The 242,461-nt window shown below is 45.5% G+C and overlaps 61 protein-coding genes and 1 non-coding gene across 62 annotated transcripts; 30 read left to right on the forward strand and 32 right to left on the reverse strand.

Annotated features, from left to right (window-relative positions):
- Positions 1-53: 53 nt before the first annotated feature.
- Positions 54-503, forward strand: B0H65DRAFT_551464 (uncharacterized protein; the record flags this gene model as incomplete). Its single annotated transcript, XM_062829812.1, has 1 exon — positions 54-503. A coding segment is annotated over one exon (450 nt), but the record flags the coding sequence as incomplete, so codon positions are not given.
- Positions 504-1,647: 1,144 nt separating this feature from the next.
- On the forward strand, positions 1,648-2,634 carry B0H65DRAFT_433244 (uncharacterized protein; the record flags this gene model as incomplete). The annotated part of the gene is made up of 2 exons (XM_062825056.1): positions 1,648-2,195; positions 2,436-2,634. 2 exons carry the CDS (start codon positions 1,648-1,650, stop codon positions 2,632-2,634), a joined length of 747 nt encoding a protein of 248 aa, XP_062678051.1.
- A 257-nt stretch (positions 2,635-2,891) lies between these two features.
- On the reverse strand, positions 2,892-4,202 carry B0H65DRAFT_433180 (3-ketoacyl-CoA thiolase; the record flags this gene model as incomplete). The annotated part of the gene is made up of 2 exons (XM_062825047.1): positions 2,892-3,893; positions 3,957-4,202. 2 exons carry the CDS (start codon positions 4,200-4,202, stop codon positions 2,892-2,894), a joined length of 1,248 nt encoding a protein of 415 aa, XP_062678052.1.
- A 1,535-nt stretch (positions 4,203-5,737) lies between these two features.
- Positions 5,738-7,077, forward strand: B0H65DRAFT_280801 (glycosyl hydrolase catalytic core-domain-containing protein). The gene is made up of 2 exons (XM_062822873.1): positions 5,738-6,502; positions 6,574-7,077. Exons 1-2 carry the CDS (start codon positions 5,880-5,882, stop codon positions 6,929-6,931), a joined length of 981 nt encoding a protein of 326 aa, XP_062678053.1. The 5' UTR covers positions 5,738-5,879; the 3' UTR covers positions 6,932-7,077.
- Positions 7,078-8,224: 1,147 nt separating this feature from the next.
- B0H65DRAFT_433642 (aldehyde dehydrogenase domain-containing protein) lies at positions 8,225-9,819 on the forward strand (the record flags this gene model as incomplete). Its single annotated transcript, XM_062825081.1, has 2 exons — positions 8,225-8,260; positions 8,389-9,819. The coding sequence occupies 2 exons, from the start codon at positions 8,225-8,227 to the stop codon at positions 9,817-9,819; spliced, it is 1,467 nt and encodes a 488-aa protein (XP_062678054.1).
- Positions 9,820-10,141: 322 nt separating this feature from the next.
- B0H65DRAFT_560127 (uncharacterized protein) lies at positions 10,142-11,114 on the reverse strand (the record flags this gene model as incomplete). Its single annotated transcript, XM_062830138.1, is given in 3 exon segments — positions 10,142-10,747; positions 10,818-11,018; positions 11,038-11,114. The coding sequence occupies 3 exon segments, from the start codon at positions 11,112-11,114 to the stop codon at positions 10,429-10,431; spliced, it is 597 nt and encodes a 198-aa protein (XP_062678055.1). The 3' UTR covers positions 10,142-10,428.
- Positions 11,115-13,297: 2,183 nt separating this feature from the next.
- On the forward strand, positions 13,298-15,512 carry B0H65DRAFT_474479 (Metallo-dependent phosphatase-like protein). Its single transcript, XM_062827245.1, has one exon. It carries the CDS (start codon positions 13,568-13,570, stop codon positions 15,089-15,091), a length of 1,524 nt encoding a protein of 507 aa, XP_062678056.1. The 5' UTR covers positions 13,298-13,567; the 3' UTR covers positions 15,092-15,512.
- Positions 15,513-17,990, reverse strand: B0H65DRAFT_560129 (uncharacterized protein). The gene is made up of 4 exons (XM_062830139.1): positions 17,502-17,990; positions 16,594-17,311; positions 16,163-16,507; positions 15,513-16,066 (listed from the first exon to the last, which is right to left on the reverse strand). Exons 1-4 carry the CDS (start codon positions 17,653-17,655, stop codon positions 15,658-15,660), a joined length of 1,626 nt encoding a protein of 541 aa, XP_062678057.1. The 5' UTR covers positions 17,656-17,990; the 3' UTR covers positions 15,513-15,657.
- Positions 17,991-29,299: 11,309 nt separating this feature from the next.
- B0H65DRAFT_511093 (uncharacterized protein) lies at positions 29,300-31,380 on the forward strand (the record flags this gene model as incomplete). The annotated part of the gene is given in 6 exon segments (XM_062828454.1): positions 29,300-29,441; positions 29,524-30,284; positions 30,304-30,404; positions 30,459-30,604; positions 30,623-30,797; positions 30,846-31,380. The coding sequence occupies 6 exon segments, from the start codon at positions 29,300-29,302 to the stop codon at positions 31,378-31,380; spliced, it is 1,860 nt and encodes a 619-aa protein (XP_062678058.1).
- Positions 31,381-31,565: 185 nt separating this feature from the next.
- On the forward strand, positions 31,566-33,520 carry B0H65DRAFT_280882 (glycosyl hydrolases family 43-domain-containing protein). The gene has a single exon (XM_062822874.1). It carries the CDS (start codon positions 31,751-31,753, stop codon positions 33,380-33,382), a length of 1,632 nt encoding a protein of 543 aa, XP_062678059.1. The 5' UTR covers positions 31,566-31,750; the 3' UTR covers positions 33,383-33,520.
- On the reverse strand, positions 33,478-34,389 carry B0H65DRAFT_280912 (YhhN-like protein). The gene has a single exon (XM_062822877.1). It carries the CDS (start codon positions 34,248-34,250, stop codon positions 33,573-33,575), a length of 678 nt encoding a protein of 225 aa, XP_062678060.1. The 5' UTR covers positions 34,251-34,389; the 3' UTR covers positions 33,478-33,572.
- Positions 34,390-35,184: 795 nt separating this feature from the next.
- On the forward strand, positions 35,185-37,304 carry B0H65DRAFT_579405 (major facilitator superfamily domain-containing protein; the record flags this gene model as incomplete). The annotated part of the gene is made up of 2 exons (XM_062830756.1): positions 35,185-35,785; positions 35,853-37,304. Exons 1-2 carry the CDS (start codon positions 35,675-35,677, stop codon positions 37,302-37,304), a joined length of 1,563 nt encoding a protein of 520 aa, XP_062678061.1. The 5' UTR covers positions 35,185-35,674.
- Positions 37,305-37,326: 22 nt separating this feature from the next.
- Positions 37,327-39,474, reverse strand: B0H65DRAFT_280887 (PLC-like phosphodiesterase). The gene has a single exon (XM_062822875.1). The coding sequence runs from the start codon at positions 39,212-39,214 to the stop codon at positions 37,349-37,351; it is 1,866 nt and encodes a 621-aa protein (XP_062678062.1). The 5' UTR covers positions 39,215-39,474; the 3' UTR covers positions 37,327-37,348.
- Positions 39,475-40,538: 1,064 nt separating this feature from the next.
- On the forward strand, positions 40,539-42,622 carry B0H65DRAFT_280889 (uncharacterized protein). The gene is made up of 3 exons (XM_062822876.1): positions 40,539-41,241; positions 41,367-42,000; positions 42,064-42,622. Exons 1-3 carry the CDS (start codon positions 40,911-40,913, stop codon positions 42,380-42,382), a joined length of 1,284 nt encoding a protein of 427 aa, XP_062678063.1. The 5' UTR covers positions 40,539-40,910; the 3' UTR covers positions 42,383-42,622.
- An 852-nt stretch (positions 42,623-43,474) lies between these two features.
- Positions 43,475-48,906, forward strand: B0H65DRAFT_474504 (uncharacterized protein). The gene is made up of 3 exons (XM_062827246.1): positions 43,475-44,024; positions 44,301-48,343; positions 48,403-48,906. Exons 1-3 carry the CDS (start codon positions 43,909-43,911, stop codon positions 48,714-48,716), a joined length of 4,473 nt encoding a protein of 1,490 aa, XP_062678064.1. The 5' UTR covers positions 43,475-43,908; the 3' UTR covers positions 48,717-48,906.
- Positions 48,907-49,053: 147 nt separating this feature from the next.
- On the forward strand, positions 49,054-52,576 carry B0H65DRAFT_474505 (uncharacterized protein). The gene has a single exon (XM_062827247.1). It carries the CDS (start codon positions 49,398-49,400, stop codon positions 52,419-52,421), a length of 3,024 nt encoding a protein of 1,007 aa, XP_062678065.1. The 5' UTR covers positions 49,054-49,397; the 3' UTR covers positions 52,422-52,576.
- Positions 52,577-52,916: 340 nt separating this feature from the next.
- Positions 52,917-53,574, reverse strand: B0H65DRAFT_499422 (Ecp2 effector protein; the record flags this gene model as incomplete). Its single annotated transcript, XM_062827824.1, has 1 exon — positions 52,917-53,574. The coding sequence occupies one exon, from the start codon at positions 53,569-53,571 to the stop codon at positions 53,167-53,169; it is 405 nt and encodes a 134-aa protein (XP_062678066.1). The 3' UTR covers positions 52,917-53,166.
- Positions 53,575-54,433: 859 nt separating this feature from the next.
- Positions 54,434-56,623, reverse strand: B0H65DRAFT_281060 (Metallo-dependent phosphatase-like protein). The gene is made up of 2 exons (XM_062822878.1): positions 56,616-56,623; positions 54,434-56,559 (listed from the first exon to the last, which is right to left on the reverse strand). The coding sequence occupies exon 2, from the start codon at positions 56,346-56,348 to the stop codon at positions 54,645-54,647; it is 1,704 nt and encodes a 567-aa protein (XP_062678067.1). The 5' UTR covers positions 56,349-56,559; positions 56,616-56,623; the 3' UTR covers positions 54,434-54,644.
- Positions 56,624-68,886: 12,263 nt separating this feature from the next.
- On the forward strand, positions 68,887-69,420 carry B0H65DRAFT_433472 (heterokaryon incompatibility protein-domain-containing protein; the record flags this gene model as incomplete). Its single annotated transcript, XM_062825072.1, has 1 exon — positions 68,887-69,420. A coding segment is annotated over one exon (534 nt), but the record flags the coding sequence as incomplete, so codon positions are not given.
- Positions 69,421-71,749: 2,329 nt separating this feature from the next.
- B0H65DRAFT_511103 (cutinase-domain-containing protein) lies at positions 71,750-72,830 on the forward strand (the record flags this gene model as incomplete). The annotated part of the gene is made up of 3 exons (XM_062828455.1): positions 71,750-72,170; positions 72,264-72,343; positions 72,408-72,830. 3 exons carry the CDS (start codon positions 71,750-71,752, stop codon positions 72,828-72,830), a joined length of 924 nt encoding a protein of 307 aa, XP_062678069.1.
- A 211-nt stretch (positions 72,831-73,041) lies between these two features.
- B0H65DRAFT_281173 (acetylxylan esterase precursor) lies at positions 73,042-74,024 on the reverse strand. The gene is made up of 2 exons (XM_062822879.1): positions 73,399-74,024; positions 73,042-73,333 (listed from the first exon to the last, which is right to left on the reverse strand). Exons 1-2 carry the CDS (start codon positions 73,897-73,899, stop codon positions 73,151-73,153), a joined length of 684 nt encoding a protein of 227 aa, XP_062678070.1. The 5' UTR covers positions 73,900-74,024; the 3' UTR covers positions 73,042-73,150.
- A 2,703-nt stretch (positions 74,025-76,727) lies between these two features.
- On the reverse strand, positions 76,728-77,630 carry B0H65DRAFT_433725 (uncharacterized protein; the record flags this gene model as incomplete). Its single annotated transcript, XM_062825088.1, has 2 exons — positions 76,728-77,489; positions 77,547-77,630. The coding sequence occupies 2 exons, from the start codon at positions 77,628-77,630 to the stop codon at positions 76,728-76,730; spliced, it is 846 nt and encodes a 281-aa protein (XP_062678071.1).
- A 534-nt stretch (positions 77,631-78,164) lies between these two features.
- Positions 78,165-79,387, reverse strand: B0H65DRAFT_591138 (uncharacterized protein; the record flags this gene model as incomplete). The annotated part of the gene is made up of 4 exons (XM_062831087.1): positions 78,165-78,330; positions 78,397-78,509; positions 79,161-79,189; positions 79,275-79,387. The coding sequence occupies 4 exons, from the start codon at positions 79,385-79,387 to the stop codon at positions 78,190-78,192; spliced, it is 396 nt and encodes a 131-aa protein (XP_062678072.1). The 3' UTR covers positions 78,165-78,189.
- Positions 79,388-79,503: 116 nt separating this feature from the next.
- Positions 79,504-80,174, reverse strand: B0H65DRAFT_551489 (uncharacterized protein; the record flags this gene model as incomplete). The annotated part of the gene is made up of 3 exons (XM_062829813.1): positions 79,504-79,766; positions 79,848-79,978; positions 80,077-80,174. 3 exons carry the CDS (start codon positions 80,172-80,174, stop codon positions 79,504-79,506), a joined length of 492 nt encoding a protein of 163 aa, XP_062678073.1.
- Positions 80,175-81,292: 1,118 nt separating this feature from the next.
- On the reverse strand, positions 81,293-82,237 carry B0H65DRAFT_579415 (uncharacterized protein; the record flags this gene model as incomplete). The annotated part of the gene is made up of 2 exons (XM_062830757.1): positions 81,293-82,147; positions 82,175-82,237. The coding sequence occupies 2 exons, from the start codon at positions 82,235-82,237 to the stop codon at positions 81,293-81,295; spliced, it is 918 nt and encodes a 305-aa protein (XP_062678074.1).
- Positions 82,238-93,556: 11,319 nt separating this feature from the next.
- Positions 93,557-94,508, reverse strand: B0H65DRAFT_579416 (uncharacterized protein; the record flags this gene model as incomplete). Its single annotated transcript, XM_062830758.1, has 2 exons — positions 93,557-94,137; positions 94,230-94,508. The coding sequence occupies 2 exons, from the start codon at positions 94,506-94,508 to the stop codon at positions 93,574-93,576; spliced, it is 843 nt and encodes a 280-aa protein (XP_062678075.1). The 3' UTR covers positions 93,557-93,573.
- Positions 94,509-96,459: 1,951 nt separating this feature from the next.
- B0H65DRAFT_281374 (uncharacterized protein) lies at positions 96,460-99,365 on the forward strand. Its single transcript, XM_062822881.1, has 2 exons — positions 96,460-98,108; positions 98,172-99,365. The coding sequence occupies exons 1-2, from the start codon at positions 96,704-96,706 to the stop codon at positions 98,945-98,947; spliced, it is 2,181 nt and encodes a 726-aa protein (XP_062678076.1). The 5' UTR covers positions 96,460-96,703; the 3' UTR covers positions 98,948-99,365.
- Positions 99,366-99,831: 466 nt separating this feature from the next.
- On the forward strand, positions 99,832-101,868 carry B0H65DRAFT_281207 (uncharacterized protein). Its single transcript, XM_062822880.1, has one exon. It carries the CDS (start codon positions 100,240-100,242, stop codon positions 101,593-101,595), a length of 1,356 nt encoding a protein of 451 aa, XP_062678077.1. The 5' UTR covers positions 99,832-100,239; the 3' UTR covers positions 101,596-101,868.
- B0H65DRAFT_579420 (FYVE zinc finger-domain-containing protein) lies at positions 101,692-104,094 on the reverse strand (the record flags this gene model as incomplete). Its single annotated transcript, XM_062830759.1, has 2 exons — positions 101,692-102,853; positions 102,903-104,094. The coding sequence occupies 2 exons, from the start codon at positions 104,092-104,094 to the stop codon at positions 102,015-102,017; spliced, it is 2,031 nt and encodes a 676-aa protein (XP_062678078.1). The 3' UTR covers positions 101,692-102,014.
- Positions 104,095-104,939: 845 nt separating this feature from the next.
- B0H65DRAFT_433936 (siroheme synthase middle domains-like protein) lies at positions 104,940-105,861 on the forward strand (the record flags this gene model as incomplete). Its single annotated transcript, XM_062825100.1, has 2 exons — positions 104,940-105,053; positions 105,145-105,861. The coding sequence occupies 2 exons, from the start codon at positions 104,940-104,942 to the stop codon at positions 105,859-105,861; spliced, it is 831 nt and encodes a 276-aa protein (XP_062678079.1).
- A 2,210-nt stretch (positions 105,862-108,071) lies between these two features.
- B0H65DRAFT_407703 (uncharacterized protein) lies at positions 108,072-108,536 on the reverse strand (the record flags this gene model as incomplete). The annotated part of the gene is made up of 1 exon (XM_062823815.1): positions 108,072-108,536. A coding segment is annotated over one exon (465 nt), but the record flags the coding sequence as incomplete, so codon positions are not given.
- A 454-nt stretch (positions 108,537-108,990) lies between these two features.
- B0H65DRAFT_432215 (uncharacterized protein) lies at positions 108,991-111,578 on the reverse strand (the record flags this gene model as incomplete). Its single annotated transcript, XM_062824988.1, has 3 exons — positions 108,991-109,619; positions 109,680-111,363; positions 111,423-111,578. The coding sequence occupies 3 exons, from the start codon at positions 111,576-111,578 to the stop codon at positions 108,991-108,993; spliced, it is 2,469 nt and encodes an 822-aa protein (XP_062678081.1).
- A 1,083-nt stretch (positions 111,579-112,661) lies between these two features.
- Positions 112,662-114,106, forward strand: B0H65DRAFT_281484 (uncharacterized protein). The gene is made up of 2 exons (XM_062822882.1): positions 112,662-114,009; positions 114,087-114,106. Exon 1 carries the CDS (start codon positions 112,760-112,762, stop codon positions 113,855-113,857), a length of 1,098 nt encoding a protein of 365 aa, XP_062678082.1. The 5' UTR covers positions 112,662-112,759; the 3' UTR covers positions 113,858-114,009; positions 114,087-114,106.
- On the reverse strand, positions 113,959-114,983 carry B0H65DRAFT_281503 (acyl-CoA N-acyltransferase). The gene is made up of 2 exons (XM_062822883.1): positions 114,685-114,983; positions 113,959-114,590 (listed from the first exon to the last, which is right to left on the reverse strand). The coding sequence occupies exons 1-2, from the start codon at positions 114,725-114,727 to the stop codon at positions 114,061-114,063; spliced, it is 573 nt and encodes a 190-aa protein (XP_062678083.1). The 5' UTR covers positions 114,728-114,983; the 3' UTR covers positions 113,959-114,060.
- Positions 114,984-116,619: 1,636 nt separating this feature from the next.
- B0H65DRAFT_474530 (uncharacterized protein) lies at positions 116,620-118,615 on the forward strand. The gene is made up of 2 exons (XM_062827248.1): positions 116,620-116,714; positions 116,784-118,615. Exons 1-2 carry the CDS (start codon positions 116,667-116,669, stop codon positions 118,554-118,556), a joined length of 1,821 nt encoding a protein of 606 aa, XP_062678084.1. The 5' UTR covers positions 116,620-116,666; the 3' UTR covers positions 118,557-118,615.
- A 2,829-nt stretch (positions 118,616-121,444) lies between these two features.
- On the forward strand, positions 121,445-124,915 carry B0H65DRAFT_432219 (kinetochore complex Sim4 subunit Fta1-domain-containing protein; the record flags this gene model as incomplete). Its single annotated transcript, XM_062824989.1, has 3 exons — positions 121,445-121,645; positions 121,717-122,726; positions 123,361-124,915. 3 exons carry the CDS (start codon positions 121,445-121,447, stop codon positions 124,913-124,915), a joined length of 2,766 nt encoding a protein of 921 aa, XP_062678085.1.
- Positions 124,916-127,030: 2,115 nt separating this feature from the next.
- B0H65DRAFT_511117 (uncharacterized protein) lies at positions 127,031-129,111 on the reverse strand (the record flags this gene model as incomplete). The annotated part of the gene is given in 4 exon segments (XM_062828456.1): positions 127,031-127,955; positions 127,998-128,574; positions 128,584-128,605; positions 128,689-129,111. Coding segments are annotated over 4 exon segments (1,947 nt in total).
- A 352-nt stretch (positions 129,112-129,463) lies between these two features.
- Positions 129,464-131,367, forward strand: B0H65DRAFT_281588 (uncharacterized protein). Its single transcript, XM_062822884.1, has 3 exons — positions 129,464-130,066; positions 130,137-130,836; positions 130,924-131,367. The coding sequence occupies exons 1-3, from the start codon at positions 129,586-129,588 to the stop codon at positions 131,096-131,098; spliced, it is 1,356 nt and encodes a 451-aa protein (XP_062678087.1). The 5' UTR covers positions 129,464-129,585; the 3' UTR covers positions 131,099-131,367.
- On the forward strand, positions 131,368-132,813 carry B0H65DRAFT_281589 (uncharacterized protein). Its single transcript, XM_062822885.1, has one exon. It carries the CDS (start codon positions 131,636-131,638, stop codon positions 132,689-132,691), a length of 1,056 nt encoding a protein of 351 aa, XP_062678088.1. The 5' UTR covers positions 131,368-131,635; the 3' UTR covers positions 132,692-132,813.
- On the forward strand, positions 132,814-133,740 carry B0H65DRAFT_281625 (uncharacterized protein). Its single transcript, XM_062822886.1, has one exon. The coding sequence runs from the start codon at positions 132,935-132,937 to the stop codon at positions 133,628-133,630; it is 696 nt and encodes a 231-aa protein (XP_062678089.1). The 5' UTR covers positions 132,814-132,934; the 3' UTR covers positions 133,631-133,740.
- Positions 133,741-161,649: 27,909 nt separating this feature from the next.
- Positions 161,650-162,050, reverse strand: B0H65DRAFT_499466 (uncharacterized protein). Its single transcript, XM_062827825.1, has one exon. It carries the CDS (start codon positions 162,000-162,002, stop codon positions 161,664-161,666), a length of 339 nt encoding a protein of 112 aa, XP_062678090.1. The 5' UTR covers positions 162,003-162,050; the 3' UTR covers positions 161,650-161,663.
- A 4,056-nt stretch (positions 162,051-166,106) lies between these two features.
- B0H65DRAFT_579438 (uncharacterized protein) lies at positions 166,107-167,430 on the forward strand (the record flags this gene model as incomplete). The annotated part of the gene is made up of 2 exons (XM_062830760.1): positions 166,107-166,770; positions 166,831-167,430. The coding sequence occupies exons 1-2, from the start codon at positions 166,198-166,200 to the stop codon at positions 167,428-167,430; spliced, it is 1,173 nt and encodes a 390-aa protein (XP_062678091.1). The 5' UTR covers positions 166,107-166,197.
- A 999-nt stretch (positions 167,431-168,429) lies between these two features.
- On the forward strand, positions 168,430-170,195 carry B0H65DRAFT_579440 (uncharacterized protein; the record flags this gene model as incomplete). The annotated part of the gene is made up of 2 exons (XM_062830761.1): positions 168,430-168,683; positions 168,723-170,195. The coding sequence occupies 2 exons, from the start codon at positions 168,430-168,432 to the stop codon at positions 169,948-169,950; spliced, it is 1,482 nt and encodes a 493-aa protein (XP_062678092.1). The 3' UTR covers positions 169,951-170,195.
- Positions 169,947-171,620, reverse strand: B0H65DRAFT_499469 (Alpha/Beta hydrolase protein). The gene is made up of 2 exons (XM_062827826.1): positions 171,324-171,620; positions 169,947-171,244 (listed from the first exon to the last, which is right to left on the reverse strand). Exons 1-2 carry the CDS (start codon positions 171,400-171,402, stop codon positions 170,088-170,090), a joined length of 1,236 nt encoding a protein of 411 aa, XP_062678093.1. The 5' UTR covers positions 171,403-171,620; the 3' UTR covers positions 169,947-170,087.
- A 44-nt stretch (positions 171,621-171,664) lies between these two features.
- B0H65DRAFT_474547 (pyridoxal phosphate-dependent transferase) lies at positions 171,665-173,614 on the forward strand. Its single transcript, XM_062827249.1, has 2 exons — positions 171,665-172,228; positions 172,284-173,614. Exons 1-2 carry the CDS (start codon positions 172,102-172,104, stop codon positions 173,564-173,566), a joined length of 1,410 nt encoding a protein of 469 aa, XP_062678094.1. The 5' UTR covers positions 171,665-172,101; the 3' UTR covers positions 173,567-173,614.
- Positions 173,615-173,643: 29 nt separating this feature from the next.
- B0H65DRAFT_579448 (uncharacterized protein) lies at positions 173,644-174,969 on the reverse strand (the record flags this gene model as incomplete). The annotated part of the gene is made up of 3 exons (XM_062830762.1): positions 174,908-174,969; positions 174,652-174,854; positions 173,644-174,576 (listed from the first exon to the last, which is right to left on the reverse strand). The coding sequence occupies exons 1-3, from the start codon at positions 174,960-174,962 to the stop codon at positions 173,644-173,646; spliced, it is 1,191 nt and encodes a 396-aa protein (XP_062678095.1). The 5' UTR covers positions 174,963-174,969.
- Positions 174,970-175,362: 393 nt separating this feature from the next.
- Positions 175,363-177,128, forward strand: B0H65DRAFT_541667 (FAD/NAD(P)-binding domain-containing protein; the record flags this gene model as incomplete). The annotated part of the gene is given in 3 exon segments (XM_062829177.1): positions 175,363-176,591; positions 176,601-176,859; positions 177,066-177,128. Coding segments are annotated over 3 exon segments (1,509 nt in total). The 5' UTR covers positions 175,363-175,404.
- An 831-nt stretch (positions 177,129-177,959) lies between these two features.
- On the forward strand, positions 177,960-178,766 carry B0H65DRAFT_511124 (uncharacterized protein; the record flags this gene model as incomplete). The annotated part of the gene is made up of 2 exons (XM_062828457.1): positions 177,960-178,677; positions 178,705-178,766. The coding sequence occupies 2 exons, from the start codon at positions 177,960-177,962 to the stop codon at positions 178,764-178,766; spliced, it is 780 nt and encodes a 259-aa protein (XP_062678097.1).
- Positions 178,767-181,152: 2,386 nt separating this feature from the next.
- On the forward strand, positions 181,153-181,839 carry B0H65DRAFT_433113 (uncharacterized protein; the record flags this gene model as incomplete). Its single annotated transcript, XM_062825044.1, has 1 exon — positions 181,153-181,839. One exon carries the CDS (start codon positions 181,153-181,155, stop codon positions 181,837-181,839), a length of 687 nt encoding a protein of 228 aa, XP_062678098.1.
- A 634-nt stretch (positions 181,840-182,473) lies between these two features.
- Positions 182,474-183,376, reverse strand: B0H65DRAFT_511125 (uncharacterized protein; the record flags this gene model as incomplete). Its single annotated transcript, XM_062828458.1, has 2 exons — positions 182,474-183,264; positions 183,310-183,376. The coding sequence occupies 2 exons, from the start codon at positions 183,374-183,376 to the stop codon at positions 182,474-182,476; spliced, it is 858 nt and encodes a 285-aa protein (XP_062678099.1).
- Positions 183,377-183,898: 522 nt separating this feature from the next.
- B0H65DRAFT_579458 (uncharacterized protein) lies at positions 183,899-186,680 on the reverse strand (the record flags this gene model as incomplete). Its single annotated transcript, XM_062830763.1, has 3 exons — positions 185,711-186,680; positions 184,052-184,240; positions 183,899-184,024 (listed from the first exon to the last, which is right to left on the reverse strand). Exons 1-3 carry the CDS (start codon positions 186,416-186,418, stop codon positions 183,899-183,901), a joined length of 1,023 nt encoding a protein of 340 aa, XP_062678100.1. The 5' UTR covers positions 186,419-186,680.
- A 682-nt stretch (positions 186,681-187,362) lies between these two features.
- Positions 187,363-188,610, reverse strand: B0H65DRAFT_530351 (P-loop containing nucleoside triphosphate hydrolase protein; the record flags this gene model as incomplete). The annotated part of the gene is made up of 2 exons (XM_062828925.1): positions 188,165-188,610; positions 187,363-187,848 (listed from the first exon to the last, which is right to left on the reverse strand). Exons 1-2 carry the CDS (start codon positions 188,351-188,353, stop codon positions 187,363-187,365), a joined length of 675 nt encoding a protein of 224 aa, XP_062678101.1. The 5' UTR covers positions 188,354-188,610.
- Positions 188,611-189,053: 443 nt separating this feature from the next.
- Positions 189,054-190,889, reverse strand: B0H65DRAFT_541668 (uncharacterized protein; the record flags this gene model as incomplete). Its single annotated transcript, XM_062829178.1, has 4 exons — positions 189,054-189,615; positions 189,730-190,031; positions 190,073-190,265; positions 190,791-190,889. 4 exons carry the CDS (start codon positions 190,887-190,889, stop codon positions 189,109-189,111), a joined length of 1,101 nt encoding a protein of 366 aa, XP_062678102.1. The 3' UTR covers positions 189,054-189,108.
- A 1,572-nt stretch (positions 190,890-192,461) lies between these two features.
- B0H65DRAFT_541669 (uncharacterized protein) lies at positions 192,462-194,331 on the reverse strand (the record flags this gene model as incomplete). The annotated part of the gene is made up of 3 exons (XM_062829179.1): positions 194,305-194,331; positions 193,957-194,268; positions 192,462-193,589 (listed from the first exon to the last, which is right to left on the reverse strand). Exons 2-3 carry the CDS (start codon positions 194,014-194,016, stop codon positions 192,462-192,464), a joined length of 1,188 nt encoding a protein of 395 aa, XP_062678103.1. The 5' UTR covers positions 194,017-194,268; positions 194,305-194,331.
- Positions 194,332-194,368: 37 nt separating this feature from the next.
- B0H65DRAFT_474559 (DHS-like NAD/FAD-binding domain-containing protein) lies at positions 194,369-196,967 on the reverse strand. The gene is made up of 4 exons (XM_062827250.1): positions 196,610-196,967; positions 196,084-196,286; positions 195,835-195,907; positions 194,369-195,731 (listed from the first exon to the last, which is right to left on the reverse strand). Exons 1-4 carry the CDS (start codon positions 196,755-196,757, stop codon positions 194,836-194,838), a joined length of 1,320 nt encoding a protein of 439 aa, XP_062678104.1. The 5' UTR covers positions 196,758-196,967; the 3' UTR covers positions 194,369-194,835.
- Positions 196,968-199,442: 2,475 nt separating this feature from the next.
- Positions 199,443-201,077, reverse strand: B0H65DRAFT_433136 (2,2-dialkylglycine decarboxylase; the record flags this gene model as incomplete). The annotated part of the gene is made up of 2 exons (XM_062825045.1): positions 199,443-200,943; positions 200,995-201,077. 2 exons carry the CDS (start codon positions 201,075-201,077, stop codon positions 199,443-199,445), a joined length of 1,584 nt encoding a protein of 527 aa, XP_062678105.1.
- A 4,031-nt stretch (positions 201,078-205,108) lies between these two features.
- B0H65DRAFT_281799 (putative RhoGAP group protein) lies at positions 205,109-207,425 on the reverse strand. The gene is made up of 2 exons (XM_062822887.1): positions 206,028-207,425; positions 205,109-205,955 (listed from the first exon to the last, which is right to left on the reverse strand). The coding sequence occupies exons 1-2, from the start codon at positions 207,175-207,177 to the stop codon at positions 205,213-205,215; spliced, it is 1,893 nt and encodes a 630-aa protein (XP_062678106.1). The 5' UTR covers positions 207,178-207,425; the 3' UTR covers positions 205,109-205,212.
- Positions 207,426-216,566: 9,141 nt separating this feature from the next.
- Positions 216,567-218,392, forward strand: B0H65DRAFT_281815 (zinc-regulated transporter 1). Its single transcript, XM_062822888.1, has 2 exons — positions 216,567-216,786; positions 216,997-218,392. Exon 2 carries the CDS (start codon positions 217,010-217,012, stop codon positions 218,282-218,284), a length of 1,275 nt encoding a protein of 424 aa, XP_062678107.1. The 5' UTR covers positions 216,567-216,786; positions 216,997-217,009; the 3' UTR covers positions 218,285-218,392.
- Positions 218,393-219,093: 701 nt separating this feature from the next.
- Positions 219,094-219,165, reverse strand: B0H65DRAFT_t413. The gene has a single exon. It is a non-coding gene; the product is annotated as a tRNA-Arg (tRNA).
- Positions 219,166-221,421: 2,256 nt separating this feature from the next.
- Positions 221,422-223,789, reverse strand: B0H65DRAFT_281836 (major facilitator superfamily domain-containing protein). The gene has a single exon (XM_062822889.1). The coding sequence runs from the start codon at positions 223,391-223,393 to the stop codon at positions 221,519-221,521; it is 1,875 nt and encodes a 624-aa protein (XP_062678108.1). The 5' UTR covers positions 223,394-223,789; the 3' UTR covers positions 221,422-221,518.
- An 896-nt stretch (positions 223,790-224,685) lies between these two features.
- On the reverse strand, positions 224,686-226,964 carry B0H65DRAFT_281843 (uncharacterized protein). Its single transcript, XM_062822890.1, has 2 exons — positions 226,750-226,964; positions 224,686-226,698 (listed from the first exon to the last, which is right to left on the reverse strand). The coding sequence occupies exons 1-2, from the start codon at positions 226,859-226,861 to the stop codon at positions 224,810-224,812; spliced, it is 2,001 nt and encodes a 666-aa protein (XP_062678109.1). The 5' UTR covers positions 226,862-226,964; the 3' UTR covers positions 224,686-224,809.
- Positions 226,965-240,789: 13,825 nt separating this feature from the next.
- On the forward strand, positions 240,790-241,122 carry B0H65DRAFT_551528 (uncharacterized protein; the record flags this gene model as incomplete). Its single annotated transcript, XM_062829814.1, has 2 exons — positions 240,790-240,914; positions 240,993-241,122. The coding sequence occupies 2 exons, from the start codon at positions 240,790-240,792 to the stop codon at positions 241,120-241,122; spliced, it is 255 nt and encodes an 84-aa protein (XP_062678110.1).
- Positions 241,123-242,461: the final 1,339 nt, after the last annotated feature.

The following is a 242,461-nucleotide window of genomic DNA, read 5'->3' on the forward strand; positions in this document are numbered from 1 at the left end:
CACTGGTCACTCATCCCAAAACTTCCGGCATCGTCAACCCTATCGCCCGCAAGCTCGCAACACCGGTATCACCCGGGCCACCGACAACCACATACCCGGGAACCGGCCGCGGCGCCGCCCGCAACGGCCCCCGCGCTCCTAACGGCCGCAACACCACCCGCGGTGTTCCCATCCGACCGACAGCCCTCCACGCCCTGCACAGCCGCGCGTCCCTCAATGCCGCCGCCGTACATGGGCAGAATTCCCGCCATAACCTCAACCCAAGCATCCCCAATGCCCATGCCTCGACCGTTAGCAACATGACCACTGCCCTCCCCCATCGCTACTTGGTGTCTCTCGGCAGGCTCAACTTTGCCGAAGAAGATCTGGTGTTCGAGCAAGGCATAGACGAAGAGACAGTGGAGAGAGCGCATGAGTTGCTGGAGCTGGCAGTGGAGAGAGGGGAGGGAGGGAGGGTCAAGGGGGTTTTTGTGGAGGGGCAACATGAAGTTGACGGGATATGAGGTGGTTGCAATCAAGGCAGTCAGGTTTGGAGTAGGGAGAAAGAGAAGGGAAGGAAATTTTTTCTTTTTTTGTTTTTTTGGCTTTTTGATACCCATAGAATCTAGAGTTTTTTTCTGTTGTGTGATGATGTGAGACATGATCTGAAATGCGATCAGATGGGAGATCAACGCTTTCCAAGTTTTCCGTTCATTTATGTCTCTCTTGCGATCTTGATTGTCAGCAGTTTGACTTTCTCTCCACCACTTTTACGCACTATTGGAACCACCCGGACAGATTCGACAAGTCAAGTGGAAGCCGTTCACTCCTGCCTCAAATGTACCCGCCCAGGAGAATGAGACTGGATGGAACTCTCTCGGTTTTTGTGTTACACAAGACATGCTACGACCAAGGAAAGACCGATTCTGTTTATAATACTCCTCCAATTCGCGGGGTATTTGCACCTGACCTGGGCAGGAGGTCGAGGCAGGAATGAGTGTTGATATGGAAGGTACCTCGCCTTCACCGGAAGGAGGTATCTCTTGCATGCCCAGGCCCGGTCTTGACTTTCTCCGTTATCATCAACCAGGCCGCGGCTACTGTCACAATGCAGCACGATCAGATGGGAGATCAACGCTTTAGTTTTCCGTTTATTTATATCTCTCTTGCGATCTCGTTAAGTCACATCAGCGTCTCCACCAAGATATGGTCAGTAACGCAACCGCCTTATTTGCGCTGCCGTACTTACCTTGACGTTTAAGTAGATCCGTAGAAGGAACTCTCGACGTCTTCTCCTCCATTAGGACAAAGCAATGTCATTGACAGGAAGGTGCCAGTGATCGAGTTCTCTTTCTGATTCCGCCGCCGCTCTTGCCTTCGCATTCAAGTCGAAACTTCCCGGAGTATTTCAAAAGTTGTTCTTCACTCGGGCCCCATCAGTGGCAATTTCCCCAGGGTTATTGACGCACAGAAACAAACAACGCATTTGCATCTGTATAAGTAACACCATTCTCTTCCCCGTTCTCTTCAACTCTGGCCATATTCACGCTTAGCCACTTGTCAACCCCATCATCCAAGTCTGTTACGAAGCCTCTATTACTTTCGGAAGACCAACGAACAAACCGCACCCATCTATCTGCAGCACAACTATAAACATATTCGCCAATCATGGATGTCTCTGCCTCCAGCTCCACGTCCAACCATGAAGCCTTGATCCGGTCCTGGTATCTACACGATGGACAGATCAAAATCCCGTCACTTTCAGAAACAGATAATTTTATAGTCCTGAGCAACAAGGACGCCCGTTCAGAAACAGAGGTTATTACATTCCTGAGTGACAAGGACGGCCAAAAGCCGACCCCTCTGCAGCTGATCGCCTGGATCCAACAAGAACACCCCCTCATACACAATCCCGCGTGGGCTCAGGCGTACCTTCCCTTGCTCTGTCCCACCGGCATCACTCTGGAAGAGGTCCAGAAGCACTTCCAGTACTTCAACAAAAGTAACATGACGAAGAGTAAACACACCAATACCATGCACAAGTCATTTGACCTAACATCCAAGAAGATGGCCTTTCACCTCGGCTACACTCTCCAAGTCTTCTGGCTCCTAGTCCGACGCCCGTGCCCACCGGTCGCCGACCAGCCGGCGCATTTTTCCAATACGAAGCCGAACATTAGGCACCTGGCCCATTTCTTCGGCATGCTTTTGCGAGTGTTTTGGGAACAACGTGTGGTCACGGCGGCCAGCAGTGGCAGTCCCGGAACGGGGGGGCCGACTCAAGACACACCAGGGGAAGAAACGATCCAGTTCGGGTCATGGAAGAAGAGCAAAGGATCGATGGATAACTGGAGGGATTTGGAGGGGGCTTTGGCCACCTTGTGGCGTATCTTCACACATGGGGATGTGTTCAAAGGAACAGTGTTCGGCCTTTAGTTTCCGGCCGACATGGGCAGCATGAGAGATTGGGAGTTTGTTCACCTGTCGGCGGAGGAGGATGCGTGGTTTGGTATCTCTAGTGATGGACCAGGCAAGATGTCGCCGCTGGCACTGGGACTGAAGGAGGCGGAGAGGGTGCAGAGGCATTGGGAAAAGGAGAAGAAGTGGGTGGATCCCATGTACCCGGCTGAGTGGGAGGGATGGGCGGTGGTTTAGGTTTGGAAGGGGCGTGGTTACATGTAGTAGCGTCAAGTTTGGGTGTGGATCATGACATGAAGTACTAGCGTAGTAGACAGCGATAGCAAATAGTGATATAAATGGTATGATGAGCACAGAATAGAAGAGGAACGCATAGGTGTGTGGTTCATGTCATCATCATTATGTTTGTACAAGATCAAGCGCCGCCAATGTATACAAAAAAGTGTGTGGTATCGCTTTCAACTATCCAACTCCCATCCAGACCCTGCTTTTGTTTACTGCTCGTTGACGAAAAGGCCAGCCATGCCCATACCAGTGCCAATGCACATGCTCGTCAACAGAACCTTCTTGCCCGATTTCCTGCACTCGGCCAAACCAGTGACAATCTGTCTAGCACCGGTGGCACCAAGGGGATGGCCAAGAGCAATAGCACCACCGCGGGGGTTCATCTTGGTCCAGTCGAGCTCGAGCTTGTCACGGCAGTAGACAGCCATGGAAGCGAAAGCCTCGTTGATCTCGACGACATCAATATCGTTGAGGGTAAGACCGTGTTGGTTGAGAAGCTTGGGGATGGCGATGGAGGGGCCGATACCCATGATGCGAGGAGCAAGACCAGCAACAGTCGAGCCCACGTACTTGCCGAGGATGGGCTGGCCGAGCTTAACGGCGGTAGAACGCTTCATGAGCAAGATAGCAGCGGCGCCATCAGTAACCTGGGAGGCGTTACCGCCGGTGGTGGTGGGACCCCACTGGGGGAAGGCAACGCGGATCTTGCCGAGGCTCTCGGCAGTAGTGCCGGGGCGGATACCCTCGTCCTTGGTGAGAGTGACGTCCTTCCACTCGCCATTGGCGTCCTTGACGCGGGTCTTGATGGGGACGATCTCGTCGTCGAAGAGGCCGGCCTTCTGGGCGCGCTCGGCACGCTGGAACGACTCGGCGGCGTATTTGTCCATCTCCTCGCGGGTAATGCCGAAGTCACGGCTGACGTTCTCGGAGGTCCAACCCATGGGCTGCATGCAGTCGGCGGACTCTTGGGACTGGGAGGTGACGGCCTCGTCGAAGGGCTGCTCGAGGGCGTCGCCGCCAACGCTCATGGACTCGGCGCCCAGGGCGATACCGACCTCGATGGAGCCGCACGAGATGGAGTGGGCAATGTCCGCGACGGCCTTGAGGCCCGAGGAGCAGAAGCGGTTGAGCGAGTAGGCGCCGGCAGTGTTGGGGAAGCCGGCAGCGAGGGCGGCGGCACGGAGCTTGTAGGCGGCCTTGCCATCGGAGACCTGCAAACACGGCCATTAACATCTGAACCGAGTCCCTTGTGACAGTCACTAAAAAGTTCGTACATTACCCATGGCGATATCCTCGACGAGCGCGGGATCAATCTTGGAGCGCTCCCTGACCTCCTTGAGAGTGGCATAGGCGAGATACTCGAGCGAGGTGTCCTTGAAGCCGCCCTTCTTGGCCTTGGTGAGTGGGGTGCGGATGGCGAGAGTGATGACAATGTCGTCGGGGTTCTTGGCCGTGATGTTGCTCAGAGCGCTACCTGGGGTCAGGTGCTTGAGGATGGAACCGAGACGTTCAACCGCCATTGTGACTGCTGTTGTGGTTGTTTGTTTTGGTGGTGATGGTTGGGTTGGTTGGGAGACGAGGATATCCGGCGGCGGGAGTTGGGACAGGAATCGACAGCGACACGGACAGAAAGAGACGGTAAGCGAGATGTTCAGTGACCGTCGGCTGTCGTGGTTAAAAGGGATCGGCCATGGGCTGGCGGGAGTGGTGGCGGCATCTTGTTCGTCTTGAACGGCCCATGTGGAATGCGACTGGAAGAGTGGGGTTGTGTTTGCCGAGGCACAAGTGAGAGACGGGAGTGGTGGTTCCCGTCTCCCGTCATTGTCGGTTCGGTCGGGTCGGGTGTTTGGACTTGGTTTCAGCGGTGGCTGTTACTGGCTGTTAGGGAACATTGGGGTACAAAGAGATCCTCGAGTGGGTTCGTGCCGCTGGAGCATCAAAATGTCCGGGGCAAACGGTTGCGGGGAAGAGGGCGGAAAGTGGGCGTGACGGGGATTGCCCACACTGCCGCATCAGTCCTTAACAGCTGCCCCCAACTGCACTGACCTCCGGTCGACGGCACCACTGAACCGACACCTCGGTCCACTAAAAAGTCAACGGTCGTGCGGGCAAACGTGTACCCTCGGCAGTTCATCCTTTTTCCGGGTCCAACACCATCATGAACTCTTCTTCATCATGATATTAGCCCGACAATGGCGACACAAGATATCCAAAAGGAGGGAAGACGATATATGATATCTTTCACCAAGAAGTTTCTTGGGATTGCTCATATCCTCTTTACCACGACCAGCATCCCCATCCTCGTAGCGACAACTGAACGCGACAACTCCTCTGCCTGCCGCGGCTACAGGCACATGAACACCTAGTCACATCAATGAGATGTGCCAGGACAAACACGTCGAGGTTCACATCGCTCCAACGACAGAACTCTCGGCCATTACAGAACTGCAACTCTTCACCGTCCCGAGATATCACCAGGGTATATCAATCCGACTTCATCACCAAAGCGACACTGAATGGCTCACCGTGGCTGGCGGACATCATGCCTGGGGCTGACAATAGTTCATCCGATGCCATTTCTTTTCTCTTTTCTTTTTCCCTTGGCGTCATGAGGCTTCCAGTACCTGAAGATGGCGTTTCTGGCACCTCCATGGCTGCTGTGCCATCCCGACCTATTAGACATGGTTAGGTACCTTATCTTTGGCAGCACTCTCAGCTCACTGCCGTCAGCCCGTAGACGCCGTCGAATTTCCACATCGGGATAGGAATGTTTCCTTGGGCTCTGTCGACGCGCATGACTGGGCGGTTGCAAAATGGCAAATACGAGGCTCGGCCACAGTGATGAAGAAAGCTGAAACGGAAAAGCATCGACGGCCCTTTTTCTACTTGCTGACCTGCTGTTTCTGATGACATTTAGAGTTCCAGATCCCAGCTTTCACTTTACTGTTTCGACGGCCGATAGAACGAGACTGGACCTTCCCACGACATTCTTAGCTGCAGCAAGAACCAGCCTCGATACGACCTTTGTAACGGTGCAAGTATCCGTCAGCTCTCCGGCGTCGCATTCGTCGAGTCGTTATCAACAACCGCCGATGCCTTATTCCGAACAAGTTCCCAGCCTCCGAGTCTGATTACTTCAATCCCAAACCAAGAGGCCTTGGATCCGATCCCATCATCACCACAACCGCGCCCTCGACATGCTTACCCGAGCCATCGCGGTCGCTGCCGCCCTCTTGGTCACATCCGCTTCCGCCAACTCCAAGCGCGGCCTAGTCTTCACTCCCAACTCGACCTTCCCGCATGACGCCTACATTTGGACTGCCCCTCCCACCGACCTGACATGGTACTACAACTACAAACCGCTGCCTTCCCAGATCTACTCCAACCTATCCCAATCAGACTTTGAGTTCGTTCCCATGCTCTGGGGCGCTCCCTCCGATATCAACGACAAGTCCTTCTACAACACCATCAAGACCTTGATCGACGAGCGCGGTGTCAACATCACCCACATCCTAACGTTCAACGAGCCTGATGGACCGGGAGAGTATGGTGGGAGCGACATTGACCCCGAGGTGGCCGCCCAGGTGTGGGTGAACAACATTGTGCCGTTGCAGGAGGATTACAAGGCACTAAGAGTAGGGTTGCCGGCTTGCACGGGTGCTCCCGCGGGGCTGGAGTGGTCCAAAAAGTTTTTGGAGGCTTGCTCTGGTCTGATCAGTGAGGATGCAAAGACCAAGAACTGTACCTTCGACTTTGTTCCCATCCACTGGTATGGCAATTTCGAGGGGCTGGCTAGTCATATGGGAGAATACTCTGCTGCGTAGGTCCTTTCCTTTCTTCCTTCCCGTTTCTTGCTCTCCACGACCACAGGCTGACCTCGGGACTGCACAGCTTCCCAAACAAGTCCATGTGGGTCACCGAGTACAATCTCGCCAATGCCAACCTGCAAGAGACCCAAGCCTTCTACAAAACGTCGGCCGAATACTTGGATCGGCTGGACTTTGTCGAAAGATACTCCCTTTTCGGTGCTTTCCGCGCAGATGTGTCCAATGTTGGCCCTAATGCTGCCATGTTGAACCGTGACGGCGAATTGACGGATATCGGGGCTTGGTACCTCGGGAGACAGGCGACCGGAATTGACCCGAACAGTGGTAAGGGTGGTAAGGATTCGGGTGCGGTGAGGGTGCCGACTCCCGGCCTTCTGACTTTGCTACTTGTCTCCTTGCTTGGTTTGGTGAACTTTGCGTAATGACTGATCTACGAATGCAGGATAGAGAGAGCGTTGGTTCTTTTTAGAGGTATGTTTTCTTGGCTTTGTTGGTTTTTTTCTTGGAAACCCATAGATAGAGCTGCTTTTTGGCTTTAACTGGCAGCGTAGATGCCGCATTGGCTATGAATAATGTCTATATCTTTACGTTCACGTTTTCTATTCAACCAACATCACACACAATGTGGCAGGAATATCTTACGACCTCTTACTCAATCCCCAAGCCGTTATTCATCTCCATGCACACAACCGAGGATGCTCACTCATGCCCAGTCATCCCCAGGAAAGGGGTACAATCTGAATAGGGGTTCTCCCGTCAGTAACACCGATCGTACGTCTTGGCCAGCGTCCATACCAGTACACGTGTATACCACGACCTCTCGCATTGTTTAGACCAGCAATCGATCGCCACGTCGTTTCGGAAACTTTTATGCAGAAGACAAACCGTCGTTTCTCAACCCTTTCTTTTAGCTTCAGGGGCCAAGCCGCCAAGAGGGGCTCAACAATGCCCACCTGATCCTTACGAGCCCCATTGCAATCCCTGTCTTCCATGGACGGCAAGCGAACCATCCAATCGATGGCATTATGAAACAGACCGTTGTGCCCACTGGACCCGCTGGATCGTTCCGCGATAGCGGAACTATGCGGCCGCCCCATAGCTCTGCACCGGTAAGACTGGAACGGCCGGTCCAAATGCTCCATCGGCTTCTCACCCTTGAGGTATGCCAATTTGTTACACCTCTGCGGGATACAACTTGTTAGCTTGGTACGGGAAATCTACAAGAAACAGGGGGCAGACAGACGACAAGCCAGCTATTTCTTGTGCATAAATTTAGGTTCGTTGCCACCCGCATAAACCACGCTAACGAAGTTGTATCCCAGCAGAGGTGTAGAAAGTGCCACCTCTTTCTCCCACGTTGCCATGGCACCGCTCACCGTTTGTTAGAAAGTGCCGCCTCCGATCTTTCTCGGAGAAAGAGGTTTCTCCCACGTTACTACCACGTCACCGCTCACCGTGACAAACCCTTGTGCCGCTAGCACAACAGTTTCACAACAGCCCAGAACCATGACTTCCCCGTTCAACATGGCAACCGGACCAGGCACCGAGATGGGAAAACGTGTCCTGGATGTCAGAATGTCTCCGGTGGGAGGTTAAGCTTGGGGGGTATATAAAGATGGGAAAAGGATCCTGATATTCTAACTTTCGGATCTTCTACCATCTTCTCACTCACCTTTCTCGCATCCATCCTCACAAGAGACACCACCACATTCAAGATGGCTTCTACTACTGACTACAAGATCGACTTCACGGTATGTCCTCTCCCCTTTCACTACCTTTTTCTGCCCCTGGCGGCCCCTCTCGTGGGCTGCCCTTGCCGCCCTCAGTTATCACCACTGTCACGCTCCCACACATGAACCACCTACTAACACATCTCCAGACCTTCTACAACGTCATCAACAATGAGTTGAAGTCAACCCCCACCACCCGCACCGCCATCAACCCCTCCACCCTGGCCCCCCTTCCTCCCGTCCCCGTCTCCACCAAGTCCGACGTCGACGCTGCTGTTTCGGCCGCCAAGGCCGCGTTCCCCTCATGGCGTGACACCCCTGTCGACGAGCGCTCTGCCCTCATCGACACCTTCGCCGATGCCATCCGAGCCAACTTCATGGAGTTTGCCTCTCTGCTTGCGCTCGAAGGCAAGCCCCCCATGGCGGCGCAGTTCGAGGTCGACTTCGCAATCAAGCACTTGAAGGGGACGGCGCAGCTGAGGTTGGAGGAGGAGGTGGTTGAGGATACCGAGGAGAAGCTCGTCAAGGTGCGGTATACTCCCCTTGGTGTCGGTGTCGGTATCGTCCCGTTCAACTACCCCGTGTTTCTGGGTCTCGGCAAGTTGGGACCCGCGGTGTTGGCTGGAAACGCATTCATCTGGAAGCCTTCGCCGTACACGCCCAACACCGCGCTGAAGCTGGTTGAGCTGGCGGCTAAGATCTTCCCCCCTGGTGTTGTCCAGGCTTTGTCTGGCGAGGAGGACTTGGGACCCTGGCTTACTGCTCATCCCGATATTCGCAAGATCTCCTTCACCGGCAGCACGCCGACGGGCAAGAAGGTCATGGCTGCGTGCGCCAGCACGCTCAAGCGCGTGACGCTCGAGCTGGGCGGCAACGACGCGGCGATTGTTTGCGAGGATGTCGATCTGGCCCAGGTCGTGCCCAAGGTTGCTCTCGGCGCTTTCAACAACGCTGGCCAACTCTGCGTCGACATTAAGAGGATATTCGTCCACGAAAAGATCTACGACCAGTTCCTGGCCGGGATGGTCGAGGCCGTCAAGACGTTCAAGTTCGGCGGGTCCGACGACACCGAGGGCGCCTTCTTCCCTCCTGTTCAGAACGCGATGCAGTTCGAGAAGGTCAAGGAGATGTTTGCCCAGATTAAGAAGGAGGGATGGAAGCCTGCTATTGGTGGTGAGGTCGAGGCCGAGGCGGGCGAGAAGAAGGGGTACTACTTCAAGCCTACCATCATCGATAACCCGCCTGAGGAGTCCAGGATCGTGCAGGAGGAGCCGTTTGGTCCTATTCTGCCCGTCCTGAAGTGGAACGGCGATGAGGATGAGGTGGTCAGGATGGCCAACAACACCGATATGGGACTGGGTGCGTCCGTCTGGAGTAGTGATTTGGAGAGGGCGGAGAGGATCGCGAAGAGGTTGGAGGCTGGCAGTCTCTGGATCAACACCCATCAGGATCTGCACGCTAACGTACCGTTTGGTGGATTCAAGCAATCCGGCATGGGGCACGATTGGGGTATCATCGGTCTTAAGGGCTGGTGCAACACCCAGAGCTTGCTTTTGAGAAGGTCAGGGGGTATTATTTAAGGAGCGATAGGATGCATCTTGTTAGAAGAAGTGAATTTGAAGCAAAGCGTGTTGTTTTCACAACTCAAGACATGATCGAGACCCAATCGTGACAGATGTGAGGTGCCAACGGCCCGCCGAAACGCAGCTTGACATTGTTACTGCACATATCGAAGCTCTTCATGCTGGTAAGAAAGTCCAATGGTCATTTACGTCATTTACGACGTGTCAAGTTAAGATTTATCAGGGTTAGGGATTACTGTGACACTGCCCACGTAGGAAAGTGACACTGCCCGCCGAGGAAGTCTCTCTGGCTGATGTCACCTCTCTTTCACCATACCAGAGGTATTTATCATCGATTGACTTCAAGGACTGCCTAAATCCACCTGTCGATGCCGGACAACCAGACTCGAACGCATTTAGCTCCTCCATGCATGTATCCAAATCATCCAACAATCCACGAGGGTACCTCTACCCTGTTCTTCAACCCACCAAATTTCACTCTTCAGCAGGAACGCCAGTTAGTCCTAAACACAACATGGACACTCCCATCAAACGAATCGACCTATCGTACAAGTTTACATCACATCAGCCAGCTGTCTTATCCAGTTCTCCCCTCCTCACATTTCCCTAGCATTCCTGCCACCTGAGCACAATTCGCCAAGGATTGCTTACCGTCATAATGCCCTTCTTCGGGGACGTAAGCGGCGCGATGCGGACCTCCGAGTTGACATTGAGGATGGCCGTCGACGCCCCGCACCTGGACCACGATTGCACGCTCACGCCCGCCAGCATGGAGTAGTTGTCGTCGTAGGGGCTGGCCAGGTTCTTCTGGAAGACGACTTCCTGGCTGGAGTCGCCCGTGAAGGTGTAGCCGGCGCGACAGGTGCCGGTTTGTCCTTCGGTGAGGGAGGCGTAGCCGATGAAGCGGGTTTCGATGATGGACATCCTGGTGCACTGTTAGTGATCCGTTTGGGATCGGGAGCTTGGGGTAATGGGATGGAAGAGAAAGAGCGTACTGGAATGTGAAGCCCTGGGGAAACTGCAAGTTGATGCTCACGCGGCAGTTTCTCCTGGTATCAGTGGCGGTAGAACCCGGACCGACAGAGACAGCGTGTTGGTCAAATGAGACATCGAAGGTGGTGCCGGTTGCGTCGATGTTGACCCAGGCATGGCCGGCCGGGCAGCCGGACCCGATTGATGGCGCTGACGCTGATGATCTTGACGTCCGATGGGAACGGAGCGAGAGGGACGAGGACTTGACCCACGGGAATGGCGGCAGCAACGCCAAAGAAGAGAGCTAGGATGGAACGCATGTTGAAAGGAATTTGTTCAATGGTGAGTGGCGGGTGTATATGATGAAGTGACTTGGCTGTGGCAGAAGGACAATATTCAAGTGAGTTATACCCTCTCTTTATACTCCATTTACCCTGCCCCAGTCATTTAGAACACCTCCGTCGAGCTACGAATGGGTTTAGAGAAGCTGGGCAAGTCAAGCTCCTCTATGCAAGTGCACGTCTTCAAACCTGGAACATGACGGCTTCAGTGCTCCGGAGACAAATCAGGCAAAGTATCGCGAGTCGATAATGCCTTGAGGGACTTCTGGATTCTTCATGCCCTCCATGTCACGTCACAGAAGCGTTTACCTCCTAGCGAAACCCTGAGAACCTCATGAGCGGGCTCTTTTCGATGTACTCACCATCACCGAACATGTGCAACAATTGCGAGACGGACAAGTCGTGCAACTGTTCGGAGCTGAACTTGGCTTTAATCTACATCCCGTCAATGCAAGTCGGTATTGACTCCAGACTGTAGAGTGGCTATGCTTGGTGACGGACTGTCATGATCTTGTCTTCGTCATTGAGCTTGGCCAATTTGCAGTGCATCTGATAGATGAAGCTATCACCACTTCCCTCCCATCCCCTGACTTCGGTGTGTGTGGATGGCGTCTTGGTGCTTTCCAGCAGCCAGCTCAACGGGGTAACCCGATTACAATCACCTGTCGTGCTCACTGCAAGTTAGATGGCCGGCAACCTTTACGAGTCTATCTTTGGAGTTGTTGACGGCTTGAGATAAATCTCCACGCCAAGAATCTTGCCGGGTCTTCAGGTTGGGATGTTTGGGTACGGGGAATTAGAGGCCTTTATTTGATGATTGGTTACCAGCAAGCCACAATATCTGTACAATCTGGAGCAAGGCGTGACTTATCCGGATCTCTGGGCCTAGATCTAGGAGGAAGTGTGCCTAGAGGTACATCACGAGATCCTACCCCAACAGAGGCTTCCCGCAGAAACCACCGGATTTATTTGCTTGGACACTACTACATTGCATCAGGATATCTTCAACTCATGGTTCTGAATACCTCTACCGCAACAACTAAAGGTATCCGCCTGGTCCATATCCCGGATTCCCGGAACTGATATTCGAGGTGGGTGACGGCTCGCTTACGAATCATCTTCACTTTGGATAAACTGCTTGTATGACTTGGGGCCCCACCACTTCGCAAGTGCCCTACCATCTGGATGATACCAGGTTTCCACACGTGATTGAGTGTCAGAAGAACGACCTTGAATTCCATGGGGTTGACTGTGGTTGCTGCTTGGGCCAGCAACCTGTAGGGTTGAGCAACGCTCCCAATTTGAACGCAGTCCAGAGGTCAAGGTGGCTGTTTGTACGGTTGGATACCCCTTATTTAAGTGCCAGGGTGAGGGCTTCCAATAGCAGAACAAAACAAGTGGAAGGTTAGCACCGGTGAGCTCTCTCGGTGGTCAGTGAGCGAGCATCGTGTGAAACCAGACATGTCGCGGTCCACGCCACTTGCTTCAGTTATACGGACTCGGTGGTCTAGACCACCTCCCTCCCTCAGGTCTCGACGTAAATTATCTACTGTATGACGGGCACATTATCTTGGAGAATGAGGCTGATCAAGCAACACAGAGCTGTGACTAAGACACGGTAGTTCAATTGATGTAGATCTGCTAGTCGATAACATGTCGAGCTCTGAAATTCACGGGCCGACTGGGATAAATCGACTGTGTGGGGCCATACAAATTGATAGCCAAGCTCAAGCCAAGACCTCAAGCACGTGGGCAAGCTTGGCATCAACTTCGCGCGCCGGCAACCATCACCAAGTCCTCACTAAAAAGTTATCGTTTCGAACTACGACAATGGGAGACGGTATGACAAGCCTGAGTCTACTGAGCCGGAGTATTCCCGGACTCGGGCCCGGGGTGGGGCGTTGTCAGCACTTAGTTTCGGAAGGATATGTAAGGTACGGCCGCAAGGTACCTCTAACACGTGAGTTGGTTGAGCTTGCTAATTGGTTTCAAAAACTATCTGACGTCACTATCCCTGTCGGGTGAACACCTCTGCCGGCATTTAAAGTGTTAAGCGCGGTAAATGGCAAAGTGGCGATAACCTCATTTTTCGTACGAAAAATGGCTGCTTTTCTCACCTCCAACCCCCCTGAAGATTGTAAGGTGGCGGTACCACGCTAACAAGTTACACTATATGCCGGCAGAGGTGTCCGTGGTAAAGTTCGCAATGTCTGTTGCCTAATTCCTCCGACTGCTAGCTCCACCATCTCACTCAACCAATATGGCTCGTCTCCAAGACCACATGCGAGCCGTTGTCGACGGACGCACGTGTGGGATACCGATTCGAGGCAGTCAACATGAAGGATGTCGACGCGTTTAAAAGCAGTGGCATCTCCCCCGGAGAGGGAGAGTAGGAATCAAACAAACATTTCACTCTACGTCGCTTTACAACAATGAGGGTCAGCTCCCTACTCGTGGCTGCTGCCGCCGCGAGCGCCCATGCCTACACCACGAATTCGCAAATCCGCCTAGCCTACCACGGCGATAGTGGCATGATGGTCAGCTGGAACACCTTCAATCACGTCGAGAACCCTTCTGTCCACTGGGGCCTTTCGAAGGACCGTCTGAACAACATTGCGACGTCCAACGTCTCGATAACGTATCCCACTTCGACGACCTACAATAACCACGTGCTGATCAACGACCTTCGGCCCGACACGACTTACTTCTATAAGCCGTCGCCGCTCATGAAGAGCAACTCGACCGACATCTTCAACTTTACGACGAGCCGTAGGGCTGGTGACAACACCCCCTTCTCGGTCGCCGTCGTCGTCGACCTCGGTACGATGGGTAGCAAGGGCCTGACCACATCCGCGGGCGCCCCCGTGGCGAGTACCAACATTCTTCAGCCAGGAGAGCGGAACACCATCGACTCGCTGGAAAGCAGCCTCGCTGACTTCGACTTCCTCTGGCATGCGGGCGACATTGCGTACGCGGACTACTGGCTCAAGGAAGAGATCCAGCAATTTCTGCCCAACACAACGATTCAGGGAGGGGCCGCGGTGTACGAGTCCATTCTGAACGAGTTCTACGACGAAATGATGGCCATCACCGCCAGCAAGCCGTACATGGTGGGCCCCGGCAATCACGAGGCGAACTGTGACAATGCTGGCACCAAGGACAAGGCGCACAACATCACGTACGATAGCAGTATCTGCATGCCGGGCCAGACCAACTTCACCGGCTTCAAGAACCACTTCCGCATGCCTAGCGACGTCTCCGGCGGCACCGGGAACTTCTGGTACAGCTTCGACCACGGCATGGTGCACTTCATCCAGCTCGATACCGAGACCGACCTGGGCCATGGCTTCATCGGCCCCGACGAGACCGGCGGATCCGAGGGTTTTTTCAATGTGGACCCGGTCAATGCGACGATGAACGCGCAGACCACCTGGCTGGAAGCCGATCTGGCGGCCGTTGACCGCTCCAAGACTCCATGGGTTATTGTGGCCGGCCACCGGGCCTTGTACCTCAGCAACACCGATGATACCTGCTCCACGTGCAAGGACGTCTTCGAGCCGTTGTTGATAAAGTACAAGGTCGACCTGGTGCTGTCGGGCCATTCGCACATCTACGAGCGCCTGGCACCACTGGCCGAGGGCAAGGAGGATCCCAACGGCCTGGAGAATCCCACCTTCCCCTGGTACATCACCAACGGCGCAGCTGGCCACTACGACGGCCTCGACGTCCTGGAGAGCCCCCGCCAGCCTTACAGCCGCTTCGGCCTCGACACGACCAACGCCACCTACGGCTGGAGTCGCCTGACCTTCCACAACTGCACTCACCTGACTCACGATTTCGTCGCCAGCAACAACAACACCGTCCTCGACTCCGCCACTCTGTTCAAGGCCCGTCCTTGGTGCGCATCGAGCTCGAGCAACCACGGTGAGCACTGCAACCACGGTGAGGACTGCTAGTGGCATCGGGAAGACCTCAACCACACTGGCTGGTTCGGCGATTGCGTTGCTGGTCGCTGCCTTATACGTTCTGTGAAGCACCAGATGTGGCGCTCTGTAGGTGCGAGAGGAGTACATGTAGGAATCGCACGCAAGCGAGTCTAACCCTTTGCACGAGTGTCTTGGAAACGTGGATACGTGTAATATAGGTCTATAGGAGTATCTCTCACGTTTATACCCTTTTAGTTTACCTCTCGCCGTCAACTTGCGTGATGTTTGTGACCACGATTCTGTCCTCAGTCAACTCCAACAACACCTTCTGATTGGCGGGATCCATCATTTCATAACGAGCGGAAGCTGGCGCGTGCAGTGGTCTTCTCGCCACGGTAAGTATTGTCGTAGGAGACGAGCCGCCAGGTCTTTTAGCGCGACCAGCATCAAGCGGTTGACCAGGTAGCTCCGCTGTTAGCAGGCGCGGGAGGCGTTCAAGGAAACCCGAGGACGGGGACGGTGAAGACTTACAGGGAACGCTCATGGTCGTACTCATTGTCGCATTTGGTTGCTTGTATTCACAATCCAGGCAAGCCTTAAGCATCCAGCTCCACTCTAGGCGTAGCTTTATGATGTTCACCTTCGGGGAGTTCCCAATAATGGTTTCCCTCCGCAAGTTCAACAGGCGGAACATAGGCCTCCACTGCAGGTGGCTGGACGGGCAACTCCTTCGGCTCTTCCGCCTGGACAAAGCCCTCGTCTTTCTGATTTGGAGATGGAGAGGGCTTTGTTTCTCTTGTTCTCCGTCTCCTGTAGAGAAACACGGCCGCGAAGATGGCCACAACAACACATCCAGCCGCCACGCAGCCAGCAACAAGGCCTGTTTTGTTGATCTTCGATGTTGGTTTACCAATTGCGACTGGTCCATCTGTTGGGAAAGTGACGTTGGCGGACGAAAACATTCCTTTCACCACGTTCGACGACCACGGAACCGCTGGAAGATTTCTTTGATGGGCAGTTAGTTGAGTTTCTCCAGATAGACAGGCATGTTTCTGTTTTGGCCAGAGCAACTGTTGTTGGAAGCTGAAGACAACAACTTACCCAGCTCTGTACCAGTCCTGCACCACTTGAGGTGACTGATACGCTTCCGCATCTGCGTCGTAACTTCCATTCCTAACCCACCTCATGGCAGTCATGTCAAAGAGTCCAAGGCCCTGAGGCAGCGGATCCTGATCTTGCCAATATTTTGAGTTTGGGGGCCCTTTTGAAAAGTCTACTCCGCCTATGGCGAGCATTTGGCGTTTACCTACTACAACGCAGGCGCCACGAGCACGTGGTGTATCCGATCGATCGTCCGCACGAAACCACTGAAAGCCAGGTAGGCTCAAAACGTACAGGTCGTCGAGCGAGCTATCATAAGACTGAGTAGAGCCTCCGTACACGAAGCTAGATTGCTCGGGGCACGCGTTAGCGTTAAAGGTAATCTCAATGCCAATGACACGAAATGGCGAGAGAGAATGGGATGAACGTACATCTCGAATGACCCCTCCTGGCTCAGTGAACCGACCAGACAGTGACCTACACGGCCTTTCGGCGCCTCACCGGTTGTCGTCTGCCAGTACCATTGTTTGCTTGAAGGGTCGAAGAAGCTAACATTCGCAAAGCTGACTAGAGGGCCTTGGGAGGAGGCTTTTGGGTCAGCTGCAGCAGCTTTGGCAGAGCCACCGAGTACGAAAACGAGTGCATCGGGGCCAAACCCGGGAACGTGGATCGCCCTGCCGTCTTCCAGAGATTGTTTTGGTCCCAGCATTCCGATTGATGTGTGATTCTGCCATTCTTTCGTCATCATATTGTACGATACCATGCCAGACGTCTGCCAACGCCCATTGTCCCCGCCTCCCGGTATATCAGGGTCGGTGTCGCCCGCTTGGTAACCCCCGATCGAGAAACCGATTCCGGCAGAAGAGGCATATGCCGAATTCGTCGTATACCGAAGCGAAGTGAATGTATCTGGGTTGGCCGGTTCTTCCAGGGACCAGCTCCCACCCCCTTGACCGTCAGCGGTAAACTTCCAGATCCCCTTTTTGGATATGTCCTTCTCGTTCCTGTTATAGCTCGTTACTCCGCCGTATATGTAAAAACTGTTGCCGGTGCTATCGATCCATATTGCCTCTGTGTTCAGAGCAACGGGCCCTTTCCGTGGTATTGTTCTGATCTTAACGCTCGATGTGGTCCACGACTTGGAGATATCTATGAAAGCGTCGAGTTCATCACGTTCAATGCCTGGTCATCGGGCGGCAACTTCTCATCGACGACCTGAGAAACTTCGCCACCATCGATGTAAACGAAGGTTCCCAACACGATTGCTACGCCGAGTCAGCATCATAAAAAGCTGCAGATGTGTTTGAGGACAAAACAAACAACCGGCGGCTGCTCTTACCTCTATTATGAGCTCGGCGGATGAAGTTTTCAGGTGTAGGGGAGTCCAATGTTTGAGCGTGGACAGGTGAATGTAGTACTAGGATAATGAAGAGCAGAGTCAAGTAGAAGACTTGTAAGTTGCCTCTACTGAGGACCAAAGTGGCAGATAGCATGACAGCGAGGGTGTGGTCTCAACATGCACGTTGTGAAGAAGGTCGATTTACATCCAAAGCCATTATAGACATCAGAACCCGAAGACGATGGAACGGGTGCCAGATAAGTATGTGGAGAGACGAAGTTGGCGGTTACCAGCAGTGTCTGAGTGCTGTGCTTCGTATATCCATGTCTCGAACGGCCGTTGTGTTCATGGAAGGACTGATGACTGAATCAACGTGTTTCGATACACAGAGCACAGGCAAAGTAATAAGCCAAGAAGATAGTCTAGACTCACAGAGACCGTAGAAGGAGGTGACATTGACCGGGAGCCTTCCGTGTTCACCGCGGTAAGGTGTCACCACTGGCTCCAGACCTTCAGGCAACCAAGTGGCAGGTCCTCTGGGACCTGGGTGTTTGCTTACATATACCTTCTAATGACCGGAAACCAAAACTACCTCTAAACCAACACTATCTCATTAGCAAGCATCAGGACAATAAAGAGAACACAGGGACGCTCATTTATAACAAAAAGGGTGGCATCTAGAGCACATACCTCAGGTCGATACAGAGTTGGGATTAGTATTAGTCTAGTCTAGTATTAGTACTAGACCCATACTAATACTAATTAGTACTCTAGTATTTAGTACGTACTAGAGTATTTTAGTATTTTTTTAAAAATAGTTTTAGTATGTAAAATATACTAGAAAACGAGGTGGTTTTAATACTGTTAACGGTTTTTAAAAATATTTAATACTCGTAAAGTTATTAATAAAAATTACACTATTGAAAATACTAATTCGTACTAGAATTAGTACGAATTAGTACGACTCTAGTATTTTGAGTACTAATTAGTATACTAAAAATACTAATATAAGTATAGTAAAAACGAAGAAAAAAATCTCTCAGTAATCTATCTATATTATATATATATATAATAGTAAGAATAATTATAATAAATAAATATTATAACTATTCTTACTATTATTTATATATATAATATTTACACTCCTTCAAAGCAAGCCTTATAAGACTGGCCTTCCTTCTTCAAATTCTCCTGCTGGCGCCAATGATATTGCAAGGCATGCTTATTTAAAGACCGCTTATTGCAACGAGTATTATCACAAACCCAGAATATCTGGTTATCCTAATAAAACGTTAGTAAATAATAAATATATATATATATGTAATAATGAAATAAATAATTACTTACAATTAGCTTCCTATTCCTTCACGCTCGAGCCCTCTTTCTATAAGCATCGGGATTTTCTAATAATTTAATTAGTATATAAATAAATAAACAAATGCATAAATAAATAAAGAAATAAATAAACAAATAAACAAATAAATACATAATAAATAAATAAATAAATAAATAAATAAATAAATAAATAAATAAATAAATAAATAAATAAATAAATAAATAAATAAATAAATAAATAAATAAATAAATAAATAAATAAATAAATAAATAAATAAATAAATAAATAAATAAATAAATAAATAAATAAATAAATAAATAAATAAATAAATAAATAAATAAATAAATAAATAAATAAATAAATAAATAAATAAATAAAAAAGATGATAACTTACTTCGAAAGCGCTTTTATCCCTAGCTTCCATATTCGTTTCCAAACCTTCACCTACTTCGATTATTCTTTTATAATCGTCAACCTTCTTCCTTAGTCTTCGAATTTCCTCCCTTAAACCATCGTGGATTTCTTGCTTTTCTTTTCGTAGCCTGTTAATTTCTGCCCACTCAAATTTATTGAGGTATTCTTCCTTTTCTTTATCTTCTTTTATTCTTCTTTCGATTTCCTCCTGGATTTTTAAAGTATTATTCCAAGCCGTAATCGAATTAGCAAATCCAATTTTTAAGGTTTGAATTTCCTTATATATATTGGAAAGAATAGGCCTTAGGTCTTCGGTTTATAATTCTTCTAATTCGCCGTGTTCATCGGTATTAATATCGCCTTCTAATTGGTCAAATTCTTCCGAATATTCGTCTACATCGCTTGAAGGGTGGATTTTCAGGATTGAAGTTAAAGGGTGGAAATCATTCTAAAAGAAAAATTAATATAAATAATTCAAAAGGTTAAAATATATATAAGAAAGGTAAATACGTACGGTAGAATAAGAATAGCAAATATAAGGAACGGCTGTTCTTCAACCGAAATATTTATCGTTACGAAGGTTATACTATCAATAATATTAATACATACTCTATAAAGATTTTTTTATTAAATAAAATAGAAAACTTACTTCCCACATTATATCTCTTTCTAAAGCCCAGGCTTCGCCAAAAATTTCAGTAATTTTCCAGTAGCTAGGGCTTTGTTCAAAGGTAGAAATGGCATCCTTTAGTTGTCTAAAACGGCTTTGAATAGAAGTATAGCCGTAGTGGTTAGCGGAAGGAAAAGCCGAAGTAGTAGTAGCCATTGTTGAAAATTTACTAAAAGGATTTTAATAAATTTTAACGTTATAAGAGTTGTACTGTTGTAATAATTCTTGTAAGAGTATAAATGTTCGAATTCGCTGTGTGTAGAAGAAAGAAAACTAGAATTCGAAGTAGGGGATAAGGAATATAAATAATAATTGTTGTACTATAAACTTTCTATTAAAAGTAATTAAAGGTTTAATTAATTAATTAATTAATTTAATTCGAATTAATTAATTCAATAATAATTAATTATCTCCACTCGAATTAATAAGTTAATTCAATTCGAGTTAATTAGTTTAATAATAATTAATTATTTCAATTCTAATTCATTAATTCAATAATAATTAATTAATTAAATAAGAATTAATTATTTCAACTCGAATTAATTAATTCAATTCGAATTAGTTATCGTAACTCGAGTTAATTATTTTAAATCAAATTAATTAATTCAACAATAAGTAATTACTTTAATTCGAATTAATTAATTCAATAATAATTAATTATCACCACTCGGATTAATAAGTTAATTGGATTCGACTTAATTAGTTTAATAATAATTAATTATTTCAATTCGAATTAATTAATTACTTTCATTCGAATTAATTAATTTAACTCGAATTAATTAATTTAATAATAAGTAATTACTTCAACTCGAATTAATAAATTAATTCAATAATAATCAATTATTTTGATAATAATTAATTAATTCAACAATTTATTAATTAATTCAATTCGAATTAATTAATTTAACTCGAATTAATTAATTTAATAATAAGTAATTACTTCAACTCGGATTAATAAATTAATTCAATAATAATTAATTATTTCGATAATAATGAATTAATTTAACAATTATAATTAATAAATTAAATTCCAAGAATTATTATAATTCTTTAAAGTATAAAAGACCCCCAACCTCCTATCTCTTAATTTTATAATCTCTTCCAAAAACAACAACTACAATAACTAAGACTTTTATATTACGATACTAATATTCCAATTTTATATTTATTCTTTAAAAACTTTATTATTTAAAATCCTTATGAAAAATCTATTGTATTTATATTTCTTATTTTATTTAGTTATTTATTCCTGTTTTTTAAATAAAATATTTATTGAAATATTTATAATGCCTTTCGATTCCGACGATAACGAAGCTATTACCCCTACCCAATACAAAACCCCTAAAGAATTAATAAATTAAATATCAATACTAATATAAAAGGGAAAGGGAAAGCAATCCAGGATACTTCCCCAATTCCTGCTTCTAGTAGTTTTCAAATGGGATTATAGTAATAATATTGAAAATGAACCGGATTTTACCTTCGAATCAAAGGCCTATATTATACAAGCAGGCCAATTTATAGTTAAATTATTACCAATCGATATATTTAAACCTCGAAAATTTAAACTATCTTGTAAATAGTAAGTTATATATTATAAATCTATATAAAATTAAATATAATAAATTATATATACTAATATTAGTTTTTTTATAGTTGTACTTATAGTAAAATCGAAAATGTTAAAGGTTTTCAAGCGTCGAATTTTGTTAAACACTTGAAAGTAAACCATAAAAATAAACCGACAAATGAGAAAATGGAAAACTAACTAAAAAGTAGTAAGTTAATACAATTTTCTATTCTATAATATAACAGTAAATATATATATATATATATATATAAATATAAATATATATATATATTTACTATTAGAAACTACAATTTATTATATTATAATTATAAATATTAATAAAATATAGAAATATCTACTCCCTTTGAATAAATGAAAGGCGTTTCTATTAAAAGACTTCGAAATATTACCGTTTCGGATTTTAATGAAGATACGGCTTATGCGGAAATTTTATAGTTTTTTATTGATAATAATATTGCTTTTAACGTTATTGAATGGGATTCGTTTAAAGAACTTTTAAATTATTATAATAGGTATTATTATATTCTTTTGAAAATATTTAAATTTTATATATACTAATTAAATTAATATAGAAATACTATGGCTTTAAATCGAAAGAAGATTCGTAATAAAGTTTCTACCCTTTATAATAGTGATTTTAAGGCTTTTAATTTAGAATTAATCAAACACATTAATTCTGGTGGAAAAGCTTCTATTATTTTAGATTCTTGGAAATTACGAAGCGGCGATTCTTATTTTGGTGTTAAAATCTGTTATATTAACGGGAATTTCGAATATAAATATAAATTAATCGGTAAGTTATATTATTAATATAATTATTAGTATAATATTAATATAAAATTGATATAGGATTCGAACCTTTACCTACTAAATATTCCATTACCGGTTTCTATTATCTTAAAGCGTTTGTAGATATAATTGAGGAATATAAACCTTTGAAAGGAAATTCTATTATTATAAGGTACGTTATAATATTATAAATTATAATATAATCTATATATTATAATTTTCTGAATATTATTTTATAATATTATTTAATATAACTATTTAATTTACTAATATATATATTGTAGCTTTACTCGTGATAACGCTAGTTCGAATACGAGATTTCTTTAAGAATATTTTAAAAGGCACTATATTGAATTTACTAAAAATAATTCATTCGATATTCAATGTGCTTCCCATATTATTAATTTAGTAGTTCGAGATATACTAGATTTATTTATTAGTCGAAGGGATATTATTCTAGAAGAAAGAGGAAGCCAAAGTCCTAGATCTTCAATTTATATATCAATGAGACGAGGAAGAAAATATTAACGAATATTTCAATATTGAAAATAATGAAGAGGATCCTTATTTACCAGGAGAAGAAAGTAGTTTAAAAGGTAAGGTTTCTATATATTTATACTATATATTTATATATATATTATATACATCTATATTACATAAATATATATTATGCTTTTTTTAAAGAACCTTTTAGTTCATACCATTTAAATTATTATTATATAATAATATTCTTATAGATTTTGTTAATAAAATTCGAATTCTATCGAATTATATTAGGAATACTCAACATAGTAAAGACGTCTGGGTATACGGAATTAAATATGCAAAGCGGAAAGGTAGTATAAATCCTTAATGGAAAGGATATACTATTCCTATAGGTAAGTAATTATTAAATATTAATTTAAATGTTTAAATAAATGTATATTAATTAATTATATAATATAGACAATGCTACGAGGTGGAATTCTACTTATAGAATGCTAGACCGCTTTTTATATTGTAAAGATGCAGTTCTTTATGTATATAAAAATACAAATAACGATATTGTTTCAGCTAATTAAATTTCCGAAAAGGATTTTAAATATTTGAATATTTTAAAGAATATTTTTGAAATTTCGTAGAACCATCTGTTGAATTACAAGGCCAGGTTTATACAACTATTAATTCAGCATTCTTATATATTTACGATATATTTGCAACCCTTAAGAAGATTATTAACGAAATTGAAAGAAACTAACAAGAAGAAGGAGAGGTAAGTAATATTTATAATAGTTATATTTCTTATATATATATACCTATATATAAATATTTATATTAATATTGTACATAAATATTTAACTATATTAATATGCTACATATATACGTATTTATATTAATATTATATATATATATGTATAATATTTTTATTATTTTTTTAAATAAATTTACTAATATATAATAGGAACCAATCTTCAACGATATAATCCAGGCGATTCAAGTTGGTATAACTAAACTAGAGAAATATTTTCCAAAGAAATTGAAAAAAGACGATTTGGAAAAATATAAACCATATATTCTAGCTTTATTCCTAGACCCTAGATATAAATTATCCCATTTCGAAAACGGTTTCGAAGGCTAAGAACCAGGCCTACTATATCATTACCCTAATATTCTTAGCGATGTATTAGAATTAATTAAAAAAGAATATAAATCGTAAGGCTTTTTAATATTAATATATATATAATAAATACTAATAATGTATATAGTACTACGCTACCTAATAGTCGCCTTCGAAACGAAGAGATTACAATAACAGAAGACGAAAATCGAAAATTAAGAATAAGAAGAATAAATTCTTTATTAAACCTAAAACGCAGAATAATATTAACGAAGTTGACCAATATTTACAAGAAGGTCGGCCAGAATCACTGGAAGTAAGTAAACCGTTATATATTTATGAATTAATATATTTATTATATAATAATGATAATAATAATAATAATAATAATAATGATAATAATAATAATAATAATAATAATAATAATAATAATAATAATAATAATAATAATAATAATAATAATAATAATAATAATAATAATAATAATAATAAGGGTTATAAACTTTTAAACCTTTTAAAGGCTTCCAAGGCTTCCAAGGCTTCCAAATCCAACCTTCCAAGGTTTGAAGACCTTTTTCGTCATCTAATTTAAAAGGGTGGCGAAATCGTACGTTTTTGAAACTCAGCGCTTAAAATTTCATCACTTGACCATTTAATGTAACCTTATTTACCATCCGTTATCTTAATCCTACCTTCCTTTTCTAACTAAGATTTTCATACCTTTTCAACGAATAAAACGTTTAAAATAGAAAAAACGGATAATTCTTTAAGAAATTAATATAACGAGGTATTCTTTTAATGAAAAATCTAGTCTATATATACAGCTTTCCCCCTTCGAATTCCTTTTCCTTTTTTTCTTCCAAATCATCAACACCCTTCTTCACTACCTTACCTTCTTCTATTCTATTTTTTACCCTCAACCTTCTTCCTACCTTCCACAATAGATCCGTTGGAAGCCCTCCTTCAAGGAGGTGGCCAACTTTTGTCTACCTCTATTATTTCGGTTCGTTTACCCCCTTTTTTTATTTTTTTCCTTATTTTTCTTTTTTTTAATAATTTAAATTTAGGACGATGCCTTCCTTTCCCTTCCTACAATGGAAGATTTCGAACAACCTAATCCGAATTTCCTTAACCCCCAATTCGTCTTCGAAGTAAATAAATCTTTTTTGTCTTTTTTATTCTTCTTTTTTCCTTTTTTTTTTACTAATTCTTTTAGCCTCTTCCAACCTTCGAAACCGTTTTCGAACCTTCTCTTTCTAACGGTTGTTCTAATAACCAATTCGTACAACCGGTATTTACCCCCCCCCCCCCCCCCCCCCCCCCTCCCTCTTCCTCCTACCTTTTTATTTCCTTTTTTTTATTAATTTATTTTCTTTTTTAGTCTTCAACGGTTATTCAACCTTCAATTGAATTTTCCCAGCCTCTCCAACCCTCTAAACCTTCCGAGGCTTCTGAACCTTCCAAAGCCATTGAACCGAACCACCCAACTATTGTCTTACAAATTCCTAGGTTTTCTATTAAAATAATTGAAAATAATTTTATTTCTATCCTTCCTTCAAAGGAAGGAAATTCTTCAAAGGTTAGTAAGAATCCTTCTTTCTTTCCTTTTTATTTATATATTAATTTCTTTTAGCCTTTCTCTACTCGTAGAATTTCTAACCCTATTACCCAAATAAACTTTTTTACCCTTTTTCCTTTTTTATCCTTTTTTTTTTCTTTTACTAATTTTCTTTTAGGCTTCTTCATCGAAGAAAACTATCCCCCCCCCCCCCCCCTCTTTCTAACCGTCTTTCTCTTTTTCGTTCGCCTTCTTCCGACCTTCTTTCTAATACCCCCTCCCTCCTTCTAACCGTCCTTCTCGTTCTTCTATTCCTTCTTCCCTTCCTTCTACTCTTCCTAAGAAAAGGGGTAGGCCTTTTGGTGCTAAGACTAAGAATAGGGTTGTAAAGAATCGTAAAAGCCGTAAATAATTTCTTTTTTCTTTTCTTTCCTTCCTTTTTTCCTTTTTTCCTTCTTTCTTTTCTTTTTTTCTTATTTCCTTCTTTCTTTCTTTACTCAATCAATATAGTCTAGTAGTTAGTTTATTCAATTGGGTTTAAATAATGTGCTTGTGTAAATAGTAAAAATAAGAAAGAAATTCGATTCTAATACTCCTAGTTTTAAAAACCGTGATTTTATTTATTTCTATTATTATTTTTCGTTTTATTTTTATTAAATATTATTAAAAATCTATATTATATAAAATATTTACTAAAAAATATACATATTTTTATTATATATATCTTTTATATAATATTATTTACATTATTAATGATAAAAGAAAGGGAATATAATTATAAAATATAAAAGATTCAAAGAGTAAAAGATATATTCATAAAATTAATATTCATATATTTATTTATTTTATTTTATATAATAATTTATTAAGTAGAATAGTATTTCTATATTTATAATCCTATATTTTTATATTTTATATATAAATTAACTTCCTATTAATAATATTAAACTAGTATTTAAAATAAAGTCGTACTAAAAATACTAAAATTGTACTAAAATACTAAAATTGTACTAAAAGTACTAAAATCGTACTAAAAATACTAAGAATACTAAAATATTAAAATACTAAAATCGTACTAAAAATACTAAAATCGTACTAAAAGTACTAAAATTGTACTAAAATACTAAAATGGTACTAAAAGTACTAAGAATACTAAGAATACTAAAATTACTAAGAATACTAAGATTGTACTAAAAGTACTAAGAATACTAAAATACTAAAATACTAAAATAGTCTTAGAATACTAAAAATATATTAAAATACTAAAATAATTAAATACTACTAAAGGTAATAGATATATATATTTTATAATACTATTCTTTAATATTTATAATAAATAAAATAAAATATTTCTTGAATGTTTATAATAAATAAAATAAAATACTTTTAAATTAGAAAATAAAAATAAATAATAATTAAATCCTTCCTTCCCTTCTATATTCTTCTAATCTTCCTCGTTTAAATTATCCAAATTAATATCTTCTTCTTCTTCTTCGTCTTCTTCTTCCTCTTCTTCTTCTTCCTCTTCACTACTACTGGAAATTTCACTCGGGGTTTTTTTATTTTTTCTTCCTTTTTCCCGCTCCCTTTTTTCCCTCATAGTAATAAGTGTAATATTATTATCCTTATTATTATTATTATCATCGTTATTATCATCATTATCACTACTATCATTATTACTACTATTACTAGAATCGTCCTCTTTTCCTTTCCTTTCTTTCTTTTCTTTATTATCTTCGAAAAAATCGCTAATATTATTAAATAAATATTCATTTATTTCCTCAATACCAGTAATTCTCCAGCTTTTTAAAAGCATTATTTGCTTCATTAATTCTGGATCAATTTTCGTACGGCTTTTAGTTATAATTAATTGACTAAAACTAAATTCACGTTGAATACTAGCACTAGTAGCTAGAATTCCCAAATATTCTCTAGCCATTATAGCTAGAGTAGGCCATTTAAAGGCCACAGTCTTCCAATAATCTAATGGATTAATATTCTATAAAATAATTAATTAGTAAAATATTATAAATATATCATTATTATTATTATTATTATTATTATTATTATTATTATTATTATTATTATTATTATTATTATTATTATTATTATTATTATTATTATTATTATTATTATTATTATTATTATTATTATTATTATTATTATTATTATTATTATTATTATTATTATATTATTATTATTATTATTATCTTTACTATTTTTTATCTTCTTATAAACTCTATACTAAAATAATCTTTAATTATACGATATTGATACTTATTTATTAAATTTATTCCTAATTTAAATTATTTATTATACTCTTTTTTATCTTTAGTACTTTTAGTACCACTCTAGTATTTTTAGTATTCCTAGTATTTCTAGTACAACTCTAGTATTTCTAGTATTTTTAGTACTAAACGTACTAATTTGTACTAAAAATACTAAATCGTACTAGACCTAGTACGAATTAGTACAAATTAGTACAACTCTAGTACTAATTAGTATTTATAAGTTATAATTCATTATAACTTCTAATTATATATTATAGTAGTTAAAATCGTACTTTTCAAATCTACTATTGGAATTCTAAAATTATTTTTCTATAATTATTTATTATATATTTAATACCCTTCCAGATTTAAAAATATATATTAAATTAAAAAAATCAATTCTTAGTAACAATAGCGTTTTTATACACAAATATTATTATATAAATTATACAGTATTGGAAAAGTTACAAAATATCAATTTTCAAAAATTAGTATTTTTAGTATACTAAGTCTAGTACTAGTACTAGTCTAGTCTAGTACGGAGGCCGTACTAATACTAATACTAAATACTAATACTAGAGTCGTACTAATTAGTACGGTACTAATTCCCAACTCTGGGTCGATATCTGGAACCTTGCTTCTTCTGGGCCAAATCGACAACCTGCCAAAGTCTTAGCATTTCATCTTTCTTAGCTGTCAACATTCAATTCCGTTCTAAAGGAAAGAGTCGGCCATTCTTCGTTGAGTCTCGTTCATCTAGAGGTGCTTTGTTAGCGAAACTTCAACCTCAGCGTTATGATGTTATCTCCTCGATGTCTTCCTCGCCGAACCTTTCATCGCAACCTTACCGTCCATATCATGGTGTTCCTCCGTCGATATCGCCACAGAGACCCCCTTTCCTTTGTGTAACACCACCATCCCATTCCCATCTCTCAACCTCTCACCCTATCGTTTCTCACCACCCAACCTCCGCATTCTCACTGGTCTCCTCGCATTCAACCGCCAATATCGCACTTAGTGCTTACCCAAGCCCGCCAAGAGTCCGCAAATCCTCAAAGCTGTCGTCCCTGCCAATTGTCTGCCTGGCGAACCTGCTGCTTTAGGGCTTACTCCCCCAACCGACTTGCCTAGAGATCTACAGCTTACTGCGAGCTGATTGGTCAGTTGGCTGGACTCAGCTCCGTCAAAACCTCCGTTGACATCGCCAACTTTGGGGGCCCCTCGGCCGCTTTGGTGCCAATACAAACCAGAAAAGGAAGCCTTTTTGTCGAGGAGCTTGGATATAATCCAGGGGTCGAAAACGACCCCCTGATTGTTGTTGATGATAAGGCTTGATACCCTGGTCATATCGAACCATGTGCCCTTTTTTTAGTTCGCCGGCGGATGACATGAACAAAAGCCGACAAGGATGTTTCAACCTTCCTCACTTCCAGTCTTCCACTGGCTCTCAACTCTTTTTTCCCTGAACTTTCTCCTGCGTTCATCCTTGGTGACCTTTGTCGTGAACCGTTCCACGGTCAATTCACATTCAATGTTGCTTGTGAACCTATAAGCTGCGTCCAACGTCACCACAATGTTTCCGTCAACGCTCCTCCCGCTGCCGCAGACCTTGACACTTCTATGTCTTGCTTCGCTGCAATGGCCCCTTCCCGTCAATGGGCAAAACACCGATACGCCTTCTGATTCGAACTTCATTCGGCGCGGTTATGAGCGCGGTAAGTCTTATCCCGCTTCCTCCACCTCCCGTCGCCATTCCTTTCTTCCCATCTCACATCTAACGTACCTCTTTTACAACAGCAACCGTCATCGGCTCTCACCTCTACCTCTCCGGCGGTGAGATCTCTCAATACGGAACCGGCGAACGCACCCTCCCGCCAGACGACCACCCCTCCACCGGCATCTCCTCAACCTTATCAATTGACCTCTCCACCTCCTGGTCCGACCGCACCGCCCCCTTCCAATCCCATTCCTTTCAGGATGGCAACCGACCTCCCGTTGTGAACAACCACGCTCTCTGGCCCTGGAAGTCTTCGGACGGGAAAGATGAAGGGTTCTACATCTACGGCGGCCAAGTGTCGTGGAACGAAACGGTGAAGGATGTGAGGAAGGATCGCGGAATTTGGAAGTTTACTTCCAACGGGCAGGGTGGGGGAGCGTGGACGCTTGAACAGGCTAGTAATTCGGAGGTTTTTAAGGGGTTGAATGTGGTGGCGAGTATGGCGTATGCGGCGGGAGGTGGGAGGGGGTGGTCGGTTGGGGGGATAATGACGGGTGGCACCGATCCGGATGCGAATATAACGTCAGGGGGAGTGAGGATTCCGGGAATGGTGGAGTATGAGTTTGAGACGCAAAAGTGGACGAATCATAGCGAGGTCGGATTCCTCAAGAAGGATGAGGCGTTGGAGGGGGGAAGGGCGCACTTCGTTGATGGACTTGGGGAAGACGGTAAAAACGGAGTGGTCATGGTATTGGGAGGGGGAGTCTTCGCCCTGCCCGTGACGCGAAAGGGCGACTCGCGAGGGATCATCCGCCCGGATCTCCTCCTCGACTTCAACAACGTGACCTTCTTTGACGCAGATGAAGAAGTGGTACTCGCAGACAGCGTCAGGGACACCGCCGACAGGGAGAATGGGTCATTGTGTCGCTGGTGTTCAAAGCCAAGCCGGTACCTACGAGATGTTCGTTTCCCCCTTTTGCAATCCTTATCTGGATTCAGTGCTGACATCTAACAGCTTCGTGTACGGCGGCGTTGACGCCGGGTTTACCGAGTCCTACGATGACCTATACGTCCTTTCGCTTCCCGGATTCGTCTGGTTCCGCGCCGACGATCGTTCAAACGGCGTTCATTCTCACGGGACTTGCGCTGTGGTAGGCAAACGTTAACTGTTGGTGATAGGTGGCCACAACGAGAAGGATGGATGGCCGGGAATCTGGCAGACTAAGGATCCGTTACCGCTGGGACTGGGCATCTTTGACATGACTGCCATGGCTTGGAAGAGCAATGGAAGCTATGATGCGGAGGCAGCGGAGTACAGACCGGCCGAAGTGATTGAGAAGTGGTACAAAGATGGGTAAGTGATCTTTCGTCTGGTGTGTGAGTGCCATGTTGACCATATTAGTGGTTTGGACAAGGTCCAGTGGGACTCGGACGATGTGAAGAAGATGTTTCAGGCGACGCCTGTGAACTTTGCGAATGAGTCGAGTTCATCAGACAAACCATCATCTGGCGGCGGCAGTGGCTCCTCAGACAGCAATACCGATGAAGGCAAGGGCGAGTCCAAGTCTAACACCGGAGCTCGCGCGGGGGGTATCGTAGGGGGTTGCATGGTCGTGCTAGGCGTCTTCGGCGGTTGGTCATTTTGGAAAAAGAGGAACAAGAACAAGAACTCAGCGGCAGCATCACCATCCGTCGAAGCCCCCGTCCAAGGACAACAGCCACCACCACCAAGCTCATATGAACCCCATGAGCAGAAGAAAGAGCTCCCCACTCATTCCCCAGCAGTAGAAGTCTACGTCCCGCCGACTGAGCTCCCAGGTAATGCTTATCGGTGGGAACTTCACTCGGATGTGAAACCAAACGAGTTGCATGGGGATGCAGCACCGCAAGCACAAGAGCTTCCAGGGGATGGAAGGCCACCAGAGTTGAGCGCATAGAGTTGATAGAAGCAGACGTCGAGTTCGGGGTGTACATCCGAACGATCGAAGAATGATATCCGCTTTCCGAATTCCGATCCTGGACGAGTGCGCGGGAATCCCCGCATCCCGCAATGCCGCATCTTGGCAGCGTCGTCGATCGTGCAGTGCGTGCGTGTGACAGCTCCGGCTAAATTGCCCCGCGGGGCCGCGTTTTACCCGGACATCTTCCATCCTTCCACGCCACCCACCTTGAGGTCTTGGAGAGGTGACAACAACCGATGAGCATGACAAATATGACCGTATAAGAAGACGCTCGTCCCCCCTTCTTCAAGCTTCCGAGAGCTCTTAAAAGTTGCAGCGTCAACTGTCAGCAGCAAAATCGCCCACCATGGCCCTCGTCAAAAACCCCATCCTCCCCGGCTTCAACCCCGACCCCTCCATCCTCCGCGTCGGGCAGGATTACTACATTGCCACCTCAACCTTTGAATGGTACCCGGGCGTACAAATCCACCACTCGACGGATCTTGCCAACTGGACGCTCCTCACGCGCCCGCTCAGCCGCAAGTCCCAACTTGACATGCGTGGCGACCCGGACTCGTGCGGTGTCTGGGCCCCCTGCCTCTCACACGACGGCGACAAGTTTTGGCTTGTGTACACGGACGTTAAGAGGAAGGATGGCAGCTTCAAGGACGCACACAACTATATCGTTTGGGCGGATAAGATTGATGGGGAGTGGTCCGATCCGGTGTACGTGAATAGCTCTGGTTTCGACCCCAGTCTTTTCCATGACCCGGATAGCGGCAAGAAGTACTTTGTGAACATGCTCTGGGATCACAGGCGGAGGCCGCTGCTGTTTGCGGGTATTGCGGTGCAGGAGTGGGATGCTGAGACGAAGAAACTAGTCGGGGAGAGGAAGAACGTCTACCAGGGCACGGAGCTCGCACTGGCGGAGGCGCCTCACGTGTATAAGCGGAATGGGTGGTATTACCTGCTGATTGCGGAGGGCGGGACGGGGTATGAGCATGCTTGTACGCTGGCGAGGAGCAAGGATATCTGGGGACCGTATGAGACGCATCCGGAGAAGTACGTGTTGACGAGTAAGGACCATCCGAGAGCCGCGCTGCAGAGGGCGGGACATGGCGATATTGTGGAGACGGAGGATGGGAGGACGTACTTGGTTCATTTGACGGGACGGCCGACGACGCAGCTGAGGAGGTGTGTGTTGGGACGTGAGACGGCAATTCAGGAGTGTTATTGGAAGGACGATTGGCTGTATGTCAAGAATGGACCGGTGCCGAGTCTCTGGGTGGACTTGCTGGGGGAGAGGGATGAGAGCAAGTACTGGGAGGAAAAGAGGTATACCTTTGAGGATGGGTTGCATAAGGACTTCCAGTGGTTGAGAACGCCGGAGACGGAGCGCATCTTCAACGTCAAGGATGGCAAGTTGATGTTGATCGGTCGGGAAGCCATTGGCAGTTGGTTCGAGCAGGCGTTGGTGGCCAGGAGACAGGAGCACTTCAGCTACGATGCCGAGACTGTCATGGACTTTTCTCCGACCGACGAGAGGCAGTTCGCTGGTTTGACTGCGTACTACTGCCGGTACAACTTCTTCTACCTGACGGTCACCGCTCACTTTGATGGCCAGCGAGAGTTGCTGATCATGTCATCTGAAGCGTCATGGCCGATTGGAAACCTCAACACCCCGTACGTTCCGTACGTCCAAATCCCGAACGAGGGCAAGGTGAAGCTTGCTTTGACGATCAGGGGTAACCAGCTGCAGTTCTATTATGCGGTGTTGGGCAGTGGTGATGAGGAGCTGAAGAAGATCGGACCGGTGTTTGATGCCAGCATTGTTTCGGATGAGTGTGGCGGACATCAGCAGCATGGCAGCTTTACGGGTGCCTTTGTCGGTGTGGCTGCCTCAGACCTGAACGGGCTGGCGGCGGAGGCCAAGTTCGACTACTTTGTGTACAAGCCGGTGAAGAACCAGCAGGATGCCTATGATAGGGACAACGAATAATTCATAGGGGTGCGAAGAGTTAGCCTTATAGATGTTAATCTCCAGGACAATGATTGTTCGGGTAGAAAACTGCGTCCTGTTGAGTCCGATGTTGTTTCGTTTTGTTGTACCGAAGCGGAGGTCCTGGCATCCTCCTTGAGCGTGACCGCCCCGTCCTCCATGCCTTTTGTTGCTGGCCACTGGACGCACCCTACCACGCCGGCTCAACAAAGCCCAGTGCGATCAAGGCCTGCCCCCCATAGTAAAGCACCCAAACGGCTCTCTGCATCAAGCCCCTATACCCCGCTGTCCCAGGCACCAAGAACTTGTCCGCCGCAAGGATCGAATCCGACGCCGTGAACATGGTGGCCCCCACAATCACCCTCCCGTTCTCCAGCGTCAGCGCCGTCAGGGCCATGACACAAATGGTAAGCGAGTACACCAACACCGGCACTCTCAGCGCCTTGCCAACCTTGGGCATCAAGGTGGCGATCATGACGGGGACCAGGACCACCAATCCGCCAGCCGTTGCGGTGCGCCATCCTTCCTCCAATAGAGTTTGGAACCCAGCAGATGGCTGCTCCTGCAGAAACAACAAGATGTAAAGGACATGAGCAACCAAGAAGCTCGACAGACCACAAAGGAAGGCCAGGTCGCCATCCCAAGCAAGGAAGGCATCGCCAAGGGAGCCGAGGGCTAGAGCGCCAGTAAGGAACTGGGGGCCGTCGAGAAGGTGGGAGAGGTAGGACAGCAAGGCGGTGGAAGCGGTCTTGACGAGCATGCGCGAGTACGAGGGGGTGGACCGGACTTGGAAGAGGTAGAGGACGGCGGAGGCGAAGGAGACGGCTAGGACAGTTTTGTCCAGAGATGGGTCTGTAGGGGAAGACATGGAGGCGTTTTCTGGAGAACCGGGCTGTTGGTAGGGATTGGGTCTGGATTCCTGTCGTGTGTGGACTTGATGTGTTCGATCTGATAACCCCACGATGGTGATTGTTTACTTTGGGACAGGGGCTCAGGGGGCTGCCAGTTGTTGGTGTTGAGGCGTCGTCGTCGTCGTCGACTGGTTCGAACGGCTGACAGTGCGGGGAATGTTTTTTCTCCTTTTTTTCTCGTCCGAGGTTGACGATTTGTCCCACGTGAAATCCAAAACTTGGGCGAAGGCTTCGGCATGGAGTCCCTGGTCTCGGCTACAAAAGTCAGCAGAGTGGATGAACTTGGCGTGGGGAGGCTGGGGAACTGTGGGATACGTGGGATACGTGGGGGAACACCGGGAGTTGTGGGGAGGGCGACCATGTGCACCCCCACTGAGCAACCACACGCTGTGTTGTGTCGCCATGGTGTTGTGATTTTCCTGTTGTCCTCCATCTCCAGCAATTCTCCCCAGTTTTCCCCGCGAATCGGTTACCAACTTCCCCGCAATCTCCTCGTGTTTTCTATCGGGCCTTCAATTGTCGCGTCGATTTCGAGTTCGCAATGGGCTGGGAACTTGTTTAGACTGCGGGGTACCCCATCATCCCCAGACTCGTTATATGTCAAAGGCTCGATTGCTGATTTGATGTTGTCCAGGAAAGAAATTGTTTCCATTTGCTGTGACGGGAATGCCGCTACTTTGCCTGCCACGAGTCGGTGCATTGTGCCGTGCCGGCAGCGGCAATCAACGGCACTACAGGTGACAGTGCTGTAAGGACGGAACTCCCATTGATTGGACTTGGAGAACTTGGAGACATAAAGTTGGAGTGTACCCCCATCTTGTTGCCAAGTCTTCTAACATCACTCGCCCGTCATGTTTTCCCCGTGACGTCTATGGTTACGACTACAACCCTTCGGTATGTTCGCCCGACGACACCTCCTGTCTAGAACCAGAGCTGACCACCGTTAACCCCAGGCCAAGAGAGACCGGCTTCGCTTGCCATTCGCCTTGATTGGGTCTTTTTCGTGGAGAATCCCCATTTTTCCCCATCTTCAGCGATCCATGTCCATGGTACAACCAGCCTGTTGGCGACCGGCGCTGATCTCGTCCCCAGTTTCCCCAGTCTCCCCAGACCGTTCGTTCCTCTGCCGGTTGGCTAAGCACCAGAACGGAAAAGGCACAGGATTAGCGTACAACGTGGTGGACTTCCCCTTGTCTCGATGGAAACATAAAGAGGAGCCGGTCCCATCTAAGATCACTCCTCATCCCAAGACAGAAAGGTAGCCGGCCTTCTACCTCCAGTTGATCATCACACTACTGCTGGTGTCGGTCTTCTAGCACATCACCTTACCCATTTCGATTCGACCTTTGCCAGTCCAGTCCAGTCAGTCAATTGCAACACCATGGCAGACGCAGTCCTCGCCCACAAGGTTTCGGCCGACCTCAAAGACATGGAAGACGGTCCCCAGGTGACCGAAACCGAGAACCAGCGCGTCACCTTGACACAAGAAGATGTAAGCACCGATGTACCCAAGCACCAGACATCAAGAGGAAACACTGACATACCATGTCCCCATCCAGAACCGTCGCATCCTTCGCAAAACCGATCTCACAATCCTCCCCATCCTCGCCTGGGTCTACTTCCTCCAGATCCTCGACAAGACCGTGCTCGGCTATGGCGCCATCTTCGGCCTACGCGAAGACACCCACCTCAAAGGCAACCAATACAGTCTCATCGGCTCCATCGCCCCCATCGCCCAGCTAGCATGGCAGCCCTTTTCCTCGATCCTGATCATCAAGGTCCCGCACCGCATTCTGATGCCCACTCTCGTTCTCGGCTGGGGCATCGCCCAATCCCTGACGCCTTTGTGCAAGAGCTTCCCTGCCCTGCTGGCTATCAGGTTCTTCTTGGGCCTGTTCGAGGCTGGCTGTTTGCCCCTGTTCTCCGTGATTACGGCGCATTGGTACAGGAGGAGCGAGCAGCCGGTCAGAGTGGCGGCGTGGTACGGCACCAATGGTCTGGCGACCATCTTCGCGGCGGCGCTGTCTTTTGGTTTGGCCAAGATTCACAGCCCCGTGTTGGCGTCCTGGCAGATTATCTTTTTGTTTACGGGGCTGATGACGATTGTTACGGTGCCTTTCATCTACTGGAAGCTGGATAACAACGTCCATTCGGCCAGGTTCTTGACTGCGGAGGAAAAGCAAAAGGCTATCGAGCGACTGAGGGCAAACAACAACGGCACCAGCGATGGCGAGGCGCACAAGTTCAAGTGGTCCCAGGTCGGAGAGGTGTTTTTGGATATCAAGACGTACCTCTTCATCGCCATGTCGCTGGCGAATAACCTCGGCGCACAGGTGGTTAACACCTTTGGTCCACTGATCTTGAGCGGCCTGGGTTTTGATAACCACAAGACTACGCTGCTCAACATCCCCTTCGGCGCGGTCCAGTACGTCGTTATCCTTGGCGTCGCCTGGACCAGTGTGAAGTTGCGGTCGGGCAAGGGTGTTGCCCTCTTGGTTATTCTCCTCCCCATCCTGGCTGGCATCTCTGTGCTATACGTCCTTCCCCGCGATAAGTCGCACACGGCGCCCCTGCTAGTGGGCTACTACTTCCTCGCCTTCATCTTTGGCTGCAACACGCTGGTTATGTCCTGGATTCTCGCCAACACTGCGGGATCGACCAAGAGCAGTGTCATGATGTCGCTGTACAACGCTGCTTCTTCGGCAGGCAACATCATTGGCCCCTTGTTGTTCGACACGGCCGATGCCCCTGCTTACACGCCCGGGCTGAAGGCTACTTTGGGAGTGTACAGCATGATGGCGGCGGTTGTGCTGCTGCAACTGGGTAACTTGGTGTTGCTGAACAAGATGCACGAGAAGAAGCGCGTGGCGAATGGCAAGCCGGCCAAGCTGCATGATGCTTCGATGGATAAGAAGTTCAATGCGGGTGCCGCCCAAGAAGGCGACATTGGAAGCCGGGCTTTCTTGGACTTGACGGATCGTCAGAATGACGAGTTCATTTATGTATATTAGCTTCTCGTGGTGCTTCCCAGTAGAAGTAGCCGAACCGGAATCAATCAGATCTCATCCACTTCAAACTTGACCAGCAATGAACATCCCGTCTCCCTCCCCTTCAAATCCAACATCCTCACAAACCTCCACTGCCCCTTGACGCCCTCCACGTACAACAACCTGACGCTCGCCACGCACAGCACCGGGTTGCTCGAGAAAGAATCATCGCTCTTGATGAACATCCTCAAGAAAACCAACTCATCATCCTCATACTCCCACTCCAACGTCTCATCCCACAACGGATCCGTCACCAGACTCTCCTCCTCCCTTGACCCATGATGTGCCGCCCCCGTCAACCCCCCAATCAGCGCACTAAGTTTATGCTTCCTAAACACATCCGTCTTCTTCTTGGTCTGCTGCATCTCCCCAAACGGCACGCCCGGGTGCAACAGCGTGCACGTCAAATACGGTTTAACCTCCTTATCACTATCCCGTCCACTCGGCACCGGCACATCGCTCGCGCCAGCAACCACCAACCGCAGTCTCTTCCTGCGTCTCGTCCTAGCCACCTGCTCCCTAAACTCCTTTTCGGGTAGTCCCACCATCGCCGAGTTGGAGTTGTTCGACCGCAGCCAAGACGGTTTGAGCACGTACCCGCCCGTGTCAGCGAACATGGCTTCGTTGATTTGCATCGATGCGTCGAACGTCTGCCAGTTTAATGCACACACCTGCGCTCCTAGGCCCCAGAAGGGTAGCGGCTTAAGGTTCTTGGAGGAGATGCGTGTGCCCTTGGGGAAAACGCGCATGAGGTGGCGGGCGTTGTGTTTGGCTATGCTGGCCCCGTTGCCGGAGGATAAGAGCGCGTTGAGACCGGATTCGGACACGTTGATGAGGTGGTGGTGCGGGCCGTCTTTTAACTGTAAAGTGGAAGAGGTGAACCAGCTGTTGTCGGGCGGTTTGACGGATTGGCCGTAGACGCCGAGTTCGGCGAGGGAGGGGATGATGAGTTTGGCTTCGGGGGTGTTTTTGGCTTGTTTGCGGGAGCGCTTTTCCTTCTTTTCGGCTTCGTCTTCGGAGGAGTTGTCGCTGCTGCTGTCGGAGGAGGAACTGGCTTCGTTGACGAGATGATGCTCCACGATGACAACGATCTTGGACCCCAAGTCGCGGAGGGGGACATGCTGGTCTTGCTCGATGTGTGACTCTGTTTCCACGGGTTTGTCCAACAAGTGACTCCCCCAAACCTCCTTCATGATCCGCACCAACGCCTCCTGCCCTCGCGCTCCGCAGTGGTTCTCGAGGGAAATCAACACCGGCGCGCTACCGGCTTCTTCCTCTTCTACCACTTGCAGGATGATCTTGCAGACTTCGCGGAAGGGGATGTGGGAGACTAAGGTGTAGCCGTGCGTGACTTTGGGTTCGTCGAGGTTGTCGGGGTTGTCCCAGACGTCGATTTCGACGCATCTTGAGCCGGCTTGAAGGGTGTGACGGTAGGGGTCGGCGGAGGATTCGCCGAAGAGTTGGTGCGCGCAGAGGTAGGTGTTGTGTGAGGAGGAGACGAAGTATTCCGGTAGGGGGTAGTCCCTGCTCACTACCTCCCGGGGGACGGAAATATGGGGCTTGGAACGTAGGTCCGCGACGGTTTCGCCCGAAGCTAGAATATGGTTCCTGGCGATGAAGGACTGCAAAGCGGGGGAGACGCGGAGCTGGGGGCCTTGCTTGCATGTGGAATGGCCACCGCCGGCGTGGGAGTCGAAGGGAATGATGTGGCCTGCTTCTTCATCGTCGATTGGTTGTGTGCGTCGACGAGAGCCGAGGGTAAGCCTGTTGCGGACGGAAGAGGTGAGGTCGGTGACGGTCTCGGTGACTTGGGGAGGTAGGTTCTCTTTGGCGAATCCGCCGAGGCCGGCGAGGGTGTGTTTTAGTTGGTCCATGTTACCGTTCTCCCTTGTAACGTTGATGGCGGGAAACGTGTGAGGGAAGTGAACGAAGAATGATGGGAAGATTGATGCGGTGAGAACCTTTATGACCCCGCGTGTTTGTCGATGGGATGACGGGATGTTTGTTTGGACCCGCCTAAGATGGGCTGAAATGCGGGACCAACGGCACGGGTGGGGTCAACGGGCTTGCGGCCGCTCGGCGCTAAGAGCCAAGCAGCCGGGAGTGGGTAGCATCGTGCCGGCGAGTCCGTGATCATCATCTTCAGCTTGATCCTTCGAGCATGTGAGACTGTGGGATCTGGTTATGGGGCTGGCTGTGCCGTTTTATCCAGGCAGCCAGCGTCCATTGTCGACGAATGCGTTCTGGGCGCCCAGAGCATCCGTCCGGGAAGTAGGCGTGGAATCACTGGAGTGTTGACAGGAAACAGCGAAATGGACAGGACGAGTGCGTGTGGATGCGTGCTTGATGTCAAGATGGTAATGATGATATTGTCGTGCCTTTTGTCTATCCTTTTCATTGTGTAACAGTTCGATCCAAATCCACACGGAATGTCCGCTGGAAAGGAGCAAAGGAAAGTGGAAGGCCGGGCAGGGCAATGATGAAACATGGGTTGACTTGGGCACCAGTTGACCTTTGGGTACGGACCAAGGACTGTTTCCCGAAAAAGAACGAGCGTCGTTTCGAAAGTTGGCCAACAATCGAGTTTGTTCGGTATTCGCTCCGGTCGATCACGGAGACGGGAACAGCTAGGACACTAAGGATAGTCCCTTTCTTGGCGTCTTTCACAAGCTTGACATATGTTTGATGGTGGTGGTCATCAACATTGAAGGCTTCTTGACTTGTCAAAGCATTGAAACTTCGTATCATGATAAATATCAGTAAGCTTCCATCCACTGTTCGCCGCCATGATCCCCAGATAGAGGAATGGGAAAGATACCTAGCCATGACCCATATAATTGAACCACACCCATGAACGGCCCTGCAATGAAGCCGGCTCTTGCACAAGAAGACGTCCACACGGAACACCCCAACGGATGATCAACAAAATGAAAGCAGTTGGGAAGGAGCAAGGCAGGTCAGGCAGATGAGCGGGCAACATTTTGGTTCCGTCGTCGCCCACCACAAAAAAACCTCTACATTGATTAAAGGTCCGTTGGGCATTTCTTCTCTTTCTTTTCAGTCTTCCACCTTGCCACATCCTTTGATCTCCAGCTTCACCAGTTCATCTTGCCAAACACCGAAAATGAGACGAACCATGGAGAACGCACAGCAACCTTATCACGAAGATATCACCCTGCCCTCACACATTCGTCGAGAGCCGCCGTAACACAATGAACCGTTGATCAATCGAGACGGGCCGAACCCGGGTGTAACCGTCTCCGCCAATCCAACTCTGTGACCTCGAGCGGACAAAGTCACGGATCTGGCCGAGCGAGCAATGTGAAATGTGGATCTCTCACCTTCCCACACCGAGCCGCTTCAGTCCGCCAAGCCCACCATGTTCCGCCCGCCTCCCCGACCCCGCACCGAGTTCCGCGACCGGATAATTCCCGTTCCACTTCCCCGCATCTCACCCCGATCCCGTCATCCTCCCGATTCTCGACTCCCCACTCCGTTCCGAGCTCAGATCCACATTCCGTCTTCCATCCCGGATCCATACACGCCGTTCATTGTTGAAAGAAGGTGGAAATGTCACTCCCCAACGCCCAGCCCATCATAATCTCACCGGAGATCACCATACAGCCCCCGCTCACTCGTCGGGGAACGGGACCCGGATTGATCCTTGCTGTGCCGCCCGCGAAGCACGTCGAGTCTATAAACCGGCTCATTCTCGACCAGAGCCAGAAAACGCTAGATCCCGAGCCGCTAAAGAAATGGGCTGAAGAGGGGTACGCGGTTGTGCAGGTCACTTATGACGACATGGACCTGTCAGTGAACTTTGGGGATTTGGTTGGGAGAGCAATCGCGGAACTTGAGAAGGTCAAGGAGTGCGAGGGGGTGGAGAAGGTTGGTCTTGTTGGTGAGTACCCTCTTTTCGCTCTCAGTCTCGGCTTGATATGTGTACCTTGGTGTTGTGAACTGTGAAGGCACCAAGGGGCGGGTGAACACCGCGATGACATGAGCTGAAGACATTCCACTGTTCAGTGCACGGGGCGGGCAGCTTCGACCGCATCGCCTCCGCCCTCGCCTCCGCCCTCGCCGCCAACCCTCGCATTATGTCCTGCGTCTACTACGGCCCCTTTCACTCCATCTGGGCGAAAGATATCTCAGTCCCCATTCTTGCCCACGTACCCGGCCCCGTCCACCAACGCTCCGAGAGCAACATTAAAATGCTTGGGGAAGATCCCAAAAATTTCAAGGGTCACTACTACCCTAACTTGGAAATACTCGATTACTTCGCCCTCCCTTCGTGCGTAGCGTTCAACCCAAACGCTGCCTCCGTCGCCCACACCCGCTCCCTCACCTTCCTCAAGCCGTTGCTTGGAGGGCCTTACTTCGACCTGGAAGCCATCTGGGACGAGCACACAAAGTACGAGTTCGAGGACCGCAGCGTCGAGAAGACCATGGCCACCATGGTTGACCAGCCCTACGTCAACCACATCCCGACACTAACGGGTGGCATTGGGCGGGAGAACTTGACCAAGTTCTACCGGGACCATTTCATCCACAGTAATGCGGAAGACGCGCAGTTGGAGCTGGTGAGCCGGACAGTGGGCATCGATCGGATTGTTGATGAGTTCCTGTTCAACTTCACTCACGATAGGGTGGTTGATTGGTTGTGAGTATTTATTACCCTGCGTCTCCCCTCCTCTCATGCAACAGCAGGTCTAACGGAAGGCAGAATCCCCGGCATCCCCCCAACCCACCGCAAGGTGAGCATCCCGTTCACGAGCATCGTCAACATCCGTGGCGATAGGTTATACCACGAGCACATTGCCTGGGACCAGGGGACCGTTCTCAGACAGCTGGGACTGTTGCCTGGATACCTACCGTTTCCGTATGCGTTGCCGGATGGACGGCAACCGGGAGAGGGAGGGAAGAGGTTTGAGTATCGGGTCCCGGTGGCCGGGGTGGAGACGGCGAAGAAGTTGGTGGATGAGAATGCGGTTGAGTCAAATGAGATGCTTGGATATGAGGTTCGGGAGGTGCCGGGTGAGTGATCACCGTCGGGTGTTTATGCTTATTTAAAGAATGCCGGATGATACACGGTTGTCATGACGGATAAAACTCCCCCGCAAAGGTTGTTGGTCGTTAAGGTATGTTAGCGCGAGGCACAGAAAGGCTCGGTTATCGGGAAGGATGCCGACGGGATGACGGGATACCTGAAATATATATCGATAAGAACCAACAAGGTTGGTGTCTGTCAGCTTCCAACGGTTCCTGAGGCTGTGAGACCCCGTTCAGTGGACAATGGGCCTCTTGTGAGTGTGTAGCACCGCGGAGGGATGCAGTGTTACCCCATATTATAAGATGGTTATATGGTTTATCGGTTTTGACCATCTGTTGGTTCAGCCTTGCGGTGATAACAACGATATGTACATGGTTCCTTGTTGACTCGTCGTGGTTCGCGGCTCACTGTATGTGTAGTATACTCTGAACGATTGGGGGCGTCGTTAGTTTTATTTCAACGAAATCTGACATGGAAGGTGAAAGAGGACCATGGTTGGATCTGAGTCAGTTCCGCGACTCTCGACGTCGGACCATCCAAGTCGATTCGCAGCAGTTTGCGAGCAGTGGCCGGGAAGCGGCGGCGAGAAAAGGAGGGTGTTCGAAACAGAAGGGCGGGCCAATCAGAGTGCGTCCTTTTCGAGATTACCGAGAAGTCACTGAACAACATCGAACTGCTTTCAACTTGGTGTTGATACGTGAGGTAACCATAACAGAATGATCACAGAAACGAAGAGGAAAATCCCAGACGTGTTTCTGGGGTTCACAAAGTCGTAAAAAAGTGGTGACTGCACTTTTTGCAAAGTCTTGTGTGAATAATGCAGAGATTTACGGTGGTTCATGCAGCTCATGACGGGATAACCTCGTTGTTGTTTGGGGGATTGTATGCACGCTTTGACTCTGGCGGGGAGGGGAAAAGAAGTTCGCAATTTGTTAGCGAGGTACAACAGCACGCATCGATGAAATCAAGAGATGTCACGGGCCAAGTCACGTTTCTTGGTGAAAAGTGGGGCGTGTAGCGGGCGAAATACTGGGGCGCTGGGCCAATGGGGGGCGTCTTTGAAAGTTTGCAAATTGCCTGCGGTTTTGGATCTGCCAGTCCAGTCGTTGCCTCGCTCCGGACTCCGTCGTCACCACCAGTCACCGCGTGCTGAAATCTGCAACCGAAACCCGACTCCCAGTCTCGAAACTTTCAACTTTCGATACCATACCGTGACACCTTTACCGTACGGATCCCCAGTCTTGTGCACCATTTTCGCCCTGAACCCACCGCGAATAATTGTCGCATTTTACACCTTTACACACCCACCAACTCTGACCTCTCTACTTGAGCAAGCCAAGCGCCAGTGCAGACTTCTTACTTTGCAAAGTCCAAGTCAGTCAGTCCAGTCAATTGACCTTTCCACTCTTCCACCACCACATTCCGTCTCCTCGCTTTGCACACACACGCACACACACACACACGCTACGCGCAGTACGTTGTCCACCGTCACCGTCACCATCATCATCATCATCCAAGATGCCTACGCAGCTACCATCGAGCTTTGCCTCTGCGGCCGCCGGCCAAACCACCAGAGGAGACGCCAGATCCGGTGCCCGAGGCGATTCCGTCCGTGGTGCCGGCAGCGGCGAATGGTGAGCATCCAGTTGTCCATGCTATGCAGTACACTATCTACACTTCAGCCTGGATCAGTATCTGTCATCTTGCGTGGAGGGGAAGAGAGAGGGGGAGGGGTATCTTTCTCCATCTCTTCCTTCACGTGGCAGAAGCAGAGACAGATTAAATATCTTCCCTTGCCTTGTCTACTTCTTTCCTCCCTACCCCTCCATTATCCTCCATCCTGATCCAGAGCCCCAAAGAAGCCTCATACGAATTGAACAGCAGCCGCTGACACGTCACCACACCTCCAGGGCTCGTTCTAACGGCACCAGAACCTTTCGCCGCTCATCCACCACCCCCTTCAACAACCAGTCTGCCGCCGCTAGCAACTCGACTGATGCCACACAGAACCCCGCTCTAGACAGCAACAGCATCAACAACACTAGCTCCGCCTCGCAACCCGCTCCGCCCGCGCCCGACCAGCAGCAGCAGAATAATCAGCAGCAGCATAACCCGGGTCCGCTCCGCTACTCCAAGGACGAACTCTACGAGATCTACAAGCATAGTGCCGAAGCAGCCAACAACATCGACATGTCGTCCCTCTTTGCGCCCTCGTGGAATCCCAACCAGACCAACGGCACAGCTTCACGCCTGTGGGGCAAGACCGGCGATTCCCCGCATGTCCCGCAAGATCCCACCGTCTGTTGGGATCCGAACGGTACCGTCAAGCCCATCGGCCTCGAGCCCATGACTGCGGAGGAGCGCGACATGTTTGCCACCGATGTGAACTCGACCTTGAAGCCGCCCCAGCAGCAGAATAAGGAGGGCGTACAGGGTATACAGAACGGCGGACGCAAGACCTCCATCAGTGTCAACACTAGCAACTTCCCCACAGCTTCGCCTGCTTCTGCTTCGAGACCCGCCACCCGACGCCGCGAGACCGCCGACACGAATCCCTTCCCGAGCTCGGCCGTTGCCTCCCCGACCACCGCCGGCCGTTTCCCCCGAGACGATCCCTGGCTCCCTCGCCGGAACACCGATCTGAGGGAGTCCATCACCGACGAGCCCGCCGAAGAGAACCCCCCGACGAGAACGCAGCCTTTCGGTCTCACTAGATCCAATACTGCTGGGTCTAGTGCCTTTGGCAGCTCCGCCTCGCTGTGGGGTCCCGCCGCGACCACCCCCGGCGCGGGCATCGGTGCCTTTGGTAGCTTTGCCTTGAACACCACGTCCACGATCGGGGAAAAGCGTTTCGGCGGCACGGGTGGAAGTCGTCTGGCCCATTTGATCCCCAAAGACTCGAATGAGAATGTGGCTGCCAATAAGGGAAACGAGTCTGCTCCCGGTACTGATACCAACCGTGGTTGGAGACCCCGCCAGCGTACTGATACTGACCCCTTTGGGCCTGACGACAGTCTGACCGGCAGCGCCATCCTCGGCGGGGCTCAGGACAACAGCCCGCCCGCGTCGTCCCTCCAGCGCAGCGGCGTCTTCGACACTCCTGCCAAGGGTAGCAGCGGCGATTTCGGCATGTCGGCTCTCAATCTCGGCAACAACCAGAGCGAGCAGGGAAACGGGCCCGCCAGCCCCTCCGAGACGAACCCGTACCGCAGCCCGCTAGCCGAGCGTGGCGATGAGGGGCATGACGATGCGGAGATCGATCGACTTACCTCCGAACCGCAGTCCAACTTCAGCACCTTGTCTCGTGCTTTTGGGGGTGCTCCTTTTGATGGCAGCGACCGCAGCCAGACTTCGAGCGTTGGTGCCAAGGGCTTCCCGACTGTCAACACTCTCGGAGGCTGGCCTACTGCTCCTTCGGTCGGTACTCCCGATCGCGAGAGGCAGCCCTTCAACAGCGCTTTTGGAACCAGCATCTTCAGCCCTATCGGTGATTTGCAGTCTCCTGGTTTTGGTGGCCTTGGTGGCTTTGGAGTTGGTGGCGGTTCGGGACTTGGCCGTGCTAACAAGCTCAGCTCTTTGTTCCCTCCCGCCATGCAAGCTCAGATGCATGGTGGCCACGAGCAGGAGAACTTGAGTGATTCTGTTCCGGACCTCAGACAGGCTAATCCCCTTGGTGCTATCGGACGTGGTGCTATTGGTACTCAGCCTCGCGATGCCGCTAGCCCCATGAGAGCTGGTAGAGGTGCCTTTGAGGACTTGTTCCCCGGTACCGATGCCATGAAGTCGCCCTTTACCAGCGGCGAGCACCAGCCTGGTCTTACGTCTACGGCGCCCTCTTCGGGTTTCCCTGCTACCACGGCCGGTGCCGCCTTTTCGGCCACCCCGACCGCTGGCGAGCCTAATCAGCAGCAGCAGCAGCGTACCATGGTCATGCCTGATCGCATGCGTTGGGTTTACCTGGATCCTCAGGGACAGATGCAGGGACCCTTCTCTGGCTTGGAGATGAATGATTGGTACAAGGCCAACTTCTTTTCGCCCGACCTCCGTGTCAAGCGTGTCGAGGACCCTGACTTTGAGCCTCTTGGTCAGCTTATCCGGCGTATTGGTAACTCCCGTGAGCCCTTCCTGGTTCCTCAGATGGGCATCCCTCACGGACCCCCGCCTTCTGCCGGTCCTTTCGCCCTCGGCGGTGCTGCTGAGGCCATCCCTCCCCTTCAGGGTGCTTTCCCGTCTTTTGGCAGAACCTTGACCGCTGCTCAGCAGAATGACTTGGAGCGTCGCAAGCAGGAGGAGCAGTTGTATCACGCTAGGCAGCGTGAGTTCCTGCATCATCACCAGAGCTTCGGCCGCCTTCCTCTCCAGCCTGGTATCCCCGGAGCTCTGCACCACCATTCTAGCGCCCACAGCCTGCAGAGCCAGCCCAGCTTTGGCAGCATTACTTCCCCCATTGGTATGCCGCAGCCCCCCATCGGTGCTATTGGCCCCAACTCCGGCTTCTTCGAGGCTCCCGTGAGCCTGGGTCAGGCCCCTGCCCAGCCCGGCCTGGGTCCCGATCTTTTCGCTCCTGACCTGAACTTGGGTGAGCGCCAGTTGCTGGCTAACTTGCAGGCCAATGGTGGTCTCCCTGGTTCCTTTCCTGCCCAGCCCATCGGTGCCCCTATCGGTGACAACTCGTCTCTTCGCAGCAACCTCCCTTCCGTCGATCAGCTCCGTAACGACGAGCAGGGTTTCAACGCTAAGCTCAAGGAGTTTCACGAGCTTCGCGCCCAGCACGATGCTGAGGAGGCCGCCGCCCAGGCCAGCGCTGCCGCCGCCCAGGAAGTCCTCCAGGAGGTGAAGGAGGAGGCTCCCAAGCCCAAGGAGGAACCCAAGGCTGCTCCCGCCCCTGCCCAGGAGACTGTCAAGCCTTCCAAGAAGCAGACTCAGGAGACTAAGGAGGTCCTCGCTGCCAAGGAGGTCGCTCCCCAACCCGAGGTTTCCCTGACCGAGAAGATCAAGAAGACTCAGGCTGAGAACAATGCTGCCAAGCTTGCTCAGCAGGCCGCTGCTTCGGGCCTTCCCATGCCCTTCCCTCCTCCTCCCCAGGCTAACACCCCTCTTGCTGCCCCCACTGCTCAGCGTCCTGCCTCGGGCCTCCCTGCTAGATACGGCGAGCGCTCTGGTTCTGGCACTCCCGACACCACCTCTGATGCTTCCGTTCTCGCCCCTCCCCCTACCGCTCCCTGGGCCGGCACTGAGGCCCAGAAGGGCCCCAGCCTGAAGGAGATTCAGGAGGCCGAGGCCAAGAAGGCTGCCAAGAAGGAAGAGGCCGCCGCTGCCGCTCGTCGTGCTGCTCTTGAGCAGGAGGCTGCCGCTCTCCGTGAGCGCGAGAAGGCTGCTGCTGCCGCCCACATCGGTCTGCCCGCTACCAGCACCTGGGGTACTGGTTCCCCCGTCGCCGCCCCCGCCTCCGGTAGTCCCTGGAAGCAGCCTGCCGCCAAGGTCGCCACCACCACCACCACCGGCTCCAAGAAGACCCTTGCCGAGATTCAACGCGAGGAGGAGCTTCGCAAGCAGAAGGCCAAGGAGGCTGCCATCCAAGCCAGCGTCATCTCTGGTTCCGCCCTCGGTAAGCGTTATGCTGACTTGGCTAGCAAGACTTCCTCGTCCTCTGCTCCCCCCGGCATGATCACTCCCGGCGCTGCTGCTCAGGCTGCTGCTGCTGCTGCCGCTTCTGTCGGTGGCGGTTGGTCTACTGTTGGCGCGGGTGGTAAGGTCAAGATTCCTACTGGCCCGGCTGCTACCAGCCGCCCTGTCAGCACTGCGCCTGCCAATACCCCCGTGGCTCCGGCTGCCAAGGTTGTGGCCAAGGCTGCGCCCGCCGCGCTCAAGGATGCCAAGAACGTGGCTATGGAGGAGTTCAAGAAGTGGTTGCATCGTGAGCTGTCTAGGGGCTTGAACGGTGTTAATGACAGTATGTTCCCCTTTTTTTTCTTTTATCTCGTTTACGATAACTAACAATGCTACCCACAGTCGAAACCTTTGCCTCTACTCTCCTCGAGCTCCCCCTCGACGTGTCCATTCTCTCCGAGTGTGTCTACGGCTTTTCCACCACCATGGATGGCCGCCACTTTGCTGAGGAGTTTGTCCGTCGTCGCAAGCTCGCCGATAAGGGCATTGTCGAGAAGGATTCCAACACGGGTGCTATGTCTTCTAGCAATGGTGGTTGGTCCGAGGTGGCCAAGAAGGGTGGCAACAGCACCCAGAGCCAAGTCAAGGAGGATCCCATGGCGGCGGTGCCCGGATTCAGAGTTGTTCAGGCCAAGAAGGGCAAGGGCAAGAAATAGGTTTCTGCCAACCTTGAGTTGGGAGTGGAGATTTTCAAGAAGGATGATAGTATAGCAGAGTGGCAGAGTGGGAAGATGGTCAAGCGTCAAGCGTTATAGGGTTACTTGCTAGCATGTCAAGGTTAAGTAGTCTACTGTAACGGTATAGGTAGCAGCGATCAGATATATTGAATCTACGCGGCTTTTACTACTGGGCTTCCCTTTCTGATCCATACCGGTGGTGATGATGATTTGCGGTTGGTGTTGATTGTTTGGACGTCGAGCCTCTCTGCAGTCCCGTCTTCCGGGGGCCCACCAACAGCGGAGCCGCCAATAAAATGGAAGTCCGGGGAAGACAAGTTCAGCCTTATGTAAGCAGTCTTGGCGATGTAAAGTGCGTCACAGCGCCAAGACTGGGGTCTGGCGGATCTGGCCAGTGCCCCTCCACCCCACTTTTCGGTTTTCTGGTTGCTCGGCGGCGTGCCTGAAGAAAATGTTTTGACATTGCGATAAGGATTCGGGGACCCCTCTATCAGATTGATTTCCAATCAACAACCCCCCCCCCTTTCCACTTTCTACTCCATTCATTTGGCTTCTCAATTGGGTTGTTCATTCACTTCGGAATTCAGGCTTCAGGGATGAGATAGGCAAAAATTTTGATACCCTTTTTCTTCGACTTCGATACCCCTCACCTTCACCACAATGGCCGACACCACGACGACAAGCCTGCTCGAGCAGGTCCGCTCAGGCCACTATGTCCCCGTCCTCACCACCGAGCCCGCAAAGAAGCTCATCGAGTCATACGTTAACGCCCTCTACGACTCCGAATCACAGCAAACTGTCGACACACCAGCCCAGGATAAAGTCGCCATCGCCCTCTCAGCATTCAACACCTTCCTGCAAATAAATGTCACCGGCCCCGTTCCCGATGGTCTTGCGCAAGTCGAGGAGGAGTTCACCACCGCAGCATCCCGCAAAACTTCCAAGAGCAAGCCCCTGCAACAAACCCGCAAATTGTGCTTCTCCTCACTCGACGTCGACGGCGTGTCGGTTTATCAGTACATCCCCTCCATCGAACTGTTCTGCCTGGCACGATGGATTCTCAGCACGCAATTGGAGGGAGCGGAGGTCAAGGGTCTGGAAGGCGAGCCGCTGGAGTGGTTGAAGCTGAGAGTCGACGTTTGGCATTACAAGCTCATTACCCAGCCGAGCTTAGGATCGGGGAGCATCTTCAACAAGAGTCTGCAGTGGTGCGAGGTGCCGAGCTTGCAAGGGAAGATTGAGCAGGGTTTGAAGGTTGTCGAAGAGGAAGTCACAGGGAAGGACAACAAGGAGATGGAAGTGAAGTGGTTGGTGGAGAAGGCCAACGTGCATATCATGTTGGGACAAGATGCAAAGGCGAAGGAGGCGATTCAGAAGGCGGCCGAGGTCAACAAGTTCCAGTACATGCTGAGCGGTGCCCTGGGAAAGAGGACCAAGTTCCAGGAGAAGGCCACGAGTCAGCTTGTGGTTCTGGCGAAGAGTGCGGAGGAGAAGAAGGAGGGTGAGGAGGAGACAGACGCCAAGCCCAAGGCCTTGGAACTCAACGACGACACTTTGTTGGAAGATCTTCAGTTCACCAAGGGCGAGCTGGGAAAACACGGCGAAACAGACGACAAGACTGGCCTTCCTGCGGAACTGAAGGACCTGGAGCCCGATGCGCAACCCCAGCTTTCCCCCCTGGATCAGATCATCCTGCTGACAGAAGCTACCCTCAAGGACGCGTTCAGCCCAAGTGATACCCTCACTGCCGAGGAGATCCTCCCCTTCGCGGTGAGAGTCATCAACGACAAGAGCACCAACTGGCAGATCTACACACAAGCGTTGTTGGTGAGGTCGCGCATCGAGATGCATCGTTCCAGGACGATCGAGCGCGGTGTCTTGCAAATGCAGGCGGTGGTGGACCAGGTTATTGTTGACACCACTGCTGCTGCTCCCACATCTGAGGCCAACGGGGAGGAGGAGAAGAAGTCCGACGTCCCGGCCATCAAGATCTCTGCCGATGGCGAGGTCATCGAGGACAAGGCGGCTGCTGCCAGCAAGCCCACTTCGTTCTTCCCCGCTGCTAAGCCCGAGGATTCAGCGCCGGCGCATGTCCGTTTGCAATACATCCACGCTCTTTCCTCTCCTCCTAGGTGGCATCTTGAGTCTGAGTTGGCCTACTCGTGGGCTGGAGTAGGTTCGTTGGTTTCGGCCCTCGAGATCTTCAAGCGTCTCCGCCTCTGGGCTGAAGTTGCTCTGTGTCTTGCTGCCAACGCCCGCCATGACGACGAAGACGGTCGCGGAGCGGGTGGTGAGGAGAAGGGCAGGGCCATCGTCAGGTGGCGGTTGTTCCATCGCACGGGTGTTACTGCTGCTGAGGAAGATGCCGAGGCAGATGATGAGGTTGAGAACGAGACATTGGATATCTCCAACTTCAAGGAAGCCGACTTCCAGGGTCCTGAGCGTGTGCCCCCTCCCCCCAACGCACCTCGTCTATTCTGCATCCTGGGTGAGATGGAGGACAAGCCGGAGCACTACGAGCGCGCGTGGGACATTTCGGGTCAACGGTACGCCAGAGCGCAGAAGTCGCTGGGCGAGTACTGGCTTTCCAAGCAGGAGATCTTCAAAGCCCGCGACGCCTACCGCAAGGCCGTCGTCGTCAACCGCATGTCTTCCGAACTCTGGAACCGCCTGGGCGACATCTCCCTCCGTCTAGGCGACTTCGCCGAAGCTGCTGAGTCTTTCAGCCGCGGCATCGCAGCCGCCGACCCTATCGCCGGCGGCGAAGACGCTCGCACGTGGTCCAACCTCGGCTCGTCTCTCTACTCCCTCTACGTCGAGCGCGTCAAAGAACTCAAGGCCGAGCGCGAAGCCGCCGCCAACACCGCCGAACCCGTCAAGAAGTCCACCGAAGTCCTCCCCGACGAAGACGACACCTGCATCGCCAACCCCGAGCAGTCCCAAACCGACCCCAGCAAGCGCTCCCCCGCCACTCTCCTCTCTCAATCCCTAGCGGCTTACAAGCGCGGCGCCTCCATCGCCAACGACAACTGGCGCATCTGGGATAACGTCATCACCCTCGCCGCGCGCGTCCGCCCGCCCGCCGTCTCCGAGATCATCCTGGCTCTGAACCACATCATCAAGATCCGGTCCTCCGAAGACGCGCTCGACATCGACGTGCTCGACCTGTTGTTGAAAGAGTCCGTCCTCAATAAGGAAATCCCCGCCGGGTCTGGGGTGTACGACCCGCCCCGCGGCAGCCAGGAACGCGCCGTCTGCGAGTTGTTGGAGAAACAAGTCGCGCTGCTGATCACGAAGAGACACGACCTCTGGGAACTCCTCGTCCGCGCGCGCGTCTGGAAGCGTGATTATGCGGGTGCCATTGACGCCGCGGAGCGGGCGTATCGCGCTGCGATCAGCGGTGCGTCGGCTGGTGGTGGGCTGCTTCCTTCGTCTGGAATGGGAGAAGGGAGCGAGAAGAGTTGGTTGGAGGATCAGGAGGCTTGGGAGACGGTGGTGGAACGGACGGATCGTTTGGTTAGTTTGTATGAGAATTATGGGGAGGGCGTGGAGGAGATTGGTGCGAAGTGGAAGGGGAAGGCTGGATTTGCGGTCAGGAGTGTGATGCGTAAGGCGAAGGAGGCGTGGGAGGGGAGTAAAGAGTGGGACGATTTGGTTAAGTTGTCAGAGGAGTTGAAGGCTTGATGGGCTGTGGGCATGGATGTGATGTAAGAGCACGGAAAAGTTATGTGTTGGTTGGGTACTTCAAAAGTTCAAAATGGGGCATGGGATATATTGGTACATGGTTCACATAGAAATGAGATTTGCACACATTGTTCACGGGAAGGACTTGGAGACATCCAAGGGTTAAGAAGAGAACCGCCGTTCAGGGGTATGATGGTGAAACTACCTAGTACGAAAGGTTCAGGTATACACGAGTTAGGGAAGAGAAAAGGAGACCAAGAAACTGCCCAGGGCGGTCGCCGGTGAGCTTGATGTTGAGCTGTTGGCCATATGGTGGCTGGCAAGAAAGTAAAGAATTGAAGTTGGAGGAAAAAGATCCGAGTTCAGGGTAACAGGAAGGATGGTAGGGAGGTGAAGGTTGAGTTGCTCGTGGCGGAGTTACGCCGCTGTGGTTGGTGGTGATGTGTTTGGTGATGGTGTTTTGGTGGTGTTGATGGCTCGCGGGTGACGGTAATCCGCGAAGCCAACGAATGCATCGAAGCCAGGGCAGGCTTTTCATCTCGTGGTGGGTAACACATTCCACGCCCTCAATCGTCGTGGACATGTAGCATGTGATGTGTTCTTTAGCATGACATCCCTTCGTGTCAGCTGGGGTTTTGCTCCTTGCCGTTTTGAGTCCTCCTCTTTCACGTCCACAAACACTTCACTGAAACTGAGGCCACGCCCCTCAGCAAAACTCCCACTCACAATACATACTCGTAGGACGTCACGTATGATACAACCCCCAATCCACCCCAAACTTATTATTCCTCAACACCAACTGATAACACTCCATCGTCCCTTTACTCCCCACCTTCGCATCCCACTTCACATACTTCTTCCCATTCCTGTCCGTCGCCACCTGATCCCCGCCCTTGTTGATAAGCATGGCCTCGGTGTACTCGACAATCTTGATCAAATCGATATTTCCTATCTTGGTCAAGGTCCCCGCCAACGTGCCCTTGGAAGTTTCGACGCCGATGGCGCACGACTCGTAAGAGGCGATGACCGTCTGGCGGCCTGAGAAAAACTGCCACGACCCGCCGGAGTCGATGTTGGCGCGCAGTTGGAGACAGTCTCCCCACTTGGGCGAGAGGTTGGAGGATTGGTCGACGGCGGGGCCGTAGTTCATGCATTCCCAGTGGTCGTCGTCACGGGTGGTGAGGGTGGCGTTGGTGGGAGGGTTAGGGGAAAGTTCGGCGGGGAGGGCAGTGGTGGTGGTGGCTGCCAGAGCGAGGAGGGAGAGGAGGGTGGTGGGGATCATTTTGGTGGGTTGTGGTGCTTATGGTGAGTGAATATGGTGGTTGGAACTGGGGATAGAGAGTGTTGCGTCCTTGAAAGGGAAACGAAAGTGATGTAATAGCGAGCACAGCTCGGTTACGGTCGTTGAACGAAGGCGATGATTATGAGGAAGATGATAGAGAGGTGTGCAACATCTGGAGTTTAGACTAAGGTCAAGGATTTATACACATGTTTAGACCTCCTTCAACAGACTAGGTACAATTCTAACTCGGACACGATGCACGACCACTTGGCTGTCTACTCTCCCTTGAAGCTATACCAAATAACAAAGAGCCCAAACCAGGGCCTGGATAACGGAGAGCACGTCGACTTGTTTGTTGGAGCGGGAAGAGCGGGAAGATCCTTTGATGGCTAACAAAGCGCCACTTGTTGGCTTGGCTACCATTGTATTTTGATAGTATTTTCGGCTGGTACGTTCCAGTGATATTGCCATGACGAGGCCGAGCCGCAGGAACACACGATTTCCCTGGTCTCGGGACCATATCACTTGGATCTCTGGTAGAAGCTGCCGTGTCAGAATGCAAGCCTCGAGGCAAGGGAGACAAAATGCGGAAGACAGTTCACCTAGGTACCGATATGAAGAAGTCCGGGAAGTCAACCAACACGAGTCGTCAAGACGGGAGCCGGGGTCCAACCGTCCGTCCCAAGAAGCGGGAAGGGGGCCTAGTGTGACGTCGTTGGTGTCCGCAGACGTTGTCAGGTACGAAGGCCAGGTGGGCGATCAGAATCTCACCTACTGCAAATCGAGCAAAGCGAGGTCCCGCCCCGGATGGGGCCGCCGAAGGCATCACTTCGTCACTTCCCTTTGCAGAGATATAGCTCCATGGGACACAAGACATCAACACATTACATCGTCTAATCAACAATCATTCCAGGTACAATACAGAAGCATACACCACACCCTTACTCCCTCTCCCTCCTCAACTTCTTGGACTTCTTGCGTCCACCGCACTTGCTATAAGCAGCAATGCGCCCCTCCAACTGCACATCCACCGGCGTCTTCTCCTTGATGTAGTTCACCAGAACCTCATCCAGGGTATCCAGCACCACGAGGTTGCCAAACGTTTCAGCGAAGAAGTTGTCGCCTCCGCCAGCAACGAAGTCAATGGTGACGACCTTGTACTGCTTGGTCAGATTCAGCTTCTCGCCGCCGATGGTGACAGCAGCAAGCGTGCCGACGCCGTTGTCGGGCGAGTTGGTAGGTTGGTACTCGATCTTGATGCCGCGGGAGACCTGAAGGAAAGAAGTGACGGCTTTGCCGTTCGCCTTGTTGACGCGGGCGACAATGCCGGCGAGGACGTCCCACAGCTGCTGGCCGGAGAGGGTAATCTCCACGACGGCGTTGCCGAAGGGGAAAGCAGTGAGGACCTCACCGCGGGTGATCGGGCCGACGTCAATCGAGGCACGAATACCGCCAGCGTTGGTGAGGGCGAACGAAGGGGCAACACCATCGGTGGAAGAGTTGAGGCGGTAGTCAAGCATGGCGTCGCAGATGAAGTTGCCGAAGGTGCACTCCTTGCTCTGGCAGGTGGACTGCTCAAGAACGACGTTGCTGGTGCCGACTACCTCCTTGGAGAACTCATCAAAGGGCACGCGCCACGCGTCGATTTGCTTCTGGAGACCCTCGTCTTGCTTGGTGGTGTTGGTGAGGTGGATCGGACCGCCGTGGTACTCGAGGATCTTGCCGTCGGCGTCGTAGGTGACGTCGATGTAGCCTAGGTACTCGCCCCAGCGGTAGGCGGTGACGATGAAGACCTCGTCGCCGTCCTTGTTCTTTACGATGGTGGGGTAAGGACCCTCGGCGCCGGGGAAATTGCCGAGAGGGGTGTGGGAGTGGCCGCCCATGATGAGGTAGAGACCCGAGGTTTCTTTGGCGAGACGCTGGTCCTCGTCGTACCCGATGTGTGTGATGGCGGCGATGCGCTTGATGGAGGTGGTGGAGTGGATGTGGTCGATGGTGTCCTGGACGGCCTGGACGGCATCGGTGAAGATGGTGCCCGGGCCGGGCGAGGAGATGGAGGGCACGGTCTCGGTGGTGACGCCGATCACGGCGAGGTCGTACTCCTCGTAGATGTGGTAGGGCTTGATGGTGCGGTTGAGGCGCGCGTTGTCGGAGAAGACGTTGGCCGAGATGATGGGGAACGTCAGGTTCTCGAGGAACTGGCCGAGCACTTCGTCACCCTTGTCCCACTCGTGGTTGCCCAGCGTCATGCCGTCGAAGCCAAGCTGGTTGAGGGTCTCGGCGATCTTCTCGCCGCCGTAGTAGGAGAAGAACATGGTGCCCTGAAACTCATCACCGCAGTTGAGGAGGAGCGAATCCTTGTGCGAAGGGCGGGTCTCATCGATGACGGTTTTGACACGGGCATAACCGCCATAGCAGCCCTTGGCCGGGTTGGTGCAGTCGGTGCCGGAGGAGGTGAACTGATCGAGATGGGCATGGACATCGTTGATATGGTAGTATGAGATGTTGTAGTTGCCGTTCTCGTCAATGAAGCGCTTGGAGAGCTTGCGCTCGCTGATCAGATGGTCCTCGGCCGAAGCCAACATGCCATGGCCGCCCAAGAGCAGCAGGCCGGCCGCCGAGAGGAGCTTGCCGAGAGACGCCATCGTGAAGTGACTCGGTGTTGTGACGGTTCTGAGTCGGGCGGAGGTCCAGATGTCGTCCACGAGGGTGAGGAGAAGGAACCAGACACGGACGGACTCGGTACCGCGTTGGACCGACGTCCACGCCCGGTTTTTATATTAACGTCGTTCCTTGCAGCACCAGCAGGAGGAGCGTTCCGTCAACAGCAATCTCATGTCGATCGGTGGCCACGGTCTGGGTACATGCGTTAGCTTATCTGCGCTTGGTAGTGGACGGGCAGGTGGGCGAACCTATTGGCTCTCAGCGGGCGTTGTTCTCCTTGTGCGGCCTGTGCCTTGTTGCGCTGCAGCGTGAGAATCCCTGGGGCCGGGAACACCAATACAACCCCCCAAGCAGCGCTGGATTGGCTCACCACCTTCGGGTATCGGCCAAGCCTGGCTGGTGGCTGCGCGGGTGTCTCGACAATCTTTATCACCTTCCCGGAATGTGGTAGGCGAGCCCCGCCGACCAGGGGCACCTATCGCCCACTATTGGTTTTTATCCTCCTTCCGACCTCAGTAAGCCTCTTCCTCGAGGATGCCATGATTTTCTGCTGAAAATAAGAGGGAGTTACGCGACGAGTCAATGCTGAGGGTGATTGTTGACATGGTGAGCATCGACGCGTATCTGGCGGATGTTTTGCCCATTCTGGGTTGAGATGAAAGATACGGCTGATAACGTAACGGTGTCGTGGCGGTGGTACAGCAAATACAAAGATTGTTACCTCTAGTGGGAGAGAAAGATGGGCATTTCTGTACCAAGACAGTATCTGATAAAAGCGTGGTTCTCCGTGTGTAAGGGTGATGGAGTCTGCAATGCAATGTGTATATAGATTGATGATGAAGTAGGCTAAGTCTGGGTCAGGCCTGTGGCCGACTCGAAGTATATGTACCCTCCCAGTGCCTTATCTATTGGGTACTTCCTTCCCTGGAGTCTGGTTTGTGCTAAGCCTAGCCTAGTTTGGCTTATTTAGTAGGTATATGCCTGGTAATACCCTAATAATCTGCCTCCCGTCAAATATAATGCGTCTTCGCGAACCATTTAAAGTAAATATATAGTTTAAGATATAATTATCTTTTTATTTCTATATTTTCTTTTGTAATTATATTTTTAAAATTTCCGGTTTTACTTCCTTTAATATAATTTAGTAATTAAATTCTCTCCTTGCCCCGTTATATCTAACTCAGTATTTAATAATGTTTAATTTCTCTATTTTCTCCGTTGTAATCAACGCTGGTATATTAATTCCTTTAATAAGTATTAATATTGGTAATTATTTATTGTATAGATTAAATTTTCTAAATTCTAAGTAATTTAGATTAATTACCTGGTGAATTTTCTAATAATTTGGAAAGTTAAATCTATAGGTAGACCGTCTAACCCTTTCCGTTACCCTAAATAGCTTTATGTAATAAAGTCCTAATTTTATATTTAGAATTAACGTTTATAAAATTAAATAGGTTTTATAGAAGCGTAGGTAAATTTGATTATTTATATTGAATATTTTTAATACGTATCTTTAATTGACTTGGTATTTTATTATTATTATGACGACTGCTAACGAATTTTATATTTTAATTTTCGTCGTTAGTAAATTTACTTTCTGGATAAATTATAATTTCTAAGTTCTATCGGCGATAATATTTACGATTCTAATTGGTTAAAAGCTTTTAATAATTTTATTTAATGAGGTTTTTGCTATTTTTATTTTCGTATTATTATATTCGAATTAGAATTTTAGTATAATTTTTGGCTAACGTTAGGGGTTGTTGAAATTTTGGACATAATAATGTAAGGTAAATTCGATAATTTAAATTAAGCGTTTTGATTATTTCTTGGTAAAAGGTTTATATACTATTAAATATAGTAATTTTGTGCCTAAGTATTTTTAAATAATTGTTTATATCGTTAAAACGAATTTAGGATCCTTATTTATTAGGATTTAATATAGTATCCCATAATTTTGGGATAATAAGGCTATTATTAAAGCTTTTCCCTATTATTATATTATTTATGTTAATTTTCTAGGGATAATAATAATTTCCTTATTATATTTGTAAATTATTACGAAGTATATATTAAAGTTTCTGACCTTTAATGATAGTAATCTTAATATAAAATCTATTATAATGAAGAAGTATAGATAGAGCGGCCCTAATAAAGGTTATAAATTATTGTATAGCTTATATTTAATTATATTATTTATTCAATACTTCGGGCATGCTTTAAAAAAGTTTTTTAGTTTTTTTAAACGTTTATTAATGTAGAGATTAAATAGGTAAGGTGTAATTTTATTGTATCTTTGATAGTTTTAGCCGTATAGAATTTCGAAAAGGTCGTATAAGGTATTATAAGGAATAACGAACTTCTAAAAATTATTAAAATTGTTTTAAAGGAATTTGTCCTTAATTTAAAACAGTAAATTTATAACTTTATTATTAAATTTAGCGTTCGCTATAGTAGTTTGGTATGTTAAGCGTTATTTTAGATTTTGTAGTATCTCTATATTAATTATCTTTTAAATTCGGATTTAATTATAACGATTACCGCGCTTATTAATATTTATAATTCATAAATAAGTTTATCCTATATAAAATTATTAAAGATTTGGATTTTTAAGAGCGGTTTGGTTAGTATTATTTAATATTTATTACGATTATTAAGAATTATGTTAAGTCCGCTTAGCTTTCGAAGGTTCATAATATTCTTTTTTTAAGTTTAATTTTAATATGGCGTTTGGAATAATATAGTAGATGCTTAGTTTATATAGAATTTAGACGTTAAAGAAGTTAATAAATTTTATAGTTTTAATGAATTTTTTATTTAATGTATTAGCGGCTATAGAATTAATTATATTGATTTATTTAATTATATTGAAGATTATTAAATAGTCTGTAAAATAATAAATATTCGCATTTGCTACTTTAATTTAATATTTAATTTTTAATAATATTTAAACGAACCCGAGAACTTCTATTTCTATTATTTAATATCGTTTTTCGGTTTAGGATAGAATACGTAATAAGAAGGTAATTGGTTATATTACTATACGGGGTAAGTATTTCAAAATTTTGCTGTCTTTTATAATATTTTTTAATATTTCTTCTTCGATATAATATATTTTAATTCCTATCCCTTTAGTAAATATATTGTGATTAAAATATAAGAGATAATGTAAATTAAAATAGTAGAATTTAGTTAAATTTAATAAAATTTATTTATTATTTCGAAGGATATAATTTCTTCTTTTGTAAGGAGAGCGAATAAAATAGTTGTTACTTATATTTTACGACTATAATAATCTTTTGGTTATAGTTTTTTTTATTTTTTAATTTATTATAATTTGATTTTTAAAGGTTTAGGATAATTTACGTCGATAAATTTTTAATAAATTTGTTTTTCAACGTTAGAGAGGGTCGATAATAATATTATAATTGGGAATATAGTACTTTTAATATTTTGTTTAGTTAATAAAGATTTCGAAATTTTTTAAAGTCTTAGGAAATTTAAATTTAATTATAGCTTTTAATTTCTCTTGCGAAGTAAATAAGTTAAATGAATCGACTATACGCCCTAATACGATAGTTAATAAGGATATATAAAAGGATTTCAAAAGACCGATAGAGATATTACGTTAATATAATCGTTAAAAAACCTACTTTAAGTCGTATTTATATTCCTTTAAAGACTTTAATATTATTACGATGTTATCGTAGTAATTAATATTAATTATATTTTTAAAAAGGATATTATCTATTATTAAATATAAGTATTTAAATTCTTAAAACTTATAACGAGGATATTATAAATATATTGGCCTTCGGGAGTAGAAATAGTAAAGGCCTATCGATTTTAAAAGTAGACGCGCTATTAATAATAGAAACCTATAACGTCGAAGATAGTAATAAAGGCTACGTTTTTAATGTTAGCGAGGATTATTTTTTAAAATTGTATTAAATATAAATTTAGTAATACGTTTTTATTTAAATTTTTAATATCGATTATTATCCTTCTTTTCTTACTATTCTTTATTTATTCTTGAATTACGAAAATTAAGGACGAAAAGGGTACTTAGTATTTAATTTTAATAATTTTATTTAATTCTTATATTTTTTAGAGTATATAATAGAATACCTTGCAGTCGTCGGACTTTAATAAGAATATTTTATAATACTTGGGAATATTTTCGTATTAGTTTAATTTTATTTCGATCCTTATTTATTTATTTTCTAGTAAGTCGGTAAGTTCTTTATTTTAAAAAAATATTCTAATATTCATTAAAGATTACGTTAATTTTGGCTGTAATTTGTAGTCCTCTATTATAGATTTTAATACTTATTAAATATCCAATAATATTATTTTAAAACTCGAATTTAGAGATTTCGAGCGAATTACTATTTACTACTAATTATATAACTTCCGCTACTTTATTTTCTACAAGTTAATAAGTATAAATATCTTAATTAATTAAAAATAAATGCTCAATTTTAACGCCTTTATAGATTTATATAAGATTATTTATATTATTCCTAATTAGAATATATTATTAGGTGCTGTTTATCATTTATACAAAGGTTGTTAAGCTTCATTAATAAATTAATATAAATAATAAGTATTAATTTTTAGAATTTTCATTATAATTAAGTATTACTTAAATTGTAAAATAAAAGGGGATATTAATATAGTAGACCGAAATTACTTTTAAATAGACTTTACGCTTATAGTTCTTAATTCTAATTACAATCCTATTTCTATAATAGGATATAATAGAGGCATATCCCTAATTTAGGTATATATTAAATTTCTTTAGTACTAAATAGTCTATCCCTAATAATATATTAGCTTTAAAATTATCGATTATAGTTACTTTGCGAATAAAATTTGCGAGCGTTTAAATTTAGGTTATTAAGTCCCGAATTAGTAGATTACTATGTAGGAAAATAAGTAGAATAATATATTTTAAAATTATATACTTCCTTTGATCGATCCTTTTAATTATTAATAGTGTAGCGCGTTTGCGGACTTTAATATAAGGAAAATATTCTTCTAAAAGTTTGCGGTCTATTAAGGTCGAAATATAACCTATATTTCCGTATATATCTATTTCTTTTTATAGTTTTTATAAATTTGGAGTAATTTATTACTATATATATAAATAAGAACGGAAATTAAAATTTAGACCGATAAACAAACGGTTATTTATTAATCAATTAATAATAGGTACCGGTTTTATTTCTTAGGTAGGAAGGTTGGTAGAATTAATATTTATTCGCTATTTATTAGAACCTAACTTAAGGATTTCCGCCGGTTTAGTATTATTGGATCGTTATTTTTTGAATTATTTATAATATTTAAAATCTTTATACCATAAAAGGTATTGACGACGGGACTTTTAATATTTTTGCGTCGATTAGGCTATTAACGCTTTAAATATACTAAGTAAATATATTATATCAATTTATTATAGTTTTTAAAAGTTTTTAAATAAATTTGGCAACGTTCTATTTGCGTCAGAGTTGTGAATTTTATAAAAGCTTTATTTTAAATTTGACTTTAATTATCCTATAGATAATTTAATATCGAGGCGAAGTAGGATAGATTAACGGACGATTTAGCGTTTGGGTAGGGATTAATATAATTATACTTTTCGGCGGTAGTATTATAGGTAGAGAATTTGTAGTTAATTATATTTTCGATTGAAGGAGATTAGTAGGATAGGTCAGGTTCGTTTAATTTAATGTAACGAGTCTGAACGAGTTAAACATAGCAAGCAGTCGTGTAAGGTTAAAATGCTATATTTAACAAGGAAAGAAAGAGAGGAAGGACTATATTAGAAGGGTGCAGTTGAGACAAGGTTTTAAGGTGCGGGCGTACGGGCCGGGCAGGCCGGGCAGTCAGGTGGGTTTAGCTAACTAAAGAGGGTATATTGGCCTTAGCGCCGGCTAGCTGCATGCAACTGGCTTAGCAATAGCCAAGTAAACACTCTGGGCACTGGCTCTATAATATTACCCCCCTGCTCTCTAAACGAGAATCTACCATACAAGACTAAATATACGAAAATGACTAAAACCGTTAACTAGCCGCACCCAAACTAAATGTTCGCAGACGGGGAAGAAATTAATAATACTAAGACAAGTATCTATATTAAGCCCCCAAATAAACGCTATATAACTACCTGCCTACTACCCGAATCGGTAACGAACGCGCCCGCCGTTACCCTTATAGAGTTATACCTAATAGCTACGGGCACTAAAATTAAATTAGAGGATATTTTTAAACCTTACCCATTAGGGATTTCTCTCTTGCCATAATACATTAGCAATCCGTGCTAGAGATAGTTAAAATAAGGCTATCACCTAATGCTTCGTAGCGCTCTACTTCTCCTACTAGTAGGAGCCTTACCCTTACCGCTATAAAGGTAGCTTAATAATCCTTATGCCTACGAAATATAACGTCTATTGCCCTCCAACGGTTGTGCGTTGTAGTAAATACTAGTATCTAATTAGCTATGCGATAAAAGGTAAGGTAAGGACTTATTGCGCCATCTATAAAATGAACTAATACTCTTATAATGACCTCGCCCTCCTAGTTGTTAGAAGCTCCTCCTTTGAACCCCCGAATAGCGCTCTCCTACCTATAGTTTTATCAGGGTCGTCTTTAATAAGACTTTTTACTCAGTCTGAGAACTCCTCCTCTTAATTATCGCTATCGTAACCATCTAAGCCCCCAACCGGACTATTGACCTTGATATTATTTATCCGCGTACCTCCCTTCTTATACTTCTTAGCCTAGTAAAAACCGTTACCGCAATTAGTACACTTGCCATCTCTCTTGTATTATTAGCGTAGCTTGTTAGAGGGTTCGCTACCTTTTGTTTTTATCGTAGAGGCGTTAATTGAAGTATCTATAGAATCTCCGCCGTTATTATTAACCGGGCCACCATATCTCTAAGCATAAGACGAAGAGGTAGCCAAAAGAAAGGTATTGCTATTAAACTTCCTAAAGTAAAAAAGTAATTAAGAATACTACTTAGGTACGTTAGTTCGGTCAGAGAGCCGTTATTTCTAATTATAGTTTAAGGTAGCAGTAAGTTAGCTAACTTTAGTAGTATCTAACTAAGAATCTATACGGGTATAGTATAGGACTTCTTCGAATCGAGCGATAAAGGCCGCTATAGATTCCTTAGTGCCGGACTTTTAACGTAGTTAGTAAAGCTTTTGACCAGTTTTCTTAGCCGTATTAGGGTCCCCATATGTAAGTTTAAGCTTATTAATAAACTTATAGGAAGATTGAGGGCCGTAGGCAGCGAAAGCGACGAGTAGTTTCTTAATAGCGGGTGATATGTAGGCGAGTAGATAGTAAAACTACGCTTTTAAATTGGTAATAGCTTGCCCGTCTATATAGAGTTTAGCTTACGCGTTTAAAACCTAAGTTTTAAAATCCTCCTTATTACCTAAGAATTTTTTGAAGGTGGGAAGGATTGGTTTCTGGGATAGCGGAGTATCGAGAGGGGAGGCCGAAGCTTTAAAATTAGCGATCTCGGCAATTAATTGCTTAATTGAGGAGGCGAATTATCTTTAGCGTTTTTAAGAGTTTGTAGACTATACGATCTGAGGGAGTGGCTATTATTAAAATATTATAGATGACGAAAAAGGATTATCTATCGCTAAGGAACGAAAACGATAGTAGGAACTCTTTCGGGCGTGCCTGCGAGAGGATAACGACGGAGGCAACCAGGGTCGTTTGAAAAGAGGGTCAAATATAATATAACAGGTCTAAACGAGTTGAACACAGCGAGCAGTCGTGTAAGGTTGAAATGCTATATTTGATAAGGAAAGAAAGAGAGGAAAGACTATACTAGAAGGGTATAATTAAGACAAGGTTTTAAAGTGCGGGCGCACGGGCCAGGCAAGCCGGGCAGTCGAGTAGGTCCAGCCAACTAGAGAGGGTGTATTGGCCTTAGCGCTGGCTAGTTGCATGCAATTAGCTTGGTAATAGCCAAGTAAATACTCTGGGCACTAGCCCTATAATATTTAAGGTTGTTATAGTATATTATTTATTATTTTATAATATTTAGCGCAGTAAATAGTGCTAGTAAATAGCAGCTTTCCGGGATAAGGCTAATTTGGGGACGATTAATTAATTAATTATTCTAATTTTAATATTAATTGCTATATTAGTTTTGAGTTTAATTTAATAGACGAGTTTGATTCTAACTATATAAATTTTAATCTTAATTTGGGGTTTAATATCTTTGATTTTAACAATTTCAATTCTAGTATTTTCGATTTTGGTTCCCCGTATTTCGATTCTAGTTATAGGAGTTTGGTTTATTATTTTGGTACCCGAGTTGTTTTTAATTCTAATTTAATTGACGGGAAGTCGAAATTAGAATTTTGTTACCGTATTTTTGGAATGTTAATCTTTGGATTATATTCTCCCTTTCTCGAAGTTCGTTTATTAATATATTAACGGTTAATAATAAATTTAATTTAATTAAATTTATTTAAATTTTAGGGTGGAAGGTTTCGAAGACGGCAATTAGTTAGCCGAGTAGATTAAGGTTATAACTTTTAGTACTACGAATAGTAGTTTAGATAAAAGCTAATATATTCTTGCTTTAATATACGTTGTATAATATAAATCTAGCCTTTTCAATTTTAATTAAAGTAATTAAATAATGAAGTTTGAATTTATCTTTTAATTTTATATAAGTAGTATTAATAAAGCTTGTTTCGAATAATAAATAATTAATTTTAGAAAGTACGTAATTATATTAAATTAAGGTAGGGCTTATAAAATATTAGGCCTAAATTTAATAGATTTAAATTTTGTTATTATCCTTAAAGTCTTTAATTTAATATTTAAATTTATTAATAAAGGCGTAGACATTTATATATTTCTTAATTTTCTCGTTAAAAATAATGATATTAATAAATATTAGAGATAGGTTAAAGTAATTAATATTTTTTATTTTAATATTATACTTTGAATTGGATGTTATTAGAGGGTTTTTCGCGTTTATTCTAATTATTATTTCGGCGACTATTTTTATTATAAGGGAGATAATCTCTATTTATATTAACTCTTTCATTATTTTAATATTTTTAGTTTTATTGAATTTTTAATTTTAAAATTCCCGAAGTTTAATTTTTCGTTATTAATTTTTTCGACGTTAAGCTTCTTCGAATTCGAGTTAATAACGAGCTTTTTTAAATTTAATGCGATATTATTAATCTTCGTCGAATTCGATTTAATGATAGGCTTTTTTAAATTCGTTTTAATAATAATATTTAATAAATTTGGTTTAATGACGAATTTCTTTAAATTAAATTTAATAAAGAACTTTTCCGAATTCGATCTAACGACGACGTTGGGTTTTAAGCTATTAAATTTATTAGTATTAATATTTTTTAAATTTAAATTATTAATAGAGTTTTCGGATTTTTTATTATTAATATAATTTTTTAACTTTTCGTTAATAACGTTCTCAACTTTTTTATTATTAAAATTCCGTTGTTAAATGTATAGTATAATTAACGATAGTTTCCTATTATTATTCATATTATTAATTTATTTTTTAATGTTTATATTATATATAAATTATTTTTTAAAAACGTTCGAATTTATTAAAGAGATTTTCTAATATTAGAAAATAATATAGAATTAATTTTTTATTCATTGATAGGGATAAAAGAAGTTCAGTAAAATTGGAAGTATCTTCTAAATTAATTTTAAATTTAGTTCTAAGTCTGGGAATTTTAAATACGGAGTTGGGATCCTAAAGTTATTCTATTGAGGCCTATTAATATTATTTAAATTATTAAAGTTTGGTTTAGAAAGTTTAATTTGGTACAAAGGGGGATTATTTATAGTATTGGATTTAATTATTATAGAATTTAAGACGATAAAATATAGGAGGATTGAGAGGGTTTATAAATTATTAATCGGGCTATTTTTAAATTTATTGAAATTAATCTTTGTGACGGCTGGTGCTGTCATGGGTCACATGGTTCAGGCGCAGGTTCTGGGCTTGGCTCCGGCTGCCTCCCAGTTAGGGTATAAGAACCTCGCCTCTTCTATTAGCCTTCCCTTTTGGGATTTCTTCCTTCTTCAACTTCTTGTCTTTAGTCCAAGTTAGCTAAATGGTACAATCATCACACTGTCTAGCTACGCCGTGACAATCTTTAAGGAATTAATATTACGATTATTATTTAATAAATTTAGTAAGTTAATATATTAAAGTAATTTATATTTTAAATTGTTATAGGGTCTATAGTTGATTCCTGTAGGGAATTCTAATTTTTTTTTTAGTATTTTTAATAAGTTAGAAATCTAGTAAGGGAAATTTTATTATTTGCCTAAATTGGCGGATATTTTTCTTTTTTAGTAGGGAATTAATCTTCTGGTTTAAAAGTTAATTTAAGAAGACAAATGAAATCAATATCTTCGCTTGTAATTCGGGTAGTATAAATATAGTTTTTAGTATAAAAATAAAATAGTTGTCGAGTTTTTAGAAATGTATTAGATATTTGGTAGGGATTGATATATGTAATTATAATTTTAATGCGAGGCGTAGAGATTTTTGGCGGGGTAAATTAGTTTCGGGGTTTGAAATTTAAGTGTAAAATAGCGATGTAAGTTTAGAAATTGGTATTAAAATCTGCGGAAGTTCGGTATAAGTTAATTGAAGGTTGAATTTGGGTATTTTTTAATCGTTTTAGTAGGTAAAGTAATTAGTTTAAATAGAATTAAATATTTTAATTTTGAATTTCATAGTTAAGTGTTTAATTAGTATTATTATTATTAGACCGATAGATTAATTAGAAGTATCCTCGTTAAACGATTGAAATAAAATATAAAAGGGAAGATTTGATTGATTTTGGTCGATGCCTTCGATTTTTCAATAGTTTACGCGTTCGATTCGCGATAGTATACTACTTTGTAAGGGTAATGAAATTTGTAATATAATGTATGTATAGATTGATGATGAAGTAGGCTAAGTCTAGGTTAAGCTTGTGGCCGATTCGAAGTATATATACCCTCTTAGTGCTTTATTTATTGGGTACTTCCTTCTTTGGAGTTTGGCTTGTGCTAAGCCTAGCCTGGCTTGGCCTGCCTGGCAGGTGCATGCCTGGCAGTGCCCTGACACCGTGGAACTTGTGCAAAGGTCGCACACCTCGTGCTGACTTCCATTATTTAAATGTGAGACGATCATTTGTGCTGATTCATTTAACTCCCACAAGTGCTATATACTCAACAGATGGGCGTCACTGCATCAACTGAGATGTTCATGTTGTCCGCGACTGTCGTCGCCTCGTCCATCATTTTGTCTTCACATGTACTGTACCGTACTGTATTTGTAGAACTGTTGCGTGTAGAGAAGTCCCTTGCGCGATGATTGGTCAATCCCCTCAATTTTCACGTGACTCTCAGAAGGGTTCCTTTCCATGACGTGCACCTCTTTCAGTTTTGACGCTTCCGCCTTCAACATCATCACCGTCATTCTTGGAGTCGCTCCCATCATACATTCATTTCCGCGTGTATCTATTTGCTGGGAGTCTCCTCCCCTTGGCTGCTTCAATACGCTATCGACACTTTGCATCCTTCACATTCTCGTCAATGACTGTTCTCCAGGTCTTTTCATTTAGCCGGCAACCCTAACCCGTGACTACTCCCTCATGTATTTGATCTCTAGCCGACTAGGCAGCCGTCAGGCACCAAAGCCACCAACCCAAATGTCTGGTGTAAACAACAACCATCCGCGATCACCTCTAATGCTCTCTTCTTTTCGCATCCTTTAAGAGTTTCGTGTCCCGTTCCGCAGCAGTACTTCGCGAACGCAACATCTTCCTCTAGGCAGGATGATTTGCGCGGATTGTTCCAATTTGGCCGTGCACATCAACACCGGAGTTTACACATCCGATTGCGCCTGGAAGACAATTACACAGCTCCTCGGTGGCAATGCTTATCAAAATTGCGACTTGTGCAAGGCGTACGTCTCCAACATTTCCCATGGGAAAAATTATCTTGTCTACAGGAAAATACCCTATAGCGAAATGGATCCGGAAAAACCAATTCGAGTCCGCGCCTCAAGTTATCGTGGACGTGGCACTCCGGAGACCCCTCACATACTCTGCCAGGTTTACTTCTCCTCATGTGGATTTTACAGACCTTTAGTCAGCTTTCGAATTTGGCGGGGTAAGTACCTCATCTACACTTTCACTCACATACCTTATCTGTCTCCCATGTTTCGTATGATCGTAGCTGAAATCCCCGGCAGTAACGTTATGATATTGTCCGGTCAGAACTCACAGCATCTGACACTTCCATTTTCATCTAGAGCCCGTTGTCCTGGGTTCCCTTCCCTACCATGATAGCCAAAGAATACACAACGGGCCCGTCGGTGATCCTAAGGTTATCCAGCGACTTGAATTCCAAAAGAGGCCGCACGTGGCTCAGACACGATATACCTCGCAGTCTCGACACCCACAGGAGAGTGTTGCATGGACAAAACCTATCATGGACGCCAGAGGGCCAGAAACTGCTGCTCAACTAAGATTTTGGCTGTGGAAATGTGTTAATGATCACCCGAAGTGCAGAATGGCGCTGTCTGGTAAAAGATTTGGCATGCATTCCCACACCTCATCCTTGGATCAGACCAAGTTACCCTCCCGGATACTCGACGTTGGTTCTGCCGATTCAAGTGTTGTCAGACTTGTCAAAACCACAACAGAAACTCCCAGCGGTTCCTACGTTGCACTCAGCCATTGTTGGGGCCCCCCAGACAAACAGCCGCTCAAAACCACGTGTGATACATTGGAGGATTACATACGCCACGGTATCCCACTGGCTTGCCTGCCTCAGACATTTGCGGACGCGGTTTGGGTGACCAGGGTGTTGGGAATCCGCTATCTATGGATCGATTCTCTGTGCATCATCCAAGACAGTCTGTCGGACTGGGAAGTAGAGTCGCAAAAAATGGGCCCAATCTATGAAGGAGCGACACTCACATTGGGAGCTGCGTATGCCCGCGATTCTTCCGAAGGGTTGTTCAAAGGTCTTCAACGACCGGACCCGGAGAAGGTCGTCAAAGTGTATACGCCCATGGAAGGATCCTCGGCCCTGGCACCCTTTGTGACATGCTTTCTTCCTGAAAAAGAGTGGGCACCCTCATACATTGGCGCGTGGTATGACAGCCCCTTGGCCAAACGCGCGTGGGTGATGCAAGAATGGGGCCTCTCCCGCCGCTTTGTATGGTCTGAAAACAACTCACTGCTCTGGAGGTGCCGAGAAAAACATGAGACGGAACCCTATGTCACATGCTGGCATACGTTCGACAAGCTAACCAGCAACTGGCTTCGGTTGATGCAGGACTATGTTCGGATGCAGCTCACTTATGAGACTGATAGACTGGTTGCGCTTCGTGGCATTGTAACAGCCCTCAAAGAGTCTTACAGGAAAGAGCAAGAATACCATTTCGGCATATGGCTGGAGGGACACAAGACAGTTTTTTCGCTGTTTTGGGAGAAAACCGACCTTCATACCGACACACCCGGAACGGGTCTCCACGGAATCCCTTCCTGGAGTTGGGCATCTGTGGTTGACGAGAAAGAATTTACCCTAATGCCCGACGACACCGATTTGGGGCTAAAAAACACCCGGTACCATTACGACAACCAAGGTATAACCGCAGACAACAACGGAATCGAGCTTCACTTGCGCGCACCGATAGGCATAGTTCAGCTTTGTCTGGAGGGGAGTTATGATAAAGTTTGTCGACAAAAGTCTGCGAACCGTTATCGAAGGATGTCGATTTACAGCACAAACTCGAGTCCCAACAACAGCATTTACAGCACAAACTCGAGTCCCAACAACAGCATTTACAGCACAGATGCCGAGGGAACTAATAGCGCAGTGGCCTTAGGTTGCCTAACCCTCGACTATACGATTGACGTGCTCAACTGTCCTACACCGTCCGGTATTACGCACCACGTTATTCCGCTCGTCAGAGTAGACGAAGCGCTCACCGCCAATGATTACATGCTCGTCGTCGAACCCGCAAACAAGCCCGATGGCAGCAAGGCTTATCGACGAGTAGGAATGGGCTTTGTTAAGGGGGGGTGGGAAACGTATGATGGATGGTCCTGCTGGAGAAACATGCTCTCTGAGATGGAGACAGAGGATATCGTCCTCGTTTGACACGGTACTACCTTGTCGCAACGATGAGCTGAATACCGGGGACCAATTTCCTTCGATGTGTTTGTTGTCGATTTGCGTCGCTCGTATACATGTAGTCAAAGTCTGAGGACTCTACGTTGGCAATTTGTGCTGCAAAGCTCTGCTCCTGCGTCGTTTGGAACTGTCCCTTCCTTTTTCTTTCCATGTTTTCGTCTCTTTTTTTCCCTGGTGGAATTGGCTGCGGCACGAGTATGATGAAGAGGGAAGAAAACAAAAACAATGTTGCCGGGGAAAAAAACTATCTCTTTCGTCCTCGTCGATTGCCTGATATTCGAACTTGCGAGCGCGCATCTCGGAAACTCGAACACCATTTGTCTTGCGTCGTCGCATTCAATATTCTCAGTTCTCATTTCTCAACCCCAGGTTTTGCCAAAATCTCAAAGAAAGAAGAACGGGAACATCCGAAATTCGCGTGCCTCGGCCCACCGACACATCCACTGATTGACGCTCCCGCTCGGCTCCCCGCATCGGGCGGGGTCCGAGACTGATCAGGGATTCAGGGGGCATTGTCCAGCGGGGCATTTTCCAGAAGAGGATCAACTTGCGAATGAAGGTTTTGATTTTTGACAGCTTTGACAGCATGCATGAATTTCCCTCTCGTGTTTCCCCAACGTCGTTTCCGTATGTCAAAACGTGGGAAATGGCCATGTTACCATGTAGCATTCGGTCCGTTGAGGTTGGGAACCACGATCGAACGATAGGCCCGGGGGCCTTTGTGGTGTCTGCTGACCGGGGCCCCGGGCTTGCCGGCTAGATCTTAGCGGACTTGGCTGTGTCTTAGCAGCTCCACAAAGGATGGCGGCCTCCCCCTGTTAGTGTCATGATAGCGCGCCATTGCATTTCTTGCTTGCCTGTTTTGTTCCTGCTTCCTGCCCCCAACCACAAAGCCTCAATCCCACCTGACCACACCCTTCTTGTGCTTTCCCATCTGCACCGCCCGGACTCACCCGTCCCTTCTTCTTCTTCTTTTTTTTTCTTCTCTTCTCTTTCCCTTTTTCATCGTCAAAGAGCTGTACACACGGACACGCTAAGACACGCAGCTTTTATACGGTCGATCGGGGCAACACGAGACCCTCAACTCACTCCCTCACTCACTCACCGACACCCCCGTAACCACAGTCAACCTCATATCATTACCGCCAAAATGTGGACAATCGTCGCCCGCTTTGTCGAGGCCGCTGCCTCCGTCTCCCACTACACCCGTGAGGAGCCCTGCGCGACCGGCATCCATCTGATCGTCGCCCGCGGCAGCAGTGAAGCTCCAGGTCTCGGGCGAATCGGCGTTGTAGCCCGGAACGTCACCCTGCTCCTTCCCGGATCGACCATCGAGGCCATCGACTATCCCGCCACCTTCGCCAACTACACCACCTCGGAGGAGAAGGGAGCCATTGCCTTTGAGAAGAGTCTCGTTGACTACCATGCGAAGTGCCCGGACACCAAGGTTGCCCTGCTGGGTTACTCCCAGGGTGCGCAGGCTATGATGGACTCGCTTTGTGGCGGAATTCCTGGAGAGGGCTCGGATTATCAGGCTAGCAAGGGGTACTTGGAGGTGTTCAATGAGACGGGTATGTTTCTCTCCAACCTTTCATCTATCATCTTTGAAATTGGGGACCTGGACCCCTGAGATTGGGCATGAAGCTGACGTGAGACAACGACAGTCGTCGCGGCCGTCGCCTACGGTGACCCAAGCCACACAGCCGGGGCTCCCTGGAACCTTGGCTCCAGCACAAAGACTGGCGTAAGTCTCCCTTGTTCAGCCACTTTACCCCCCTGATTCGCTATTGACACCAATACCAACCCAGATCTTCCCCCGCGAGAACGTGACCTCCTGCCTGCCCCTCGCTTCGCACATCGCCTCTTGGTGCGACACGGGCGACATTTACTGCGATTCTGGCTCGGACATCACCGTGCACGGCGGTTACTTTGGCAACTACACCATGGAGACTGTCAAGTGGATCGTTGAGAAGTACAACGCTTCGATTGCTGCCGGCCAGAACGGCGGTTCCGACTCGGGTAACTCGACTACCACTGTTCCTGTTCCCTCGTCCACTTCGACTGGTGTTGCTGTCCCGACTGGATCTGGATCGGTGGTTGTGAGTGCGACCCCCAGCGCTTCTGCTTCGGGCGCGCCTGTTCAGGGTGCTGCGGTTAGTGTGAGGGGATCGGGCGTGATGGTTTTGGCTGGTGTTGTTGGTGCTGTCGGTATGGGTCTTGGTCTCTTCTAGAGCTGAGTGGGTGAGCTGAGGTTGGGAGAGTGAATGAAGAGGAATGAAGTACGAAATGGATTGGATACGAGTGATGATTGGACGGAGGGTATATGCCTTTAATCCCTATGAATTATATTTCATGAACAGACCTTTTACCTAGAACTAATGTTGATGGGAATCAAGTTTGGTTAGACAAATAGCCTCCGGCTTTCGGGACCCTGCCCCTGTATTACAACATCGTGCTGTGCAGTACCTGGGGGCCATGCACCATGTTGTCCAACACCGAGGGCCGCATGAACCCACCCATGCCGTTATCTCCGACCCAACCCAACCTCAACTCAAGCGGCATCCACCAACTTCTTCACAAACGCCAACGCTTGCTGTCCATACTTGTTCACATACTGCTGATGTGAGTTCGCATCATTCCCATTGCAGCAATAAGGATCAGTCGAGTCGCAATAGCTCTGAATGATCGACGGGCTGGCAGGTGAGCATTTAAATCCGCTCGGGCGGGCCGCAAACTGTTACACAGCTTCGTCAGCACCATCATTACTATCTCAAACCCACCACTTCAAATTTGACTTACCCCCTTCGCCTTACACGTCCCAACATTATACGGCAGTCCAACAACATTATGCGGATCCCCCATAAAAATCGCCGCCTTCACAGCCCTCAGCGCATTGCCCGTCAACGTCGCCCCCGCCCCTCCGCACAGCGCATTATCCATGATCTGTCCGCCCTGACTATACCCGACCAACACGATCTTCGTATCCGGGCATCTCTGGTTCAAGTTGGTCACGGCTTTGACCACGGCCGCAGTCCCCTGTGAGGCGCTGTTGTCGTAAGACACGCCTCCGCACGAGGATTGCCCACCGCAGGCTGGGTACACGATGGCTTCCTTGGTGGAGCCGGGGCAGGCGGAGGCGATGCTGTTGACGAGGCCGGCGGAGGTGCCGTAGCCTTGCGGGGCGGTGGTCTCGCGGGCGCCGAAGATGTGGACTTTGGGGCAGGAATAGGATTGGCGGGAGGTGAGGGGGCCGGCGGCGGCGAGGCCGGTGAGGAGGAGGCTGAGGGTTGGGAATTTCATGGTGATGGGATTGGTGTCGGAGTGATGTGGTATGTGAGCTGTAGTGATGGAGGAACAGTGTGGAATGGAGGGGAGGATGGGAAGAGGAGCTGGCGGTCTTATACTTGGAAACTTTTTTTGGGATTGAACATCCCGGACCGGGGCAATGGGACATGAGAAATTGACGACGAGAGCAATCTATCTCTATCATTTCTTTGACGGCTGATATTGAGTCAACCTGTCCACGCTGCTTCAGGTTTCAGAGTTACATGTCACTCCGTCGCTCCGCAGAATCTACAGGTAGCATTGGCGGTTCCTTTCACATCGGACATATGGCCATCACGGGACGCCGGGACGGCAAGTAAGTGCCGCGATATAGATTGCTTTGTGGGGAAAGCACTTGTGGCTAAATGCGCTTCCCCATGGGGTAGGGCGATCTTGACATTTATCCTAAAGCTGGCATAATGTTCATTCCACACCTGACTTCCAGTCAGCCGCTCTTTGGGATCCGAGTTCTGGAAGAAACATTGAACAGGTAGGTAACAACCTCGCATGTAGCTGAGGGCCAACGAGTGAATTGGTGGGAACTAGTAGCCACCTCAATCTCGGTAGAGGGCAAGTACTGGTCCTTCTTTTTTTTTTTTTGTTTTTTTTTTTTTTGTTTTTTTTTTTTTTTCTGTCCCAATTTCCTTTCCTTCTCCCTAAGGTATTTCCGTTCTTTCCCCCTTATCCCTTTTTCCCCTCCCCCTTTCCTCTTCTTCTTTCACTACACCTATACCCAGAGGTTGCAGTCACCATGCTTCTTTTCTTCATCCCTTGCGGCAAGTAGGTGAAAGGAACCAACACCTTTGCTTCCTCTTCGCACTGCAGGATCTTTGCGACAGGGGCATAGAAGTCCTCTCCGTCATCACTCCCTATGCTCGCCCTTGAACCCAAAGCGACCTCTCCCTGTATGCCGGAGTCGTGTTTTCATTCCAGGATCGTCTCATTCTCGAAGATGAGAGCTCGCGAACACGATCCGGAACCTCACGTCAATCCCTCCTCCCACTTCTGCGTTCCCTCTCCTCAACCAACCTACTCTTCCATCTCCTCAACGGATTCTTCGATCTCCTGAAGGTACTTTTACCTCTTCTTGACGTACTCTTCCCTCTCGTGTTCCGTTGACGGCTTTCTCCAAATCTGCAACTTAAACATATCTGGGCCATCATCCACTGATAGCAACGCATTGTCGTTAACAAGCAACGAAAGTTGCTTGATCACGTTAAGATGGTAGAGGGCTTCTAGGGTACGGGTATCCATTGAGGTAATTGGGTCGCCCAAGATCCCGCAAGTCCTCAATGCATCAAGCGTAACATCTTGCCGGGTTTTCTCTGTTGCCGTTTTGGGCACGTTGTTGACACTTGGATCCGCGATGGGTCTCCTAGGTGGGATGTTTGCCGGGGCATTATCATTGCTTGCTGCACGAGGCACTGGAGTACGAAAGTACAAGTGTTAGTTATCTTTTCTTGATTTACATCAACAGGTGTCAGTGTGTCGTTGGGGACTGAGGCACTTACTGATTTTCATCTTCTCCTCATCCGGCTGTTTGGGACGGATAGAAAGCTCCTGGACCCATGGTTTGTGCCTTGCTCCACCTTTTTTGTTTGGGTCTGACATCTTTCGTGGAAGGAGGTGGGGAGACATCTTGCGTGGACCCCGGTAGGGAGACAGCTTTCGTGGACGGCCTGGGTGATGGGGAGACATCGAAGTGATTTGTTGCCGAGTTCTAGCAGATTAGGGGAGAATGTGGTGTGAACTCGAAGGGAAGACCGAGAGTCGAATGAAGGGAGGAAGGACAGACTTTATTATGGACTGGAAGAGATTTAAGAGATTTCACTGCATGCTAAAAATGGTCTGCCTACGGGCTTTTGGGGGTAAACTGGTAACATGTCCGGCCGTATGCCCGATACAGTCCCTAAAGCATGCACATGCATGACATTTCTGTATCAACAGGATATATGCAACCTTCGCCATGTCCGAGGAATACCTTATGCAACAGCACGCATACCGCATGCTCCGGACTTCGCACACAAGAATCCATGTTATATCGACTAGAACTACGTGCTACTTGTGCTGCAACTGAAATTTTGCGAGTTGGGGTTAGTCCGATAGGGGCGAAGTTTCTAACCACATCAACAGGGCATCATTCATCAAGCACAGCAAGTCACGGCCAACGCATTTTCCACCGCTATGGACAAGAGGGATGATGCGAGTCATTGCAAGTCCACAATTCATATCGCTAATATAATTCTACTTCTACATACATCGACGCGTCCTCAACGCATACGATCTTTTTGCCACCTCTTCCTCCTCCCTTTTGCTTCAACCAAGCTGGTCACTGACTCGCTCGTTCTTATGCTATGGGTTCATCTTCATTCCGAAGCTTACGAACGAATGCTCCCTCATATCTCATTCACCCATTAGCCGAGAGCCTCTTCAGACAGCATCGTATTACTCAGTGACTCCCGTCACAACTACCTTAACCAAACTCCAGCTAACTTCTGACTCCGGAAGACGGCACTATTTGCCAAACGAACAAAGCTCCAAAATCACAAGACAAGGCTTGTAATTATAATCCTCGGTTAGTGCCCAGCGCGGCTATCACCCAACCCTCCCGGTCCTCCCTCATTAACAACCTGAGTCTGCGCAAGTGCCTGCTTACCCGCAGCCTTCTGTCGAATCTTGTTCAGCTCCAACTGCGCCCCACTCTGCGTCTGGGCGGTCACCCTCCGAGTTCTATTCAGCGCCTATCCCTATCCTCACAAACAAAGAGAACCAACTCCTCCTCAGGGGCCAAGCCCAACGGCACTCTACTCCTGACGATTTTGCAGAGCCAGGCGAGTGCCTAGCTCGAAGCCCTCCAAGCAAGCTTGGATGAGCTCTGGCCGGTTGGTGTAGTCGAGAGGTTGGAAGGCCCGGGCATTCTGACCGTTTCCAGCAGCGTTCCAAATTTCTACTGTCTTCAACGCTTTGAGGGCGACTTCCTCCCGTGCTTCGTGCTCGTTGCACTTGTTCGAATCGCCTTGGATCATGGTGCCGCCAACAAGGACATGGTACCGGTAACCCTCTTCTGAGGTTGGTACGAACAACCACTGGAGGGCAAGGTTGTTCTCGGAGCACTTGAAGCCGAGAACGTCTTGGTAGTCCAAGGTCTTTGGCGCGCTCTGGTTGTCTCTGGGTTCAGCGGGAGGGGCTGCCGCGCTGTTGTCTACTGCCACGGCGTTGTTAGGCTCTGCGGCAGGCAGATGTTCGGAAATGTTGGCCAGCGGCATCTCCTCGTCTTCTTCGTTTTTGATCGCAGGACTGTTCGCCTGTCCACGCTCGGCCGCCCTGGCTTCTTCTTCCTGCCGTCTCTCAATGAGGTAGGCTCCCCATCCGTCGTCTGGCTCCGTCAAGAGGTTCTCGCACTCAGCCCTCAACGGTTCGGTTGGGCAGGCAAGTCCAGCATCCTTGCGCTCCTTGCAGAACCAGTTCCACAGCATGGTTGCCGTCTCCCAGGCAACAGTGCCGTGAGAGAGCGCACCGGGGCAGTCAAATCCTTCCTCCACGAAGTGCCTGCGGAACACTTCTCGCTTTGTGTTCTGGATAGCGTCTAAGACGGTGGCTCGATCGCGAAGATTAGGCGCGACGGCCCAGATGTCGTCCAGGATAGCGACCTTTAGGGCGAGCTTGATGCGCTGTCTGGCCTGATCGTAGGTCTCCTGGACTGACATTGTGAGAGGAGGCGAGGTGGGGTGGGAAGAAAGCTGTAGCCAACAGAAGACCTGGTTAGTGGCTTGAAATGATTCTTGATGGTCGTGGTGTATATAAGAGAATGAGAAAAGAAGGGAGCTCCATACTTGGAAAAGAGTTGAAGAAGAGTGTAGTCCTGAAAGAAATGATCAAGTATTTCGAAGGAAGATGTATGATTTTCAGGTTGGGTTCTTTGGACGCGACGCGAGAAGGTTGAAAGTTGTGTGTGGGATGATTTAAGAAGTTTGAGAGGGGTGAAAAGGTCAGCCCTACTTAGGGCAAAGGCAAAGGCAAAGGACAGACAGGGCGGAGGGGAAGAAACGTCACTGGATAGATCAGGCAGAAGGGCAGACATTTTTGGCGGCATCGACGATGATGGGATGAAAGTCTTTGGCCAAAAGCAAGAGGGACTATCGGCGTAGAAGGAAGGTACGACGAAAGCATGTCACTACCTCTATCGAAGCGTCTATGGCGACGCCTGTTCGCTGTGACCGCATTCTCCTGGCAATACTCCTCCTCGCTCGCCGCTCACCTTGCTTCCTAAGCCCTACGATAGTTTTCGAGCTCCTTGATGATAGTCGCCCGGGTTTCCTCGGTCATCGGCATGGACCAGCCACGCACAAGGATGTCATCCTTCCTCTCCAAGTCGTCGAAGCGCTTTTTGTTCTTCCTGAAAAGGCTCTGGTGATAGCCCTCGTTGTTTCTCTGTTCTCAGAAAATTCTTCTCCCTCGCAACCACTTACCCACCGGGCGAGTGGTAGATAGGAAGCCAGCGCCCAGGAACTGGTCGGGAGAGGCCTTCTCCAGCTCCTCGGCATCGAACTTTCCTTGGTTCGAGTCCGAGAACCAGCCGGCAACGGCTGGTTTGTCTCAACGGGTAGCCGAACAAGTGGCTTTGACCCCATCCTCGTTTATCGAGAACTGAAGCTTGCTTTTGTCGGGTGGGACACAACCACCAATCTCAAGATGATCAATCCCTACTACCGGCCTTTGTTTGCTGGTCAGGAGCAACTGACCAACCTTGTGGTTACCGAACATTCCATTTCAGAATGGACGATCAACACGTTCCTACATAAAATCCACAAACTCTTTCTCGAACAGTACCCCCCTGATACCCCTTACGCCAACATGCCAGTCAACGGGGCGGCTGCTTTCAGTCGAGAACTTAGAACACTGATGGAAGATCTTTCTTCTTTGTGTTTGTTTTGAGTGGAGAGCGGAGTGAGAAGGGTGCAGCTTATATCTGTTGACGTCATCCTCTGGACCGGCTTGGGCTTTACCCCTGGGTTCGAGTCCCTATTTGACAAGCCGGCTCCCCACTCCCTCTCCTACTTCCAAGCCCTGTCCGCCGATTGCCCCGACGATATATGGGGCGTGTACGTCCTCGTTCTTAAGACTTGATCTTGTCGGTGGGAAACAGGAGACGACTGAGGGGACGACTGGCAAGTCTGCAATGATCTTCTTCTGTTGCTCTGAAAGGGACCAGGTATTTCTGGTATGGGCCCTGGAACCTGCGTTGCCTGGGGAGTTGGGAGGGAAGCTGTGCGATAGGAATCCATGGTTAGTTTGGTGTTTATTTTGTTGATGATGATGTGACTTGAGATTTGACCTGAAATGGAACTCACCTTGGGACCGGTCGCGTTTTTGATGTTGAAAACCCCGCGATGTGAACCTTGATGGCGGTGAGTTTGAACACGTCGCTAGACTTGACGCTTGCTTCTTTGATGAAAGACTGCATCGCGATTGATAGTCTGGTGTTGCTGGTTGAATCAGGTGATCCTGGCCATTCGCCAGGGCTCCGTGCCGCCGTCACTGCATACCAAATGAATAACCTTACATATGACGAACATATGTTTAGAAATTCAGGAAAGCCAGCAACTCCTCGTCGGAGTCCGACTCATCTTCCACCATAGCAGTCATAGCTTCAGCAGCCTCGGCAGTGGCGGCAGTAAAGCGCTCGATGCGCGCATTGAGGCGCTTAATCTCCTCCTCGGCACCGTCAAGCCCAGTGTGCAGAGCGTGCAGAGCGTGCATGAGTTGCGCCGGCTGGTTTGGAATCTCCCCAACAACGTCATGGACTTTGTCGAGGTTGTGATAGCCCGCATGGGGGGGTAGTGCTTGATGACCAGTGTTGCGTTGCCGAGTTTAGGGGTAGTACTGTTCCACTTGTCGCTAGACTGGTACCAGTCTAGGTAAACTAGGATGCGCCAGACGCTGTAGAAGACTGAGATCCGGGCTGTCCACAGTGGTGTACGGAGTGGGATCGGCCTGGTTGTCAATCATGTTACCGCTCAGTACTGCAGTGTTGGCTTTGCCCTTAGGCTTGCCCCTGGCGACGAACAGTGGCACCCGGCGGTGATGACATCGCCGTTCACGGATACCACACGCTTTCCGCTCTTTTACAAGTCTGGAGGCACTTCCGCGTACATCAGCGCAGCGGGCGAAATGGTTGATCGCATCGCCAAACACACCCAGGCACCTGGCGAATCATAGGAGATTACCAGGGCCAGGGTGAAGGAGGACATTGCGGCTGGCATGGCGATCAAGGATCTGGTCAACGTAGATCTGGAGTTCGTGATTGGGGTCCATTGTTGCGGTCTCTTCGTGTGGCTTTTGGTTGTGGATGAAATTTGAGATCAGACTGAAGACTACAAGAAGATTTAAGATGCGCTGTTGGAGACAGAGTAAATGTTAGGGGGATACAAATCGTAGCAAAGGAGTGAGAAGATGGGTTCCCTACAGAAAGATGTCTGGAAATGATGTGCCGGGAAGCGAGTTGAGGAGATATTGAGTGAGTTTGAAAATTCTGGGAGGGAGAGAGTGGTTCGAGTTCTTTGCTCTTTGGGCATTTCGCCATGGAGTCGTAGCTCGTATGTCGGAAAAAATTTCTTGGGTTTGTCTTGGCTAGGACCGAAAGGATTCTTTTCTTCGGCGTCTTTCCTCGCGTCGTTCCTCCTACCTTCCCAGAACCAATTCTCGGACTCTAATAGATTGCATGACATATTCGTGTCGCGTCCCTGTTTCGTGTTGGTGATCCGTCTGTAGATGCCGAAGTTCGGCGGCAAAGTTCCTCTCAATTTGTTGATGGCACCATCTCAGAGGACACTTTTGCAAGTCGACTTCATCGTCATCGTTCGCTGTTTTTCCAGGACGCACAAGATCAGGAAGGAACTGCCGGAGCTGGCCCCAAAAGACTAATGGGATGTCCTCGGTCTTGACTGCCTTGTGAATGAGGATCAGACATTTACATGGAAGTTCCTTCCCGCAACATTGAGAAGAATCACTTGAAGAACCGCGATGCTTGTCAACTTATGATGTTATCGTTATGGCAGGAAAAAAGATATTTGGTTATTCCCCTTTATTTGCTGTTTACAGTAGGCTTCTAAGGTGTGTTCTTCACTCTTGATGACGACTGGTATCAGACCCAGCGATCACTCGCCCCCTACACGCTATGCCTTCCTCTCAATCCTCGCCATGTGCTGAGCACCAACATGAACACCCACTATGAAAACGTGTCGGCTTGGTTCCCCATCTTCGACGCCCAGCAGATTGTTACCATAGGCTCATGGTCCAAATTGAATTGTCGTCGTTTCTTGAAGTAAGAAGCCCGCGCATTAACAGATACAAAACACTCGGCTACCTCCTAGGAAAGCAGGCGTTGTAACTCGACCCACGTCTCCCTTTCCCTGGTCCGGCTGATGCAGTAAAGCCGCATCTCGGAACAAGTGTCCAGGATTCTTCGAGCCAACTCCTCCTTTACCTCGGTGATGGTATGGTTCCTCATTGAGGTGGTACTAGCTGCGACGTATACGTCGCCGATTAATACACCTTTGACGTTCGAGTTGTCGTCTGATGGAAACCACCTCACGCCCATCTTCTCCTCAAGACATTTGGATGTGAGGATGTCTTGGTATAGGGTGGGTGACCGCAGTTGTGAGACCGCGGGCTTGGGCGGCGTGGTATGCGTGGTGCTAGCCGGGGTGGCAACTGCGGTGTCTTTGGCTTTGGTATTGCTGTCAATCGGAACCTGCTTGCTGCCGCGGGACGAACCCTCGCCTGTATCTTCATTCCCCCGGGATAAATGAAAGTGGACTTTCTTGCGGGCGGGAGGCGGTGGGAGTGTTCCAGTGGTTCCGGTCTCTTTGGTCTTCGTAGTCTGGGAAGGTGATGGTTTTGAGGTTTTGGCGCTTTCCTGCAGTTGTCGCTTTTGTTTCTGCGGGTTGCGATCCTCCTCCTCCACCAATCTCCGTTTCAGGTAACGGGCCCAACGCTGGTCTGGCTCGGGACACAGCTCTTCGCAAAAACCCTTGAGTGGATCTGTTGGACTTCCCTGGCCATATGGGAAGTACTTCTTCCATAGTGCTGTGGTGATGTGGCACTCCATAGCACCCTGGGAGATTGGAGTTCTCACTCCTGAGTCCTCGTAAAGTGTTTTAAGAGCGACTTGTTGCGCTTCCTGGGTTGCTTCCAGGAACTTGCGAGGATTCTTGAGCTCAGGCTCAACTCGGTAAAGTCACTCCTTGACCGTGCCGTCAAGCATGTCGATGACGCGCGTAAAAGCGGGCTTCTGGTTGTTTTGATGATTCATCTTGGGGGTGGTTATATCTATCAGTGTCAGTCTCGGCATGATATCTGGTGGACGACGTACTTACAATGGAGATGCTAAGGCGTATGAGGAGTAGATGTTGGCAAGGAAGCGTGGACTGGATTGCTAGGGGCTTTGCTGGGACAACGATGGGCGTTGGCTAGCACAAATCGAAAGGATTTAGATTGTAGCTCGTGTGGAAATGAGGAAGAATTTATGGAACGAAATTTATAGAGGGTTGCGGGAAGATTTGAACCCCACCACTTCTAGTGCCTACCAGGCAAGTGAAGTGAATGTGGCCTCTTGTACTAACGGAAGAGGCACCAGTCACTAGCCCCGCTGTTTGACGCGCCTGCTAGAATCGGCCGGTCCGGCAGGTTGCCCCGTCGGACGATGTTAAGCCAACGGCACAATCCACTTCCTTCACTGGGTGCCTGCCCGTTTAAGCAGAGCCTCATACCTCCGGACGAAACAGTGACCTGATATATTTACAGGCTTCCATGACCCTCCATTGCCAAGTAACAAGCCAGGCAAGTAGGAACGGTGTAGCGAGTGGTCAACTTGATATCATCTAGGTGAAATAGGCATTTTATCCGCGGGCACCCGGGTCGTCTTATACGGGCACCCATCCCTATACGGGCACCCATATTTCAAGCCTTGGCACGTTATTTTGATGTAAAATGGCGTTTACATGGTAAATTCCAGGGCGTTACAAGTCGCGTCACATGCATATAAAAAATAATAGCGATATTCAACGACATAGTTTTATATAGAGATTTCTATAGTACACGATATTTTGTATATAGGATAATTTTATAGTATTTATTTATATTATAGGTACGAAAGACTATAGTACTAAATTAAATTTCGTAATATTTAGTATAGTATTTTCAATATTACTAATTACGTTTATTTATACGACTATTTCGTATAATTAGAACCTTAGGGGCTAGTAAGCCTACTTAAGCCTTATTTCTCTTACGTTTAACTGCTTACTTAATAGGAAAGTTCGATTTTAGTATAATTATTTAAATAGAGTTTGATTTTGGTTCTAGAAACGATTCTAGTTTTGGAAATAAGAGTTTTGGTATAGTTATTTAAATGTAATCTAGTACTAGTTCTAGAGAGGACTATTATTACTTTAACCATTCTAGAGACGAGCCGAAATTGTACGCTGGCTCTAGTTTTAGCTTTAGAGAGGGCTCTAGTTCTAGAGAGGGCTTTGTAAAGGGTAAAAATTCTAACTATAGTTCTAATTCTAAAGAGGGCTTTAGAGAAAGCTTTAGAGTAGAAAATTTTAAAAGCGGGAGCTCTAAAGGCGGGAACTCTAAAAGCGGGAGTAAAAAATTTAATTTTAACTTTAATTCTAATTTTAAATCTAATTCTAATTTTAATTCTAGCTCTAGTATAGCTACTTAAATACAATCTAGTACTAATTCGAGGTCGCTGCCTAATATTACTTCCGATTCGCTATTATAGTTTAAAGTATTAGAATTAACCGGCTCCCGTACGCACTTACGTTTAGTAGAATTAGGAGTAAGTTCGTTAATACTATTATTATTAGTCTCCTAGTAAAATAGCTTATACTATATATTCGGCTATAAGCGAGGCAGGTTATTAAGGTTACTCTATTTAATAGGTTCAACCTTCTTATTCCCTTTTTTATTCTTTAATACTAGTATAGCCGTAATTTTCTTACTCCCCTTCTTTAAACTAAGTATAACTTTCTATTTCTTAGGGGTCTTAGGGGTCTTAGGGGTCTTAAGAATCTTCTACTTTGCTTCTAGGTCTATAAAAAGGGTATATTTATTAGGGATAGTTTTAGTAGACTTTTTGGAGCGGCCTTTCTTCTTAGGAGCAATGTAAGGGTCTCTAAAATAAAGGTAAAAATCGTAAAAATCTTATTGAAAAAAGATTAATTAGTAATTATATATAGAATAATGGATAAGGCTATAGATAAGCGGAGTATGTATAAGGGGCTCTCTATAATATTAGCGAGGGTATATTCAAATAAGTTTTAAAATCTTCTTTTTAATTATTTTAATAAATATAATATAATAATAAAATAGTTTATATTAGGTAGGGATATTACACTCCTTACTATAGGGCTCTAAAGTAAGCGAGTTACTACGTATACCCTTATTTACTTAAAACGATTTATAATTAATTAATTCGAAGGCAATATAATTAATTTATAGCGGTAATTTACTCAGATATATGCAGTCGATATACTTTTATTACTAGCTGGTTTATTAGCGTACGTTTTTTCTTTAAAAGTCTAGTATTAACTAGTAGCTATCTCTACGATGGTAGTAACTAGTTTGTAAATATCGTTGTTACTATTAAGAAGGTAGTTCTTAATATTGAAGTTATTCGATTTAATTAGCAATATAATTCTAATACTATAGTTCCTATACTTCTTAATATAATAATATACCTATTAATTTCTAATAGGAAGCTAATTCCTCTAGATAAATCAAAAAACTAGCATTTGACTTTCAAACTACTTCTTCAACCTCTCCCAAGCTACCCAAAATTCTAGTTCGGTTTTGGTGTATATTATAAGTTTAAATATAGCTACAATTCTATAGGGATTGTTAGTAATTTTAGTAATTTTACCCGTAATTGTTAATTTACTAAGGGTACTGCTGGTTCGTACGGATAAGTAAATCCTTTAATTAATTAAACTGAAAGAAACTGGATTCTCCTAATTATTTTTACCCTCTTCGCTTTTAAAGTTATCGTTGTTATTACCCTTATATTTCTTCTATTTCTTTTTCGTATTAAATAGTATGTTTTTAATAATATAGAATAAATAGAGTTATTATTGAATATTAAGGAATATATTTCCTAAGGCCTACTTTATCTCTTTATACTTATTTATAATAACAATAGAAGGAATTAGTAAATTATATCATAACCTCAATTTATAGGTAGCTTCAATTAGGAAATTAAAATCTACCTCCTTTTCGTTGTTAATAATTCTAAAGATATAATTAAATACTAAGTTAACAGAGGAAATGTCAGGTCGCTAGGGACCTATTAGGCGTTAGACCCGTACTAATACCGAGGAGCGCTGATGTCTATATAGTATAAGGCCGTAATATAACGTCGGAACGGTTCGGAGCCGTCGTAGACTTAACTATTACAAGATAGAGCTTATAATAATATAAATAACCGGTTAGACTCGCCTCCAAAATTATCAGGGTTAATTATTAATATATTTTTAATCTTCCCCCTATTTTAATATCCTTTACATATTTGCGCTATCCGTAAGTACTTTAACTTACCTTCCTCTACAATCCTAATACATTAATAATTCTTCCTACGGGAATTAAGCTGTTACCGATAGGATATAAATATATAACGGACGATTTATTTCTTAAACCGCCGATGAAACCCTTCCTTCTACCTCTGGTACGTAAGAGTTATTTATTACCCTTCTTACTATAACCGATCATATCCCTTAATAATAGCCTTTTCCTTCGTCTTAAAATTATTAACCGACTATTAAAAAGATAAATAATAATAATTCGGATAGCGATTATTCTTTTACCCCTTTATACGTTTTGTATAATCCCTTTTACTATTTAAAGAATAATATTATAATATAGAAGTAGAGACTCTTCGAACTCCGCGTAGCGGTTATCAAATTATTTTTAATTTACTTCCTATCCTATTCATTTCTTTATAATTAAAATAATTTCGTCGATTTATTAAAATAAAATTAATTCGGTAATTACCTTCCTATTCTTCTTGGATTCTGCTATTAAACTTATTTCTTTTATAATTAAACGTACTTTTCGACCCTCCCTATTCCTATTACCGCTCCCTAAATTATAACGCTTATTATTCTTATATTTACCTAACCCATTTAATTTATTACTTCTTCCGAATATTACTCTAAATTTAATATTTCCAAATTTACTAGCGAAAATTCCTTTTAATTACGTAATTTCATTTTCGATATCAATAATTATTATTCTGTATACCCCCGAATACCCTTTTTTTTCACTATTAATTATATTAATAGTAATTTTAAAAACGTTTAAATTAAATATATTATAACTTTAAAAAAGAAGATCGATTACGACCCTATCTATAATATTCCTATTTAGAAAGACCTATATACTTTTTAAAAAAAGGAATATAACGGTAATACTTAAACTATCGAACGCTCCGCCTTTATTAATTTTAAATATATATAATAAGGCGCTACCAAAACTATTCGCGCGTTCTACGACCGTTTCTATACCGAAAAATTCAATTTATTCTATAAATAATTAAAATATTTATATATTTTATAATAAATAAATCGCTTACGTCCCTATTTATATAATAGTATTTTATCGATAAACGGTATTAATATGTTAACCGAAGGGGTAGCGTATATAGAACAATTAAAAAGTTTAGAAATTCTAGAATTAATAATATAATATTAACGCTCTTACATATTACATCCCTATTTATTTTCTCTTTCTTTTCTTCCTATCTTTATTCCTACGTTTATTTTTATATTTAGTCCTAATTTTAATAACTTTTCTCGTCCTCTCCTTACAGTTTCTACTAACCCTAACATTATTTATTATTATTATAATTAATTTATATATACGTACGGCTAGTACTAAGCAATAAAAGTGTATAATATTTACTACCAATACAATAAATTTAAATATTCGGCGTTTTTTTATACTAAGCGTACTTATTATAATTATAGTAAGTTAAATTATATATTATATTAATACCTTATTCTCCATAGTACCCTAATTTAAAGCGTAAATATTAAATTAATAGTATTAATAAAGACCGCGACTACTTCGGCCTAAGGAAGCGTAAGTATATTATAATTATATTTATATATAAAATTATTAGTAAAAACATATAGAAATTAGCACAAAATTTATAATTTAATAAATTCTAGCGCGGAATTAAACTTTATTAGAAGGTATTTATACCCGTCGAACATTAAAATAGAACCAGTAAATTACCATTTTATTAATTTCTTTCTCTAACCCGTTCCTATATATAATTCGATTACCTATTTTATTAAAATCTATAATTCTTATAATACTAAGCGGAAGAAAAGGATTACATTTATAATTATCGATTTCTTTAATATAAACGTTATCTTTAATTACTTTTAATTATACGAATATAATTTTAAAATTAATTAATATTAGAAGAAATTCCAATTTCGGATTAAAGTATAAAATTTAAAAACGAATAAAGAACCGACTAAACATATCCATAAAATTATAACGTTTTTTTACAATCCGCAATAAAATTTAATCCCTATCCTAGACCCGAAAGAAATATTAAAATCTATTAATAATTTTAACCCCTAACTATATTTAACCGTCTCTTTTAAAATCCCCCTATCTTTACATATAAAATTTTTAATCCTACCGAATATCCTAAATTCCCCTAATATTCCTTCCAATATACCTATTCTTATGTCCCCTAATATATCCCTGGATATACCTTTTAAAAGTTTTAAAATTATATTAAATAGAATTTATTTACCGTTAGAACCCTTATTCAAATTAATAATTCCAAAGCCGCCTATTGCCGAACCTAAAGACGAAAGGATAGTCGCTGCCGACCCGATAATCCTTCCGGAGTATAAAGGATTTCGATAAATATTTAAAATATCGGCTATACCCCTACTATAATACGACCATTTAAAATATTATATTAATTTAATCGAAGGAAAATCTATTCCCTAGGGCGTTATTTACGTATTTAATATTAAAAAATTAAAGATATTCTAAGAATAATTAGCGGAGGCGTTATATAAAGGATAGATTCGTCCATCTATTAGCCTAGTAAAGGTTCCTATTATTTTTATTCCGAAAAGGGAAGTAAACTAAAATTATATATCGATTATTATATATTTAATAAAGTAATGAAGAAGAACTATATAATATTACTTCTTATTTAAAAAGTTTTAAATTAATTATTATCAATAAAAATCTTTATAAAATTAAATTTAAAGAACGTATATTATTATATTCGGATTAAGCAGGGAAATAAAGAGAAAATAATATTTTATATAAAATAAAAATTTTATAAATTCTTAATTATACTAATAATATTAATTAATACTCCTATTATTTTTTAAATTTATAATAATAATATATCAAGAAACTTAATTAATACTATTTATATCGTTCGTATAGTTATTTTAGCAAATTATATTCCGGCTATTCAATCTCCTAAATTCTATTATATTTAATAAAAGGAGCCTTTTTATAAATAACCTTTAAAAAACCTATTATACATTATTAAATATTCAACGCCGTTTAAATACTGCCTAATATCCGTAAATAAACGGATAAATAAAGTAATAAAATTAAAGTTTATAATTATATTTACGAATTTTCTATAATTTAAAGTAAGTAAATTAAGCCGAGAAATTAATAATAACGGAGTAGATTTATAATAATTATTTTCATATCATTATTAATAAATTACCGTCCGAATTACTCTATAACTATTACTTATACAGTCTAACCAATTCAAATTAGAATCGTAAAAACGTATTCCCTACGGCGGCTACCGAAAAGATTACAAAATTAATTAAAGGACGAACCGCTATTACTAAAACCTTGAAAGAAATTAATAAAGATTATACGATATAGTATAATAAATCGCGCAAACCTAAAGAATTCGAAATCGGTAATCAAATCCTCCTTAATATAAAAAATATTAAATAATGAAAACCTAACGTTAAGTTAATAAAGAAATTCTTAGGGCTTTTTTAAATTACTAAGGTCATTAGTAATCAAAAAATAGATTACCGTTTTACCTTTCTAGAACGCTATTATATTTATTTAATATTCCTTATCACTTTATTAAAACCGTACTATAGCAATTCTAAAATAGTAACGCTATAAGGAAAAGTAGTAAATATCGAGGACAATTTTATATAATATAAAATAAAAACGATTATAAAATATCGAAGGTCGGGAACGAATTAATAATATTAAATAAAATAGAAAGAATATTCGGATAATAATAACGAATAAATATTATAAAAAGATTTAAATTATCTAGAATTTTTAAAAGAATACGAAATAAAAGAATTACAAAGGAGGAAAACCGCAAAGGGCCTATTAATTAAATTAATGAAAATAAATTAAATAAGTTAATAAGAGGAAATTAAAGTAATTAACGAGTGTAACGCATTAATAATTATAGAATATTAATAATTATAATATATTTAAAATATTAAATAATTATAACGTATAATATATTAGATTAGAATTAGGGGAACTATATTAGACGATTATAATATATAATATATTAGATTAGAATTGGGGGAATTATATTAAATAGACGGGCGATGGCGTATAAATAGAAGGAAGAAGAATTAATTAAAGAATTATAGAAAATAACGAACTAAGAAATATAATAATACGCTGGTATCTAATTATCGATTATTTATTAAATTAATATTCTTTCCTCCAAACAATCATATTATTAATAAAATAAAATTAAAAAATTATAAAAATAAAAAGCTAAATATTATAATAACCGCCCATTCTAATCCTTAAATCTAAATTTAAATTATATATTAATATAAGAATCGAACCTATCTTTTTAAAAATTAAATTCTCGCGCGCAACTACTATACCTATTAATAAATAATTTAAACTCAAATTTCACCATCGTCTATTATCGTAGAGTTAAAAGGACGCTTCGACGAGCAATAAACAGCGAATATCGGCGTATACCAAATTTATAAGCTAAAAAATATCTGCTAAATCGATTATACTTATAGAGGCAACGGGAATTATTAAGAAAGTAGGAACTACGATATCGAATTATTCGCCGTCAAAAGTATAAATAGTAATAAGAATAATCTAATTAGTAGAACGACTATTAATAGGATAGCGGAAATTATAATACTCTATCTACTCGTTAAAGCGGTAATCATAAAATTTAAAAAGTATTAAAAGAAAAATACAAAGGCGTTTACAAAGAATATAAATTCTAATTACTAAAATATTAACGGAATTATAAAGGGTAATAATAAAGGTAAGTATAATATTATCTATATTTCCTGCGTAAGTAGTAATTATATTCTTTTAGAACGCAACTACGCAATTATAAAGGGCCGGAAAGAAATTGTAAAAGCACCGGTTTAAAATTTTAAAATACGCCGAATATATATTATTACTTAAGAAATAACTTTATTAGCGTTATATTAATAGAAAAGGAATGAAAACCTAATAAACTTTATTAAATATAAATGAAATAATCTACGGCTAAGACTATAGTAATATTAATAATACCGGAGAGTAAATCGGTAATAGCGCTCGTAACCTTCTAAAAAGAAATAATATAAAATGGATCGTAAATAACGTTATTAAATAATTAATATAAGAAATATAAACTAGAAAAGAAAAGCGCTTACTAAAATTAAGAATGATCGAGCCTAATAAACAAAATTATATTATAAAGGGTATACTAATTAACAGGGTTTTGGAAGGCAGCAATAGGGGTAATATAAATAAATATATAAATTTATACGAAAGAAAGAAGAGAAAAAGAGGAAGGGAAGAAAGGTGGGAGGAAAGGTTCTTATAATTAGAATTAAGAGTATAAAATAGGGTAGAATTAGGGCAAATAATCGAAGTATAAGAATATAAGTATTATTATAAAAATTTTAAATGGGTTAATTTTAGACGATAAAATATAAAAAAAGCGGTAGGGGAAAACAGTACAAAAGAATAGAAAAACAATAAAGAGAATAATTTAGGACGAAAAGATAGCTAATAAATATTTAAATAGTAATAGAGGGGCAAAATATAATAAAATAGATGGTAATTAATTTAAACTTAGGACGGCGGCTGGTAGAAAATAAAAAAATAATAGATAATAAATAAAAAACGGTCGAAGCTAGCGAAAAAAAGGGATCAACGGGTATTAAGTAATAGGTTAACGCCAATATAGGAATAAGAAGAACTAAAGAAGGCAACGTTTCGGTAATAATATATTCAGTTATAGAAATAAATTACAGAAAATAGTAATAAAAGAGCGCCGGTAAAGAAACTACTAATATAAAATATTTATAAGTTTCTAAAATAGAAATTTAAGAGAGGGGGGGTTATATTAAATAGTTAAGGACTTATTAGGCGTTAGACCCGTATTAATACCGAGGAACACCAATATCCGTATAATATAGCGCCGTAGTACAGCGTCGGAATAGTTCGGAGCCGTCGCGGACTTAATTACTATAGGATAGAGCTTACAATAATATAAATAGCCGGTCGGATTCGTTTCTAGAATTATTACAATTAATTATTGATATATTTTTAGTCCTCCCCCTACTTTAACGTCCCCTACGTACTTACGCTATCTGTAGGCACCTCAACCTACCTTCCTCTACAATCCTAACAAGAAACGCTCGAAACTTAGTAAAAAGAATAATTGAACCGGTTAATATTATACGTATTATTAATAATTATAATTTCGGGAAATATTTTAACTATCAATATATAGATTAGAAAAGTAAAAACGAAGCCCAATATCCGTTCCCTATTATTTAAATCTATCTTTTTAATATATTTAATATTATTATTATTAAATAATTCAATTAAAGTACTAGTAGAGGTATAGCTATTGAAATTATAACGATGAATACGTACGCGTACGTTATATATATCGGCTCTTATATATACGGATTTAGGGAAGTCCTTTCGTACTATAGTAGTAATTTTTCGAATTTATATAATCTTAAATTTAAAGGTATCGTTAATTTTCTTAAAGATTTCTGGCTTTATTTTCTAATGTTGGGGGTGTGTAAATAGGTACTAGGATTGGCCCTAGTTATAGATTTAATAGTTTAGGTTAGAGTACAACCGAAAGTACTAAAAATTATTACTTTTAGTATCTTTATTTACAAACCCTTTCTATTAATAATTATACTTTCGTAAGGCTATTTTTTGAATAGTTATTGTAAATTCGCGGGGTTTATTATAGCGGTTATATATAATATAATACTATATATAGTCTTTGATAGCGGCTTTCAGCTTACTACGACCTTATATACAATTAATTACAAATCTATAAAGTTTCACCTATTCGTTAATAGCTTTATAAACAGCTTTAATTATAGCCGCGGGAAGTATAGTATTAGTAGAGGGTAGATTAATAATTATATCCCTATAATTAAAGAATTCTTTGTATCTTTCGTTGTCGCTATTATTATTAGTTAGTTCGGTGCTTTTACGAGAAGGGAGATCGCGATTTGAATTAGAATTAAAATCGCTCTCTTATTAAAGTAATTATATTAAGAGAAGCGGATTAGGCGAGCGTATACTAGATTCGCTATTAAAGTCGCTAAGAGAGTTAACGAGAGTATCGTTGTTAAAAAAACCTTCCTATTCCTTATCGACGTCGGTAAAGGGATTGTTATCGCTATTAGTATCGTCGATTTAAGTAAAGTCGATGGCTACGCCGTTATTTAGATTCTACGGTAGTATTTTAAAACTTTAAAAGCTTTATATATAATATGCGTAATATTGTATAGCTTTAGGAAAATTAGTAAATAAATCTAGTAATGTATATAATTAATATTTACGTACGTGCGGTCGATTCTAGCCTATTCTAGCGATTAGAGGTGGCTTAGTCATAAAAAGAGAGTAGAAAGAAGGTTGTGAAGATTAAAGAGGTTTAAAATTACTAAGTCTAAAGATAGGGGTCTTGTATATATAGGTCGTATATATAGGGTCCATTAGTTAACTAGGTTTAGTATTGTCTTATACGGAAAAGGTATTATATAATTATAGTAAAAAATATTTTGTACGTTAAACCCTAACCCGATGGGTACCCGTATAGGGATGGGTGCCCATGTAAGACGACCCGGGTGCCCGCGGATGAAATGCCGTGAAATAAGCGGCTGTTCTTATAGCATTGGCACAGGAACAGTTTGACTCATTCTTCGCTGCTCTTAGGTTAGCAATCATACCTCTAGCTCCTCCTAGGTCACTGGTGTGTATGGTGTCATTCTGGGTACTGAACATTGGAAGCAATGCAGAGTACCTCCTAACATGCAATGACTCTTTTAATCACCTAATCACTTATAACCAGGAGGAACTCAATATGAGAGATCTATGAGAGGCAGGTGAATACTTGGTTTGTGATTGTATGGCGAAATGATCACACACGGCAGTGCATCTCGTTTTACGCAACCACAGGCAGGGAAACAACAATTCACAGACATGTTAAGACAACTATCTCACTCGGTCACTGACCAACCCACAAGCACAGTCATAACGTACAGTCATCCCCACCAATGATTCCCAAAGACCTAAAAACCAGTCACCTGTCCCTTAGGCTTTACCAGCCTGAGCACTAGCAGCACCGTCAATCAACGACAGCAACCCATCGACCAGCGTCCTGCAAATCGTTCCAGGTCCGCACCCAGCAGCGACACCACCAGCCGCATCACCGGCTCCCGCAGCCGGCGCAGCCGGGGCCGCCACTCCCTCCTTATTGTCACCCGCCGCCGGCGCAGCAGGCGCCACAGCCGCCGTTCCATCAGGCACAAAAAGGGCAAACTCTCCAACCAAATCCGGAACCTTGGTAGCGACCTCATTCTCATCCGCCTCAAACTCGGTCTCTCCCACACCATCACCAATCACAAAGCTGTTGGTCTCGGTGCATAGCTTGCCCAGCTTCGCCTGGCTGATGTCGGTCGTGGAGTTGGCGTTGCGGATGTAATCGATCTTGGAGAGGGTCAGGCCCTTGGAGGCACCACCGCCAATTTCGACCTTGTAGGAGACGGGCTCGAGGGCTTTGAAGCCGGGGGGAGCGGCGGCGGGGGTCTTGTTCTCTGTTACGCGGAGTTGGCGGGCGTCGGGGTTTTTGAATTCTACTTCGAAGGCGCCGTTGGCCTGGATTGTTGATGGTTAGTTACCAACTGACTCATTGGTCTGGGGGATTGTGTGTATGACACGGATGGGTGAGTGAGGTGGGATAAACTTACGCCGGCGGGGAATTGAGTGTCGGTTTTGACATTACCGCCACCGAGAGTGATGACGGTGTTGAACTTGCCGGCTTGCTCGACCTCGTTCGGGTCTTCCTCTTCTTCCTTGCCCCCAGTGCCGGCACCAGCGGTGGCAGTGGCCGAGGCAACAGCGGAGGCAGTTGCGGATGCTACGGCTGTGGCAGAAGAGGCAGCGGCTACGGCCTCCTTGTTGGGATGGGGAAGAGCCGCAACGGACAAGACCTGGAGAGCCAGGATGAGGCTGGATTGGAACTTCATCTTGAACGATTGAGGTGTTGTTTGTTTTGTTTTGTTGGTGGTTATGAGTGAGTGGAAGGGGTATATCCAGCGAGCGAACTCGAAACTTGATCAAAGATGGTATTGGAGAATGAATGTCGGGGCCAGCCACCGAAAGGAAGAACAGAAGGCAAGTTGAAGCGAAAGAAGCCTGTGGAGATAATGATGATGTGTGTGATGAGCCAAGTAAACAGGTCAATCCATGCAGATGTCGATCACCGCATTTATACATCTTTCTATCTACTCGATCGCCAAGAAGATACCATTGCTTGGCCGACATCAAAGAGGGCCATCCCAGAACTCTGTCTATCATCTCATTATCATCTTCACTATTAAGCCCACGGCACTTCTTGGTTTTTTCCAAAACATACTGACACTGCCAAGATAAGAGTCAAGACTTTGCCAAGCAAGAAATCTCTGTACGCGGTGCCGGATTCCCGACTTTTTGTGTGGATGAAATGGTTGCTGGTGGTGGTGAAAGGGATTGTCGTTGTAGTGGTATACTAGAGGTAGGTAGTAGTCTCTATTTCAATGTAATTGAAACGGGTATAGGGGGTGCCCTATGGTTGAAACCCAGTGCTAAGTCGTGCGTAGTTATGCATCTCGATAAAACAGAACTTTTAACCGAGTTTGAACTTGATTGAGGAAGTAGCTCCGGGCAGTTGGGCCGAATGCGTTAAGGTAAGACGGACGAAGAGAGGTTGTTGATGTTAAAAGTGGAGCTGCTAGGGGCTGCCAAGAAAAGGGGGTTTGTTTACTTGTGTCAGTGCGCATGGCTGCAAATGGCACGCTGCGACGGTAGAGTTGGGATGCGGTTAGACTTGCACGGGGATGAGGCCGCTTGACTGACACACGTGGTGATCCACTTGGCAGTTTTGGGATACTTCTAGGCGGCTATACCGTCTTGATGGATGCTGGAATTGGATGAACCAGATCGTCACACTTGGAACATGTGGTTGATGGCTCTGGGTTCGGGTTGAAGAGGCAATCATAGGGGTGTTGTTCTTGAGGTGCCGAATTGCCGAATGCCGATCAGACCTGTTCCCCGGATGCACTTGCTAACAAGAAACAAGATGTTTGAAGGAACCGGATCTGATAAGAACAAGACAGAGCCTCCCATCTCCAACCTCAGAAAGACCACAAGCATGGAAGATAGAGTATCTCGGCAGCAACCGAGTGATCAACGAATAGGTCGACGGTCAACACTCCAGGCGAGCGGTAATGACGCGTCTTCCCTCAACCTTCCAGACAAAATCGAAACGCAGGGGAATATTCGCAATCTTATCGACGTCGCATTCGTTTCTCATGATGTCAACAAAAGGAAGAACACTCACCCGCTCGTATTTCTGTCCCGTCGACATCAGAACAGGGAAACTGATCGTTTGCTCTCTTACCAAGCCCTACCAAGCTTTATCGAAGCTTTTCATCTCCAAAGCTTGTCATAGGTAGCGTTCGCCTGTTATGGACGCTCGGTAGCATTTCCGGACGTTGTTTACAGGCTAGCGTTACCCGAGCGCAACCATACTTAGCGGCTCATCACAGGGACCACACCCCCCGCAACGACAGGGGCTTGTTACGCCCTTCGTTTCCACCTGTTTCGAGGTCTTGGCCTTGCAAAAACACCATCTTATTGACGGATGAGAATCTTGGCGGTTGTCAGGAATCCCATTCTTGGCAGGTCGCACCATGGCCGTTGTCTGTTACAGAAGGTTGCTGTGGTACCGAATCGACGAGGGAATCGATGGACGCCACAAGCTGGACACGGCGGCTAGGGCACGTGCTGGGATAGGGGGTAACTTGGCGCTGTCGGTTTAGTGTGCCAGTGACACCACAGCGCCCCTGGATTATAGCAGGTTGATATCATCTCCTGGGTGTTGCTTGAAACAAAACCCAATGTCCTCTGTTTCTCTTCTCCTTTGCTTCTCTTTCTCACTTTTCATTCCCTTCGCCTTCCCTTCACCTTCATTCTCTTCATAAGGTACTAACAGGAGGAGTGCAGCCGGTCTGCGATTGTTGTTTGTTGTGTTCGTTGTTTACGTTCTTTTCGTCCGTCAATGCAGTAATTCACCACTTTCGTTCCACTTCGTTTCATTCCCGTCTTCGTCTCTCCTTTCGAGTCCACAATCAACATCAAATCGGCCGGCCGAATCCACTGGACACCTCAAAATAATATCAAAATGAGAGCCACAGCTCCCAATCTCCGCCGGCGGAACTTTGCCCGAGCGGAAGCCACCCGGGCCTGGGTCGAAGCCACAAAGAGACAAGCTCTCGACACCAGTGACGACTCCCTGAGCGATGCCAACAGCCTCAACTCACTGAGTGACAACAGTCTCAACTCCCTCAGCGACGACAACAGTCTCGACTCGGACTCCGATGCCGGTCGTCAACCACCACCCCAAACCACCAACCCCCCACAGCTCACCGGCGCCGCAAAGACTCGCCAACGTCTGACAGCCGGATCTCGGGGCAGAGTTACTCGTCGATCTCTTGAACAAAGACAGGTCATCAACACCTCAGACGACAATTCCGTCGACAGTCTTGACAACTCCCTCGCCAGCGCCGACTCCTCAGCCGATGAAGCCCGTCCTCTGCCTACTTCCACCAGACGCCCCAACCTCAGCTCCAAGACCCGCGCGCGTTTGGCCGCCAAGCACCGTCGTGCTCTCGACGCTCGCCAGGCACTAGACAGTGATTCCGCTGACAGCGTCAATGACTCCCTCGACAGTGGCGCCGAGTCATCTGCTGATGAGGCCAGGCCTTTGAGACGTCCCACCCGCACCCAGAAGACCCGTGCTCGTCGTGCTATTGACGCAAGGCAGGCGCTTGACAGCTCAGCTGATGATAACAGCCTGGACAGTCTATCCGACAACAGCCTCAACAGCCAGAACAGTCTCGACAGCGGACTCAGCGACGGCAACTCCCTCGATAGTAACTCTCTCGACTCCGCCTCCGACTCCGATGCCGCCAGACCGCTGCCTACCAACCCACCCAACATCACCTCCAAGGCTCCCAAGCGTCTCGGTGCTGGTTCCCGTTTGAACCGTCGTGAAATCCTCGGCACACACCATGACCTCGTAGCGTCCGCTGAAGCAGCTGCTGAAGCCGAGGTGCCTACTATTGCGCCGCGGGATTTGACTAATGCCCCTGCTAAGAGTGCCGAGTCGGAGGAGGAAGAGGAGGAATATGATGCGTATTCTGTGTCTAGTGTTAGTAGTGACGAGGAAGATGAGAAGGATGAGAAGAAGGAGAAGGAAACTGGCACTGGGACTGCCAACCCTACTGCTACCGCCACTGATGGCGCGGCGGCTACTACCGTTGGTGGTACTGCTACCGCGACGATTACCTCCGGACCTCCCACTACTTCAGAGCCGGCCGATGCTTTAGCACCCGTCAACTCGGATGACGCCACGGCGCTGCCTACCTTGACGCTTGCCCCGGAACACAGTACAGCCAGCCCGAGCAGTGTGCTCGGAGCCATCGACGGCCAGCCCCAGGCGGATACGCAAGGCCAACAGACGCTGGTGCCGGTGCCGAAGAAGATGAGCGCTGGTGCCACTGCCGGTATAGTCCTCGGCGTATTGGGTACGTCCCCCCTTCCCCCTTCCCCCTCATCCCATCAAGAGTGCCGTACTAAAACAAAAACAGGTTTCATCGCCCTCTGCACCGGCTTCTTCTTCCTCTTCATGAAATGGCGTGCTCGTCGCCGCCCCTCCTCCGTCTTTGGCACCCGTCTAGCCGACGACGAAAAGGGCGGTGACAACCGTGACATGCCCGGCGGTAACGTCCCGCCTGTGCGCATCACATTCACCCGCCCCTCCTGGCCGATCCAGGAGCCCAACCAGAACCAGGGAGGACAAAACGACACCTTTCAAGCCCAAGCCCAGCGTTATTCCAAAACCAACAGCGAAATGATCAACGACTTGATGCGCGCCGCCTATGCTACCGAAAACGGCGGAGCAGGCGGTAACAACATGGCAGCTGCCTACGGGCACGCAGACCACTACATCGACGAAAAAGCCTACGCCATGCTCGCCGGCCAACCCCCCACTCCCTCCGTTGCCGGCACGGAGAAGCGCGGGGTGAGCAAGTGGTTGGCGGATGTGATGACTCCTAGACAGTCGTCCATTTCTCAGAGGTGGCCGTACCCCGTTGATCCGCCTGAGTCGTTGCCCAGTCCGGTGGCGCAGGGTAGAGGTATGTCTGGTTATGGTAACAATGGGACAACTACCTCTACGAAGCAGAAGAGGTTGACGCCGCCGAGATTGCCGCTGAAGCCGGTTATGCCGGCTAGTTTGAGGCCTGGTGGTGGTGCAGGGCCGGTTGGGGGTGTGGGGTTGCCGCCGGGGAGTAATGTTAACCCTAGGATGACGGTGGTTTCGCAGACGACGAATACTACTAGCTCTACTGCTCGTTGGGGTTAATCGGGCAGTGCTAGATGTGTAGTTGAGGTGTTGATGGGTGGGGGAGTTGATTGTTGACTGGTAGAGAGTACGTGGAGATGAACTGTATGAGTGAGAGGAGATGAGATCGAGTGTGTGACGATAAGAGTACTGTAGACGTAGCTAACGTAGTTTAATAGACCGTTTATCGGCATCTTATGTTACTATCGCTTTCGTTTCATTGTGGTTGATCGTTGTTACATGGTTGTGATGCGATACCGGGACTGGATGCGGACGGAAGTTGCCGTGGTTGATCTTTGCGATATATGCGATAGTGAACGATGAAGAGTGACGGAGTAGTCGCCGACGCGGAACTTGCCATGGCTCTTGCTTCGAGTGGAAATACCGAATGGAAAGGAGAATGCTTGATGAATTAGCAATCCTCAGAGTGGCGCCCATTAAAGGGGGAATGATATTGTTGGGCGTCACTACAACCGTATGCTGGTGTTGATCTGTTGATCTGTTGTGATGTGAAGCTGGGTTGTGTGAGTGTGTGTGACGATGCGGAGTCCAGTTCTCGCAGTGTGCTGCAATGATGGACCGGCTCACGGCACACTGGCTGCCATAGTTTGGGTTTAAATGCTGGTGATGATCTTCAAATCGAATTGACCAGGGACTTTCAGAATCCACCAAACCACCCTCAGAATGAGACAAGCGGGAGGTGAAGTGATATCATCGAGTGTCTCGGGAGCATCATGGGAATCTGTGTGTGCCCTCAATCCCCTATGGTGAGCCCGTTAGCGGCCCGTGATGGGCCTGTTACGTCTAGTGTAGTGCTGTTGGGCTGTTAGCCACGTGATGATTGACTCGTCGGCAAATGAACGAAAGTGACGTACAACAATTAATGAAAAGAGTATTGTCATTTCAGCCCAAGGACTTTGCTTTTGCTGTAGCGCTCCTCGAGGCGAGAATCGCTTCCCGTTGTTGTTGGTGTTGCCAAGTCATTGCGATCATCTTATCGCGACCCCTGCTGATTGAGATCGACCCAAACGGCACTTCCCACCACACTCTAACGAGGGCGATCTCAGACACCGGTGCAGATCGCTAACCACTCGGCTGGTAGGCCTCCTTAATATCGTTTGAAGTCGTCTAATCCCTTTTAAAGTTCAGTCTTCGTCCTCCATCTCCCGAACGAGGTTTTCTTGTCTGTTTCAGTCATCAGCGGTCAGGTGTCGAGCAGAAATCCAACTGCAGTCCTTCTTTCAAACCAACCCCAGTCATTCTTTCGAAACAACAGCCAACTACCGTCATTCTTTGAGCAGCCGACCGCCAAGATGTCCCTCCTAACAAAAGCCGCCCTCCTCCTCGCCGTCGCCGGCTCCGCCCTCGGCGCCCCCACCATTACCAACCCCGGCGGCTTCAAGACCCACGTCTCCGCCACCAGTACCGGCAACCACATCCCCGGCCACGGCACTCACTTTGAGCTCCCCGAGCATCTCAAACGCAACTCTGTCCGCTCCATCCCCGGCGGCGGAGAGATCCAGAACACTGAAACGCCCCAGTCGGGCCAGGGCCAGTCGTTCTACACCAACCACACCTACGTCCCTGCCGAGGCCTACAACCGCACTGGCACCGTCACTAAGCGCGACGGTCAGGCCATCCCGATGTCTCACAAGTCTTCACTCCCCTTCGTCGACCAGACCACCGGTATCTCCTTCCAGCGGTTCTACGACTCGGCCAGCCAATTTTCCTTCGCCCTCGCTTTGTCCAGCTTACCCGCTGCCGGTTCCATCCTCGATGCTGAGCAGGCAAAGAACGACGCAACAGATTTCATCGCCCAACTCTCCTTCCCCCTCAACGCCACCACCGGCCTCGGCCGCGGCGCAGGCTGGGGCGGCATTTCCATCTCCCCCAAACTAACCGCCTCCCACCTGCCTCTCTTCCTCGGCATCCAAACCGACGGCTTCGGCAACCTCGCCTTTTCTTCGTTTACCGAAACCGTCAAGTCTGCTGCCGCCGACGCTGCCGACGCTGCTGCGCCCACAACCGCTGGCCAGCAAGCCTCAAAAACAGGAAAGGATCTAGCCTTCAAGATCAGGACCATCGAGTCGGCTACTAGCATCAACTCCACCTTTTTGACATACACCTTCTTGTGCGAGGGTTGTTTGTCCATCAGCAAATGCGCAGCGAACTTGGACTCGTGGAAAGCTGCCGGCAAGACCAAGGTTCTTCGTCTTGGCTGGGCGACGGGAGATACCGTTGTTTCTGGAGCCGCTGGTAACGAGACTGATGCTGCTTTGACCCAGGAGGGTGAGCAGAAGGCTGAGAAGGAAAAGAAATGGGCGTACCACCGGCTTGGATTCGGACACCTCAAGATCGACCTCGAGGGCGCTTTGGCACATAGCGCTGAGCAGTTTAATGCGTGGAAGGGCGTGGCGATGGCGGAGGAGGTTAGAGGGTTTGAGGGCGTGGCGCCGCCGTTTGCGATGGATTTGGTTAACGGTGTTGCTAAGGGCCATGCTGGAAAGGAGGTGAGCGAGGGGGCGAAGGAGGGGGAGAAGAAGGAGGAGGAGGGCGAGAAGGGTGTTGAGGAGGCGGAGAGCGAGAGCGATAGTGAGAGTGATAGCGACAGTGATTCTGACTGTGGATGTGAGTCGGATTCCGATTCGGATAGCGAGGATGAGGAGTAAGACGCCGGTTCTTGGTAGAGGTAATGTTGAGGATGAGAAAAGAAGGGGATGTGATACCCAGTTCGTGTCGGGATTCAGTTCAGCAAGAAGTAATGTTAATCGTTGAATCAAAGCATTTTTGATACCTCTTATTGCAGCGCCGTGACCTTCGTGAACACTTCGCTACAAGACGTCGACCGGTAATATCGCTGATGGAAGCGACGGGCCCGGATGTGTCGTTAGTGAATCCAAACCGCCGGACGACATGCACATGGTACACCACGAGAGAAACCTCGGGCTGCTGTGACATTCCTTCAATTTTCCAACTAACACCTCTGATCTGTCGCCAAACTAACAATACCCAATGCGGCAATGCCCCAGAACTCCTACGCCATGCTAATCCCCAAGAAAAGAGACTCATAACCATACTCGACATCCTGTTATCCAGCAATGTACAGAGCGCCCATCCGCTCCTCCACCCCCCTAACACCCTCTTTGGCCCTCTCAATCTCCGCCTCCAGTTCTTCCACATTCCTATTCAACGCACTAACCTCCTCAAACCGCCTCTGCGCTCTCGCGCTCTTCAACATCTCCTGCACCATGAACATCTGTTCCTCAAGTACCACCAATCTCTCCTTTGCCTCTTTCTCCTCGATATCCAGTTCCGATTGGACGACGCTGGCTTCGCTGGCTCCTGCGTTGCTTGATGTTTCCACGTCTTGGGTTAAGGCAGACTCTCCGTTTCGCAATGGCGAGAGTGTTGACGTAGAACCGTTAAGTAGCCGGCGGTGTTGATATTGCATGCTGTTACTGCGCAGCACCCTAGGTACGCTCTTCAGGGGAATCAGATTGGCGTGTAGGAAAGCCGACGCCGCAGCATAAACGGATTGTTGCAACCTCAACTGTGTCGGACTATTGGTCTTCATATCCCTTAACCTCTTGGCGGCAAGGTCGTATTTCGCGAAAGCGTCTGTTAGTCGTTTACGGATCTTGGCTGCTTCTTGGACTTGGGCGGACGTTGGTGGAGGTTTGTCCTGGCGGTAGTCGTCTTCGTTCGGGGGCTGGAGAGCCAAAAGCGCTTTTTGGAAGGAGGGCATCAACATCCGGATGCCTCGCTCGAACTGGCGGAGGGTCTCGTAGGCGCGTTGGTCTGGAGGTTTGTGTGCTATCGAAGCGGCGAAGTCACGGTGGGAGAAGATGGTGGATTTGCAATCGCGGCACATGCGAATGTCGAGGGTGGTGGTGGCGGTTCCGGGGGGCTTCTCTGTGTTTATCGTTGCTAAAGAAGGTCAGTAGCAGTCAACATGACAAGGTGAGGGGAGACCTACGACGAGCAACATCCAACCCGACCTCCGTCGAGCATGCCGTCTCCGGATCCGCGCAAACGACCTTCCCACATATCCGACAATGATGTCTCCTGAACGTCCAACTCCTAAACTCCTGCTTGCAAAAGGGACAGTTCGTAACCGCCCCATCCTCCTCCCAGCTCACCACGCTCTGCTCGATCATCTTCCTCTGACTCTTCTGCCCCGTCAATCCCAACAACCCCGGTCCCTCATCCGGCGGCATCTCCGCCAACAACCTCGTCAGCTTGGTCAACCGTTTCTCCAACCTCTGCACCTCCAGCTTGTGTCGGTCCACCCTCTTTGCTCGTATTGCCTTGAACTCGGCCATGTGATCCCTCACCGTTCCCTGGTGATCATTATACCCTTCCCTGCTCTTGAAGCACGTCTCGCACACTCGACACCATATCCCTCGCACAGGTTCGTGGTTGGCCGATCGCGAAAGCTTCATCTGGTACATGGTGTGTTCCTCGCAAAACAGACGCCCGCATTTCCGGCAGTTGACCAGCCCGCTGAACGGCCCTAACTTTCTCGTACACGTCGGATCGGTACAGGGGTCGTTCCCCGTTGGTCTCTGCCAGTGGTGTCGAGTGACTAGTTCCTCCGGGTCTACTGCCTTCTCTGCGGGTCGTCCGGGTGCGGTGGTGCTGGCGGCAGTCGCGACGACGGGTTGCGTCTCGTTCGATTCGAAAACATCGAGCCCGCGCAGGGTCTGGTTGATGATGTTCAGCGGCTGGAACTTTTTCGCTTTGCGGACTTGTTTGTCGAACCACGATTTAACCTCGTCCTGCGTCTCTTCGGGGAGCTCTTGGTGGACGTCATCGATGTGTCTGTTCAGCTGGAGCAAGGTGACCATTTCCTCTTCGCATATCGGGCAAACAAGTCGGTTGTCGTTGGCGCCGGCGGATTGGCCGCCATTGGAGGGACCGGCCAAGCTGACATTGGAGACGAGGTCTTGCGGAATATCGGGTAGCGGGACGGAGGATGATGGAGAGATGGAGTCGCGCGTTGAATTGGGCGATACAAAGGAGACGGTACTGCTGTCGGAAGGCGCGAATGGGCTGACGGCGCGATGGATGGCGGCGGTGGTTGAGGCTGACGGTGATGACGCTGCGGGCGGGGCGAGGCCCTTGCCGTTGCCCAAGATGCGCCCACCTCCGAGCTTGCGCCCGGACATGTCGTATTATAAAATATGGATGGAACTGGCGCAGAGATGGGAACCCAGTCGCGGTAGGGTAGGGAGGAGGTTATATTGTCGTCGAGAAGGTGGCCATTGTTTGTTGGTCTCAGAAAAGGGAAGTTGGTCGTCGTTCCCGTTGTTGGGTCAAGGTCAAGTTCGTGCTTCGTTATTGGTTCGGGAGCGGCGGTAGAGGATAGGCGCAGCTCAAGCAGTGTCACCTCAGAGCTGCAGCCTACTGCGCCTGTCGTTCAGTGGAATCCGCTATTTTTGGGCCTGTAAATCCTACGTTGATGGGTCAGACCATGGGAGCTTGGGAACTGGTAAATCATGCTGGGGATGGTCATTCGATCGAGAAATATCTTGACAGAACTTGCGGAGCATTCGTTGAACATGCCATAACATCCGATGACAACGATGCCGATGTTGTCGGGACGGCCCTCGGTCCCAGCGATGCCGCCTCAAGATGCTTCCCGGGAACCGGGCTTCCCGTTAATGGATATCATCTTTTGTGTTAGGGGTGTACCTCTACCCCCACCAAGATGCTGCCAAGACAAAAGTACCTCTCCATCCTCCGATCCCGCCCTCCCCTCTCCACCCACCCGCAATCGCCCCTCTGTAACCACCAGGGTTCACCCTCCATCGCCCGCCAATAAATATGTCATCAGCGAAGCACGTCAGCGGCAGAATATCAGCCTTATCAGTCATACTTTCCGTCTTCCGCGCAACAATGTTTCTTTCAACAACTTGATCCTTTTTCTCTTTTTCTTCCCTTGAGGACTTACCATAACGAATTGACGAACGACACCTAACGCTGGCGCTACGATACGAAAACAACAGACACAATGACGACCGGACGAGCAGACCCAAACAACTTCCCCGAGATCCAGACGGGCGGAAGTCTGATGATCGCATGGCAGATCAAGGGCAAACGAGTGCTCCTGGTGGGTGGTGGTGAGGTACGTTTTCCTTTCTTCCTTTCCACCCTTCTCGCTGTCTCCCACTCCCCCCTCCTCCATCCCACCCATCTAACACCTCCCCCCGCCACAGGTAGCAGCAACCCGCCTAGTCCACCTCCTCTCCGCCGACGCCCTCGTAACCCTCATCGCCCCGCCCCCCCTCCACCCGGAAGTCTCCTTCCGCCTCACCCAATTCCCGAACTCCCTGACCTGGATCCCCCGCGCCTTCGAACCAACCGACCTCACCGACCACGCCAACGATTACTCTTTGATCTTGACAGCAATCGACGACCCCCTCGCCTCTTCCCAAATCTACAAACTCGCCCACCAGCTAAAAATCCCCGCCAACATCGCCGACGTCCCCTCCGAATGCGACTTCTACTTTGGCTCCGTGCACCGGGACGGGCCGTTGCAGATAATGGTCAGCACGAACGGGAAGGGTCCGCGGTTGGCGTCGACGATTCGGAAACTGATAGCCAAGGCGCTGCCCAAGAATGCGGGGAGGGCGATTGAGCAGATGGGTGAGCTGCGCAAAAAGTTAAGGGAGGTGGCACCAAAACAGGAGGAGGGGAAGAGGCGGATGGAGTGGATTAAGAAGGTTAGTGATGCTTATGGGTGGGAGGAGATGGGGGAGATGACGGGGGAGGATATGGCGAATTTGTTGGGGTGGTATCGTAGGGAGGGGGGAGAGGATGGGTTGGAGGTGCCGAGTTTGGAGGAGTTGAGGGCTTTGCGGAAGGAGAATCAGGATGGTGTGGGAGAGGTGGAGAAGAAGGTGGAGGAGTTGAAGGTGGAGGATAAAGCGTAGGAAAAGGGATGTCTACAAGGGAGCAAAGGGTTTGATAGGGCTTTTAGGTTCTGGGTAGGTAAAAAGGATTTTCAGATAGGGATAGAGGGAAATGATACCATGCGTGGGTTTTTGCTACAAGACGCTGGATGCCGTGGCTTCGGTTGCTTGCTCTTTCAATCCACATGACAATGACGAAGAGGAGGAGGAGGAGGAGGAGGAAACAACCAATCAATTCGCTATATCCCACGAAAAAAAAAAAATATATACCCGCTCGCCTTCACGGTAGCGCAAAGCATCGATCGATAGATAGACGCCAACACCCAGACCCCCCCCCCCCAACAAACGCTCAACGACAACGACTGAACGTCTTCATCTTCATATCCCTCCTAGAGGTTCCTTTCAATACCCGAATCCATGTTCATCGTCGTTCGTCGCCCATATAAACTTTTCCTGCCCAATCTTCAGCCTGCCCTGGTCTTGACCACAAAATCTGATTTCTCAAACGTCTCGTCTCGAGCAATCTGACTGAGCCAGTTGTGTTGTGAAGCAAACAAAGCTGAATAACATTTTTTTGTCTGTCAGGACGTATTCGTTCGTTCGTTCGGGTAGGTAAGGTGGGTAGGTAGGTTAGGTAGGGTATCAAAAAAGGTAGGTAGGTGCAACAACTGGTTTCCTCCATTTCCATTTTGATGCAGTAAGAAGAATGAGTCCCCTGTCGTTTTTGTCAGAATATAGATTGGCCGATTGAGCTACTACTCCGACCAGTTCGGAGCTCCAATTTTGCTGGTATGGCGTAGTGGCGCCAATCCAACAGTTTTTTAAAGAAATTCTTCTGAGCCTGGTGAGCCTGAGCTATGTGGCCAGCACGAGCTGGCCTGAGCAGCTAGCTTGAGCGGTGCCTTACTGAAGCTGATAAGAGCGAGTTGGAGGCTGCTGCGGCGGCACAAAGACAGACTGACTGACTGACAGATCATGGCGCGCACTTCAAGTTGTGTTCTCAGAGGCGGGGTCCAGCGTAGGTGTAGGGAGGGGTTGATGCTGCCGATTTTGGGGTTGGAGTCTTGGAGAGGAGTGGTCCTCCTGCACCAAACCACCACCAAAAGTATCCAGATCCGAATCCGTGTTGTTGTCGTCGTCGTCATCATCATCGTTGTCCATATCTTGAGCAACCTCAGTTAGGTGGTGTGCAACCTGCACTAGAAGGCCGTTAGGCCCAGCCAGGGCGTCAAGAGCCTCAAAATGGGCAAAGTAGAGGTAGCTGGCAGCTTGAGCTTGGACTTGGACTTGAACAGCCTCAGCCAGGCGAGCCACGGTGTGGGAAGCCTGAGTCAGGTTGCGGGCAGCCTGATCCAGGAACTGAGCAGCCCCAGCTAGGTCAGCCTGGTTGTTGTGACAGTGCGGACATGGGTGAGTCTGAGTCTGAGTCTGAGTCTGAGTCTGAGTCTGAGTTTGAGTCTGAGTCTGAGTCTGAGTCTGAGTCTGAGCCAGAGCCAGAGTCTGACCCTGAGGCTGAGGCTGAGGCTGAGCCGGTTGACGTCTTTGCTGAATGGCCATTGCTTCTTGGAGTCTTTTGATCTTTGATGATCTGGACAAAATTTTTCTTCACGATGTTGGCGTTTTTATACCTACCTATCCTTGCTGACTGTCTTCGTAGCGGGAAATTTCTCGGGTAGCAGCTTGACGACTTGACACGTACGACTATACCTCACGCTGGACATGCGTGTGAAAATGCAGGAGCCTGTCGGCAGAATTTCCTCGGTACTAATGACACCATGCGTGAGGACAGTTTACCCAGTCGACTATAATGCTCAGCCTATTCTCCGCATAAACCGGGTGATGACACAGCATATGAGACTCAAATTCTTAATGGTTGCCGAATACGATGGGCGGGTTGCACACTGGACACGTTTCGTTGCTGCTGGGTTGGTTCCAGGTACCACCAGCAGCATCCTGTCCAGAACCTCCTCTTAGCCACCACCTCCTGGAACAGCATGTGAACAGAACATGGGTTTTGCTACAAGCCGCTGGATGCCGTAGCTTTGGTTGCTCTTCAATCTACATGACAATGACGGAGAGGAGGAGGAAACAACAATCAATTCGCTATATCCACGAAAAAATACCCGCTCGCCTTCACGGTGGCGCAAAGTAGACGCCAACACCCAGTTCCCCCAAACGCTCAACGACACGACGGAACGTCTTCATCTTCATTCCCTAGAGGTCCTTCCGATACCCGAATCCATGTCATCGTCCGCGGCGTGCGCATCGTCTGCATCATCAGAGATACCCCTTTCCGACTCTCCATCATTGTTCGCTTGCTCAACTACCCCGCACTTCCTCGCCAATTCCACCGTGAAATCGGCCCTCCTGTGTTTATATCGTACATGGATAGCTAGGAGTGTTGGGCTCTGCTTGAAGGGGCAATTGCGTTCTGGGCACTTGTATATCGGACCATGTTGGTCTTTATGATAATCAGTAAAATAACCTGTTGTTCCCTCCCAATCGCAACCAGCGAAAGTGCACTTCATTTTTCCCGTGTGAAAGTGTCTCCCATGACTATAAATCGCATCCTTGTTGGGTCCCACATACTCGCAAGCAGCCTCGGTGCACTCGACGAACTTGTGCACATCTTTCAGATGGAGGTTCACGTCACCCTTTGATCCTGCAAACGAACACTCTTTAACCCAACACTTTTTGATGTGATTCCCTGGTTTGAAGTTAGCCTAAGTTTGAATGCCTAGCTTTCTAATGGTAGTCATGCTTACCGCGTACGGCGTCATCAACCTGGTCCTTCTTCTGGTCCTTCTTCTTCACTTCAGGCCTAATTTGCTTTGCAATAGGTCCTCGCTGCGGAGATGTTGCCTTATGAGATGGTAAGGAGGAGAAGGAGGAGGACGAGGTCACCGATTTTGAGTTGAGAGGAAGATGCTTGTCCCGCTCATTGTCGCCATGATCTTGGCCAATGCAGTGCTCATCATCGTCTACATCCACATCATCGCCATCATCTGCATCCTCCTCAGGATAATCGATGCCTTCCTGTTCATTGTCATCATCGTCATCGTTCGCATCTCCTGCACCTCCCCTCAGCGCCGCCGAAATCCGCCAATCCTCGTCATCACACTTCCATTCCCTGAAGTAGCCCGGGCGCTTCTAATGCACTACGCCCTCCACGCCACCCAAGAACCTTCTGACCCTCGCAATCTCCAACTCGGGCTTTTCACTTTCAACCGCCCTCGTCAGCGTATCCAGCAGGGCCTCAACTTCGATCTCGGGCCTCCTGGTGCAAAGGCTTACCAATCGCCGGTACTTCAGCTCTTTCTCCTTGCTTTGTGCCTGCAACGCCGCCACCGCCTGTCGCGTTTTGCTCGATCTCGCCCGTAGTGCCTTGATTCTAGCCCTTAGCACTGCCGCGCTCGGCAGACTAGGTCGGCTGTCTGGGTCCAATCCCTTGGGTGACTGCGTCTTGACAATTTCCAACGCCGACTCGAGTTCCATTTCCCAGGCGTTGGCCGAAGCGACGTCCAGCCGGCCGTGACGCTGTTCGAGTTCGATGAGAATCTGTTCTTCTTCCTCAGATGCGCGATTGAAGTTGACAATCTTCTGCTTGGCCAGTTGCTGGGCTTTGAGCTTTTCTTGCAGGGACTCGAGGGTGCGGCGGGCGTCGCCGACTTGCGAGGAAGTGATGCGGAGTTGGGAGTGGAGGGTGTCGATCGACTCTTGTTTCTTTTTGAGCTCATTTTGAAAGATAGAAGTGGATTCGCCAATGAGGTGAGTGATGGCTGGCTTTGCGTTAGCAAATGGGCAAGAATAAGAGAAGGAAAAAAAAGAAAAAAACTTACAGTTGACAACCTCGTCACTGGTCTCGCGGCTCTTATGGCCACTGCCAGCCGTAGCCCCATTCTTTTCTCCGGGTTGATCACCGTTGGTTTCGGCGTCGGCAATACCGATTCCAAAATCCAGCGGCTTCAAATTGGCTCGGTTGGGAATTGTGGGATCAGCGCCCACCTCCAGAAGCTGGGAAATGATGCTGCGGTTCCCGACGCGTGCAGCAACGTTGAGCGCCGTATCGCCACTGTTATCCTGAGCGTTGACGATCTCGCTCATGAACCGGCCAATGCCCATTCGACGTCCTTTCCTATCGCCGACGCCGTTCTCTTGGCTGCTTGGAGCACTGCCTTGCCGGACCACCCATTCCAGAAGGCTCTCGAGGTAGTATCGACTAGCATAATGACGGCCTTTGACCGCACTGGTGACGGCTATGTGATGCAAAACGGTGCGGCCCTTGTCGTCTGTCACGTCAAGAGTGCAACCAAGGAGATCGAGAAGCTCGGGGAAAGTGTTGTTCTCCATGGAGTTGGTGACGGTGCAGGCACGCATAAGGGCAGTCTCTCCACAAGCATTTACGCGCCAGGGGTTTGCTCCTGCATTGATGAGTGCTCGCAGAAGCGGCATGCGAGAGAGCGTAGCAGCCCAATGAAGGGCCGTGTGACTCTGGGTGTCGATGGGGGAGTCCAGCTCCTGGGGAGGCACATTGCAAAGTGCAGCCTGTATCGCCTCGTCGGGGCCGTTGGCATCCATAAAGAGGCCCATCAGCATGCCCCGCTTGGCTTCTGCATCGGCGTTATTGTCATAGGGCAACGGCCGCAATGGGCCAAGGGCATACGAGGCCTCGCCATCATTGGCAGTAACCTGTTCGTAGATGAATGAGTTGTTGGGCTCGGTGGGAGAGCCAGGGTCTCCGTTACCAACATTTCCAGCATTGTATGGGTCGAGAGGCTGGTAACCCGGAGTTTGGCCGCCGAAGCTCCTAGCTGGGGTGAGAACTCTTTGCCGCTTCCTAGGGGGTTGTTCGAGACCGTCACCAGTTAGGGGCTGCGTATTTTGAGAACCGAAGCCTGAGTCAGCGTTCTGTGTCTGTGTTGCGTATTCGGTTGAAACAAGACTTTGCTGGGAGTTGGGGAAATCGGCCACGTCCTGCATCGAGGACTGGCGGTTGAAGCTGGGGGCCCTGCTGGGACCGCTGCGATTTCTAGGCGCAGGGGAATCGAAGCGAGCTTTGCTGATGGCAGCCACTGCGGTTGATGCCGTGGAGGAGATGTTCTTGAAGAAAGTGCCGGTGGAGCCAATACCGCGATTCTCTTGTGAGCTGGCGTTGTACATCCGTTTCCTCTGTGCGGCCATGGCCTGTTCCTTGGTAGGGGTGTCAACGTTTCCTGTCTCGCCTTCCTGTCCCCTGTTATGCGTCAAGAGTTTAGACAGTAGCTCCTCAACGCCATATTGGCGACAGACTTCGAGGCCTCGTTCGAATGGGATCCAGGTTCCTTGATATTTTCCGTAACCGCCCTGGACCTTTTCATGTTCGCCAATCTGGATTTCCTTTTCAAGGATCTTGGTACGTCGTCCCTTGTCGATGTTTGCGACCTTGAGGATCTGTGTGGCATTGACCCAGCCGTCTTTTTGTCGGCGCATGACGGCGACATTGTTGACCTCCATTTCGTAGACGCCGACTCCTGAGTACGTGGCCTGTAACTGTTAGTCGGGGCACAGTGAAGCGAGTGAGGAGAAGGGGGGGAGAGGCTCACGGAATAGATGGTAGGTACGGCATGATCGTTGTGTAGCCGGTTGGGCGGATCGGTGTACTGTCTGTAGACTGACTGGGAGGACTGGCTCATGGAGAAGGACTGCTGGGAAGACGGCTGCGACTGCTGCGAGGCGCCGCCGAGTTGTGGTGGCTGCATCTTGACTGGGGCAAGTATGGGGTATAGTGATCGTCGTCGTGGCTAATATCCCACAGTAGTAAAGATTGTATGTATCACTGATGAACAAGTGGTGTTTGGTAGAGCTGTTGGTTGGCGTCGGTGTGCGGAGTGGTACAAGTTTGATCGTCCAACCGGGGGAGCACAACGTCTTTATGGAGGAGACTGGAGAGGCGGGCCAAGTCGGGGAAGCGGCGAGCAGAGCTGGGGACGTGAGTAGGTAGCGACAGATAGTGACTGCCGTGTTTGTGGTGGAATATGGGACCGCAGTTGGTGCTGTCGCAGAATCCCTCTTGCCTTCCGAAAGTAGACTCTACTTTAGCTTGCAGCTGCCGGCGAGAACGGTGGAAGGGTCGGCGACGAAGGCCCAATCGGGGAATATGGACAGTTCGGCAGGATCTGATGTCGTCGACAACGTAGAACTGGGGATAGTAGTAGGCAGTTCCTTCAAGAGCACCGCGTCGCAAAGAGGTACGCGATTGTCGCAATGACGTTTCTTTGTTCGCGAAATCAATTAAAGGTCGACGTGTTGGTTTCGTGTTGTTGCGCGAAAAGTCGTGTCTGTGAGTGAAAGATTGCCTGTGCGGTGAGCGATACACGAAAGAGACAGGCGCCAGGTCACGGGTGCATGTATTGACAGTTTAATACGAAGACTGTCACAAACTTGTGGCTACGATACATGAACAACCTACCTACGAACCGTTCAACGCAGGTATTGGAGAATGACTGAAAGACAATGTATGTGGGCCATTTAAGATCTTGTGTCATTGCTTTTCTTTTTGTTAGTTGTCTTCGTTGACGGCGCACAGGTTGTCATGTTGCATATGAACCAGAAGCAAGCCTCTTGCCTCCGAAAGCTGTAAGATACTCTATGTACACTGTAAATTACACCCACTCTGTAACGAAACTGTTAAGCCACCGCAAGTCGCAAACCCACCCCATCGTCATTGTGTCGCGCAAAGATAAGGATTTAGGTAGTTGCTTATCGCACCTTCAATTACCAATGCCACTTCCACTTCCATCTAAACTTTGAGGACATCGACAACTTCCCAAACAATTTACGACAACACCCAGCTTCCACTTCTACAATCAATTCCAACATCAACCTTCCGCTCTCGAGATCCCACTCTCCGAAACCACAAACCGCAGCTTCACGCGCGGCCATGTCCCGCCCACCACCCCTCCCCCACCCAACAACGACCCTCCACCTCTACCGGCACCTCCTCCGCGAATCCTCCTACCTCCCCGTTCTCATCCGCCCCTTCTTCGACGAGCGCATCACCACGCGCTTCCGCGCCCACCGCTCCGACCCCTCTCCCTCATCCTGTCCACAAACCGCCAGCCGTCTGAAGCGCGCCCACCACGACCTGCGCTACCTGCGCGCCGCCAACGCCGGCGACCTCCCGCGCATGCGGCGCATTTTGCTCCTCGCATTCGGCCGAACGGGCGCCAAGCGCCGCCAGCTTCTTTCCGAGTTACTAGAGCCCGATACCCCGACCAGCGACGAGGAGCTACAGAAGTACATCAACAAGGCACGGGCGATAGTTAAAGAGGGGCGCAAACCGGATTGGTTGGATAATTGGGACACGGAAAAACTCAAAGCGTTTGTGCGCTCGCAAACGGGCGGCGCGCCGCCGATTGTCAACCGGCCGAAGCCGGAGATTACGAATCACCAACTGGCGCCTGAGCGATATGTGCCCAAGGAAGATATTTGGGGTGGCCCGTTGAATGAGAAGGTTCAGAGGACGAAGCTGAAGAAGACGTATAAGCAGGTGGCGGATAAGGTGTTGCCGCCGGTGCCGAGGGAGGAGTGGGAATTGCTACGGGATTTGGTGAATAAGAAGGAGGAGTGGGAGGTGCCTAAGAGGAGGACGGTTGGGAGGACGATTTGGGCCAAGGATCAGAAGGATGAGGCCCTGGACTGGAACTGGCAGAGATATGCTACCCAGCCCATTTGGTTGGTGGATAGGCAAAAGAGCAGGAGGAATATGTTGCTGAGCGGGCAGGTGGAGGAGGATCTACCGATGGGCGAGCAGCAGCCGATTAATTGCCATCGGTATACGCCGAGGCTGTGGAGGAGGACTTTGGAGCAGGTGTGGCGGATGACGGCAGTTATGGAGAGGAAAAAGGATGGGAAGGGGTGGGAGATAGAATGGGGACAGAAGAAGTATGAACCGCCGGTGGCACCATCGGCGGATCTAGAGTTTTTCGCGGGCGCACCGGTAAGAACGGAGCCTAAGAAGAAGAAGGGAAAGCAGTGATCACAATCTGTGGTCCGTTGTTTTGGATGGAATATGGATGGATAGAAAGGGACTCCGCTCAACTCGTACAAAATGATACCCGAGCACACTCATGGTCACAAGCACCACACCATAAACCTCGTAACCAGGCACCAGCCTGCCCTTCCTGAACCGTGGGTATAACTTTCATTTTCATTTCATTTTAGACATCCCAGCCTCAACATCTAATCCAGCAACTTCGCCAACTTAGGCAACCCCTCCCCATCAACCCTCATACCCACCCACTCACTCATCATCTGCGCGCCAATCGCCTCGCTCTCGTAAAACTTGATACTCGGCTCATTCCACTTCAACACGTTCCACTCCAGCCTACCACCTTGCATAGCCTCCACCTCCTTCGCCAGCTCCACCAACAGTCTCTTTCCATACCCCTTCTTCCTTTCACTCTGCTTGACATACAGATCCTCCAGGAAGATACCCGGTCGCGCCCGCCACGTGGAGTAGTTGTAGAAGTAAAGCGCCATGCCGACGACGACTCCAGAATCGGGGGTGGTCAGCACCAAACAGCGGGCGGGCTTGGAGGGCGAGACGGGTTCGGTGATGGGGAGACCGTCGGGCCCGGGGGAGACGATGGAGGGGTCGGAGGGGGCGAAGGCGATGGTGGCGGCGAGGGTGGACTCGGTGGCTTCGACGCTGGAGAGGGCGTGTTCGTAGTCGGCTAGTTCGCGGATGAGGCCGAGGATGGCGGGGACGTCTGCTCATGCAGTAAGCAGGTATTATTAGCTAAGTTGTGGTTTGGGGCAAGAGGACGGGAGGAAGGAGAGAGGAGAGAGAGGAGAGAGACGAACCCTCGCGCCTGGCGTGGCGGACAACAGGAGCAGTGGAAGCCATTGTGGTTGTTTGGTTTGGTTTTACCGATGTGTTGTGATGTTTCGGATCCGGAAGACGGGACGGCACAGAAATAAATGATGGAACTGAAGACAAGAAGCACTCGCTGCAAGCCAAGAAGCCGGAAATGTGTCTTGGACGGAGGGGACCCGACGGAAGCGTTCTTAGAAAAAAGTTAATCCTTTCGGTTGAGGATAAAATAATAGAAAGTGACTCATTGAATAAAGATCCGGTGCCGTGGTGACTCGAAAAAGTGGAACTCCCACCTCCGGGCTGGGCTCCAGCTGTGACACCTCCGAACTCCACTCCGCGCCCTTCCGGCGACCTAACCTGGAAATCGGCGGTGATGACAGCGACGGGCGGGGATTGGAGCTTTGGTGGGGGTCTTGGAGAATGGCGGGGTTGATGGGTCGCCTCGGCTTCGGGGTGTGTCAGTGCGTCACAGGCACTGCCCCTGGAGGCTCTGGAGCTGTCCGAGCTGAAGAATCAAGAAGCCCCTGGCGAACCCTGGAATCAGCCCCTGGACATCTTGGAGAACCCCCATGACCACCGCCTGTAGATCCTGGTGTTTACATTCCCCTGGCTGACTTCCACTTGGGGAGCATCACCCGTTTGACTGCTACTGGTTTAAGGCGTGATGAGTCGATGTTTTACACGTTTGGGTTCTATGATCCCGTGATCAATGTTTTCATCAATGGAGTTTGAGATAGTAGAGACTGAAGGTAGGTGATGTTATCCGGTGATGTTATCTCCCATGACAACGGATCTCCACCTCAGCTCACAACTCACCTCAGCCCACGGTGTCTCCCGTCTAACATGCCCCCTATTCCCCTATCAACATCAACACGTTGTGTTTTAGCTGAGACTCGTATCGGGGATGGAAACGCAATAAACTCCGACGGGTTCTCACCAATCGAGACCATCCACGCCTCCATGCACACCGACGTACGACATCATAGCCCCTCTTGGGCGGCAGCATGTTTGGATCTGTTATCGCTTGTTATCGTAGCTTGGTGAGCTTGGTTGGTCTGTGAGGTGATCATCAGGGACCTTCCCTCCACAGGACGTCAAAGAGACGGCATGCTTCCCGTTCATTGGCACCCATTGGCAAACAATGACTCCCAACGTGTTTCAGTCTGGTCGGCATCACGGCGTTGTACAACGGGAACAAAGGAGGCGGAGTTCTTTGGTGTCTTGGTATTTGGGCCTCACCTTGTCCGCCATTTGTAGCTAGAGAAGTTGGAGAAGATAACAGGGGGCCAACCGGAAGAATGGTTCCATCACTTTCGTTATTCGTTCACCGCACTGCCCACCGCGTTGATCTTGCTTACATCCCATGCCAGGTATACATATCTGGCGGCATCCGTAGGTAGTAGTATATATGACGGGGACTATTCCCCGCCAAGTTGACCTGATAGATCTCCTGATTTTCTTGTTCCTGGATTGCTTGGCCTTTTCTTGATAAACAACCGCCACCACATCATCTACATCATATGACAACAACAACAACAACAACAAAGAACATCACCACCTTTAACCAAACTTCCACCTTACACCATCTTCCATTTTCTACTCACGATAATCTTACCATAATCATAATCGATATTCACACACAAACACAATGGGTTCTCACGCACCTGTACCACCGCCCTCCGCCGAACCAACAGTAACCTACTCGTCCGGCCGTCTAGACTCCAACTCCAACTCCGCAGAATCACCAGTGGGGCCACCCGACTTCCGACTACTCCACTTCAATGACGTCTACCATCTCGACGCATCCTCAGCCGAACCCGTCGGCGGCATCTCGCGCTTCATGACCGCCGTCAACGAGTATCGCAACGATGAGCGATACCAAGGGCAAGGGAAGCCGGAGCTGGTGACGCTATTCTCGGGGGATGTGTTCAATCCGAGTTTGGAGAGTTCGGTTACCAAAGGCAGCCACATGGTTCCGATTCTGAACAAGATTGGGACGCAGTGCGCTTGTGTTGGTGTAGGTCTTCCATTTTCCCAGTTCCTGTCCCTACCTTGCAATGCGAATACTAACCCATCGCGAAAACAGAACCACGATCTCGACTTTGGCGTCCTGCAATTCCAACACCTAACCTCCAAATGCGCCTTCCCCTGGCTTCTCGCCAACGTCCTCGACCCCGCGCTGGGCGAAAACGTGCCCATCGGCAACGCCGGCCGCACACACATGATCACGACCTCCAACGGCCTGAAAATCGGCCTGCTAGGCTTGGGAGAGCGCGAATGGCTAGAAACCATCAACGCCTTGCCTCCAAACCTCATCTACCGCTCCGCGACCGAAGTAGCAAAAGAGCTGGTCCCACAACTACGAGCGCAAGGAGCGGATCTCATTGTCGCGCTGACGCACATGCGCGAACCGAACGATCACAAGCTGGCGAGGCAGATGGAAGGGGAGATTGATATCATTTTGGGCGGACACGATCACTTTTATGCGCACAGCCTGATCAACGGGACGCATGTGCTAAGGTCAGGGTCGGATTTCAAGAATCTTTCGTACTTGGAGGTTCGCCGACCTGCTTCACCACCGCAACCAGGGCAGCCGAAGTGGGATGTGGATATTTGGAGGAGGGACATTTACAGCAGCATCCCCCGCGATCCGGCGACGGATCAGTTGGTGCATAAACTTACTTCGAAGCTGAAGAAATCGCTCGAGAAACCGATCGGCTTCAGCGCTGCCCCCCTCGACGCGCGGTTCACGACGGTACGCCTTCGCGAAAGCAACATTGGAAACTTCGTCTGCGACATCATGCGCCTGCACTACCACGCCGACATCGCCATCATGGCCGCCGGCACGATACGTGGCGATCAGATCTACCCACCCGGTCCGATCCGCGTCAAGGACGTCACCGACTGCTTTCCCTTTGAGGACCCGGTAGTAGTCATCAAAGTAAAAGGACAAGCAGTCTGGGAAGCGCTCGAAAACGGCGTCTCGCTCTACCCTGCTCTCGAAGGCCGGTTTCCCCAGGTATCCAACATCAAATTCATTTTCAACCCTTCCCTCCCATCAGGGCAGCGAGTCACAAACGTGGAAGTCGGCGGCGAACCAATCGACCTGGAAAAGACCTACACAATGTCAACAAGAGGTTACATGGCCCGCGGCAAAGACGGGTACACCTCCCTCCTCGTCAAGTCCGAAGGCGGCGAATGCGAGGAGGTCGTGTCCGAAGAGAACGGCATTCTCATCTCCATGATGTTGCGGCAGTACTTCATGGCGCTCAAAGCCCTGGATAAATGGGCATTCTGGGGCGCTGAAGAAGATCGACACTGGGGCACTGTCGTGAAGGGAGTCGATGAGGGAAGGGAACCCCCCTCTTCTAAATCCCTTACATCAACCCTGGAACCCAAAACGGGAGATGGGTGCGACAAAGAAACTTGCGTCATTGACGCCGAAGCGAAGAAGGATGAACAAGAAGAACCAACGCCGGCTGGCCAAGACGGCGCCGGCTCCTCCAAGCCCCTTTCGAATTGGACATTCTGGACCCCCGCTAAGTTACGCGAGCGGAGAGCGACGGTGAAACCACTGAAGGAGTCGCAGACGGCTGTAGGGGATACCAGCGCTTCTGGCTCTAGTGATAGCGAGAGCGGAAGCAGTCGGCCCAGTTCGAGGGTTAGGGGCAAAGCGGAAGATGTCAGGCAGATTGATCGCGAACTGAGGATCATGAGGCGGGTGGCGAGGAAGTGGTGTCGGTTGGCGGGGGTGCAGAGTAAGGCGTGTGATTGTTTGGATGAGGGAGAGTTTGATGTGCCGTGGACGAAGGCGGTGGCGCCGAGGGTGGAGGGGAGAATTGTTGAGGTTGGGGCTTGATTTTTTGGGTTCTTTGGATGTGGTGTTGAGAAAGAATGGGGGGGGGGGGGAGGCGAGAAAGAGAGGAGATGATGATGCTATACCCAATGCTGCGAGTCTTGCTTTTTCGTTCAAGAATACCTACCTCTAAATGAGAACAACGGAATAATAACACGGTTGAACCCAACTTGAACCGAACCCACGTGGCATTTTTTGACAGACGTGACAGCTCCGCCGCTCGGTTCCGTAGACGTGGAAGTTTGTTGTGTCCCACCATCATTCCTTTCCTGTATGTAGAGGCATGGACCTTGGTGTATTTATTCCAGACTGCGGGGCTACAACCCTCTCCTGGATTCTTCTTCCTGGCAAGCATCCAATTCAGCGAATCTGTGGCAGTCGTGACCGACCATACTACCAGAATCATGTATTTATTCTAGACTTTTGGGGTTTTCTCCCTCTTCCACTTTTCAACCTCCCATCAACCGCAATTTCCCATTCTTGCTTGGTTCGCCTTACTTTGTTTTTGCAATCCCAACAATGCTTCGCCTTGTTGTTTTACTAGACGTCGAAGAAGCCAAGAGGCTTGACGGAGTCCATCATCTTGTTTAAATCGGCCCACCCCGGGATTGTGACACCTCTCCTCCCCCGGCTTTCTCTACACCCTCTTTGCTCTCTCTTCACACACCCTCCACACCCTCTGCCGACTCCCGTCTTCTCACCCTCCATCTTGTCAAAAGTTGTCATATAATTGACCTTCCCCCATCCAGCCAACCAACCGGCAACCAACCCGATGACGGACAACCTGCCAAGTTCAGCAGAACCCGCAGAAGTTTCGTTCCAAGATTCCTTGTCTTCCATGCAGCGTTCAGGAACCATCACAGCGGGATGGATCCGAGAGGAGCTGTACCTGCAGGAGAACAATTCTGCGCACCCTCCATCTTCTTCGTGACCCACCAAGGTTAGAGGTATGCATCTCAAGTTTCACACCGAGACAACTGCACAGACGAGACACCACGAAACTCACCTGCGTCGATAGATCGGTTCCCGACACCGGGATATCACTTGGGATTTATGCATCGCAACCATCCGGCATCGCATATCGACGGTCTCTTTCGGGTTAAAGTTAGGAAGTCATTCGATTTCTCACTTCACCAAGAAAGGCAGTGCTCTCGGCCGTGACATCTTGGGACATCTTAGGCTTCTCGGCCCCTCGTGATGACGATGGGCGATGGGCGATGTGACGCCATCACGCTGGGCGCAATTTCCGATGGTGCGGGTGTGCCTGGCGTTGGCGTCTCCGCGGCGTCGTTGGTGTGCATTTGACGCTTTGACAGTGGTGTGTGGCCTGGAACGTCTGGGCGGTTTTGGTGCTTGTTAGCATTTTCTAGGCGGCGCTGGGCATTGAAGCCATCGCCGAAGCGATTTGAACTATTGGTGTTGAGGTTGGCTATGTTCGTGAAGAGACTTCCACTTCCACTTCATCAAGGCTCAGCGGACCGAAGACAGCATCAGTCGATCACCACCACGACCTCCAACCCGACAAAGCGTGATGTTCGCATTCAATTATTGATTCTTTCGAGGCGAGGAAAAGACTTCCGAAAATCCTCAGCTGAAAACATTTTGGTTACGTATCTGCGTACCTAGCCCTACGCAGACACTGCAGACTCACTCAACTCATCCCCGTCGCAGCTCTTTGACTGGAAGACGCTATTCCCAAACAAGGCACCATCTCGCGCTGCCAGTGACTCCTCGAGCTCGGCGCGTTACTTGGCGTTCCCCATGGCTCCATTATGTCTCCGACCCTTGGACTCACCATCCCTGTTCTCGCGTGGTCTCTTTTCGTTCTTTCTTTTTTTCATTTTCCCCTGGTTCCTGGTTGATCGCTGCAGTGATTGACAGCTCGCTTTTGTTCATCACAGTGACAGTTGGAACAAGCAGTGAATCGGACAGAAATCATTGCTCGGCCTCACTGTCTCAGCCACTCCACATGGCAAAAGACGCCGCTGACGATGGGTTTGACGGCGGCGGAGCGAGAGCCTCGAAGAGCCTAGAGGTCTGGAGCTTGATGTTGACGGCGCTGGAAACTAGCGAGTCTTGGGCTATGTAGCTTCGGACTGCTTGGAACAAAGATGGAAGCGAAGTTGGTTTTCACGGATACGGGCCGATAAAGACTTGCCCGATCAATCGACCGTCAATCGATAGACCAGATGGGATGAACCACTGCAGCGTTCATCACTTTCTCCTGACCCACTGTCAAAGCACAACCGGCCTAGAACTCGTCGGTCGTATGCGGGGTGGACATCCCGGTCTCCTCTTGGTGGGCTTCCCCGTTTCGGAGCTCGATTTCCCTTCTCACCACTAGCACCGGGCTCGGCCCCAATGCCGTGCAGGGGGAACTTCCACGCTGGGATAGGGTCAAGAAGAACTGAAGAAGATGAGAACGAGGGTGGGTATATGTGGTCTGGGGGGTGCCCTTACAGATCGCCTTTTATCTGCGTTTCCCCCCTTCCCTTGCTTGCACATGGCCTGCCTGCAACCTCTTCTTGTCGATCTTTTTAAACTTACAGAAGGGTTCGCTGCGACTGTTGCAGTACTAAATTACAGGGAGTCTAGCACTGCTACTCGGAAGGATAAAGAGTAGGACATACGGCTGCTGGGCTGTTGAAGGTTGTCGATCCTTTGGAACATTTACACCACGACCTACGATCTGCGATTACATCAGAAGGAAAATCGATGCTGGCGTCAAGAAAGTAGACGGGCGACGGATCCTGTCATTCGATCGTTGAGAACAACAAATACCGACGAGAAGGAACTACGAAGGAGACAAGAAAGGGAAATATCAGGAATATCGAACCAGACCACCAACACAACACAAACAGACACACACACACACACACACATCCACCAAAATGAGAATCCCACCAGCAGAAGTACGGGCCCAATGGCCAGAACCAAACTACGACAATCCCCAAAGGCGAGGACCCGGTCTCATCATCGTCGAACTCGTCATGCTTCCGCTATCTCTCATGTTCGTCGCCCTCCGTCTCTACGTCCGCGCTCGACTGCTACGCAAAACGGGATGGGATGACTGGTTCATGATCATCGCCACGGTACGTCTTCTTCCACTCTCACCAAACAACCTTTCCAAACCACGGCAGCACAGCTAACAGCATCCATCCAGATCTTCGGCACAGCCGTCTCCGTCGGCGTCATCCTCGCCTCCACCACCTTCGGCTGGGACAAACACATCTACGACCTAACCCTCACCCAACTCTCGCAGGGGCGCCAGATCTCCATGGCCATCCAAGCCGTCTTTATCTTCTCCTCCTGTCTCGCCAAAGTCTCCATCCTGATCTCTTACCTCGCCCTCGCGCCCCTGGATTCCTGGTTCCGCCGCCTGACGAAATACGCAATGGTCTTCATCGTCGCCATGAACGTCGGCTCTTTTATTTTACTCTTCACACAATGCACCCCCGTGGCCTCGTACTGGGACATTTTGAAGTCCGAAACCGACTGCATCCCCGAGGGAGCTCCGCTCATGACGCACGCCATCGTCACGGCGCTAGCGGATTTCATCGTCTGGGTTTTGCCCCTGCCAACCTTCTACAAAGCACACATCCCCTTCCATCAGCGCGTGATCCTCGTCGTTTTGTTCTCTTTCGGTCTGTTTGTCGTTTTTGCGGCTTGCATCAGGATGTACTGGGTCCATTACGTCGTCTGGAAGACGTGGGATCCCACGTGGGAGGGCATCCAGCTGTGGGCGTGGACGGCGGTGGAGATCCATTTGGGGATCATGTGCGGGTGTGTGCCTTACTTCAAAAGTCTGTTTAGGTTTTGGAAGGGGAAGACTTTGATGGGGAGTAAGAAGGGGAGTTCACAAAGTTGGTCAGGGAGTAGAAGGGACCGTGCGGGTGGAAGTAAGATTGGCCAGCAGCAAAACTCGAGGGTTGAGGTTGGGGTTAGGAAGTGTGTTAGTTTTAGGAGTGAGAGGAGTGAGGAGCCGTTGAGTCCGACGATGGGGACTACGTGTACTGTGGATGGCGTGGAGGAGATGGAGTTGCAGGAGAAGAGGATGAATGCGTTTACTGTGACGAGGGATGTGGAGGATCAGAGGGGACATAAGGGGGAGTGGGGGTTTGAGTTTGATGGGGCGAGGGGTATGCATAGTAAGAGTTTGTCGGGGGGGAGTACGTTTGGGAATAGGGTCGAGATTCGGCCGGGGAGGTGATGATGATCACAAGAAAGATGGGATGAGCGTATGCGTGATGTTTTATGTCGATCGTTTCTAATTTACTTTGTCAACGTCCATATGCTCGTTCAACTGTGAGCTGTGAATCTGATTGTTCGTGAAGATGGCGTGGCGGTGGTTGTTGACGATGGCCAGACTGGAAAGAGGCCGGGAGATGAGGAGATATCCGCGGGAGTGTGCCTAACTGTCGTCCCCTTCATCCGTTCTTGATGGTTAAATCCTTCCAAAGTAATTGCCTAGAGGTATGAATACGGGGAAGCAATTCCGGAAACCGAAGGAGGGGCATCTGTCTTTTGGTGGTTGTTGTTGACGATGTCGGGAGGAAGAGGGGACTGGCACAGAAGAGGGCGCGAGACACTAACGTAACCCGAACCCTGGATCTCCTATTGAACCCACTGTAACCACAGCACGCTTTAGCGCATCCCCCGCTGCATGACGCGAGCGCACTGATAACACCGATAAGGCTTCTTCCCTATGGCAACATTGTTGACTTCCCGTCGCCTTTTCCTCAGCATCAACACTCGACCACATTGCAACCCATTGAACACCCGTGCCGACAGTTTCGTAGCATCCTAGCGCGCTACCCAAGCTCATTCACCATAATCACCCTCCGAACGAACCAGCCTTTGCGAATCGGACTGTCGCCAGCGCGTCGCATCCCGCAACACCCCCCCAATCTCTAGCTCCAGCCTCGTCTACTCAAGCGATCCCACGAGCGCTCCGTGAGGACATTACATTCAAGATGCCACCACGAGGCCGCAAACGCCAACGGGTCGAATCCGAACCCGAACCCGAACCGCGACAGTCATCCACCTCCCCCGACCGATCTTCTCCAGAAGTCCTCGAGCAAGAAGAATCGCGACCACCATTCTACAATACGACCTTCTCGACGCACCGTGTCTCGCCTCTTTACGTCGGAAAGCAAGCGCTCAACCGCGAACGATTACAGACCCTTTCACAACGACTACGCGAGATACTAGTTGGAGATGTTGTCCGTGGCGTCGAGGTCGGACTGGGGAGGGCAGATGGAGAGGACGGCGTGATGGGAAGAGCTGGGTCGTTGGAGTTCGTCGACATACGATGGGTTAGCGTGGGAACCGTGTTGGATATCACCGGTTCTGAACCAAACGACAGCCAAGACGAGGACGAAGATACCACGCGAACAGACCTAGATTGGCCAGCCCTAGTCGAACAACTACAAGACAAGAAAGCCCTCCACATCCTCCTTCGTTACGAAACCGCCGAATGCACCGCCCTCATGCTCCCTTCCTCCTCCGAAGACGACGAACCACAACCCAACCCCTCAGCAAGCCAATTCGCCATCTCCAACTCCCAACCAACCGACCCTCCCAACCCCGCCCACTTCCTCCACCTCCCTCTCCTTCTCCTCCGAATGCCTGCCCCTCTCAAGACCGTCATCGCCGACTTCCTCTCCACAACCTTCGACTGCCGCGTCAGCTCTCTCCGTCTCGGCACCCGAAGCCTCGTACAGTCATGGGAATCATGGATTCGGACAGCCGGGTTACCGGAGAGAGGACCGCTGGCGAAGGATGTGGTGCTTAATCTTGGGTTCTACATCCCACCAGCGGAGAACAAAGGAAATACCCCTGACGCCACTGCCGCCGCGGGAGAGGACAAAGAAGGGCCTGGGCAGGAACCGTTGGGGATAAAGGGGATTGATGTCATTATTCCTGCTGCTGATGTACGGGGGTTTGTAAGAGCTGGGAAGCAGATGGCGGCCGATGGGGAAAGGGAAAAGGGGAAGAGCAAGAGTAAGGAAAAACAGACGTGGGAGATTAATGTCAAGAAGCGGCGAAAGTTGGCTGGTCGGTTGGGAGAGGAGGGGTGGGAGTGGAGGACTCCTGTCTCTGGAGACAACGAGACGGAGGAGGGACAGCAACAGTCGCCGTTTACGGAAGCGCTGGGTCGGTATGTTGACAAGCATCTTGGGTTGAATTTGTTTCATCCTGGGGTGAGGGTGACCAAGATCGCTTGTGGGGGGTTTGTGATGTCGGAGGGGAGGCTGAAGGTGTTTGCGCCGAGGGATGGAGCACAGAGACAGAGGGGAGCCGTGTGGAAGTTGGTTTCGGGATTGGTTGGGAAGGCTCAGGGTGGGAAGGCGTTGGCGTGAACACGGTAGTGGTCTAGATTTTAGGAGGCATTAGTCGATTGGAAGGAGTTGTCCTCTTCAGCCTTGCTTGTTCTGTTTTCTTGGTTACTGTTGGCCTTGCGTGGCTGGCCCTTGATACCCAAATGCAACTTGGATTTTGGAAGCCCGAGGCTCCTATGTCACGAAACTCTTTTTGCCTTGCTTTGACACTCGCCAGATAACTTGTGGAAAATGTCCCCGTCGACGGCAAGTTCAACGCAACTCGGCCAAGGACCAGTCAAAGAATTGCCGTCATCAAATGACAATACATCACAATCCGACAGGGCGATGACCAAGATGTGAGGCCGGTGCAGCCGAGATATACTACATTGTGTAGCAAGTGCTTATATACCCTCAAGGACGATTCCATATTGCCCCAGTAACGTGGTTGTCGAAGTCAATGACCATCCCTTTGTCCAACCACACGACCGTTACCCTTCCTTTCTGCCACCCCCTGGCAAGTGAGTTACCCCTTCCCACCTCGCGCCTCAAACACAATACTAACAGATAACAATAGCATGGTATTATGAAGCCATCAATAGACGTCTTCTTAGTAGTAAGGCACAAAACTTGGGCGTTGACACATTTAAGGTCGAGTGTCCTCAACCACGCTAACCACTACTGTCCTCGAGCACAGGATCCTGAACTACACTCATCACTAACGAGAGACTCCAACCTGTCACTCTTCCCATCTCATCCAACCAAACCAACATCCACAATGCTTTCCCAGACCCTCCTCTCCCTCACCCTCCTCCACATCCACCACCTCCTCTTCACCCACCATCAACTTCACCCCCCAGCATAGCGACCACCCCCTCACCCTCACCATCCGTAACCACCCCCCCGTCCCCGAAACCACTACCTCCCTCTTCAACCTCACCGATCCCTTCAACCTCACCGATCCCTTCAACGCCACCTCCCTCTTCAACAACACGGATCCACAGAGGTGCTAGGTAAAGCCAAAAGAAAAGACGGCGTCTACAACCACGCCACCATCGCCATGATGACGGGCAACAAATGCACTGGGGACGCGGCGATCTATTCTGCTGATGAAGGGCAGCATGCCTGTTTTGCGGTGACGGGGAAGGCGAGGAATAGTTTAATTGTTACGGGGAAGTAAGTTTTTTTTTCGTTTGTTTTTGTTTTTGGGTTGGGTTGATGGGGGGTGGTGGTGAAGGTGGTGGTTGGGAATTGGGTGTTGGGTGTTGGGTGATGGTGACTTGGTGATGGTGGTGATGATGGGGAGAAGGGGGAGGGTGAACGGAAGGCGGATGTGGACCGGGAAAGGGCCAAGTGGCCCTGGTGCGGAGGCTGAGGGGAGGAAGGCAAGGAGAAGGGGAGGAAGGCAAGGAGAAGGGGATGATCGAGAACGATAACATGATTGCTGACAAGTTGACCTAAAAATAGTTGCCAAATCCAAGCCTGGTCAGGAACTGACTGCTGTGGGACCCACCAGCAGTTGTCTTACTGGGGATGTACCTATAACATCCAGTATGGGTCTATTTTGGTTATTTGTTGATGACTTCCGGCGTACTTCTGTTTCCTTTTCAGGCGCTCTTTTACATGAGTAAACCTACCCGCAGCCACCCCAAAACCTACACGCACCCTCTTCCACTAGCAACGACCCAGAATTATCAACGTATAGCCATTTTTGCGACGAAATATATATAGTATTAATTACCCTAGCCCATCTAACATCTATCTCTAGTTTTTAGCTATTCCAAACTTCGTTGTTGGCTATGATGAGAGTACGTTGCAAAAGTCGGACGTTGCAAATGCAATTGCCCGTAACAACAACGCTTAGTAACTTATTGAATAAGGAAATTCATACTCATAGCGTATTTAGGAGCCAAACTATAGCCCTATTAGGTTTATAGGAAGTCCTTAAGCGTTGGGGGGAGCGTATTATCCAGTGTCTTAGAATGGGAGGGTGCGTGTAAGTTTTAGGGTGGGTGCGGGTAGGTTTACTCTTTTACATCCATATACGACTTTCATACGCTCCCGTACCCAATATTGAATCTTTTCCCCTCTGCCGTCATGGTTTATGTTCCCTTCCCTTCTTCTCTCTCCAGCAGGTTGTCCCTCTATCTTTGGTAGTCAATCCTCCACCCCCTTCCCTGCCAAATAGTCAACAGACGACTTCAACCGCCCTACTACATTGTTGAGCATATCCTTCCTCCATCTTTCCACCGCCCCCTTCGCCCCATTTCCTGACCTTCCCGACATGGACTTCTCCAACGACTTGTCATTGCCACTACACCCTCTGTTCCCCCCCAAACACCAATCCACCGCAGACGCATAATCTGACCCCGCCTCCCCCTGGACTTTACGCTGCCAATCCCTCGCCGCAGCCACGTCATAAATCGCCCGCACGTGGTCATTGGTCGCGGGCGACTTGGCGTCATACCGTCGCCGGCAGGGCTGATCTTTTAGGCGCTTGCCGAAGCAGAGTTCGAGGAGGATGATGCCTAGTTGGTCGAGGGATGTGCCTATTGGTACTGTTTCCTGTTTTGTCTTGTTTGGGGTTATTGTGGCGGTGAGTTTCTGTTGAACATAAGGTTCGTTCAAAAAAGCCGGCTCGTCCTCGTCGAGGAAGTAATCGTCATCTTCTGAAGTCGAGTCTCGGAGGAAGATGATGTCGGTTTTGGTTAGGGTGGTGGGAAGCCAGGGAGAGTCAAGAAGCTGGACGAAGGAGGAGGCGATGGTAAGGGCTATGGAGTATCGTTGCTTGCGCTCGAGGATGTGGAAGAGATCTCCGTCGATGATATTTTGGAGGGTGATGGCGGTGTGTTGTTGGGTGGTGGGTTCGTAGGGAAGGTCGTAGATGTGGTATGAGATGTCGTCGTTGATGAGGTAGCCGTAGCTGGGCTCGCCTTGGATTCCGGGTGAGGCTGGTGCTTCAAGGGCGGTGCAGAGACAGTGGATGATCTGCTTTGAGGTTGTAGTCTGTGTGGAAACGGTGGAGGTGATGGCGGTTTTGTCTTCTTGCTTTACTTCTACGAGCGTTACTGTTGTTGTGGATCTGTTGATGAGGAGTTAGCTTGTAAGTGATCCAGTCTTTGACACAACTGCTTGACTCACTGGAACCCCGCGAACATTGCGGTTTTGCCTCTTGATTTTTTCGGGTTTCCCCAGTGCGGACTTGAGTGGACGGATGTCCTTGTGCGATGGCGTGTGTATCGGCAAACTTATCCGGGATTTGGCCTCCTCCTCCGGCTCGGAGTTGACACCCTGTTTCCCAACAATCTTCGTTTTTCGGGCATTCCATGTTGCCGGAGACGGCTGTTCTTTTGTGAACAGGACCTCAAACTCGGGCGTAGCATTGCTCCGATGTCGTAAAAGAAGATTCGCACAGTGGGTGTTGCATCGGCAGTTCCAGCTTGAGGCAATGGCGTTGAAGAATTTGTCGGCTTTTACCCAAAATTTGCAGAGCGCAGTATCGATGGCGGCAGCTTTTGGCTGAACGGTAACAGGAGTTTGAACGGAGAGATCTCTGAGTTTGTCGCTGCCCTCGAGAAGGTCTCGGAGTTTTCTGTTGTAATCTTCAAATTTGCTGAACAGACGGGTTCGCTTCTCCTGGCCCTTGACGGCGAACTTGAATCTGAATCTTTGGAACGACCGATTGTCACTGTCTCTCAACCCTTACAAACGTGCAATCATTGTAGCCTCTCCCTAGGTAGTTTATGTCATTGGCAAGCCTGAAGGATAATATGCCGTGCAGTTGAGATTATGCGGTCCGCTAGGTATGGACTTACAGGTGTAGTGATCTTGCTCTGAACTGATGAGTGACCCAAAGCAAGCTCATGAACGATGTCTTCCATAACCTGCTTTATCACCTGAATGCAATCCATATACACCTCATAGCCATCGTCTAGGCGTTCCTGCAGAAGGCGGGCTGTCTTGGGCTCGGTCCACCAACTCCCAAACGGATCCTTGATGAGTTCGGGGATCTTGTCTTTTTCCGTTTCGTCATCGATCATGAGAGGAAGAAGCAGCTCTTTCAGATTTCTTTCGTAGAGCAGGTTATTGTATTTCAGTTGCCGACGCCATTCCTGGTATTCCGTTCTGATCTTGAAGAAGACATCAATGCGCCTGGCTACTTCGCCATATCTGTCCAGGACCTCAATGGCGAGAGGCAAGGCACCCAGCACAAGACCGGCTATCTCGAGGCCAGACATGACCGTGAGAAGACGGGAGGCATGTACTAGGTATTTTTGGGCAAGACGGCGAAGCTTGAACGACCACGATGGAAGTGTTTGGTTGTGGTGTCTGGGGTTTTCAGCAAGTGCAGTCCGAAATTGACGGCAGTGTTTGGGATGTGGGAAAGCAGAGCCTGAGAGACTCACTCAAAGTCGGAGAGGATGAAGGTTTGGGGGATCACGGAGGATGCAATGGTAAGTGCGGGGAATGCACAGGCCGGGCTGTGTAGGGTAGCAACGCCCCGGCGGCTAGCGGGTAGAGACATCAAGCCCAACGGAAAGTGCATCCAGTCAAGTTGAGGCATCGACGCCCACCATTCTATGCATCAGAGCCTCTGATTTGACGTTGATCCGAACGAGTCGAGTCCTAAGGTAAGCCGGGCGAGATTACATGCGGGGTAGCTGAGAATCTTTCCATGACTCCAAGTCGTCGAACATCACGGCAGCGACTGCATGCCGAAGATTTACATACTCCAATCTCCCACGAACCCCGACAAGCCCGATTGCTGTCCTTCGGTATCCCGGAGGAACTCACAGACACAATTTGACCCTATATCGACCGCGAAACATACTCTTTATTCTCGATCTGCTTTCAGGTGTCGCATCGTCCAAAAGAGGGAGCTCTACGAGTTGGATGTCGACGGCGAACCCAAGCTGGACAACGAGACAATCAGCGGGAGATGCCGCAATATTCGAAAACAGTTGACAGACCTGCTGACCGCACTTGAGAATGGATCCGCCCAAGTGTCAACGACAGTCACCTCCTCTTCGATCAAAGATGTTGTGGAGAGATTCATGCTGTGGGCAGGAAATCTGGGCGCATTGCGGAAGCCTGCATCAAAGTTGTCTCTGGATAGCAGACTGGCAAGTTCCTCGGACTTGCGGGACTACATCTGTACGGAGTTGGAGGATATGTCTGAGGCTATTGAGGACCGTATGTCGTTGCTGAACCCCTACTCGCTCATTTCATCTTCATAACAGTGCTCTGACAATTGTGGAAATAGTCATGAACATTGTGAATGGTTCCATGCCCAACCGGGATATTGGTTACGGTTCAGGTTCGGAGAACAACCTCGACATGGAGTCTGATGAGAGTTCTTACTCCGACGATCCCATTGATGAGGCTGGTTCTATTCTCCAAGTCATCTCACAGGGCATTACATCGCTTTTGAAGATTGGCATTCTGGTCCGACAGCCAGCCTCGAGCGGAACCGACCGCTTTCACCGTGCATCTCGGGACTCGACCAATGCCTTCTTGGATCGTTTTGACATTGACTATGTACAGCACAAGCATCCCAAACTGGGGTCTGGTGAGCAGTCATCGCGTATGGGCAAGGCGATTGCAAAGCGAAGACAGTTCATTCGCTATTGTCGCGATCACAAATCCAATCTGGCAGCCGAGGAAAATGAAGGGAAAGATACCTCTAATCTCCAGATCGGAAGCCAAAAGGCCACAACCGCCAAGCAGTCCAGCAAAGCGACAACGTTCGTTGCCAAGGAAAATCTGATGAATATCCTTCAGGGATCCGTGGATGTCCTTGAGGAAGAGGAAGACGCTGTCTCTCATTGCAGCGTTTCTACCACGTCCGAGTCACTGGCAATCCTGAAACTACCTCGACTCGCAGACCTATCACCGGAAGACGACCCCTTCGAATGTCCTATTTGCTACACTCTTCAGCAATTCCGCTCGGAACAGGCATGGCGGTAGGTCTGACCACATCACATCTCAAATAAGGGCACCTCAAACTATTGCAACCGAAATGAGACTAACAAAAATGTCGGACACTTTAGGCGTCATGCGTATCGCGATCTCAAAGCTTATGTTTGCACAGTGGGTGGAACCGAGTGTGACGACAAGTTCTTCGACGACCGGACATCGTGGTTCAACCACGAACTTGAACAGCATAGATGCAGTTACGTTTGTGTACTCTGCGGAGCCAACGAGGGGCAAAACAAGAGAAAATGAGACGAGCTCAGACAACATATCCTCAGTGCTCATGGAGATTTCGAATCCGATCAACTCGAGCGACTTGAAGATGCTGGCCGGGACACGGTCACGACCTTCAAGGCTAACGATTGTCCCTTTTGCGATGATTGGTCTGAACTCATGGCAAAAAAGATGCCGCCTGGGAGAAATTCTCAATTTGGAGACGGCTTCTTCATCAACACTAGCCGGTTCAAGAAGCATGTCGCCATGCACTTGGAGCAACTTGCCATTTTTGCCCTCTCACGACATAAACACGAAACTGGCATGGACGAAGATGGATCGCACGGCTCGGATTCGCGTGTGATGGATTCTCGCAGCTCGGCAAGTCTTGCAGGGTCATTCAGATCAGGAGACGACCGTGACATTGAAGATTATCAAGGTGACCAAATGATGCCGATTGATCAAAACCAAGTCATTCAAGCCGTTTATTCTAGGATGAAGTCTCAGCCTACGCCACCGATTGGTTGGCAGGCTACATAGATCCAGTTGCCGGAACGCGTCCAAAAGACGTCAACTATGTACGAAGCTCGGCCATTACTTGCAAAAAGCTTAGAGGCTGATATTTACTCTAGTGCTACTAATCTTAAGCTGGCTGGGGAAGTCGAGAGCTGGCAAGAGGCGGTGAATCACGCGATCGAATTCGAACGACGACTCTTTATGCAGTCCCCGGATAAGGTGAGAAGCCCCCCTCTGCATCATAGAACCGTCTTGGTTAACTTGATTGACCAACCTCAGCCGACGTACGAGAACCTAATGGGTCAGCGATTCCAACAACTTGTAGAACAGCGGCAGGCTCGTGCAGGTGCTACGGTGCTCCTCTCCTCCTACAAGAAATGCAAGGGCGAGGGGTCAATTGTTCCTGCTGAGTCTGGAACAGAAGATATGGAACATGAAGCATCGTCGAGATCATTAAGTTTCACTGAGTTCCCGTCATCCTATGGGTATACTGAGGCGCAAAGATGGCCCCCCTTTCCGGATCCCAGTGCAAGTTTTTCGCGAGAAGATCTTCCTCAGGAGAGTGCCAGCGGCAATCCAGCCCCGCCCCCTTCTAATACCGCGCCGGATTTACCATCAACGCAAGGCTCACCAAAGGATGACTTGGGCTCAACGAATACGTCTACGGAAGCACTTGAACCGCTCGAGGAAAGCGCCTCGCCGGTCGCTGACTCGGAAGAGGAAGAGCATGAAGCCGAAAGTATCGAGGATAAAAGCACTAGTGGTAGCCACGGCTCATACAAGAAGGACAACGACGCATTGAAAGCCCTTAGAAGCCTTGGACACGATGCAACCGATTGGCTTCATCGCTTGGATGACCTCAACAAACAGATTGAAGAACGACAAGAAGAGTTCGACCAATCAGTCGGTAAAGCCTCGCATCCACGGGCTGAGGGAAAACCAGGATCCCCATTAAAGGAATTAAACCAAAGTCTTGGACCTGACAGTAAACCAGCGGCCCGTCCCGACAGTCCAAAGGATATGACGACGGGTGAACCAGCAGGGGCAAATAATTCGGGAATCAATGTATCTCCGCCTCCTATGTCTACCGAAGAAGATCGACAGAGGGAGCAGTAAAAGCAGCAGGCTCGCCTGAAGGAGTTGGAAAGGCAGCAGCAGCAGCAGCAGCGGCTTGCGCAGGCCAAAGAATATCGCGACCGGTTGGAGCGCGAGCAGGCCGCGGAGCGCAAGCGAAATAAGCTACATGAAAAGCTGGAGCTGCGCAAGGAGGAGGAGCGTCGTCTCGAAGAAGAAGAACACCGTCGCGAAATAGAGTACGAGAAGCAGCACCAGCTGCACGAGGCCAAGTTCCACCTGGACATGATCAAGCGGCGCGAAGAGGAGCGGCGCACTAGCAGAGCTCTGGCGGCAAAAGATACGAGGGACCCCTTGCGAGATACCGCCAAGTACCAGACCGAGACAGTTGGTGGTGATCCGATGTGGCCCACGGCAGAAATTCTCGGTAGAGCCGCCACAGGGAGTAGTGATGAGAGCGATGACAGACACTCGGCACCAGAACGAACCACACAATCAGGCACCGCTGTTGTTCCGGGTATCAGCAGGTACGAAGAACGCAAAGACGACTTTGTACATCTTGTTTATAAGAACGCCGTGTACCCTGAGGATTTTCCTGCGTACTCAATTAGAGACGGTAAACTCCTGTTCAGCGATGTAAAGGAGCGCGTAGCAATGAATTCGGAAATTTCCGATCGCCACGGGAGGATCCGTCTACACTATAAGGGCAGGCGCTTGAGGGACGATGACAAGCTTGTTGAAGAGTATGGAGTCAAGCACAACAGCAAAATCACGGTTACGACAAGCGAGTGGGAATCTGAGAGCAGCCGACATGAAGATGTCACCATTCGGGCGATGAAGGAGGATGAGATAATTGGAGTAGATGGTATTACCCAGGAGGAGGAGGAACCTTCAAGTGCGCCAACAGGTCCCAAGCGACAACTTCCCGAGTCCGCCAAATACTCGGATCAGTTTCAAGCGTTGGGAACGCCGGATGCATAGATCCCGGACGAGCCGGCAAGCCCGTCACAACACGTTGAGCCGGTACCGCCGCCCTCTGTACCTCAGGTTGCTGCTCCACCACACCCCGATTCGGCCCAGGACAGCAATTTCACCGAGCCACAACCAATCATAGTAAGTACGGAACCCTTATTTACCGTCCAGCGAAGTATTGACGAAGCTGTAGAACATTCGTAAAAAGCCGGTAGCTGAGTGGAGCCCCGAGCAAGATGACCTTATCTGGCGTCGGAAGACTGCGTCTGAGAGGATCATGACTTCTTCGGCAATTGCCGAGGAGCTCTACAAAACATTCAACGTGGCAAGAACACCGCATGCGGTGTTAATGCGATGGCACAAGCTCGAGAAGCAACGCATCAACAGCAATGTGAGTAATAGGTACCCAACATTGATGATGACGAGTTTGCCGACCCACTCACCCCAGATGATGTGCGGCGAGACTTACGACGCCTTCTTGCAGGATGATGTAATAGCGGAGGCATGTCCTCAGCCGTTGACGATGGGCCGTACGAGAACGCAACAAAGTCAGAGTGGGAGAGGTTTAGGGAGCGAAATAAGCCTTCTCAGGAGAAGATAATCGTCATCAAGCATGATCAGCCATCTCCAGCGACGGATGTACCCCGTAGTTCGGACTACTATAGAAGATAATGAAGTTAGGTAGAACATGGCCCATGGTCCAGGAACTGTGGTCAGTTGTAGCGTACTGCTCTGGGAGAGGAAGCTGCAACCACTGTTACAGGGAACAGAAGAAGATTGGCAGGAACATCTTGGGGCTGCGACAAAGTTGACGGCTGGAATGGAACAGCTTTAGGGGAGGGGCAAGGAGAAAGAGGAGTTGAGGAAGAAGAGCTAAGCGGGGAGGAATGAAAAAAAAGAGAAAACCTACCCACACCCATAGTTTTCCTCCTTACACCCATAGTCCCCCAGGGTTAGGGTCCCTGGCACCCCATAACAGTCGATGACACCCGACATTCAAAAGTCTACTTTTAGCCGTGAAAATACCCTATTTCAATATACGAAATATTGTATTATATTTCTGTAAAACTTCTGGCCAGTCTTATACTTTCATATACTTATACCCTATCCCTTTTTATTTTAATAAAATCGAGGGATTTCCTACGTTATATTACTACTACCCTATAATACGACCCTACTAGTAAACTGCGCCAGCTTTCTACGGTTAGTTAATATACGTTAATTAATTGTATTATAGTTAATAAGTATTAATAGCTAGTTATAGATACCCTTTTATCGTCGTCGCTTATTTACTTCGTTTATTAATATAGATACGACTTTTACTTCGTCCGCTTCCTTTACCCGTAAGAAATAGGCCGTCCCTATTAGCGATCCCTTCTTATCCTTACTTTTACAATCGACGTTCGATAAAATTCGACGAAACTTTATAGTAATATATTGTTAATATTATTTTAGTATTGTAATTTAGCGTAGTTATAAATACCTTATTAAAAATTTTAATTACTTTTAGTATAATAAGATTTATTATTATATTTATTAATATGATTATATTATGTATTTCCTATACGCTAAATCTAACCCTTATAGTAAGAAACGGTTTATATTTAGAAAGTTCGCGCCGGGTTATCCTTTTCGTATTGCAATAGAAGTAAAGACGATAAATGGTCTTTATTAGTCAATTAGGGTTTTCGATACTTTTTATAAAGGTTACACCCTATTATAGTATTTTGAAAATTATTTAACTTTGTAGAAGAAGGTATTGAATTTAAATAACGAGGCGCGCTAATATATGACGGGTTTGATTAACATTAGGGAGTTAATAATATAATTTATTTATTTTACGGTTAAGTCCCGGTATTTTAAATCCCTTTTAACCTTTAAAGATATTAGTAATATATGGTTATAGGCTACGAAAGTCGATTACGATAGGTATAAAAATATATAGTTGTTTATTAAAAGGCTATTATTTATTATTATATCGATTAGGATAATGAATAAAAGATTATATTATTGAATGTCTTTTGGTTATTGGGTTCCTAGCGTAAAATATAGTAACGTAGCCTTTATAACCTTACTTTCGATACGACGTATAAAATTAACCGCTACTTCTTCCCCTTAGTATAGAGAGCCTTCTTATTTATAAAAAGAATTTAATACTAATCTTTTAAATAGTATTTAATAATAAGTGGGTAATTAGATTTATTTATTTAATAAGGTAAATTAAGTAAGTAATATATACGTCCGACATTCTTAAGCTTGCAATTATTATTAATAATAGGGATGCGTAATTAATTAAGGTAATTGATAAGGGGTTCCCTTCGGTATAATAATAGTGGTGTGTATAGTATTTTAATTATAATTTCGTTAAGAATATTAAGAAGTTTTAGAAGCGTTTAAACGGTAGTAATAATATTAATAACGAGGGTGAGGATAATGATGAGGATAAGGAGGAGTATTTTAACAAGGAGGAGGAGGATAATAGGGAGGTTACCGTTCTAGTTATTAGTATTACGATTATAGAGGAGGATAACGTCGCTAAATTCTATCGATTTAATTAATATATATGTATTATAGTTAGAACTAAGGTTAGGCTCCCTTCTTTATTAGATAAAGTAGTTAATATTCGTTTAGGGCTATTTTTTATATAGTAGTATATAGTGTATATTTTTTTAGTTTTACAGTTTATAAAGGTATATAATATTTTCGTCGGTTAGTTCGAAAAATTATAAGAGGCTATTATCGTTTATATTCAGCGGGAGTATATATTATATTAGAAGGAGTAAGTTGGATGTTATATATTAAATCATTTAATTGTAGTTAGCGTACTACTTTATTAAATAAGTTTAATAATAGCTCCTTGGAATCGTATTACGTTTTTATTTGTGGCGGTTTTATTAATTTGTATAAAGTTTGCGAACTTTATATTAATAACTAATATATTTATTATAAGGATGCTATTATTACTTCGTTTTTACATATACGTATAAAGTTGATTAATACGGATTGGTTAGGTAAATACCTTTTCGAATTTAGTTTATAGGTAGTAGATCTCCTTAATTATTAATATTATTTTCTTTACCCTCCTATCCCTATATAGTAAAAGTACCCCCTTACCCTTATATAATAATCGATTTAGGAAGTAATATAGTTTGCTATATATTTACAATTTAGAGGCGGCTATAAGGGAAGTTAGCTTTAAGGGTATTTAGGTTACTAAGGAGGATTATTATCTATTTTAGTATTTACGTTAGATTAGAGTAAGGTATTACTATTTCCCCCTTATTATTTCTTATATTAATATTTTATAAAGGATTTAGTACATTAATATTTTACTATCAGGATCGTAGAGGAAAGTAGGTTGAGGTGCCTACGGATACCGTAAGTACGTAAAGGACGTTAAGGTAGGGGGAGGATTAAAGATATATTAATAATTAATCCTAATAATTTTGGAGGCGAGTTCGACCGGCTATTTATATCGTTATAAACTCTATTTTATAATAGTTAAATCTACGACGGCTCCGAACCATTCTAACGCTATACTACAACGCTATACTATACGGATATCGGCGCTCTTTAGTATTAGTACGGGTCTAACGCCCAATAAGTCCCTAACGACCTAATATAACCCCCCCTCCCCTAAATTTCTATTTTAGAAATTTATAAATACCCTCCGTCGGTAGCCTGCCTACCGGTACTTTTCCTAACCGTTCCTCTATAATCTATTTTTATAAATGAATATACCGTCGTTAAAACGCCGCCCTCTCCGTTTCTTCTTATTTCCCTACTAATACTAACCTGCTACCCAATACCCGTTAATCCCGTTTCCTAGCCGGCTTCGACCGCCTTTTACTTACCGTCCGTTATCTCTTTATTTTTTACCAGCCGCCATTCTAACTTTAAATTAACCGCCTTTCGTTTTATTATATTTCACTCCCCCATTATTATTTTAATGTCTATTGGCCGTCCTTTCGTCCTAAATTATCTTCCCTACTTTTCTTTTATTCTTTTTTATTACCTTCTTCTATTACTTTTCTTACCCTTTATCGTTTAAAATTAATTTATTTAAAATTCTTTCGATAATATCCGTACTTTTGTACTTTAATTATTTACCCCGATTCCACTTTATTTTATATTTTTAATTTTATTTATAAGAATTTTCTTCCCTCTTTTCTTTTCTTCCTCCTCTTCTTTTTCCATCCTTCGTATATATTTATATATTTATTTATATTATTACTATAGCCGCCTTCTTAAATTCTACCGACTAGTATACCTTTTATAATTTAACTTTAGTAAGCGCTTTTCCTTTTTATTTTATATTTTTTCTATTAACTATTTAATAATATTATTTACAATCCGCTTTATACTATTTCTTTTTAGAAAGCTACGAACGCTATTACTAATTTGCCCCCCGGCGCTACTAATACCGTTATAGTCCTAATTATAAATTACTTCGTTTATACCTCATAAAATTTATTGAATTCCTATTTTTCTTCTATTACTATTAGTACTAATAAAATTATTTTTCTAAATAATAATACGTATTCGGCGTACCCCGAAATTTTGAACCGGCGCCTTTATAATTTCTTTCTGGTCCTTTATAATTATATAATTGCGTTTTAAAAAAACGTAATCGCCGTTTACGTGAAAGATATAAATAATATTATATTTACTTTTATTATTACCCTCTACGATTCTACTAATATTTTAATAATTAATATTTATATTTTTTATAAACGTTTTTATATCTTTCTTTTAATACCTTCCGAATTTTATAACTGCTGCCTTAACGAATAAATAGAGCGCTACGATTTCCGCCGTCTTATTAATAGTCGTCCTACCGGTTAAATTACCCTTACTACTATTTGTATTCTTGATAACGAATAATTCGATATTATAGTTCCCGTTTCTTTAGTAGCTCCCGCTACCCCCGCAAGTATAATTAGTCTAGTAGATATCCTCTAGGTTATAAATTCGGTATATATTAATATTTGTTGTTTATTGCCCGTCGAAGCGTTCCCTTAGCCCTATAATAGGAATACGCTAGTATTAGTAATTAATAATACGATAATAGACGAAAGTAAAATTTAAATTTAAATTATTTATTAATAGACGCGGCGGTTGCGCGCGAGAGTTTAAGTTTTGAAAAGATGGGTTGGATTCCTATATTAATATACAATTTGGATTCGGATTTAAGGATTGGATTAGGCGGTTATTATAATATTTAGCTTTTTACTTTTATAGCTTTTTGGTCTTACTTTATTTATAATATTGTTACTTGGAGGGAGGAATATTAGCTTAATAAATAATCGATAATTAGATATTAGCGTACTATTATATCTCCTGGCTTGTTATTTTCTATAATCCCTTGATTGATTCTTCTTTCCTTTATTTTATACGCCGTCGCCTACCCTTTTAATATGATTCCCCTAATTTTAATCTAATACATTATATATTATAATTATTTAATATAATTCCTTTAGTTTTAGTCCAATACGCTATGCGTTATAATTGTCTAATATTCCTTATATTATAATTATTTAATGCTTTATGCGTTATAATCGCTTAATGGTCTAAATATATTATGATTATTAATGCTCTATGATTATTAATGCGTTACGGTCGTTAGTTGTTTCAATTTCTTTTTATTAATTTATTTAATTTATTTTTATTGATTTAATTACCGAGCCCCCTTCGGCTTTTTTCTTTTATAATTCCTTTACTTTGTATTTTTTCATAATTCCGGATAATTTAAATCCTTTTATAATATTTATTCGTTATTATTATCCGAATACCCTTTTTATTTTATTTAATATTACCGATTCTTTCCCGACCTTCGATATTTTACGATTATCTCTATTTTATATTATACGAGATTGTCTTCGACGTTTATTATTTTTCTTTACGGCGTTACTATTTTAGGATTATCGTAGTATAATTTTAATAACATAATAAGGAATACCGAATAAATATAATAGCATTCTAAAAAGGTAAAATAGTAGCCTATCTTTATATCGCTAACGATTTCAATAATTCAGAAAGGCCCTAAGAATTTATTTACTAGTTTAATATTGGGCCTTCGTTATTTAACGTTCTTCGTATTAAAGATTATACCGTAATTATCTTTTACGTCGGGATATAGAATACAAATTTAATAAAGTGGTCGATAATAATTAGGACGGTATTATAGGTTCGATTGGATATAAAATTATAAAATTTGGGTAAGTTTATAATGAAATTATAAAAAATATTTTATTATAATACTATCAGAATAGGCAATAATACAAAGAACCTATATAATTTATAATTCCGAAGTTTGGCTTTCTAGTATGTTAAATATTAGCGGACGTAATTTTTTATATCAGCGGCGATAGTAGGCTAATAGTAATATTAATTGATTTTTTTGAACGTTTTCCATTATTCTATGTCTTTAATTATAACGTTATTATAGTAAATATAAAAGAATTTTGATTGTATGTTTTCCGGTACGTAAATTTGGTAATAATAATACAGTATATTATTTTCTCCTATTTTTTAATTTTTTACTCTTTAACCTTTTTTTAATTCTTTCTATACTTTTTCCGATATAAATGGATTTAATCTTTACGCTTTTAATAATTGCTAATTTAACAGAGGAAATTGCCTACCTTCTTTTTATACCTTTGTAATTATTATATACGTTCCTATACGATTAATAACGACGTTGTCTACTCTTCTTCTACAATTTGCAGCAACTTCGTCCGTAAATTATATTTTCTTTTTCGGTATTCTTTTATCTTTATTCTAACCTTTATATTCTCTAGATAATTCTTTATTTTCGTTAATACTATATTTTTTATATTCTTTTACCGAATATTATCCTCCCGATCCGATCTTTAAACCGATTTTATTTTTTCTACTATCTTTATATTATTTTTTCTTCTTTACTACCGCCTTCTATATTTCCCGACCGATTAATAATACTTTTTTTATATTATTGTCTAATATAACCCCATTTTATATCGCTTTTCCCTTTTCTTTACCTTCTTTAATAATTTGTATTAAAAGATAATTCTCCTTAATTATTTCGATAATTTCGTATAATTACTATGATGACATGGGTCCCGACACCCTGTACATAGGTACTAAGGCCCCACTCGTCCCATTACAAGACCCACATTCTTAGGAATGTACGCTCTCTAATTGGCTGAACTAGAACTAAGATATCTAGGCTTATTCAATTGGTTCGTCGCGACTATTCAATTGGCACCGCGATTTATATATTGTATTTATATATAATATTAGATTAAGAAGGCGGTAGAGGTTGGCAGAATCTGGGTATACCCTATATAAAGGTATTCAACCGAGCTTAGCTCTCAACCTCTCCCTCTTTTCTTCTTTAATTTTAATTATTTTATTATTTTATGTACATTCGTTGTATTACGGTTATACGCGTCCGTATTATATTCTAATATTTAATCAAAATTCTCTTATATCCGTCTAGGAAGGTATTATAATATCCTAACTTAATCCCGAAGAACCTAATAAATCGCTTCGTCGATTTCCTAAACCCCAATTTTATCGCCTCGCTAATAATGAATTTAATACCAATTATAACGAAAATTGCTCATTATAACTAATTACGCCTAGGGGGCGCTATTAAACCGTCCTCTCAATCCTAATAATATTAACCAACCCTATAAACCTAATTATAACCCCTATGCTGCTAATTACGATAAATACGATTAAAATACTAATAATACTACTAAAGATAGCGCGTAGGAGGATAAAGATTTAGAAGAGGATAATCCCTCTCTCTGTAATATTGGTAATAATAAATTATTCGAAGAGTCCGAATTAGTAGTTACTTCTACGCTTTGGAAAAAGCGTTATATTCTTCCTAAATAACTTCTTCGGGATGCGTCGCTCTCTTACGATACTTCGAAGGAGATTCCTATTAAATTTGGAGAATATTTTAAACGTAGTATAAAATTTATTTTTAAAATAAATTCGCCTCTAAACCCCTAATGTTTTAATATTAATATAAATAATATTATTTACCTTAACCCTAATATAATCCGTAAATATATCTTTCCTTATAAATAATATATTTTTAAAGAGGTCGTTTATTATCGTATCCGTTTAAATTATATTAAATTCGATTATATGTCTAATATTCGTCGCGATAATATCATTACCTAATATCCCCAAGTACGCCGCATTTCGATTAGCGCTAAAGAATTTAATAATAAAATAATTGATTTATCCGCCAAATCCCCTTTACCCTCTATTATTTACTTAATAAGCGACTGACTTTCATAGGATTTAATTAATAACTTTACTATTTATATAAATAACCTTTACCCGTTAATTGGAATATATTATTACGTATTGAAAGTAAACAGAATTATTACGAACAGTATTATTATATTACTATTTTTAACGATAATAATAAAGATAAAAAAGGTCACCGGTTTATTAATTTTTACCCTATTATTTAATAAAGATAATTATCGTTAGCTATTAAAAATTAGAATAATCCTCTTACTTTTTAAGAATTTCTAATCTTATTAAACCGAAACCTTAATACTATAAAAGGTAAAATTAGTACCAAATCTTACGCCCTAAAAGCCTTTATTAGCATAACTAAAGGAATTGCCTACACTTTACACTATATTTATAAAATTATAATTAAAATAGATAAATAAATAATATATTTTGTTTAAAAGGTTAAAAAATATTAGGCTAACGTAAATAACCGCTCTCATAGAGGCGACGATAATGAGTTGGTTATAAATAAGTAATTAATTGAATTAAAGTAGAAGCCAGCGGCGGCCGACGTAAATAAAAATAATTTAAATAATGAAATTTAAAATTTCTAAGTTAAGAATAATAACCTTCGTTAAAAATATAATTAATGAAGTAAGAATGTTGTAAAAAGTATTAATATAATTATTAAGGCGACCGAAATCGCGATATTAGTTGTAGAAATTCGTATTCGTAATTAAATAGAAAGTATTAAGAAGGATTACATCGAAAATTTTAAATTCTTTTATAAATAGTATAATTTTAAAATTTTATATTTATAAACTTATGTTAATAATCTTTAATGCCTGCTAAACGTTATTTATATAAATAAAGAAAAATTAGAAACTACTAAGTTATCCGAACCTATCAAAACTATTAAGTCTAAATTAAAGGAGAAAATTGTATTTTACAAATCTCCTGAACGCTCTCTTAATATTATTTATTTAATTAATGATATTTATTATAAATATATTAAAGTTCCCGACCGTCCACTTTCGAAAACCCCCGACGAGCGTTGCCCTCCGTCTAAACCCATATTATACTCTTTTAGTATAGGCGGAGGTAATTTTAATAATAATAATAACGACGAGGATTTAATTAATAACAATAATGACGATTATAATCCCCTTCGTAACCCTCATTGTGTACCCCGTAATAATATTTATAATAACTGTAATAAATATAATAAAAATAGTACTCCCTTTAATATTATCTTTTTTGAAGGTAGACGTCGCCGCAGCAAGACTATTAAAATAAATATTCTTATCTTTTCTAAAGAAGATGAAAATAAATTAGAATTCGATATATAATATTTTTAAATAATTTATTATCTTTATATTAATACCGATTACTTCGTCGATAACGAAATTAGTTTTAGAAAAATTATTTTTAAATTATTTAAATAAGCGTTAAAATACTTATACCCTTTTATTCGCCCCGGCGCGAGTAGATTACGTATTAGAACTATAAAGGACTTTATAAATTGTTTATAATTGAACTATTATAATTTTAATGTTGATAAAAAGGTTCGCGAAGAGTATAAGAATTTAATAATACGCGCTTCGGATTACTTTAAGGATTTTAAAGTAATTCTTACCCGCCTAGCCGGTTATTATAGTATTTCCGACTCTTAATGGAAATTAAAATTGCGTTATATAATTATTATACGCCTTTATAATTGTGCCGAGGCTAATTACTATTTTAATTATATTTACGAAGAATATATCGAACTTTTTTAAAGCTTTAATAAAAGCTTTTATATAGGTTAACTTAATAATAAAAATAAGAAGGTTTTTACTGGTAAAGTTCTTAATGGATTTAAACAGCCTTTAAAGAATACCGTTTTCGAGCCCCTTCGTAATTTTTCACTTAATTTACTTGTTTTTATATAAGAAGCCTTCCAAGGAAGATACTTATAAATTCTAAATAGAAGGTAAGTATTTTATTTGTTACGAGATTAATTATATAGCCCCTTAGTACTTACGCTACGAAAAGCGCTTTAAGGCGGCCGACGTTAAACTTTATATTATGAAAGTTAAGCTTCTTAATAATAAAATCGAATTTAATAACGATAAGGGTAGCTACAAAACCGATACTATCATTAAGAAAAATATAGATTCGGAAAATTAAAACGCCTAGAGAAATTAACCTCCTATTTGGGCGAAATATTAATTTGCACATTAATAGGAAAAAAGGGTAATATAAATAAATTTAATTTATAAAATTAGTTAAAGAAGGGTCCTACTTTGATTGTTAAATATATTGTAATTCATAATAGATTATCTATTACTATGTTCGACGCGCTTATCGATACGGGAATAAATATATATATTTTTATAAGTTACAAATCCGTTAACAAACTAATTAAATATCTAAAATTAAAAATTAAAACGGACTTTCCCCTCGGATATATACGCTTATATAAAAATATTAAGCCTAATTTAATTTTATAAATTATATTAGGCGCTATATAGGTATAGGGATATCAATTTCGAAATTAATGAATAATCGTCTTACCGGCTATATTTAAGGATATAATCCTCGGGAAAATATAGCTAGGATAGAATAAGGTTTTGCTCAATTATAATAATAATTAATTTATTTTTCCGGAAGGGTTATTAAAAGCCCCGCTAAATAAAAATATTAAAATCGGTAAGAGACCTAAATTATTCTATAATCCCTCTTCCTAGTAAAATATAGTCCGCTGCGAACGTCTTATAGTTATAAAGGATAAAAAACGAATAGACGGAGCTTTATTTTAAATTAGGACCTTATAGGAGGAATAGGAAGCGGAAGCGGAAGTACGATAGCTAGATGTAGTTATTACGGAATTATAAATAAAAACGGAGGAAGTAGTAAAAAGAAATAAGGCTATAATTAAGGAAGAGGCTATAGTTAAATAAAAGATCTAAGAGTTAGAAAAGTAGGAAAAAGAGAAAAAGCTAAAGTTGGTTATAAAGGAGGATTTGAAGGAAGAAAGAAAAAATACCGAAACCCCTAAGGGTAAACTTCCTTTAAATTAGCGACCGAAAGGTATTTATATAATGAAGTATTATAATTATAATAATCCTATAATTGATAATTAAATAGAATAGTATCTTTTCGATAGAATTAAATATAAATATACTTTGGCCGTCGAAATTATAGAAATAGAGATAGTAAAGGGGATTTATCGATAAAGTAAGGATTTATACCCTTATTGCGACGCTTAAGGACTATATCGTATAGAACGAGAATTTGGATAGACTAAGCGATGTTCTTATAATTATACCCTAGTAAATATTATTACTATAGATTTCTATACCAAACGAAGCGAAACTATCAAAGAAATCAATTTTTATAAAATTAATAGGATTATTAAAGTAATATAAGTAAAAATACTATTTGATAATAAGGACGAATATCGATAATTGGTAATAAATAAATTACTTAAAAAATATTAAAATTATATTAACGTTTTTAATAAGGAAGATTCTAATATACTCTTAGAATTTAAGGATAAAATTAAATATAAAATCGAATTCGAAGAAGGTAAGAGTCCTTAAGACCTCGGGTATAATTTATTATATAAAATGACCTTGGAGGAATTGGAAGAATATCGTTAATATATTATTAACAACTTTTAAAAAGGAGTTATTAAAGTAGATTTAGCCCCTTAGGCGGTACCGGTTTTATTTATATTAAAAGTTAATGGAGGTTTACATTTCTATATAGATTACTAGAAATTTAATACACTTTTAAAGAGGGATCGATACCTTTTACTATTAATTAATAAAATATTATTTCGTATTAATTAAGTAAAAGTATTTATCAAGGTAAATATATAGTAAGCCTTCTATTATATTAGAATATATCCCAATTACGAAGATTTAACTACCTTCAAAACTCGTTCTAACGCTTATAAATATAAAGTATTACCCTTCGAATTAACGGGCGGACCTTCCTCGTTCTAACGCTTTATTAACAAAGTTTTAATAGGATATTTAGACAATTTCTATAATACTTATAATAATAATATTCTAATTTATTCCGGTAATTAAAAAGATTATAATAAATACGTCGATATAATATTATAATACTTCGAAGAAACGGGACTATAGGTTGATATTAAAAAGTATGAATTTAACATTATTAAAATTAAATTCTTAAGATTTATTATTAAGACTAATAATATTTTAATTAACCTAAAGAAAGTAGTAGTAGTTAAGGAATAAAAGACTCTTACTATGGTAAAAACCGTATAAGCCTTCCTAAAGTTCTATAATTTCTATTAGAAGTTTATACGCAATTTTAATTGCGTAACTAAACCTTTAATAAATCTTACGAAGAAAGATTTAGTATTTAAATAGGATAAGAAGTATAAAGACGTATTTATCTTTTTAAAAGAGAGTTTCCTAAATATATTAATCTTCGCCTACTTTAATTATAAGAAAGAGACCCGAATTAAAATAAACGCTAGTAATAGCGTCTACGCTGCATTTATAAATTAATTCCAAAACGATAAGGATTGGTACCTAGTAGCCTTCTATTTTAAAATCATATTTTCCGCGGAAGTCATTTACCTAATATATAATAAAGAATTATTAATAACTATAAAGGGTATTAGCTAATAGAATTTAGAGCTTAAAGGAATTAAGCCTTTTACAATTTATATAGATTATTAAGCCTTAGAATATTTTAACGAAAAGAGAATCCTTAATAGAAGGTAAGTATAATAGTTAGAAATCTTATTAGAATATTAATTTAAAATAATATATCGACCAGGCAAGGATAACGTCGTTACTAATGCTTTATTATAAAAATCAAGAAATTTAAAAATAATTAAAGATAAAAAGGAGGATTAATTTATTTTACGAATATTTAAACCTATTAATAATAGCTTCTTTACCTTCGTTAGCGATAAATCGGCGGACGCTCTAATTAAATCGGAGGGGGAGGATGAATTAACCCTTTCTATAGAAGAGATCATCTTACTCACCGAATTAAATATAAATTATAACGTAGTAAATTAATTAATTTAAATCAACTATATTACCGAATCCTTATTAATATACCGTACTAAGGTATAAAAAGAAAATTCCCTATTCTCTTTGAAAGATAGGGTATTATTAAAAGATAATAAATTAGTAGTCCCGGAAGACGATAACCTTCGTACTAAATTAATTAAGGCCGCTTATTACCTAATGACCGCTATTTACCTGGGTTATAATAAAATAAGAAAGATACTTTATAAGTATTATTAGTAGCTAACTACAATTGCCGATATAAATTATTATATAAATAATTATTAAATATATAAAGTTTTTAAAGCGTTTAAAGATAAAATACTGGGACTATTATACTCTATCGCTTTAATCGAAGAATATAGACCGTTTAACTTCCTAATGATCAATTTTAAGTTTATACCGAAAGATTATTATAGCTATAATATAATTATAATTATTATAGATCGGTTTTCAAAGGCTAATTAGAATATCCCTTATAAAAATACTATTATAATTAAGAATATAACTATTTTAAATTATTATAGCCCTTACCGGTTTTATAGCCTGGGTATAAAAGTTATTAACGACCGCAGACTACAATTCGTATCCTAAATAATATAAAAAGTATTTTTACTTTTAAATATTAAATAGAAGCTAGCTACTTTAGGATATTCGTGTCACGCGTGGCCAGGGATGGGTACGGGTGCAAGGACTGTACTACCCTAATGGCTAACTTGGACTAAAGACAAGAAGTTGAGGAAAGAAGGAAACCCCAAAAGGGAAGGCTAGATGAGAAGGACTGGGTTTTATACCCTGAACTCTGGGAGGGAGCCAGGCCAAGCCCAGAACCTGAACCATCTGAACCAAACCCGTGAATGGAAGCCACCCGTGAATGGAATCCATGACGACTGGTGGTGCCAGCCGTCACAATTCGTAGACCGCTGAGCAAATAAAAATATTTATTAATATATCGATTAGCGTTTAAAATTATATATTAACTATAATGAGGATAATTAATTTAAATATATCCTAATATTAAATATAATATAAATAAGCCTCCGCTATAATAATTTAAGAGGGCTATTGCTTAAAGAGGTTATTATAAGATATATTATACCTAGTATATTAAATTAGGAGACCCGAATATATTAACGCCCAATTCGTAAAAAAATTAATCGGTAAAAGGCTTACCAATTAATAAACTAATTAAAATAATATTATATAATAGTACGAAAGAATATTCAAGAAGTTCAATAATAGTAGATAGTATAAGCGAATAAATATAGACGGGAACCTAAATTCGGTATTAGCAATCGAATGTTTATTATTAAGCGAAGCTCAATTACGGATTAGCCTAGTAATAAATTAGATTAGAAATAAATTTAAGTATTATATTATATTAAAATAATAAAAGGTTGTTTATATAAATTAGAAGTCCCTGAAAGTTAAAAGGGTACTATTATTTATTATATTAATTACTTGAAATATTATTTAAATAACCCATTTCTAAAATAAAGTAATGAAAACCCCGCTAACGAAATAGTTAGTAATAAAAAGGAATAGCAAATCTTAAAAGTAATTTTATTAAAAGTTACGAAAGGGAAGCTAGAATATTAAGTAGAATAGAAAGGTTAAGACCTTAACCTTCGGTTCTAATTAGCGAATAATTTTAATAACGCGGTAAATTTATTAAGGGATTATTACGAAGCGATCCTAATAATACTAGGGTTACCTAAACGTTTAATTAATTAGTTAATTAGAAATAAAAAGCCTTATATTAATAATAATAAGCCCGAAGAGGGCTCAAGGGTAGGATTAAGGAGAAGAGCGATAATAAAGAAGTAAGGTTAGAGGAAATATTCGATTCCTATTTGAATTAATTTTTTCATTTTTTCTTTTCGGCTCTAGGGTTAAGCTTCAACCCTGGAAGGGGGGGGGGAGGGGGTAATATAATAATCTAAGTCCCAATACCCTACATATAGGTATTAAGGCCCTATTCGTCCTATTACAAGACCTATATCCTTAAGAATATATGTCACAAGCATTACTGCCTTGTTCCTATATATAAATGCACATGCATATATACTATATTGGTACAGTCAGCTGAGTGCAGCTGTCTGGCTGTAGCACATTCAGCAGTCTAGGTACAGACTACTGTTATGTGACAGCATAGCGGTTCTAGGTGGGTCCATGTCTATAGACCTACACCTCATGCCCTATATAGTTCTCATACGCGCACAGAACTCTCTTCCTATTCTTCGCACAATAATCAAAGTCTTACCTTAGTGCTTGCTCGCGCCCCGTGACAATATATACCCTCTAGTTGGTTAAATTAGAACTAAGATATATAGGCCCATTCAATTGGTTCGTCGCGACCATTCAATTGGCACCGCGACCTACATATCGCATTCACATATAATATTAGATTAGGAAGGCGGTAGAGGTTGGCAGAATCTGGTCACACCCCATATAAGGGTGCTCAACCGAACCTAGCTCTCAACCTCTCCCTCTTTCCTTCTTTAACTTTAGTTATTTTATTATTTTGTATATACTCGTCGTACTACGGTTATACGCGCCCGTGTTGCATTCTGACAATTACAATTTTTGCGATAACCCGTTTACTAGATTAAGTTTCCTTACTTAATATTCGATATTGAAATTATATATTATTAATTTTAAAATTTACCAACTTTATTATACGCTAACCCTATTTTTATTTTTAAAATATTAGAAGTTTAAATAATTTATAATAATAAAGAAAAGTTAATTAATATATAACAAATATTACTTTTATACTTTTAGCACGCTTATAATTATTAATAATTCGCTATTATTAGCTATAGCGTATTTCTTCCCGGGATTTCTAACAAGAAAAGAATATAATAAGGTATTAATGCGTTTCATATAATTGCGTTAATATTGCGCTAATTACGAAATCGGACATATCTATTTTTATTCGGATTAGTAAAGAAGGATAAAATATTATAATATTAGTGCCTTTTAGAATAACCGCTTTAGTTCTCCGAATATTACTTTGGCCGGCTCTAATAATTCGAACGGTTTTTATTTCTTTCCTTTTAATAAATCTATTAATAGAGCTATAATTTTAGAATAGAATATCATAAATTATCAATAGAATTTTGTAAACTTTAAGAATATTTCGATATTATAGATACTTTTCGGGGTTTTTTAATTTATAATTGTTACGACCTTCTCTAAGTCTATTAAGATGCTTTCGGGCAAGACTATATAATTTAAAAACGAAACCTTCTTATTATAGAATTCGCATTTATTTAAATTAATACATAAATTACGTTCGTATAAATATTAGAAATTTTTTTTAATATGCTTATAATAATGTTTTTAATTCTTGTTATAAATTATAACATTATTAAAGTAAGCGATATAAATAGTATTAATTAAACCTACTAATACATTATTAATATACGTTTAAAAATAGTAAGAATATTAGCTAACCCTATTAATATAATTAAAAACTTATAGTGCCCATACTTCGTACAAAACGTTATTTTCTCTTTATTTCTTTATCTAATCCGAATATAATAATATATGTCTTTTGAATTTAATTTTATAAAGATTTTTACTAACGATAATTAATTTAAAATTTTTAAATAAAAAGTAATATTATACGGTTCTTTTTTATTACTTTATTAAATATACGGTAATTAATATATAATTTTAACTTACCTCCCTTTTTAGAATAAAAATAATTGGAGTCCTTACCGGGCTAATAAACAGATAAATCTATTCTTTATATAATATTTCCGTTAATTACTCCCAGAATATTTCTAATTCTTTAATATTAAGTATATAAATAGGGCTTTAAGGAGTAAATTTTCTTTCGATTAAATTAATATAATATTTTAAATTATTATATTATAGTAGGGATATAGCCAACGCTTTAAATATTTGTTGAAATTCTTTATATCTTAGAAGTATTATTAATTTAGTAGCAATTGTTTCTTCTTCTTCAGGTTCAGCAATAAGCGGTTTCGGAATTATTAATTCTAATAAGGGTTCTAACGGTAAGTAAATTACGTTTTTCAAAATTTTAAAGGGTATATCCGGGAATATATTAAGGGATATAGGAATAAGTATATCGGAAGGAATATTAGAAGAATCCGGAATATTCGGTAAAGTTGAAAATTTGTACGCAAGGATAGGGGAATTTCGAAAAGGACGGTCGAATATAGTAAGGGATTAAACTTGCCCGAAGATGTTAATATTTCTTTTAGGTCTAATATAGGGATTGAATTTTAACGTAGGCTGTAGAAAAACGTTATAGCTTTATAGATATTTTTAATTAATTCTTTACTCGTTTTTAAATTTTACGCTTCAATCCGAAACCGGAACCTCATTTACTACTAAGTAATTTTACGATTATATTCGTATACTTAGGAGTAATTAAGGATAATATTTATACTAAGGGAATTAATAATTGTAAATATAATCTTTTTCTTCCGTTTAGTACTATAGGAGTCGTATATTTTTATAAATTAGGTAATCGAACTACGTTCGGGAATAAATTAGAGAGAGGAATTAATAAAATAGTAATTTATTAATTTTATTTTAACGTCCGACGGGAGTAAATACGTTCTAATAAAGTCTAATTCCGCGTTAGAATTTATTAAATTATAAAATCCCCGCCAATTTCTATATAGTTTTATTAACAACTTCGCATTTAAATATAATTATAATATACCCGCACTTCCTTAGGCCGAAATGGTTACAATATTTACTAGTGCTATTAATTTAGTATTTGCGCTTTAAATTGAGGTACTACGGAGAATAGAATATTAATATAATATATAGTTTAGCTTACTATAATTATAATGAATACATTTAGTATAGGAAAATACCGAATATTTAAGTTTCTTATATTTATAGTATATATATAGTTTGATTGCCTAATATTAGCCGTACGTATATTTAGATTAATTATAATAATAATAATCGATATTAGGATTAGTAGAGACTATAAGGAGAGGACAAAAGAAATTATTAGATTAGGACTAAATATAAGAAGAGAAATAGAGGTAAAGGTAAGAAAAGAAGAAAGAGAAGATAAATGAGGACGTGGTATTTAAAGGCATAAATATTATATTATTAATTTTAAAGTTTTAAACTTTTTAATCGTTTTATATATATTACCGCTTTAGTTAACGTATAAATGTTATTTATTAATAAAACGCCGCTATATAAATAAGAATATAAATAATTTATTTATTATAGGACGCGCGAATATTCTAATTGTTCGTCGGATAAATTGAATTTTTTAATATAAAAATGGTCGTAGAATATACGAACGGTTTTGGGAACACTTTATTATATACGTTTAAAATTAATAAGGGCGGAACGTTCAATAGTTTAAGTATTACTATTATATTCCTTTTTTAGGAAAATATATAGGTCTTTCTAAATAGGAGTATTATACATGGGGTCGTAGTCGAGCTTCTTTTTGAGAGCTATAATATACTTAATCAAAATAGTCTTAAAATTACTTTTAATATAATTAATTCGAAAGAAAAGGGTATTCGGAGGTATACGAAATAATAATTATTAATATCGAAGATAAAATTACGTAATTAGGAGGAGTTTTCGTTAATAAATTTAGAAATATTAAATTTAGAGCGATATTCGGAGGAAGTAATAGGTTAAATCGGTTAGGTAGATATAAGAATTATAAGCGTTATAATTAGGAGAGTAATGATAGGAATAAGGAAGGTCGAAAGGCGCGCTTAATTATAGAAGAAGTAATTTTAATAACGGAATTCAAAAAGAATGAGAAGGTAATTGCCGAATTGATTTTATTTTAATAAATCAACGAAATTATTTTAATTATAAAGAAATAAATAGGATAGGAAGTAAATTAAAGATAATTTGATAACCGCTACGCGGAATTCGAAGAGTCTCTACTTCTATATTAAAATATTATTCTTTAAATAATAAAAGGGATTACGTAAAATATATAAAGAGGTAAAAGAGTAGTCGCTATTCAAATTATCGTTATTTATTTCTTCAATAATTAATTAATAATATTAGAACGAAAGAAAAGGTTATTACTAAAGGATATCGTCGACTATAGTAAGAGGGATAATAAATAATTCTTACGTATTAGAAGTAAAGGAAGGAGTTTTTTCGGCGGTCCGAGAGACGAATTATTTACTATATATTTATATTTTATTAGTAACGGCTTAATTCCCGTAGAAAGAGCTATTAATATATTACGATTGTAGAGGAAGGTAAGTTAAAGTGCCTACGGATAGCGTAAGTACGTAGGGGACATTAAGGTAGGGGGAAGATTAAAAATATATTAATAATTAACCCTAATAATTTTAGAAGTAAATTCGACCGGCTATTTATATTATTAGAAACTCTATTTTATAGTAACTAAGTCCGCGACGGCTCCGAACTGTTCTAACGCTACACTACGGCGTTATACTATACGGATATCGGCGCTCCTCGGTACTAGTACGGGTCCAACGCCTAATAGGTCCCTAGCGACCTAACATTTACTTTTAAATTAGCCTGCTAAGTAGTACCTAAAAGTCGTCTCTGTAATATAACTAGCCCCTTTAGTAACGAGGTTATCCTCCCCCTTTTTAGCCTACGTAGTAAGTTTAAGAATACTATACTTATACGAGCTTTAACACGCTAGTACTATTTATAGTACGAATTTGGCGATAGTATTAAGGCTTTCGATATTATAGATGTGGCTTCTTTATAGTAATCTACACGGTTGAAAATAATTAAAAAGAAGGTGGTTAAGAAGGTTAATAAGAAGGTTAATAAAAAAGAGGCTAAGAAAGTTAATAAGAAAGTTAATAAGAAGGGTAATAAGAAGGAGGCGATTTAGTTAAGCGAATTTACCTAACTTATTTAAATTAGTGTTAGTTAATTAAGGGAATTTACTCTTATTATTAATTATATTATTATCTTTAATTTTGAGTTTGATTTTGAGGGAGGCGTTGATATCGATTAAGATTTTAATTTTGATATTTTTATTTTATTTATTACTTTATCCCTCCCTTCTTCGAAATTTTCCTCTCCTTTTTTTATACGGTAGTCTTTGTTCTCCGTTAGAGAGTAATTACCTTTTATGATTTTATATAATAATGTTATTTATTTTGATAGGGTAGAGATTGGTTACAGTTTTTAAAAATTCAATTTAAAAGAGTATTTTATTTTTAATAACGAGAAGGAGATAGAGGAGATATAGAATAGTTACAATAATAAAAATAATACTCTAAACCTACTAATAGAAGAGTAATAGTAAGCCTACTTTATTAAAGAAGTATAATAATAGAAGGAGGCTGCTATTTATACCCTCCCCCTTCCTTTATATTACTTTATAAGGAGTTTACTTTGGAAAATAGAGCCCCTATATAATATCGCTTTTTAAAGGGAAGGGAACGACAAATAGGTAGAATAATATAGAGGTCGTTATAAATATTTAGAACTATAGTTAAAAATAAAGTAGGGGATCGGTCTTTAATATCCTATTATATAGCGGCGATAGTATTAAAAGTAGTTAACGTACGATAGTCCTTTTATTAATAGGTATAGCGAAAGATTCTATCGTTTATATAATGCTTATATAGTATGGGAGTTTAGAAGGAATAAGAGGTGCTGCTATTGGGTAGACTTTGAGGGGTGGGATTGGGATAATTTAGTAAATAGTATATAGTACGACGAGGGTTACGCTAATAATAAGAATAATTGTGATCTTTGGGCGGTATAGAGGGCGAAAGAGGGTAGTAAGAATAATTTTATTGTAATTAGTAATAACGAAGAGGAGGAGGAGGAGGAGTAGAATAATAAGGGTAGATATTATTAAGTAAATAAATAAAAGATAGATTTACATTATATTATATAGTTGAATTTAATTGTACTTAATACTACGGAAGTATTACGATTTTAGCGGTCCTAATAAACTTGTCAATTTTATTAGGGATATTAGAAGATATGAGAAAACGCGATTTTACTATATAAAACGACGGTTTTTACATATTAGCTAGTATTAGTAGATATATAGGTGTAAGGAGGAAAACTATGGGTGTGGGTAGGTTTTTTAAAAAAAAAGATGAGAAGGTAAATTGGCCGAGAGATATCCGTTAATATGTCTAGAAGCTTGCGATAAACATTTACTATTATAGAGTTACCAATTTGTACGTATATTAGACTTTATACGGTATTTATATAGGTTTTGACGAAGCTCTTCTATCGACACTTCTTCCTATCCTCAATGCAACGGTAAGCTCTTTCTTTCTTAGGTATTTTCCCTCGAGGTATACACTACTTCCATTTATAATCTACGTCCACGAGGTGTGCTTCTTTTAAGACTTCCTTCGAATAATCTATCTTTTCATCCATGTCTAACTCCCTGTATACACTATTATAATCGTTCCTACATTGCACGAAACCTCTATTGCTTCGAAGATACTATAATTACATTGCAGAGGGAAGATTGAAGATGCGGGTAGGAATAGGTTTCGTCGAAGCTTTTTTATAAACACTTCTTTCCATTCTTAATATAGCAGCTCGTTCTTTCCCAAGTATAACTGACATACTATTCTTCTATAATGACTTAATTCTATTTACTTCCCCAAATACTTCCCTCTAATTATCTCTCTTCTTAATTATAAGGTAGGTATACTGCTGCCTATATAAACCCTCATTAAATCCTAAGGCTGCCAACTTACAATAATATTTATTCCTACTCTATCCTATCCGCCTCCCCCTCAACTATCCTTCCTCCTACAATTAAAAGTCTTAGCGCCAAGTATTAGTACTACCGCTAGGATACCCGCAAAAACCTTAACACTATTAAAATCGCCGTTTTTATAATCGATTAATTTAATACGAAAAGCATTATAAAATACCAAATAACGAAGCTAACGCGGCCAAAACACCCTCAAACTCCTATTTAAGGCCTTTTTAATAACTAGAAATATTTTATACATCGTTTACACCCCCCCCAACGCTACAACCGAAGTTTAAAAGGCTTTAGACTAAGGAAGAACGCTAAAATACCTTAACAATCCCCAACTCCGCCACTAAAAAACTCTTCGTAACTATAAAAAAGTTTACTAACTTCGCTATTACCTAAATAAATGTCCTCTAAACCTTTATTAAAATGATTAATTCGTAAGTAGAGCGCTTTAATACCTACTCGCCAGCTTACCGCGCCTAAACCAAATATATTTCGTACTTCCTAACCGAAACTATCTAATAGAAAATTTCTATTTTACCGCCTACCCTCTACTTTTTAGCCCTACTACCTACCCTATACTTTTTAGCCCCGGCTCCGCCTACTCCCTACTTTTCGGCCCCGCCTACCCTATATTCTACTATTTCCGCCGTACGTCCTACCGTTATATCTGCTCCCGAAGTTATAGCCGTAGAAACTTTTAAATTTAAAACCTTCGCCGCCGCCGCGGCTAAGAATACGCCCTCTAAGCCTATTAATATTTCGTTTCGTTCCCGCTCCCTTAAGAAAACAAAAGCGGAAGCCCCTACCCCTAAAGTTAACGACCGGATCTTTATCCGAATAAATAAATAATCTCCTTACTAGAATACTAACGCTTACGCTATTAAGTGTAAAATTATTAACCTCCTTAACTTCGCCCTCGGGAATATTATTACCTACTATTAAATCTATATTAGTTATACGTTTATTATTCGTAGTAAGGACGTAAAAAATAAAATAATAAATAAAGTATATAAATTTAATTCCGGTTTTAAAATTACCATTAAATTATTAAAATAATAAATAATTTATACCATCCTTAGAATCTTGATAAAAATCCGCTTTAATAACGAAATTACCGCCCCTACTACCAAAAATATTATCGAAGAAATCTTTATTTAAATTAGTATCAAATTAATATACGCTCGCATCTCCTTTAACTTTAATAATAAAAGAAATTACTACGCTACTTAACTTATCGCCTTCAATAGCCCCTAAGCCCCCTTTAAACTTTTCGACGCTAGCAGCGTTTTATAAATTATAAATAAGAAAAGGCCCCTCCTTTAATATCCGGCCTATTTTAATTAATATAGCCGCCGTAATTACTTCCGCCCCTATGTTTATAATAATTATAATAAACCCGGCTACGAAATAATTTTTTATATAAACTCCCCCTAATACGCTAATTACTACGGACTATATCCCTCCGCCTACGAAAACTACTACGTAAAACCGGTAAAACAATATAGCCGTTACATTTACTTAATTAAGTAAGTCCGCGGAAAAATTTATTAAATTGGTTAGAAACGTTATAATAAGGTTAATAGAGCCGAAAAACGCTAAAACAACTCTTCTAACGATTCCGCCCCCTCCGGCCCTAAAAATTCGGATATTATATCCTACTCCCAACTATAACCGATTTTTAAAGATTTCATTATAATCGAAATTTAATTAAGTAAATATTCTTTTAACTTTAAAAGTTTAAAAGAGTTTAATTATAATTATTAATCTATAATAAAGGCCGCTTCCTAACGTTAATAGACATATCATTAATATAATTTATTATATTTAATATACTTCGACTACGTATCTTTTAAGCTAACGTAGTAAAAAGCTTAAGTGCTTAACACTATCGCTCTCTGTACGGCTTTAATAAAGGGAATTAACGTTGTTCTTCTATAAGAACCGAAGGTATAGATAATTAAGGAAAGAAACCCTAGAATATTTTCCTTTAGCCTATTTTTACTTTTTTCTCCCGTCCGCAATTAAATAGAAGACCCAAATTCGGAGCCCCGCATACTTATATATATTAAAAAGGGATTAGTTACGGCCGCTTTTAACCCTATAAATTATAATAATAGGGATATCTTATAAATTACAGTCCGTAGAATCTCTCTTATTAATATTTACCGCTAAATAGGTAATGAATTTACTTTAAAAGCCTTTAAACGGTAGGGTATACCGGCTAAGGCTTTTATTATAAGAGATTTTAATATTAAATATTATTTTTAGCAGCCGGGAACGTAATTGATAGAAGGCAGGACTACTATCGTCGATTTTATAGTAGCGAAAAGCCTAAACTTTATTAGCCTAATCGGTATTCTTATATATAATTTAAATAATATAATAAATCTCGCCCTTATAAATATTCCTCTAATTATATATAAAATAGCCGACGACTTCGAAATTACTTTCAATTATCTATTCCTTATTTCCAATATCCTAATTCGATAAACCGTTTCACTTCATTACTAACTTAATTTAAAAAACGACCCGGAATTTATAAAACAATACGCTACGAACGTTTCTTTCTTTATCGATACCCTTTAATTAATTATAGATAGAGCGGAAAATTTCGAAAAATTCGCTAAAAACTTTCTAAACATCCTATAATAAACGTTGAAAGCGATTTATAAGCTTTCGAAGCCGGATAAAAGAGTAAAGTAATAGAATAAAAATATTAACGCCGTTATTTAAACTTTCTACAATTACCGTCGTAATAATCCCTTCCTAAATCCGGAACGGGTTAAGGTTCTATAATAGGAATTTAAAAAAGCAATACAATGAGTTAAGAGGGACATTTAGAAGAGTATTATTAATAATATGAAAATAAATAAAGATATTTACTATATTATTGATTAATATAAACCCTATAAATAATTAAATTCCCCAGCGCTATAGGTACCCAATAGTACTATAATTATAAATTCAGAAAATAAAGTAAACTTATTAAAGAAGGGATTCCTCAAAAGGAATTCGGCCGACGACGATATTAAAAATAATTAGGCGCTTATAATTCTATACGATTATTTACTTCAATTTTCCGCTATATATATTAATAAAATATACTAGTATTTTTATAGCGTCGGCAATACGTCCCCTAGCGCGGACGGTATTACTATAAGAATATTAAAGGCGTCTTAAGAATTATTTTCTAACTTGGTATAATTACTATATTAAAGCTATATTATAATTAGATATTACTTACGAACTTTCTATGAAGCTAAAGTAATTATAATTTTTAAGCCGGGTAAGAATCCGGTTATAATTAAAGGTTGGAGGTCGATTTCCTTTTTATCCTACTTAAATAAAAGTTTAAAAAAATTAATAGCCCGCTGTATAGCATAAATAATAATTAAATTCGGAATAATTTACCCCTAGTAAGTAGGTACCCTCTTTAAACGCTCTGTAATTAATATTATTGTTATATTTCTATATAATATTAAAGATATTTTAAGTAAAGGACTAGTAATTATATTAATTACCACCGACGCTAAGGGTACTTTCGATACTATATTTAAAAAGTATTTCCTATTATATTTCTACGAATAGGGTTAGCCGGAATACTTCGTCCACTAAATCGAATTTTTTTTAACTAACTACGAAATTTATATTAAATTTTTACAGATCCTTATAAATATAAATCTAATTTTCTATAGCTTTCTCCAAAGTTCCTTAACCTCCCCTATTTTATATTTATTATATATTAAACTGGTATATTAATTAAAATACGAAATATACCAATTTAAATATATAAATAATTATATTATTTTTGTTATTAATAATACCTTCGAAGAGTCGGCCGCTAAAATACAGGAAGAATTACATTTAATAATTAAATAGAAGATAAAAAACGCCGTAGAATTCTCTTCGAATAAAATAGAAATTTAGTATTTCTATAGAAAGCAAGCCCTCCCCGCCCTTCCTATAATATAGTATAGTAGCACCCTAATAACCGCTTAGCCCGCAATTCGCTAACTTAAAATTTAATTTTATAATAAATTTAATTTTAAATACTATATTAAAAAGGAAATTATATTAATAAAAATCGTAATTATATATATAAAGTCTCTTAATAAAGTATATACTAGCGCCCCCCCTAATTTAATAATTAAAGTAATAAAGGCAATAATATTCCCTAAAACTTTATTTAGCGCCAAATTATAATAGCCGGGCCCGAAATAATAATTTACCGTTCGTAAATATAGCGAATTTCCCCTTATTAAAAGCGGATTTCGCAATTAGCTAGATAAAATTTAAATAATCGTCAATATTATAGTCCGTATAAACCTATTTATTTAGTATATTACCTACTTAATTACCCTCTATTAAGAGGCTATCTTCCACTTTAGTAAATAATTTTTAAAAATTATTTAATATTAATATACCGTCTATTTATTTACTTTCGACGAAATTTACCCCCTTATTACCCGTTTTACTTACCCTCGGCTTATAATAAAACGATTCCTATACCGCTTAATTATTTTCGAATCGATAGTTAAATTTATAATCCCCTTTCTATAGCCGCTCTTATAGCCGCTAATTTATAATAGTACTACTTATTTTAATCCCGCTTATACTTTTAAAAAGCAAGCGGCTAAAAGTTTTATAAAATAGTTAGAATAATTAAACCCTTCGGAAATCGTCGTCTATAATAATAAGTTTATAATAAAGAAATAAATCGCTTGCTAAAAATATAAGGAAAAATAATGACGAGCCTAACAATAAATATATTAATTTCGGATATATATTTTATCAAGGTAGGGAAAAAATCGATTATAAATGTAATTAATTAATATAAGTAGAAGTTTTTAATATTAAGGCTAAAGGGGCTCAATATAGTTTTAAAACTATAGTAACATTAGTAAGCGTTATAATACTTAAAATTATGATTTATTTCGATAATACGGCCGTTGTCTTGGGCCTCCGGAAAATTTTAATACTATCTTTACAAGTAACCTTTTTAAAATTCTAATAAATTCAATGAAATTATAGCCAAAATTTAGTAAATATTAAATAAGTACCCGGGTATATAAGTATTATAAGTAACAAAATCGCTAAAGAACTAGCGAAAATTAGCGTTAAAAGCGGCGAATTAATAAATAAAGCGGTTATATTTATTTATTTTAAATGATTAGCTAAATGGGAGGCTAGGGAGGCTTTTAAAATTTATTAAATAGAAAATAAGCCGGAATTTTATATCAATTACTATTTTAAGGTTAATATAAGCTTATAGAAAAATTAAAGGAATTAAATTATTAATCGCTATACTACTCACTAACGGTCCGTATTAGTTACAACGATTTCAAGGAATATCACAAGTATTTTAAGTACGAAGACGCTTTATTAATTTATTTGTATAGTAAATAAAAAATCCTAGTATATCCCTTTTATTATATAAAATCGTACGTAATATTACTTCTTAGAAGAGATTCTGCTAAATACGAAAATATCGCCCTTATATTAAATATTAATTAGCGCTTATTTATTGTTAGGATATAAACTTCTACATTATTTAATTAAATTTATATTAAAAAAGACTAGTAATATATACTTTAGTAATAGTACGCTAAAAATAGTAGTAATGTAAATACTTAGAGCAGTTTCCTTATGGGCGAGGGTTTAAAAATAGGTTTAGGGTACGTTATATAGATTATAAATGTAATGTTAAATTAGCGCTATTAATAATTATAACGAAGAAAGGATGTATTAGAAGGGGAAAAAGAGGGGTAAAAACTTTCTTTTTATCTTTTATCTTTTATTTCTTTTTTTAGCGGTAGATTGTATTTAATGCAACGGATACTACAAAATTTAACGGCCTCTAGCCGTAATTTGCGTACGGATTTGTATAATTTCTAGCTGGGAAAAGTTTGTTTGGGGTTACGTGCTTCTGTAAATTAAACTAGATTAGGACGGCGCCGCTGCCGCACGTCTCATACCCTTCGGGAGGCGGAAGTAGACGTTAAATAAAATAACAACAACAACAACAAGCCTCCCCCTCAACCTAATTCACCCCATCCTCCTCCATCTTTCCCGCCACGTACACCAGCCAAGCCTCGTCCGGTCTCGTCATATGCTCCTCGCACTCCTCTCTGAACGCGTCGGCGGGACACGGCATGCCAAAGTCTAACCCTCCACAGTACTTCATCCACAACAGCCTCGCGGTCGCCCACTCGACGGCTCCCTCGACGACTACCTCGGCAACTCCCAGCCCGAGGTAGAAGTGCTCGTAGTAGGCGGCCAACACTTCCTCCTTGGCCCTGTGGTAGGCCGCGCTAAGGTTGTTGACGTCCTCGAGCTCGGGCGCTACGACGCGGATGTCCTCCATTACTATGGAGAACATGTTGAACTCGATGCGCCTCTTGACCGCCTCGTAGGAGGCTTGGTTGTTTGCGACAGACATCTTGATGAGGTTAGTGAAAAGTGAGGTTGACGAAAATTTTGGTAGCGAGATTCTCACCTTGAAATGGAGATGGAAGATGTGGACGATCGGATGAAAAACAGAAACAAAGTATTAGCGAGATATAGAGATTATTGACTGATCGAAAGTAGAGTAGCTTACGTGTGATGTGAGTAAGAAGTGAGGTTAACGAAATCCGTGGTCGCGAGATGCTCACTTCGAATGGAGATGAAAGGGGAATCTAATGAGAAAAGGAAAGAAGATGTTAGCGAAATATATCAACTGCTGCTTACACGAAAAGAAAGCACTTACGTTAAAAGCTTCTACTCAAGTTGTAGCCTTGAGACCGCGGGGTAGGGAGGAAGAAGGAAGATGCTGACGATCTGATGAATGAAAGGAAGTATTAGCGAGACATGTAGACTGAGGATTGAACAGAAGTGAAAATACTTACGTTGGAAGCTTTGATCTTTTACTGTGAGATCGCGGGGTAGAACGGAGGAAGTTTCCGGTTCGTGGTTGTATGGTAATAAAGAAAAGAAAAGAGGAGAGAGCTGAGCGCGGGAACAAAGTTGTAGGAATTATTCGTGACGCGAGGTTCACTTTGAGCCGAGACTGAGTGAGCTGAGACTAAGAAATGAATAAAGTAGAAGGTATTAGTGAGATGCCGAGATATATGGACTATCGACTGAACAAAAGTAGGATAACTTACGTTGAAGATCTTTGCTTGTAGAGGTAACCGTGAGACGTGCCGCGGGGTGAAGAGAAGGAAGAATTTCTGTGGTTGTGTAATGAAAGAAAAGAAAAAAAGAGGAGAGAGCTGTGTACGGAGACGAAATTATAGGGCTACCTAGGTAGCTAGGCGCGACGTGACTGAAAACCGCGACGCGAGTGACGTCTGCCTACCGTACTGGAAATCTGCACCCTATGACATTGGATGTTGAGTCCAGGATTGAATGTAAACAAAACATTGGATCAGACTAAAACTTCCAATGTTGAACGCCCTATAAGCAAAAGGAAGGCAAGGTACTTTACCTTCTATTTTTCAGAAGGTCGAAGTACCTAGAAGAATACACTATTAGAAGGTTTAACTACTGGCCGGTCGGGTAGCCGGGGACGATTTCAAAAAGTTGGTCACGAAGAGGAATCGAACAAGGATTACGAGCGCGAATGAAAATGAAGAACTACTTTATTAACCACTTGGCCACTGGACCAAATAGTTATTTCTAACCTTGAAGACTAGGACTGCGTTTGTTCTCGTACGGTTGTTGTATAAAAGGGTCTGTAGGACTATTTTTGTACGAAAACCGTACAAAAGTAGTGTCGTTTAGTCGGCTGCCGTAAGAAAATGCAATCTCCGACCCCCTTATGTCAGCCTTGTATAGCCTTGTCCGGGTTAGGGTTATATATAGCTAAAAAATCGTACATTTTTCGGCATAATCGTATAAAACGATAAAATATATACACGTTCAAAAATGCAGTCAATACCGTACATCCACCCCGATGTACCTTCTATAGCGTATTCGCCTAGCGCTCAAAGCGCTATAACCCCCTATAAAAATTCATCGTTGCAAACGAAGCGACAATTAACATCGTCGTATAAGAGAGGTATAGATAGTTGTACGGTATATGTAAAAAGTGGCCCGAACTTTACAATATAAAACTATACGACCAGATTCTCTGTACGGCGGCGGTACGAGAACAAACGCAGTCTAGGTGTTTCCGTTTATAAAGGGAAAGTGGGACATCCAGAGAAGGAAGGAGGCAAGAACGTGGGAAGGTAAGACTTTGAGACTTTGAGAAATTTCAAGTTTCGGACCCGACCTAAGTTCAGTGGAATGCCCTATAATACAGTGCCTTTAAGATTGGAAGTTTTTTCAACATTGGAGGTCATGGAGGTACAGCCAGGACATCCGATGCCACAGATCGGATTTTCCCGCTATGGTACTTCTGGAGCGCAAACTACCAGCAAAGGATGAGGCAGGGTTTCACAAAGGTCAAGAAAGTCAAGTCTGAGGCCGTACTTGGCTTAATCAAGATAAAACTTGACCGCACCCTGGGCATGCCTTCCTATTATCCTATACATATGTACCTAGATCTCAAGACCAAGTACAGTGACGAACTATCAATAAGATATGATAGAACGAAACTCCGTCCGTATTTTGAGCCTTGAGCGTTTTGCCTGTGCTGCTCGCCTGCGTTTATTAAGGTACCTTATTTTGGTTGTTGGACTCATTCCAACTCCCCGTACCTTCCTATTTGTATTCATAGCACTGTCCCTTGCAACTGACTCGCAATCACTGTATCTGTGACGCGAGTAAAATCTGCTTGCTTCTGGAGCACAAACCACCAGCGAAGGATGGGGGGAAGGTTATACACAAGTGGAAGTCAAAAAAGTCAAGTCTGAGGCCATGTACTTGGCTTATTTGCAGTATTTATGGCCAGAATTGGGGCTTGTCCAACACTACCTCTGCATGTAGAATTGACATAAACTGCTTTGTTACATCTTGACTTGTTCGGAGCGGAGATTTTCCAGACGTCAACCACCAAAGCACAATGGTATTCTCGAGAAAATACGACATCTCGACTCACGTGGTACACGAAGCTCCTGCAGAAACGAGTTCGCAAGTCATCCGAAGTTAAGTCTGGCCCCTCCAGACGGCAGGAGACCGCCCCCTTCCCAGCCAACCAGGCAGCCGCCCGACGAGTCCCCTTGATAAGCCCAAGGTCCAGCCCCTACTTTCAACAACAAATCCCCTCGCCGTTGGCTCAACCAGCGGCAGTGAGGGCCTTACAGCTTCAAGTGGGGCACCACAAGTGTGGTGTAGGGTTCCGCGTTCGACTCTGACGAGTGTCAGGTCTGTTCCTGAGGGCGTTGTTTTTTTGCATCTTTTCTGTTGTTCTTGTTTCCCCTCCTTTCCTTTTGTGCCTCTCTTCCTTTTCTCATACGCGCCTTGCTCTTGTCTTACTTGTAAACTCTCTCCCACTTCCTAGCACGCGTCGACGTATCTTCCTTTATTGATGATTCAAGTTCAACATAGACTGGACCTTGTTGAAGTTGCACAGGCGGTCCCTGCCAGGAATAAACACCAGATTGTTCCATTCCAAGGTGACACCTCATGAAGCAAAGTCCATGTGCAATTTAAGTGTCTTCGTTCAGGCGAAGTTAGGTAGGGGATAAGCCATATGTCTCGGCCTGTGTCCACAAAATGAAAGGAAAATACAAGTATAGAGGGGCGACGTTGGTCGCCCATAAGGTCAGATCCAAGACGTCCATGTCCTTTTATCCATACGTACCCTATCAGCTTCCGTTATCAACTATGCTCGGACAGTTGGAGATCTAGGAGTACTCCCGATTATCTCTTCCTTACAAGTGTCTTCAGTTTATAAAACCACCAAGCGGTGACATATACCATGAGAAGTAGAAGATGTGACGATCAGACAAACACATTCAACATATAGGTAGGTTACTAAAGCAAACCTACCTTACAATGCTTACCTAGAGGTAGGGTAATACATGAAACACTCCGACTCAGAAACAAACTCATTATATTTCCCTGGTAACTGGCAAGACCAATGGTCGTCTAAAAGACCTAGATCGATGACTGAGATGCATGACTGTCAGCTTGACGGTACCTTGAAGTCATAAAAGGCAATCAAAGTCATCCTCTGATGTCTTAATAAGTGGAAGCTTTTGCATAACCCATAGGTCAGCTTCTAGGTTCTCTTTGCTGCCTCACCCCTATATCCACTGCTACGATATCATTTGCATCTGACCTTATCCCCCAAAGGTATGAGGTTTGAGGAACACGTAGTTCCTTCCGAACTACCTATGTAAGGTACGACCGTGGTACGTTCGGCAAGATGGCAGGCGCTCCGGCGCCTACTAAGGTCTGCCACCTCCAGGTGACTGCCATCCCCCAGGTTTTGCCCTGTGGCCCGTGCTACCCGCCTGCCACGAAAATTGTTCCTCCACCCAGCAATTTCATGGTGGCGTGAATTCTGTCTCCGTCAATCAACATCTCGGATCTTCCTTCAACAACCAACAAAACCGCTGACAGGAAATCTTTACGCTCCCAGGCATCTCAGCTGAACACCCACATTTGCTTTTCTACCACTCGCACCTTCAACAACCGTCAACATGCCTCCAACCCCCGCGGAGGCTCTCAACACGAGTCTCAGCAGGAATCTCAGCGGTAGAGGAGACCCCGTCACGGACCCCGTCACGGACAAATGCCTGGACCGCTGCATTAACCGCGCAGCACGGAAACAAATGCCACCGGACCAACATCGCCGACTGCTATCTCTGCTGTGCTTGATGCAGCTGAGCATCCAATGGTGGTTGGCCAAAAGGGCGGACGACCTCAAACAGGTACCTCTCGCCGTCGCGAGAGAGCATCTCAAGGCAGAGCACGAGGCGTTCGCTCGTGAGAGTGAGCTTTTGGACGCTCAAAGGAAGCAGATAGATTCCGAGAAGCAGATGCTAGCCCGCGCGAAGAGCTTCCTGGATCGTGAAAGACAAGCGTTGGCCGCCGAGAAGAGGAAGTTATTTGTAGAGCGGCAGCACTTGGAAGCAGAGAAGAAGATGGTCAGGGCCAGGCACGAGGCTCTTGTCCAGGCCTCTGTGCCAATTCTGGAACAGGAAGAGCGGATGACTATTATTCCTCAAGAGACAGGAAGCCTTGGAGGAAAACCCCAACACAGTAACAGCGAGGTTAGTAGGCTCACAGCTCATCTAATACATCAGGGCTCCTTCTAACCTTCTTATTAGCAGAAGACTTTGACTACACCCACCAGCCGCAAACGAACCCTCTCCAACGCCAACCTCGACGAGGACTTCTCACTACCACCCGAACGGCAATCCCCACGCCATAGGATCGAAACCCAAGTTACCCAACCAACGCCAGCTCCGGCCTCAGGTCCAACAAGAGTCACAGTCTCGCCCCTAGAAGCCGGCATCCGCACTACCATTGCGGTGCTCAACCTGCACATTCACGCTATCCCAAATCCACTCCAAAAGCTTGACATCAACGTCTCACCCGCAATTATGGCAGCAGTCATAGATGGGCTCTTCCGTGTACAAGACCAAAGCAAGCTGGAGAGCTGGCGCAGCTTCGAAAGAGCAGGTAATCCAGGCCAGTGGTACTGCTGGTTCGGTCTCATCAACCACGGCGACCGACATACTTCAGTTGCGGATGGAAAGTGTGTTTGCAAACACGTGCGTACTCCTGGGTTGCTGAGGAATCATTATCCTAGGTGTATACTGGTGAGGAGGAATGGAGGGACGGGGCTGTGCTCGTTTGTTTGGAGGGAGCTGCTGGAGCAGGAAGAGAGAGAGAGGACTAGCGGCGTGGAAGCTATGAACGAAGCTTGAGTGTAGAGGGAGAGAGGCGGTGCATTGAGAGATAAGCATAGGCAAGAGGCAAGAAAACCTCTCTATTTCCCCACCGAACAGGATTCTAGACAAACATAGAGGTACCTTCATCATGAATACTTCCGCCAAAACAAACAGAGCTGGAGTCACTGTCAGATACTACCTGTACAGGTATTCAACTACCTCTAATCACCTCTGAAAAGCAAGCAAAACATCACATTTTATCTACCGCCTTATAAGCCCCTTTCGGACACTCCACCACTCACTTCCTCTGCCAGACGTCTTCTTGCTTTTGATGGCAATACCTTACTCGTCAAGTTTCCCGCTCGGAAATGGAGAGAAGTTCAAATGTTGTCAATTCTGACCACTTTCTGACCACTAAAACCACCTCTTGTCTTCTAAGAAAAGTGTTTCGTAGCTTACGAAAGATGCCATACGGGGCGCCCATTTACACTGGTACGATTGAGTTGACTTGACACGTTGTCCATGAGGCATCACGTCGGAATGGAAAGTCTCTTGAGCATATCAAGATGGATCTGGATGTAACTTTTGACCTTCCGCTTATCTTCTGTTATCCTCCTCTATCGAACCACCATTCACTGGCTTCACTCCCTTGATTACGTACCTCTAGTACACCTGCCAGCTGACTTAAAACGGGACGGGAGCTCGACGGTTGGTGAAGGGTCTTTCGAATGAGGAAGGTACGAAATAACAAGCCGCCAGGTGGTCAGGACGTCACACAGTCGGGACGGGAAGATCTGCCAGGTGACGGCGAGGGCAGGCTTTGCCCTCTGCCACCTGGCCCACCACCCCTTCTCCCCTTCCTCGATATTTTGTTGGTGTTGTGGAATTTCTTCCACCCTTCAACTCTTCAACCATTCGATCTTTCCGCCAACCAACAACTCACAAGATCACACCTTCCACCAGACCAACAACCCTCCGACTTCCATTCTGCTTTATAGGTGTATAGATATACCATAAACTACCACAAACAGCAAAATGTCCAACGCCAACAACCAGAACCAGCTCCTTGCCATGCCCACCAACGCTCACCTCGACGGTGATACCGGCCCCGTCACCAATGAAGACATCCGCAAATTCGTGGTGGACTCTGCGCAGCGAATGTCCTTCCAAGCTCTACTTCCCCAGCAAGTCCACGACAGACTGTGGCAGCTGTTCAAGATGACAGTCCGCTTCACCCAGCGGGAATTGGCGAACGACTTCCACTATGCGCCCCGGGAATTTGCCCGAGAGTTCCTCTAGAAGGAACACTTGGCCTACGCCCTTGACAGGGAAAAATGGTTGACTGAGGAAAGCATTATGGAACTCAACAGGCGAGAGCTGGCACTGCAGAGGCAGTCCATCGCTGCCAAGGAGGCTGAGTTAAACGATGAGAAACGGAAGCTGGCCGTTGAACGACTCCAGTTCGAGGCGGAGAAGAAGCTTTCCAGGGCTGGACAGGAAGTTCCGGTTGCCGTAGTGCCTCCTCATATGTCAATCGCTGAGCAGGAAAGTGTACCTCGGGTATCGGAGGAAGAGGATGTCTATATCAAGCAAGAACCAGGACATGACAGCGAGGTATGTTCCTACTCCTATGAAGAGCCCAACAAGCAATCAAGCCATGTTGTCCGCGACCCTGTTGGTCAGTACGACTTTACGAACCTGGAAGGAACAACCATACTACCGAGAAAGGAGATATTCCCGAGCTGGACATGGGCTGATTGGAGGCCAAGAACTGGACTTTACGGTGGAGCTTACACAACCAGCCATCACCTTAAATTCCCTTACCAAGATTCAAGCTTTACCTGCCTTGTCGATCTGAGTGTGGAACTTGACGATGGCAGGATTGTCTCTTGGGGCCAGGGGTACGACTCGGATGTATTATGGTTGACATCGCTGCCAAAACCGCCACGCATCCTGCACATCCAGGGATATACCGCTAATCCGCAACTACGATACATGACGGAGGAAGACTGGGCGGACTTCCACGAGCGAACTATACTTCCCACCAAAGAAGCCCACGCCCACGGTGGAAATGGTCGTAATCCCAACAACCACTCGTGTTCCGATGACCGCGACAGTCGCCGCTGGATATTTCTAGACGCTGATGGCCAGCATCTTCAGCTACCGCTTGAGCTGACTCGCCGTGGAAACCCCTGGTGCTGGGGATTCAGGAATAAATGGTACGGTTTGAGCACCGATGCATACCATCTCCAAAGGCAGAGGGTGAACCAGGCTGAGACTATCAAACCATACACCGAGTCCACGTTCGATTTTCGAGTCATTCTACTTGGTTATAACTGGTTCGATGTCTTTTACATGGTGCTCATGAGGACCACAGGGACCGACAGTCAAACTGAAACATTCGAGCGAGTAAATGTCCTTGGAAGGATGCATCTCTCAAGCAACGGGCGCACGGAACCAGCGAAGGTGGTGGAGTTCTTGGCCAAGCTAACAGGAAAGCACGCTGAATCTTTTCGGGGGACACCATGGACCAAGATGAACACGAGAGTAGCCTAGTGAGGATGGAGTTTGAGATCATACAGATTTCGTTACGTACGTATCTAATAGACGAAATGCTATATCCATTTTCCACACATCAAAGACTCAAAGTCAGTTCCAATCTCCGTCGAGATGTCCAGTTCAGGTACGGACCTCTAAACACCCCCCAACCAAGCCAACATAACCCTCATCATCACCCCCTCCTCATACCCCAGCGCAGCATCCAACGCCGGCTGCACATGTGCCTCCCCGACACACTCCACCGTCACCACCTCCCTCCCCTTCACCTCCTTCTCCAAGTCCGTATCCCGATCCACCACCACCGTCTCACCCCCCACACACTCCCTCCCAAACCGCCGACAACTATCCAACAACACCTCCGCCGTTCCCACCGTCACCAACGTCTTCCCCACCATCGCCCTCCTTCCATCTCGCCCGAATACCCGGCCCCAAACTTCATCTTGAGCATCTCGATCGTCGTCCGCCGAGAAGCCACACAAATTCGCCCACACCTCATCCACCTTCGCGTCCCAAAGGTCTTGATACCGCCCACATTGTTTTGGCGTGAGGTAATCCCATTTCTCGTCGGCTTCGAAAAGGTCACCCGGTCGTTGCATGAACGCCCAGGGGGAGATGAAGACCGCTGCTTTGAAGGCATCCTCTCCTTCCCTCCACTGTTGCACTGCAGGGGCGTAGGGACTGGGTTTCGCTAGGTGAGCTAGCAAAGCACCGACGAGTTGGCCGCCGGCGGAATCACCTCCTAGGATAATGTCGGACGGGGAAAGGGACATATCGGTGAGGAGATAGCGCAAGGTCGCGACGGCTTGCATCAGTTGAGCGGGATAGGGGTGTTCGGGCGCGAGCGCGTATTCGAGGATTATTGTTTGCTTTGCCTTGCAGGCTTTATGCATGGAGAGGATGAAGGGCATGTGGCCCATTGCGCGGAGGGGGTTGACGTAGCCGCCGCCGTGGAAGTAGAGGAGCGTTGTCTTGTTGTTCTCACTACCCCCGACATCATCCTGCCCATTCACAGGGGTGAGGAAGTGAAGCACCGGCTCAGGAACATTCTTGATCTCAATATCAGAAGCTGAAGAGGGTGGCAGGGGAACGGAAACGGTGGTGTGCGCGATGTTGGGGTGTTTGGCGATATAAGCCTCGATGGCTTTCCCCGTGAGCACGCGCCGCGCTTGGAGGTGCAGGTACTTGGCGGGGTAAGTGGTGCGGCGGACTTTGAGGTGGGCTAGAGCGAGGTTTTGTCGCCAGTGCAGGGAGGGATTACTTTGGAAGAGGAGGCATTTGATGCATCGGGCGGCTGGTGGGTGTTAGTGAGAACTTCCGAGACATGAGAACGGGAGGGTTAGGGTGGTGAGGAGAGGACATGGGAGACTCACCGAAGAGAGGAACAAGCCAGGTGAGGGAGAGCTTCTCCCAGAGAGTGAGGGAGTCGGATGGGGGCTCGTCGGCGGTCATTTTGAGTGGTGAAATAGTCAAGCGGTGCCTATGGAAGCATGCTTTGGTGGTGTTGATAAAGTGAGGTTGAGAAGCGGTGATGTTTTGTTACGTTCGCTTACAATGAATTGTACCGAGGTAACTAAAGTGCCGGAAAATGACAACCGCGGCTTGGCATGACGTGGCATGACGCTGTAACACTGCTTAGTCAGGCGCTCTCCCTGGTCGCGAACATTGCGAAACTGAAACATTTCGAGAACAGACGAAACTTTCCAGAACAATTCCAGAACAACAACACCACTGCATCATCGCCATGTCAACAAACCTGCAGACGAGTCACAAATGATCCGCTTCCAACCGCGTGCGTTACACCGCTGCATCCCGTTATTTTCCGGTACTCATTCGGCATGTTCCCCGCTTTCAACGACAGTCCGACAGCATGCACTCCGCCATCGCGTAAAACGGATAGACTTGAGCACGCCCTTTGAATGACAAGATCCACGGTACCCGCTAATGACAGCGCCCGACGATTCGGTTCGAGATTCCCGTCCCGGTTGGTAAAGGGTCCGATGAACGGGCCGATGGAGTCATGCCGTGAGTGACTCACGGTGAGTCAGGATCGTTGACGTCTCATGATAAGATTTCATATTTGAGGAAGACATTCTCGCAAACATTGTCATCAACTGTCTTCACCCCCTCACAACCAACACCACAGTCACCATGGTCGCCACAACCTTCGAGCTGCCTCTACAGCAAAAGGCCGAAGCCCAAACCGGCCCCGTCCAATTCGGCAATTCCCTCCTCAAGGAATTCCTTCACGACCCTGCCTACCGGAACCTCAACCATGGTCCGTACAAACCATCAATAACCCCATAACCGAGTGTACTAACCCTAACTCCCAGGCTCCTTCGGCACCCATCCCTCCGCCATCCAGCAAAAACTCCGCACCTACCAAACCGCCGCCGAAGCCCGTCCCGACTCCTTCATCCGCTACCAAACCCCCGTCCTCCTCGACGAATCCCGCGCCGCCGTCGCCAACCTGCTCAAAGTCCCCGTCGAAACCGTCGTCTTTGTGTCCAACGCCACCCTAGGCGTCAACACCGTTCTGCGCAACATGGTCTGGTCCGCCGACGGCAAGGACGAGATTCTCTACTTCGATACCATCTACGGTGCGTGCGGCAAGACGATCGATTACGTGGTTGAGGATAAGCAGGGTGTTGTTGGGAGCAGGTGTGTGTCGTTGGTTTATCCGGCGGAGGATGAGGAGGTGGTGGCTGCTTTCCGGGATGCCGTCAAGAAGAGCAGGGAAGAAGGGAAGAGGCCCCGTCTGGCAGTTATTGATGTTGTGAGCTCCATGCCCGGCGTCTGCTTCCCTTTCCAGGATATCGTCAAAGTGTGCAAAGAAGAAGGAATAATCTCGTGCGTCGACGGTGCGCAAGGTATCGGCATGGTGGACCTCAAGATCTCCGAGACGGACCCCGATTTCCTCGTCAGCAACTGCCACAAATGGCTGTTCACTCCGCGTGGATGCGCGGTGTTCTACGTCCCTGTTCGCAACCAGCACTTGATCCGGTCGACGCTGCCCACCTCTCACGGGTTCGTGCCGAAGGTTGGGGATCGGTTTAACCCGCTACCGCCGACGAGCAAGTCCGAGTTTGTCAACAACTTTGAGTTTGTCGGGACGATAGATAACTCTCCGTTCTTCTGCGTCAAGGACGCGATCAAGTGGCGCGAGGAGGTGCTTGGTGGCGAGGAGAGGATCATGGAATACACGACTCGGTTGGCGAGGGAGGGAGGACAGAAAGTGGCGGAGACCTTGGGGACGAGGGTGTTGGAGAACAACAAGGGGACGCTGGTCAGGTGCGCCATGGTCAACGTTGCGCTGCCGTTGGTTACGGGGGATGATCCGAAGGCGTCGGTTAAGTTGACGGAGAAGGAGGAGAAGGAGGTCGAGGGGATGTATGAGATTCCCCAGGAGGAGGCGTCCAAGGCGTTTAACTGGATGTACAAGGTGTTTCAGGAGGAGTACAACACCTTTGTGCCGATGACCTTCTACAGGAGGAGGTTCTGGGCGAGGTTGTGCGCGCAGGTGTATCTGGAGGAGAGCGATTTCGAGTGGGCGGGTCAGACGTTGAAGGTGGTGTGCGAGAGGGTGGCCAAGGGGGAGTACAAGCAGAGCGCCTGATTTTGGATATGATAGCTGTTAGTCAATCTACGTTGATACCCTGCTCTGTTCCTTGACTAGATGATGTTTACACGGATCTAGTTCGGCAAAGTTCCCTCATCGTAATCCCAATGTCCGGCAATCTGCGGATTGCCCTCCCCAATCCCCATCCCCCTCAAGCTCCTAACGGTGTCCACCACGCTCTCATCCATCTTTCTACACTCGAGCCCCAGCACCCTCTTACTCCTAGTATTGTCAAACATCCAGTGATTCTCCGGGAGATCATCAAACTTGACACACTGTTGACACATTTCCACTTCTTTCCCCTTCTCAGCCTCCCTGCCTCCATCCCGATCCGCCCTACACATTCCATGGACAACCCCAGCAATCCCCGCATTGCAAAAGTACCCACCAACAACATAAAACCGCTTCCCTCCCGCCTCCGGCCTCGTCATCGCCCTCACATGGGCCACCGCCACGTCCCTCACATCCACGCAAGTGAACACCGGCGCCGTCGGCGGAATCCGCTCGCTCCACTTGCCCGTCAAGCAATCAACAATCCTCTCATTCGACGTATTAACTTTGCACTCACCCCCATCCGTAACCTCCAGACTCCTCGGCAGCGGCCCAAAAGTATACGTATTATTGATCGTCGCCAAATCCCAACTCGGGTGATGCTCCTCCATAAAGTTCCACGCCGCTTGCTCCGCGAACTTCTTGCTCGCTCTGTACGTCGTGTCACCGGGCGCGCTCGGGTCTTTGGCCAGATCCCAGTTCAGCGTTTCGTCATCGGGCCAGGAGGATTCGTCGTACACGGGGCGGTGGTTGGGCGGGTTGAGGATGGCGGCGCTGCTGGAGGTGAAGACGACGCGGATGAGGGAGGAGGAGGCGTGCTGCTGGAGAGAAGTCAAAAGGAAGAGGGTGCCGTCTATGGCCGGGCGGAGACAGTCGTACACTGGGTCCGAGAAGGAGAGCTGGTAGGGTGAGGCGGTGTGGATGCAGTAGTGGAGGGGGAGGTTCGTTTTGATGACCTGTGTGGGAGCACGATGATTGTTAGTACCAGACCGCGGAACCGGAAGCGTGGAAAGGAAAAAGGAGGGACGAACCTCATCAAAAGCTCCTGGTTGAGCAATGTTGTCTACCACAGCGTATGTCACTTTGCAGCCGACGGTGTTGACCACATTGGGGGCATTGGCGATGGAGGCGAGGATCCGCTCGCCTTTGACTTGGGAGCGGGCGGTTACTACGACGTCGAAGCCGCATTCGAGGAGGTGATCGAGGATATGCGAGGCGATGAAGCCGGTGCCGCCTGTTGCCGGTACTGTTAGGAGACTTGATGAGCTGGAGATGGGAGTTACATACCAGTTAAGAGCACTTTGCTCTTGGGGTGGCCGGGGATTCCTCCTAGCATCGGCATGGTGACAATGTTGCGGGAGGTTGGGAAGGTTGTTTGGGTTCAAGTTGTCTTTCGAGAAGATACCTTACCTAAGGTACCACTAAGCAAGTTGGGCAAGCTCGGGTTGCGCCCGTGTTACTGTTATACATCGGACGTCCCCCACCCAAGCCCCGAGCCGACACGTGCAGAAACCTGTCTCACTTGCAGTCATGTCTCAATCATGCCTTCCCCGCGGCACAAGCTGCATTCTAACACCAGATTGTGCTGTCCTCCACACTTCGACTCCCCACCTGCGGACCCCTCGGTTCTCACGCGACTCGAGTCCTCTACACTTGGACTCCCCAACACTTCAACCCCTCAACCTCTAGACTCTTCAACACTTCAAGCCCTCAACCTCTAGACTCTTCAAACACCACGACGCCGCGAGACGTCTTTCAACATCAACAAACGACTCGAAGCCGAAATGCCTTCAATCGCCCATAGTCGCTCCCCGTCCGGGCCCTCTGCCTCATCTCCCACTCCCTTCCACGTAGCAATCATAGGTGGCGGCATAACCGGTATCAACCTCGCTCTTGGGCTCGAACGCCGTGGCATCCCCTACACAGTCTATGAGCGTTCCCCAGGTTTCCGCGAAATTGGTGCTGGCATCGGCTTCTCCCCCAACGCCGAACAAGCCATGAAGCTGCTCAATCCCGAAGTCTTCCCAGCTTACAAGCGCACCGCCAACCCGAATGGTGAAGACAAGTTCCAGTGGATCAATGGTCTTGCCGATGAGTTGCTGTACTCCCTTCCCGTGCCCGAGGACGGATTCCTGGGCTGCAAGAGATCCGAGATTCTGGAGGAGTGGGGGAAGCTCGTCCCGCCGCAAAACATGCAGTTCAACAAGATGGTAGAGGCAGTCCAAGAACCAGGTGACCAAGGATACGATCCCGAGGCCGGTGGAAAGATACTTCTCAGATTCACCGACGGCACCCACGTCAGCGTCGACCTCGTCATCGGGTGCGACGGCATCCGCTCTCGCCTGCGCAACCACATCCAGTCCCATCTCGACCCTTTTTCTATCCAACGTGTAGCAAAAGAGAGCTACACCCACAAATACTGCTACCGCACCCTAGTCCCCATGTCCCGTGCCGTGGAGGCCGTCGGTCAGCACCGTGCCTCGACAAGATTCATGTACAACGGCCCCGGCGCGCACATCATCACCTACCCCGTCGGCAACAACTCGGTTCTGAACATGCTCGCCGTCATCAGTGACCCCAACGAGTGGCCGGATGAGAAGAGACACGTTCTCCCCGGAACCAAGGAGGATATCCGCCAGGCGTTCAAGGGATGGCATCCAACCGCGCAAAAGCTCGCGGAACTGTTCCCGGAGGAGAAGGAGGGAGGAGGCGGACCGATTGTTAAGTGGGGCATCTTTGACACCTTCGACTTTCCTCTCCCGCAGTACTACTCCGGTCGAGTAGCAGTAGCCGGCGACGCGGCGCACGCCACAGGCCCGCATTTGGGAGCGGGAGGAGGGTTGGGGATCGAGGATGCGCTGGTTTTGGCGGAGTTGTTGGAGAAGGCGACCAAGCTTCAGGTTTGGAACGGCCCTGAATTGGACACGGGAAAGATCCTCGAGCAGGCACTTGATGTGTACAACCACCTCAGGTATGCTAGGACGCAGGCCGTAGTTTCCTGGACAAGGAAGGCGGTGGATTTGTTTCAGTGGAAGGATGAAGAGGTGGCAAAGGACGGGAAGAAGTTTGGAAAGCTAGTGACGGAGAAATTTCATTATGTGTGGTATGATTTGGATTTACAGGAGATGGTGAATATTGCGAGAGATATGCTAGAGATTGGGGTGGTTGAAAAGCCGATGGAGGATATGGGAATAACGGGGGACTGGGAGACGGTTATGGAAGCTCTTATGCGTGTCAATGTAACCAGGCTTGTGAGAAGGTGAGGGAGGAAACAGTGGAGGTGATTACTGTGTCTGACATTTCAGGATCACTTGGACTGGTAGACGCCCATGATGCCGTTGTCTTGTTGGTTGATAAGGGTTGTTTCCTTTCCTGCGGTTGACCTGCTTCTTGCTCTTGTGCTGTTAGATACTGCGCCCTGTAACACGCTGTAGGCTCGCTATAGCTTAGCGACACGGGTCATACACCAGGTACATCAACATGGACGGTTTCAGTCAGCTACCAGTAGTCAAATTAAATGACTCCCTGCTCTGATTCTTTTCCCGAATGCTTGGCGTTTTCCACTCAAACATCGCTGTTAGATGTTGCGCGCTATAACACGCTATAAGCTATATACACTAGCAAACATCAAACTCCAAACACCAGGCACCAAACATCATCACACTCTTGCTATGAAGCTCGCTTGGACTTGTATATCACCGTTCTTGTTGGATATAAGAATACCATCCTTGCCTGCTAAAAATCTGATTCCCTTCATGGTCCCATAATGACAGATGGTTTAACATCTTTGGGCGTTTTGGTCGCTAAAATGGGGAGTGTCTCGCGTGGGTTGAGGCCTTCCGCAACGCTCAAGAATCTTGCTACAATCTTCCTACCGCAAGTCAAGATCATCACAATGGTTCCCACCGGGGCAACTATTCCATTCACCACCACCGTGATCTCACCTGGCACAAGTGCCATTCACTTGACATGCCATCGCTAAGGTTCATTGGGGCTTTTCGTGGGATATCCCACATGTCTCTTCAGGTTCTATTCCCAAGGCTTGGCTATGCCTCCACCGAACTTCCCTTCACCACGCTCGAGGATGACCCTTCACTGTGTTGATTTTGGATTTGTTGAACTCACAATCGTTCCTTCACCGGGTCAAATATTCGTTTCGTTGGACCATATAAATATGCCGTCCCTACACCCGTTGCCCATCCGCAAAAATCTTCTTCCCATTACCCACCACCAACCTCAAGTAACTGATCTCGAAGAGCTCCTCTCCTGTTGTCTAACACGATCATCTTGAACGACACTTCTCAAACAAGTCATCCTCAGTCACCGCCAACCAGTCACAATGGCCCCAATCACTCAGAACGTTACCAACCAGATCGTCGACGCTCTGACGCCACTGCTGTCAACCGCCCCGGCAGTCACCAGTGGCACACCTACGGTCAACCTCAATGTGACCATCATCAACACCTCGGTCGAACCAACGACCACCGCCTCATCTTCGCTCATCGACTCCATGGTGAACTCCATCGTTTCATTCTGTGCAGGCCTTTCAAATATTTGGCTGGGCTTGGGTGGCGTCATCATGGTCATCGTATTTGTGGTCCGGTTCTGCAAGCAAAGAAAATGGCCCCAGACTCCCCAGGAAGAGCTCGTGGAGAGGCAATTGGATGTGGCCGAGAGAATGGAGAATGGACTACGCTCCATCGAGTCCAGCGTATATGACCATCACGATCTCCAAGCACGCCAGATGGATCTCCTCCTCAAGCACCACGGTGTCAAGGACCGGCCGTGCCTACACCCACGCTGGGAGTGTCATGCAAACACATGTCCACCCTCAAGGAGCAGAAGATACGATACTTGGGAATCGGAGCAGAGCTGGCCGGACTACGGAAGTCAGGAGAGCCTGATCCCTCACGGCCCCTATGAGCAATCGAAGCCGGATGTGGAACACCAGAGTGGTACGGACTTGAGGAGCGAGAAGAAGTTGGTTGACGTTCCTAGCGACTGGATTAGAGTGTCGGAGTCAGTTGTGGAAAACCAGAGCGTGACAGATTGGGGGAGTCACGAGAAGCTGGTTTGATTGGGAGGTCCCGAAGACCCAAGCTTATATGGGCTATACCATGCTACACTGAAGTTTAAATCAGCATGAAGGTTTTCATTTGTCAAGTAGTCAAATCCACCACGTTCGGGAACATCCTCCTACTAGGTACCCTGATTCCTCACGGTGATGAAAGGTTTCTGTGTTATTGCAGGCAGCTACATGTCCATGACTACCTAAGGTATGCAGCGTTGTCCTTCCTCTTGCTGGGTCACCCTTTCTCCGTTTGACCTGCACCCGCACAAGCGTTCTGCCTATCAAAGTAAACGAAATGAAACAATGCAATGAACCGACCATGAATGGAAACAAGCAGACATGTTGTAATGAAGTCAATAGATTGGACATGAAGTCATACACAAAGGATTGAGTTGCCATTAATTCTTGTGACACTACAATGCCCCAGACAACCGTCAGCTTCAATACTGTCTTCCAGAGACTTCACTCTTTTTTCCCCCTCGCCTCTAGATCTTCATCCTTTGACATTGCCAGCTAGAGGTATATAATCATCCATCCCTCCCCGCCTGCTTCTGCTGCTAGAGGTACTCAACTTACATCATCCCCATCACATCACTCCACTCCCTCACCGTCCGCAAAATGGATTCCTCCCAAACCACCACCCTCATCGCCGCGCTGGTCCAAGACCAACTACCCTACCTAATCAAACAGGTGATTTGGATTTTTGCCACCATCACGATGATGGGTTGGACTATGACCTATTTCCTCAACGACATTCACAACCTTCAAAAAGAGCAACTAGAGCAGCTAAACCTCATATCGATGACTTTGCGTACAAGCAGCGGCGCTCTGCCCGCACTCGAGTCGATGGTTGCCTTACACAAAGAGATACGGCCCGACACAGAGAGACGACGGAATTATTAAGGGAGATTACAGCTAGACAAGAGAGAATTGTCGTCGTACTGGAGAAAGAGGCCACGTGCTTGGAGGTGCTGCTGACAAAGCTGGATATGGCGGAGGGGGGGAGGACATCGCTGTCTCTTGCTGACCTATCGGATTAAGAAGGCAAGGCGCCCAAGGGCAATGCGCTGCTCATGAACAAGGAACTCAACAGGGACAGAGACCGGAGCAGGGTCCGAGAATCACAGCGTGCTACGGCGTTCCTGGGATGGCTCTGTATCGAGCTGCACACGGGACCGGAGTACGGGAAAGTAGCGCTGATGGAGAAGACTCCAGCGCAGCAGATGCACAGGGCCGGTAAAGAAGATTGTATCAATCCTTTTGGGAGGAGCTGCACCGACGACACTCGGCCATGTAAGTCGCTCCTTCCTCGTGTTCTGATGTACACCTGCACGCAAAGGGAAGTCATGGCATTTCTAATCCGTTCCTGCTTTTGTAGTAAACATAGAAGAGAAGAGGTAGGGGGTTGCAATTGGTTAGAGGGGTGGCAAGGTCATGCATGGGAGACTTAGTAGGCGCAGGGCATAGGATTCTCTCTCAGTGGTGTAGGGTACGTTAGGGGAGCATGGGGAGTGACATCAAAGCAGTTATGATAATAAACGAATATGGACACAGTTTGCACCGAACATCTCAGCTTGATTAGGTAGAGAACGCTGTGACAGAGCCCTGATATGTTCTCCATGCTTTGGTGCAGATTCCAGTCCAGATTCCTGCAGTGCCATGGCCTCCCTGGCACCCCGGCCGTGCCTCCACCCACGCCGGATTTCACCATTTTAAATGCCGGCCGTCATTCAACGGGACGTGTGATCTTTTTGAACAGTGAAAGGCGGATCTGAAAGACAACAGCAACTGGCGAGACGGGGTAGGGCCGCCAGGAGAAGCTGCCATGATTCATGTCACAGTCAAATTACCTAGAGGTAGTCAGGTAGCTTTCGAGTAGCCCAATCTACCACATTCGGGAATATTCTCCCACTGCGTTGTTTTTAACTGTAATGAAAGCGTTTTGTGTACCTAGTTGACATAGGGAGCTACGATGTCCATTACCTAGGCCAAAGATGCCGTTAGTCCTTCCCTTTGCAGGTCACTCCTTCTCCCTTTGGGCTGCACCTGCACAAACGGTCTGACCGTTGAAGTAAACGAAGTGAATAAACACAAATGGGGGTAGTACGGTGAACATTGAACCCAATGGATTGATGGGAAGACCGTAAAGCGAGCCTCGCATATCATGATACCATAGTTACCTAGAATGCCCCAGACAACACTTGCTCTCACATGCACTCCAAAGCCTTCCCCCTTCCTTTGCGGTCCAATTTTTCATGCTTTGACATGGCCAGATATATACCTAGCCAGCCCTCTTCCCTCATATCTACTACCCTTACCACTCAGTCCACTTCAACTCCATTGCTCTACTCCAAGGACCAGGGTCGACCATCGCCTGTATCAATCTCAAGACCACTAGACCTCCAGAGACCAACCCACCATCAACCTTTACTACATCGTTATATCGCCTGCAATGGATATAATGGATATTGCCATAATCGCTGCATTTTCATTCATTACCTTATGCATCGCCGTGTGGTTCCTGCCAGAACCCAACCTCTCCGGCATCGCCGCCCTCATCATCGGTGTCGGTTGGAGCATCACCTTCATCTTGTGGGGGGTTATCGCACTTCAACAAGAACAACTAGATGAGCAACAGGGTACCAAGTTGACGGCGGGCAGGATTGAGGAGTATGCAGCTGAGTACCAAACTCTAGCTAGGCAGACGTTTGACCTGAACAAGGAAATGCTTGTCTTGCAGAAGGAGATGCTTTCCCAGAACAAGGAGATGCTAGTTCTTCAGAAGCAGATGTTTGACATTCAGAAGGCAACGCATGCCCAGAACAAGGAGATGCTTGTCTCGCAGAAGGAGATGCTTTCTCAGAACAAGGACATGCTGGAAAAGAATAAGGAGATGCTAGGTCTTCAGAAGCAGATGTTTGACATTCAGAAGGCCACGTATGCCCACAACAAGGAGATGCTTACCCAAAACAAAGAGATGGTTGCCCTACAGAGACGGTTGGTGCCGGCAACGGAGATGGGTGCGACTAGAGGTACACAGGAGAGGATTGCGACTATACTGCATATACAGGCCGGGCAGATGGACGTGGCGCTGAAGAAGATGGGTGTGGATGATGCGAAGAGGCCCTGGGTGCCTCCTAGACGCTAGACCTAGAAGGTAAAGCAAGGCAAGGCACTCGAGGACAAGGACCGGAGAACGCAGTGCAAAGACCGGCACACTCGTTTTGGATGGATCCTGGAGGTACATGTACCTCTAATCTAGGTGCACCCGAGACCGAAATACCGGGTCCAGCCGGTGGTACTGAAGGGGAATAAGACTCATCGGATTTATCCTCTTCATGGTCTTCTACGACTACCTCCTCCGGCCTCCGAGTCTTCGGCGAGGGGTCAACTTCTATAACCAGCGTTAGAGATAACTCAACCTGCACCAAACGCACTCTCCCTTGCCCTGTAAGTCGCTCCTTATCCCTTTGACTTGAACCTGAACGGAAGGTGAAGACGTCGCTAATACGTTCCTGCTTGTGCTAGAACAGTAGGGGTAGTGGGGGCAAATTGCCTCGGAGCAATGGGGCGGCCGAACATCGAAGACTTCAATGTGGGTGGCTGGTTATGGAATTCTTCTAGGAGACATTAGGAAAACATTGGGAGGTAAAGCAGTCATGTTAATACACCTAATATGGACACAAACCGCAACGCACACTTGAATTTGATTGAAAACGCTGCGGCATAACCGTGATTTGTCTTGCTTTCGTAGACATGAGATTCCAGTCCATAATCCTCCACTACCACACCGCGTTCCAGTCCCACGTGCTTCCCTCCAATAAAGGCAGGCTCTGTGGTTGCTCCCATTCCCCTTGCCCCCATTCCCAAGGAGTATCGGGAGTAGAGGTGGCGGAGACAGTAGAGCTAGCGTCATCGCCATAGACCGATTCCTCCTTGTCCGCCTCATAGTCCTCATCCTCCTTTCCCTCCACCAAATCACCAGCATCCAGAAGACTCTCAATCTCCGTTGTTGCCGTACTGCCCCAGGCAGGCGCGTTGTCCTTGCCCGTGAAATCAGGAAGCAGCCCTTGGTGAGGCCGATTCTTCTTCTTGTTCTCAGCTTTGGGAATGAGGTCGAGGAAACCATCCAACTTGACCTCAATCTTCTCAAACCCCTCCCTCATCTCCTTCCTCTCCTTTTTCCTCCTCTTCCTCTTTCCCTCCACGTTCCTTCCCTCCTTCATTGCCTTCACCATAGTGATAAGGGCCTCCTTCACTCCATCCTCCATCCCACCTGCATTGATCTTCGTTTCTACCCTCCCCAAGCACTCCCTCGTCAGCCTCGCCTCCTGCACAAGCAGAGACCGGAAGGCTCGCGTCTCAGCCTTTTCGATCTTCTTCTCTAGCTTTTCAGCAGCCTCTTCTCGACGCCTCTTTCTCCACGTCAATATTGCAATAATAAGGACAACGGCGGAGGGGACGGTGACTACGAAAAAGTAGACGATGGTTGAGAGCGATGAGAAGAAATTGATCGCGGAGTTGTAGGGCTCTGAGATCCACGAGGATGGTACCGATGAGGTAGTTGTTGCCTCTGGTGGTTAGGAATAGGAAGTGGTGGTGCTTGGTTCCGCTTGACGGCGGATGACTTTGACCATTGTAGAGGTCATTATGGTCGAGATGGTGGTGACTGCATTGTCTACCATGGTTTCGGTGTGAGGGTTGGCGCTTGTGGTGATAGTTGCCATTGTTTTGGAAGTCGGGCTCTTCTTGGAGAGAAGATCTGTGTTTGCTGGTTGTGTCGGATTGAGTCCTTCTGCGTGATGAATTCACCGGTGGTGGGTAACGGAGAGGAGATTTGGTGGGATTGGTAACTGGAGGCAAAAGCGGCATACTTATATCTATTGAAATTATAATATTCTACGCAGTGAAGGGTCCGTATAGTTCAGAAATCAAGGTCGTGTAGAGGAAACTCCACCATAACCTTGCTGGCGGCATGTTGGTGAATGGGTGCCCGTTGTGCGAGAGGGAGTGAATGGTAAAGAAGAGACAAAACGGGACCTTGAGAAGGGGGAAATACGTAGGTACCTGTAGTGATGATAATACACCGACGATGGACATAGTATGCACCGGACACTTCAATTTGACTGGAGACCTCTGTGACAAGCTCGTGATATGATTTGCTTTTATGGAAATTCCGGGCAGTCTATAATCCTCTATTACCTCTATTATTTCTCCCATGGCTTTTTGTGGTCCTCCCAATCCCCTTCGTCTACTATAATCCGATTTTCCACTAGATCCCCGCCCCAAGATGTAGGAGTAGTAGAGGAAGAGGCAGTAGAGGTAGAGCCATCCTACTTCAGTAAACCAGCAAGAATCACCTTAAGAGCGTGAAACCGCTTGTTCTCATCCAAATGATAGTCGAGCATCCAATCCACCATGTGCTCGATCGCCCCGATCCTCGTTTCCACTCCCTCTAAGGCCACTCTGAACACCCCCTCCAACCCCTGGACCACCGTCACCATCCTCTCCATGCCGTTGATGAGCTTCTCAGAATCCTGCATCCTCGACTCAAGCCTTTCAACGCATTGACACAACACCTTCTTATCCTCCTTTAAGGCCTTGTTGTCCTGTAGTACGGATCCGAGGAGCTCAACCATCTTGTTGATTCCCTCAGTCTGTTGAATCCGATGGTCTCGTGCCTCCGCCTTCTCTTTCTCGTCATCTCGCTGCTTTGCCAGCACCAGTCCCATCAGCTCCACCATCTTGTTGATTCCTTCGGTCTGTTGAATCTGAAGGTGTCGCGTCTCCTCTTTCCACTTCTGTTCTTCCAGCTGCTTAGCAAGCGCTTCTCTTCGCCTTTGGAATATTAGGAAGATTCCAATGATTTGGTTGTAGCCGAGCGGGACGGTGTAGAAAATCATGTATAGAATGTTGGCAACCGAGGCGATGAAAGAGGTACCAGAGTAGTACGGCTCTGACACCCATGGCTTTGGTGCGGGTGAGGACTCTGAGGAGTCAGAGGAGGCACTGGTTGTCGTTGATGGTTCTAGGAGGTGGCCGGTGGTGGTGGCGGTGGGTGTGGGGGTGGGCGCCGACTGAATGAATGTGATCACGGTCGAGACAATTGTGGTGACGGCAGTAAAGGCGGTGGCAGCCATGGTCTTGGGCTTGGTAGTTGCAGTGGTAAAGCTAGTTGGCGTCGGGATCGGTTGGGACGCTGAAGACATCTTGGGTACGGAATTTGTGCCTGCTTGTAGTTTCCGACTGAGTGAGTGCTTGTGGGTGGTGGTGGTGGATAATGGAAAGCAGAATTTGTGCGATGCGTAACGGGAGTTAAAGGCGGAATATTTATAGGTAGTTATGAAATTTGTGAACTTCTACCCAGTGAATGGTTCACAGTAGGTCGTACATTGGTGAAGGGTTTCGTATAATCCAGAAATCAAGGTTGTGAAGAGGTATCTACCTCTTTACCATTCACTCCCACTCGCACAATACCCATTTACCCATCTAATCTTTGAAAGATGGACACAGCATGGACACTTCAATTGGACTGGAGACCTCTGTAACAAAGCCGTGATATGTTTTGCTTCTATGGACATGAGAGGACAGTCTATAGAGGTAATCTTGTACTACCATGGGTTCTGATCCTCCGCTTCAGCAAAGTCCCAAGGGGTAGGAGCAGTAGAAGTAGTAGATGCAGCGTCATCTTCGCCATGCATCCCGTCCGATTCCTCCTCCTCTTCCTCTCCATCCTCCTCCTCCTCTCCATCCTCCTCCTCCCACTCCTCCGAGCCGGCATCAATCGGATCCTCAATTTCCATCGTTGTCTCGCTTTCCCAGTCAGGCGCCCCCACCTCCTGCTTGAGCGATTTAGGAAGTATCGCCAGCTGCTCAGAATGATTTTTGCAATAGTAGAGCACCCAATCAACCATATTCTCAACCCAATAGATGGTGTACTCAATCCTTCTCATCTTCCGTTCCACCCTCTTCATACCCTCGATCATGCCCTGGGGCTCTCTCGCCGGTTCGCTCGTTACCGGATTCGCCTCCTTCATTACATCCTTGAATCCCTCCTTGACACCCTCCTTTACTGCCTCCGTCATCGCCTGACTCGCCTCCGTCAACGAACCCTTGATGCCCTCCTTAGTGCCCTTCTCAACTGCCTCCGTGATTCCTTCCTGCATCGCCTTATTCTCCTCCTTCATTTCCTTCATTCCCGTCTCAAGCCTTTCAACGGTTCGCCTCAACACCGTATTATCAGTCTCAACCCTCTCAAGGCGTTGACTCAACCCCTTGTTGTCCTCCTTCAAGGCCTTGTTATCCTCCACCATCGTTCCCATGAGCTCCGCCATCTTGTTCATTCGCTCGGTCTGTGATTCCATGAGCACCACCATCCTGTTGATGCCCTCGGTCATTTGAATTCGATGGCTTCTTTCTTCGGCTTCTTTGGCAAGTGCCTCTCTTTGCCTTCGGAACATTAGGAAGAGTTCAAGGATGCCACAAACGCCGCGCGGGATGGTGTACACAAACATGTACAAAATGTTTGCAATCGAGGCGAAGAAGGAGGTGCCGGAGTAGTAAGGTTCTGGCACGAATAGGCCTGGTCCGGATGACTGGCTGGCTGTTTCCGATGGTTCTGGAAGGGGGACAGTGGTGGTGGGTCTGGGCGTGGGCATTTGTTGGACAATTGTGGCCATAGTCGAGACAACCGTGAGAGCTGTGGTAGCCATGGTTACGGGAGACATCTCAGGCACGGGATTTGTGCTTGCTTGCGATTTCTCGGTGAGTGCTTGTGGGTGCACGGGGTGGTGATGGATAATGGAAAGGAAAGTTTTTGCAATGAGTAACGGGAGGCAGAGTTAAAATATTTATAACCATCAAAATTGTGAAGTTCTACCAAGTGAAGGGTTCATGGTGGGTTGTACATCGTATTGGTAAAGGGGTCCGGATAGTCCAGAGCCTCCACTTAAACCTTGAGGGCGGCATGTTGGTGGATGGAAGTTATTCTTGGCGGAGCTCAAGAGACAGTGAATGGTAAAGAGGAGAAGAAAAGGGACCTTGGGATTGGGGGAAAGACCTTCCTTATATACCCACGGGACAGTCCATCAAGTTTGGTGTGGAGAGTTTCCCATCAAGCAAGCAACATGTGGAAGTCACTGCGACGGGCGCCCATTCATGGGTTTCCCCTTTACCGGCACTCCCTTCCCAGGCATTTTCGCTGCCCTTGTTTCTGTTTCTCATCTTCCGCTCTTCTCCAGACACAAGCACTTTTCTGCTGCCGCCTTTTCCAACCTCCAACACAAAACATACCTGCCTGCTGCCTCTATGCTTGATGTCCACTATCCCACAAACGAACACGCCACAAAGGTTTGGCACCTGGTAAACAAGCATGGTGTTGAAAACGCCGAATCCCTTCTCATCTTCACAAACCCCTTCATCCACGTGACCAGTCCAGGAAACACGCTGGCATCAAGCGATATAGATGGGGCTACAGATACCTCTATCCAAGATCGAACTTCCGAGAAACGTACCAGACGAACAGCTCACAACATAAGCGACTTCCATGTTCCAAACTCCAACCTCTTCACATCATCCCATCACCTGACACCACAAACCCAAGGTATAATTCCTACTATCTAAACAATATCATCAACATCAGAACCAACCAAACACCACCCACCACCCCTCCCTAATTCAACCTCAAAAAATCCCCCTCCTCCCTCCCCATCTCCCCCCTCACCCTCTCCAAAACCTCCCTCTCCACCTCCTCCACCCCCCTCCCATCCACATCCACCACCAACACATCCTTTTCCCCTCCCTCTTCTTCCTCCTTTTTTGGGTCCGGCATCTCCAAGATGTTAAACTGGCTATGCACCAAATTCTCTCCCGCAAAATGCCCCTTTCTCTTCTGCGCCCGTTCTCTCAGGACCTTCTCCGGCGCACTCAGGAAAATGAAGCGAACCCTTAAATCGCCGGCGTGCTCGGATCCCAAACGCAAAATGTCGCGGTAGTGACGCTTGAGGGCCGAACAGGTGATTACGAGATGCGGGGAGGATTTGGAGGTCGGTGGCGCGGCGGTTTCGTGCTCGGCTAGGGCTTGGAGCCAGCCTGCTCTGTCGGCGTCTGTCAAAGGTTCGCCGCGGGACATTTTTTCGACGTTGGCTTTTGGGTGGTACTGTGATAGTGTGAGGTGTTAGTGGGTGTGGTTGAGGTTGAGGTTGAAGTTGAAGTTGGTGATGCAGTGAGGTTGGTGATGCAGGTACCTCGGTGCAGGGACCATGTGTGAGGCTCTGAGTGGGAGGGAAAGGGTTGGGAGGTTCAAGTTGCGGCTCCCGTTGGGGTCTCGGGGATAGAGAGGGACCACGAGATGAGCCGAAGGAGGAACGGAAAGATTGCGCATGTTCCGCAAGGGCCAAAGACAGCGCCGTGCAGTGACTGCAGTTGGCTACAACCACCCCATAGGTCAGCGCAGTAAGAGGACAGAAACTCACATTATCACCCTCGACATAAGTGAAATTCAAATTCTTCGCCAACGCCTTCGCAACCGTCGTCTTTCCACATGCCGTCGGGCCCGTGACGAACCAGATCCATCTATGCTCGTTCTTCGGTTTCTTTTCGGCGGTGCCATTTTGGTCGCGCAAGTGCCCGTCAAGGGCGGCGTCCGTGTCCCAGTCGGCCATGGTTGTAGGTGTTCGGCTGATGTTGATGTTGATGCTTGATAGGATGCAACGCGTGTAAGTGATAAGATAAGCGATGAGTGTAGTACTGTGTGTAACACTGAGTTGAATAGGACGTGTAGGTAGAGGCGATTATGTAGGTGGCTTGTAGGTCGTAAGAGGTATAAAGAATGTATTATGAAATCGCTTTTGTTGGTTACATGTCGATGAATGTCAAAAAGTCCAGCAAAAAGTGCATGACGTCACCTCGGTCAACTAGGTGCCGGATTTCACGAGCTTGAGCCACCGAAACTTCCCAATTCAAGACGATCCAATCAATGACGTTTTGGCAGGGGGACAATCGCTGGCTTGGCACAGGTTCTGGACATGTGCCAGTGGTGGTTGGGGTTAGGGTTTTGCAGGGGGCTTATCGGGAGCTTATCAGTTCGTTCTCAAAAAGAAAAAACAAAGACCATCATGGACACTCCTCTGCTGTTCATCAGTGCGAAGATTACGTAGGAAGTCGCTGTGTCAATCCCGCAGTTGTTTAGTTGGAGAAGGTTCATGCAAAATCCGATTGCAGGCAATCCCTCAATGATTACATTTTTGGCCACAAAACAGCTGTTGCTGACTACCTCGAAGAGTAGATATGGGTGCCTCTAGGAAAGATATGGGTGTGGGTAGGTTTTCTCATCTCAAAGTCGCAGATCTTTAATTCCAAACGCTAGAAGTGACAATGTGCTCCTACAAATACAAAAACAATGACCAAACAGTGACACCTACTCCTTCTCAAAGTACCCCGGAAACAACTCCTGCATGAGCCCCTCCTCGGCCAGAATCGTCTCCTTGTGCTGCGGATTCTCGTCGAAGATCCGGTCCAACGCCTCCTGCTGGAATTTCATAAACAGCTGCCAGTGCAGCTGCTCCCGAGACAGCTTTCTGTTGTTGCCGACAGCAACGTCGGCGCCGTCGGCCGGATCCTGCTCCTCGTCCAGCAGGTACACCTCCAGCTTCGTCTTCGCTTCCGCCTGAGCGATAGCGATCAACCTGATGGCGAGTTTCTCGCCTGGTGTTCTTGCTCTCCAGCCTGCTGATTTGGACGTATCTGCAGCAATGCTGTTGCCCCCCCTACCAACACTCTTGGTCACCCGCGAGCCGCGCCCGATGACCCGGTCTAGGTTGTGCTTGGGCTTGTTCCTGGAGCCCTTGGGACGGCCCGGACCGCGCTTGACAGGAACGGCCGGTGCGGCCGGAGGGGGTGACAGTGATGGGGAAGGCTGCTGGACCTGCACGCGGGGCAGTTGCTAGTCGGGGGAGTGGGACGGTTGGCGCAAGGAGGCACCGCCAAACCTCTCGGGATCCTGCGCCTTCAACCGTTCCGACAGAAGCACTTTCTCTACCCTGGGGTCAGGTTGGACAAGAACTTGGAGCTCCCAAGTCTTTTCGAGGATGTCGGGGGCAAATTCGAGGTGCGCCACCTTCTCCATGTCCTCCTGCAGGACCTGCTGGAGTGCTGGTCCTCTTGGCTGGGAGAAGGAGAAGGGGACGGGATCTGCTGGGGCATCACCTGTTGGGGCATCACCTGTTGGGGCATCACCTGTTGGGGCATCACCTGTTGGGGAGCCACCTCCTGGGGCGGCAACTCCTCGGGCGGCACCTGCTGGGCCATAGCTTGATGCTGCGGCATCACCGAGGGCACAACCTGCTGCGGCATTGTAGGGGAAGGTACAACAGGCGCCACACCTAGAAGCTGTGGCTGAGATCCCAGACCACGGCTGCCCAATTCCAGTGCCAGAGGGCCCAGATTGCCCGCTTCGTAAGGGCCGGGGGTGCTGGCATCCACGTTGCCCAGTAGATCATTGCTTCCGAAGTACACGTAACTGGGGGTGTTGGCATCTACGTTTCCCAGTAGATCGCTGCCAAAATAAACCAGGTTCTAAATGACAATGATGTTAGTTACTGACCATGTATACCATAGAGATGGCAAGATGGGCGTGAAGGTGCGGTTGGCGGGGTGATAAAAAGAAGAATGGCTCGATGGAGCGGTAGACAAACAGAGGAGGGTCTGCAAGGTGAAGTGAGGAGTACAACGGAATGGACGAGATGACCAAAGCCCAACAGCTTGGACTTGGAGGCAAGCAAAGGACAAAAGACAAAACATGATTTGATCACAACGGCCGAGGAAAGGGGAGTTGAAGCAAAGGGAAGTGAGGAAATCATGACGAAAGGCGAAGTAATGGAAACCAGAACACGAAGAGTAAAAGATACAAGTGTAGAGGTAGAAAAGAAAGCAGAGCTTACCGAAGCCATGACCTGGAGCCGAGGCTCATTCATTATGTCGATTATTTGGTCGACGTCAAGATTGTTCTTGACAAAGGCAGCATTGGTGGCCATGGAGCTGGTGTTGGTGAGTGGTTATGTCGTCGTTGCGGGCAACATGTGTGTGGTAAAATGGACTTACGATCTTGATAAGACGAGGTGGTGTTTGACGTGCTGGGCGTCGAGGCTTGGAGTGCCCGGACGACGGGTGATCTTGATCGCGTTCCGCGCTGTCAGGCATCGGTTCGCTCTGGGCCTTAAACTGGGCGGAAGCCACCGATGCTTTGTCAAGGGGAGGGGTAGGAATAGGAGGAGGCGAGGTTTTTCTCGCGCGGGCCGCCGCCTCGAGACGCTGTCGAAAGTAATCACTCGGTGCTCCAGACTGGGCCGCTGGGGGGTTATTGAGCGGCCCTTCCGGCCCTCTCTCCTGTAGAGGTGAGGGACTGGGAGGAAGAGAAATAGGAGAAAGTGAGGAGCCCGTGGGGCCATCAGAACCCTGATCTCAGCCACGTGCTGAGCCCTTTGCGGAGCGCCGAGAGGAAAATTGTCGAGAGCGCCCACACAAGAACTGTCGAGAGAACCGACAGAAGAATTGGCGAAACCGCCAACGGCAAGATTGTCGAAAGTGTCGACGCTGCTGCAAAGAGGAGAAGTCTTGGAGAGTGGCAGAACGTGGGGATCCCTGACGGAACGGCGAGTTGTTACTCGACACAGGAGACTGCATCGCGCTCAGATGCTGGTTTGCGGTCTTGACCACTTTGGTGAAGTTGTTGTTGCTCGTGGTCAGCGTCTGCTGTGGTGCCGGAGCAGAGGTTGTGATGACCAGATCCGGATGGTACAGCTCGTCGTTCATGATATCAGTCAATGTCCGAGACCTCCTGGGCCAAAACCTCCTGCGGCATCACAGGGGAAGAAACGACGCAAGATTGGTATGACCGTCGACAGCAAGATTGGCAAGACTGTCGGAAGCATGAGGAGAAAGGTTGTTGGGTGGCGCACCCAAATGTGAGCGAAGAATGATTGTAACCAAGAAAACTGAAATGGGTAGAAGATGTGTAAAATGATGATGAGAAGAAAAGAATCTGTTCCAAAGTCCTGGAGGGGCCGGGTTCTTATACCGGAATCCCCGTGGCCAACCCGACTTCCAATCAGTCACGGGCTTTCGATCTGCGAATGCCCTCCTTCCCTCTGTAGCTCGGTGTTCCTTCCCATGGCCTTGTGCTCCTTCTTGTCGTGATGCCCCTCCTTCTTCATACTGGTGTGTGCCTTCTGTCTACCTATATCGCTGCCTCCCCCATCGTGGGTGGTGCGGAGCAGGGGCTCTGCCGGGCATGAGCCCGTCGGTCCCGACAGTTGCCCACTCGGAAGTCAGAAAGGGTGCAGCGCGCTTGCTGCATAAAAACATGGCAAGAGAAAACCTCAGGGCACTCCAAGGGGAATCTCAACGCGCACACGAGGAGGAGCGGTGGATGTACCCGTCAGAAGAAAGTATGCATGTGCCCAGAGGACCATAATCCACGTAGAGGAGGTATGGCCGGGCAGGAGGTTGACTCCCCCGGTTGTAGACGATTAACAGCAACACCATGTAAGATTACCAGATGACGGACTGCCTTTTTGTGTTCAACACCAGAAATCATCACCAGATGACTTGGCGCACCACTTTGACTTTACGCACCATTTTGTGACTTCGTGCACCAGAGTGGAAGAGTGGAAGATAGGTACCCAAATGGCGTTAGGTAGAGGTAAATATGAGAAGTCTAACAGACAAAGCCAATCGAACGTATAAAGAAAACATATCCAACAGACAAAGATCTTAGCCGTTATATACCAGAGAATCCGAGCCATAATCAGCCCCAGTGTTGCCGCCTGCCGGTCTAAAACCGGGGAACAACACCATCATCCCCTCCTCGCCGATCCGCGCCCGGAGTCTCGGATCCGCGGCGAGACGGCCGTCCAAGAATTCCTGCCTCCACTTGGCCTTTACCTCCTCCTCCTCCTCCAACCTGGCCTTCCACTGCTCGTCAGACAGCTCCTCCTCGTTGGCCGGAGGCTGCCCTGACATGCGTGCGAAATGCTCCTGGTGTCGGTACCGGCGCAGGAGTCTAAACTCCGCATCGGCCTCGGCTTGCATCCTTAGGGCCAGCACGAACCTCTCCGTGAGCGTCTTGCTTGCTGATTTAGATGTATCCGGCTCAATGCTAGCGCCCCTACTGACGCTCTTGGTCACCCGCGCGCTGGAGCCGATGACCCTGTGAAGGTTCATGTTCTCCAAGGTCTTCTTATTCAGAGAGCCCTTGGGACGACCACGCTTGCGGGGAGCGTCAGCAGGGGGCGGAGACTGGGAGGGCTGAGCGGAGGACAAGGGGGGCGAGGGCTGCTGAACTCCGGCCGGTTGCTGAGCCTGGGGAGCCGGGAGTTGCTGGTCAGGGGACGGTTGGCGCGGGCGAAGACCCGCAAAGGCATCGGGATACAACGCCTTCAACTGTTCGGACAGTAGGGCGTTGGGGTCCTCTAGAGGTACTGTACGGTATTCGAGGACCCAAGTCCTCTGGAGGACATGGTCGGCAAAGTCACAGGGCTTGTCCTCCTTTTGTTGCTGGTTCTGCTGTCCCTGCTGTTGCTGCTGGCCCTGTTGTCCCTGTTGTTGGCCCTGTTGTCGCTGCTGTTGGCCCTGCCGTCCCTGCTGTTGGCCCTCTTGGTTGGGGGCAGGGGACGGGGAGGGGGACGGCATCACCGGGGAAACAACCGGCTGCGGCATCACCGGGGCAGATACAACAGGTACCACACCCACCTGCTGTGGCTGAGAGCCTAGACTACTCAGGGCATATTCCGCCGCAAGAGGGTCCAGGTTGCCCGCTTGGTACGTGCCGGGGGTGCTGGCATTCATATTACTCAGCGGGTTATTGCCAAAGACATCAACTTGAAGTAGGCCGGCGGGGTTCTAAATGATAATGATGTTAGTTACGGACCATATATCCCATAGACATGGCAAGATGGGCGTGAGGAATGAAGATACGGTTGGCGGGGTGGTAAAAGGAAGAGTGACTCGATGGAACGGTATCATGGCCAAGAAGAGAGTCGACTGATGATCACCAAAGCCAAGCAACTTGGACTTGAAGGCAAGCAAAGGGGAAGGCCAGGAAAAGACAGGACGTGACTGGAAGTCCGGATCACAACGTCCGAGCAAAGGGGTATTGAGCCGAAGCGAAACGGGCCCAAGGAAAGGAAACCAAGACAAGCGCGAGGTAATGGCAGCGAGGATACGAAGAGAAATAGATAACAAGTATAGAAAAGGAGGGATAACTTACCGTATTGTTGCTATTATTGTTGTTGTTGTTGTTGTTGTTGTCAACGGCCTGAGGTCCCATGTGCTCATCGAAGTACACAAGCTCCCCAAGCGGTTGATGCCCCTCATCGTCCGCTTCCACAGAAGGAAGGGGAATGTCGCTATTGCCGTTGCCGTTGCCGTTGTCGAGGTTGGCCAACTCAGCGGGGACGATAGAGCCGGCGAGGAGGACAGGATCGGCGGGCTGGTCGAGGAAGGCGGGCTGGTCGGGGAAGACAAGCTGGTCGGGGACGACAAGCTGATCAGGGACGACAAGCTGGTCAGGGACGACAAGCTGGTCAGGGACGACAAGCTGGTCGGGGAAGGCGGGCTGGTCGGGGAAGACGGGCTCGGCGGGAACAATAGGATTGGCGGGAACGGCGACATCGCCATACGTATAGTTGGCGATGACCGTGCCCACCAGATAATCGATGTCGGACATGGTTGCAGGGAAGGGGAACCAGAAAATAGAGAGAGAGGAGGAAGGGTGTTAAGAGGAGTGGGAGGTTGGTAAGGAAACAGAGGTTAAGGATCAGTATCCTAAGACTTGTGTCGTAAATTTGCTTTTTTCTGGTTGCGTTGGCGAGGAGGTGGGATGCAACGGTTAACTGGCGTTGCTGGGTGGGTTGGAGAGAAATGGGTCGAGAGAAAAAGAGAAGAGTGGACCTGACGAAGGGTTTTTGTAGATGAAAATGCTGGCAAGATATATGATATCTGAAAGCAGTTTGGACTTCGAGTTCGCAGTGTAGATCGAGAGGAATGAGAAAAAAAAAAACGGGGGTTCGACCTGGACTTTATATAGTGTAGGTAGTAGGTAATCGAAAAAAAAAATCGGAGGACAAGTGTCATTGAATTGCTCTGTCTAAACCTGCATGCTGCTCTGCAAGCACTCGATAACCCACTCGCCATTACGTGGGTTGTAAACAAGTTCGTAAGCAGTACGAGCAACCTGGCGTGGCTGTTGTGTTGCAGCGCCGGACTGTGGGATGCTCGCCCGTACAATGTGCTGTAACTCACAGCTTGGTTCGCCGTAGTTGCCCATGAATTCCAAACCCAGTGTCAGTACCTCCGACATGACGGCAGCCTCATCTCCCCCAGCAAAAGCACCACTCTGTAAGGCCTCCTCCTCCAAATCTCCAATCTTGCCCCTCCCCCCAAGAATGAAGGGCTCAGTCTTGACAATACGTGGCCTCCCCCGGGCTGTCACAAGCTTGACGGTCCTCAAAAAGCTGGCAGGTGTGGTGTTATCATCGTCCACGCCCTTAACAGTGACCACATGCCTGCCTCCTGCAGGGGTTACATCGAGGTCTGTTTCCACAATCAGCCTTCGTCGTACACGAAAGTCAGGAATAGAAAGTCCGAGATAATTCATGACTCGCTGTATCAAGTCGTCTGCCCTTGCATATATCCGGTGGTCTGGTAACAGGCAAAGATAATCGAGGTCGGTGTCTTGAAGGTTGCAAATGACGAGATTCGTGTTTACGTCCTGCCTCGGTTTCTTCTTTTGCTGGGCCGCGGCACGCTCGCCAACAAGTTGGGGTAGTTCGTTTGCCGGTGTTACGGTTAGGGAAGAGCCAAGAACCAGGCAGAGGTCGGCTTTCTCGGAGTGTGCTTCGGCACGCGTCCAGGGGGCGAGAGGTAGGTCTTCAGAGAAGTGGATGATGGTGTCATGAAGTGGTTGCGTGATGCAGACCGGGCATTTGCGGCCGGTGCGGTGGTCGTGGAGGGGTCGATTATCAGGTGCTACGGCGTAGAAGTCTGCTGCTGTTAGAGTCCGGAGCAACGTGGCGGGGTTTGGTTATGCGGAGACGGGAATAGAGTCATAGAGGCGCTCGCAGCAATGAGAGATCAGGGTACACACCGCGCAAGAACTCCTTGCCACACTGCTTGCAGTACTCGATGTTGGTGTTTCCATGGAGCTCCGAGATCATGTCCTGTAATGGCGTGCCCAAGCGCGTTTCGGACTTTCGGTCAGCGTTGCTTGTCAAAGGGAAATTACCCCACTGTGCCTCCCGCCTCCCCTCGTTTTCAGATCGTACTTGGCTAATAGCACAGGAACCAGATGGACGATTCGACCAAGTTCCAACGCATCGGAAGGACCGTAACCTACAGCGCGTATCCCACTTCGACGGTGCAACCCATCGCAGTTCTGGCTGATAAGCCCCTTCAGTATCCCTCTCTCCTGCAGTTCGACCAGGGCCATGTGCGTCTTCGTTGGTATTGCTTGCAACGTGTCCACAAACTTTTTTGTCGCTTGTCGCCCCTGGGCCATCAGGGTCCAAACGCCTTCGGGGCCTCGGAAGTCCGGGATGCCTTCGATTCGTCATATCTGTGTTAGCTACCTTAGGCCGCATGAGACCACAGACAACGTACGAATACGAATGCTTCCGGCCACCGTGGCAGTAGAGAGGTAATGACAGAGGCACCATGACTGCCACCAGGACTGGTAGTGGGTAGCTAGGGCAAGGGCAAGGGCAAGGGCAGGGCAAAGATGGAAGGTTGACAGGCAGTGGAAGCGCTTGGACGAGTCGGTAGAGGTGCTCGTCAGGCCTTGAGGCGCCCGTGCCCCCCTCCGAACAGGCAAGGTGAACGCTTCCAGTCCCGACGAGTATCGATGATGGAAGAAGGTGACCAACCCGCAGATGTAGATATCCCAGCACCCGTAAACACGATGAAATGCTTCGACTTTCGAATCAACTCGGCCAGCACCTTGGCTTTGCGATCGATGACCTCGGGCGCCTCGAATTTCTCCTTCAGGGGGTTCTTATGGGCGGTATGGGCCATGGTGGGCGTTGAATAGCGATTGGGGTAGCAGGTAAGCAGCGGTCTTCAGTGGTCTTCAGTGGTCTTCGGGGGTCTTCGGGGGTCTTGGCGGGGTCGAGTGTTGAGACAGGTACGTTGGCGGGGGACGGTGACGAGGAGAAGTTGCCGGCGACGACACAACGTGCGATGGAGGGATGTCGTCGATTCAAATACGAAACGCGAAGTCAGCTGACTCGGGACTAGAAGTTAGTATGTACAAGGATTGGCGACGAAGAGCGTCATGGGTCGGTGGTACGGTGCCCGGTGTGGTGGTACCAAATGGGGAATGACATCGGCTATTGGCTGTCAGCTATTGGCTGCCGGCGTTGCTCACGATCCGACAACTTGGGTCGGGTTCGGATCCGCCAACGACAGTCTGACACCGACGCCAAGGGTTGGGATGACAGGGAGGGAATACATGTGGCACAGTACCCTTGACGATGCTGATCGACCATGGCAATGCCAGTGTGATTCCATGCTGGCCGTGAAACAATGACAATCCAAGAGCAGTCTACTCCAACAAAAGGGACATCACTTGACGCCCGAATTCCAACTTTGCCAGGAGGAGATTGAGTGAAGACACAGACAATCCCAACTGACCCAAGGAAGGACTGAACGGAATCGTGTTGTGCCATGTTGTGCCGTCTCGTGATGCCGACCGGGTCGCTTCCTTCCCTCTCTGACAACCATCATCAGTCAGACCAATGGCAACTACCCTACCATGATGGATCGGCCGATGACCGTTGAAACTTCCACAAAGTACTAATTTCATAGCCCCTTCTTGGTAGATCGTCGACAACGCTGAGTGAAGACACTGTGGCAATGACAGTGGTACGGTTAATGAACAAGGAATCACTCGTCTGATGGCGACGCTCCTTGAGCAATCCGTCCCAGCAATAGACATAACTTGATGTTGGGAATTCCCAATTTGCGCAGAAGGAGAACAACGTAGTGATGATATGGACATGCCCGACGATCCGGATCCTGTTACCGGCCCCAGGGCCGGAAGGAATCCTCTTGTGCCGTGCTGTAATGGCGGCCACAGTAGCTTCCTTTCCTCGAGCTTTCCTCTTCAACAACCATCATTCAGGTAAAGAATGTTGAAGCCATCACCATGTCTTGGCTTCCTTGACACAAGGTGGATACGATCCACACAAAGAAACCACTGGATAAGGCAGGATGCTTCATCTGAAGACCCGTTGTATTAGTGTTCTGTCCAGCATCAACTCCATCGTTGATGACCGTTGATAACCGTCGACAGGAACGCTGATTGACGACGCCGTGGCGCTGACAATGCCGGCTTTGTATCATCATCGGACATCTCATGATGTCTACAAGTTCTACAACATGAGACCGACTAACGTCGAATTGGACCAAATGCAAAAGTTTGTGATAGTAAATTCATTGATTTAATTTCACTACAAGCAATCTGATTGGTGCTACATCACCCATAACATCTAGATGGTGATCCTCGATCTCGGGTTCAAAGGCAACGACTGATGAGTGATGATGTATGGCCATGCAGTGGACCACGATGACACGGAGAGTGCACTCAATGTGCAATGTTCATTTGGCAAGCACCTGAGGCCTGGTTCAATGTAGGGAGGTGGAAGTTGACGATAATGACAAAGAGCCAACAACAACTTGAACCCCGAATTCCATTTAAATGCATCGACGTTGTTGACGAACGAGAAGGCCTTCGTACCTGAGCTAATACTCGTATGTGCTAGAAGCGCCGCCAGACTCATGCCTTCCACTTGGTTGACATTGGGTCTGAGGGCGCTTCAAGCTCAGGCGAGTAGCTGCTAGAGGTCGGGTTCACTCTTGACGGGGCCGAATGCTGGAATAGAGGCAGGAACATCTGACAATCAGGTTAGCTGGATGTAGTTGTGAAAGATTCAGGAAGGATTGGACAAATCTTTGACCAGATTGTGCAAGACATGGACCGAGGGTGCCAGCTTCGACGAAGTTCCTTCCCCTCCTCGATCGATCAAGACAAACAGTCATCTCCATCCAAACCCATCTCCTGTATGACAATTGAGATTTCCCTTCCATCCCTCGAATTCTTGAAGTGCCTCCTCCAACCCCCTCGACGATTCTCTGACCTTTTGTTCAATAATGGTGATGGGTTCGGTAACCGTAAATCGTGATTGGTGTTGACGTCGTCACCAGCTTGGCTTCCTTAACAAAAGTGGGTCCACGCATGGCCACCCACCCTCTGCTGCCATAAAGTCGGTCTCTACTTCCCTCTCTTGTTCACATTCTCTTTCTCCGTTCCATCAATCAACCAAGACCTTCATCAACACATCTTCGCCCCAGAGCTATGGTTCAACAATCGGTTCGGTAATCATGATTGGAAAGTCCTAACCAACCCGAGATCTAGGACCGGACCGAGGACGGATGCTTCGTGTCGTCGTGCTATGTCGGTCTCTTGATCCTGTCTCGTCAGCGAAGTCGCTCCATGTTGCTTCCAGTACACAGGAAGTTACTCCACAGTCAACTCACAAATGTCCCCAGCCAATCATGACATGGTGATGACCTCACCGTAACGTCAATAACATCCAATCTCCCTCCATCCTCTTCTCCTTCCAGAGCTCTCCCCACAGCCCGTGGAAATCAGTCACACGAACACAACACAAAATCCATTGCTATCTAGGTACCTACCTGTCAATACAGCGGCAACGTCCCCTCAACCCCTCTGAACGCCTCCTCCAAGACCGCCAGTCCCTCTCTAACCTCTTCTTCGCTGATGGTGATAGGCGGCGCAATCCTGAAGGACCCTCCAAAGCTGGGGTGCGTACTCAAGTTACACCACAACCCAAGTTCATACGCCCGATCCCCAATCCTCTTCGCCAGCTCCATCCCAGGTTCTTTCCCCTTTCTCCGATCCTCGACAATTTCCACCCCGGCCATGAGCCCCCTCCCACGAACATCGCCGATGCACGCATACCGCTTTTTGAGCTGGTTGAGCCCGGAGTGCAACATCTCCCCCATCCGTCGAGCGTGCGAGACCAAGTCATCTCGGACGACGATCTCCAACACTTTATCTCCCACCGCAGCAGGCAAAGGGTCGTTCACGTGCGTGGTGTAAAAGAGGAAGTCCCTCTCCGCACAAACGTTGGCGATGGAATGGCTCGTAATGACCGCTGACAACGGCAATCCATTTCCCAAAGTTTTTGACAACGTCAAAATATCCGGCACCACGCCGTCGTGGTTGACGGCGACCATTTCCCCCGTGCGGCCGATGCCGGTTTGGGCTTCGTCGACGATGAGCAGCATACCGCGTTTTTCGCATTCAATTTTGAGCCTGCGGAGGTACCCGGGCGGAAGCACATGCATACCGCCGGAGGACTGGATTGGCTCAACGATGACGGCTGCAAGTGAGCCGCATGACTGTTGGTCAATCAGCCGCCAGCCGTAGAGCATTTCTGCTTCCCAGTCGTATTCCCATTCCTCTTCATCTTCCCCCTGACTTTCTTTTCCATTTTCCTCGACCCCTTCTTCCCCACCTCCACCCTTCGCCCCATTTCCCTCCCCATTCCCAGTCGTCTTTTTTCTCCTGAAACCCTCATGACACCGATAAGCATTCGGACTCGGCAACATCAACCCCCCGGGCACCAACGGCCATCCCACCCTCCGTCCAGCATGATACTGCACACTATTCGCCTGCGCAGTAACACCATGCCAACTCGCTCCCAAACCCACGACCTCAAACTTCCCGGTATACGTCTTGGCCATCTTGATCGCGGCTTCGTTCGACTCACCACCCGTGGACAAGAACATGGCTCTGTCCAATCCCTCTGGCAGGACACTTATCAGCCGCTTGGCCAGGTTCAACACGGGCGGCGAGAGCATGCCGGAGAAGAGGTGGTCGAGAGAGGAAGCGTGGGAGGTGATTACTGAGACGATTTCGGGGTGCGAGTGCCCGAGGAGGGAAGACATTTGGCCAGACGTCCAGTCAGTTATCGCTCGGCCGTACGGGGACGAGGAACCAGGGGATGGGGCGGTGAAGAGGGAGAGGTGGGAGGCCGAGATGATCAGGTCGGGGAGGAACGTGGTGCCGAAGTTGATGAGGTGGGAGGAAGCGAACTCGTTGAGGTTGGGATGGTTGGAGGTGGTGATGCTGGGGTAGAGGTTGGTGGGGAGGTTGTCGGTATCGCAGGCATTGCTGGCGTGGAAGGTTAGCTTGGTGTTGTCGTCGGATTTGAGGGTGACTTACTCTAGCCTTTGATCGGCCTTGCCATTCTCCGGCTTGCTGCCGTTGACGGGCAAGAGATCGATGGCTGCTTGGAGGGATGGCATGGCGTAGGGGCTATCGGGAGTGCTGTTGAAGCTGTCCATGATGGGAAATACGGTTGATCCTGGGGTGGTTGCCTCTTTATATGGGTTGAAAAACTGTCAGCGAGGAGTCAGGACAATCATGAAATTGTAAGAGAGAACAGGTAGGGAACAAAGGCCAACGTCTACGTGCACCGATTCAACGCAGCGAGAGCGGGCATCATGGATATTGTTAAGGCAAATTCACGCAACTTCTCACGTACATCCATCTGGTCTTTGTACCTTGGGACTGTGGCATGTGATCCTTTCGTGCTTGGCAGCTTGGTCGAGGCCTTGACTCAGTTCCTCAGACCAGTAGCATGGAGCGTTATGACACTACTACGTTGGTCCAGACGTTGATACCACTACAAACACAGGTGGTGATCCGATTCGGCGATAGCTATCTGTGGCTATCTACAATGGCGTAGTCTGAAACGCCATCCCGTCCCCCTCCAGCTTCCCCGCAGTCGAAACCCTATCCTACCCCTCAGTAGAACAAACGAGGTCGCTAAGATTGCCGGAAAGCGGTTAGTTTGCCCTCTAATGAGTGATGGGTCGTTTGGTTGTGGCCAGAACCATGCCGGGAACGAGTGTTGGAGATACGGCGGGAGGATAAGGTGGCATCGGACAGTAATACAGGCGACGTCTCCACCCAGCAAGAATATTCCATTTTCCTCATGTGTAGCGATAAGACGACTTGGAAAGATGACTGGGAAAGACGGGCACGATTGTGAAAAACACCGGGAATCGAAGGGCGCCGATGCGTCACGACTTCGATCAGTTCGATATGATAAGCAGACAGTAAGACGACAGGTGGACAGACACGGGGTGTAACCATCAACGCCAGATAATGCATGGAATGGAACGAGGAATGAACACAATCAGCAGAAGCAGGGCGAGCCGGCAGAGCCGTAGACCTGGCAGAAGAGAGCGAGACCGAACAGCAAGCCGGACTCCCGGAGGGACTCGATAGCTTTCCTCCTTCCTCCTGTGAGCAAGGCTCAAGAGGATATCTAGCATGCACATCTGCTTGTCTACGGCCAGGCACACTCCTTCTCTGCACCACGAGATGACAGCATGGAGCCAGTTTGCCGTCCAGATAAAGTAAGAAGTCGGTTGGTTGTGGTCAGAGGGATATCGGAACTTCGGAAGCAGAGTGTTGGAAATGCGGAGGACGGGACATCGGGACACGTCGCTTCCGTTGGTAACAAATGGCTCATATGCTGGGCGCCGGCGATATTTAGCTCGCACGACAGGATGTACTTGAAGCCTTGATGTCCGCTTTGGTGGCCTTGATTCTCGCTTCGAAAAAAAAAAAAATGAAAAAAAAAAAAAAAAAATTGTGGGAATTGGCGAATGAGAGGTTGCAGAAACGTTTCTGTTCCAGCTCCAGGCACGGACATATAGTTGGCAGAGCAGTACTGCGGAACAGAAAAGGCAGGGCATTACTGTGTACCTAGCTCGGCGGTGTGCATTGACGAGCTGGCAAAGTGCGATGGTGGGCGACGATGTACCGCTTTTTTTCATTCAAGTCGGATTTATCCCCACGCTATTTGGCCAATTGTATCTGAGAACAACATGCAGGTCGACGCCGCAACGTAGCACGCAGACCTCACGAAACTACTTCATTGGCCAGTATAACGTGGGGATAAATCCGACGGGAATGGAAAAAAGCGGTAGGGTATGAGCATCGTTTGGTTGGCCATCCCATCGTTGGTCACTGGACGCTCATGGCGGTCTCGCATATTTGACAGCTTCTAGCAGCTCATAGCAGCCGGTGCGCGCTCGGATAGTAAGGATCATACAGTAAGTATGTTTATCACGGGAAAGTTACCGGTCCGTGATCTGAGAAAGGACGGGTAGGGCAGAAACGGAGACGATGTCAAGGAAGAAGAGGGCCAATGTCCCTAGTACTTGTGGTTATGGTTTGCCTTCGCACAGGGGGGGAAACTTCCTACATCCTGTCATCTGCTCGAGAACGTAGTTCTTGAGCGCATACGAGCCATAACTACCCTATCGTCATCACTTCTTCATCATGATAACGAGGGGGGGAAGAAGAGAATAAGAACAGAAGGCCGAGAAGACAGGAAGAGGAGAAGAAAGAGAATGGAAATGTTACAATCCATGAAGCTATTCCTAATCCGGATGATATTCCCAATCCGGATATAGCTGTATCAAGCCAATGAGATAAGGCCCGAGTCCCGAGTCCGGCACCAACGGGACCTAGGAACCGGAGATGGGGTGTCCCAAACGGACGAGGTGCCGAATCGGCACGCCAGGCCATCGGGATCAAGAGAGAAGATAGTATATGAGAGCGGACTTCCCAGGCCAGTGATACAGGAGAAGTACCCTTTGACCAACGATATATCCCCGTGATCTGACTTCAGTGCAAGTGACGACTTTGTGCGAGAAGGTGAAGAAAAGAAAGAGAAAAAAAGAAGGCGAAGAAGAGAAGGAGAAGTGAAGGAGCAGAGGGAAGAGAGCAGAAGGAAAATGAGAGAAAATGGAGAACTGAAAAAGATGATGACGATGACGATGGCGATAAGAAAGACGGTAGCGACAACAGCGACGACGACAATGACTACGATGCCGATGTCGATGCCGATGAGAATGTGAACAACGAATACTCACCTTCGAACACATCACGAAATCTAGATGCCTCGAGCGCAACTCTGCAAACTTCAGATACAGAACTTTACGAGCCAAAATCGGACCATTGATTCAACAGCTGACATCCCATGCGGGACCACTCCCAGGGTTCCCTGAGCAAACACTCGGGGTCAGCCAAGGGAAGCTCAACCATCCTTGATACTAGTACGGCAGTATGAGTAAGCACCCGTGGCCGGCATATGCGGCATGCCCACCCGGAGATATCAAGTGTGACGGATAGAGCCTCAGGAAAATTTGAGGCAAAAGGAAAGCAAGTATTCAGCATACACAGTACCCACCCAGGCTCAGCACTTGCACGGCGGTCCGGGCAATATGTATTGACAGTAACCTGGCCAGTGACGAACATGGGACGTAACATAAGGTACAACAACCGGGCCAGTACACGTGGGGAACAACTCTATGACGAGAACAACACCAAGGTCAATATCAACGTGAATAACTTCATGCAGTACGACATTGACATTTGATAGGGCGATGTATCCCTGATTTACACCGGTCTTCGTTGATGTTGAATCACCTTCCGTGGCTTTTATATCGCCCGTGCTCAACGTACTAAGCATAGAAGAGGGTTTAACCCCTTCGGTGGTACGCCGTAGAAACTCGATCGTAGATGTAAGAATTTTCTCCGTGGATGGTGTTGAGACATTGACACATGTCAGCTTTGCAGATAACAGGTCTCTGTATATGCACCGGACCGGAAGCTGCATGGAGGTATGCAGTTCAAGGACATGCCCTCGATTTCGGGGCTGACCCCTTTGGTACAGATCTTGTTGGGGAGAACCTGCGGTGTAAGAACTACTCAAGATCAAGTATGAGGGTATCTCTCCATGTGTAACGGCAGGCGGGCGAGGCCTGAAGAGGGGATGGCAGCGATGGTTGCAACCTCAGACCCGGTGTGCCGGTGAGCGTTGTGCAGGTGCGTATGAAACAGGGTCGAGGCAAGGCGCCCTGTAGTCCGGCGTCCGGGCAGCCTTCAATTGAAGTCCGAAAAAAATATTCAGATGCACCTTCTAATGGTGACGGTGCTCGAGGAGTGGCGGCGATAAAGAGAATGACAAGTGTTCTGGTAATCTGGTTTTCTCTGCATCCAGACGCTCGAGAGCCAAGGAGTAAGCCGATGACGACGAATCACAAGCACAAAAGACCAGGAACCAATGCTTAAGGTACTCATCTCCAAGCCAAGAATCAGGTAACAAAGGAAATCGAAAATCAAATTGGGGGTATCTCTGACACATTGATCCATGCTTCTAATGTCCAATACTCCAATGTCCAATACTCCAATGTCCAATTTCGAACCGCGTACTGCAAACAACAAGGAAATATCCGCCTCCACGAAGCTCCAGCTACGATGCGCATGTTCCTCCTCATCTAAACATATAAAATGTCGAACCGTTGGCGCCCACCATCTGTTCCAAACCCCATGCAGTCTCGAGTTTCCAGTGTCTTATCATCACGAATAACTCTGCCCCCCCTTCCACTCCATAATCTCCCTCGTGCTCGGCAAAAACAGCTCCGATTCTCTCCTTGCCCGTCCAGGTGCCGTCGCCGCCTTCCCAATACTCGCCGCATAATCCCCCCTCTTCTTGATCAAAAACGCCAGCGCCAGCGTAGGATGTGCCGCCGTCTTCTTCCCCAGATTCATATTATCCGTGTGAAACATACTGCTCGACAGCTCGGAAGCCAGCCGGCGCGCGTCTACTTCGTGCACCACCCCCTGCCCCTGACCTTGTTGTCCCTGTCCCCCCAGCACGCCTTTTCTTTTCCCGTGTGCTGCTTGTGCTTCGGCGAGCATGTTGGCTGTTGCTCGGCTTCGTAGTAACATCTCGGCGAAGAGGTCGAGGAGGTGTTTGACGAGGTTTCGGTTGTGGAGCGAGAGCCGGTTTAGTGCTTCTGTCCAGAAATCAAAGCCCATGTCTTCTAGCTTGGAAGCGGCAGGTTCTATTGCCCCTTCTTGTCGGGCGAGCATGATCCAGCTTTTCAGTACGGACTGCGAAACGACCGGTTTGGGTAGCTCGCGAAGATAGATGAGGATCAAGCGGGCTGCGTCGTAGGGCGTGTAGGGGTCGCCTTCGGGACCTAGGGAGTTGAAATCAAATTCGTCGCCGTAGGATGGGCCGGTGTTGAACACGTTTTTGAGGTGGGCAACGTTGTGCGAGTTGCCCGTAGATGCGAAGAGCGATGGGTCGGTGCAACCTGGAGGTCAGACGGCGAGGTGGTTAGTGGTGATGTGCCAAGAGACGGGGGGAGGAAGGGTGCAAGACGTACCCGAGTTTCGTATAAATTCGCAGCATTTGTACACTGACAAAGGAAACAAGCGGTAGGAGGTACTCTTCCCTCGGTGGGATATTCGAATCTTTGAAGGTGCAATCCTAATACTTTCTTTCAAGTCGACGCCAAACGCAGCACCGCCATCTTCCCCTGCTGAGCTTCCCCGCCTCTGGACATCAAGCGAGTGCGACGGTGACGGCGGCCCGTATTCCGATCTGCTGGTGTACGATGATAATGATGATGGTCCAAATGGTTCGGCGCCTGGTAATGGGACATTCTCGAGCTTCGGTCGTTCTAGCTTGTGTGATGTTAGGGACCGCTTGTGGTCCGCTGACGCATTCCTCCTCTCGCTCGACGATGATCCAGGCCAGATGCGAGCCAGTAACCCGCCCATCCGACGCGATGCATTCTTCGCGTTTCGGTTCCTCTCCTCTGATGACCCGCTAGTGGTTGACGACAGTGACTGCTTCTCCGGCGACCCGTCCATCTTCAACATTGGCCCGCCAATGGATATCGACCGCATATGTGCGCTACCGGGTTGGACTTTCGGGGTTTCGAAGCTGGATAGACTGGATACTGTATCGGCTGTTCCTATATTTGAACTATTTGTGATAGAGACCGCATCGGCGTCGGGAAAGCGATTCGACATGTTCGATACTGGCCGCAAACTAGGTGTCCTCTGTCCGTAGCTGGACGTGGTTGAACCGAGGCGAGAACGGTAAGGGGTCGACAAGGGGTGGAAAATGTCGTCGAACTGAAACCCATTACAAGTAGGCGTGATGGGTGAGGGTGTTGAAGGACTGGCGGTGACGCTCAGGTCGTCTCGACTGGTCAACAGCTCAGGAACATGGTGGTGATGGTATGGGATCCGGGAGAGTCGGTGAGAAAAGTTCGGAATCGGTTGGGGGGTGGCATGGCCATCAGTTGTATGAGCATGGCCTATGGAGGCCGATCTTGATAGTATGGAATTCGTGGAGTGGGGTGCGGCAAGAAACGTCCGTGACTGAATTGGCATCTGAGGGGCGTAGGCGTGGTAGACGTGGACCTGTTCCCTGTCGTTCCTGTAGTCGACGTTACACTCGCTCGAGGAGAGGTCCGAGTCCGGGTCTGCATCGACATCGTCGGTCCACATTGCTGATTGGGACATGATCCTGTCTGTTTCCCTAAGCCGAGGATAGTTTCATGTCTGGTCAAGGTGTCAAAGATCTGGCGCAGGTTTTTTTTTCGGTCTCCTCGACTCGGGGGTGACTTGGCTTCTTCTGTCTTTTTGTCCGTCCAGGGTGGATTTGTAAGTGTTTGTCCGGATCCTGGTCGCAGCCCAAAAGGGAGCAAGGGGTTTCAAGTGCCGGACGGTTGGCGTACAAGACAAAAGAAGTTGGTGTGGTGGCCTAAGTGGCGTCTGGGCGGCGTAGTATCCAAAAGTCACTTCCTCCTTGATGACAGCCCTGGTGATGTGGCCCTGGTGGCTTTCTGTTGGGCGCTCGGATGGCTTCTTGTTTGCTCTTTGTATAGACAAGGGCTAACACGAAGGAGCATGTCTCGCCAGGAGTGTTGGTCGAGTTGTACAAGCGTGGGTGATACACTAGAGAACAATAGATGCAATGATTGCCCTCGAGTATCGTCAACTATCGTGACATATCGTGCTGTATCGCGGGTGACCAGATATTAGACTGACAGAAAGTGAGACATTGTCGACGGGGAATTGTACATTACCTGGGTGAGGGTACCGAGCAAGTGCCGGGGGGCATGCCGGGATTCCGATATCTGGGGGAGGGAGGATCCAGGTACAGCATAGTAGACAAGGGGGGAAACGAAATGAAGGCGGATGTTGCGTCGTATTGACCGTATCGAACGTTGTATTGAATTCCTGTTGCGGTTGCAGTGTCCGGATCAGCAATTGTTTGCTGCTTGAAATCCTGCTTGCGGCTATGATGTTGGGCTATCAACGGTTGCCAACTGTCGATCAGGCTCATGCCAACGATGGTGGGTGATGTGCAGCAGTTGGTGATACGCGACATGTTTAGATTTTGCAACATTGAAACAAGAAACAAAAGTGACAAGTGGGAAGAAACGGGAAAGGAGATCGGAGGTCCTTCCTTTTCCGGGGTAATTGTTGGGGAAATTGGGGGTATCTGGGCTGTCTGCAGGGGCTTGCTTGCATCTGAGACACCTCAGGTACTGCCGTGGACGGACAGGGCGTTCGCCAGGGCAAGGACGAGGGTTGGGCTTTACAGCGTCTAACGCCATAAAGCGCTAACAATTATCGGTGTCGCTTATTATCACTGAAAGAGGAAGGAAACAGTGAGCTTCTTTCTCACGAGAATCCACCGAAATCCACCGCATCCACACCGCTAAAACCTGTGCCTGAGAAGCGCCGAAGTTTCAGGGCCTTGTCCTTGTTCAGAAAAGTGACGACACCATCACAGAAACAAAGAATCTCAACGGTTTCCCTTCACCCACGTATTCCCGCTGCTGTGCCCGTGGTCAAGATGTCTGTTTTTGAAATGTGGAAAGGGGGTCTTTTCGGTAATTCCAAGGCAGACTTTGATGACTGCTGCCATAACAGTGTCTGATATCGCCATCGGTCTCGGCCTTGCCTTCGTCTTCCTGCTGGCCCCTAAACCAAGTCCGCTTGGCGTACCATCGACACAACTGTCCACCGATGTCCACCACCAACATCCGGGTTGGATCGCTTCCGTCTTGGAAACATCATCAGGGCCATGAATATTGTCGCTTCCGTCAAAGCAAACAATCGATCAAACCTGTACTGTCGAGCGCGTCGTTGGGACGGAATCAGGAAAGTTCGGTGCAGAATGTCCAGTGCAGATTGAGTATCTCGGATGTTGTCGAACTGTGGCGCTGACATGGTCGGACATGGCGTTCTGATTAGTTGGGTGCGCATCTCCTCGTCATACCGGAGGAAAAAAAACTGACCATGCCCATTTAGCAAAAACGACGCGATCCTGATGCTCGAGTTTTGACTTCATCATGGTTTGTGACGAAAGCCGCCCAAACAGATACTGGTGAAAGAAAGTGTGTAGATTGCAGACGGTTGCACTAACAGCATTCCTCGGTGGGGCAGTAGTCAGTTGTTAGTGCTAACCAGTCCATATCACAGCTTCACTACCTCTACACAAACACAGGCGGTACAACTGGAATACCGTTGACGCAATCGACAGAATAATCCCAAGCTTCCAGAAAAAGCACAAAGTTCCGTGACACGGGCTGCCTCACCTAGGTAAGTGTTTGCGGCGCACCATCGTCACCTTGCTACACAAAAGGTGTTTGCCCGTGAGGAAGGTTACCTTTTCCGAAGCTCTTGTCCCTGTGACCGCACATGGCCACCCGGGGGAACAAGCTCACCATGGTCCGTGAGTCGTTCGTCCGTCCTCCCGTCCGTTCCCGGCCCGGGCCCAAGTGCCTTCTCCGGTCTCCTACCCATGAAGCCGGCGTAAATAGCCCGGGACGGACCGGCGTGAACCGGCCAAGTGTTGTGCACCTCGAGAATGAGCAGTGAAACTGACGGCGCGGCTAATGGTATGCCGTATGCTGCAATGCGATCTGAACAGCAGCGAGGTAACTCCGGAAATAACAAGGTGATATGAGTAGCAAGGTCACCAAGATGAGACAATCTGATTTCTTTTCCCAGGTGCAGGGTAAACGGGGAGGCTTTCCTCCGCCGCACAATGGAGTTATCGCGTCACCGTACTACTTTCCACTTCCCGCCCATAAAAGGATTTAACGTCCGTTGTTGTGTCTCGTCACCTCACCGAGGCTCGGTAAGTGCGCTGAGTCGGTGACATGTTGGTGAAACTTTTGTCGTAAGCCACCTCTAACAATGCGGTCCTGTGTACCTAAGGACAATCCGCACGCTTGGAAAGTCAGCGCGAAAGCTGGGAAGCTGTTGATGAGGTACGAAGAGGCTGATGTCTCGGATGAATACATGGTCTCAAAATGAAGGGACCATCAGCCATTTCCATGACGGCCGAGAACCAGGTCCAGAAGTCGTCCAAAGTCAACAAAGACAGCCAGGGCTAGACCCTGATGAGATAAGTGTGATATTACTGGTAATAATCGATATGGGGTTCAACGTGGCTTGATTGTATCTGTGTGTGTAAGACTGGCTCTACAAACTCGAAGCTCTAACATCTGGATAAATCCCGCATATCCCAGCCCAACTGGGCACGTACATGCCCAATAGATCCCCTAGCCTCTAACACACCCTCTTAAATTTAGTATACAAACTATACTAAATCTACTTAGATATACCTTAAAATACCCTGAAATCCTCCCAAAACTAGCTAAAAATAATATTATTCCTAAATTACTTCCTCGTTATAATAGCTTTTAAACTTTCACTCGTAAAAATCTTACCTTATTATACTTACCGTCACATTTACCGATTCGTTGCCCAAATCCTCCTCTATAAAGTCCTCTATACCCTTTAAACGGCTTATAATGATATTTCCGCTATAAAATTCTCGTAGTTGAATTTATAGCCGCTATAACTCTATAAATCCTAACTACTCTATAAATTTTAAATATATTATAGGAAGGAGGCTCTTTATAAGGCTATCCGCGATCTATTTTTTGGTAGGTATGTAGACTACGTCTATTAATTTCTTTTCTTACGCTTACTTTAACTAATATTTATATATATTAACGTATTTAAATTTAATTACGAACCAAATTCCTTCCTTTATAATAAATTATATCGTTTATTTATTATTATAGCCTATAGGCGTAGCCTCTTAATTTTCGAATCCTAAGGTAATTTCGTTACAGAAATAGCGGGCGTAGATTACCTCTTTAATTCCTTAGCTAAGGAATAATAGTTCAGCCTCCATAAATAAAATTATAATTATATTTTATTTATTATGATATTAATTAATAGTAGCGCTTAGTAGTTTAAATACGAATATTTGTAAATTCTCTCGATTAAAAGAATTATTTATAAATAAAGAGTTAATTATAATATAGAAGTCCCAATAATTTTTACTAATTAATTAAAAAGTATAATTTTAAATTATTAGAAGGTAAAGGAGTATTCTATTTATAACTATATAATACGTTAAATTAGGGTTTAAATTGAATTAAGCGAATTTAAGGACCAGGAAAACTATATTTAGTCGCGACGTAATAATAATATAGAGAATCGAACTAATTTTAATTTAATATACGTAAATTTTGTACAGGGCTACGCTATTTTAATAAAGTAAGAATTCCTCCGTAATTATAGGCGTAAAATATAATTTCTTTATACACTTAACCTTCTCCGCGATCTTCTAAATATAATTATATTATAATAGCCAAATTAATTTCTTTTCTCAGTCTCGAATAATTTCGATATTTAAAAATTACTTTAATAGCTCTCTACCCATTAATTAATATTTCTTCTCTATAGCGGCTATTACCCCTTTAATTTTAGCAATCTCTTTATCCTTATAAGGAGCCTATTTACTACTTAGATATTCGCCTTTAGTTACGTATAGTTAATTAGATACTAGTATTTGCTATTATATAACCCTAGAGGTAGTAAATATTATATTTTGTAAGTATAGGATTATTAAGGCCGTTCCTTGGCGAAGGAGACAGTAGTTATTCTTAGTAAGAGAAGTAGAGTAATACGAAATATTGGGTAATAATTTCGATTATATTTTATTGCGGGTATATATTATTTTTATAAAGTATTTTCTAAATAGGCGAGGTCTAGAAATATCTTCTAATTATATTTTAATATTTAATTTATAACATAATTTTGTATAGGTAATAGCAGGCGCGCTAGTTATTAATTCGAGTAGTAAGTAGGTGTAGTGTAGCGTTTATTTAGGGGCTTAGAAAGAAATTTTGTTTTTTTTAGTATTGTTAGTTTTCCTTGTTTAGATAGGTATTTGGTTGGGTGCGGTTGTGCTAGATTTTGGTTATTTTCGTATATTTAGCTGCGATATATTTTATATTGTAGGCCGTGCTCTCTAAAGGGGAGGAGTAAGGGGGTAATATTATAGGGCTAGAGCCTAAGGGTTAAGTTTAGTTATTACTAAGCCAATTATATATAGCTAGCCGACGCTAAGGCTAATGTACCCCCTCTAGTTGGCTGGACCTACCCGACTGCTTAGCCTGCCTAGCTTGTGCGCCGCACTTTAAAACCTTGTTTCAACTGCACCCTTTTGGTACAGTCTTCTTTCTTGCTCTCTTTGTCAAATATAGCATTCTAACTTTATACGACTGCTCGCTGTGCAATATTCGTTCAGACTCATTACATATAGCTTCGACCTATAGGACGTTTATTTATACAATATTTATTTAATAAAAATCTCTTGATTATACAATTAACTTTTTAAGAGAGATATTAAAGGTATTATAAATTTCTTTAATATTACTACTAAGAAAGACCTCGTCTTTATTAAATATAACATTTCGTATAATGATAATAGAATTAATATAAAGATTCCAAATCCTATAAATATTCGTTAATTAATATTTAATTAAATAGTCGACTTAAGTACAACCTTTAAACTTTATTAATTTATTTCATTCTTTTATAGTTTTTATTATAAGAGTAAAGGCTTTATAGCTATATATTTTAAAGTATATAATAGTAAAGGAGGGGTTTAATAGAATAACGATACCGTTTCTAAATTAATAGTACGTTTTAAATTAATTTTAAGAAGATTCCTAATAATATTCCGCTTTAGGAGTTAAATTATATAAGTATATAACTATTTTAATAATTTCTATTTATAATTCGTAAGGAAGATTTATATTCAATCATATTATTATACCCTTAATTTTCATTATACCCCTTAAACGCTCTACGGCGCCGTTTTAAATTTATGTATAAGGCGCTAAAGGCGTAATACTAATTTTTTTCACGGTAAATTAAATAATAATTTTTTTATTACTAATTATTTTATTATCGTATTCGATTACCCGAGGTATAATCTAGTATTAAATCTATAACCCTACATAAAGGGATTCTAAATACGTAATAATAAATTCGGCTTCTCTATTACCTATATAATATATTTAAACGAATTTAAATTATTGATCTACAATTACTATTAAATTTAAGTATTTCTAACCCCCTACCTTCACTTCTTTATAAAAGAAGAAATCGATAACTAATTATAACCTAAGGCCCTTTAAATAGTTACGAACTTTTCTATATACTTAACGTTTTAATTTAATTTTAATATATAATTCGTAATATATTATATCTAATTCCTTAAATCGTACGCTATATTTTTATTATATTAATTTAATTAAAGTTTCGGGTGCCGGGTAGCCAAATTAAAAATATTAATAAAGGGGCTTACCCTCTTAGGGGTTCCGCTTAATATAATTTATATATTATATAGTAAAAGAAAATTAGTTAGCGCTATTTTATAGAAGGATATATTTTAATATAAATTATTTATATTTAAAGAGGATATAATAAGTAAGGGATTTCGTAAAGCGAGAATATAAATAATTATTCTTATAATCCTAATAAATTTATTCATCCTCGAATTATTTTTTAAAAAAAAAATTATAAACTATATTCAATACTAAAACGATATTAGGAAATTAAAACTCTCTATCTCCATCGTCGTCCTAAACCGTAATTATAATAATATTATACCCCTCTATAAAAATCCACTTATTTCCTGCTTATACGTAATTATTAATATTTAAAGGGGTAAAGTTTTTAAAGCAACTAACATTATTAAAAATATATATTATTATACTTAAATCGAAGATTATAAAGTCTCTTAATAAATATACAATACTATATTTTATTATAAATATTAAAAAATTACTCTTACCTACCTAGCAACTATAGAATTAATTATTTCAATCCTTATTATCCTATTACATTCGCAAATAATTAATAGCTTCTTCAAATATTTTATCCTTTTTCAAATTAATATAAGCACGCTTCTTAATAATAACATTTTTAATCTAGCTTTTAAAAACTAATTATAATTTAATATAATAATACTTATTTAAATTATAGTTCAATTATTTATAAAGCTTATATAAAAATCGATATAATTATTTATTCGCTAGTAAAAATAAGGAGGAGGTACACTTATTTTTATTAATATTCTTCTTAAATTTACCGTTCTTACTTATAGCCTCTCCACGTCCCTTTACCTCTAGATTAAAGTTTTATTTATTATTAGAAGCGTTCTCTTTAATAGGTTCATTACTTAATATAATTACGAACGTAATACTCTTAAATAGGGGGGCGCGACCCTTTCCCTAAATAGTATTCGCTATACTATTTTATAAAAGTCTTTAATTATAATACGGAAAGAAATTTAAAATTAAAATTTCTCTTAATCTCCTTATTATACTAAAATTGGTATTTACTTACCTAAGTGGTATAAAGATTCGACTTCATAATAATATAGAATTTTAAGAACTATAAATTTAATTTATTTATTCTAATAATTCCTCTAATAATATAGAGGGCTATAACCACCTCCTAATAAAAAGTCTAATTATACTAATTATAATTAACTCTACTAAGAGGTTTAAAAATATTAATAAATTTAATTTAGGCGAGCTTCTTTATTTTACAATTATTAAAAGCGGTAAATTTATTAAAATTATTATACTATTTATATAAATTGATATATTTAATAAAATTAGTCTCCTAATAATTATTTCAAACGGTTTTAAATATTTAGCAATTTAATATAATATTTTTAATATCTAAATTAAAGAAAGTTTTAACCTCTATACGCCAATCCGACTTCTCAATGATATAGTTATAATAATTATATTTATAGTGGAAAATACAAAATTTAATGGTAATACATAGGGTAATTTCCCTATCCTTTTTAATTTCTCTAATTTCTTTAACGGGAATTTCCCCTTAATAATTAGTAATATTGGGTTCTATTGGTTCGGTTGGCTAGAGAACGTAGTTATTTAAATCAATATACTTCTAAAGACCCAAGTTCTAAGCTATAGAAATAAAAGTATCTTCTTAAACCGGCTAATCCTTAGGGCCTTTAAGGGTAACGCTATTAATTTTAGTCGTAGATATTATTGGCAATCGTTTAGTCGGTTGTCGTTACTGGCAATAATTTTAACAGTCGAATTAATAAGACTCTTGATTATAATATTACTAGTAATAATTGATATGGGGTTTAACGTAGCTTAATTGTGTCTGTGTGTGTAAGATTGGCTCTGCAGACTCGAAGTTCTAGTATCTGGATAAATCCCGCATATCCCAGCCCAATTGGGCACGTGCACGCCCAGTGGATCCCCTGGCCTCTGACAATAAGATGACTGATGAATCTTTGTCTCAGACCGCCCTGGGTCGCTCTTAGTAATCAGGGCCCTGTCGTCTCCAATTGGTTGCTTTCCCGCGACAAACGCTTCCATCACTGCCGTCGAGCGGCTCTATCCAACAAGGCGACCGTTGGCACAAAGATTCCAGATCGAAAAAATCACGAGATATCGAACGGATTTCACCATCACAGCGGCAAACAATGCTGATTCGGAAGATTGTACCTTGCTTGCGAAGCGCGAGTACAATCTGGACGCCTTCTTTGTCCCTCGTCGGGTCTCACAACCTCCAAGTGCCCCAACCCCAAACGTCGGAAGCGGAGGAAGAGTTCCCCGCAACATCAGTGGAGACATCATAGCTTGACAAAAAGCTTGACCATCACGAAATCCACCAGTGATGTGATCCTAATCTCCATCCTAGCGCCCAGTCAGTGATTTGACAAATGACCAGCTGCTGTTTGTTTCCACAACGAAGTCAAGCTTCAAACGGCAGACAGGTCATGCATGCGTCATCCATCCGACGCACAGACCACAAATGAGAACCTCTACGGCCAACCTCTTCTGGGGTCCAAACTCCAAAATGCATCACAATCTTTGCGCAAGGAAGTAGCTTTAAAAAGGCACAAATGCGCCGGGTCGACGTGACAATGAATGACCCTGAGATTCGTGTCTTCTCTCCACCGTGTTATATACTTTTGATGATCCCCAGCCCAGAATTGCGTGTTTCGTGGCCGAGTGAACGAGAGGTTACTTTGTACTCGGGATTGACGGCACAGGTGATGGCCGATGGACGACGTCAAGTCTCCGAACTGTAAGTCGACGACCCCGGAGCCGCAAGCCGTATTGACAGAATGGAAGGTGGTGGGAGCGAATATGCCAGAGGTGCAGCCAATGCGGTCCGTTGGCGCTCCCTCCTTCCTTCCAACAAGAAGAGCAGGCCAACCAACAAGGTCAAGGTGGAGGAGCCCAGTCACGTCCCTTTTGGCCATCAAGGTCCTCAAAAAATCATCCTGATCCTTGAGAACCCCGCGGGTCAGGCATGGAAAATTCTGCCGGGCATTATACTGCATCTTCCGATTTTCGGTCCCGGTCGCAGATATTTACCTTGGCTTCCCTTCGATGGTAAATAAGAAAAGTTCAGGTTACCACCGTTACCGTCACTCCATTTCGTCCTTGTGCCATCAGTTCACAATACACAGTCCACGCAGGCGGCTGATTGCAGCAGTTCGGACGACAGGACACCTTTCTGGAATCTGGTTTTTTTTCTGATTCCAACCTGCAGACCTGCTGCCTATAAAATCCCACAAACTTTTTCCTTCTGGAAGCAATCTCAACTTCTTCCTTTCCCTCACCAACAGCTGGTCTGCGAACTTCAAGTTGCCAAACAGCAACAAGCTCCAGCGCGACGATCAAGAGAGGCCAGACTCTACTAGTCTACTCCACTAACTAAGACAACAAGTGCCACGTCGCTCAGGTACGTCGTTCATCCATCGTTCACTAGGCTCCTTCCGACTTCGCGCGTCGGACAGAGTCCCCCCACCTCGGCCCCTCGCGTTGTGTAGTCAGCACTGCTCATGTTCTGCGTGACCTTGAATCTCTTCAACGCATCAACTTCCTCTCATCCTTTTCCACCTAAAACCTCATCATCTTTCTCCTCGTCAACGCCATCTGACGAGTATCATAGTTAATCAACAAACATGTCTTCCGCTGCCGACGCCCCCTCGGCCTACGTGCCGTTCAACCCTCACCGCGTCGACCTTGACACCGCGGACCCCAAGGCCGTGGTCTGCTACCTCAACAGATCGTCCAACGACTATGATGGTCGTGTTGGCCTCCGCATCTCGGCCCTGTTCGTCATCTTGGCCACGTCTTCTATGACCACTCTCTTCCCGGTCCTGGCCACCCGCATCCCTCGCCTGCGCATCCCCCGCTATGTGTACCTCTTCGCCCGCTACTTCGGCGCGGGTGTGATCATTGCCACCGCCTTCATCCACCTCCTCGACCCCGCCTACGAGGAGATCGGCCCCGCCTCTTGCGTCGGTATGAGCAAGGGTTGGGACTCCTACTCTTGGCCCCCTGCCATCGCCATGACTGCTGTGATGCTTATCTTCCTCCTGGACTTCGGCGCCGAATGGTACGTCGAACAGAAGTACGAGGACCAGGTCGACGTCAGCGTGGAGAAGGTTATCACCACCTGCCCCGGCCACAGCACCGACGGCGCCAACTCAACCGACGAGGGTCACAGCAGTGAGTCTCACGACGACTGCCACAACTCGCCTCGCAAGCAGTCCACCACTGGCCACGACGCCCATGCCGGTCACCAGTTCCTCCACTCTGGTGATCAGGATTCGCAGCTTCCCGCTCATGGTGCCACCGCCGTCTCTCCCACCACCGACTCCCATGGCCACGACACTAGCAAGGACGCCATCGACATCGAGTCCCACGCCTTCCTGACCGGCGACTCCCCTGCCTCGGAGCGCATCTTCCGCGAGCAGATCGCTGCGTTCCTGATCCTCGAGTTCGGTGTCCTGTTCCACAGTGTCATCATCGGTCTCAACCTCGGTGTTGTCGGAGAGGAATTCTCCACCCTTTACCCCGTCGTCGTCTTCCACCAGGCTTTCGAGGGCCTCGGTATTGGTGCCCGTCTCTCATCGATTCCCTTCCCGAAGCGTCTGGGCTGGATGCCCTGGGCTCTTTGCGTTGCTTATGGCTTGACCACTCCGATCGCTCTTGCTATTGGTCTTGGCTTGGCCACTACTTACGAGAGCACCGGATTCACTGCTTCGATTGTTTCCGGTGTGCTTGACTCCATCTCGGCTGGTATTCTCCTGTACACCGGCCTCGTGGAGCTCCTCGCCAGGGACTTCCTCTTCAACCCCAACCGCACTCGCGATAGGACCCGCATCATCTTCATGCTGGCTTGCCTGTTCGCGGGCTGCTTCGTCATGGCTCTTTTGGGCAAGTGGGCCTAAGCCACCACATCGGGAGTTCACCAGTCACCACAATCGGGAGGATGTATCACGACAACTGTTAACGGTCTTCAAGCAAGCGATTTTTGTCTGGTTGGAGGGATCTGTTGGTGGCTTAGTGCATGGAAGGATACCCACATAGCATTTGCATTTCTCGCTTCATAGCATGGCGTTATGGGAAAAGGCATAATGGGAGGAAATACTCGGAACAGGAACCGGTCATGGAAGGTCGGGATAACATGGTACACAGCACATAACGATACTATAGGAACAGGGACCGAAAGTCTTCTGCAGTTGATAGTTGCCACTAAGGTAGCTTAATTGTAACAAGTAGTCACACCTTCGACTTCCTCGTATGCATTGTGAATATGTATGGCTTGTCGCTCTCCTTCCGTGCAAAGGGGAAAGATAGGTATTGGGGCGAAAGCTTACTCGATGTCCACTTGGATTATGTGTAGATGATACTATCAAGTTGACTCCGAGCAAGGAAAGATATACGCAGTTGTCTAAACGAAACAATCTACACGTGTACTGCGCTAGGGAACTGGAAACATTCCCCATTATCTTGCCTCTCGCATCTTGAACTTGTGCTGTGTGGAAGGACAAGTCATTTGCAGCCCTGATGTTACACCACAATAGCAACGATAATATCTTCCCCAAAAATGTAAGTATCCAATTAGCTCCCAATGCGCGACAGTGCAAGAAAGAAATAAGATAAAGTAAAGAAAAAACCAGAGAAAGGATTAAAAGCCGACGATGTCAAAGATCCCCGGGCAGAAAAAGTCCAAAAAGAGAAAATCCTCAAAAAGAATCGATCCACCCAGGGGTCGAACCTGGAACCTCCTGATTCGTAGTCAGACGCTCTGCCATTGAGCCAGCGGACCTTGAGGGGTTGTTGAGAACGAGCTCGGGCCACGTGCATATGAAGGTCTGCAAATTGTAAAATCGTCGCTCCCGTTGTGCTGATGCAGGATAATCATCGCGGCGGGATGTCGAGATGCGATGCTGGGTTTCTCGAAACAAAATCGGCATCAATAGGCAGAAACACGAACGAAGGGTTATTAAGAGGCTTCAAAGAAGCGGTTAGAAAGCAATTTTACCGCTTCTCAAATCATTTCTACCGATCATGTTCCGAGTGTCCACGGCGTCTAGGGTCTTGGACCCTGGGTTGATGAGCTGCGATGGAAAGGAACATGACATGGTCAAAATGCGCAGATTTCCAGTTGACATGTTGACTGGCGCCAAACGAAAATTAAAAGATGAGATGGATAACGTATGAAGACAGTAGCATGTTGTTTGCAATCCGGATCGCCGATGGGGCATGGGCATGGGCGTGGGATGCTACCCGCCTTTCGTCCTCTGGATCTCCTGTTTCGTCTGACCCTGGAAGTGATTATGGTCTATGATAGAGGTAATCAGTAGAGGTAGTACAAGACCAAACTCCCGGTGAGATCGGCAGTTTTAGTTCTTGTTTGCATTTCTACTGGCCGGTTGCACGGTCTTCAGTCCGCTGGCCGACGCGCTCCCGTCTTTCGCTCTCGTCCTGACCCCTCCTCGTCGATCTTTCTGAACTCCGTCCCTTTCCTTTCCCTGACTCCAAGATGAATGCCTTTATTATCGAGAAGTTTCATCAACCGTGTTTCCCCACTCTTTTACCCCATGATCGTTTCCTTCTGTAGTCCAGATGATGGTGCCACCACTGCCCGCCGTTTCCATCACTCTAGGCAGTTGCCTCCCTTCTCACGTCCCCCGGTTCTCGTCCCTACAAAGCAAAGACGGCAAGAACTACCGCCATTTAGACTCGACTCAATGAGTCGTCTGCCGCCGTTATCCGTTCGACGCCCTCCCTTCCATCACCAAGGGGCACGATCTGCCACTTGAGGTCGAACAAGTACAACGACCCGCCGGGGCACTCTCCAGCAGTCACTTCGCACGACAGAGTTGACGCAGACGGCAGGAAAGCTACTATACCTTTACCGATCTCGGCCGACTTGGCCCATCACTTCTAACTCACAAGTGGAAAGCAAGACTCCCAAGGTGTATCTAGGCAGTGGACGATAGCGCATAATCCGCGGACCCCTCACCCCTCAGCGCGTGCATTTCACCCCATCCCAGCGGTTCAGACCAAACGAGGAAGCCACGCCCGCCTCGATCTTGACCACTGATCACTCGTCGCAACTTGCTCCTTCCAAGGCAGCAGCTTGCAAATTCTGAAAAGTCAGACGACCAAATTGCCAGAAGTTTCTGGCCTTCTCTGCCGCTCTGGACGCTCCCGAGGCGGGCTATAAGAACCCTCCTTCCTCCCACTCTCGAGAACCTCTCCCCTCTTCTCTTCTCCCATCCACCAGCTTTCGAACAACATTTCGCGTCTTCAAGACTTTTACCGCAGCATCAACACTCAAAACCCATCAACTACCAAGAACAAACGACAGTCAAGATGTCTCCTTGGTAAGCACCGCTTCCTCCCCACCTTCTCCCTGCTTCCTTTCACCTTCGAGCATCACCTGGCCTCGCCTTGCTGCCTCGCCTCCTTGTCGTTTGTCGCAGCAACTAGCTAACGGATCTTGTCTCCCAACAGCTCGTGCACCTCTTGCAGCGGCTGCTCCGGCAACTGCTCGGGCTGCGGATGCAGCTCTTGCTCTGTAAGTTGTCCTTCTCGTTGCTCTGGCCCCTCCACCGGATTTCCTTCAATCTTCTGTCCCTCTTCGCCTCTTCCCGGCGCTGTGCTTTTTGTTGAACACAGACTAACCACTGGATGTTATCGATAGCACTAGACGCTCTGGTGCGGCAAGCATGCTTAGTTCTGCTTGTCTTGCTCCAAGCACACTTCTCCACTCGATCTTGTCGGACATCTGATCTCACCCCCTGGAACGATCGACTGTATACGGCGGCAACAAGAAAGCTGAAGGATGGGAGGTGTTACTGGAGGACATAGGCGACCTGGGTGAATATGCGATCATGGGAATGGAGGACGTCCACACGGTTCATTGACTGTTGATCGAGACCTGTCATGCCATCGATGATCGGTTATGACTTATCATCCGGCAGACAGGGTCTTGAGACGAGGACCGGTTTATAACATACAAATGAACATCACCACTCACTCATCAGGCTGTGACTTCCGCATTCGTATCAGTTCCAGAGACGTGACATTTCTGCTCCTCCTCGAACCTACGAACGGGTATCCAAGTGCCCCCTATATGGTCATATATGTACAACCAAACATCAAGCACATCATCATACATCATCAACCCTCTTCCCCTTCTCATCCCTCGTCGACGGCCCAACAGCAGCATCTCCCCCTGGTATCCTTCTCGTCTCCTCCCTCTCCTTCAACTCCCGCTCCCTCCTCCTCCTCGACCTCTTTTCCATAGACGACAAGAACGCCGTCCACGCCGCCAACGCAATACTCGTCCCAATCATGGCCCACATACCTCTCTCAAACCAAGGCGCCATCGCGGCGCCATAAAACACAATACTCCACCACGCATTCACAGCATTATTCCCCAGATTCATGCCCGCCAGCACCACGCCCCGGAAAACCGGCTCCTTCCCATCCCTCGTCATCGCATCGTTCGCCCACGCGAAGAAGGTAGCCTGACAGGCGTAGACGGAGCCAGCGAGGTAATACATGGCCATCACCACGCCCGTCGCCTTGCTGCCGGCTGGATCACCAAAGTGGCCCTTTTGCGCGGCTAGGATCAGCGAGGGGGTCAAGATCCCGATCATCCCTATAAAGTAACCGACGATGGACCGGTGGCGGGGGTATAAGTCGGTGATGAAGGCGAAGAAGAGAGTAGACACGATACCGACGGCTGGGACACCGGTTGGGTAGTTGTTTAGTTGCGCTATTGTATACTTTTGCACCGGCGGCACCGGTGGCGAAGGGTTGGAAGGCGAAGGGTTGGAGGGGTTGGAAGGGTTGGAGGGGTGGGATTTCAGATAGAGAGATAAAAGCGCGTTGGAGGAGAAGGATTCAGTTTCGCCGGCGAGGATCCAGAGGAGGATGAAGGAGGGGAAGTGATAGGAGGAAAAGAGGGAGCGGGCGAAGGGGAGGGAGAAGGGGTGCGTGGGGGTGAGGGAGTGCTCGGTTTTGGCGGTTCCGGAGGCGGACATGGAGGGGTGGTGGTGCAGATGGTGATCGAGGTTGGAGGAGGGGTTGGTGTCGGATGCGGAGGTGGGGGGTGATGGCTCAGGGCGTGATTGCGAGTCGGGCTTGTCGTCGACGGGTTTCGCTGATGCCTCAGCGCGGGAGGCGGACGGGGACGGCGGGACTTCCGGGACGAGCGTTTCATTCGAAGGCCGTTCCGGTTCCTCAATCATCGGCCCCTCCATCCTCCTCACAGCCAACTCCCTCTCCTCCCCCGACAAATACGGCGCCCTCGTCGTCTTGGGCGTATCCGGAAACAAGAGAAATCCATAAATGGCCACGGGCAAGGTGATGATGCCGTCGATAATGAATAACCAACGCCAGCCCGCCAACCCCCTCAACCCATCCATACTCGCATGAATCCCACTCTGCACAAACCCCCCAATCATCGTGCCCGCCAATCCGCTCGCCGTGAACACCCCGCTCCTCTTCCCCAGTTCTTGTTCCGTGTACCAACTCCCCAAAATATAATGCGTGCCCACGAACGTCGTTGACTCGGCAACCCCCTGGAAGAATCTAATCGCCATTATATCCCCCGGCCGTCTCGCCGCCGCCGTGACCATGGTAAGTCCAGCCCATAAGACCATCATACCAGGAAAAAATACCCTGGGAGCCACGTAGTGAAGGGATAAGTTGGACGGGATTTGCCCCAAAACGTAGCCGATGGTGAAGCAAGTGTTTATTTGGTTGAGCTGGTTACCGCGAAAGGAAAGGGATTCTTTCATGCCGGAGACGTAGGCATTCGACAAAGCGGTGCGGTCGAGGTAGTTGAGGAAGTAGGAGAGGCAGCAGAAGGTTAGGATGAAGAAGTCGATTTTTAGGAGGAGGCGGCGTTCGAGGGGGGAGGAGGGGGTACCAGGGCGGAAGTAGGACCGGAGGCGGGCGGCCAGCCCGGGGCTGCGGCTGGGGCGAGATGCGGCCTGCCCATCATCATGAGGGCTGGTGGCCGGTGGTGAACCCATCCGCTTGGGACTTGAGATTGTGTGAGGCCGGCTGGTGTTGGTGAGTCAATGTGGGTGAGTGAGGTAAGCCGAATGAAGGGCGTGGACGGTGGTGGATGCTCGACTCAATGGCTGCTTGTTCGATGTTCGGGTGATGACTTGATGTTGTCAAGGAGGGTATTGTCGTCGTGATGAGGATGCCGATGCGAGATATCAGACCACGAGGAAGCAGGAACGTCTGGACCACAGGACCCTGCAGTGAGATCAGACCCGTCACGCGTCAAGCGTCGACCCGTTCCGCTGGGGCGGATACGTATGCACCCCGGTACAGTTTCCTGCGTCGCTTGTGCTGCTTGCGCCAAATGTCCAATGATGAAATGATCGACGAGAGGCGTTGTCCGTGTCCGATAAACCCAATTCCATCAATCAGTGGTCGAAATAGACAATGGCTTGCGGTCTGTCGAATGGAATGCGCCAAGCGTGATGAGGAAGTTGGTCTTGGCAGTCTTTTCTGGTGGGACAAGATGAGCTTATTGCTGAGCTTATTCGAGACGGTCGAGTACGTTGTGGTACAGCATTGGGTTTGTATGATGCCGATGTCGATATCGCTCACCGCCGCTATAGTCAAGATACAGTACAGTGTTTGGTGAGCGTCCCGTCTTCTTAGTCACCTCGATGAAGTGACGTCGGGAGGTCGGTCGGCATTCAGAGTTTTGCGCCGGGCGGTGGGCCGAGGTTACAGTGCCTTAACAGGCCGGGGTTGACTACGGTTAGGTTTTGGTTGTAGTCAGCCGATGATCACCAGCAACGACCATCATGATGCTATTGCTTGCATGTTTATGGCCGTCTTCATTCTCCCTGAACATATGGAGGCAGCAATTGTTCTTAAAGTTTTGAAACGCATGTCCAAAAACAACTTTGACTCGTAAAATGTTAGTGTCGACGTACCAATTGCATCAAGAACCCCGCTCTCAAGCACGGTAGATCCACAAAATCCACCAACCCGCAGCGGGACCCTTACCCCACCACGGCCCGGGGAGCTTCCCCATAGCTCCACTGAACGTCCCGGACGGGAAACGGCCAAGACGGCCCCGCTCCCGAGAATGGGTGTTAATGCCGGGATGTCATTTCGTGCCCCTGTTGAAGAATTGGGGTGGACCACCCTGACCACGAAGTCCATGACCATTTTTCGTTTGCCATTCGTTTAACTGCGAAGTTTGAGTGTATGGCACAATTCAAGACATGTTGCGCAGTGATCGTAGTCATGCCATCAGATATCACGAGGACGGAAGAAAGCGAGGAGGTAGAAGAATGGCATCAGAAATATGTACCTACAATTATAGTTAAAGTCACAGATACTATCGAAGAAATCCACACGCCTGCTATGCTATGCAAAGATGACATCCCACCCATCAGTCATCATAACCCCCAGGCCCTCTAACCAGCAGCCTTCTTACACAACTTCCCCGTCTGCAGCGTCAACCACTCCTCCTGGCCCTGGACCTCCCACTCCTCGCTCCCCACCGCCGTCGGCGCCCAAAACAGTCCCGTGGGATCGACCTCCTTCTTAATCTGCACCAGCCTCTCATAGTTGCTTCCAAAATACGCCTCCCCGAATCCAGGCTCCATAACATCTCCTTCATTCAAGTATCCACCAGGACCATAAACCCTCAATCTACCCATCCAATCCTCGGTAATCTTCCTGTTAATCGCCTCCACACCAGCAGCGTCCAGATTGGCATCCCACGTGGTACCGAAAATACCGAACCACAGCGCATCGCGCCAGTGCGAGTTGGCCGCGGAGGCGGGGGTGCCGGCCGGGGCCTTGACCTGGAAGTTATACTGGATGAGGGCCGAGCCGTCCTCAACAACAGAGCGGACGGCGTTCATCATGCCCGTGAGCGTCTCCTCGTCCTCCCAGTTCTTGGCCGGGAAGAGACGGGATGCGGTGCGGATGGAGGTGGTGCCGACGGCCTCGGGAGGGAAGTTGGCGGCCCAGGCGTCGTAGTAGTTATCGTACTCGAAGAACTTGGGGCCGTCGACAAAGCCGGCGTTGAATCCGATTTTGGTCCACTCGTCGAGCAGAGGCTGGACAAGAGTCTTGAAGTCGGCGAGCTTCATGCCGGGAACCCAGAAGGGAATCATCATGAAGAGGAACCCGCCAGTGCCGGACGGGAAGATCTGCGAGTAGCCCTGCGTGCCGACCTTGGCGTACTCGGGGAAGTGACGCCAGTAGGCGTACATGCCCTCCCAGAAGACGTCGTTGGGGAGAGCGGAGTTGTTGCCGGAAACGACGGTGAATGTCATGCCGGAGACGTTGGTCTTGGGCCAGACTTTAACGGTCATGCCGGTCACGACGCCGAAGGTGGCACCACCGCCACCACGAAGGGCCCAGAAGAGGTCGGTGTTGTGGGTCTCGTCGGCGGTGACGAAGCGGCCGTTGGGCAGGACGACGTCGATGGAGAGGACTTGGTCGGAACCGAGACCGGCGATGGAGGACATGGGGGAGTGGCCACCACCAGCGGTATATCCACCGGCAACACCGACGCTGTGGCAATCGCCGCCAATGGCGGTGACACCGTACTTTTTCGCGACCTCGTAGAGCTCCTTGACCTGAATACCGGCGCCGATCTTGAAGGCGGGACCGGAGTAGGAAGGAGTCTTGATGGACTTGACGTACTCGAGCTTCTTGAGGTTGTGAGTCCAGATCGACAGGGCACCGTAGCCAGTGCTCTTTCCGAGGAAATCATGACCAGTGTTCTTGACCACCAACCTCAAGTTCAGGTTTCTAGCAAAGTTGACAGCGAGCTGGATCTGAGCAACGTTGGTGGCCTTCGCAGCATAAACGGGGAATCCGCCGACCGTGCAAGTAGACGAGTTACTGTTCTGGGGCATGCAAGTCTCGCCCTGGAACATGGGGGACATGATGGAGGTGGGATCGGCGGCGTGCAGGTCGGAAGAGGTCCAGTTGGCAATGATGGCCTGGCAATTGGCGGCGTTGTAGACGCCCGAGTTGGGGTAGCAGACGGCGCCAATGGGGACGGTCTCGATGAGGGCGCCACCGGTCAAGAGGTCAAAGACCTTCCAGGTGAGGCGATTGGGCCAGAGTAAGTCGCCGGGTGCGGTCTTGCAGCCTGAGCCGGCAAGAAGAGTGCGCTTCTGGACCTCGGTGGTGCCATCTTCCTCGGGGAAAGCGAAGAGGGTGATGTTGGAGAGGTTGAGGTCGGTCAGGTTGGCGATGACATTGTCGGTCAGGACGAAGGCTTCGGGAGCGTTGGTGTCGGCGACGACTTGGACGGCGGGGGCAACAGTCTTTTCGTTGGCCTCTGGTTTGTGTTAGTGATGATCACCAGTAGGATGAGAAGTGGAACACGCACCCAAGACAACACCATCCTCAGTCTGGATAGTCTGGCCAGCAACAAGATGGGAAAAAGGCAAGGCGGCGGCAGCTGCCAGAAGCAGAGCCCGGCGGAGCGAACGGATAGCCATGTTGGAGATGGCTGACAATGAGTGGAATCGCCCTACTCTGGAAAAGAAGGAACCGCTGATCAACCTGGGGGGTCATCGCCATAAGTACTTTTCCCACTCTTTCTCTCTTTGCCGTTCCCCTCTTCGAGGCGGATTCACCCAAACAAGGTATTATTCCCATTCTGCCCTAGCGCTTACATCCCATGGCGCCCTTGGTGGTGCTACGGCATGATGGCAATGGAACCTCATCCCCAGAGGTCGAAGGCACTCCGCATCACTTGTGTCGACGAGGGTGACACTCTGCGGCTGGGTGGTGCGAGTTTTGGTATTTCTTGGTTGCTCTTGGTCGCCGGCCGCGCCACGTATATACCAGTCGAGTATACCCTCCATAGGGTAGAGCCAATATCCCACCGTCGAGAGGTTCTTTGCCGGGTAGCGAGAGCGGAAGAGTGGGAGGGGATTTGTGGCATGGGTCGTGCCGTCCAAGGAGGAAAAGGCCGCGTGGAGTTTTGACAAAGTGTGGTTGTACAGGCCGGGAAGCTGATTCCGAGTGGCACTGAGTGCCGTCAAAAGAGATTGGAGAGATTGATGTCGAGATAAAAATTCCATGTCTGTGCAGGTGTCCTCGGCTCCCTGCTGCTGCAAGTGTCGTGCGGCTGGGGAATTCGCTGCCCCTGGGGGTTCTGGAGCCACTAACACAGGGCCGATGTAACGGTGCTGCAGCTGCCCGCAACACTGCATTGCCCGGGCCTGACCGGTCTCTCCCCAGCTGTTGCCACGAGGATTCCGGAATCTGGAGCCGTCTCTGGAGCCGTCTTGCATTCGCATTTCTTGTCCCTTGTCTGCTTCTCGCCTGTTGACCGAAAGCTCTTCACTCGCCAAGTTCTTGGAATCTCTTCATATGGGTCGACACGACGAACCGATGAGCTGGGTCAGGAACCGGATGTCAAGTCCGTCATGTTTAGCCTAGGCTGCCATTGTTGACGAGGCGGGTTATATCTAGACTACCCCCTTCCCCTATATCTAGACTACTTAACCGCATTGAGCAGAGATTTCACATAAAAGCGATAAATCCTATATTTTGACTTTTTAGCCGCCAAGCCTCTCCAACCCTCCCTACACCCCTATAATCGCCCGCTAGGGCCAGCCCTACACTCCAAATAGTATTATAATCCGCTAGAGTTATAGTATAACTCGCCCTGTAAAATGCCCTGTAATCATACGGTCGCTAGCGTATATATTAGTAAATTAATCGCGCATAGCAATCGCTTTTACAATCGTCATATTTGAGCTAGCCGCCTAGACCACCCTTTCTATAAGGTACCTAAGCACTTTACTTGCCTATATACTATAGTTATAGTGGCACTACCTCCCCTTACAGCCGCGCTCCCAAACGACGATAACGAGTATATACTCAATACCTTCATCGCTGCTAATAAGACCGTTAATAATACCTTCGTTAAATAAGTGTTTGAGAACCGCTTGCGGCTATACAATCCCTAAGTTACTATACCTATCGAATGGTTATTCGAGGATATAAATATAATAAAGCGCTTCTTGCAAATTTTCGCCAAAGATAATAGCTTCGCCGTTACAATTATTTCCTCTAGCGATTACTATATTTACTTTACGTATGCTAAATTTAGGAAATATAAGGCTAATAGTATTAGGGTTAGAAAAATTAATATAATAAAGTGCGATTATTCCTTTAAGCAGTTATTAAAATAAAGAAGGATAGTCTTATTACGCTAGAATTTACTAACCCTTATTATAACTACCCGTTGTAAATTAAAGTATTTATTTACCTTTCTATATATAAATTCACTTCAGAGGGGGAAGAATTTGTATAATAATTTTATTAGTAAGGTTTTACGAATTTTTAAATCCGATTCGCCTTTTAAAATATTTATTTTAATGTATACAACAAAATTAAGAATATTAATATTAAGAATAACTTTATATAATTAGGTTAAGAGTACGCTATTAATTTAACTAATACTTAAAAGCTATTAAGGGAGTTAGAAACCCTTAATTTCTAATATATTTACGCCCTCGACCGTATTAGTCGCTTTAAGTTCTTGATCTTTATAATCCCTTAATATTTAAAAATATAAAAAAGGAACCTAATAATTTTAAATATCAATCGTATTTATAATATAAATTCTCTTCCCTTCTCCTTACGTTTCCTTATTTTCTCTCGTTTATTTATTTAATTTAATTCTCCCTTTCTAAATCTTATATTTTAAATTTAAAATACTTATAATTATAGGTATTAATTCTATAAATACCACTTTCCTTATAACCTTCGGTTTTAATCATAAGGAAAATAATAAGTTCATAAATTAATTATTCAAATACCTTAGCGATGTTACCTAGCGAATAGCTATATTTTACCTCGTTATATATATTACCGATTACTTTATAATAGAGAAGTAGGCCCTTATCTATTACTTTCCTAATAATTAACCCTAATTATATATGTAATATATATTTAAGAATATTATTAAATATATTAACGATAGTTAGGAAAATCCCTTAATTGAATATAACTCCCTTAATCCTAAAATTGCTGAGGTTAGCGCCCTTTATATTATAAAGCTAGTCGAACCGCCGCCGTTACAACCAATCGTCACTATTACTATTACTAGCACTCTAGCTCATTCTAGCACTCCAACTCCTTCTAGCACCAGACTCCAACTACTAAGAGGGAGACCGATTCTTAACGAGGCCGTTAGTCATTTTGAAGTTCGCTACCTAAAAGGGTAATATATATTATAAATCCTAATAAATAGGATTATAGCCCGGGCGGGTTATTATATCTTTTTAAAGCAATTTACTATATCGATAGAATCGATTATTATAAGTATTCATAGGATTATTTAAAAAAGACTTTTTCTATTCGGTAATTTAGTAAATAAAGTTTAAGTATAACTAATAATTACTATCTTAATTACGAATTAATTTATATATAATAGAAATATAGAATTACTTTTAAAATATATTTTAACTTAGTTATTAATAATAAGCGCGGTTTTATACGAAATACTATTGTAATTATAATATTATAAATACTAATTAATTAGAATCCTCGTATATGGAATTTCGATACGTCTTCGATAATCCGTATACTTTTCTTTATAATATATTTAATAAAATTCGTATTTTTATCAATAAGAAGTAAAAGGATTATAAGGATAAAGTTGCTCGCGAAAACTTTACTTTAAAAGATAATTATAAACATAACCCTCTATTAATAATTATTATAAAGAAGGTTTCGGAGAAAATATTTACCCTTATTTAGAATTAATATAATTAGGCTAAAATATATATTCTTAATACTGTTTAAACTACCTTCTATACGTATAATTATACTTAGTAGCTTAATTTACCTTATTATTATATATTCGCAGTACGTATGACGTTAACGTATAATAACAATAGGAAAAAAACTGTAGTAATTAAAGAATTACTTATATTAAAGAACCTTGACTAATACTAGTATTTACTAAGGGATCTAATAATTTATCCCCTTCCTTTGCTTTAATAATTCTAATAGCTATTACTAATAAAAATAGGTTTAAATCGATCCTAAACGCTATATTTTAGACCCTAAAGTTAGGAAGCGAACGAAGAAAGCTAAAATAAAAGCAATAGATTTACCTACTCGATTTATTAAATTTACCCCCAACTAGCCTACTTAACCTAATTCATAATATAATTCTAATTAGACCAACTCTACCCCCGTTACTAATAATTAATTAATTAATTAAATAAACTATATAATTCAATACTAACCCCCTTTAATTACTAGTTAGAAGGCGAGCCTTATTAAGGTATAAAAAAGTATAAAACCTAGCGACTATTTACCTTTTCGTTAGAAAGAAGGATATATCGTTAAAAGTTATAGCGGCCTAATAGTACTTATAATAGAAATACTTCGTATATTTAATACTACTCTACCAACTAACGTCCCCCGCGAAGTCATCTATATTCCCTCTTCCCCGCCGTTAAGGCAGCTACTAGAGCTAAAACAATAGAACCAGAGTAATAAAATATAATTTTACATATATATAAAACGTAAGTTAATAAAATTACATAAATTAGAGAGCTCTAGAAAAAACTATAGAAAATACACACTCCTCCACTCTCTATACTTCTTAATACTACGCACGCATATAATAATACACGTAGAACGTAGGGTACGTTTGGGCATAATTCAAGGAGATTTAAGAGCACGCATTAATAGATTTGGCACGTCAAGTACGTAGGGCGAGTCTATATAGCAAAACTACTTTTTTTATAAGGATTTCAATTAATATAAAAATAGAGGACCCTTGCATACCGTACGCACAAAAATTTTTAATATGCTAGTTCCCTTGCCCTATACTACTACCTAAAGAGGTTAAGTAGTCTAGATATAGGAGAAGGGGGTAGTCTAGATATAACCCGCCTTATTGTTAACAGGCAGGAGAATCTATCATCACCCGGGGCCTATGCAAAGACCCTTTCCCATTCTTCGTACTCTACACTTGGCAACCTCTTAAGGAAACACAATTTACAGACTGGCTCTTTCCAGCTACGTACTATAATCCCGTTTCATCCCCCTTGTCTTCGGTTCCTATTTAGTAATGGTACCAAAATGTCTTGCTATGCCAAATCGCATGGATTAAGCTACCCTCGGTTCGAACGGAACGACTCTTGATAAGAGAAGAAAGAAATGATAAGAGAAAACCTACCCACACCCATACTTTTCCTCCTTGCACCCATAGTGCCAGAGGGTTAGGGTCCCTAGCAGCCCCTAATAGGTAATAATACTTAATATCCAAAAATCCACCTTTTGGCCGTGAAATTTCGTCCTTTCAATACACGTTACATATTACCCCATTCGTAAAGTTTTTAGCCCGCCTCTCGCATTACTACTAGCTACCCTACAATACTACTATAAGAAAAGATTTGAGCCGCCAAATAAGGCGAATAATAGAATTAGGAGAAGAAGGCAATAACCATCCTAAACGAAGCTTATATAAAGAAGTAAAATTACCAAGTAAAAAATAAGACGGACTTATCTGTACGTACGCATTTGCGAGAGCGTTGTCGCAATTGTATAGGAGTTAGTGAACTTGGCGACTTTGGTAGTATGCTACCTAGAGGTAGGAATAAAGAAAGACGAAAATACCTGCTAAAATGGCTGTATTTTATAATAGCTGCTACGGGTAGATATATAGGTGTAAGGAGGAAAAGTATGGGTGTGGGTAGGTTTTCTCAATGATAACTATAGAGTCGGGTACTATTTTGTTGCAGTGTTTTGTTTGGCTATCGAAAAGGAGGGGAGATAGTACTAACTCTGACGACTCGGTACGACATCTACCAAAAGCTATCCCTCTTTAAGCGCCGGGCATATAGTAGAAATTTGCTAGAAGTATACCTAGTAAGTATATATATGCCAGTATATATGCCCGCCTAATTACGAGTATAATATAGTGCTAAAGTTCGGTATGTGATGGTTCCTAATAGTTTTAGCAGTCTTTCGCTTTTTTCACTAGTTTTCCTCGTCGTCGTTGTGTTGTTATTATCGCTACGAATGCTATAAATACGGTATTAAGGTAGCGTCTCCTGAGAGGAGATAGCGGTGCGCCCGATCTGCTTTTTAGTGCTAAATTCGTTGAAATTCGCTTTAACCCTCCTATTAAGCCGTATATCGAACGTAAAAAAAAAAAAACGATTGGTTAAGCGTATTAAACGATCCTATTTTTTAGAAAAGAAATTATAAGTTAGTTTTACCTTATATAATTATTAAGGAGAAGAGGGAGGACGAAGTATATTAATTAAATTCGCGATAAGTTTTTGTTTACTTCTTATAAATGCGAATTAGATATTAAGGATAATACCGTCGTTGTTGAGTTAGTACTATTTAATATAATAACGATGATAATAATTATAATATTATATATTAAAAAGCTTATGTGTTCTATAAAATTCCCGCCTGAACGATTATGGATTAGTAGAATAATTGCGAAGTAATTTTATTAAAAATTGGAAGACCGAGGAGGGTAATATAGTTAATTATGGAGAAGAAGTTGTATAAGTCTTTTTAGATTACTTATTGTATTGATAAATCGTTAGTAATTATATTTTAGTTTCGTTATCGTTTAACGGCCCTCTTTATTTAAATTTACTTAAAATTTTAATATGGGTTCAAATTTTCGAAAGGTTAGTTAAGGGATTTTTTAAAACGGTTCTATATTATTTAGTAAAGAGTTATTTATTAAATTTAGAAATTTCCCGGTAAATTATATGCGAAAATTATTAGTTTTCTTCGGTAAGTATATTATTTAAATAGCGGGTATTTAAATAATGTGACGGCTGGCACCACCAGTCGTCATGGATTCCATTCACGGGTGGCTTCCATTCACGGGTTTGGTTCAGATGGTTCAGGTTCTGGGCTTGGCCTGGCTCCCTCCCAGAGTTCAGGGTATAAAACCCAGTCCTTCCCATCTAGCCTTCCCTTTTGGGGTTTCCTTCTTTCCTCAACTTCTTGTCTTTAGTCCAAGTTAGCCATTAGGGTAGTACAGTCCTTGCACCCGTACCCATCCCTGGCCACGCGTGACAAATAAGGGCAATTTAAATAAAGGATATCACAAAGGTGGGGAATTAACTGTTAATATAAATTTATTAAATATAATAATTAATCAATTATATTTAATACTTATACGAAATTCCCGCCTTCTTATATTTTTAATTTCGATAGCATCCTTTTATTAAATAAATATTTTAATAGTAGTATATATAATTTTAAGGGATTTAGAATTATTTTTAGTAAGATTGACCGTAGTAGATAGAGTAAACGATAATATTCTTTTATCTTCTATATTTTCGTTGACGGCAGTTAGCGTTTAAAATCGATAATTATCTTTTATAGGGAGGGGAAGGTTCGTAATAAAAAAGAGTACTTCTACGCGAAAAACGTATTAGTTCAATTTAATAATAATAGGTATTAAAATGAAAATTTCTTTTATACGTAGTTAAAAGAAGAATTTATATTTATTTCAAAGGAGCTAGGATAAAATATATTATTAATTATCAATGTATACCTATCCTATAATTCTTAGAATATTAAAGAGAAATTTAACGAGTTAAATGATATTTTTTATAATAATATAATGACGGCCATAATCTTTAGTAACTTTACGGATTTATTATTATTATTCGATATAGTTATTAATTCGACGTTTAAGAAGATATTGAAGGACGAAATAAAGTAATTATAAGAATAATAGTATATTGAATACCTGGGTGAAAAATGTTCCGTTTCTAATAAGAGGATTTAAATTATTTACGCTATTTCTTATTATTATAAGAAATTACAAACTGATAAAAAGGATATTATTATTAAAGTGTTTAAAAATAACGGTATCTCTATCCTTTTAAACGGGTTAAAGAATTACTTAATTAATATTAAAGAAATTAATAGAAAGATATTAATTTAAGATAATTAGAAACGAATACGTAGTACTATTAGCGATAAATTAGGCGAATTTAAAATTATTTTAGAGGATAAAAACGACCAAGGCTTTTATTTTAAATTCAATGACGAAGAAATTGAGGAGGAGAAAAAGAAGAGAAGGGAAGTAATAAAGGAAGCGGCTATAGCCAAATATATTTATTATACTATTATTATCTTAAAGGATATGGTATATAATAGACGTTTATTTAAGAAGGGGAATAAATTAGACTTTGAAGTAAGGTTAAAGGTATACGGATTGCTATAAAAGCAATTTGTAGAATAATAAGCTAAATAATAATATATATAATTAATTATTAATACTATTACTAACTTCGCTATTGTTACCTTCAATAGACTCGTTATTATTAATATCAATATATTAATAAATAGTAGCCCTATTTTTTTACTACTAACGAACTATTTAAAAGCGGTTATTCTATTTATATTAATGCTTCCCTAATTCTATTATATGATAAAAGACTTCAATACTAGCTTTAATATCTTTTTTAATATAGGGACGGCTTTTATTAAAAATTTAATTAAAGTAGGTACGTTTTAAGAAATTTATTAAGGTTAAACCCTTTTAATATTAGGAAACGAGGGTATTTGGGGAACGATGAAGTATTCGATTTATTCGACGAATTATTAGGTATTAGAGTAGTTATTAGTAACGTTTATAAATAGGGTAAGGTAATTAATATTAATACTAGGGGTTTATTTATTTTAGATCCTTTTATTTATTCATAAACAATATTGACATAACTAAATAAAACCTTCTAGGGCGCTATAATAGGAGTAGAAATTGTCAGAACTAGTGGAAGAAGGTAGGTTGAAGTGCCTACGGACGGAGTATTTACGTAGGGAGCGATTGTAAGTTAGGGATATAATGAAGGGTACTTTAATATTCAAATTGTTTTTTTAAGGGAAGAAGTTCCGATAGTTATTTATTTATATATTGAAATCCGTTTTATAGTAGCGTAATTTATAAAATTTCTAACCGGTTCCGACGCTATATAACGCTAATATTTAATATTCTTATTAAGGTTCGTCGAAATCCTTCGATTTAAATACTTGCTAGTACGGTATTAACCCTTTTAGGGCTTGATATAACCCCCTCTCTTATAGGTTTCTATTTTAGAAATTTCTCTTAGTTAAATCCCCGTCCCGAATATTTACGTCCCCCTAGTCTTATCAGGGTTTGTTATTAAATCGGCGTTCCTCTTCCTCCGTTCCGGCCTATTAGTACGGCGGCTTCGGCTTTCCATTCGGCCGGTAATTATCTAATATTTCGTTAATTTTTCCTTAGCGGTATAATTTATTGGATTTTGTTTTACTATTTTTAAAATAATTATTATTTTATATATTAATACTATTATATTCCGCTATTTACCTTAGAGCTTCCTCCTCTCCCTTTATCATTACTTAACGGTATAATTTGTTAAGATTTATCCTGCCGCCTTCGAAATTCTAATTATTTAATATTTATTTATTATTGCATTTTATTTATATATTCTAAACTTTTTAAATAGGTTAGCCGTAATTATATAATATTTATTTCGGTTACTTAATAATTATAATAACGTAGGGGTTTATATAAATCTATATCTTAAAATCTATAGATAATCCTTTATATTAGGTATAAGAACCTTTCTTCTTCCTTTCCTTTCCTTTCTCCCTTTCTTTTTTTTTTTATCGCTATTATTATTTATTTTATCAATTCTAATATTATAAGCCTTAACCTTTTTAACAATAAACCCTTTATTTTTATAGGTAATTACGTTATAAACGTTCCTTCAAATAGCGATTTACTATAAATATCTTTATAATTATCTTTTACTATTCTATTTTATTAATTATTGTATGATATTACACACCTCCCTCTTTATATAATTTATACCCTTAATTTTACTAAGGCTCTCGCCGACGTAGGGATTGCCAAGGAATTTAATAATAATTTCCTTTTCGAATCCGCCGGCGAATTTACTTATTTTGTAAAGTATAAGTATATTTTATCCCAATTTCCCATTCTTACTAATATTCTTTCCTAAATACCGCTTTATATTCGACTATTATTTACGAACGTATCCACTATTCCTACATTTATAATTTATTCATTATTTTAACGCCCCTTAAAATATAGTTATAAATTCGCTTTATTTCTTAGGCACTTGTTAATTTTAATAATTACGCTTCTGTAGAGGTCAGTAATTATAAATAGGCTATTATAATTACTATTATCGGATTATAGGAAATTTATTATCAATATTATATTACTTATTTATACTTTTCATTTAACTTTTACCTTTGTAGTATTTCGGGTTAGAGTATTGGTAAAATAATTACCCGTAGTTAACGTACTTCCGCTATACGCATTCGCTTCTATAAAGTAGTTTTTATACCTCCTATTATAATTAATTACGACGATACCCTAGGTTCCTCCGATTCTTCCGACGCTTTAGACTCTTCCAATACTTTTAACGCTTCTAATTCTTTTAAAGCTCCGGGCGCCTTTAATTCTTTTAAAGTTTCCAATATTATTAATATCTTTACCCCCGTTTTAAATATTATTTTTTTATTTTCCGATAGTCCGTTCGTTATACGCTTTATTAATTTCGAAATTAAAATTAATAAATTACATCCTATGATTACTTCTTATAATAAAATTTATATATCTTTTTTCGCCGATATAATTATCATTATAATATATTTAATTAATACTATTAAAACGGAATTATCGGCGGTAATCATTATTATTAGTACTTTATAGAATTAAGTTATTATATTTTCGCAAGTTCTATAAGAAAATAATAAAGAAATTATTAATATTATCAGTGAAGTTTAATTTTGATATTATAGTTAATAAGCGCTATAGTAGCGCGCGAAGTTAGAGACTTTAAAGAGTAAGTTCAATATTTATATTAATAATCATAATTTAATTAAATAGGTAATACCGAGCCTTATTTATATTCGGTCGGAATAAATGAAAATATTACCCTAGGATAATTAAATAATTAATTCCCGCTCCTATTATCCTTCCTAATTTTTATAATTCATAATTCTGGTTATTATATAGTTTTTTAAATACTTTATTTCTATATTTTATTTCGCTTTCTTCTAATCTTCTACTCTTTTAATCCTCTAATTCCGGCTTTACTTCGTTCGTATCTTCTTTTTTTCTAGTCCCCTAATTCCAGCTTTACTTTATTTATTTTTCTTCGCTTTTTATCCCCCAATTCCGGCCTTATTCTATTAATATTCCTTTATTTTTTATCCCCTAAGTCCGGCTTTACTTCGTCTATATTTTTTTACTTTTTTATCCCCCAAGTCCGGCCTTATTTCGTTTATATTTTTTAATTTCTTATATTATATAATTCAATTCTATTATTACTTTTTAATTATTTCAATTAACCTTTATTAATTTTATAATTAATCCTCCTACTTACTTCCTCTATTATAACTCCTTCGCTTCGTATTCCTTGAATCATTCTAAATAATTTAAATTTTCTAATAATACTTATTCGTTATCCTCTTCTAAGTACCCCTTCTACTTCATTTAATATTACTAATTTGTTCTCGAACCTACGTACTTTATAATACTTCTAATTTCCACTTTATATTACGGTATTTCGTCTTCGACGTTTATTATTTCGCCCCTTAATATAATTACCTTTAAATCGCTATAATAAGGCTTTAGTAATATAATAAAGAAAATTGGATAAATATAGTAATACGTTAGTAGTTTTAGTCGGAAGGCTATTTTTTTATTATTTATAACCTTTGTAATTCGGAAAAGTCTTAGGAATTTATCCGAAAGCTTTACGTTCGGCCGTTATTATTTAATATTTTTTATATTTAAAAATACTTAATCGCTAACTTTGAATTTTTGTGGTTTTTAAAATTCATTATATTATTTTGCGTACCTCCGGTTAATTTTATTTAAGACGTTAATTACTACCACCTTTTCCTATATAAACTTTACAATTTCTTTAATAGTAACTATAAGTAAAATTATACCCCTTCTTTATTCTAAGTTAGCGGGGTTTTATAATTAATAATTATAGAGAAATTCTATTAGGGATTTACTAATTATAATATTAAAATAATTATTCTAAATTTATTTTATTAGAATGCACTTCGATATTTAATCCGTTTATTTTATATTATAGAAAATATGGAAGTAGAATTTTAAATTTTAATTTTATTATTCGGTCTAGCTATCGGTTTAAGGGTATTAAGCAGTATTAAAGTGCTGCCGGATTTCTAGTAATTTATAATATATCTTTTAGAAGGTATTAATAAAAAAGTTTCCCCGATTAAATCTAATAAAATCGGGTAAGCCGAAAGGATAGAAAACCTATTATTAGAAGAATTAGACGAATTATTATATATCGATTATTTTTTAAATAGGGATATATAGAGTATATTTAAGAAATTAATTAATAATAATTAAAATTGTATTATATGTCCAGTTTATAATAGGGTCGTACGTTTTAGGTAATCCGGTAATAAAATCGTATTAAATATTTTATTATAGGATAGTTAGGACGGGTAAGGACGCGAAATAATTATAAGGCTTATAATATTGTAGTTTCGTTTTTTAGTAAACTGAGTAAGCGTAGACGTAGGTTTCGACGTTAATAGTAAGGGTAGGCCAAAAGGAAGTTCTTTTTATAAAGGTTATTCCGAGGGTGTATCGTCGATAGTCCGAGAGATTGAGCGTCCGTTATATATTTATATCCTATTAATAACGGCTTAATTCCTAGAGGGTAGAGATATTAATATATTAGGATTAGTGGAGGAAGGTAGGTTAAAGTGCCTACGGATAGAGTATTTATATAGGGAGCGATTACGAATTAGGGGTATAATAAAGGGTACTTTAATATTTAAACCGTTCTCTTAAGGGAAGAAGCTCCAATAATTATTTATTTATATATTAAAACCCGTCTTGTAGTAGTATAGCCCGCAAAATCTCTAAGCCGTTCCGACGCCATACGACGCTAATACCTAGCGTTCCTACTAGGGCTCGTCGGAATCCTTCGGTTTAAGTGCCTGCCGGTACGGTGTCAGCCCTTTTAAAGCCTGACAGAAATATAGTGGTACTAATAAGGATAAAAGTGCTAGAAAAGACGAGAGAAATTAGGCCACATTTCCCCAATAAAATAGAAAAAATCTCCCTAGGAAAAAGCATAGTGAAAAAGGCTAGGTTTACGGTCCCCCGCCTAGAAATATTACCCTCTACGTTAATTTATACACATTTAAATGCATAGTGACCGGCCTAATCCTGCCAGCTGCCTGCATAGATATGCTATATGCCCGGCGCTCAAAGAGGGATAGCTTTTGGTGGATGTCGCGAGTCTCTACGGTAGCGAAGGTTCGCGTCGCAGAGTGATGATGAAACAGGCATCAGATGTTGGTATGATGGGAAGCAAGATGAAAAAGTTATGCGCAATGATGGTCGGGTTGTTGCGTGGTACACTAGCTCGCCAAGTGGAAGCAAGGAGATTGGTCGTGGGTCACGAGGTCACAACACCAAGACTGAAAAGGATGAACTGCAGATGTTCGGATGCAGGTGCTACTGTCCGTGCTTGCGCATTGCAGGACGTGATGGTTGCGATGACGGCCCGTTCCGAAGGAAGGTACAACCTGAAGGGGAATGGAGTGCGCCTCCCAACTTCAACACCAAGGGACGGGAAGGAGACAAAGGACCACAGGGAAAGAACCAGCCTCAGAGCACCAAAAGATGATCAAGAGTCAAACAGTCAAGAGCCTTGCCCATGTCATCGGCCAGCACACTCCTTCGAGAATCCGATGACTGTGCCCATGATTCACGGCCATCATCCCATGAACCACCGGCAAGGAGAAACACCCTTCGATGGCACTATATGTATTAGGTCGAGACACCTCTCTATCACAAAATGGGGGGCTCATCCGGCCAGTGGCCGAGGTGGGGGAGAGTTGCCTATGACTCAGCTGGTTGCCGTTCTGGCACAAGTGAGGCCGGTGTCGTTCGAGGCTAACCCACTGGTCCAGGTCCGCAGTTCGGTTCCTGGGTCGGGGTCCTTCTCTTTTTGCGTTTTCTGACTTGTTCAGAGACCTTTTGCTCCTCGGTCAAGGGAAGGAGAGGAGACAAAAGAGCTTTCCGAGCTTCTTGGGATGATCACGGTCTTTTTGCCATGTGGAAGGAGGTGGTCTGGTGAAGGAATGCTGTGGATGAGCCGAGTGTCGTTCTTTCCTCTTCTTCTTTGTATTAGGTTGGTGTGGCTATCGCCATTTTGCTAGCGTGGATTACTCGGGTCGGGTCCGACTGCACAGGCCACTCCGACACTTTGTCTTCACCTTCGAGACGGAGACAATCAACTACACCTCTTCACACAATGAAGAGAAGCGACGACAACCCCCAAACTGCGCGCGCTGCGTAACCGACTACTCAACACCTGCGCAAAAAATGACCCTCTGGCTAATACTCTTTGCTGCAAGGAACGCCACCGATACCGAGTTCCTTGCCATTGCCAGAAACCCATTGAGCCCCGTCGCTACGAACGACATGGAGTTGACCAAGGACGGGAATCAGTTCCACCACTCGAGACTCTGTCAACAGTGTAAAGCGTAGAAGAGGATAATCGAGCCAAGCGCTACCCACCTCGTCAGACAACAGTCTGCGCGCAAAGAGCACCAACAAGAAACAAGGACGCCATGTCCTTGGCCTGCCGACGATGACTTCGAGAACATAAACACAAAGACCAAGCAGGCGATTGCTGTTGAAGTGGACGTCAAATAGATTCTGGTCAGGCGCGCCCCTTTTTACGCCGACCATCATTCCCTTCGCATGCCTATTCCTTCTGCCAGAGAGGGATATAGCGATAGACCATCAAGACCGCGACGACTTTCGATGGGGCACATCCTTCGCATAACCATTGTCGACGAACACTTCAGTCCCTCTGCAGACGGATCCATATCTAGCACACAATTGTCCGTGTATGATTCTTTTCGACGTTCAGATCACTGTGGCCCCCAAAATGGAATACAGTTGCTAACGAGTGCGACATCCAGGAGCAAGGCGAAAGCTAGGGGGACACTCGACAACTTCATCCCATTCCCCCACGAAACCGCGTACAAGGGATTACCAACGAGACTAGCATAATCACGGGAATCCAAGTCATGGGTACCGATCCCTTTTATCGACGTCAATGTGCGATTCCTCGAACGATATACCAACCGTTGGTGCCAATAACGTCTCGACCGCGAGGGCCTCGATGAGCATTTCGCGAACCTATACCGTGTTGCGTACACAACAACAACGTCGAAGCATCAAATAGTTGCTCAGGGAGGTGGATTAGTCGGCGAGGACAAGATATCGTCATCGAACAGGGACGGACACCATATTGAGAAGTCCGTTGACGATGGGAGATCTCGGACCCTCATCGGGATCGGCTGTAGCACTGTCCGATGACAAGACAACGGCAGCGCTGGACGACCATCGCTGGAAAAATGAGGAGAAATTCCTCCTCATGGGCTGAGCTATGGATCCCTCGCAATCATGTGCTTGCGGTATTTGCAGATCAGAGATAACCAAGCTCTGGTTTGTTTACATTGCACACGCTATCGAGAGTTCACTAGTGCTGCATAGCGCATCAGAGACCCTGATTTTCACGATTACCTTGATCATGCTTTGCGAAAACTCCGGGAGATAACGTGCGGAGCAGGGACAAGCACCCGAGACCCAAGCCTCGATATGCACCTCATATGGATCGCCGTGGACCCCATATGAGAGACAATCCGAGAAAAAGGCCTGTCGGTTTCTCACCTGACATCACAACGCGAGAGATTGTTGAGAGCATGAGAAGCAAGCGATTAAGAGGATGCATTAGCCCGGTTGAATGGTGACGATCATAGGTTGGCGCGGGGAAACGCTGCACGTAGTCTCCGTACTCGCCGTAGTCTACTGCACGCCAATGAAGCTGCGTCGTGCGGCATTGTGCGTCCGCAAGGTCTGATTGGTCGATGCGGCACCCTGCTTGTTGACGTTGTGTTGGCACCCCGCAGTCGAATCATCCCACTTGGGGCTGACTGGCCGACCAGGTCTGAGGGGATATCGAGGGATCACGGCATTCCGGGCG

Source organism: Neurospora tetraspora (genome assembly GCF_033439725.1).
Source record: "Neurospora tetraspora strain CBS 560.94 chromosome Unknown B0H65scaffold_7, whole genome shotgun sequence".
NCBI classification, from domain to species: domain Eukaryota; kingdom Fungi; phylum Ascomycota; class Sordariomycetes; order Sordariales; family Sordariaceae; genus Neurospora; species Neurospora tetraspora.

Excerpts from the sequence above, each read along its gene's own strand:
- B0H65DRAFT_499469 (XM_062827826.1), bottom strand. The coding sequence starts at position 171,402 with ATGACCGCCGACGAGCCCCCATCCGACTCCCTCACTCTCTGGGAGAAG. Across the intron at positions 171,245-171,323 it reads CTGGCTTGTTCCTCTCTTCG|CCGCCCGATGCATCAAATGC; the intron begins GTGAGTCTCCCA and ends AACACCCACCAG.
- B0H65DRAFT_474504 (XM_062827246.1), top strand. The coding sequence starts at position 43,909 with ATGCCTACGCAGCTACCATCGAGCTTTGCCTCTGCGGCCGCCGGCCAA. Across the intron at positions 44,025-44,300 it reads GGTGCCGGCAGCGGCGAATG|GGCTCGTTCTAACGGCACCA; the intron begins GTGAGCATCCAG and ends CCACACCTCCAG. Across the intron at positions 48,344-48,402 it reads CTTGAACGGTGTTAATGACA|TCGAAACCTTTGCCTCTACT; the intron begins GTATGTTCCCCT and ends TGCTACCCACAG.
- B0H65DRAFT_280889 (XM_062822876.1), top strand. The coding sequence starts at position 40,911 with ATGTCACTCCCCAACGCCCAGCCCATCATAATCTCACCGGAGATCACC. Across the intron at positions 41,242-41,366 it reads GGAGAAGGTTGGTCTTGTTG|TGCACGGGGCGGGCAGCTTC; the intron begins GTGAGTACCCTC and ends TCCACTGTTCAG. Across the intron at positions 42,001-42,063 it reads GATAGGGTGGTTGATTGGTT|AATCCCCGGCATCCCCCCAA; the intron begins GTGAGTATTTAT and ends AACGGAAGGCAG.
- B0H65DRAFT_474479 (XM_062827245.1), top strand. The coding sequence starts at position 13,568 with ATGAGGGTCAGCTCCCTACTCGTGGCTGCTGCCGCCGCGAGCGCCCAT.
- B0H65DRAFT_281503 (XM_062822883.1), bottom strand. The coding sequence starts at position 114,727 with ATGGCTTCCACTGCTCCTGTTGTCCGCCACGCCAGGCGCGAGG. Across the intron at positions 114,591-114,684 it reads CCGCCACGCCAGGCGCGAGG|ACGTCCCCGCCATCCTCGGC; the intron begins GTTCGTCTCTCT and ends CTGCATGAGCAG.
- B0H65DRAFT_281625 (XM_062822886.1), top strand. The coding sequence starts at position 132,935 with ATGATCAAGCGGCGCGAAGAGGAGCGGCGCACTAGCAGAGCTCTGGCG.
- B0H65DRAFT_499466 (XM_062827825.1), bottom strand. The coding sequence starts at position 162,002 with ATGTTCTCCATAGTAATGGAGGACATCCGCGTCGTAGCGCCCGAGCTC.
- B0H65DRAFT_281815 (XM_062822888.1), top strand. The coding sequence starts at position 217,010 with ATGTCTTCCGCTGCCGACGCCCCCTCGGCCTACGTGCCGTTCAACCCT.
- B0H65DRAFT_281173 (XM_062822879.1), bottom strand. The coding sequence starts at position 73,899 with ATGAAATTCCCAACCCTCAGCCTCCTCCTCACCGGCCTCGCCGCCGCC. Across the intron at positions 73,334-73,398 it reads GGACGTGTAAGGCGAAGGGG|TTTGCGGCCCGCCCGAGCGG; the intron begins GTAAGTCAAATT and ends GCTGTGTAACAG.
- B0H65DRAFT_474505 (XM_062827247.1), top strand. The coding sequence starts at position 49,398 with ATGGCCGACACCACGACGACAAGCCTGCTCGAGCAGGTCCGCTCAGGC.
- B0H65DRAFT_281374 (XM_062822881.1), top strand. The coding sequence starts at position 96,704 with ATGAGAGCCACAGCTCCCAATCTCCGCCGGCGGAACTTTGCCCGAGCG. Across the intron at positions 98,109-98,171 it reads TATAGTCCTCGGCGTATTGG|GTTTCATCGCCCTCTGCACC; the intron begins GTACGTCCCCCC and ends AAACAAAAACAG.
- B0H65DRAFT_474530 (XM_062827248.1), top strand. The coding sequence starts at position 116,667 with ATGGTTCCGATTCTGAACAAGATTGGGACGCAGTGCGCTTGTGTTGGT. Across the intron at positions 116,715-116,783 it reads CGCAGTGCGCTTGTGTTGGT|AACCACGATCTCGACTTTGG; the intron begins GTAGGTCTTCCA and ends TCGCGAAAACAG.
- B0H65DRAFT_474547 (XM_062827249.1), top strand. The coding sequence starts at position 172,102 with ATGGTCGCCACAACCTTCGAGCTGCCTCTACAGCAAAAGGCCGAAGCC. Across the intron at positions 172,229-172,283 it reads CTACCGGAACCTCAACCATG|GCTCCTTCGGCACCCATCCC; the intron begins GTCCGTACAAAC and ends CCTAACTCCCAG.
- B0H65DRAFT_560129 (XM_062830139.1), bottom strand. The coding sequence starts at position 17,655 with ATGCTATCTGCCACTTTGGTCCTCAGTAGAGGCAACTTACAAGTCTTC. Across the intron at positions 17,312-17,501 it reads CCGCCGAGCTCATAATAGAG|ATATCTCCAAGTCGTGGACC; the intron begins GTAAGAGCAGCC and ends ACGCTTTCATAG. Across the intron at positions 16,067-16,162 it reads CAGGACTGGTACAGAGCTGG|AAATCTTCCAGCGGTTCCGT; the intron begins GTAAGTTGTTGT and ends TGCCCATCAAAG.
- B0H65DRAFT_280912 (XM_062822877.1), bottom strand. The coding sequence starts at position 34,250 with ATGTCTTCCCCTACAGACCCATCTCTGGACAAAACTGTCCTAGCCGTC.
- B0H65DRAFT_281207 (XM_062822880.1), top strand. The coding sequence starts at position 100,240 with ATGTCCCTCCTAACAAAAGCCGCCCTCCTCCTCGCCGTCGCCGGCTCC.
- B0H65DRAFT_280801 (XM_062822873.1), top strand. The coding sequence starts at position 5,880 with ATGCTTACCCGAGCCATCGCGGTCGCTGCCGCCCTCTTGGTCACATCC. Across the intron at positions 6,503-6,573 it reads ATGGGAGAATACTCTGCTGC|CTTCCCAAACAAGTCCATGT; the intron begins GTAGGTCCTTTC and ends GGGACTGCACAG.
- B0H65DRAFT_474559 (XM_062827250.1), bottom strand. The coding sequence starts at position 196,757 with ATGGCCCATACCGCCCATAAGAACCCCCTGAAGGAGAAATTCGAGGCG. Across the intron at positions 196,287-196,609 it reads TGGGATATCTACATCTGCGG|GCATCCCGGACTTCCGAGGC; the intron begins GTTGGTCACCTT and ends GACGAATCGAAG. Across the intron at positions 195,732-195,834 it reads TGGCAAGGAGTTCTTGCGCG|ACTTCTACGCCGTAGCACCT; the intron begins GTGTGTACCCTG and ends TAACAGCAGCAG.
- B0H65DRAFT_281836 (XM_062822889.1), bottom strand. The coding sequence starts at position 223,393 with ATGGGTTCACCACCGGCCACCAGCCCTCATGATGATGGGCAGGCCGCA.
- B0H65DRAFT_281799 (XM_062822887.1), bottom strand. The coding sequence starts at position 207,177 with ATGTCCCAATCAGCAATGTGGACCGACGATGTCGATGCAGACCCGGAC. Across the intron at positions 205,956-206,027 it reads CGAATTTATACGAAACTCGG|GTTGCACCGACCCATCGCTC; the intron begins GTACGTCTTGCA and ends TCTGACCTCCAG.
- B0H65DRAFT_281589 (XM_062822885.1), top strand. The coding sequence starts at position 131,636 with ATGTACGAAGCTCGGCCATTACTTGCAAAAAGCTTAGAGGCTGATATT.
- B0H65DRAFT_281060 (XM_062822878.1), bottom strand. The coding sequence starts at position 56,348 with ATGGCGTCTCTCGGCAAGCTCCTCTCGGCGGCCGGCCTGCTGCTCTTG.
- B0H65DRAFT_280882 (XM_062822874.1), top strand. The coding sequence starts at position 31,751 with ATGGCCCTCGTCAAAAACCCCATCCTCCCCGGCTTCAACCCCGACCCC.
- B0H65DRAFT_281484 (XM_062822882.1), top strand. The coding sequence starts at position 112,760 with ATGTCCCGCCCACCACCCCTCCCCCACCCAACAACGACCCTCCACCTC.
- B0H65DRAFT_281843 (XM_062822890.1), bottom strand. The coding sequence starts at position 226,861 with ATGGCTATCCGTTCGCTCCGCCGGGCTCTGCTTCTGGCAGCTGCCGCC. Across the intron at positions 226,699-226,749 it reads TGAGGATGGTGTTGTCTTGG|AGGCCAACGAAAAGACTGTT; the intron begins GTGCGTGTTCCA and ends AACACAAACCAG.
- B0H65DRAFT_280887 (XM_062822875.1), bottom strand. The coding sequence starts at position 39,214 with ATGGACCAACTAAAACACACCCTCGCCGGCCTCGGCGGATTCGCCAAA.
- B0H65DRAFT_281588 (XM_062822884.1), top strand. The coding sequence starts at position 129,586 with ATGCCGAAGATTTACATACTCCAATCTCCCACGAACCCCGACAAGCCC. Across the intron at positions 130,067-130,136 it reads GTCTGAGGCTATTGAGGACC|TCATGAACATTGTGAATGGT; the intron begins GTATGTCGTTGC and ends TTGTGGAAATAG. Across the intron at positions 130,837-130,923 it reads CGCTCGGAACAGGCATGGCG|GCGTCATGCGTATCGCGATC; the intron begins GTAGGTCTGACC and ends CGGACACTTTAG.